The 269,573-nt window shown below is 43.0% G+C and overlaps 3 protein-coding genes across 12 annotated transcripts; 2 read left to right on the top strand and 1 right to left on the bottom strand.

Annotated features, from left to right (window-relative positions):
• Window positions 1-35,567: 35,567 nt before the first annotated feature.
• UIMC1 (ubiquitin interaction motif containing 1) lies at window positions 35,568-174,132 on the top strand. 2 transcript variants are annotated; one of them, XM_036995058.2, is made up of 15 exons: window positions 35,568-35,721; window positions 52,018-52,172; window positions 83,554-83,638; window positions 112,090-112,214; window positions 112,934-113,039; window positions 113,345-114,081; window positions 119,517-119,581; window positions 121,603-121,679; window positions 131,230-131,333; window positions 136,055-136,208; window positions 166,457-166,535; window positions 168,581-168,752; window positions 171,961-172,024; window positions 173,087-173,135; window positions 173,664-174,132. In XM_036995058.2, exons 2-15 carry the CDS (start codon window positions 52,026-52,028, stop codon window positions 173,872-173,874), a joined length of 2,175 nt encoding a protein of 724 aa, XP_036850953.1. In that variant the 5' UTR covers window positions 35,568-35,721; window positions 52,018-52,025; the 3' UTR covers window positions 173,875-174,132. The 2 variants fall into 2 exon arrangements, with proteins under 2 accessions (XP_036850953.1, XP_073088757.1); XM_073232656.1 differs by lacking the exons at window positions 112,934-113,039; window positions 113,345-114,081 and having other exon boundaries at window positions 35,576-35,721.
• A 138-nt stretch (window positions 174,133-174,270) lies between these two features.
• Window positions 174,271-195,705, top strand: HK3 (hexokinase 3). 7 transcript variants are annotated; one of them, XM_036995178.2, is made up of 19 exons: window positions 174,271-179,957; window positions 183,027-183,148; window positions 186,962-187,124; window positions 187,331-187,485; window positions 187,571-187,690; window positions 187,770-187,865; window positions 188,737-188,836; window positions 188,917-189,100; window positions 189,566-189,721; window positions 189,866-190,099; window positions 190,445-190,740; window positions 190,854-190,993; window positions 191,074-191,193; window positions 193,122-193,217; window positions 193,391-193,490; window positions 194,494-194,677; window positions 194,777-194,932; window positions 195,060-195,293; window positions 195,447-195,705. In XM_036995178.2, exons 2-19 carry the CDS (start codon window positions 183,053-183,055, stop codon window positions 195,604-195,606), a joined length of 2,790 nt encoding a protein of 929 aa, XP_036851073.2. In that variant the 5' UTR covers window positions 174,271-179,957; window positions 183,027-183,052; the 3' UTR covers window positions 195,607-195,705. The 7 variants fall into 7 exon arrangements, with proteins under 7 accessions (XP_036851073.2, XP_017524043.3, XP_036851072.2 ...); XM_017668554.3 differs by having other exon boundaries at window positions 195,380-195,705; XM_036995177.2 differs by having other exon boundaries at window positions 193,391-193,559.
• On the bottom strand, window positions 195,676-254,925 carry UNC5A (unc-5 netrin receptor A). Of its 3 annotated transcripts, XM_017668557.3 has the most exons (16): window positions 254,564-254,925; window positions 209,804-210,025; window positions 205,605-205,748; window positions 205,241-205,344; window positions 204,900-205,080; window positions 204,088-204,255; window positions 203,336-203,500; window positions 202,139-202,327; window positions 201,730-202,032; window positions 198,977-199,064; window positions 198,564-198,732; window positions 198,167-198,400; window positions 197,866-198,015; window positions 197,617-197,781; window positions 197,024-197,202; window positions 195,676-196,836 (listed from the first exon to the last, which is right to left on the bottom strand). In XM_017668557.3, the coding sequence occupies exons 1-16, from the start codon at window positions 254,631-254,633 to the stop codon at window positions 196,671-196,673; spliced, it is 2,697 nt and encodes an 898-aa protein (XP_017524046.3). In that variant the 5' UTR covers window positions 254,634-254,925; the 3' UTR covers window positions 195,676-196,670. The 3 variants fall into 3 exon arrangements, with proteins under 3 accessions (XP_017524046.3, XP_017524047.3, XP_017524048.1); XM_017668558.3 differs by lacking the exon at window positions 204,088-204,255; XM_017668559.3 differs by lacking the exons at window positions 204,088-204,255; window positions 204,900-205,080; window positions 205,241-205,344; window positions 205,605-205,748.
• Between the last annotated feature and the right edge of the window lie 14,648 nt (window positions 254,926-269,573).

Genomic DNA, 269,573 nt, shown 5'->3' with positions numbered 1-269,573 from the left:
TTTTTCTAAGAGTTTTATGGTTTCATAACTTACATTCAGGTCTTTGATCCATTTTGAATTTACTTTTGTGTATGGGGTTAGACAGTGATCCAGTTTCATTCTCTTACATGTAGCTGTCCAGTTTTGCCAGCACCATCTGTTGAAGAGACTGTCGTTTCCCCATTGTATGTCCATGGCTCCTTTATCAAATATTAATTGACCATATATGTTTGGGTTAATGTGTGGAGTCTCTAATCTGTTCCACTGGTCTGTGGATCTGTTCTTGTGCCAGTACCAAATTGTCTTGATTACTGTGGCTTTGGAGTAGAGCTTGAAGTTGGGGAGCGAGATCCCCCCCACTTTATTCTTCTGAAGGATTCTTTCTTATTTGACAATAAAGAAACAGATTGGGAGGGGTGAAGGTTTTATCAGGGTCACACAGCTAGTTAGTGACAGAGCCCGTCCTTGAAAATCAGGCATTAGACTGCAAATCCATGTTCTTTTGCCAATACCAGATGATTAACCATGCATCCATATGTTACTTATTTATCTTAAAGAAGAGTTCTAGTGACCCAAATTTGTATAGCATGAATTTTTCAGCTAGAAATCCCAAGGAAGAGAAGCATATTTGTTAAAGTCCCAGAACTTAGAACACAGTGGAGCAAATCTTGGGAGTGGAGTACTTAAGATGGTATACATGTTACTGGAAAACTTCCCCTCCTGCCACTCTCAAGCCAGTTAGATGCTCGAAATTATTTCCATTTATTTTCCAGTGAAATGCTGTCAAGATTTGTCCCATGTGGCAATGAGCTGGAGAGTCCTGAGCTACAGTAACGAGTGCCTGGACAACTCTTGTCACCAGTTTTTTGCTTTGTCTTTTTGTAAGTGCTTCCAGTAATGACCCAGGCCTGGATGTCTTGTTGAGACCTGTCAGTGCAGGTGGCCTTGTACTTGTGGGGCTGACTTTTTACTTCTTCCCTGTGGAAAATGAGAAATAATTCCCAACATGTTCTACTGTGTATTGTTATGGGATAAGAACAATCCCAGGGAAGTGGCTTTGCCAAGGGACAGAAATTGGCCACAGTTCAACAAACATTTCAGTTGAGTAAATACTGATTGTGTGTGTTCTTGGGTGTGAGAACCCTGCTACAGAGTTTAGTAAAATATGGTTCCTGCTGCCAGGGAGATTAAACTCTAGTGATGAAAGTCCCTACTGTGAATATAGTATCAGAGCTAACTGCTATAAAATAAGTGATAACTGCTTTGATTGTACCCAGGACTTAATCTATGTAGGTGACTGAGTGAGAAGTTCAACATCATTGAAAGTTTTATGCAGTTACCAAGAGAAAGGGTCATGCCACGCCAGGCAGGATCATATAGGGAAGTACCAGGTTTGGTTAGAAGGCAGAAGGGGAGACATGGCCCAGTCTTTATTGTGGTTTCTACCGGAAGGAATGGGTGAGTAGAGGATTGGCTAGTTTGAGTAATTTTAGTGGGGCTTGGGTCTCTGTGGGTTGTCCCTACTTGTTTGGTACCTGGCCCTGGGGTGATTTAGGGCAGCCGGGAAATACTGACTTGGTGTGTGGGGGTTAGATAAAGGAGGTGGTAAGGGATACTGGCTTTGGGTTGGTTGGTTTGCATGAGAAAGGTATGCCTGAAGGTAAGTTGTTTGCTATCTCTATGAATTAGCTAACCCTGACAGGGCAGTTCTATCCACAAGGCCCCAACATGTCAGAATATCATAAAATTCAGAAAATAAAAAACATGATTAATACCACAACCAAAACTAGTGTGAATGGGCTGGGACAGTGAAGCCATAGTTGTGGCCATCATGATGATTTCTGGGTTACTCCTTATGAGGCTCTCTACTTTTCAGCTCTGTGAGCACATCTCTAGCTGTTAGAAGTGGCCATAGATAAGGTTTTACTAACAGGATGTGAAAGACTGTTGTTTAACTCAGAAGTTGAGATTAGTCCAAAACAGCAGGGGTGTTCATGAGGAAAACTATGGAAAAGCCACACTCCAAGGGCCACATCTTTGCTGCAGTCCTAGTCTACCTGTCAGGTTGGGTCATTTTGCAGTGTCTTCAGGGGATGCCAGACTTTAATTCAGCAACTTTCCAAGGGCATATTGAGGGTATAGGGGAGTTTGCTTATCACAAATTGGGATTTCCAGAGGATTTTGAGGAGGGGAAGGAGCAGGATTAGACTAGATTCAATTAGAGCTTTCCAACTTTTTCCCTGTCATAGCCCACTTAGAAAATGACCATGTGTGTATGACAAGTTTAAAGTAAACAGATAAGTTTGCTTCTTCATCACCTCAGTGGTGGTCCAGGGACTCCAACCATATCAGGGCCTTCAGCGCCACCTTTAGGGTAAGAGGGGTGGATATTCAGAGTCATATTGAGGTGCAGTCGACCATGATATCTTGGACCCTGATCATGTCTGAGGTAAACAGGATGGGGATTAACCCTGATACTCTCAGAAATAAACAGGCCACAGTTAAAGCTGTAAGGTATTCGGCTTGGCATTAGCTGCTCCATTCTGCACTTATGACCTGTGTGACCTTAGGTAAATTTTTTAACATTTGTTAAGTCTGCTTTTTCATCTGTAAAATGAGAAAATGATACCCACCTTAAGTGGTGGTTGTGAAGATTAACCAAAATATTCTCCATAAACTACTTAGCTCATGGTGTGGCACATAGTAAATGGTAGCTATTACCAGGTTATTTCGAAAGCTGTACTTTTCTGATAACTGAACAAATTGATGTTAGAATCTAGTCTCTATCTTGAAGACCATATCAGTTAAATCTCACTTTTCTAGAAGCAGTTTTAGATCCCGTAGTTTCTAGTTTCAATTAATAGTCTAGTTTCAATTAGTGGTCTGTGCATTTGATTATAGATCAGGGTGCTTTGGTCTAGTTTAGTATATCCACGGAAACCTCCTGTGGCCTAAAATGATCCAATGAAGCTCTGTCATCTCTGCTGAAGGATTACCAAGAAATCAGTAAGGATCCTGAACTGGCATGGTAGTTTGAGTCACATCAACTCAAGAGGCTTTCTTTAGGGCCTACTACATTATGTGCCATTATGTCCTAGTCCATTTGGGTTGGTATATCAAAATAACCATAGACTGAGTGGCTTAAACAACAAATATTTATTTCTCACAGTTCTAGAGGATGGAAAGTTCAATATCACAGTGCTGGCTGATCTGGTGTCTGGTGGGGGTCTGGTGCATAGATGGCCATCTTCTCTGTCCTTGCATGGCAGAAGAGGTGAGGGAGCTGTCTAGGGTTTTTCTTACATGGGTATGCTAATCCCAATCATGAGTGTACCACCTTCATCACCTTATCACCTCCCAAAGGCTCCATCCACCTCCTAATACCATCTGGGGGTTAGGATATTAAAGTCTTTTTTTTTAAATTTTGCTATCATTAATCTACAGTTACATGAAGGACATTATGTTTACTAGGCTCCCCCTTCACCAAGTCCCCCCACATACCCGATCACAGTCACTGTCTATCAGTGTAGTAAGATGCTGTAAAATCACTACTTGTCTTTTCTGTGTTGCACAGCCCTCCCCATGCCCCCCCGCACTATACATGCTAATCGTAATGCCCCCTTTCTTTTTCCCCGCCCGTGTCCCTCCCTTCCCACCCATCCTCCCCTCCCACCCATCCTCCCCAGTCCCTTTCCCTTTGGTAACTATTAGTCCATTCTTGGGTTCTGTGATTCTGCTGCTGTTTTGTTCCTTCAGTTTTCCTTTGTTCTTATACTCCACATATGAGTGAAATCATTTGGTACTTGTCTTTCTCTGCCTGGCTTATTTCACTGAGCATAATATCCTCTAGCTCCATCCATGTTGTTGCGAATGGTAGGATCTGTTTTTTTCTTATGGCTGCGTAATATTCCATTGTGTATATGTACCACATCTTCTTTATCCATTCATCTACTGATGGACACTTAGGTTGCTTCCATATCTTGGCTATTGTAAACAGTGCTGTGATAAACATAGGGGTGCATCTGTCTTTTTCAAACTGGAGTGCTGCATTCTTAAGGTAAATTCCTAGAAGTGGAATTCCTGGGTCCAATGGTATTTCTATTTTGAGCTCTTTGAGGAACCTCCATACTGCTTTCCACAATGGTGGAACTAATTTACATTCCCACCAGCAGTGTAGGAGGGTTCCCCTTTCTCCACCTCACCAACATTTGTTGTTGTTTGTCTTTTCAATGATGGTGATCCTTACTGGTGTGAGGTGATATTTCATTGTAGTTTTAATTTGCATTTCTTTGATGACAAGTGATGTGGAGCATCTTTTCATGTGTCTGTTGGCCATCTGAATCTCTTCTTGAGAGAACTGTCTATTTAGCTCCTCTGCCCATTTTTTAATTGGATTATTTGCTTTTTGTTTGTTGAGGTGTGTGAGCTCTTTATATATTTTGGATGTCAATCCTTTATTGGATCTGTCATTTATGAATATATTCTCCCATACTGTAGGATACCTTTTTGTTCTATTGATGGTGTCCTTTGCTGTACAGAAGCTTTTTAGCTTGATATAGTCCCACTTGTTCATTTTTGGTTTTGTTTCCATTGCCCGGGGAGATATGTTCATGAAGAAGTCACTCATGTTTATGTCCATGAGATTTTTGCCTATGTTTTTTTCTAGGAGTTTTATGGTTTCATGACTTACATTCAGGTCTTTGATCCATTTTGAATTTACTTTTGTGTATGGGATTAGAAAGTGATCCAGTTTCATTTTCTTACATATAGCTGTCCAGTTTTGCCAGTACCATCTGTTGAAGAGATTTTTATTTCCCCATTGTATGTCCATAGGTCCTCTATCATATATTAATTAGCCATATATGTTTGGGTTAATGTTTGGAGTCTCTATTCTGTTCCACTGGTCTGTGGGTCTGTTCTTGTGCCAGTACCAAATTGTCTTGATTATTGTGGCTTTGTAGTAGAGTTTGAAGTTAGGGAGCGAGATCCCCCCCACTTTATTCTTCCTTCTCAGGATTGCTTTGGCTATTCGGGGTCTATGGTGGTTCCATATGAATTTTTGAACTATTTGTTCCAGTTCATTGAAGAATGCCATTGGTAATTTGATAGGGATTGCATTGAATCTGTATATTGCTTTGTGCAGGATGGCCAATTTGATGATATTAATTCTTCCTAGCCAGGAGCATGGGAAGAGTTTCCATTTGTTAGGGTCCTCTTTAATTTCTCTTAAGAGTGTCTTGTAGTTTTCAGGGTATAGGGCTTTCACTTCGTTGGTTAGGTTTATTCGTAGGTATTTTATTCTTTTTGATGCAATTGGGAATGGAATTGTTTTCCTGATTTCTCTTTCTATTAGTTCGTTGTTAGTGTATAGGAAAGTCACAGATTTCTGTGTGTTAATTTTGTATCCTGCAACTTTGCTAATTCCGATATTAGTTCTAGTAGTTTTGTAGTGGAGTCTTTAGGGTTTTTTACGTACAATATCATGTCATCTGCAAATAGTGACAGTTTGACTTCTTCTTTACCAATCTGGATTCCTTGTATTTCTTTGTTTTGTCTAATTGCCATGGCTAGGACCTCCAGTACTATGTTGAATAACAGTGGGGAGAGTGGGCATCCCTGTCTTGTTTCCGATCTCAGAGGAAAAGCTTTCAGCCTCTCGCTGTTCAATATGATGTTAGCTGTGGGTTTATCATATATGGCCTTTATTATGTTGACGTACTTGGCCTCTATGCCCATTTTGTTGAGAGTTTTTATCATGAATGGATGTTGAATTTTGTCGAATGCTTTTTCAGCATCTATGGAGATGATGTGCTTTTTGTCCTTCTTTTTGTTGATGTGGTGGATGATGTTGATGGATTTTCGAATGTTGTACCATCCTTGCATCCCTGGGATGAATCCCACTTGGTCATGGTGTATGATCCTTTTGATGTGTTTTTGAATTCGGTTTGCTAATATTTTCTTTTTTGAGAGGACATCTCTCATATTTCTTCATCAAATGGTTAACAATAAAATTCTGTATAGGGGAGTCAATGCTCAATGCACAATCATTAATCCACCCCAAGACTAATTCTCATCAGTCTCCAATCTTCTGAAGCATAACGAACAAGTTCTTACATGGTGAACAAATTCTTACATAGTGAATAAGTTCTTACATGGTGAACAGTACAAGGGCAGTCATCACAGAAACTTTCGGTTTTGATCACGCATTATGAACTATAAACAATCAGGTCAAATATGAATATTCGTTTCATTTTTTTTTTTTTTTTTTTTTTTTTTGAGAGGGCATCTCTCATATTTATTGATCAAATGGTTGTTAACAACAATAAAATTCAGTATAGGGGGGTCAATGCTCAATGTACAATCATTAATCCATCTCAAGCCTAATTCTCGTCAGTCTCCAATCTTCTGAAGCATAACGAACAAGTTCTTACATGGTGAACGAATTCTTACAGAGTGAATAAATTCTTACATGGTGAACAGTACAAAGGCATTCATCACAGAAACTTTCGGTTTTGATCATGCAATATGACCTATAATTTGATTTTTATACTTGATTTATATGTGGATCCCACATTTCTCCCTTTATTATTATTATTTTTATTTTTAATAAAATGCTGATGTGGTAGGTAGATGCAAGATAAAGGTAGAAAACATAGTTTAGTGTTGTAAGAGAGCAAATGTAGATGATCAGGTATGTGCCTGTAGAGTATTTGTTAATCCAAGCTAGACAAGGGCATTAAAACATCCATGGATGCAGAAGATTTCTCTCTAAACAGGGGGGGGATGTTCTAAGCTTCACCACTGTTGATCCCCAATTTCTCACCTGATGGCCCCCCTGCGACTGTGCCTGTCTTAGGTTGTTCCTCCCTTGAGGAATCTTACCCATCTCTGGCTAACTAGTCATCTTCCGGGGCCATACAGGGAGATGTAAAGTTGGTAAGTGAGAGAGAAGCCATATTGTTTGAAAAGGTTAGCTTTTTACTTCTTTGCAGATTTATACCCTGTGACTTCTATGCCCAGCATTTGTCTTGAGGTATCTTTACCACTTGGAGGAATTAGGATACTCGGTAAATTCGATATGAGGCACGAATTCTATTTAAGGGTTGTAATTAGGAAGGAAGAAGAAAAGCTATAGAGGTAGCAGACGGAAGGAAACATGGGAGGATTGATTATTTCTTTGACATATCTTCTTGTAGAGTACCTTAAGCATGTATAGGTTTTAAACTACCAACTAAATTGCGTACACACATTAACATAATAGGAATACAGCTACATAACCAAAGCAGATCTATAATTACCAGCCATCCCCGGTGAAGCCAAGAAAACCAGTTAGGCATCCTAGGCATTTGTGAAAATTTGTCTATGATATGATTATTGTCCAACTGCACCTGAACAGTCAGAGAAATCAGACAAATTAAAGTAACCCATTCCTGGGAACTGTTCACATCCCATATGTTCTTTTAACCGTGGATAGTCTGTAGTCATAAGATTTTGGGGCACTACAACTTGTACTTCTCCTAATTCTTGGTTGAGTTCCAACAGTATAGATCCAGTCAAATTTGTTGTTTTACTGTATGCACAGGCCAGCTTCGATATCTCCTTCTTCATTCCAATGGCAAGTCCAGGAACCGGTGGGATGAATGCAGCTACAACTGCAGCATCGCCTGGATCTTTGTTGAGGTTTTTTGATAATCATCTTCTGGTATGAGAGTGCTGATGCTGGAAGTTCTTCTTCATATCGTATCTTAGTTCATTAGGCTTTGATCCTCTATATAAACACAAACAGACCCTTTGCCCACACTTTGATATGCCCTTTATACCATTGTGTAGAACTCATTGGAGGTCACCACACAGGAACTGCTTTTTTTTTTTTTTTTAAAGAGAGAGCAATATTATCAGAATAGTGTACCTCCATAGCCGATCATCTGACACCCTTTAAGTGATCAAAATTAAGGATATTTAAAGCATGCATTAATCATTGATTTACAGTTAGTTTTATCCTGTCAAGGAGTAATCCCCCTTTTCTTTCTTTCTTTTTTTTTATCTTTAATCTACACTTACATGAAGAATATGTTTACTAGGCTCTCTCCTATACCAGGTCCCCCCTATAAACCACTTTACAGTCACTGTCCATCAGCATAGCAAAATGTTGTAGAATCACTACTTGTCTTCTCTGTGTTGTACAGCCCTCCCCTTTCTCCCTCCCCCCCCATGCATGCCAATCTTAATACCCCCTTTCTTCTCCCCCCCTTATCCCTCCCTACCCACCCATCCTCCACAGTCCCTTTCCCTTTGGTACCTGTTGGTCCATTTTTTGTTTGTATAATTCCGCTGCTGTATTGTTCCTTCAGTTTTTCCTTTGTTCTTATACTCCACAGATGAGTGAAATCATTTAGTATTTCTCTTTCTCCTCTTGGCTTATTTCACTGAGCATAATACCCTCCAGCTCCATCCATGTTGCTGCAAATGGTAGAATTTGCCCTCTTCTTATGGCTGAGTAGTATTCCATTGTGTATATGTACCACATCTCCTTTATCCGTTCATGTACCGATGGACATTTAGGTTGCTTCCAATTCTTGGCTATTGTAAATAGTGCTGCGATAAACATAGGGGTGCATCTGTCTTTCTCAAACTTGATTGCTGCGTTCTTAGGGTAAATTCCTAGGAGTGGAATTCCTGGGTCAAATGGTAGGTCTGTTTTGAGCATTTTGATGCACCTCCATACTGCTTTCCACAATGGTTGAACTAATTTACATTCCCACCAGCAGTGTAGGAGGGTTCCCCTTTCTCCACAGCCTCGCCAACATTTGTTGTTGTTTGTCTTTTGGATGGCAGCCATCCTTACTGGTGTGATGTGATATCTCATTGTAGTTTTAATTTGCATTTCTCTGCTAACTAGCGATGTGGAGCATCTTTTCATGTGTCTGTTGGCCATCTGTATTTCTTTTTTGGAGAACTGTCTGTTCAGTTCCTCTGCCCATTTTTTAATTGGATTATTTGTTTTTTGGTTGTTGAGGCCTGTGAGCTCTTTATATATTTTGGATGTCAAGCCTTTATTGGATCTGTCATTTACAAATATATTCTCCCATACTGTAGGGTTCCTTTTTGTTCTATTGATGGTGTCTTTTTCTGTACAGAAGCTTTTCAGCTTAATATAGTCCCACTTGTTCATTTTTGCTGTTGTTTTCCTTACCCCGGGGCGATATGTTCAAGAAGAGGTCACTCATGTTTATGTCCATGAGATTTTTGCCTATGTTTTTTTTTCTAAGAGTTTTATGGGTTCATGACTTACGTTCAGGTCTTTGATCCATTTTGAATTTACTTTTGTGTATGGGGTTAGACAATGGTCCAGTTTCATTTTCCTACATGTAGCTGTCCAGTTTTGCCAGTACCATCTGTTGAAGAGACTGTCATTTCCCCATTGTATGTCCATGACTCCTTTATCAAATATTAATTGACCGTATATGTTTGGGTTAATGTCTGGAGTCTCTATTCTGTTCCACTGGTCTGTGGCTCTTTTCTTGTGCCAGTACCAAATTGTCTTGATTACTATGGCTCTGTAGTAGAGCTTGAAGTTGGGGAGTGAGATCCCCCCTACTTTATTCTTCTTTCTCAGGATTGCTTTGGCTATTCGGGGTCTTTGGTGTTTCCATATGAATTTTTGAATTATTTGTTCCAGTTCATTGAAGAATGTTTCTGGTAATGTGATGGGGATTGCATCAAATCTGTATATTGCTTTGGGCAGGGTGGCCATTTTGATGATATTAATTCTTCCTAGCCATGAGCATGGGATGAGTTTTCATTTGTTAGTGTCCCCTTTAATTTCTCTTAAGAGTGACTTGTAGTTTTCAGGGTATAGGTCTTTCACTTCTTTGGTTAGGTTTATTCCTAGGTATTTTATTCTTTTTGATGCAATTGTGAATGGAATTGTTTTCCTGATTTCTCTTTCTATTGGTTCATTGTTAGTGTATAGGAAAGCTACAGATGTCTCTGTGTTAATTTTGTATCCTGCAACTTTGCTGTATTCCAATATCAGTTCTAGTAGTTTTGTAGTGGGGTCTTTAGGGTTTTTTATGTACAATATCATATCATCTGCAAATAGTGACAGTTTAACTTCTTCTTTACCAATCTGGATTCCTTGTATTTCTTTGTTTTGTCTGATTGCTGTGGGTAGGACCTCTAGTACTATGTTAAATAACAGTGGGGAGAGTGGGCATCCCTGTCTAGTTCCCGATCTCAGAGGAAAAGCTTTCAGCTTCTCGATGTTCAGTATAATGTTGGCTGTGGGTTTATCATATATGGCCTTTATTATGTTGAGGTACTTTCCCTCTATTCCCATTTTGCTAAGAGTTTTTATCATGAATGGATGTTGAATTTTGTCAAATGCTTTTTCAGCATCTATGGCAATGATCATGTGGTTTTTGTCTTTCTTTTTGTTGATGTGGTGGATGATGTTGATGGATTTTCGAATGTTGTACCATCCTTGCATCCCTGGGATGAATCCCACTTGGTCATGGTGTATGATCCTTTTGATATGCTGTTGAATTCTGTTTGATAATATTTTATTGAGTATTTTTGCATCTACATTCATCGGGGATATTAGTCTGTAATTTTCTTTTTTCGTGGGGTCTTTGCCTGGTTTTGGTATTAGGGTGATGTTGGCTTCATAGAATGAGTTTGGGAGTATTCCCTCCTCTTCTATTTTTTGGAAAACTTTAAGGAGAATGGGTATTATGTCTTCTCTGTCTGTCTGATAAAAATCCGAGGTAAATTCATCCAGCCCCGGGGTTTTGTTCTTGGGTAGTTTTTTGATTACCATTTCAATTTCTTTGCTCGTAATTGGTTTGTTTACCTTTTGTGTTTCTTCCTTGGTCAGTCTTGGGAGGTTGTATTTTTCTAGGAAGGTGTCCATTTCTTCTAGGTTTTCCAGCTTTTTGGCATATAGGTTTTCATAGTAGTCTTTAATAATTCTTTGTATTTCTGTGGAGTCTGTCATGATTTTTCCATTCTCATTTCTGATTCTGTTGATTTGTGTTGATTCTCTTTTTCTGTTAATAAGTTGGGCTAGAGGCTTATCTATTTTGTTTATTTTCTCAAAGAACCAGCTCTTGGTTTCATTGATTTTTGCTATTGTTTTATTCTTCTCAATTTTGTTTATCTCTTCTCTGATCTTTATTATGTCCCTCCTTCTGCTGACTTTAGGCCTCATTTGTTCTTCTTTTTCCAGTTTCGATAATTGTGATGTTAGACTATTCATTTGGGATTGTTCTTCCTTCTTCAAGTGTGCCTGGATCGCTATATACTTTCCTCTTAAGACTGCTTTCTCTGCGTCCCACAGAAGTTGGGGCTTTGTGTTGTTGTTGTCATTTGTTTCTATATATTCCTTGATCTCTATTTTGATTTGTTCCTTGATCCATTGATTATTTAGAAGCATGTTGTTAAGCCTCCATGTGTTTGTGAGCCTTTTTGTTTTCTTTTTACAATTTATTTCTAGTTTTATACCTTTGTTGTCTGAAAAATTGGTTGGGAGAATTTCAATATTTTGGAATTTACTGAGGCTCTTTTTGTGGGGTAGTATGTGGTCTATTCTGGAGAATGTTCCATGTGGTTTGCTAATATTTTGTTGAGTATTTTTGCATCTATGTTCATCAGGGATATTGGTCTGTATTTTTCTTTTTTGGTGGTGTCAGCCTGGTTTTGGTGTTAGGGTGATGTTGGCTTCATAGAATGAGTTTGGGAGTATTCTCTCCTCTTCTATTTTTTGGAAAACTTTAAGGAGATTGGGTATTATGTCTTCTCTGTATGTCTGATAAAATTCCGAGGTAAATCCATCTGGCCTGGGGGTTTTGTTCTTGGGTAGTTTTGTTATTACTGCTTCAATTTCGTTGCTGGTAATTGGTCTGTTTAGATTTTCTGTTTCTTTCTGGGTCAGTCTTGGAAGGCTGTATTTTTGTAGGAACTTGTCCATTTCTCCTAGGTTTTCCAGCTTGTTAGCATATAGGTTTTCATAGTATTCTCTAGTAATTCCTTGTATTTCTGTGGGGTCCGTCGTGATTTTTCCTTTCTCGTTTCTGATTCTGTTGATGTGTCTTGACTCTCTTTTTCTCTTAATAACTCTGACTAGAGGCTTATCTATTTTGTTTATTTTCTCAAAGAACCAGCTCTTGGTTTCATTCATTTTTTCTATTGTTTTATTCTTCTTAATTTTGTTTATTTTTTTCTCTGATCTGTATTATGTCCCTCCTTCTGCTGACCTTAGGCCTCATTTGTCTTCTTTTTCCAGTTTCGATAATTGTGACATTAGACTATTCGTTTGAGATTGTTCTTCCTTCTTTAAATATGCCTGGATTGCTATATACTTTCCTCTTAAGACTGCTTTTGCTGCATCCAACAGAAGTTGGGACTTTGTGTTGTTGTTGTCATTTGTTTCCATATACTGCTGAATCTCCATTTTAATTTGGTTGTTGATCCACTGATTATTTAGGAGCATGTTGTTATGCCTCCATGTGTTTGTGAGCCTTTTTGCTTTCTTTGTACAATTTATTTCTAGTTTTATACCTTTGTGGTCTGAAAAGTTGGTTGGTAGGATTTCAATTTTTTTGAATTTACTGAGGCTCTTTTTGTGGCCTAGTATGTGGTCTATTCTGGAGAATGTTCCTTGTGCACTTGAGAAAAATGTGTATCCTGTTGCTTTTGGATGTAGAGTTCTATAGATGTCTATTAGGTCCATCTCTTCTAGTGTGTTGTTCAGTTCCTCTGTGTCCTTACTTATTTTCTGTCTGGTAGATCTGTACTTTGGAGTGAGTGGTGTGTTAAAATCTCCCAAAATGAATGCATTGCATTCTATTTCGTCCTTTAATTCTGTTAGTATTTGTTTCACATATATTGGTGCTCCTTTATTGGGTGCATATATATTTATAATGGTTATATTCTCTTGTTGGACTGAGCCCTTTATCATTATGTAATGTCCTTCTTTATCTCTTGTGACTTTCTTTGTTTTGAAGTCTATTTTGTCTGATACTAGTACTGCAACACCTGCTTTTTTCTCCCTGTTGTTTGCATGGAATATCTTTTCCATCCCTTAACTTTTAGTCTGTGCATGTCTTTCATTTGAGGTGGGTCTCTTGTAAGCAACATATAGATGGGTCTTGCTTTTTTATCCATTCTATTACTCTGTGTCTTTTGATTGTTGCAGTCCATTTACATTTAGGGTGATTATTGAAAGATATGTACTTATTTCCATTGCAGGCTTTAGATTCGTGGTTACCAAGGGTTCAAGGTTAGTTTCTTTACTACCTTACTGTCTAACATAACTTGCTTATTGAGCTATTATAAACACAGCCTGATGATTATTTCTCTCCCTTCTTATTCCTCCTCCTCCATTCTTCATATGTTAGATGTTTTGTTCTTTGCTCTTTTTAGGAGTGCTCCCATCTAGAGCAGTCTGTCTAAAATACACTGTAGAGGTGGTTTGTGGGAGGCAAATTCCCTCAGCTTTTGCTTGTCTGGGAATTGTTTAATCACTCCTTCATATTTAAATGATAATCGTGCTGGATATAGTTTCCTTGGTTCAAGGCCCTTCTGTTTCATTGCATTAAATATATCATGCCATTCTCTTCTGGCCTGTAAGGTTTATGTTGAGAAGTCCGATGATAGCCTGATGGGTTTTCCTTTGTATGTGATGTTTTATCTCTTTCTGGCTGTCTTTAATACTCTGTCCTTGTCCTTGATCTTTACCATTTTAATTATTATGTGTCTTGGTGTTGTTCTCTTTGGGTCCCGTCTCTCGGGAGTTCTGTGTGCTTCCATAGCCTGAGCAACTATTTCCTCCCCCAGTTTGGGGAAGTTCTAGCTGTTATTTCTTCAAAGACACTTTCTATCCCTTTTTCTCTCTCTTCTTCTTCTGGTACCCCTGTGATGTGGATATTGTTCCTTTTGGATTGGTCGCACAGGTCTCTTAATATTGTTTCATTCCTGGAGATCCTTTTATCTCTCTCTGCGTCAGCTTCTATGTGTTCTTGTTCTCTGGTTTCTGTTCCATCAATGGCCCCTCGCATCTTGTCCATTCTGCTTATAAATCCTTCTAGAGATTGTTTCACTTCTGTAATCTCCCTCCAGATGTCATCCCTTAGCTCTTGTATATTTCTCTGCAGCTCCGTAAGCATGTTTATGATTTTTATTTTGAATTCTTTTTCAGGAAGACTGGTTAGGTCTATCTCCTTCTCAGGGATTGTGATTTTGCTCTGTATCAAATTTTTCTGCCTTTTCATGGCGATAGAGATAGTTTGCAGTGCTGGCGCAAGTGATGGCTGGGAGAACGTCCCTTCTTGTTGGTTTGTGGCCTTCCTCTCCTTGGAGAACAGTGACCTCTAGCGGCTTGTGTTCAGCAGCTGCATGCAGATGGGGCTTCTGATTCTTGCCCAGCAGTTATGGAGTTTAGGTTCTCAGTTGCTGTGGGCGTGGCCTGCCTGGGGCTGCTGGTCTGATATGGCGGAGCGCGTTGGAGCGGAAACGGCCGGGAGGCTGTTTATCTCCGTGAGAGGCCTCCAAGCTGCCCTGCTTCCCAGGGGGTTAGAGTGCTCAGAGTTCCCTGGAATCCCAGCTGCTGGGCTAAGTGTCCCAGGACTCTTCCGTCCAGCTGTGGGGTCCCTGTTCCTTTAAGACTTTCAAAAAGCACTTGCTTTTCTTTGTCCCAGGGATGCCGGCTGTGGGGACCTGCTCATAGGTCTTACTGTCCTCTTTCCCTATTTTCCAGCACCCCACACACGCACTGTGTCTACTCTCTGGTGTGGATGGCTAGGGCTGGGTGTTTTGCAGTCCTGGGCTCCCTCTCCCTCCCTGCTCCAACTCCTCTCCTCCTGCCGGGAGCTGGGGTGAGGGGATCTCGGGTCCGGCTGTGGCTTGTATTTTACCCCTTTTGCAAGGCACTGGTTTCTTGCAGGTGTGGATGTAGTCTGGCTGTTGTCCTGTGTCTTCTGGTGTCTCTTTTAGGAAGAGATGTATTTGTTGTATTTTCAAAAATATATGTGGTTTTGGGAGGAGATTCCCACTGCTCTACTCACACCTCCATCTTGGCTCCACCCCCAATATTAGCATCTTAATTTTGGGAGGACATAAGTCGTCTATTACAGTCAGGCACTGTACTATACTCCCTTACCTACAGCATGTCAGTGGCTCCCCATTGCTTGCAGGACAGTTAAAATGTCCTACTATGGTATAGAGGCCCTTTATAGGCTGACTCCTTCCCTCTCCACTACCTTCTTCTGATACTCTCCCAAGCACCTTGTGCTCCAGGAATACTGAAAAGACTTTTTAGCACTGTAGTTTTATGACTGGGGCATCCTTTCATACCTCTTTGCCTTTGCACATACTGTTCCCATTGACTTTAATGAACTTCCACCATCTTGTCTTGTCCATTTGACCTACTTCTTCAAGTTTCAGCCACATTCTCCTTCAAGTTTCTTCAACTTTCAGCCATACTTCTTTAAGTTTTATTACTTACTGTGCAGAGAAGTTCATGGCAGGCTTGAGACTACTGTCCTTTGAAAGGCCTGCTTTCAAGAGTGGTCTTTGGCTGGTATATGGGAATTTGGGTTTCATACTTAAGAATGGCTTACTGAGCCTTTGCTGTTCATTCTAACAATAAGGTTTATGCTAAGCACTTTCTTTCCTTCTGGAAGTCTGAAATTTTGGTACATGCAAGGGAGAGAGTACTTATACAAGTGACCCCTGATAAAAATTCTGGATTCCTAGGCTCAGACAAACTTCCCTGGTAGACAGCATTTCACAAGTGTTGTCACAGTTACATGCTGGAGGAATTACGTGTCCCATGTGAGTCCTCTGGGAAGGGACTCTTGAAAGCTTGTGCTTGGTTTCCTATGGACTTTGCCCTATGTACTCTTTCCCTTTTCTGATTTTGCATTGTATCCTTTTGCTGTAATATATAAGAGCTGTAAGCACAACTATATATTGAGTTCTGTGAATCCTAATGAATCATTAAATCGGGGGCAGTCATGGGGCTCCTGACACAGTGATATTTTCCTTAACTTCTCTTCTTCTAGGAAAAAGTAAACAACTCATTTCACCATGCTCCTATAAATATCAATTTTTCCTTATTTGAAACACATTTTGAATGATAATATTTAACACATCTGAAATATTACATATAAATGATAAAAAAGAATAATACAGTGAACACCCATGAACTCATTGTCCAATCTGAGCTAGAACATTATCAGCCTACCTCTTCCTAGGCATTATTCTGAATTTTGTGTTTATAATTTCCTTGCTTTAAATAATTGTATGCTTAAACAACATATTGTTTAACTTTGTTTGCATTTGAGCTTTATAACATGGTATCATACTATTTATATTTTTTCTGTGACTTCCTTTTTCACTCAACATTAGGATTCTAATATCCATGGTGTTGCAAGTAACTATCCTTCATTTGTTTTCACTGTGGAATAATCTATTATGTGAATAGAGCATAACTGATTTATTTGTTCTGTTGATGGGCATGAGATGTTTCCAGTTTTTGCTAATATGAACAGAGTTACTATTATCATTTTTATCCTTAACTCCTGGTGCACTTGGGCAGGAGTTTCTTAGAGTATACACTTAGGAATTGAATTGCTGGGTGGTGGGGTATATGAATGTTATACTTTACAAGCTAATGCCAAATTGTATTCTCTTCAGCAAAGTATAAGAGTTCCTATTGATTTTAATTCCCTCCAGCACTTGGTACTCTCAGACCTCTTCATCTTTTGCCAAACTAGTGGATGTAAGTAGTATTAGATGAATATTGGACCTTTTCATTCTATCCTTTATCTCTATATCCTTTTTAAATTCATCAAATATTTATCAAGGTCTTCTGTGAACTAGATATTTTGTTGGGTACTAGGAAACTTACATCTCTTTTTTTTCTAACTTACCTATTTATTGAGGTATAACTTACATGAAGTATACAAATACAAATCTTGAAGGAATTTTTTTGTATAAATACTCCCATATAACCACCACCTGTGTTATTATATAGAACATTTTGAAAGTCCAAGAATGCTCACTGTGTCTCTTCTCACCCAAAGAAACCATTATCCTGAACTCATTGGCTCTGGATTAGTTTTGCCTGATCTTGAAGTTTATATAAATGAATTGCTTAATTTTCAGATATTTGGAGCTTTTTAAGATTTCTTATTATGTTAATTTCTAATTTAATCCAATTGTGATCAGAGAATATACTGTGAAACATCAATCTTTTGAAATCTCTTTAGATTTGATTTATGGCCAACATATGGTCTATTTGGTGAACATTCCATTTGTCTTTGAAAAAATGTACATTTTACAGTTGTTGGGAATTGTGTTGTATAAATATTCAATTATGTCAGTTTAGCTGATAGTGGTAAGGATAGTTTATTCTTACTGCATTTTGTTTAGTTCTTTTAATTACTGAGGGAGGGTGTGTGTGTATATGTATGTGTTTAAATCTCCAACTAATTTTGGATTTGTTTACTTCTCTTTTTGGTTCTGTTATTTTTTGCTTCATGTATTTAATTTCTAAATATATACTAGGAAAGTCATACTTTTCAGTTAGACAGACACTTTTGTCAGTGAGAAATGCCCCTCCTTTTCTCTCTTAACTACCTGTCTTAAAGTCTACTTTGAGATAATTTACTAAGCCAGTTCTCTTCTGTTTGTATTTGTGTGGTATGTATTTTTCCACCTTGTTCTTATTTATTTATTTATTTATTTTGGTATCATTAATCTACAATTACATGAGGAACATTATGTTTACTAGGCTCCCCCCTTCACCAAGTCCCCCCCACAAACCCCATTACAGTCATTGTCCATCAGCGTACTAAGATGCTGTAGAGTCACTACTTGTGTTCTCTGTGTTGCACAGCCCTCCCTGTGCTCCACCGCACATTATACATGCTAATTGTAATGCTCCCTTTCTCCCCCCCCCTATATCCCTTCCGTCCCACCCATCCTCCCCAGTCCCTTTCCCTTTGGTAACTGTTAGTCCATTCTTGGGTTCTGTGATTCTGCTGCTGTTTTGTTCCTTCAGTTTTTTCTTTGTTTTTATACTCCACAGATGAGTGAAATCATTTGGTACTTGTCTTTCTCTGCCTGGCTTATTTCACTGAGCATAATATCCTCTGGCTCCAACCATGTTGTTGCAAATGGTAGAATTTGTTTTCTTATTATGGCTGAATAATATTCCATTGTATATATTTGCCACATCTTCTTTATCCATTCATCTACTGATGGACACTTAGGTGGCTTCCAATTCTTGGCTTCTGTAAATAGTGCTGTGATAAAAATAGGGGTGCATGTGTCTTTTTCAAACACGGCTGCTGCATTCTTAGGGTAAATTCCTAGAAGTGGAATTCCTGGGTCAAATGGTATTTCTATTTTGAGCTTTTTGAGGAACCTCCATACTGCTTTCCACAATGGTTAAACTAGTTTACATTTCCACCAGCAGTGTAGGAGAGTTCTCCTTTCTCCACATCCTTGCCAACATTTGTTGTTTGTCTTTTGGTTGTTGACCATCCTAACTAGTGTGAGGTGTTATCTCATTGTTGTTTTAATTTGCATTTCTCTGATGACTAGTGATGTGGAGCATCTTTTCGTGTGCCTGTTTGCCATTGGAATTTCTTCTTTGGAGAACTGTCTGTTCAGATCCTGTGCCCATTTTTTAATTGTCTTATTTGCTTTTTGTTTGTTGAGGTGCATGAGCTCTTTATATATTTTGGATGTCAATCCTTTATCGGATCTGTCATTTATGAATATATTCTCCCCAACTGTAGGATACCTTTTCATTCTATTGATGATGTCCTTTGCTGTACAGAAGCTTTTCAGCTTGATATAGTCGCACTTGTTCATTTTTGCTTTTGTTTCCATTGCCCAGGGAGATATGTTCATGAAGAAGTTGCTCATGTTTATGTCCAAGAGAGTTTTGCCTATGTTTTTTTCTAAGAGTTTTATGGTTTCATGACTTACATTCAGGTCTTTGGTCTATTTTGAATTTAGTTTTGTGTGTGGGGTTAGACAATGATCCAGTTTCATTCTCTTACATGTAGCTGTCCAGTTTTGCCAATACCAACTGTTGAAGAGGCTGTCCTTTCCCCATTGTATGTCCATGGCTCCTTTATTATATATTAATTAACCATATATGTTCAGGTTAATGTCTGGAGTCTCTATTCTGTTCCACTGGTCTGTGGGTTTGTTCTTGTGCCAGTACCAAATTGTCTTGATTACTGTGGCTTTGTAGTAGGGCTTGAACTTGGGGAGTGAGATCCTCCCCACTTTATTCTACCTTCTCAGGATTGCTTTGGCTATTTGGGGTCTTAGGTGTTTCCATATGAATTTTTGAACTATTTGTTCCAGTTCTTTGAAGAATGCTGTTGGTAATTTGATAGGGATTGCATTGAATCTGTAGATTGCTTTGGGCAGGATAGCGATTTTGATGTTATTAATTCTTTTTAGGTAAGAGCATGGGATGAGTTTCCATTTGTTAGTGTCCTCTTTAATTTCTCTTAAGAGTGTTTTGTAGTTTTCAGGGTATAGGTCTTTCACTTCCTTGGTTAGGTTTATTCCTAGGTATTTTATTCTTTTTGATGCAATTGTGAATGGAATTGTCTTCCTGATTTCTCTCTCTGCTAGTTCATTGCTAGTGTATAGGAATGCCACAGATTACTACATATCCTGCAACTTCGCTGAATTCAGATATGAGATCTAGTAGTTTTGGAATGGATTCTTTAGGGTTTTTATGTACAATACCATGTCATCTCCAAACAGGGACAGTTTAACTTCTTCCTTGCCAATCTGGATGCCTTGTATTTCTTTGTTTTGTCTGATTGCTGTAGCTAGGACTTCCAGTACTATGTTGAATAGAAGTGGGGAAAGTGGGCCTCCTTGTCCTGTTCCTGATATTAGGTGTAAAGCTTTTGGCTTCTCGCTGTTAAGTATAATGTTGGGTGTGGGTTTGTCATATATGGCCTTTATTATCTTGAGGTACTTGCCCTCTATACCCTTTTGTTGAGAGTTTTTAACATGAATGGATGTTGAATTTTGTTGAATGCTTTTTCAGCATCTGTGGGTATGGTCATGTGTTTTTTTGTCCTTTTTCTTGATGTGGTGGATGATGTTGATGAATTTTCAAATGTTCCATCCTTGCATCCCTGGGATGAATCCCATTTGTTCATGGTGTATGATCTTTTTGATGTATTTCGGTTTGCTAATATTTTGTTGAGTATTTTTGCATCTATGTTCATCAGCGATATTTGTCTATAATTTTCCTTTTTTGTGGTGTCTTTACCTGATTTTGGTATTAGAGTGATGCTGGCTTCATACAATGAGTTTGCAAGTATTCCCTCCTCTTCTATTTTTTGGAAAACTTTAAGGAGAATGGGTATTATGTCTTCTCTATAAGTCTGATAAAATTCAGCAGTGAATCCATCTGGCCCATGGGTTTTTTCTTGGGTAGTTTTTTTTTATTACCGCTTCAATTTCGTTGCTGGTAATTGGTCTGTTTAGATTTTCTGTTTCTTCCTTGGTCAGTCTTGGAAGATTATATTTTTCTAGAAAGTTGTCCATTTCTTCTAGGTTTTCCAGCTTGTTAACATAGAATTTTTCATAGTGTTCTCTAATAACTTTTTGTATTTCTGTGGCATCCATCATGATTTTTTCTTTCTCATTTCTTTTTATGTTGATGTGTGTAGATTCTCTTTTTCTGTTAATAAGTCTGGCTAGGAGCTTATCTATTTTGTTTATTTTCTCAAAGAACCAGCTCTTGGTTTTATTGATTTTTTTCTAATGTTTTCTTCTTCTCAATTTTATTTATATCTTCTCTGATCTTTATTATGTCCCTCCTTCTGGTGACTTTGGGCCTCATTTGTTTTTCTTTTTTCAGTTTCAATAATAGTGACTTTAGAGTATTCATTTGGGATTGTTCTTCCTTCTTTAAATATGCCTGGATTGCTATATACTTTCCTCTTAGAACTGCCTTTGCTGCATACCGTAGAAGTTGGGGCTGTGCTGTTGTTGTTATTTGTCTCCATATATTGCTTGATCTCTGTTCCAATTTGGTCATTGATTCATTGTTTATTTAGGAGCATGTTGTTAGGCCTCTATGTGTTTGTGAGCCTTTTTGTTTTCTTTGTACAATTTATTTCTAGTTTTATACCTTTGTGGTCTGAGAAGTTGGTTGGTAGAATTTCAATCTTTTTGAATTTACTGAGGCTCTTTTTGTCACCTAGTATGTGATCTATTCTGAAAAATGTTCCATGTGCACTTGAGAAAAATGTATATTTTGCTGCTTTTGGGTGTAGAGTTCTGTAGATGTGTGTTATGTCCATCTGTTCTAGTGTGTTGTTCAGTGCCTCTGTGTCCTTACTTATTTTCTGTCTGGTGGATCTGTCCTTTGGAGTGAGTGGTGTGTTGAAGTCTCCTAGAATGAATGCACTGCATTCTGTTTCTTCCTTTAATTCTGTTAGTATTTGTTTCACATATGTTGGTGCTCCTGTATCGGGTGCGTGTATATTTGTAATGGTTATATCCTCTTGTTGGACTGAGCCCTTTATCATAATGTAATGTCCTTCTTTATCTCTTGTGACTTTCTTTGTTTTGAAGTCTACTTTGTCTGATACAAATACTGCAGCACCTACTTTTTTCTCCCTATTGTTTGCATGAAATCTCTTTTTCCATCCTTTGACTTTTAGTCTGTGTATGTCTTTGGGTTTGAGGTGAGTCTCTTGTAAGTAGCATATAGATGGGTCTTGCTTTTTCATCCATTCTGTTACTCTGGTCTTTTGATTGGTGCATTCGGTCCATTTACATTTAGGGTGATTATTGAAAGATATGTACTTATTGCCAATGCAGGCTGTAGATTCGTGGTTACCAAAGGTTCAAGGGTAGCTTCTTTACTACCTAACTGTCTAACTTAACTCTCTTATTAAGCTATTATAAACATAGTCTGATGATTCTTTGTTTCTCTCCCTTCTTATTCTTCCTCCTCCGTTCTTTGTGTGTTAGGTGTTTTATTCTGTACTCTTTTGTGTTTCCTTTGTCTGCTTTTGTGGAGAGTTGATTTTATTTTTTGCCTTTAGTTAGTATTTGGTTGGTCTACTTTCTTTTGTGTGATTTTATTTTCTCTGATGACATCTATTTAACCTTAGGAGTGCTTCCATCAAGAGCAGTCCCTTTAAAATACCCTGTAGAAGTGGTTTGTGGGAGGCAAATTCCCTCAACTTTTGCTTGTCTGGAAATTGTTTAATCCATCTATCAAATTTAAATGATAATTGTGCTGGATACAGTATTCTTGGGTCAAAGCCCTTTTGTTTCATTGCATTAAATATATCATGCCATTCTCTTCTGGCCTATAAAGTTTCTGTTGAGATGTCTGATGATAGCCTGATGAGTTTTCCTTTGTAGGTAATCTTTTTTGTCTCTCTGGCTGCATTTAATACTCTGTCCTTGTCTTTGATGTTTGCTATTTTAATTATTATATGTCTTGGTGTTGTCCTCCTTGGGTCCCTTGTGTTGGGAGATCTGTGGGCTTCCATGGTCTGAGAGAGTATTTCCTTCCCTAGTTTGCAGAAATTTTTAGCAATTATTTTTCAAAGACACTTTCTATCCCTTTTTCTCTCTCTTCTTCTTTTGGTGCCCCTGTGATGAGAATATTGTTCCATTTGCTTTGGTCACACAGTTATCTTAATATTCTTTCAGTCCTAGAGTTCCTATCATCTCTTTCTGCCTCAGCTTCTCTGTGTTCCTGTTCTCTGATTTCTATTCCATTAACAGTCTCTTGCACATTGTCCTGTCTGCTCTTAAGCCCTTCTATCGATTGTTTCATTTCTGTTATCTCCCTCCTGACTTCATCCCTTATCTCTTGCATATTTTTCTGCAGGTCCATCTGCATGGTTATGACTTTTATTTTGAATTCTTTTTCAGGAAGATTCATTATATCTATCTCACCAGGCCCTCTCTCTGGGATTGTCTAAGTGATTTTTGACTGGACCAGATTCTTCTGCCTTTTCACAGTAATAGAAGTGGTCTCAGGCAGGTGGCACGTGTGTCAGCTAGGAGAACCAAGTCCCTTCCTGCTTGTTGGTCACCTTGCCCTTCTCCGCTGCCTGTGCTGGTTTCCTGCACACTAGGAGCAAAATCTCGGATAATCTCCTGAGCTGCCATATGCAGGGCCACCCTCAGGCTAGCCTAGAGCACTGTGGGGGGTCGTAGCCGCACTGGGTGTGTTCTCCTGCGAGAACGGCACCCATTCGTGCCTTCTGGACCTTGCTCTGGCTTCTGCTGCCTGTGTCGGTTACCCGTACACCGGGACAGGACCCTGGGACAATCTCCTGAGCTGCCCTGGGTGGGGCCCCCCTCAGGATAGCTTAGAGCACTGTGCGGAGTTGCAGCCATGCCAGGTGTGTTCTCCTGCAAGAACGGTGCTCCTTTATGCCTTCCTGACCTTGCTCCAGCTTTCGCTTCCTGTCCACGTTAGTTGCGCACTGGGAGGAGAGTGGTTGCTCTGGGTGGGGCTGCTTTCCGGCTGCTCCGCCGCTGTGGCGGGTCAGCTGGTTTGCTTGTAGCCTCAGCCAGGGGGAATGAATGCCAGGCTTCTTATCTCTGTGCTTCTCGGCTGCTTTACCCTCCAGGTTTTAGGGGTACCGAAGTTCCTCAAGATTCCCAGCCTGCTGGACTCTGTGTGCTGGGATGATTTTGTTCAGCTGTTGAGGCCTTGTCCCTTTAAGACTTTTAAAAAGCACCTGCTTTTCTTTTGTCCCAGGGGAGCTGGCTGTGGGGACCTGCTTGCAGTCTCTGTCTTGGGCCATACCCTTCTGTTTCTCTAATATCCAGCACACCATGCTATGTGTGTCTGTGCTCCCAGTGCAGATTACTAGGGCTGGTTACTTAGCAGTCCTGTACTTCCACTCCCTCCCCATTCTGACTCCTTTCTTCCCGTCGGTGAGCTGGGGTTGGGGGAGTGCTTGGATCCCGCCAGGTCATGGCTTGTATCTTACCCCCTTCGTGAGATGCTGAGTTCTCGTAGATGTAGATGCACCCTGGCTGTTGTACTGTATCTTCTGGTCTCTCTTTTAGGAGTAGTTGTATTTGTTGTATTTTCAAAAATATATATGGTTTTGGAAGGAGATTTCCACTGACCTACTCACACCACCATCTTGAGCCCCTCCTTGCCCTCCTTTTTGTAGTTTTGTTATACATATTACATGTATTAATATGTATAACAACCTGGGATGACTGATTTTGGTAGGATTTTCTTTTTCTCTTCTGACTGTACCCAATTGTTAAATTCTTCTAATGCCATCTAATTGCTGTATTATTTTCAACAATGCTCTGGGGCATAACTTGTTCTGCAAATTCAAGGAATTTCTGGTTTCTTTGAAAGAATAGTTCCTGAGAGCATTGTTTGATATTTGTTTTGACACCAAAAGTGTTCCTCCTGGCTATGTTATTCCCTGGCTTTTTCCTGTATGCTAGCTGGCATATAATTTTTCCCGCATCTAGATTCTTCTCCCTGTTAATTTTCACCACAACCACAGTTCTTGTGAGCACCCTTAGGGTTGAACTTCTCCAGGATATGTTGTAAATGAAGTCAGTTACTTTGAGAAGAGACTAGGAATTACCTTTTCATTTCTCCCTCCTCCTTCCATCCCACCTGCTTCTCCCTGCCAGGCAAAAAATTTTAAGCCAGGGCTCTGGAGCTGCTGAAAATGCACATAATGATAAGCTTTTCTCTGAGTGACACTCACCCTAGGGTCTGAGCACTTGGTGTAGTAGGAGAACAGCAGCCTGAGGACCTCTTGGTTTATCTATCCTGATGTGGAGCTGCTTCTCTTGAGCTGTGGCAAGGGTGACCACAGCCCTAGAATTCCTCTCCCAAGCAAGCCTCCACTCCATGAGCCAGTGTTGGATGAAAGAAGGGAGCCCTAACTTCTCAACAGTGTTTACCTAGGACTTAGTCTCAGCAAGAGGTAGCTGGAGGCAGAATGAGAAATACTAATGTCCTGCTCCTCCTTGGAGGAAGGCCCTTTACAAGCAGGGAGTAAGGGAGCCTTGCTTGGCTATAGCAGTCTGGAGAGGAATCTCTACCACACTGAACTGGGAGGGGAAAGGAAGGTAGCAGTCAAATACCACAGACTGTCACCTTTCTTACTGAATTTTTGTAGATTTTTCTTGGAGTAGTTATTTCTCCATTTATTGTTTACCTTTAGGAATATTTCCAGAGGCTTGAAATAGATTGATTTAAAATAATTTTCACCAGTTTCACTGGGGTTACAGGTCAATGAGGTCTTCATGTTGTTGTGCTATAAGTTGATCCTGTAAATAGATGAATTGTATGCTGTGTTAATTATATCTCAATGAAGTCATTTAAAAAAAGAGAACCTGTCACACTGTTGTGTCAGGATTGAGGAGCTGTGGTCACTGGCTTCTGGCCAGTCACCCCTTCCATTTCTCCTGTACATGGATTTCATTAAATAGTAAAAGTCATATTTAAAAAAGGATTCCATCTCCAAATTATCTACTAATTACAAACCGTTTCTTTGACACCTACATCCAAATTATCTATTAGCTGTCAGCACTGTGTATGAGTCTCTTGGAATTCTATTGTGTTTAGCTTATCCTTACTTGATAGGGTTCTTGTCACATTTCTACAAGGACTTCTCATTGATATTCCCTGTGGCAATGTTATTGTATTGCTCTACCATGGCCAGTTTCAAGTTAGCCTTTCTCCCATGGGTGGGCATTTGGATTATTCCTAGTCTTTAGCTATAACACACTGTTTGGCTATAATAATCTTTATTTAAATCTGTTCTTCTCTCTTTTGAATCATCGCCTTGGGATGTATTCCCCAATGTGGCATTACTTAGGTTGAAAGTATGGTCATTTTTATGAGTCTTTACAGCTATTGCCAAATTTCTTTCTGAAAAGATTATACTTAATTATGGTACATTCCCAATGCAGAAATATACTTATTTTCTCACAGTCCTGTGGGCATTTGGTTTTGTTAGTTTTGTTTTTGCTAATTTAACAAATGTGCTATAGGACTTTTGTTTTATATTTCTTTAATTATTAGTAATGCTGTACAATTTTTCTAGTGCTTGTTTATTATTAACATTTTCTTGTGGGTTAAATATATGTGTTTGACAATCCCAACTTCGTTTATAATTATGTGACCTTGGGCAGGTCATTAGTTACCTTTCTTCCCTGTGTTTCAATTTCTCCAACTTTAACTTGTAAAAGTTGAACTATATCAGTGTTTAGTTTATTTAGCAGTAGAACTCTTTTTTCCAAACATAATCCTGTGTAGATTCCTAATGTTTGAAAGAGATCAAAGTGGTAATTTACTAATATACAATTATTTCATAAGATCAAAATGATGTTATTTATAATATCAGTTAGAACAATGATGCAGTATAGATAAAGACCAAATTTTGAAGTTGGGTATTACAAGTGGCTTATAAGTCTTTTTTTAATCAAAATCATTATGTAATAGCTTACTCCTGTTCTTTTAACTTTTTATTTTGGCATAATTTCAGACTGAGTGAAAAGTTGACAGAATAGAACAAAGAATTCCTATATACCTTTCATCCAGATTTCCCAAATGTTAACAGCTTACTACTTTAGTTTTATCATTCTATCTATATTGATTTATAGGTATTATTTTTTTGAACCATTTCAGATAAATTTCCAGACATGATGCCACTTTGCCACCTTAAATACCTCAGTTTATACTTCTTAAAAGCAAGGACATTCATGAGTAATTACAGTAGTGTCATGAAAGTAAAGAAATCACATTGACACAGTATTTTACAGACCTTATTCAAATGTCACCAATTGTCCCAATAATTTCTTTTGTAGCAAAAGAAAATTCTAGGTCATATGTTCCATCAGTTGTCATGTCTATTTAGTTTCCTTTAATCTGGAAGAATTCCTCAGTTTTTGTCTTTCACGCATTGATATATTTAAAGAGTATAGACCAGTTATTTTGTAGAATGTCCCTCAGTTTGGGTTCTTCTCTGTTTCTCCATGATTAGATTCAGTTTTATGCATTTTTAGTAGTGATACTGTAGGCATCATATTAGGCTGTACATGATATTGATGTGTCTCATTACTAGTGTTGAGAACTCTGACCACTTGATTAAGGCTGTCAGGCTTCTCTACTATAGTTACATTTTCCCCTTTGTGATTAATAAGCATCCTGTGAGGAAATTCTTTGAGGGCATATGATTACCTTATGAGTCATGAACATTATGTTCACTAGTTTTAGCATTCATTGATGACACTTGTCTTACTTATTACTCTGATGGTTGCCAAAGGGTGGTTTTCTAACTTCCTCATTCCTTCTACATTTATTAATTGACATTCTATCTAATGGAAGAGCTGCCCCTTTTCTCTTATTTGTTTATATCAATACAGACTCAGGAATTATTATCTTATTAATGACTTATAAACCATGATATCATTATTTTGATGTTCATGTTGCCCCATATTTGACAATAGAAACCCCTTCAATTTGTCTCATGTGTGTTTGATATGTCCTCATCCTTTTTTCAGCACTTATTTACTTTCTTGCACAATTGGTTGATCCAGGTTCATCTTGTATTTTCCCTGGAGTCAACCATTTTTCTGAGGAACCCTAGTTTTGTATGATAGAGAATGATTTTTAAAAACTAAGATCTAGGGCCTATGTGTTCTCATTCCTTTTGGAGTATCACTGCTTCTAGGCTGTCTTAGTATATTCATTTAGGATACATACACATACAGATACACACACATGTATATACGTTTGTGTAAATTTGTTTTTTTCCTTCTTCAGTGTGCATTTTGCTTTTATCTTCCTCTTCAGTGTGATTTTGCTATTCATTTGCAGTATAGTTTGGTTTATTTGCTTCTGTTTGTATTCCATTTACAGTTTTCCCCCACACTTGCTGGGTTTTTTGAAGTATGTGAAACATTAACATGTTTCCAAAACTAAAATTATACAGAAATATATCAACATATGTTGACTTTAAAAAACAAAAGCAAGTTATTTTAACAGAAAAATGAGTTTATTCAGTAATTGCAGAGGAATAATAATTCAGGACAAGCAAACAATGATGAACCACAGGCAAATCTTGAGAAGAGTAGAGGGTTTTGCTTTTATAGGGAAGGAGTAAGCTGAGAAGGAGTTTCACTGAGTTCTAATTGGCTGGATTGTTCTTCTTTCCTCCTCTCAGGTAAGCTTCTTCTAGCTGGGGAATGGGAGGAATACCACGTAAGGCAGGTGGTAATACATGGTAGTTCCTCCTTCCCTACTCCATTTTAAATGAGGCTTGCTTTCTTTATTTTCACACGTAGTATGTTTCCCCTCCCCACATTTGTATCCCATTCCAGTGGCTACTCCCCACATCTCTTTCCACCTTGAGTCGACCCCCTTCCAGAAGATCACCAGTTCATATTTCCTGCATTGTGCTTTGTGTGTGGTTTTGTTTTTTTGCTGCTAAATATCACTTCTGTATAGTACTCCATTAATTGGATGTCCTATTCTCCTATGAATGGACATTTAGATTATTTTCAGTATTTTTAAATCACCAGTGAATAACCTTATATATATGTATTTTTGTATAATTGAAGGCATAGTCTCTTTTGTTGTGGTTCACAGTATCTAAAAACTCCAGATTCACATAGATGACTGTTTGTTAACTGTAAGTTTTAAAATAGCATGTCTGTAATCTCAAGCTGTTCTTAGATTAAACTGATTCAGGAGCTTTAAAAAAGAAAAGGAAATTTTTGATTTAAAAATGTAATAAAACACACTACCTAATAGCATGTATTCTTTATGAGTACAAATTAAAATCACCCAAAATCTACAATAAGTGCTAAGACCAAAAGATTACACCATGAGTAACACAAGTGCTGACACAAATACCTGAAACTCATCTAGTATTTTCTTGGATGCTTGCACTATGGTCCTGTGGTCCTGTTCTCTTTTGTTACCATTTCACATGAGTAGACAGATAAAACCCTACATTTAAAAAAAGTGGGCGGCGGAGCCAAGATGACGGCATGAGTAGAGCAGCGGAAATCTCCTCCCAAAACCATATATATTTTTGAAAATTCAACAAGTACAACTATCCCTAAAAGAGAGACCAGAAGATACAGGACAACAGCCAGGCTACATCTACACCTGCGAGAACCTAGCGCCTCGCAAAGGGGGTAAGATACAAGCCGCAGCCCAGTGGGACCTGAGCGCGCCTCACCCCAGCTCCCGGTGGGAGGAGAGGAGTCAGAGCCTGGAGGGAGAGGGAGCCCAGAACTGCTAAACACCCAGCCCTAGCCATCCGCACCAGAGCGCAGACACACAGTGCGTGGGGTGCTGGATACAAGGGAAACAGGACAGTAAAACCTGCGCGTGGGTCCCCACAGCTGGCGCCCCTGGGACAAAGAAAAGTGAGTGCTTTTTGAAAGACTTAAAGGGACAGGGACCCCACAGCTGGATGGAAATGTCCCAGACACTTAGCCCAGCAGCTGGGATTCCCGGGGAACTCTGGGTGCCCTAACGCCCTGGGTGACAGCGCAGCTTGGAGGCCCCTCATGGAGATAAACAGCCTCCTGCCTGTTTCCCCTCTGTCACTACTCCGCCATAGTGGAGCAGCAGCTGGAGGCAGCAGGGCAGAGCTTCTTTCACAGTGGCCAGGCAAGAATTAGAAACCCTGTCTGTGTGGAGCTGCCCAGCACAAGCCACTAGGGGTCACTGTTCTCCCAGGAGAGGAAGGCCACAAACCAGCAAGAAGGGACGTTCTCCCAGCCGACACATGCACAAGCTTCCCGCAACTACCTCTATTGCCATGAAAAGGCAGAAGAATTTGATACAGACCAGACTAACCCAAACATCCTCCACTGAGAAGGAATGTGGGGAGATAGACCTAACCAATCTCCCTGAAAAATAATTTTAAATAAAGGTCATAACCATGCTGATGGAGCTGTAGAGAAATATGCAAGAGCTAAGGGATGATGTCCAGAAGGAGATTACAGAAATGAAACAATCTCTGGCAGGATTTATAAGCAGAATGGATAAGATGCAAGAGGCCATTGATGGAATACAAACCAGAGAACAGGAACGCATAGAAACTGAGTCAGAGAGACATAAAAAAGAATCTCCAGGAATGAATCAATATTAAGAGAACTCTGTGACCAATCCAAACAGAACAATATTTGCATTATAGGGGTACCAGAAGAAGAAGAAGAGAGAAAAAGGGCTAAAAAGTGTATTTGAAGAAATAATTGCTGAAAACTTCCCCAAACTGGAGGAGGAAATAATAGTTCAGACCACAGAAGTACACAGAACTCCCAACAGAAGGGACCCAAGGAGGACAGCACCAAGAACACATAATAATTAAAATGGCAAAGATCAAGGACAAGGACAGAGTATTAAAGACAGCCAGAGAGAGATAAAAGGTCACATACAAAGGAAAACCCATCAGGCTATCATCAGACTTCTCAACAGAAACCTTACAGGCCAGAAGAGAATGGCATGATATATTTAATGCAATGAAACAGAGGGGCCTTGAACCAAGAATACTGTATCCAGCAAGATTTTCATTTAAATATGAAGGAGGAATTAAACAATTCCTAGACACGCAAAAGTTGAGGGAATTTGCCTCCCACAGACCACCTCTACAGGCTATGTTAGAGGGACTGCTCCAGATGGGAGCACTCCTAAGGCTAAACAGAAGTCAGCAGAGAAAATAAAATCACAGCAAAGAAAGAAGATCAACCAAATACTAACTAAAGGCAAAAAATAAAATCAACTACCCACAAAAGCAGTTAAAGGAAACACAAAAGAGCACAGAATAAAACACCCAACAGATAAAGAATGGAGGAGGAGGAATAAGAAGGGAGAGAAATAAAGAATCACCAGACAGTGTCTATAATAGCTCAATAAGTGAGTTAAGTTAGGCAGTAAGATACTAAAGAAGCTAACCTTGAACCTTTGGTAATCATGAATGTAAAGCCTGCAATGGCAATAAGCATGTATCTTTCAATAATCACCCTAAATGCAAATGGACTGAATGCACCAATCAAAAGACACAGAGTAATAGAATGGATAAAAAAGCAAGACCCATCTATATGCTGCTTACAAGAGACCCACCTCAAACCCAAAGACATGCACAGACTAAAAGTTAAGGGATGGAAAAAATATTCCATGCAAACAACAGGGAGAAAAAAGCAGGTGTTGCAGTACTAGTATCAGACAAAATAGACTTCAAAACAAAGAAAGTCACAAGAGATAAAGAAGGACATTACATAATGATAAAGGCGTCACTTCAACAAGAGGATATAACCATTATAAATATATATGCACCCAACACAGGAGCACCAGCATATGTCAAACAAATACTAACAGAACTAAATGCACCTCAATCAACAAGAAGCACATAATCCAATTAAAAAATGGGCAATGGAGCTTAACAGACAGTTCTCCAAAGAAGAAATTCACATGGCCAACAGACACATGAGAATTTGTTCCAGATCACTAGTCATCAGAGTAATGCATATTAAAACCACAATGAGATATCACCTCACACCAGTCAGGATCGCCACCATCCAAAAGACAAACAACAAATGTTGACGAGGTTGTGGAGAAACGGGAACCCTCCTACACTGCTGGTGGGAATGTAAATTAGTTCAACCATTGTGGAAAGCAACATGGAGGTTCCTCAAAAAGCTCAAAATCAAAATACCATTTGACCCAGGAATTCCCCTTCTAGGAATTTACCCTAAGAATGCAGCAGCCCAGTTTGAAAAAGACAGATGCACCCCTATGTTTATCACAGCACTATTCGCAATAGCCAAGATATGGAAGCAACTTAAATGTCTATCAGTAGATGAATAGATAAAGAAGAGGTGGCACATATACACAATGGAATATTATTCAGCCATAAGAAGAAAACAAATCCTACCATTTGCAACAACATGGATGGAGCTAGAGGGTATTATGCTCAGTGAAATAAGCCAGGCAGAGAAAGACAAGTACCATATGATTTCACTCATCTGTGGAGTGTAAGAACAAAGAAAAATGGAAGGAACGAAACAGCGGCAGAATCACAGAACCCAAAAAAGGACTAACAGTTACCAAATGGAAAGGGACTAGGAGGATGGGTGGGAAGGGAGGGATAAGGCCGAGGAAAAAGAAAGGGGGTATTACGATTAGCTTGTATAATTAGCTGGTGGGGGAGTATGGGGAGGGCTGTGCAACACAGTGAAGACAAGTAGCGATTCTACAGCATCTTACTACGCTGATGGACAGTGACTCTAATGAGGTTTGTGGGGGGGACTTGGTGAAGGGGGGAGCCTAGTAAACATGATGTTGTTCATGTAATTGTAGTTTAATGATAACAAAATTTTAAAAATGTTAACTATTAAAAAAAAAGTGAAGAACTACCAGTTTCCTAATTACTGTGGTTCCCAATAAATAACACTCCTGGTCTCTGCCCAAGATTGGAACCAGCTGGGAGAGTAGTGTGCTGGCCAAGTGAGCTTCCTTATACTTAAGCTCTTAACTGGGTGGACTTGCCCCATTATTGGCACATCTAAGCAGTGTTGGCTTTTCTTCGTGGAGATGGGAAAAGTGAGGGTGGTGAGATGTGCTGAAAAGTTATAGTGGAGAAGAGCAGGGGAAGTGTACTTCATTCAGGTGGGCAGATTTGAGAGAGAGTGAGGAAAGCGCTGGGTGAAGCATGTACAATTACTTCTCTGAAAACTACCAGACGTGTAGGTCAGCCTTCCTCTGGAGGGAGTGATTGAGTAGGTGGAGAGGTGCCAGGATTATTATACTAACTGTACTACTACAGCATGGGACATAAATAATTTCCCCAATTTTAATAAATGACCCACTTAAAAATGTCAAGAAGTTCCACACAGAAATGGCAAGAGAAGCTTTAGAAAGAAAGATCAGCAAAGAAACATTAGCTAACATGGGTACAGCTATCACTGAAAGGTCTCTAGTGATTACATTGTTTGCCTTATATAGTTTATTCATTAATTACATAATGGAGTTCTAAAATTAAAATTAGGAATTATGAATATAGTAAGGTTCCCTTTGCCTAGTCCCAATTTTGGACCTATAGTTCCCTTTTCAGAAGTATCTTCTGTTTTTTTCCTTATTATCTATTCATGTATCCTCTCCAACCTATGAAAATACTTCTACATGTATCTGTTACCTTAAAAAACAGAAAATACTATTTGTGTAATAGCATGTGTTCACATAAATGGAATCATTCTGAGCAAATCATTTATTCTCTTATATGGTGGGCACTGTTCTCAGTATTGGAGTAAAGAAAATGCACAAAATTCCCTGTTCTCTTTGAGCTTGCATTATCCTGCAACTTGCTTTTTAAAGCTAATAATCATGTTTTGAGATGTATCCATGATGATAAATGTAAATCTAGTTCATTTCTTTTAATTGTTCTGTTAGTCTGTTATATACTATACTATGAAATAATGTCATTCCCTTACTGATGGACATTCAGATTTATATCACTTAGGATGTTGTGTACTGAAGGTAATGGAAAACATGACTCATACTGATGTAAATATGAAGGAAATTTATTATTTACATCATAGAAAGCCAGAAGTGGAATGGTCTCCAGGCATATATGATCAGGGTCCTTACTGTACTATTTTATGTTTTTTTCTCTTGTAAGCTGTGCATGAATTATCTGTTGTTTTGTAACAAATTACCCCAAAACTTAATGGCTTAAATCGTAAGCATAGTTTTTGTGGGTCAGGAATTTGGCGCATGGCTTAGCCCAGCAGTCCTTAAAGTTGAGGTCTCTTATGAGGTTGTGGTCAAGCTGTCACCTTATAGGAGGGTAATGAATCCTCTCCCACACATGGGTCTCTCCACATGATTGCCTCATGACATGGTATTTGGATTCCCCAAAGTGAGCAGATCAAGAGGGTGTGAATGCCTAGGAAAGAAGCCACATTATTGTTATTATTATTATTTTTGCCACATTATTTTTATAACCTAGCTTTGGAAATGACATCCCATTACTTCTGTCTGATTATATTTTTAAATAAGTGAGTCACTAAGGTAGCCCAGACTGAAGGGGAAAGAGGGGATTACACCAGTGTGATTGCCAGGAGGTAGGATGATTGGGGGCCATTTTACAGGCTGCCTATCATTGACTGGCTCTCTTCAGTGTTGCAATATGGCTGCCAACACTAGCTGCATCAACATTCTTCTCTGAAGTTAAGATGCTCCAAAAGAACTTTTGGCCCTGCATTGAAACTTTTTCTGCTTTCCCCCTTCCCAATTCAATCAACATGTATTGAGTGTTTGTTTTTGGCCAGGCTCATTGCTACTTGCTAGGGTTACATGGATCATGTTTTCAGAAAGCTCACAGTCTTGGAGAAGATATAGATGCATACAGCAAATAATTGCAGTATTCCATGGGTGATTAGGCAGCTGAAGAAGTAAGCAGGAAAAATGAACTGGGATTAGAGGGAACAGAGAAAGTGGTTGAGCTGGATTTTAGAGGATCTCTTGGAGATAGGTGACTTGGGAAGATAGGAAAGGGCATTAAAGAATTACATGTTAGGGAAAAGTACTCAGAATAAGGTTATCTATTTATAGTTTCACTACAAAACTGTTAACATTTTGTTATATTTATTTTTCGGTTTCTTCTTTTTTTAAAAGAAATCATGACAGATCTATTGGAAGTCCTGTTTCTCCCTGTCCCCCATTTTTTCTGGCTTCTAGCCCCTCTCCTGCCCTTAGATCTTTGTAACAGTGTGCATCATATAGCTAGTTCATTTTCTATACTTCAATATTTTCCATACTCAGCATATACTGTCATTCTATGTATGAAGTTTACATAAACCATCTAAGAGTGTACATATTTATTGGCATGTTGCTATTGCAATATCTTATGAGCTATTAAATATTTATTAGTTTTATTTGTTGTTATATTGTAGGAACATACCATTTTTTATTCATCCAAGTCTTATTGGACATTTCTGTTTATGTTTTTGCAAGGAAACAGGCTTGCACATGAATATATCTTCTTGTGCACAATTGGAGGAGCTTCTGTATTTTTCTGAAATTGCTGGGTCAAAAAATGCACTTTTAAATTTCACCAAAAACGGCTGTTGTGATTCTACACTTCCATCTGACATTTCCAGAGTTTCTGTTTCCCAGATTCTCTTCCTCCCCTGAAATTATCAGACTTTAATATTTACCATCCAGAGATTGTTTTCAAGTGGTCATATGAACAGATAATTTCAGTATAACTCCAGAATGCATGCAAAGAAAAGGCCAGAGGAGGCTTGATGTGCCAGAGAAGGCTTTGAAAGTTTCGCTCTAGTATTTTGGAGGCCCTGTTGCTACCCTCTGGTTTCCCTCAAAGTGCTAGCAACTGATAAAGCAAACAGTACATTGGAAAGAGCACCGGGAGGGGCTCAGTCTAGTCGGAGGAACTCGGATCCTCCTCCAGGTGGTGGTGCGCCCCCGTGTCGCGCAGTTGGTACGTCCTGGCGGCGGCTTTCCCTCCCGCAGTTCGGGTTGGTTCTGCCCTCAGACGCTTGCGCCTGCGCTCACCCCGAGAGCACGTCTCCTCCCCGTGGAGCCCAGCTGCGCGCGCGCCTTGCCACCGGCAGCTCCCGACGTGCTGCGGACGCTCGCGACCCCCAGCGCCTGGAGGAGGGACTCGGTGGAGCGGCGGAGGCTGGTTGGTGAGTACCTGCCGCCTTCGCACACCTTTAGCCCACCCTTTTCCCGTCTCTTCTCTTTCACGGGGGCCGCGGCCCACGCCTCACCCGCAGGGGCAGGTCTGACGTGGGGGTAGAGCCCTCTCCATGCTGAGGCTGGCGCTTCTAGGGACATCGGGGTGGCCCCTGCTAATGAAGGGTGGCCGCCTCTGGACGGCAGGGTGGGCCCTTCGGGACGCTGTGGATGGCAGCCTCGTGACGCCGGAGTGGGCCTCTGCCCCCGGGTGCGAGGCCCGCCGCCTCTCGACCGCTGTGCGGCCTTTATCCTGCAGGGCGTCCGCTTCGGCACTTCTTGCTCTCTGCGATTGGACTCTGGTCCCCGCCCGCCCGTTCAGAGCGCCTTCCTCAGGCTGAACACCTCGGGAGGAGGCTCTCGTCGTTGCCTCCTTCCGCGGGGCCCCCAGCCGGGACCTCGCTTGCCGTGAGGGCGACCTGGCGCCTCCGCCGCGTCTTCCTCACGCCCCCTTCTCGTAATGTTTTGTTGGGGAGTGATTCTTGCTTTCACTAGTTATTTCCCCAGGAGAAAAGATTTTCCTTGGAAACCCTTATTATTCACCGCCTTCTTCTCCAACAGAGCTGGTGTGTTTCTTTCTACACGGTGGCAGTGTTTCAAGCCTTGCACTCACATGTATTTAATTTTCACGGCCTTCGTGTGAAATGGGTACTGTTGTTATCCCCCGCAGTTTATAGATGAGGTAACTTGAGAATCAAAGACACATCTCGTTAAGTGGTAGAGCTGGTTTTGAATCCAGGCAGCCTGACTACAGTGTTCTTGTATTTAGTTACTATATCATGCTGAGATTTAAGTTAACACCCAGGAAGAAGTTTAAGTTTTATATGTACTTCTCTCTCTATTTTTTCCTGTCAGGGAGGCAGTTTCCTGTAGTTGAATCAAAGAATGCCTTTTTCTAATCAGATCGAGCTTCAATTACCAATATAGCTGTTTACTAACCTGACAGCTTACCAACTGTTTGAATTTTGAATGTTTCCTAACATGTAAAATAGTGATAAAAATAGTGTATAAATAAGTGTAAAATGATAAACATAGTATAAAATAGTGACACCACTTGCAGCTGTTGGGAGGATTACCCTCTGTTATGTGTGAGTACCTAGAATACTGTCTAAAGAGTAAATGAATAACTGTAATTATTACTTAAAGTCTGTTTGGATTTTGTGGTCAAACACTTGTCCTAAATTAAGGCTGAGTATAAACCAGGAAGTAAAGCATCAGGGGTGTATGTGTGTGTGTGTGTGTAGGTACATATTTACTGTCTTCTTTTATTTTTATTTTTTAAATTAGAGAAACAGTCAAGCTCATGTAATCAGTTGATAAAGAGCTTGGTACCAAAATTCTTGAATACTGACTTATTTAAGGGGTAAGAGTCAATCATTCATTAAAGGATTGGTGTTAAGGTCCCTATGCCCCAACCTTTCAAAGCAATTTTGATAGATTCAGTAGGTAGAACGTCAAAATTTTAAATTATCTTGTCAGTGATTGTTCTTCATATAGATCAAGATGATGGATGTGCTGGAAGAAAATGACAAATAACGCAAATTGGAGACTTTCAAGGATACTACCTAAAATGCTACCTGTGAAATAAATAACAAGTCTCATTATTGGGTCACCTTTCCTGTTTGTGCATCCTTTTTATTTTTATTTTTTAAGTTCAGCAAAGGTTTTTATTAACTTTTATACAGTTATAAACATATGACCATATCATTTTTAGATAAGAAACATCGAAGTTGTTTGATGTGCATCATATTTTAAAAATTGCATCTCTTTTTACTGGCAGGACATTTCAAGTTCTATAACTATTCTGAGATTTTAAATCACTTGTCTTATAAATACTTGTAGAGAAAATCTTAAGTCTTTAAAAGTGAACTAGTAAGTCTTGTCTGATGTATACTTTTTATGATTAAAATGTGAAAGGAATTTGATGTACCTTCCCTCATCTTCTCTTTCTTAAGATTTTGAAAAATATTCAGTTTGTTTTAAATAATGTACAGAATAAGGAGAGATTCTAGGCTCAGAAATTCTTAATTCAAATCTAGTGTGTGGTTATCTTAAAATTTCTAAACATATGGAGAACCAATTTCCCCATGTTGTCTGTATAGTGATTGATATTAATGGGAGGAAGAAATAAAACATGTGATTTCAAAATTTTCCCATATCTAATAGATTTGAGAAGTGCCTTATTTGATTATTATTGACCTACAAACTTGAACAGAGTGCATAAAAATTTAAACCTTAAAACTACAATATTACGGAAATAAATGTTGTATTTATATCAGTATATGAAATTATCAGTATTTCTAGAGAAATACGTATTTTAAGATATTTAGCTATTAAGAAAATACGGGATATTTCTATTATCTACTTTTTGACCTATGGAAGAAATTATGTGTTTATTTTTGCCATTCTAATATGGTAGAATGATGATGAAATGATCCTTATACAGCCTTTAACTTTTTTTTTTTTTTGCTATCATTAATGTACAATTACATGAACAATATTATGGTTACTAGACTCCCCCTATTATCAAGTTTGTGCATTCTTTTAGAGACATTTTGTTTCTAACTTCAATGATTAAGAAGAGGTTTATTGCCATCCAGACTCTCTTCTTCCTTTGAAGACAGTGATAATTCATTCTGTAGCCTCAGTTTAAGTAATTGAAGATAAGCCATTATTGAAGTGTTAATTTTGAAGGGTAGCAACTTAAATTAATAGTACTTTAACTATATGCTGGCTTTCTTGTGTAAATTGGCTGAGCTGTGACCCTTTTTACTCAGAATTATTGTGGAAAAAATGTGGCTAAATTTCATGAAGCACTGGATATCTTTGGGATGCCTCTCCCTAATGCTTCTTATCGATCCTTTATCTGCTGTGTTTCTTTGAAAACCGATTTTGAACCTGCAGGTGGTTCTGTGCTTAGAAGGGTTTTTATTTATTTATGTACCTTATAAGAAATTACATATGTTTGGTGGTATACCTACTCTTGATACCAAATTTGAGGATATTGGTTTAAATAACTTTTAAGGTACAGAAAACATTTAGTAAGATGGAAACTGTTCCGTCCAAGATGTTTTCCCAGGGCACTGTGATTCTGTGTTTCCCCATACTAATCCCCATTTCCAAGTTCTACTCATGCTATTCTTTTAGATTCAGGGATCACCATATATATATTAGTTATATATACTTCTTAGGTTTTTATGAGGATTAATTAAAATATTCACTCACAAATATTTAAAAAGCCACTTTTTAAGGTATTGTTTACATATAGTGAAGAGAACCAATCTTTATAGTTTAATATATACATCCATGTAAAACATGCAAATCAAAATACAGAACATTTCCACACTCCAGAAAGCTCCCTTGTCCCAGTCAATACCCTCCTGAGGTAATCAGTGGATCACCATAGGTTAATTTTTTTTGTTGGCTTTTCAACAGCTTTTGTTGAGATATAATGCATATACCATACAATTCACCCACTTAAGTGTGTGATTCAATGGCTTTTAGTATTTTCACAGAGTAGTACAACCATCACAACAATCAATTTTAGAACATTTTCATAACCCCAAAGAGAAGCTCCACACCCCTAAGCCTTTAATACTCAGTATCCCTCAGCCCTGAGCAATCACTAATCTACTTTCTGTGTCTCCACACTTACCAATTTGGTTATTTCCTGTAAATGGAGTCATACAACATGTGGTCTGTTGGGACCAGCTTCTTTCACTTAGCATGATGTTTTCAAGCTTCATCCATGTTGTTGCATTTATCAGTACTTCATTTTTATGGTGGTATAATCTGCTGTACGGATATATCACATTTAATTTATTCCTTCATCAGTTGATGGATTTATGGGTTGATTCCAATTTGGGACTGTCATGAATAATGCTGCTATGAATATTTCTGTATAAATTTTTGTGTGGACATAAGTTTTAATACATCTTGGCTATTTTCTAGGAGTAGAATTGCTGAGTTATGACTCTTATTTTAGCGTTTTGAGGAACTGTTATAGGACTTCTTTCCAAAAAGCCTTCACTATTCTAACAGCAGTGTATGAAAGTTCAGTTTTTCCACATCCTTGCCTACACTTGTTACATGCTCTTTTGATTATAGCCATTCTGGTGGAGGTGAAGGAGTATCTAATTTTTCTGATACGCATTTCCTGATGGATGTTGGCATTGAACATCTTTTCATGGACTTAGTTGCCATTTATAAATAATCTTTGGTGAACTGTGTACTTAGATCCTTTGGCTAATTTTTATTGGGTTTGCTTTTTTATTACTGAGTTGTAAGAGTTTTTTTTTTTTTAATTCTAGTTACAAGTTCTTTTTCAGAAATGTGATTTGTAAAAATTTTCTCCAGTTCTGCAGGTTATCCTTTTACTTTCTTGATAGTGTACTTTGAAACACAAAGGTTCTTACTCTGATGATGTCCAGGTAATTTTTTTCTTTTGTTGCTTTGTTTTTGATGTCCATCCCATCTAAGATGTCCCATTACCTAATTCAAGCTCATGAAGATTTATGCCTGGGTTTTCTTCTAAGAGTTTTATAATCCTAGGTCTTACATTTAAATCTTTGATTCACTCTTAGTTAACTATTTTTTTTTACTAAGGTATCATTGATATACAATCTTATGAAGGTTTCACATGAGCAACATTGTGGTTTTAACATTCACCCATATTATCAAGTCCCCACACACCCCATTGCTGTCACTATCCATCAGCATAGTAAGATGCTATAGAGTCATTACTTTTCTTCTCTGTGCTATACTGCCTTCCCTGGTGACCTACCTATATTATGTGTGCTAATTGTAAAGCCCCTTAATCCCCTTCTCTCTTCCACATCCCACCCTCCCCAACCCTTTCCCTTTGGTAACCACTAGTCCATTCTTGGAGTCTGTGAGTCCGCTGCTGTTCTGTTCCTTCAGTTTTGCTTTGTTGTTGTACTCCACAAATGAGTGAAATCATTTGGTACTTGTCTTTCACTGAGCATAATACACTCTAGCTTCATCCATGTTGTTGCAAATGGTAGGATTTGCTTTCTTCTTACGTGTATGTACCACATCTTCTTTATCCATTCATCTTCTGATGGACATTTAGGTTGCTTGCTTCTGTATCTTGACTATTGTAAACAGGGCTGTGATAAGCATAGGGGTGCATATGTCTTTTTGAATCTGTGGTCTTGTTTTCTTTGGGTAAATTCTTAGTAATGGAATTCCTAGGTTGAATAGTATTTCTATTTTTAGTTTTCTGAGGAACCTCCATATTGCTTTCCACAATGGTTGATCTTATTTACATACACACCAACAGTGTAAGAGGGTTCCCCATTCTTTTTTTTTTAATGTTATGATTTGTTTTTTATTTTGGTATCATTAATCTACAATTACATGAAGAACATTATGTTTACGAGGCTCCTCCCTTCACCAAGTCCCCCCCACATACCCCTTCACAGTCACTGTCCATCTGCGTAGTAAGATGCTACAAAATCTCTACTTGTCTTCTCTGTGTTGCGCAGCCCTCCCCGTGCCCCCCACGCACTATATATGCTAATTGTAATGCCCCCTTTCTTTTTCCCCCACACTTATCCCTCCCTTCCCACCCATCCTCCCCAGTCCCTTTCCCTTTGGTAACTGTTAGTCCATTCTTGGGTTCTGTGATTCTGCTGCTGTTTTGTTCCTTCAGTTTTCCTTTGTTCTTATACTCTGCTTATGAGTGAAAGCATTTGGTACTTGTCTTTCTCCGCCTGGCTTATTTCACTGAGCATAATACCCTCTAGCTCCGTCCATCCATGTTGTTGCAAATGGTAGGATCTGTTTTTTTCTTATAGCTGAGTAATATTCCATTGTGTATATGTACCACATCTTCTTTATCCATTCATCTACTGAAGGACATTTAGGTTGCTTCCATATCTTGGCTATTGTAAATAGTGCTGTGATAAACATAGGGATGCATCTGTCTTTTTCAAACTGGGCTTCTGCATTCTTAGGGTAAATTCCTAGAAGTGGAATTCCTGGGTCAAATGGTATTTCTATTTTGAGCATTCTGAGGAACCTCCATACTGCTTTTCACAATGGTGGAACTAATTTACATTCCCACCAGCAGTGTAGGAGGGTTCCCCTTTCTCCACAGTCTCTCCAACATTAGTTGTTGTTTGTCTTTTCGATGATGGCGATCCTTACTGGTGTGAGGTGATATCTCATTGTGGTTTTAATTTGCATTTCTCTGATGATTAGCGATGTGTAGCATCTTTTCATGTGCCTGTTGGCCATCTGGATTTCTTCTTTACACCACTGTCTATTCAGCTCCTCTGCCCATTTTTTAATTGGATTATGTGTTTTCTGTTTTTTGAGGCATGTGAGCGCTTTATATATTTTGGATGTCAATCTTTTATCGGATCTGTCATTAATGAATATGTTCTCCAATACTGTAGGATACCTTTTTGTTCTATTGATGGTGTCCTTTGCTGTACAGAAGCTTTTCAGCTTGATATAGTCCCACTTGTTCATTTCTTGCCTTTGTTTCCCTTACCCGGGGAGATATGTTCATGAAGAAGTCACCCATGTTTATGTCCATGAGATTTTTGCCTATGTTTTTTTCTAAGAGTTTTATGGTTTCATAACTTACATTCAGGTCTTTGATCCATTTGGAGTTAACTTTTGTGTGTGGGGTTAGACAGTGATCCAGTTTCATTCTCTTACATGTAGCTGTCCAGTTTTGCCAGCACCATCTGTTGAAGAGACTGTCATTTCCCCATTGTATGTCCATGGCTCCTTTATCGTATATTAATTGGTCATATATGTTTGGGTTAATGTCTGGAATCTCTATTCTGTTCCACTGGTCTATGGCTCTGTTCTTGTGCCAGTACCAAATTGTCTTGATTACTGTGGCTTTGTAGTAGAGCTTGAAGTTGGGGAGCGAGATCCCCCCCACTTTATTCTTCCTTCTCAAGATTGCTTTGGCTATTCGGGGTATTTGGTGGTTCCATATGAATTTTTGAACTATTTGTTCCAGTTCATTGAAGAATGTTGTTGGTAATTTGATAGGGATTGAATTGAGTCTGTATATTTCTTTGGGCAGGATACCTATTTTGATGATATTAATTCTTCCTAGCCAGGAGCATGGGATGAGTTTCCATTTGTTAGTGACCTCTTTAATTTCTCTTAAGAGTGACTTGTAGTTTTCAGGGTATAGGTCTTTCACTTTGTTGGTTAGGTTTATTCCTAGGTATTTTATTCTTTTTGATGCAATTGTGAATGGAATTGTTTTCCTGATTTCTCTATTAGTTCATTGTTAGTGTATAGGGAAGCCACAGATTTCTGTGTTAATTTTGTATCCTGCAACTTTGCTAATTCCGATATTAGTTCTAGTAGTTTTGCAGTGGAGTCTTTAGGGTTTTTTATGTACAATATCATGTCATCTGCAAATAGTGACAGTTTGACTTCTTCTTTACCAATCGGGATTCCTTGTATTTCTTTGTTTTGTCTGACTGCCGTGGCTAGGACCTCCAGTACTATGTTGAATAACAGTGGGGAGAGTGGGCATCCCTGTCTTGTTTCCGATCTCAGAGGAAAAGCTTTCAGCCTCTCGCTGTTCAATATGATGTTAGCTGTGGGTTTATCATATATGGCCTTTATTATGTTGACGTACTTGGCCTCTATGCCCATTTTGTTGAGAGTTTTTATCATGAATGGATGTTGAATTTTGTCGAATGCTTTTTCAGCATCTATGAAGATGATCATGTGGTTTTTGTCCTTCTTCTTGTTGATGAAGTAGATGATGTTGGATTTTCGAATGTTGTACCATCCTTGCATCCCTGGGATGAATCCCACTTGGTCATGGTGTATGATCCTTTTGATGTGTTTTTGAATTTGGTTTGCTAATATTTTGTTGAGTATTTTTGCATCTATGTTCATCAGGAGTATTGGTCTGTAGTTTTTTTTTTTTTTGGTAGAGTCTTTGCCTGGTTTTGGTATTAGGGTGATGTTGGCTTCATAGAATGAGTTTGGGAGTATTCCCTCCTCTTCTATTTTTTGGAAAACTTTAAGGAGAATGGGTATTATGTCTTCTCTGTATGTCTGATAAAATTCCGAGGTAAATCCATCTGACCTGGGGGTTTTGTTCTTGGGTAGTTTTTTATTACTGCTTCAGTTTCGTTGCTGGTAATTGGTCTGTTTAGATTTTCTGTTTCTTTCTGGGTCAGTCTTGGAAGGTTGTATTTTTCTAGGAAGTTGTCCATTTCTCCAAGGTTTTCCAGCTTGTTAGCATATAGGTTTTCATAGTACTCTCTAATAATTCTTTGTATTTCTATGGGGTCCATCGTGAATTTTCCATTCTTATTTCTGTTTCTGTTGATGTGTGTTGACTCTCTTTTTCTATTAATAAGTCTGGCTAGAGGCTTATCTATTTTGTGTATTTTCTCAAAAAACCAGCTCTTGGTTTCATTGATTTTTTCCTATTGTTTTATTCTTCTCAATTACATTTATTTCTTCTCTGATCTTTATTATGTCCCTCCATCTGCTGACCTTAGGCCTCATTTGTTCTTCTTTTTCCAATTTCGGTAATTGTGACATTAGACTATTCATTTGGGATTGTTCTTCCTTCTTTAAATATGCTTGGATTGCTATATACTTTCCTCTTAAGACTGCTTTTGCTGCATCCCACAGTAGTTGGGGCTTTGTGGTGGTGTTGTCATTTGTTTCCACATATTGCTGGATCTCCATTTTAATTTGGTCATTGATCCATTGATTATTTAGGAGCATGTTGTTAAGCTTCCATGTGTTTGTGAGCCTTTTTGCTTTCTTTATACAATTTATTTCTAGTTTTATACCTTTGTGGTCTGAAAAGTTGGTTGGTAGGATTTCAATCTTTTTGAATTTACTGAGGTTCTTTTTGTGGCCTAGTATGTGGTCTATTCTGGAGAATGTTCTAGGTGCACTTGAGAAGAATGTGTATCCTGTTGCTTTTGGATGTAGAGTTCTATAGATGTCTATTAGGTCCATCTGTTCTAGCGTGTTGTTCAGTGCCCCTGTGTCCTTAGTTATTTTCAGTCTGGTGGATCTGTCCTTTGGGGTGAGTGGTGTGTTAAAGTCTCCCAAAATGAATACATTGCATTCTATTTCCTCCTTTAATTCTGTTAGTATTTGTTTCACATATGTCAGTGCTCCTGTGTTAGGTGCATATATATTTATAATGGTTATATCTTCTTGTTGGACTGAGCCCTTTATCATTACGTGATGTCCTTCTTTATCTCTTGTGACTTTCTTTGTTTTGAAGTCTGTTTAGTCTTATACTAGTATTGCCACACCTGCTTTTTCCTCCCTGTTGTTTGTATGAAATATCTTTCTCCATCCCTTGACTTTTAATCTGTGCATGTCTTTGGGTTTGAGGTGAGTCTCTTGTAAGCATCATATAGATGGGTTTTGCTTTTTTATCCATTCTATTACTCTGTGTCTTTTGATTGGTTCCTTCAGTCCATTTACATTTAGGGTAATTATTGAAAGATATGTACTTATTGCCATTGCAGGTTTTAAATTTGTGGTTACCAAAGGTTCAAGGTTATCTTCTTTACTATCTTCCTGTCTAACTTAACTTGCTTATTGAGCTATTATAAACACTGATGATTCTTTATTTCTCTCTGTTCTTGTTCCTCCTCCTCCATTCTTCATATGTTGGGTTTTTTGTTCTGTACTCTTTTTAGGAGTGTCCCCATGTAGAGCAGTCTCCCTAAGACACCCTGTAGAGGTGGTTTGTGGGAGGCAAAATCCCTCAACTTCTGCTTTTCTGGGAATTGTTTAATCCCTCCTTCATATTTAAATGATAATCATGCTGGATACAGTATTCTTGGTTAAAGGCCCTTCTGTTTCATTGCATTAAATATATCATGCCATTCTCTTCTGGCCTGTAAGGTTTATGTTGAGAAGTCTGATGATAGCCTGATGGGTTTTTCTTTTTGGATTGGTCACACAGTTCTCTTAATATTCTTTCATTCCTGGATATCCTTTTAGCTCTGTCTGCATCAGCTTCTCTGCATTCCTGTTCTCTGTTTTCTAGTTCATTAATGTTCTCTTGCATCTCGTCCATTCTGCTTTGAAGTCCTTACAGAGATTGTTTTATTTCTGTATTCTCCCTCCTTAGTTCTTGCATATTTCTCTGCAAGTCCTTCAGCATGGTTATGACTTTTGTTTTAAATTCTTTTTCAGGAAGATTGGTTAAATCTACCTCCCTAGATTTCTTCTCAGGAGAGGATGTGGAAGGTATCTGGGTTAGCCTGGTCTGGATCAAATTTTTTTGCCTTTTCATGTTGATATATGCAGGGGTATGCTATTGATTCGTCTGTCAGCTAGAGGAGTCAAGACCTTTCCACTTGCTTCTGGCCTTTCTTTATTGGGACAATGGCGACCCTTAGCGGCTTGTGTTGGGCAATTGCGCGTAGACTGGGTCTGTTTCTTGCCCAGCCGCTATGGAGGAAGCTCCCCTGGTGTGGGCGTGGCAACTTCAGGCTGCTGCTCTGTTCTGGCTGGATGCCAGAGTGGGAACAGACAGGGGGGCTGCTTATCGCCGTGAGGGGTCTCAGAGCTGCTGCCCAGGGGTTTAGCGTGCCTGGAGTTCCCCTGGATTCCCAGCTGCTGGGCTAAGTGTCCCAGGATGCTCCCATCCAGCTGTGGGGCCTCTGTCCCTTTAAGACTTTCAAAAAGCACTTGCTTTTCTTTGTGCCAGGGGTGCCGACTGCAGGGACCCGCTCAGAGGTCTTACTGTCCTGTTTCCCTCGTATCCAGCACACCACGCCTGGGTGCGGATGGCGAGGGCTGACTATTTAGCAGTCCTGGGCTCCCTCTCCCTCCCCGCTCCGACTCCTCTCCTTCCACCCGGAACTGGGGTGAGGGACGCTCGGGTTCCGCTGGGTCAGGGCTTGTATCTTACCCCCTTCGCCAGGTGCTGGGTTCTTGCGGGTGTGGATGTGGTCTGGCTGTTGTCCTGTATCTTCTGGTCTCTCTTTTAGAGATAGTTGTATTTGTTGTACTTTCAAAAATATATATGTTTTTGGGAGGATATTCCCACTGTCCTACTCATGCCGCCATCTTGGCTCTGCCCCCTGTGTGTTAATTTTTTATCCTGCAACTTTGCTGTAGTCTGATATCAGTTCTAGTAGTTTTGGAATGGAGTCTTTAGGGTTTTTTATGTAAAATATCATGTCATCTGCAAATAGTGACAGTTTGACTTCTTCTTTACCAATTTGAATTCCTTGTACTTGTTTGTTTTGTCTAATTGCCATGGCTAGGGCATCCAGTACTATGTTGAATAGAAGTGAGGAGAGTGGACATGATTGTCTTGTTTCCGATCTTAGAGGAAAAGCTTTCAGCTTCTTGCTGTTCAGTATGATGTTGGCTGTGGTTTTACCATATATGTCCTTTATTATGTTGAATTACTTGCCCTCTATACTCATTTTGTTGAGTGTTTTTATCATGAATGGATGTTGAGTTTTGTCAAATGATTTTTCATCATCTATAGAGATGATCATGTGGTTTTTGTCCTTTTGTTTGATGTAGTGGATGATGTTGATGTTGTACCATCCTTGCATTCATTCCTCTGATGAAACCCACTTGGTCATGATGGATGATCTTTTTGATGTATTTTTGAATTTGTTTTGCTGATATTTTGTTGAGTATTTTTGTGTTTATGTACATCAGGGATATTGGTCTGTAATTTTCTTTTTTTGTGGTGTCTTTGTCTGGTTTTGCTATTAGAGTGAAGTTGGCTTCGTAGAATGAGTTTGGGAGTATTGCCTCTTCTACTTTTTGGAAAACTTAAAGGAGGATGGGTATTAGGTCTTCACTAAATGTGTGATAAAATTCAGCAGTGAAACCATCTGACCCATGTGATTTGTTCTTAGGTAGTTTTTTGTTTACCAATTCAATTTCTTTGCTGGTAATTGGTCTATTCAGATTATCTGTTTCTTCCTGGGTCAGCCTTGGTAGGTTGTATTTTTCTAGAAAGTTTTCTGTTTCTTCAAGGTTATCCAGTTTGTTAGCATATAATTTTTCATAGTATTCTCATAATTCTTTGTGTTTCTGTTGTGTCCATGGTGATTTTTCCTTTCTCATTTCTGATTCTGTTTATGTGTGTAGACTCTCTTTTTTTCTCTGTAAGTCTGGCTAGGGGTTTATCTATTTTGTTTATTTTCTCAAAAAACCAGCTCCTGCTTTCATTGATTCTTTCTATTATTTTATTCTTCTCAATTTTGTTATTTCTGCTTTAATCTAATGTCCCTCCTTCTTCTGACTTTGGGCCTCATTTGTTCTCCTTTTCTTGTTTCATTAATTGTGAGCTTATACTGTTCATTTGGGATTGTTGTTCTTTTCCTGAGGTCGGCCTCTTTTGCAATATATTGCCCTCTTAGCATGGCCTTCACTGTGTCCCACAGATTTTTGTGGTCTTGAGTTATTGTAGTTATTTGTCTCCATATGTTGCTTGATATCTGTTTTAATTTGATCATTGATCAATTGATTATTTAGGAGCATGTTATTAAGCCTCCATGTGTTGAGTGGTCGTTTTCATTTTCTTTGAGTAATTAATTTCTACTTTCATACCTTTGTGATCTGCGAAGCTGGTTGGTACAATTTCATTCTTTTCTAATACACTGAGGCTCTTTTTGTGGCCTAGTATGTTATCTATTCTTGAAAATGGTCCATGTGCACTTGAGGATAATGTGTATCCTGTTGCTTTTGGATGGAGTTTTCTGTAGATGTCTGTTAGGTCCAATACGTTGTTCAGTGCCTCTGTCTTTATATTTATTTTCTGTCTGGTTGATTGTTTGGAGTGTGTGGTGTGTTGAAGTTTCCCATAATGAATGCTTTGCATTCTGTTCCCCCTTTAATTATGTTAGTATTTGTTTCACATATGTAGGTGATCCTACTTTGGGTGTAGAGATATTTATAATAGTTATATTCTCTTGTTGGACTGACCCCTTTATCATTATGTAATTTCCTTCTTTGTCTCTTGTGCTTTTTTGTTTTGAAGTCTGTTTTGTCTGATACAAGTACTGCAACTCTTGCTTTTTTCTCCCTGTTAGTTGCATGAAATATCTTTTTCCATCCTTTACTTTCAGTCTGTGTATGTCTTTGGGTTTGAAGTGAGTCTCTTGTAGGCAACATATAGATGGGTCTTGTTTTTTTATCCATTCAGTGACTCTATGTCTTGATTTGTGCATTCAGACCATTTACATTTAGGGTGATTATTGATCGGTATGTACTTATTGCCGTGGCAGGCTTTAGATTTGTGGCTACCAAAGATTCATGGGTAATTCCCTTACTTTCTAACAGTCTAATTTAACTAACATCATGTGCTGTTACACAACCTACAGATTCTTTTTTTTTCTCCTCCTCCCATTCTTTGTATGTTATGAATAATATTCTATACTCTTTGTCTGTCCCTTGGGTGACATCTATTTAGTCTTAGGAATACTTCTGTCTATAGGAGTCCCTCCAAAATGCACATAGAGATGGTTTGTGGGAGGTGAATTCTCTCAGGTTTTGCTTATCTCGAAATTGCTTTATCCCTCCTTCAAATTTAAATGATAACGTTGCCAGGTAGTGTATTGGTTCAAGGCCCTTCTGCTTCATTGCATTAAATATATCATGCCACTCCTTTCTGTCCTGTAAGGTTTCTGTTGAGAAGTCTGATGATAGCCTGATGGGTTTTCCTTTGTATGTGATCTTTTTTCTCTGTCTAGCTGCTTTTAAAAGTCTGTCTTTATCCTTAATCTTTTCCATTTTAATTATTATATGTCTTGATGTTATCTTCCTTGGGTCCCTTGTGTTGGGAGATCTGGGTATCTCAATGGCTTGAGAGACTATCTCCTTCACCAGATTGGGGAAGTTTTTAGTAATTAACCTCCTCAATGACACTTTCTATTCCTTTTTTCCTCTCTTCTTCTTCTGGTACCCCTATAATGCAAATATTGTTCCATTTGGATTGGTCACAGTTCTCTCAATATTATTTCATTCTTAGAGATTGTTTTTCCTCTCTGTGCCTCAGCTTCTTTGTATTCCTCTTCTCTAATTTCTATTCCATTTACTATCTCTTCTACCACATCTAATCTGCTTTTACATCCCTCCATTGTATGCTTCATTTCAGATATGGAATTTCTTAATGATTGAATCTTCATCTTAAATTCCTTCCTGAGTTTTGTAATATTTTTCTGTGCCTCCATAAGCATGTTTATGATTTTATTTTGAGCTCTCTTTCCGGAAGATTGGTTTTTTCCGTTTAATTTGGCCCTTTTTATTGGGTTTGTGAGATTTTGGTCTGAAGTATGTTCTTTTGATGTTTCATGTTTCTGTGTGGTGCCCTCTATTGCCTAGAACCTCCAGTCTCTAGAGCTGCTCAGCCCACTGAGTGATGTTGGGGTAATAGGGGAGCGGAGCTGATGCCTGGAGGGAGGAAAGATCTGTTTCCTGATTCCCATCTGCCCTGCCTGTCTCCTGTATCAGAGCCAGTGGGCTGAGTACACAGGTGTAAACCTCTGTGTTTGGTGTCTCTAGTTGTTGTGGGTGGTGCCTGTGTCTGGCTGGCCTGACACCATAGCAGTGACTACCTGTTTACAAGCCAGTGCTTTCAGGCCAGGAGGAAGGTTCAGCAGGCTGCGTATCACAGTGGGGGGCCTCAGAGCTGAGTAGCCAGCCAGGGGGATGGAGTGCCTGAAGCTCCACCAAGTCCCCAATCTGCTGGGCAGAGCACACCCAGACAACCTTGTCCCCTGTCTCTTCTCCTGCACAGCAAGCTTCTTGCAAACCCTGCCCCTTCAGCAGCCCTCTTGCTGCTAGGGAGTCTGTCAGAATGCCTGCCTTTACCTTGTCCCAGAGCGGCCAGGTGTGGATCCCATCCTCCACAAATGGCCGGAATCTGTCTCTGCTTTTCCCAGCTCCCTATCCTCCAGAGCACCACACAGTGTAGGTTTCTGCTCGCAAAGCAGGTCTCCAGGGCCAGGTGTAGGTGTTCAGCAATCCCAGGCTTTCACCCCTCCCGACTCCCCCCAACTCCCCTGTTCTGTTTCTCTTCCTCCTGCCCGTGAGCTGGGGTGGGGGAAGGACTTGGGTCCCACCGGGTCAAGGCTTTCATACGTTACCCTGTTATGTGAGGTCTGCTCTGTTTGTGAAGTCTGTGCAGTCTGGTGCAGCCTTCTTTCATGTTGCTGTTTTAGGGTTAGTTTTATTAACTATTTTTTTACACTATCTGTGGTTTGGGGGAGAGTTCTCTGTCTCACCTCTTACACCGCCATCTTGCATCCATAAAAAAATCTCTCTCAACCTTTTATACCCACTTTAGTATGGTTTCTCTCTTGTTCCCTGATGTAAAGGGATCATTCTACCAGTATTTAGTTATTATTTTCTTAGAGGATATTGGTCTGTATATACTGTAGATTTTGTGTTTCCATGGGAGGAGGTGATTTTTCTTTGTCACCATCTTGAACTGGACCCTTTGTTCAACAATATTTTTATGTTTTCAGTTGCACATCTGGTACTTCTTTTGTTAAATTAATTTCTATGAATTTTTTTTGATGCTATTAAAAATTGAATTTTTAAAGTTTGATTTTTAGATTGTTTACTGCTAGTGGGTAGCAGTACAATTGATTTTTGTGTGTTATCCTGGTATCCTTCAATCTTGGTGAACTCATTCATTAGTTATACTAGTTTTTTAGTGGATTTCTTAGTTTTTTTTCATACAAGATTATGTCATCTGATGGTTATAGTTTTACTTTTTCCTTTTCTTACATCTGGATGTCTTGTATTTCTTCTTGCATTATTGATCTGTCTAGAACCTCCAGTATAATACTCAGTAGAAATGATGAAAGCAGACATTTTTGTCTTACTCTGCTCTCAAGGAGAAAGCATTCAGTATTTTACCTTTATGTATGATATTAGATGTAGGTTTTTTGGGGATGTCCTTTATTGGGTTGAGACACTGGTATTTAAAAAAATCTTTTAGATAAACTATAATAATGTAGTCAAGAGATCCAGTTATTAATGTTTAAAGTACTCAGATTGTTATTCCTGTTGAAATTTCTCTACAGAGATGATGAGTTTTATATATTTATATGTATTTCTTCCTCTATAGAAAAAATATAAATTTCAGTGAGTAGTGGAAAAGTTCAGAAATCAAGTTTTCCTTCTATTAGATGGATATTTTTCTCTCTTATGTGACCAAAACAGCATCCAGAAACCTTACACTTTGCATAAATTATTTCTCTGTATTTCAGACAAAAGGATGCCACGGAGGAAGAAAAAAACTAAAGAAGCCTCTGAAGCTAAGAACCTGGAGAAGAAAGATACAGAAACTACTAGTTCTGTCAATGTGAAGAGGAAGCGTAGAGTTGAAGATGCATTCATTGTGATATCTGATAGTGATGGAGAGGTCAGTAGTCCATAGAGGTCTAGGTGTCAAACTAGGCCTACTTATCCATGACTGGTTTGTTTTGTAAGTGTATCTTAATGCCAGCTTGTCAGCCCATGCAGTTTTTACTCAGCTTCATTTTGATTTTAAATGGAATTAAGAGTTACTTAAAAGTAAGCATACTGTTTGGCTGAGGACATAATTTAAAATTGTTTGAGTTTTGTAATATATTAACCCAAGATGGTACTTTAAAATTATTTGAATAATCTAAATGTTAATCTCAATTTTCATGCATCTGGAAATTAAGAGAAAGAGAATGTAAATGCTCTTTAAGTCTCTAGATATACACTGTCCAGTTTGGTAGCAGTTAGCTACCTGTAGCTGTTTAAGTATAAATTAATTAAAATTAAATAAAGGTAAGCATTCATCTGTTGCACTAGTCACATTTCAAGTGGTCAAAGCTGCATGAGTCTAGTATATGCTGTATTAGACAGTAGATCTATAGAACATTTCCTTCATTGTAGAAAACTTAGTACGCTTCTAGATCTTGATGTCTCTCCTTTGTTCCCTATTTCCATTTGTTTATTGGAGATTTCCAGCTGCCTGTGGATCACATCCAATAAGGACTCTAGAGAGTCATTGTTTTTTCCTCCAAGTTTGCTTCTCTTTCCCCTTTACCTTCTATTTCATTTGATGATAAAACCATTCATTTGCATCGAGTTATAAACCTCGGAATTATCTTTAACTCTTTCTAATTTCTTATCATTTATACATAATCACCACATTCTGTAGTTTTTACTTCTTAAATAACACATCTGTTCTTCCTTTTCCATTTCCATTTTCTTTTCTTAATCATCTGTTATTTGAGTTCTTGTAGAAGTATCTGAACTTCCTTTTCCCTTTGTTTTTTTCTCTCTACATTACACTTTGCTTATTCCAACTTTCTTTTAAGAATTCTGATTTTGGGTCATTGTACTTGCTTGCTTAAAAATCTTTGTCCCTGTAATCTCTACAAGATCAGTATAGAATTTTATTTTTATTTTGGTATCATTAATATACAATTATATGAGCAACACTGTGGTTATTAGATTTCCCCCATTATCAAGTCCCCACCACATACTCCATTACAGTCACTGTCCATCAGCATAGTAAGATGCTATAGAGTCACTACTTGTCTTATCTGTGCTATAGTGCCTTCCCCGTACCCCCCCTACATTATGTGTGCTAATCATAATGCCCCTTATTCCCCTTCTCCCTCCCTTCCCACCCACCCTCCCCAGTCCCTTTTCCTTTTGGCAACTGTTAGTCCATTCTTGGGTTCTGTGAGTTTCTTGCTGTTTTGTTCCTTCATTTTTACTTTGTTCTTATGCTCCACAGATGAGTGAAATCATTTGATACTTGTCTTTCTCTGCCTGGCTCATTTCACTGAGCAAAGTACCCTCTGACTCCATCTATATTGTTGCAAATAGTAGGATTTGTTTTCTTCTTATGGCTGAATAGTATTACATTGTGTAAATGTACCACAGCCTCTTTATCCATTCATCTACTGATGGACACTTAGGTTGCTTCCATTTCTTGGCTATTGTAAATAGTGCTGTGATAAGCATAGGGGTGCATATGTCTTTTTGAAACTGGGATCTTGTATTCTTAGGGTAAATTCCTAGGGATCAGTATAGAATTTTAATACAACATACTCTATCAGAACTTTCACTGACTAGTCTCATATATATGCTTATCAACACTGTATTAGTTTACTTGTCCTTTGCCAAAATTGTTACTGTATTTAAATTTTTTCCCAAATTGATAATCAAAAGTTACATATTTTTAATAATTAGCAATATGAAACACTTTTTCCCTCTCTCTGTTGGGTATTTATTTCTTTGAATTTCCTCATAATCCAGTTTTTAATTGGGATTTTGTAAGAATAGTTCTCTTCTAAGATATAGAAGTATAAAGAAGAAAACAAAAGAATCCATCAATTCTGCCACTTGGAATACCCATCTTAATATTAACAAAAATAAGACAGTTACACACACACACACACACACACAGAAATATATTAAAAAGTTATATGCATACATGTTAAAAAAATCAAAACAATAAAATAGTTTCAAAACTGTTCGAAAACAAAATAACATAAAAAGGTATAAAATGATATACATACCTCAGTCTGTGTACATTTAGTGAAAGGTAATAATTTCTTCTGTATTTTTCCAGAAAAAAAATCCTTATTCACATGCCATCAATAAAACTTTTACAAGAGTAGATTCATGCTATGCATAGTTTTGTTTTGTTTCAGTTAATTTTTCTTGTATATTTATCTATAACAGCACATACAGGTCTAACTCATTAAATTAAAAAAATTTTGTCAAATATGTCATCCATGGGAGTGCATGAAATACAAATGCATAGTTTAAAAAAATAATCTGAACACCTGTATTCACCACCTTAGAAACTCTTGACTTTGTGTGACCCTCTCCAGTTGCATCCCTTTCCCCCTGTCTAAAGGTAACCACTGTATTTGTTTTACCTTTCCATTCTTTTTTTTTTTTCAGTTCTACCACATTTATATGTATCTCTAAACTGTGTATTTGCTGTTGACTCCTGAACAAGGCATGTGTTAGGGGCACTGACTCATGCAGTCAAAAATCTGTTTATAACTTTTGACTCTGTCAGATCTTAACTACTAGTAGTGTACTGTTGACTGAAAGCCTTATCAATAATGTAAACAAATAGTTGTTTACACGCTTTGTAAAGCGTATTCTTACAGTAAAGTAAGCTAGAGTAAAGAAAATGTTTTTTCAAATTGTTGTAAATTTCCAAAAACTTTTCCAGCATATTTATGGGAAAACACTGTCTATAAGTGGGCCCATGTAGTTCAAACTCTTGTTTTTCAAAGGATAACTGTGTATATTAAGAAACAGTCTGAGATGGACCTATGAACATCTACAGAACATTTCATCCCAAAAACAAAAGGATAAACATTCTTAAGGTGCACATTGAACATTTTCAAGAATAGATCATATACTAGGCCACAAAAAGAGCCTCAGTAAATTAAAAAAGATTGAAACTGTGCCAACCAGCCTTTCAGATCACAAAGGTATGAAACTAGAAATAAACTATACAAAGATAACGAAAAAGCCCACAAACACATGGAGGCTTAATAACATGCTCCTAAATAATCAGTGGATCAATAATGAAATAAAAACAGAGATCAAGCAATATATGTAGAAAATGACAACAACAATTCAAGACCACAACATCTGTGGGACGCAGCAAAGTTCGTGCTATGAGGGAAATATATTGCAATACAGGCCTGCCTCAGGAAAGAAGAATAATCTCAAATGAACAGTCTTAACTCACAATTATTGAAACTAGAAAAGGAAGAACAAATGAGGCCTAAAGTCAGTAGAAGGAGGAATGTAATAAAGATTAGCAGAAATAAATAAAATTGGGAAGAATAAAACAGTAGAAAGAATCAGTGAAAGCAGAAGCTGGTTCTTCAAGAAAATAAACAAAATAGATAAACCCCTAACCAGACTTATAAAGAAAGAAAGAGTCTACACACATAAACAGAATCAGAAATGAGAAAGGAAAAATTACTATGGGCATGACAGAAATACAAAGAATTATAAAAGAGAATACTATGAGAAATTTCATGGTAACAAACTGGGTAACCTAGAAGAAATGGACAACTTTCTAGAAAAATACGACCTTCCAAAGCTGATCCAGGAGGAAACAGAAAACCTAAATAGATCAATTATCAGCAAAGAAATTGAATTGGTAATCAAAAAACTAGCTAAGAACAAAAAACCTGGTCCAGATGGTTTCACTGCTGAATTTTATCACACATTTAGTGAAGACCTAATACCCATCCTCCTTAAAGTTTTCCAAAAAGTAGAAGAGGGAATATGCCCAAACTCATTCTACGAGGCCAACATCACTCTAATACCAAAACCATGCAAAAACACCACAAAAAAAGAAAATTACAGACCAATATCCCTGATGTACATAGACACAAAAATACTCAACAAAATAACAGCAAACCTAATTCAAAAATACATTAAAAAGATCATACATCATGATCGGTGGGAGTCATCCCAGGGATGCAAAGATGGTACAACATTAGAAAATCTATCAACATCATCCACCACATCAACAAAAAGATTGACAAAAACCACATGATCATCTCCATAGATGCTGAAAAAGCATTTGACAAAACTCAACATCCATTCTTGATAAAAACTCTGAACAAAATGGGTATAGAGGGCAAGTACATCAACATAATAAGGGCCATATATGACAAACCCACAGCCAACATCATACTTATCAGCGAGAAGCTGAAATCTTTTCTTTTAAGACTGGGAGGAAGAGACGGAAGCCCACTCGCCCCACTTCTATTCAACATAGTACTATAGGTCCTACCCATGGCAGTCAGACAACACAAATAAATAAAAGGCATGCAGATTGGCAAGGAAGAAGTTAAACTGTTCCTGTTTGCAGATGACATGATATTGTATATAAAAAACTTGAAAGAATCAAAAACTACTAGATCTAATATCTGAATTCAGTAAAGTAGGGGATACAAAATTAATACACAGAAATCTGTGGCATTCCTATACACTAACATTGAACTAGCAGAAAGAGAAATCAGGAAAACAATTCCATTCACAGTTGCATCAAAAATATTAAAATACCTAGGAATAAACCTAACCAAGGAAGTGAAAGACCTATACCCTGATAACTACAGGACACTCTTAAGAGAAATTAAAAAGGACACTAACAAATGGAAACTCATCCCATGCTCTTGGCTAGGAAGAATTAATATTGTCAAAATGGCCATCCTCCCTAAAGCAATCTACAGATTCAATGCAATCCCTATCAAAATACCAACAGCATTCTTCAACGAACAGGAACAGGTAGTTTTAAAATTCATATGGAACCACAAAAGACCCTGAATAGCCAAAGCAATCCTGAGAAGGAAGAATAAAGCCAGGGGGTCTCGCTTCCCAACTTCAAGCTCTACTACAAAGCCACAGTAATCAAGACAATTTGGTTCTGGCACAGGAACAGACCCACAGACCAGTGAAACAGAATAGAGTCCGGGTATTAATCCAAACATACGTGGTCAATTAATATATGATAAAGGAGCCACGGACATACAATGGGGAAAATGACAGGCTCTTCAAAAACAGGTGTTTGCAAAACTGGACAGCTACATGTAAGAGAATGAAACTGGATCATTGTCTAACCCCATACACAAAAGTAAATTTGAAATGGATCAAAGACCTGAATGTAAGTCACAATACCATAAAACTCTTAGGAAAAAACATAGGCAAAAATCTCTTGGACAGAAACATGAGTGACTTCTTCATGAATATATCTCCCTGGGCAAGGGAAACAAAAGCACAAATGAACAAGTGGGACTACATCAAGCCGAAAAGCTTCTGTACAGCAAAGGACACCATGAATAGAACAAAAAGGTATCCTACAGTAAGGGATAATATATTTATAAATGACAGATCCGATAAAGGGTTGACATCCAAAATATATAAAGACCTCACTAACCTCAACAAACAAAAGCAAATAATCCAATTAAAAATGGGCAGAGGATCTGAACAGACACTTCTCCAAAGAAGAAATGGAGATGGCCAACAGACACATGAAAACATGCTCCACATCGCTAATCATCAGAAAAATGCAAATTAAAACCACAATGAGATATCACCTCACACCAGTAAGGATCGCCACCATCCAAAAGACAAACAACAACAAATGTTGGCAAGGTTGTGGAGAAAGGGAAACTCTCCTACACTGCTGGTGGGAATGTAAACTAGTTCAACCATTGTGGAAAGCAGTATGGAGGTTCCTCAAAAAACTCAAAATAGAAATACCATTTGACCCAGGAATTCCACTTCTAGGAATTTACCCTAAGAATTCAGCAGCCCTGTTTGAAAAAGACACATGCACCCCTATGTTTATCACAGAACTGTTTACAATATCGAAGAAATGGAAGCAACTTACGTGTCCTTCAGTAAATGAATGGAAAAAGAAGAGGTGGTACATATACACAATGGAATATTATTCAGCCATAAGAAGAAAGCAGATCCTACCATTTCCAACAATGTGGATGGAGCTAGACGGTATTTTTCTCAGTGAAATAAGCCAGATGGAAAAAGTCAAGTATCAAATGATTTCACTTATCTTAGCAGACATAGTGTAGTGGAGGGCAACAGGGAGGGTTGTACAACACCGAAGACATGTAGTGATTCCATAGCATCTTAGTATGCTGATGGACAGTGACTGTAATGGGGTATGTGTGGGGGACTTGATGATGGGGGTTTGGGATAGGGTAGTAAACATAATGTTCCTCATGTAATTGTAGGTTAATGATACCAAAGGAAAAAAAAAGAAAACCATGAAACTCTTAGAAAAAAATACAGGCAAAAATCTCTTGGACATAAACATGAGTAACTTCATGAACATATCTCCCTGGGCAAGGGAAGCAAAAGCAAAAATGAACAAGTGGGACTATATCAAACTAAAAGTCTTCTGTACAGCAAAGGACACCATCAGTAGAACAAAAAGACATCCTACAGTATGGGAGAATATATTCATAAATGACATATCCAATAGGTGGTTGACATTTAAATTATATAAAGAGCTCCTGTACCTCTACAAATAAAAAGCAATTAAACAAATTAAAAAATGGGCAGAGGATCTGAACAGGCAGTTCTCCAAAGAAGACATTCAGATGGCCACATCTTTTCGTGTGGCCATGAAAAGATGCTCCACATTGCTAATCATCAGAGAAATGCAAATTAAAACCACAATGAGATATCACCTCATACCAGTTAGGATGGCCAACATACAAAAGACATCAACAAGTGTTGGCGAGGATGTGGAGAAAGGGGAACCCTTTCTCCTGCTGGTGGGAATGTATATTATTTCAACCATTGTGGAAAGCACTATGGAGGTTCCTCAAAAAACTGAAAATAGAAATACCATTTGACCCAGGAATTCCACTCCTAGGAATGTACCCTAAGAATGCAACAGCGCAGTTTGAAAAAGTCATATGCACCCCTATGTTTGTCGCAACACTATTTACAATAGCCAAGAAATGGAAGTAACCTAAGTGTCCATTAGTAGATGAATGGATAAAGAAGATGTGGTACAGATACAGAATGGAATATTAATTCATCCATAAGAAGAAAACAAATCCTACCATTTGCTACAATATGGATGGAGCTAGAGGGTATTATGCTCAGTGAAATAAGCCAGCTGGAGAAAGACAAGCATGAAATGATTTCAGTCATCTGTTGCGTATAAGAACAAAGAAAAAACTGAAGAAACAAAACCACAGCAGACTCAGAACCCTGAGAATGGACTAACGGTTACCAAAGGGAAAGGGACTTCGGAAGATGGGTTTTGAAGGGAGAGATAAGGGGGAAAGGGGCTTTATGATTAGCACACATAATGTAGCCGTGGGGGACACAGGGAAGGCAGTATGTACAGAGAAGACAAGTAATGATTCTATAGCATCTTACTACGCTGATGATAAGTGAGTGTAATAGGGTATGTGGGGGCGACTAGATAATAGGGGGTGTTCAAGTAATTGTCCATTCACAATAGCAAAAAAAAAAAAAGAAACAGTCTTATACTTTAAGACACTTGTACCAAGAAGATTTTTCAATAAATTCTTTCTCCAAAGTTTTGAAATTTTACTTTATTGTAAACCAAGTTTTATCTATAAATGGGTTTGCTTTTGGTCTGTTGATAAAGTTTTGAAATAGCTGCTCAGTTAATTATTTTAGTTTTCTTTTTTTAGGTAAGCACTTATATCTGCTAATAATAACCATTGTGTCTCTTTCTTTCTTGCATTTATACCTAATACTTGTCTCATTGCACTGACTATTGCTTCTTGGATCATGTTGATTTGTATTAGTGATGATGTATATCTCTGTCTTGAGCTTGTGTTTAATTGTAGAAGTATCTAATGGTTTGCTGTTTGTTTCATATCTTTATTGTTACATTACAGAAATATCCTAAAATTTCTTACTTACTATTAGTATTTTTAAGAATGGATGTTTTATGAAATGCCTTTTCTTTATTTAGCCAGGTGATAGTACAGTTTTTCTCTTGCAGTCAGTTACTATTACAAATTCCATTAATATGTATTCTAATATTAGAACATCTTTACATTTCTAGATTAAATCTTAGGTGGCCTTGATGTATTTCATCAACCTAATATTGAATTTTTTTCTCAGATTATTTAGAAGTTTTGCATCTGTATTCCTAGTAGCATTGGTTTTATATAATTATCTTTTTTGGAGTTCTCTCCAGATTTTAATGTCAGGTTTATGGTATAAAATAAAAGGGAAGCTTTTTATCTTTATGTAAACATAATTTATGTGGTAAAGGAGTTAACTGTTCTTTAAGGCTTACTAGGACTTGCTCATAAAACTGGACTACCAACTAATTTAATACTTTATCTTTTTTCAGTGTCTTTGTATTTTTGTGCAATTTGAAAAAAGACTTTGTTTTAGAATATAAAGAGGTAGTTGGTAGATTCACCTTTACCCTGTGTGTTACAAATTAAGTGAAGGATTTGGTATTTCTTCTGCTCTTTGCTACTGACAGTGCAAACTCCAATTTGTTCTTCACCTTAGGTGTCAGTTCCTTTGGGGATCCCTGCAGATCTTCGAAGACTTGGGTCAGTTAGCCATCTCTTGTAATTCTATAGGACCTGTGCTTGCTTCTGTATAGTAGTAGCTGTCAGAATTAGTTTTGAAATTAACACTGTTTTTTCTGCCTTCACTACTGGACCATGATTTCCTGGTGGGCAGGAATTCTGTATCTTGAACAGTTTAAAATAGTGCTTGGTCTGTACTAGAAAACAATCTCAAAAAATACCTTTATTACTTGGTGATGCTTTTTTTTAATTTTTAACGTATCATTGATGTACACTCTTATGAAGGACTCACAAGGAAAGCAATCTGGATATTACATACACCCTTATTATCGAGTCCCCCCACATACCCCATTGCTGCTAGTATCCATCAGTGCAGTAAGATGCCACAAAATCCCTGTCTTCTCTGAACTATACTGTCTTCCCCATGACCCCACACACACCAGGTGCACAAATCATGATACCCCACAATCCCCTTCTCCATGCCTTCCCCACCGATCCCCTTTGTAAACCACTAGTCCCTTCTTGGAGTCTGTGAGTCTGCTGTTATTTTGTTCCTTCAGTTTTGCTTCATTGTTATACTCCACAAGTGAGGGAAATCATTTGGTGCTTGTCTTTCTCCGCCTGGCTTATTTCACTGAGCATAATACCCTCAAGCTCCATCCATGTTGTTGCAAATGGTAGGATTTGTTTACTTCTTATGGCTGAATAAAATTCCATTGTGTATATGTACTACATCTTCTTTATCCATTCATCTACTGATGGACACTTAGGTTGCTTCCATGTCTTGGGTATTGTAAATAGTGCTGCAATAAACATAGGGTTGCATATGTCTTTTTGAAACTGGGTTTCTGCATTCTTAGGATAAATTCCTATGAGTGGAATTCCTGAGTCAAATGGTATTTCTATTTTGAGCTTTTTGAGGAACCTCCATACTGCTTTCCACAATGGTGGAACTAATTTACATTCCCACCAGCTGTGTAGGAGGGTTCCCCTTTCCCCACATCCTCGTCAGCACTTGTTGATGTCTTTTGTATGTTGGCCATCCTAACTGGTGTGAGGTGATATCTCATTGTGGTTTTAATTTGCATTTCTCTGATGACTAGTGATGTGGAGCATCTTTTCATTGTGTCTGTTGGCCATCTGAATGTCTTCTTTGGAGAACTGTCTGTTCAGCTCCTCTGCCCATTTTTTAATTGGATTATTTGCTTTTTGTTTGTAGAGATATGTGAGCTCTTTATATATTTTGGATGCAACCCTATATTGGATCTGTCATTTATGAATATATTCTCCCATACTGTGGGATGTCTTTTTGTTCTATTGATGGTGTCCTTTGCTGTACAGAAGCTTTTCAGCTTGACGTAGTCCCACTTGTTCATTTTTGTTTTTGTTTCTCTTGCCCAGGGAGATATGTTCATGAAGAAGTCACTCATGTTTATGTCCAAGGGATTTTTGCCTATGTTTTTTCCAAGAGTTTTATGGTTTCTTGACTTACATTCAGGTCTTTGATCCATTTCAAATTTACTTTTGTGTATGGGGTTAGACAGTGATCCAGTTTCATTCTCTTACATGTAGCTGTCCAGTTTTGCCAACACCAACTATTGAAGAGGCTATCATTTCCCCATTGTATGTCCATGGCTCCTTTATCATATATTAGTTGACCATATATGTTTGGGTTAATATCTGGAGTCTCTATTCTGTTCCACTGGTCTGTGGATCTGTTCTTGTTCCAATACCAAATTGTCTTGATTACTGTGGCTTCGTAATAGAGCTTGAAATTGGGGAGTGAAATCCCCCCTACTTTATTCTTCCTTCTCAGGATTGCTTTGGCTATTCAGGGTCTTTGGTGGTTCCATATGAATTTTTGAACTACTTGTTTCAGTTTGTTGAAGAATGCTGTTGGTAATTTGATAGGGATTGCATTGAATCTGTATATTGCTTTGGGCAGGATGCCCATTTTGATAATATTAATTCTTCCTAGCGAAGAGCATGGGATGAGTTTCCATTTGTTAGTGACCTTTAATTTCTCTTTTTAACAGTGTCTTGTAGTTTTCAGGGTATAGGTCTTTCATTTACTTGGTTAGGTTTATTCCTAGGTATTTTATTATTTTTGATGTAATTGTAATGGAATTGTTTTCCTGATTTCTCTTTCTATTATATTAGTTCATTGTTAATGTATAGGAAAGCCTCAGATTTCTGTGTATTAATTTTGTATCCTGCAACTTTGCTGTATTCCGATATCAGTTCTAGTAGTTTTGGAGTGGAGTCTTTCGGGTATTTTATGTACAATATCATGTCATCTGCAAATAGTGACAGTTTAACTTCTTTACCAATCTGGATTCCTTGTATTTCTTTGTTTTGTCTAATTGCTGTGGCTAGGACCTCCAGTACTACGTTGAATAACAGTGGGGAGAGTGGGCATCCCAGTCTTGTTCCTGATCGTAGAGGAAAAAATTTCAGCTTCTCGCTGTTAATTATGATGTTGGGTGTGGGTTTTTCATATATGGCCTTTGTTATGTTGAGGTACTACTTGCCCTGTATACCCATTTTATTGAGAACGTTTATCATGAATGGATGTTGAATTTTTTCAAATGCTTTTTCAGCGTCTGTGGAGATGATCATGTGGTTTTTGTTCTTTTTGTTGATGTAGTTGATGATGTTGATGGATTTTCAAATGTTGTACCATCCTTGCATCCCTGAGATGAATCCCACTTGGTAATGGTGTATAATCCTCTTGATGTATTTTTGAATTTGGTTTCCTCATATATGTTGAGTATTTTTGCATTTATGTTCATCAGGGATATTGGCATGTTATTTTCTTTTTTTGTGGAGTCTTTGCCTTGTTTTGGTATTAGGGTGATGCTGGCTTCATAGAATTAGTTTGGGAGTGTTCCCTCGTCTTCTATTATTTGGAAACTTTAAGGAGAATGGGTATTATGTCCTCTCTGTATGTGTGATAAAATTCTGTGGTAAATCCATCTGGCCCAGGGGTTTTCCTCTTGGGTAGTTTTTTGATTACCGCTTCAATTTTGTTGCTGGTAATTGATCTGTTTAGATTTTCTGTTTCTTCCTTGGTCAGTCTTCAAAGGTTGTATTTTTCTAGGAAGTTGTCCATTTCTTTCAGGTTTTCCAGCTTGTCAGCATATAGGTTTTCATAGTATTCTCTAATAAATCTTTGTATTTCTGTGGGGTCTGTTGTGATTTTTCTTTTCTCGTTTCTGATTTTGTTGATGTGTATTGAGTCTCTTTTTGTCTTAATAAGTCTGGCTAGGGGCTCATCTATTTTGTTTATTTTCTCAAAGAACCAGCTGTTGGTTTCATTGATTTTTTGTTGTTGTTGTTTTATTCTTCTAAATTTCATTTATTTTTTCTCTGATCTTTATTATGTCCCTCCATATACTGACTTTCGGCCTCATTTGTTCTTCTTTTTTCAATTTCAATAATTGTGACGTTAGACTATTCATTTAGGATTGTTCTTACTTTTTTAAATGTACCTGGATTGCTATATACTTTCCTCTTAGAACTGCTTTTGCTGCATCCCACAGAAGTTGGTGCTTTGTGTTTTTGTTATTTGTCTCCATATATTGCTTGATCTGTATTTTAATTTGGTCGTTGATCCATTGATTATTTAGGAGCACGTTGTTAAGCCTCCATGTGTTTGTGAGCTTTTTTGCTTTCTTTGTAGAATTTTTTTCTAGTTTTATCCCTTTGTGACTGAATAGTATTTTTTTCCTTACTGTTAAATTTTGAGAGTTCTTTATATATTCTTGCTACAACTCCTTTATTAAATAATACTTTTAAAGTATTTCTCCATGTTTATAGCTTGTTTTTTGTCCTTTTAACAATGGATTTTAAATACCAGAAGTTAATTGTAGTGAGATATGGTTATCATATTTGTTTTTTTTTGGATTGTACCTTGTTCCGTATCTAAGAAGTTGCTTAGATCCACGAAGATTTTCTCTCATCTTTTTTTGAAAAAAATTTTTTTTGGTGTTACATTCAAATCTAAAATTTATTTTGTGTCAGTTTTTACATATGGTGGAAGGTATAGATCGATGTTCATTTCTTGGTCATCATATCCAATTCTTTCAGCACCATGTGTTGGCAAGGCTATACTTTCTTTATTGTGCTATTGTATCTTTATTAAAAGTTGATCGTATTTATGTATGTATGTTTACTTTTGGACTTTATTTTACTGATCTTTTTGTCTGTCTTACAAAATTACCCTGGTTGTTTGATTACTGTAGCCTTTGAAACCAAGTAGTGTCAGTCTTCTTTGTTAGAGTTCTTTGGCTATTTTAGCATTTTTGTATTTTTGTATGAATTTTAATATCAGTTTGTCAATTTATAGAATTGAATTGAAATGTATACAGAATTCTAGAAAAAAGTTCTATAAAGTCTGTGTTGGGATTTTAATGGAATGGTGTTGAATTAATTTATACACCAATTTGTGGTCTATATCTTAGTAATATAGAGACTTAGATCAAATAATAAGGTATATATTTTTCCATTTCTTCAGGTTGTTAGTATGTTAATGTTATTTTGCAGTTTTCAGCATGCAGATCTGTCACATCTTTTGTTAGATTTAACCCTAGATATTTCATGGTTTTGCTGTTTTTATGAAAGCAATTTTTTAACAATGTCAGTTTCTGTTTGTTGTTACATTACACACATAAAGTTGATTTTTATATGTTTTTCCTGTATTTGGTAGCCTTGCTAAACTTACTTGTTCTGGTGCTTTTTTGTAGATTCCATCAGGTTTTGTACATAGGTGGACATGTTATTTATTAATAGACTGTTTTACTTCATTCTTTTCAATCTGGATGCCTGTTATTTCTTTTTCCTGTTCAGTTTCCTCGACTGAAACCACCTGTATAAAGTCAAATTGAAATGGTAGGAGTAGAAAGTTCTTATTGGTGAAGCTTAAGCTCATTAATTGGATGGCTACTTTTCTAATATAGGTGTTTAATGCTATAACTGTGCATGAAGACCCACAAGAACACCCCACAAATTTCTTACATGTTGTGTTTTCATTTTCACTCAATTCAAAATACTTAATAATTTACCTTTTCATTTTTTCTTTGATCTATGTGTTATTTAGAAGTGTGTGATGTAGTTTCCAAATATTTAGAAATTTTTGTAGAGATTTTTTTTACTGATTTCTTATTTAATTCCATTGGTTATACATATGTTCGGCAAATATGAATCCTGTTAACAGTGATTGAAACTTGTTTTTTGGCCCAGAATATAATTTTTCTTGGTACTTTAGAGAATATGTATTTTGGGTGGTCTTTTCTATAAATATAAGTCTGATGAAGTTGGTTGACAGTATTGTCAAATCTAGTATATCTTTATCAATTTTCTGCAAATACTCTATAAATATTTTGAGGGAGGAGGTAAAGTTTTTGAGAATAATCATGGACATGTCTGTTTCTCCTTTCAGTTTTGTTAGTTGTTTCATATATTTTCAAGTTTCGTTAGGTATGTAAACATTTAGGGTTTTCATTTCTTCTTGTACCTGACATTATGAAATAACCCTACCATCATTTGTAATGTTCTTTGCTCTGATACCTTTTTATGGCATTAATATAGCTCTTTCAGTTTTTTTTTTTCTAATAGGGAAAATTTTTAATCAAAACAAGTTACATGTTAGCATTTGTGGCATAACTACCATAAATCTCCAAATTAAATTTTTAGTTATGACTAAACATAGAATGAATAGTTCATACAATGTAATAGAATTTCCTTAAAACAGTGGGTCCTAGTTGCATTTAGGACATCTCAGAAGGAAGAATCCAATTACTGAAATAATTAAAACTTTCCATCTATTGATGGAAATAACATCCTTGAAGTTAAAACATACAATATATGTCTCATACTAATATTATTTTTTTTGAAATTAAAAACCATAAGCCTAAAATAAAACTCTGTCTTGTATTTAGGCATTTCCCACACTAATTTAATTTCACAACATGAGACATGTCTTTAAGCTGCTGAAGATTACCAAATGAGTATATTCAAAATATTTTAGACATGTTATCCTTTAGTTAATATTCCCATAAATTTTGTGTTAACATGGATTCAACCTGGTTTAGTCCATATATGTTAACATATAAACTATCAAAGTACAAGTCATTCTTTTACTCTTCTACTTTTTTCTGCCTTGAAGAAATGAATATTTCCGTTCTTTGCAATCCTGTCAGACATATAATATAGATATGAGAATAAAATTACTTTTTAATATAGCCATATTTTCAAGTTGCTTAGTTTCTTTACATGGTATTTACTTAGATTTATTGTACAAACATCATGGATTGATTGTTTTCCAGTTAAAAATAGTACTTAAATGACTTCCTTAATGAGTGTGACTTAAAAAGAAAACGTAGAAACTTGAGATACTTATCAAAATAAACTTTTATCATGTAGTTTTGAGTTTATCTACTAGTACTTATATAAGCCCTTAGATGGTTGATTTCAAGAGGGTTCATAACCCTAAAGCCAGATTTATTCCTATATATAGGCCATTCTGCTGTCTTCGGGAAAGTCATGTGATTTTACTGAAGTGCCAGTTACGAAACTAAATTATCTTAAAAAATAACATGAATATTCTACTTTGTAGAATTGTTACCTATCTGGTTAGATACAAAAAGGCATACAGACTACACGTTTTTGTTTCAAAGAAGCAAGATATAAATGTAACAATATAGACTCAGAGATTTAAAGTAACTTTTAATAAAAGGAGGGCAGTGGGTACTTACATAGAAGTAACATTTTATCTATCATAAAATTCTTCAATTTTCTGCAAACCCATAGAGTGAAAGGCAGTCTGTAAATCCAAGATTTTAAAAAACTATACACAAAACCACAGTATTTGGGAGAAAGTTTGTACAAGTAGTTTTTAAAATATGACTTTTTTCTAAAATTGTCAATTATACATTAACATGTACACACTAAAAAGATCCTGCAACCATAATTGTGGAAAAGCAATTTTTTATTCTTTAAATAGATTTTCCCCGCAATTAGTATAATGTAGCTGTTAATACTGCACACTTATATATAACAATAATGTTTAATTACTTTTAAGCAAAGTAAAGGAAGCAAAGTACTTAAGCAAAGTACTTTCTCTACCAAAGGAAGTTTTAGACATCAAAACCTATGTATATGAAGTTTTAAAACTTTAAACAGTGTATTTCAAATGTGTATTGTTACAAATTTAACAAATATTCTTTATGTAATGGGTGCATCAACCTAATTATCTGGTGTAGAATTCTTCAGAGATTTTTCTGTCTCTTCATTGGATGACATTTTCTTGGTGCTAGCCTCAGGCTTAAGTTTGCTTTATTTGTTGTGATTTTCATCATGTTGTAGCCATCAAACTTTCTTTTGACTGGTCTTGCCATACTGTTTCTTTATCCATCCTCTTATTTTAATTTATTTATACCTTTACATTTAAAGTGCATTTCTTGTAGGCAACATATGTAGTTGAGTCTTGCTTTATTATCCAATCTGACAGTCTCTGCATTTAATTTGGGGATATAGACCATGTTTTATCTAATTACTGATATGGTTAGATTTGAGCAAAGTATCTTGCTATTCTCAGTTTATTCCATCTGTTTTTTGTGTCCTTTCATGACTTTTTTGGGCCACCTTTTGGATTGATCAGGTAATTTTTATGTCTTCCTTTTACTTCATTAGTTATAACTCTACTTAGTGGTGTACATGTTTAGTCTATCACATTCTACCTTCAATTGATGTCATACCATGTATGTGTAATGTAAGCATCTTATGATAGTTTACTTTTATTATTCCCCCAAAACTTTAAGTCACTGCTGTGCATTTTACTTGTACATATATTGTAAGCCCAATAATATGTTGTTATTACTTTGCATAAAGAGTAAGTTATCTTTTTAAGATAAAGAGAAACAATCTTATATACTTATCCATGTAGTTTCCATTTTTGGTACTCTTCATTTCTTTGTATAAGTCCATATTTACATCTGGTATTATGTTTATTTTAGTGTGATGGGGCTGCCATAACAAAATGATTGGGTGGTTTAAACAATAAATTTATTTCCTCACAGTTCTGGAGACTGAAAGCCCAAAATCAAGGTGCCAGCAGGATCAGTGTCTTGTGAGAACTGTCTCCTTGGTTTGAAGACAGTTACCTTCTCATGGTGTGCTTGTTGTATTTCCTCCCTGCATGTATTGGCAGGAAGGGAGCAAGTTCTCTGGTGTTTCTTCTTACAAGGGCACTAATCCCATCATGAGGGCCCCACCTTCATGAACGCATCTATAATTACCTCCCAAAGAGGGCAACTCTAAATACCATTACACTGGAGGTTAGGGTTTGAATACATGAAAAAGTTTTTTTTGGGGGTGGGTGGGATTTAGGTTAGGACATGGGGAACATAATCTAGTTCATTGCAGTGTTCCTGCTTCCTGAAGGACTTAAACTTTAACTCTGCTGGTTATAAATTCTTTCAGTATTAGTATATCTGAAAAGCATTTTGTCCTTTTTTTCAATAAAATTTTTAGTCTGGAATAATTTTGATTTGTAAAAGTGATGGAAAGATAGTACAGAGATTTCTTTATACTATTCACTCACCTCTACTGTTAACTTCTTGTATAACCATGGTGCATTTATCAGAACTAAGAGGTTAATACTGGCACATTACTGTAACTGACCATATATTTGTGGGTCTATATCTGGGCTCTCTATTATGTTCCATTGATCTGTGGGTCTGTTTTTGTGCTGGTACCATACTGTTTTGATTACTGTAGCTTTGTAGTAGAGCTTGAAGTCAGGGAGAGTAATCCCCCCAGCCTTGTTCTTCTTTTTCAGGATTGCTATTTCTGTTCAGGGTTTTTTATGTTTCCATATGAATTTTAGAACTGTTTGTTCAATTTATTGAAAAATGCTGTTGGTATTTTGATAGGATTGCATTGAAACTGTAAATTGCTTTGGGCAGGATGGCCATTTTGACAATATTAGTTCTTCCTATCCATGAACATGGGATAGATGTCCATTTTTTTGGGGTCTTCTTTACTTTCTCTCATGAGTGTCTTACAGTTCTCAGAGTATACGTCTTTCACTTTGTTGGTTAGGTTTTTTCCTAGTTATTTTATTCTTTTGAGGCAATTTAAATGAAATTGTTTTCTTGATTTCTCTTTCTGTTAATTTGTTGTTAGTATATAGAAATGCAACCTATTTCTGTATATTAATTTTGTATTCTACAACTTTGCTGAATTTAGTTATTAGTTCTAATAGTTTTTTGGTGGAGTCTTTAGGGTTTTCTGTGTATAATACCATGTCATCTGCAAATAGTGACAGCTTAATTTCTTCTTTACTGATTTGGATGCCTTTTATCTCTATGTGTTGTGTAACTGCTGTGACTAGGTCCTCCAATACTATGTTGAATAAATGTGGTGAGAGTGGACTTCCTTGTGTTGTGCCTGATCTTAGAGGAAAAGCTTTCAGCTTTTTAGCATTAAGTATGATATTGGCTGTGTTTTTGTCATATATGGCCTTTATTATGTTGAAGTACATTCTATGCCTATGTTGTTTAGGATTTTTATATGAATGAATGATGTCAAGTGCTTTTTCAGTGTCTGTTGGGGTGATCATGTGGTTTTTATCCTTTTTTTAGTTAATGTGTTATATGATATTAATTTATGAATATCATACCATTCTTGCATCCCAGGAATAAATCCCACTTTGTTATAATGGATGGCCCTTTTGGTGTACTTTTGAATTCTGTTTGCTAATATTTTGTTGAGGATTTTTACATCTGTGTTCATCAGGGATATTTGGTCTATAATTTTCTTTTTTTGTAGTGTCTTTGGTTTTGGTATTAGAGTGATGCTGGCTTCATAGAATGAGTTTTGAAGTATTCCCTCCTCTTCTACTTTTTGGGATACTGTAAGAAGGATGGATATTAGCTCTTCTTTAAATGTTTCATAGAATTCAGGTGTGAAGCCATCTGGAAGTTTTGTTTGTTGGGAGTTTTTTGATTACCAGTTCAATTTCATTGCTGGTAATTGGTCTGTTCAGATTTTGTTTCTTCCTGGGTCAATCTTGGAAGGTTGTATTTTTCGAGGAATTTGTCCATTTCCTCTAGGTTGTCAAATTTATTGGCATGTAATTTTTCTTAGAATTATCTAATAATTCCTTGTATTTTTGTGGTATCAATTGTGACTACTCCTTCATTTCTGATTTTGTGTATTCTTTCTTTTTTTCTTGTTAAGTCTGGCTAAGGGTTTATCTTTATTTTCTCAAATGAACCAGCTCTTGGTTTCATTGATTTTTTTTCCTATTATTTTATTCTTCTCTGTATTATTTATTTCTGCTCTGACCCTTATTTTGTTCCTCCTTATATTAACTTTGGGTTTCATTTGCTTTTCTTTCTCTTAGTTTCTTTAATTGTGAGCTTAAGATGGTTTATTTGCTATGTACTTCCCTCTTATAACTGTCTTTGCAGCATCCCATAAATTTTGGGCCACTGAATTTTAGTTTTCATTTGTCTCTATGTATGGCTTGATTTCTGTTTTGATTTGTTCATTGATCCATTGATTGTTTAGAAGCATATTGTTTAGCCTCCATGTGTTTGTAGACTTTTTTGTTTTTTTTTGTGTGTAATTTCTAGTTTCATACTGTTGTGGTCTGAGAAGTTGCTTGGTACAATTTCAGTCTTGTTGAATTTATTGAGGCTCTTTTTGTGGCCTGGTGTGTAATCTATTCAAGAGAACATATCATGTACACTTGAGAAAAATGCATATCCTGCTGTTTTTGGTTAGAATGTTCTATAGATATCTATTAATTTCATCTGATCTAATGTATTGTTCAGTGTCTCTGTTTGTTTCTTTATTTTCCATCTGTTTTGTCTATTGATGGTAGTGGAGTGTTAAAGTCTCCTAAAATGAATGTGTTGCAATCTATTTCCCCCTTTAATTCTGTTAGTTTTTTTTTTTTTTTTACATATTTAGTTGCTCCTATGTTGGGTGCATAGATATTTATAATGGTTATATCCTCTTGTTGGACTGATCCCTTTATCATTATGTAATGTCGTTGTCTCTTATTACTTTCTTTGGTTTGAAGTCTATTTTGTGTGATAGAAGTTTTACTACTTCTGCCTTTTTTTCCCTATTATTTGCATGAAACATCTTTTTCCATCCCTTTGCTTTTAGTCTGTGTATGTCTTTTGGTCTGAAGTGGGTCTCTTGTAGGCAGCATACAGATCGGTATTGTTTCTTTATACATTCTGCCACTGTGTTTTTTGATTGGTGCATTCAGTCCATTTACATTTAAGGTAAGTGTTGATAGGTGTGCACTTACTGCCATTTCATTAATTGTTTTCTGGTTTTTATAGCTCTTCTGTGTTCTTTTCTTCCTCTTGTTATTGATGGTTTTCTTTAGTGTTGTGGTTAGATTTCTCATTTTTAATTTTTTTTGTTTATTATTGTTATTATTATAGGTTTTAGGTTTGAAACATAAAGCTCAAGGATAGCCTCCTGGCTATAACAGTATATATTAAGTTGATGATGGTTCTATTTCAAACATAATCTAAAAGTACTTCTTTTTTCTTCCTTCTCCTCCTCCACTCTTTATGTATTAATTTCATAATCTGCACTTTTTGTGAAATCCTTGACTGATTTTGTTTATATTTGGATTTACCACTTTTGTTTTAATCTCATACTTGCTAGGTAGTTAATTGTTCTACTATGTTTACTGTGAGTTTATTTTCACTGTTGTGTGAGTTTTCACTAAAACTATTTAGCCTTAGAACATTTCCATCTATAGCAGTCCCTTCCTATCTTGTAATGTTGGTTGAATGGTTATGAATTCCTTGAGCTGTTGTTTATCTGGGAATTGTTTAATCTCTGCTTCAAACTTGAATGATAATCTTGCTGGGTAGAGGATTCTTGGTGGAAGGTCCTTCTGTTTCAGTACATTAAATATATCATGCCCCTCCTTTCTGGCCTGTAAAGTTTCTGCTGAGAAGTCTGTTGATAGCCTGATGGGGTTTCCCTTATATGCTTTTTTCTCTCAGACTTCTTTCAATATTCCTCATCCTTAATCTTTGCTATTTTAATTATCACGTGCCTTTGTGTTGTCTTCCTGGGGTTTCTTTTGTTAGGTGCTCTCTAAGTTTCCATGACCCGGGTGTCTATTTCTTTTCCAAGATTTGTCAAGTTTTCAACAATTATTTCCTTAAAGAGATTTTCTTTTACTTTGTCTCTCTCTTCTCCTTCTGGTATCCCTATTATGCAAATAATCTTTCATTTGAATTGGTCACACAGCTCTCTTATTTTTTTTATTACTAGAGATTCTTTTCTCTCTGTTCCTCACCTTTGTTGTTTTGCATCTTGTGAGATTCTGTTACATTCACTATATTTCTTTTTCTGTATTCTTTGTTTTGGCTCTCTGCTTTTGGCATATGTTTTGATGTTTAAGAAGGTACATATTTTTTTCTTTTAGAGATTAACCTTTGTATTAACTTTTATAATTATTCCTCTTATAATTCGTTTTTCTCTCTCTCTCTTTTTTTTTTTCCAATTTAGCTTTCTGTAATCTGGCTTGTCAGTTGTAAATTGTGTTCTTTGACTGTAACTTAATAGCTCATGCAATAATCAACTTATTCTACTTTCCCCTTTTGTCTCCTTTTGTTTATTAGTTGTATAATTTCTACAGTATTAGAACATATACTGTTCACCTATTTTCCTTCTATTATCATCTTTACTTTTGTTTTATTCTTAGATTTAAATTAAGTGTATTAAATATTTACTATTGTTCTTTTGCCAAAGTTTCTCTAGTCATTGTTTATTTTAATGAAGCTTGTTCTTCATTAGATATTTCAAGAATGCCTTGTGAGCAGTATTTCCTGAATTTTTTAATGTTTGTTACTGATTTTGTATACTCTTTGATATCTGGAAAACTGCATGAAAGGTGTCCAAAATTCTTGGATTAAAAATCTTTTCCCTGAGTTTCTTTAAAATGATGCGTTTTTGTGGGTTTTTTTTTTTCTGCTTTGTGTATTGCATTTGAGTAGTCCAGCTTTCCTTTTTTTGTAAGTGATTATGCCTTTGGTTGGTCTGAATGCTTTAAGTATTTTTCTTTTTCCTTAGGGTATAATAAGTTTGCTAGTATATGTCAAAATTGTTAAAGGTCCAGTTTCCTGAGTAAATAGTGGGTACTTAAAATGTGTAGATCCAATGAGTGACTTCTTCATGAGCATATCTCCCCGGGCAAGGGAAAGAAAAGCAAAAATGTACAAGTGGGACTATTATCAAGCTGAAAAGCTTCTGTATAGCAAAGGGCACCATCAATATAACAAAAAGGTATCCTACAGGATGGGAGAATAAATGACAGATCTGATAAAGGGTTGACATCCAAAATATATAAAGAGGTCACTCACCTCAACAAACAAAAAGCGAACAATCCAATTGAAAAATGGGCAGAGCAGTTGAACAGACAGTTCTCCAAAGAAGAAATTCAGATGGCCAACAGACACATGAAAAGATGCTCCACATCGCTAATCATCAGAAAAATGCGAATTAAAACCACAGTGAGATATCACCTCACACCAGTAAGGATTGCCACCATCCAAAAGACAAACATCAACAAGTGTTGGTGAGGTTGTGGAGAAAAGGGAACCCTCCTACACTGCTGGTGGGAATGTAAATTAGTTCCACCATTGTGGAAAGCAGTATGGAGGTTCCTCAAAAAGCTCAAAATAGAAATACCATTTGACCCAGGAATTCCACTTCTAGGAATTTACCCTAAGAATGCAGCAGCCCAGTTTAAAAAAGACAGATGCACCTCTATGTTTTTTGCAGCACTATTTACAATAGCCAAGAAATGGAAGCAACCTAAGTGTCCATCAGTAGATGAATGGATAAAGAAGAGGTGGTACATATACACAATGGAATATTATTCAGCCGTAAGAAGAAAACAAATCCTGCCATTTGCAACAACATGGATGGAGCTAGAGGGTATTATGCTCAGTGAAATAAGCCAGCCGGAGAAAGAAAAGTACCAAATGATTTCACTCATATGTGGAATATAATAACAAAGGAAAAACTGAAGGAACAAAACAGCAGCAGAATCACATAACCCAAGAAAGGACTAATAGTTACCAAAGGAAAAGGGACTGGGGACGATGGGTGGGAAGGGAGGGAGAAATGTGGGAAGAAGAAAGGAGGCCTTATGATTAGCATGTATAATGTGGGGAGTAGCATGGGGAGGGCTGTGCAACACAGAGAAGACAAGTAGTGATTCTACAGCATCTTACTACACTGATGGACAGTGACTAATGGGGTATGTGGGGGGGACTTGGTGATGGGGGAGTCTAGTAAACATAATGTTCCTCATGTAATTGTAGATTAATGATACCAAAAAAAAAAAGAAAAAAGAAAAAATGAATTTAAAAAAAAGGTGAAAAAAAATGTGTACATCCAGGTCTTTTTCTTTCCTTGCAAAGCTTTCTTTGATTAAGCTTCAATGTCAGTTTGTTCCATTTTCTTTTTCTTCAGAGACCTCAGTTGTACATATATTGGGTCATCTCTGCCTGTAATTCTATTTTGGCCACTTTCTCTCAGATCATTTTTATTCCTTTCTGTATAGTTCATTTTTTGTCTTAAATAATATTTTGCAATTTCTTCAGTGCCCCTTATTAAATTTTGAGGTGGGGTGGTGGTTGGTGTTTTCTTTTCTCTTTTATTTCTGTAAAATTATCAATTTACTGATTTTTTTCCTCTTTCCTAACCAATGGCCACAAGGTGTCACTTCTGTGTTCACCTGTTTCCTCCTCTTTCCTTCTCCTCTATGAATGATGCCTCCTTGAGATTGACATAAATTTTGTGAATATTCCCTTTTCATATTCATTCTAGACATTTTATATCTTAATGGACTTTCTCTTTTTGGGGCTAATTTTGACTGTTCCAAATTGATGTTTATTTCTTGCCAAGATGTGACACAGAGACATGAAGTGAGCAAATGCTGTTGGAAAAATGGTAATGATAAACTTGCTTGATATTGGCTGGCTTGCCAATAAACTTGTTGCCACAAATCTTCAATTTGTAAAAAAACATAATATCTGCAAAGTGTGATAAAATGAAGTATGACTATAGTTGCTTAATTTATCTGAAATTTTCTCATAGGTTTTGTAGAGAGGATGGAACCATATTAGTCTTACTGTTTTGTATCATGATTTGCTTTATTCACTTATCTTCGAAATAGAGACTTTAGATTTACAATATATCCCTGTGTATAAGTATTTGTTTTTGTGATTATTTATAATTGAAACTCATTCTTTTAGATGGAAGCACAGTATTCTGAGTGGACCATAATTTATCTTACCATGTCCTTATTCAGGATTGTTTAAGTCTGTGTTCTTCATACAATCTGTGGTACAAGAGCAACCTCTTTTTAAAATTTCCAACCTGTCACAGATTGATACTTTTTCAAATACAAGAAAAATGGATTACTAGAAAAATGAAATTTAAAAAGGACATGAGTGAGTTTACATCTTTCATTGCTGGATACAACAGACATAAAGTTTCATTTCAATAATGAGAAACAACATAGGGGAAAAAAACAAAAACAGTACTTGTTTCTTGGAATTGTGTTTATAGGCAATTTGGTATAGAGAATAGTTGTTACATTCATAAGTTTGTCTTTCCACAATTGTAACTAAACAAAGTTATGTTTGAAATAGTGATCCTGTGTTATGTATCTATATACATCCTTTCAGTGAACACTGTACATTTGTATTTAAAGTTCTTGTTCTGACAAATGAGCCTTCTTCTTCCTTTTGACTTTTAGAGTAGTATAAGTCAGTGTTTACTACTTGAGTTTGGGTTGATGACCACACTGATAATTGCAGGGAATAGTGTATATCTAAAGCCTAGGTTTTTTGAAAAAATTCAGTTTAGAGAAATCAATCTTACATTAAGGACTGGGAAGAAGAATTTAAAGCAGTTTCAACAACATTGTAGTATTTTAAATTTGTATTAAAAAAAGGTAGGAAATGCTGTATTTCAAAATTCATCTTTGATCTTTCTTGGTTGGTACCAGTTCCAGCAATTTTTCCTGTATAGTTAGTTGCATTTTAATTATCTTTTGGTGAAAGAAATGCAGTTCAGAACCATGAGTTTCCTCTTGGTTAATTCTTTTTTGAAGTGACGTAAAATTCAGAAGTCTATATCAAATTCATATGATCTTGGATAATAACTTTTTGTGGAGGAGTAATATCAAGATTATCTATTTCATTGATGTTTGTTGTAAAGTTAAAGAACACATCACAATCTATAGAAGCTATTCTTCTGAGAATCTGGTTTTCATATCTGCCCTTTGATCTTATTCGCCATTGAAATTCCTTCCTTGCATGAAAGCCTTAAGTTCATTGGAAATACTGAAGATACCAGACAAATAAACAAGTCTTGTCTTGTTTTCCACTTTACATCTTAAAAGGTTGTGGAGACACAAAAGACCCTGAATAGCCAAAGCAATCCTGAGAAGGAAGAACAAAGCTGGGGTGATTACATTCCCTAACTTCAAGCCCTATTACAAAGCCACAGTAATTGAAACAATTTGGTACTGGCACAAGAACAGATCCATAGATCAGTGGAACAGAATAGAGAGCCCATAAATAAACCCACATGTATATGGCCAATTAGTATATGATAAAGGATATACAGTGGGGAAATGACAGCTTCTTCAATAACTGGTGTTGGCAAAACCAGACAGTTACATGTAAGAGAATGAAACTGGACTATTGTCTAACTCCATGCACAAAAGTAAACTAAACTCGAAATGCATCAAAGACCTGAATGTAAGTCATGAAACCATAAAACTCATAGAAGAAAACTAAGGCAAAATCTATTGAACATAAACATGAGCAACTTTTTCCTGAACACATCTCCTTAGGCAAGGGGAACAAAAGCAAAAATGAACAATGGGACTACATCAGACTATAAAGCTCTGTACAGCAAAGGACACCATTCTTAGAACAAAAAGGTAACCTACAGTATGGGAGAATATGTTCATAAATGACTTATCTGATAAGGGGTTAACATCCAAAATGTATAAAGAGCTCACAAGCCTCAACACCCAAAAAAGAAATAACCCAATTAAAAAATGGGCAGAAGATCTGAACAGACACTTCTTCACAGAAGAAATTCAGATGGCCCACAAGCACATGAAAAGATGCTCCACTTTGCTAATCATCAGGGAAATGCAAATTAAAACCACAATTAGATATCACCTCATACCAATTAGGATGGCCAACATCCAAAAGAGAAGGAATAACATGCTGGTGAGCATGCAGAAAAAGAGGGAAACCCCCTACATTGTTGATGGGAATGTAAACTAGTTCAACCATTATGGAAAGCAATATGGAGGTTCCTCAAAAACTAAAAATAGAAATACCATTTGACCCAGGAATTCCACTCCTAGGAATTTAGCCAAAGAAAGCAAGATCCCTGGTTCAAAGACATTTGCACCTCTATGTTTATTGCAGCACTATTTACAATAGCCAAGATATGGAAGCAACCCAAGTGTCCATCAGTAGATCAATGGATAAAGAAGAGGTGGTACATATACACAATGGAATACTGTTCAGCCATAAGAAAGAAATCCTTCCATTTGCAACAACATGGATGGAGCTAGAGGTTATTATGCTCAGTGAAATAAGTCAGGTGGAAAAAGACAAGTACCAAATGATTTCCGTCATTTGTGGAGTATGATAATGAAGCAAAACTGAAGTAACAAAATAGCAGGAGACTCATAGACTCCAAGAAGGGACTAGTGGTTACCAAAGAGAAGGGGTTGGGGAGGGTGTGCGGGGAGGGAAGGAGAAGGGAATTAAAGGGAATTATAATTTACACTCAAAATATAGGTAGGTTATGGGGAAGGCAGCATAGCACAGGGAAGACAAGTAATGAATCTAGCATCTTACTATGCTGATGGACAGTGTTTGCAGTGGGGTTGGGGGCACTTGATAATATGGGTGAATGTTGGATCCACAATGTTGCTCATGTGGAATCTTCATAAGATTGTATATTGGTGATACCTTAATTTTTAAAAAATGTGGGAACACTAAGCATACATTTTGTAGTTCAGAATTCTGCACAGAACTTTTCCCTGTAATAACCATATCTCAACAAATATTAGTTGTTGACGGAATCTTTATATACCATCATATAATAAAGAGAATATTTTTAAATTGAATGCATTAGCCTTAGTCTTTATGTAATCTACAATTTCTACTATGCACTGTATTTAATTTGGCTGACAGTTTTTTCAGTAATGGATACAATGAATTAACATTCTGGCACAAGCTTCTTAAGCTAGGATGCTTTCTCATTGTTACTGTTAGCTACATAAAATTTAAAAGTTTAATCCTTTAAGGGTTTTTTTTGGTATCATTAATCTACAATTACATGAGGGACATTATGTTTACTAGACTCCCCCATCACCAAGTACCCCCCACATACCCTGTAAGTCACTGTCCATCAGTGTAATAAGATGCTGTAAAATCACTATTTGTCTTCTCTGTGTTGCACAGCCCTCCCCAAGCCCCCCACCCCACATTATACATGCTAATCATAAGGCCCCCTTTCTTCTCTCCCCACCTTCTCCCTCCCTTCCCACCCAGCCTCCCCAGTCCCTTTCCCTTTGGTAACTGTTAGTCCTTTTTTGGGTTCTGTGATTCTGCTGCTGTTTTGTTCCTTCAGTTTTTCCTTTGTTATTATATTCCACATATGAGTGAAATCATTTGGTACTTTTCTTTCTCCAGCTGGCTTATTTCACTGAGCATAATACCCTCTAGCTCCATCCATGTTGTTGTAAATGGTAGGATTTGTTTTCTTCTTACGGCTGAATAATATTCCATTGTATATATGTACCACCTCTTCTTTATCCATTCATCTACTGATGGACACTTAGGTTGCTTCCATTTCTTGGCTATTGTAAATAGTGCTGCGATAAACATAGAGGTGCATCTGTCTTTTTCAAATTGGGCTTCTGCATTCTTAGGGTAAATTCCTAGAAGTGGAATTCCTGGGTCAAATGGTATTTCTATTTTGAGCTTTTTGAGGAACCTCCATACTGCTTTCCACAATGGTGGAACTAATTTACATTCCCACCAGCAGTGTGGGAGGGTTCCCCTTTCTCCACAACCTCACCAACATTTATTGTTTTTGTCTTTTGGATGGTGGTGATCCTTACTGGTGTGAGGTGATATCTCATTGTGGTTTCAATTTGCATTTCTTTGATGATTAGCAATGTGGAGCATGTTTTTATGTGTCTGTTGGCCATCTGAATTTCTTCTTTGGAGAAGTGTCTGTTCAGATCCTTAATTGTTTTTATACAGTTAAAAACTTAGTTAACATTTTCAACAGTGGAGCTGAAAGAATTTTTGTACCATCAAGTTTATCACACATTTCCTAAAAGAATTTATGTCAATGTCTGTGTGTTTTTTAGATTTCAGTGAAACATACATTGCTAACATTATTTTATTAATTGACTGTTCCATGTCATGATCTACTTCTTGAATATGTCAAGCTGTGTTGTCACTGGGATATGGTACTTGAGCTACATCTTTGCCTCATAATCAACCAGCATTTCCAAGTTGACAGTTTTGCAGTCTTCTAATTTCTTGACAATTTTATATTTAGACAGTCCCTGACATGTGATGCTTTCTTTATGATTTTTCAACTTTATGATGATGTCAAACTGATGTGCATTTAGTAGAGACCATACTGTAAATTTTGAATTTTGATCTTTTCCTGGGCTAGCAGTATGTGGCACAATACTCTCTTGTGATGTTGGACAGTGGCAGGAAGTTGCAATTCCCAGTCAGTCATGAGATCACAAGGGTAAACAACCAATATGCTTAAAACCATTTGTGTACTCATATAAGTGCTCTGTTTAATAATTTTAGTACAGTTTTGAAGAAATTACATGAGATACTCAGTACTTTATTATAAAATAGACTTTTGGATTAGATGATTTTGTCCAACGGTTGGCTAATGTTTACATGTTCTGAGCACATTTAAAATAGGCTAAGCTAAGCTATGATATTCAGTAGGTCAGGTGTATAAATGCTTTTTAATTTTAGGCTTATTATAGTATCAATTTATGATGAATTTATAGGGACATAACACCAGTGTAAGTTCAGAAAGGTTAGTAGTTAGTTTAGTCTTAGCAAATCTGGTATTTATAAGAAATTTATAAAATGTTTACTATTTCACCCTGTTGTCAGCCTATTAATTCGATACTCTTTCAAAGAATTCTTTTGATTTCAGACTTACTGTGTTCTATATATTAAGCTTTGGTAGTTTTGTGTCAGACAGTAAATATTTAGACATAAGACATGCCAATTGTTGAGATACCACCTCACACCAGTTAGGATAGCCAACATCCAAAAGACAAGGAACATCAAATCTGGTGTGGATGCAGAGGAAGGGAAACTCTTCTGCACTGCTGGTGGGAATGTAAATTAGTTCGGCCATCGTGGAAAGCAATATGGAGGTTCCTCAAAAAACTAAAAATAGAAATACCATTTGACCCAGGAATTCCACTCCTAGCAATTTACCCAAAGAAAAGCACTTCTCAGATTGAAGAACACATATGCACCCCTATGTTTATCGCAGCACTATTTACAATAGCCAAGGTATGGAAGCAACCTAAATGTCCATCAGTAGATGAATGGATAAAGAAGATGTGGTACATACACACAATGGAATACTGTTCAGCCGTGAGAAGAAAGCAAATCCTACCATCTGCAACAACATAGATGGAGCTAGAGGGTGTTATTATGTTCAGTGAAATAAGCTAGGCAGAGAAAGACAAGTGCCAAATGATTTCCCTCATTTGTGGAGTATAACAACAAACCACAACTAAAGGAACAAAGCATCAGCAACTCACAGACTCCAAGAAGGAACTAGTCTAGTGGTTACCAAAGGGGAGGGGTAGGGCACAGTGGGTAGGGAGGGAGGAAGAAGGGGATTGAGGCGTATTATGATTGGTACACATGGTGTGTGTGAGAGGTCATGGGGAAGATAGTGTAGCACAGAGAAGACAAGTGGTGACTCTGTGGCAAATTACTACACTGATGGACAGTGACTTCAGTGAGGTATGGGGGGACTTGAAAATATGGGTGAATGTAGTAACCACAGTGTTTTTCATGTGAAACCTTCATTAGAGTGTGTATCAATGAGTCCTTAATTTAAAAAAAAGGCATGCCAATTATCATACTTCACCATGAGTTTTGGGTACAAAACCAAACTCAGTATGTGAAGGATCATTCTTCTGAGTAAAACTAGAATAAAACTTCGCCCTTCATTACCTTATAATCACTTGCATCATTATTTTTTTACTGCTACTGCTACATTTAGGAAGATTTGTCTTTTGCTGCTGATGAAAGTCCAGTGAAGCTTAGTTTGAAATACATAAATTAGAATTAAAAATAAGTCATATGAGCTTTACTTCTCTTGTTTAGCTAATAGTAGTAAAGTATAATTTTAAAAACAAGCTTGATTAAAAATTGATAGTTAGAATAATGTTTCTCAGATATTCATATATTTTAAGTTTTAATGAATAAATAAGCTTAAAATATCACATACTATATTTTGCTCCTTCTACTAGTCTGCAGCTTTCACAATGGAAGCCCACTTCATCATGTGCATGGATGTTGTAGCAGTATCAAGTTGCTATAAAAGTTTTTAACTAATTATTCTTAATTTCTGTGTTTGTTTTGTTAGACCAGTAACAGGCAGTGTGGTGATTGTCACCTGTCTGTAGACTAAATTTTCAGTCACATTGATTTAAGTTGTTTATACTCTTTTACAATGACAAAATATTCTACTGTGAACATAATTGTGCACACATCTTTGTGTTTTTGTGTTTCTATAGAATACATTCCTAGAATTATATTGCTGGACAAAGTGTCTATATTTATGATTTAGAGGTTCTTGCCGTTTGCCCTCTAAAGATATTGCATCCATTTGATCTCATCGGTGGTATGAGAGTACCACTGTTGCCCCACATAAAATGTTTTACAAAACATTTTCATTTTTATTGTTAATATAGGTTTTAATATAAGTATGTAATTGTTTTGATTTCTATTTCCAAAGTGAGGTAGAGCTTCTTTCCATATAGTTGTAAGTTCCTTGTGGGTTTCTTTTTTTCCTGTGAGGTATCTTATCATGTCTTTTGACCATGGGAGGAGGCTAAATATTGGTCTTTTTATTGAGTTGTAGGAGCTGGTTATATAGAAGGAAAATTATCACTTTATCTGATAAATATGTTGCATAGTCCCCAGTTGTTCTGTTGCCATTTTAAGTACTGATTTAAAAAATAAATGAATATACACTGATTTTGTACATTATTACTGATTTTTAAACCTTGAATCAAGCTTTTGCTGAACTTTGGTGCATGTTTTTTACTGGTATTTTATAGAAGGGCCAAATTCTACATGATCACGCATATGACAGATAATGTCAGTGTATTATAAATTTTTATTTTTATGATTTTATTAGTTCCAGTTCTACATGTTTTCCTTTTGCTACCGCAAATAATCTTTTTCTGATGTTTTCTGATTTACAGCAGCTACTAATTCTTCAGAAGCTCAGTGGCCTCTCTTACTTGTAGAGGTAGAAAGAGTACTCCTTTTAATCGTAGCCACCCTGATCATATTTCTTGTTTTGCAACAGGAACCAAAGGAAGAGAATGAATTGCAGAAAACGAAGACAAAGCAGTCGAATAGAGTAAAGTGTTTGGCTAAAAGAAAAATTGCACGTATGTTTTCATTTCTGTGTTGAGAATAGTTTGAAAATTATGGCAGCCATATAATTGACACTGGTTCTTCATTAGGAAGAGAATTCTCTGAATAAGGATGTATGTGCTTCCTGTTTCTTCCAGATTCCATTATAATATTTAGGAGTTGCAGTTGCCTACAGCTTATATAATTGACTTATTAAAGGCATAATGTTGAAATGAAAAATGTGACCTTCAGGGTTAGGCACACTCAGATTTGAATCCTTACTTCAGCCCTTGCTGTGTGGACCGTAAGCATGTTACTGCTTTCATCCTACCTCTGTTTCCTCATCAGTTTTAGAAAGTCACTTAGTGGCTCAAATGATTGTACCTATTACTATTTTTATCATTAAAATTTTAAGGGAAAAATTCTGTGTGTCTCTTCCACTTTCAACACTTTACTGTGTAGGGGGCTTTTTCCCACTGTGAGCAAAATTCTCCATCTCTCTGATACTAACTGGGTGTCCTGTACTTTAACTCAATTTTGGATTCTATCTACCTGGAGATAATGTTAGATCCCATAGGTTAAAGGCTCAGTCCTATAGGACTACCTCCATTTTAGTTGCCAATTGCAAGTCCAGGTTGTTACCTGTACTTCTGACCAACTGGCTACAAATTGATGGTTCCTATAACCTCTCTTTGAGATTGATTAATTTGCTGAAATGGCTCACAGAATTTAGAAAAATAGTTTACTTACTACTAGATTGCTGGTTTATTATAAAAGGATGTAATTCAGGAACAGCCAGATGGAAAAAATACATGGTAGGTATTGGGGGAAGAAGTGCAGAGCTTCCATACCCTCTCCAGATACGTCACCTCCTAGTACCTCTACATATTCATGAGCCTGGAAGCTCTCCAAACCATGTAGTTCAGGGATTTTTATGGAGGCTCCATTATGCAGGCATTGTTGATTAGATCATAGGCCTTTGGTGATTGATTAAACCCCCAGCCAGCCCCTCCCCCTTTCTTGGAGGATAGGGGTGGACTGAAAGTTCCAGCCCTTTAATCACATGGTTGGTTTTTCTGGCAACCACTCCTCATCCTTGTGGGGGATTTCCAGAAGTGAGCTCATTAATATAAACTCAGGTGTGGTTGAAAGGTAGATAATTAGTTGAAATTATTGTAAAACTTGATTGAAGATAAATAAAGCCTTTTTTTTACTGTTAAATTTGAATTTTGGTGATTTAAGGCATAATTCTCATCTGGGTGAAGTTAAACACAAACAGCTCTTTGTTTTAAATCATTCTGTTGTGTCTAGAGGTGGCTGTGACTATGGTTAGGACTGTTGAATAGTTATTCTTTTGAATACAGTAATCTTTATGAATTGATAATTAAGTTTTTGTCACCATTGGTAGACTGTTAATAGTTGTCTGCTTGTTTGTTCTGGAACTTTATAGTCAAACTGGGTTACTTTTGTATTTAGTTGTGTCATGCTTTGTTATCCAGTCTGACAATCCTTTTTATCTTCTTTGTCCATTCTGACAACGTCCATCTTTTAGATTTACATTTAATATAATTATCTATGTAATTTGATTAAAATCTACCATTTTAAAAGCTGTTTCTTTTTTCTTTTTCTGTCCTTTTTGTACTTGCTGAGTGTTTTATAATTTCATTTTATTTCTATTATTGACTTACTATCTTTTTGAAAATGCTTAGAGGTTGGCCTTGAGTTCACAATACATATATTTAGTTGATTAGTCACTTTCAAGTAATGTTATATTGCTTCATGTGTAGTATAAAGTCTGTGTAATTGTATTCCCAATTCCTTTCTGCTCTCCTTTGTGTTATTTTTGCCGTACATTTATTTTACTTCTACTTACATTATAGCACATAGTACATTTATGCTGTTTTGCTTTTAGATAGTTGTCTTTTAATGCAGTGGAAATAAAAAATAAAGAATTCTGTACTTTATTTGTGCCATCTTAAGTGCAGTTTATTTCTTTGTATAGATCCCAGTTTCTGCCCAGTATCACATACTTTCTGCTGGAAAAATCTTCCTTTGTCACTTACTGTAATATAGACCTGTTACAAATTAATTATGTATTTTTGTTTGTAAAAGTCATTTCTTCACTTTTATGGTAACTGCTTAACTGAGATATAATTCACATACCATGTAATTCATTCATCATATATTTATCATTTAAAGTATGCAGTGATTTTTAGTATATTAACAGTGATGTATGACCATCACCAGAGTCTAATTCTAGAACATTTTCATAACCCTGAAAAGAAATCCATGTACTTCCCAGCCACCCAAAACCCACATCCTGCCCAACCATAAGCAACTACTAATTTACTTTCTGTCTCTGTAGACTTGCCTCTTCTGGACATTCCGTATCAATGAAATCATACAATGTATGGTCTTTGTGACTGGCTTCTTTCACTTAGCTTAATGTTTTCAAGTTCATCTATGTTTTGGCATGTATCAGTATTTCATTTCTTTATTGCCAAATAATACTCCATTGTAGTAATGTAGCATATTTTGTTCATTCATTCATCATTTGATGGACATACAGGTTGTTTCTACTCTTTGGCTATTATGACTAAAGTTGCTGTGAACATTCACGTGCAAGTTTTTGTGTGGACATATGTTTTCATTTCTCTTGGGTATATACCTAGGAATGGCATTCCTAGGTCTTATGCTTACTCTGTATTTAATTGTTTGAGAAACTGCCAGACTATTTTCTAAAGTGGCTGCATATTGAATGAGGGGTCCAATTCCTCCACATCTTTGCCAACACTGAATTACTTTCTTCTTTTTCCCTTCCCTCCATCTTCCCTCCCCTCCCCTCTCCTTTTATTATGGCCATCCTAGTGGGTATGAGATAATCTCTCCTTGTGGTTTTGTTTTGCATTTCTCTAATGACTAATGATGCTGAGCATCTTTTCATTTGCTTTTTGGCCATTGGCTTATCTTCGAAGAAATGTCAATTGAAGTCTTTTGCTCAAAACAATTTTTTTAAATTGTGATAAAATGCACATAACATAAAAGATTCTATTTTAAACCTTTAAAAATGTTTTTATCATGAAAGGGGTATTGAATTTTATCAAATGTTTTTTTTGTTTTTATTGAGGTGATTTTGTAGATTTTGTCTTATCCTATTGATTTGGTATAGTAAATGATTTTCTTATATTAAATCAACCTTGCATTTCTAGGATAAATTCTACTTTATCATAGTATGTATATTTTTTATATGTTGATGGATTTGGCTTGCTAGTATGTTGAGTAGTAGTTGGTTTGCTATTATGTTGATGATTTTTTGCATCTACATTCATAGAAGATATATTGGTCTGTAGTTTTCTTATGATTTCTTTGTCTAGATTTGGTAACAGGCTAATACTGGCTTCATAAAATGAGTTGGGTATTCTTCCCTCTTATTTTTTGGAGATAATTGGTATTAAGTTTTCTTCAACTGTTCGGCAGAATTTAGCAATAAAGCAATCTGGCACTAGGTCTTTCTTTGTGAATAGTTTTTGATTACTAATTCAGTTTCTTTTTTTTTGAGGAAAACATATTGTGTATTATAGTTGAAATCCTGTTATAAATGAACATTATTTCTATGGGACTCTACAGTCCACTTCAACAATATTCAAACAACAAAAACCCCATTACTAAAAGAGCTTCAACACTCCTTTGGAGTTGGCTATTACAGAATTTATCCTGCACATATAGTGTGCACGAAAAACATCCTGGAGAGACACAGAATATCGGCAAACATGAAATCGTTTCTCTGAATTGCACTTACTAGTCTTGAATCCAGTTGCATGGGGGTTAACTACAACCTGAAGCTTGTCATCTTGAGATAGGAGAACAATTTGAGGCCAAAGGGCTCTTTGCTCTAGTTAGTCCATGTGGTTTTAAGTATATTCCCTAAGTTTCTCCTCAGTGCTAAACATCAACTGAGCATTAAAGAGCAGATGAAATTTTCTAACCAATTGTAAGAATTCATGTAATAAAGAGCAATCATAACAGTTTATATATACTTAGTGTTCTTAAAGCCATGGATTTTATTATAGAATGGAGAAAGTACATGGCATTAATAGATCAAGCTTGTGAATTCTAGAATACTGGATTAGTTCTTTTCTTAACAAACAATCCATGGGTTGCAAAATCATATACCCATGAAGTCAGTGTTTTGCATCTGTCAAAGAAAGACCAATATTTTTGCTTGAGTGTCCCACTAACCTTTATCTAGAGCTTTATCTAGAATTATTATTTGACTTTCTATAAAAATTTCTTTTCAAATAACTTACTAACATAACAACTGGGAAGAAAAGTGTGAAGACCTGAATATTCAGCCAAACAGTGAAGTCAACAAACTTTCTTTAAACATGCTCTCCTGCCTGAATTTTTAAATACTAAAATAACCCTCCTCTCTCACTTTTACAAGGGTACCTCAAAGAGAGGGGCATTTATTGACCATCAGAGGTCTCTGGTTGAATCTTCTCTGTTCTTCAGTGTCCTGACTAAGGCCTCTGGACCTACAGCTCACGCCTCTGGTGGTTTAGTTTTGTTCTCAATGAGGGACATCTCGAGCATGGGTAAGAGGAGCTGAAATGCATCCTGAATGTAGGAAACACTTTTTGATGCCTCTTTTGTATTTATCAGTGGTACACACTCGTTTTTGAACTTCAGTGTGACATTTGGCACTGAGTTTTCCAGCCAAAAGAGACTTCAGAGATTACCTGTTAGATCTCTCTAGAAATACTGCAGTGATTAACGGATTAAGGATATCTGCCTTTTCTTTGACCCCAGCAGTTGTTAGGCAGGTAGTGAACTCTTTAGACAGAGAGGACAACTCCTCACATAACACAACTGTCATCTGGGAAAGGGTTCTGCTCCTTTCTATGGCTGTCACTTCCTGCTTCTGGCCATGCAGAACCAATGCTGCTGTTTTGTGAAACAGTTCAATTGAGCTGGCAGTCAGTTCTGCTAGGCTCTTGATTGCAAATGCATGGATATCCTCTATTGAATCATTATTGATTTGCTCGATTGTTTCCAATTGTTTTTCTTCCTTCTCTTTCAGTGGCTTAGCTAGAGATGTACTAATCCATTTGTAGGCAGTATTTCTTGCCTTGACAAGTTTTTCTGGTTTTGAGGAGACATGCAGCTGAGAAAATAGTTCTGTTATCTCTTTGGTAAAATCTTCGTCTCATGATTCTGCTCTCTCCATCTGCTCTCCTTTTGTCCTTCTCTCTCAGTATTTAAGCTAATTCAGTTTCTTACTTGTTATAGTTCTATTCAGATTTTCTATTTCTTCTTGACTCTGTTTTGGTAGTTTATACCTTTCTAGGAATTCTCCTATTTCATCTAAGTTATCTAATTTATTGTTATATAGCTGTTCATAGGGTTCCCTTAGAATCCTTTTTATTTTTGTAAGATTATTGTTAATGTCTCCACTGTCATTCCTGCTTAAGTATTTTCTTTTTTCCACTGCTAAATGTAACTTGGTGTTTGTCAGTTTTATTGAAGTTTCCAAAAAACCAATTTTTCATTTCAGTGAGTTTACTGTTTTTCTGCTTTCTATTAATTTCTCCACTGTTCTTTATTATTTTTTTCCTTCTGTTTTCATAAGGTTTAGTTAGCTCTCTTTGCCCTGGTCTTAAGATGGAAGTTTTGGTTATTAACTTGAGGTCTTTCTTTTTTAATAAAGGCATTAGACAACTGTAAATTTTCCTTTGAGTATTGCTTTAGCTGCATCTGATAAGTTTTGAAGACATATTTTCCTTTATCATTCATATCAAAGTAATGTAACTTTTCCCTTGTAAATTTGACCCATTGGTTATTTCCAAGTGTTTTAATTTTCATATATTCGTCAATTCCCCATATTTCTTCTTCTGTTATTTCTAGTTTCGCTTATTGGAAAACATACTCTGTATGTTTATTATCCTTTTATGTTTGTTGAGGCTTGTTTTATTGTCCTCATAACATCTATCCTGGAGAATATTCCATGTGCACTTAAGAAAAATGTGTATTCTGCTGTTGTTGGGTGGAGTGTTTTGCAGATACCTGTTTGGTTTAGTTGGGTTATAGTGTTGTTTAAGTCTCCTATTTCCTTGTTGATGTTCTGCCTAATTCTTCCCATTTCTGAAAAATACTGAATCTTCTTTACTTTGAAAAATATTTCACTTAGTTCTAGAATTCTAGTTTGTCAGTTTATCTTTCAGCATTTTCAAGATGTCACTTCATTGTCTTCTTGCTGTGGAGTTTTTGATGAGAAGTTGGCTTAATTCTCTTTGTTGTTCTTTTGTATATAACATGTCTTTTTCTGGCTGCCTTCAAATATTCTTCATCTTATTAGTTTTTATCTGTTTGAATATTAGTTTTTTATCTGTTTTATCTGTTTGGCCCTCTTTTTAGTTGGGTTGTTTGTTTTCTTACTGTTGAGTTTTAAGAATTTTGGATAACAGTCCTTTATATGATGTGTCTTTTGCAAATGATGTGCCTTTCTCCCAGTATGTGGCTTGTCTTCCATTCTCTTCTTCTAAAGAGGAGTTTTTAATTTTAATGAAGTCCAGTTCATCAATTACTTCTTCATGGATTGTGCCCCTGCTCTTGTATCTAAAGTTATTGCCATCCTGAAGGTCATCTAGATTTTCTCTTATGTTATCTTTTTAGGAGTTTTATAGTTTTGTGTTTTACATTTAGATTTATGATCCATTTTGAGTTAATTTTGGGAATGTGTTAAGTCTTGGTCTGTATTCATTTTTTTGGACATGGATGTCCAGTTCCAGCAACATTTGTTTAAAAGATTATCTTTGCTCCATTGTACTACTTTGTCAAAGATCAGGTGACTATATTTATGTGGACCTCTTTCTGGGCTCCCTGTTCTGTTACATTAATCCATTTGCCTATTCTTTCACCTATATCACACAGTTTGATTACTGTAGCTTTATCTAGTAAGTTCTGAAGTTGGGTATCATCAGTCCTCTGTCTGTGTTCTCCTTCAATATTGTGTTGGCTATTCCTAATTTTTTGCCCTCTATCTATAAACTTTAGAATGAATTTTTTGATATCTACAAAATAACTTGCTGGCATTTGGTTGAGATTGCATTGAAGCTACAGATCAAGTTGAGAAGAACTGATATCTTGACAATATTGAGTCTTCCTGTCTATGAACATGGAATATCTCTTCATTCAGTTGGTTCTTCTCTGGTTTTGTTTATCAGAGTTTTGTAGTTTTCCTCATATAGATCTTGTACATTATTTTGCTAGATACATACTTAAAGTTTGGGTATTCATGTTTTAGAAGCTAATATTAATGGTAGTATGTTTTAAATTTTAAATTATACTTGTTCTTGGTGGTGGATAGGAATGTGATTGACTTTTGTATATTACCTTGTATCCTGTAACCTTGCTATCAGTGCTTATTAGTTTCAGGATTTATTTTTGTCAGTTCTTTCAGATTTTCTAGATAAATGATAATGTCATCTACAAACAAAAAGAATTTTATTTCTTCCTTCCCAATTGTGTACTTTTAATTTCCTTTTCTTGTCTTATTGTATTAGCTGTTATGTCCAGTTATTATGTTGAAAAGGAGTGGTGAGAGGGGACATCCTTGCTTTGTTCCTGGTCTTAGTTGGAAAGCTTTGTGGGTTCACTGTTACAGTGATGTTGTAATTTTTTTGTAGGTATTTTTTATCAAGGCTCTCTGGACTTGAGGAAGTTCCTCTCTATTCCTAGTTCACCGAGTTTTTATCGTGAATGGGTGTTTGAGGTTGTCTAATGCTTTTTCTGTATCTGATAGGATCATGTGATTTTTCTTTTTTATTCTGTTGATGTGTTACATTGCATTAGTTTTCTAATGTTGAACCAGCATTGCAAATCACACTTGGATTTGGACTCAATTTGCTAATATTTTATTGAGGATTTTATGTCTGTGTTCATGAAAGATACAGGTCTATAGTTTTCTTCTGTTTTTGCCTAGTTTTGCTGTTAAGGTTAATGGTGGTCTCATAGAAATAAGATGTATTCCCTCTTCTCTACCTTCTGAAAAAGATTGTATAGAATTTGAATAATTTCTTCTTAAATGTTTGGTAGAATTCACCAGTGAACCCATCTGGGCCTGGTACTGTTGGAAGGTTATTAATTGTGGGTTCCATTTATTTGCTGTAGGTCTACTTAGATGGTCAGTTTGTTTTTATGTGAGTTTTGGCAGATTGTGTCTTTCAAGGAACTGGTCCATTTTATCTAGGTTATCAGGTTTTTGGGCATAGAGTTGTTCACTGTATTCCTTTATTATCCTTTTAATGTCCATGAGATCCATAATAATGTCTCCTCTTTCATTGCTGATATTAATAATTGTGTCCTCTTTCATCTTTTCTCAGTTAGCCTGGCTACAGGTTTATCCATTTTATTGATCTTTTCAAAGAACCAGGTTTTGGTTTGGTTCCTTTTCTCTACTGATTTCTTATTTTCAGTTTCATTGATTTCTGCTATAATTATTATTTCTTTTCTTATGCTTATTTTGGGTTTAATTTGTTCTTTCTAGTTTCCTAAGGTGGAAACTTAGACGGTTAGTTTTAGATCTTTCTTTTCTAATATGTTCATTCAGTGCTATAAATGTCCCTCTAAGCACTGCTTACACTGCATCCCACAACTTTGGTAAGTTGTATTTTCATTTTAATTTCATTAAAAATATTTTTACAATTCTCGAGATTTCTTCTTTGACCCATGTGTTGTTTAGAAATGTGTGATCTTCGTGTATTTGGGGATTTTCCAGTTAATTTTTTTGTAACTGATTTCTGGTTTAATTTCATTGTGATGTGAGAGCAGACATCACTTGGTTTTTAGTGTTTTAAAATTTGTTATGGTGTGTTTTATGGCCCAGGTCATGATCTGTCTTGGTGAAGTTTTGTGTGAACTTAAAAACAGATAAATTCTGTTATCTGTTATTGGTTGAAATAGTCTATAGGTGTCCATTATATCCAGTTGATTGATGGTGTTAAGTTCAGCTGTATCCTTACTGATTTTCTGCCTGCTGGGTCTGTCCATTTCTGATAAAGGGATATTGAAGTTTCCAGCTATGATATTGGATTCATCTATTTCTCGTTGCAGCTTTTGCCTCATATAGTGATGCCCTGTTGTTAGGCACATACATGTTAAGGATTGTTATGTCTTCTTGAAGAATTGACCTCTTTATCATGTCCCTCTTTATCCTTTGTCCCTGATAATTTTATTTGCTTTAAAGTTTGTTCTGTCTGAAATTAATATGGTTACTCCTGCTTTCTTTTGATTATTAGCATTGTATATTTTCCATCCATTTACTTTTAATCTACGTTTGTGTTTATATTTAAAGTGAAATTCTTGTAGACAATCTATGGTTGGGTCTTGTTTTTTGATCCACTTTTACAATCTCTGTCTTCTAGTCCATTGACTAGAATGTAGTCCATTGACATTCAGAGTGATAATAGATATAATTGATATAATTGGATTAACATCTACCTTATTTGTTACTGTTTTCTATTTTTTGCCCTTTGTTATTCCCATTTTTGTTTTCCATTCTTTCTCTGCCTTTTGTAGTTTTAATTGAACATTTTGTAGGATTCTGTTTTCTCTTCTTTCTTAACATTTCAATAAAAGTTTTGTTTTACTTTTTTTAGGGCTGCCCTAGAGTTTGTAATATACATTTACAGCTAATCCAAGTCCATTTTCAAGTGACACTGTACTGCTTCATGGATATTGTGTATACTTTATAATAATGAAATAATGCTGATTCCTCTCTCCCATTCCTTGTATCATTGCTGTCATTCATCTGATAGGTACATAAGCATAGATAATCAAATACATTATTGCTATTAGATTTTTGAACAAACTATTACCTATTAGATCAATTAAGAATAAGAAAAATAAGTGTTTATTTTGCCTTCACTTATGCCTTCTTGATACCCTTCCTTTGTTAATGTAGATTCAAATTTCTGACCTATAGTATATTATTCTGCTTAAAGAACTTCTTTCAACATTTCTTGCAAGACAGGTGTACTGGCAACAAATTCCCTCAGTTTTTGTTTGTCTGAGAGAGTCTTTATTTCTGCTTCACTTTTGAAGAATAATTTCACTTTTGAAGAAGAATTCTGTGTAGCTGTTTTTTTCTCTCAACACTTCAAATATTTCATTCCATTCTCTTATTGCTTGCATGGTTTTTGAGAAGTCAGGTGTAATCCTTATCTTTGTTTCTGTATAGGTAAGGGGTCTACTTCGTATGGCTGCTTTCAGGATTTTTTATCTTAGATTTTCTGTAATTTGAAAATGCTATGCCTAGGTGTAGGTTTTTTATCTTCTGTAGGTTTTTTTTTTTTTTTTTTTGGTAGTTTTCCGGTTAGGTCTTCTCTGAGCTTCCTGAATTGTGGTTTGGTATCTGGCATTAATTTGGGGAAATACTGAGTCATTATTGTTTCACTTATTTTTCTCCTATTCTCTCTTCTGGTAATCCCCTATATGTTTGTTACTTCTTTGTAATTGTCCCACATAAATTGAATCTTTGTTCTTTTCTTTACTTTTAGTTTTGAAGGTTTTTATTGATAAATCCTCATGCCCAGATTCTTTCCTCAGTTGTGTCCAATCTACAAGTAAACCCATCACAACATGTCTTCATTTCTGTTACAGTGTTTTTGATTTCTAGCACTTCTTTTTGGCTCTTTCCTAGGATTTCCATGTCTTTGTTTATATTGGTCCTCTGTCCCTCCATGTTCTGTACTTTATCCATTAGATATTATCCTTTAGCATATTAATCATAGTTGTTTTAACTCAGTATGATAAATCAAATACCTCTGTCATGTCTGGTTCTGATGCTCACTCTGTCTCTTCAAATTGTGTTTTTTGCCTTTTAAAATGCCTTGTAATTTTTTCTTGATAGCTGGACATGATTTATGGGGCAAAAGAAATTACTATAAATGGGCCTTGAAGGACCCTAAAAAATGGAAACTCGCCCATGCTCTTGGCTAGGAAGAATTAATATCGTCAAAATGGCCATCCTGCCCAAAGCAATATACAGACTTGATGCAATCCCTATCAAATTACCAACAACATTCTTTGACAAACTGGAACAAATAGTTCAAAAATACATATGGAAATACCAAAGACCCCAAATAGCCAAAGCAATCCTGAGAAGGAAGAATAAAGTGGGGGCGATCGCTCCCCAACTTCAGGCTTTACTACAAAGCCACAGTAATCAAGACAATTTGGTACTCGCACAAGAACAGAGCCACAGACCAATGGAACAGAATAGAGACTCCAGACATTAACCCAAACATATATGGTCAATTAATATACGATAAAGGAGCCATGGACATACAATGGGGAAATGACAGTCTCTTCAACAGATGATGCTGGCAAAACTGGACAGGTACATGTAAGAGAATGAAACTGCATCACTGTCTAACCCCATACACAAAAGTAAATTCGTAATGGATCAAAGACCTGAATGTAAGTCATGAAACCATAAAACTCCTAGAAAAAAACATAGGCAAAAATCTCTTAGACATAAACATGAGCAACTTCTTCATGAACATATCTTCCTGGGCAAGGGAAACAAAGCATAAATGAACAAGTGGGACTACATCAAACTGAAAAGCTTCTGTACAGCAAAGGACACCATCAATAGAACAAAAAGGTATTCTACAGTATGGGAGAATATATTCATAAATGACAGATCCGATAACGGCTTAAAATCCAAAATATATAAAGAGCTCACACACCTCAACAAACAAAAAGCAAATAATCCAATTAAAAAATGGGCAGAGGAGCTGAACCGACAGTTTTCTAAAGAAGAAATTCAGATGGCCAACAGACACATGAAAAGATGCCCCATATCGCTAGTTATCAGAGAAATGCAAATTAAAACCACAATGAGGTATCACCTCACACCAGTCAGGATCGCCACCATCCAAAAGACAAAGAACAGCACATGTTGACGAGGTTGTGGAGAAAGGGGAACCCTCCTACACTGCTAGTGGGAATGTAAATTAGTTCCACCATTGTGGAAAGCAGTATGGAGGTTCCTCAAAATGCTCAAAATAGAAATACCATTTGACCCAGGAATTCCACTTCTAGGAATTTACCCTAAGAATGCAGCAGCCCTGTTTGAGAAAGACAGACGCACCCCTATGTTTATCACAGCACTCTTCACAATAGCCAAGAAATGGAAGCAACCTAAGTGTCTATCAGTAGATGAATGGATAAAGAAGATGTGGTACATATACACAATGGAATATTATTCAGCCAAAATAAGAAAACAAATCCTACCATTTGCAACAACATGGATGGAGCTAGAGGGTATTATGCTCAGTGAAATAAGCCAGCCAGAGAAAGACAAGTACCAAATGATCTCACTCATATGTGGAGTGTAAGAACAAAGAAAAACGGAAGGAACAAAACAGCAGCAGAATCACAGAACCTAAGAATGGACTAACAGTTACCAAAGGGAAAGGGACTGAGGAGGATGGGTGGAAAGGGAGGGGATAAAGAAAGGGGGGCATTACGATTAGCATGTATAATGTGGGGGGAGGCATGGGTGGGCTGGGCAACACAGAGAAGACAAGTAGTGATTCTACAACATCTTACTCTGCTGATGGACAGTGACTGTGATGGGGTTTGTGGGGGAGGACTTGGTGAAGGGGGGAGTCTAGTAAACATAATGTTCTTCATGTAATTATATATTAATGATACCAAAATAAAAAAAAAAATAGGTCTTGAGTAATATGATGGTAAGGTGTGGGAGTAGGGGAAGCATAATATAATTCTGTGATTAGGTCTCAGTCTTACAGTGAGCCTGTGCCTCTGGATTTTGAACTTAACAAGTGTTTTTCAGTTTATTTCCTCTCCCTGATATGATATGGAATGGTTAGAGTACATTGGTGTTGGTATTTCCCTCTCCCATTTCAAGTTAGACTGTGATAATACCCCATCAGTTTAGACTCTGGCTAACTAGTTTCCCCTAGGGCAGGCCTTCTTAAAAAGAACAGAATGCACTGGTATATTTCAAAAGTTCTTTTTCCCTTCTCACTGTGGTATGCTGAAGAGGAGTTTTCTCCCATATTTATTGTAAGAACCGGTTGAGCTCTTGGAGGTAAAAAAGTGTGTGGGCCGCCTATGACTGAGGCCCCCTGGAGTTTTTAACTCTCAGACTTGTATGCACTGAACCCCTGGCAGTTTTCCAATTGCAGTTTAGGTTTTCTTGCCCTGGTACTGGTTTCTGTGGCAGTTTCCACTACTGAATTTCTGTTCCCATAAGCCATGATCCCTGCATTCCCCTGTCTGTCTCTACATCTTGGAGGCAGTGTTTTTCCCACTGTGTCCCCACCCTCACATCCAAGAAGAGTTACTGATTTTTCTGTCTATTTACCTTTTTACTTGCAACTTCCAAGCTACATGTGGAACCTGAAATTGGTTCTGTTGTCCTCACTGTATTTTCATTCAGCCTTTGTACACTTTATCAATTTTATATGTCTTTGTGATTAATATTTTGATAACATGAATCTTTTTGAGTTCTGCCATAATTTACTTCAATTCTCTAAAGAAGAAATTCAGATGGCCAACAGACACATGAAAAGATGCCCCATATCACTAGTTATCAGAGAAATGCAAATTAAAACCACAATGAGGTATCACCTCACACCAGTAAGGATCGCCACCATCCAAAAGACAAACAACAGCACATGTTGACGAGGTTGTGGAGAAAGGGGAACCCTCCTACACTGCTGGTGGGAATGTAAATTAGTTCCACCATTGTGGAAAGCAGTATGGAGGTTCCTTGTTCTTGTTTTTAGGCATTTAAAATAAATCAGTGCTCTTACAGATGATACTGCAGTGGACATCTTTTTGTGTATAGCACTTTCCTTCTTATAGCAGTTGCCTTGGGCAAATTCCCAGAAGTGGTATTACTTTGAGAATGCACATCTACAAGGGTTATAACACGGTGCCATTCAGAAGTGTTTTATAAATTTACACTGTAACTGGTGATATATAGGTATTTTAACTTTTCCCATAGTTGCAGAGCTGTATCTGTTTTGGAAAAGGGAGTTCTTAGGAAAAGATTTGAGCAGGAAAATAATTTATCTTGTTTATTTTTTTGTTATATGAAATGTTCTCTTTCAGCCATTGTAAATACCCACAAATTACACAGCCTAAAAAACTAAAAATAAAACTGTCTAGTTTTGTGTTGGACTGTTAACACCCTGGTGGTGTATGTCAGTGGGAGGTTAATCTGAAAGTTGGGAGACATTAATCATCATAAATTATGACCAGCATAGTGAACTTCACACAAATTGTGTGCCTCTGTATGTTTACTTTAGCAGAATCTTTTGATAAGCTGAGTTAAGGCAATTCTGTTGGAGGTTAAGGTTGACACTTGATAACATTTCCCTTGAAGGAGTGTGCTCCTAGTGGGATTCCAGTTTAGTTTTCCCATTCTTCTAATGGTTGGATTGTTAAGTAGTTGAGAGATAGGTGAAATGTGTCCATAGTCAACAGTTATATTTATTGGACTTTGGTCTCAGATCATGGTTGATACGTGAGAATAAGGGATGGTAACTAGTGAATGAGAGTGCCTTTTTAATTCTGATTTTGGTTACAGTGTGGGAAGCATACTCACTGGTACAAACTCAGTAAGTGCACACAGAGACAAAGAGAACAGTGGAGCAAGGCTTTAATGATGGTCTTGCAAGATCAGGTGTCTGGTGAGCAGGCACACCTGAGGCAGTTGGCTCAAGTAATTTATTCCCTAGTATGCGAGTCCCTCCCTTGGTTCTTCATTGGCTGAGTACTCCAGGGTTCACATTCTTTCCCGGACGTTGCCTAAGCCAATTATATCCATATTAGGCCTTCTCTTACATTTGTCTTAATTTCATGGGTAGGTTTAAAAAAACTCAAATCAAACAGGTATAGCCAGGTCCTTACCAGTCCTCCCCCCACCCCACTGCTGATCCCCACTCTCAGCCTGAGCAGCTTCCTGGCATATTTTCCACCACGTGGCCCTTTGTTAATACCTTACTGTTAAAATATTTAAACCTCCTGGTGGGAATAAATCACATTTAGGTTTTATGCTTTTTCTAACAACAGTAAATATTATGGTGGCTTTGCCAAGTTATGTGGTTGTATGTGTTCAGTAAAATATACATCCAATGAGAAAACAATCTCAAAGTTTTGGATTTCTTTAACACATAACTTAATTATTAATAATAATAATTAACAGTTACTGGGTACTTGTTATGTGCCAAACACTATTCTATGTGTTTTACATGTATTAAATTATTTAGTCCTTATAACAGCTTTAAAATTATTACCTCCATTTTATCTATGTGTGAACTAAAACAAGTATTACAAAGTGGTGTTTACATGCAAATTCCTAAGTCATGAGTATATTTACTGTACATGCATGTCCACAGCAGATTAAAAGAAGAAAAGCAAAAAGGTGGAAGGAGGTTATCAGAGATCAGTACCAGTGTCCAGGTACAAAGGATAAGTAACTTGCTGAAGATTACACATCTAAAAAGGCAAAATCAAGATTTAAATAAAGGTAGTCTGGCTCTGGAGCTTCCTCCCTATGTACTAGAAAACAGAATCACACTGTGTTACTAAATTTAAACTCTCACTTAATGGAATTAAAAGGCAAGAGGGCAGAGTCTGGAGAATACGTCAGTTAATGTAGCAAAGCCTCCCCTCTCCACAACTTTTAGGGAATAAGGTGTTTTGAAAAGCAGAGTATTACAAAGAATTCAAAGATGTACCTTTTTTGCATTATATGGATTTTTGTTCTCTTAAATTGTATATGAAGGATGTAATCAGCTTTTTCTTGATGACTTAGTGAGTTCATTAGGAATGTCAATCTTTTTGTTTTAGCTATTCTAGTGGTATGTAGTGGTTTTTCATTTTAACTTGCATTTTCCTGATGACTAATGATCTTTTCATGTGCTTATTGTTGATTTAGATGTTTTCTTTTGTGAAGTATCTGCTAAGATCCCTTGCTCATTGTTTTTGAACTTAGATTACTTGTTCTCTTATATTGAATTATATGAGTTCCTTATGTGGTTTGGATATAAGTCCTTTGTCAGATTATATGTATGGTGGATATGTTCTCCCCTCTTGTGGCTTACCTTTTCATTTTCTTAACAAAGAAAATATTTAAATTTGCATTAGGTTTACTTCTTTTCTTTAATTTTTTTTTTCTTTCTGGGTCTTATTTAAGCAATCCTTGACTACCCCCAGGTTACAAAAATTTCACCTGTTTTCTAGAATTACAGTTTTAGCTTTTACATGAAGGTATATGATCCATTTTGAATTAATTTTTATATATAGCATGAGGTAAGTGTTAAGGTCATTTTTTTCCTTATGGATCCAGTTCTGCACTATTTGTTGAAATAACTGTCCTTTCCTCATTGTTGGAAATCAATAAAAAATCACTGTGTGCATCTATTTCTGAATTTTTTTTTTTTTGAGAGGGCATCTCTCATATTTATTGATCAAATGATTGTTAACAACAATAAAATTCAGTATAGGGGGGTCAATGCTCAATGTACAATCATTAATCCATCTCAAGTCTAATTCTCGTCAGTCTCCAATCTTCTGAAGCATAACGAACAAGTTCTTACATGGTGAACGAATTCTTACATAGTGAATAAATTCTTACATGGTGAACAGTACAAGGGCATTCATCACAGAAACTTTCGGTTTTGATCACGCATTATGACCTATAAACAATCAGGTCAAATATGAATATTCGTTTGATTTTTCTACTTGATTTATATGTTGATCCCACATTTCTCCCTTTATTATTATTATTATTTTTATTTTTAATAAAATGCTGAAGTGGTAGGTAGATGCAAGATAAAGGTAGAAAACATAGTTTAGTGCTGTAAGAGGGCAAATGTAGATGATCAGATGATCAGGTGTGTGCCTATGGACTAAGTATTAATCCAGGCTAGACAAGGGCAGCAAGACATCCATGGATGCAGAAGATTTCTCTCAAAGCAGGGGGGGTGAGGTTCTGAGCCTCACCTCTGTTGATCCCCAAATTCTCACCTGATGGCCCCCCTGAGACTGTGCCTGTCTTAGGTTGTTCCTCCCTTGAGGAATCTTACCCGTCTCTGGCTAACCAGTCCTCTTCCGGGGCCATACAGGGAAATGTAAAGTTGGTAAGTGAGAGAGAAGCCATATTGTTTGAAAACGTTAGCTTTTCACTTCTTTGCAGATTTATGCCCTGTGGGTTCTATGCCCAGCACTTGTCTCGAGGTATCTTTACCACCTGGAGGAATTATGATACTTGGTAAATTCGATATGAGGCACGAATTCTATTTAAGGGTTGTAATTAGGAAGAAAGAAGAAAAGCTACAGATGTAGCATATGGAAGGAAACATGGGAGGATTGATTATTTCTTTGACATATCTTCTTGTAGAGTACCTTAAGCATGTATAGGTTTTAAACTACCAACTAATTTGCACTCACATATTAACATAATAGGAATACAGTGACATAAACAAAGCAAATCTATAATTACCATCCATCTCCAGTGAAGCCAAGAAAACCATTTAGGCACCCTAGGCATTTGTGAAAATTTGTCTATGATATGATGGATATTGTCCAACTGTACTTGAACCGTCTGAGAGAAATCAGACAAATTAAAGCAGCCCATTTCTGGGATCTGTTCACATCCCATATGTTCTTTTAACTGTAGATAGTCTATAGTCATAAGATTTTGGAGTGCTACACCTTGCACCCCTCCCAACTCCTGGTTGAGTTCCAACAGTACAGATCCGGTCAAATTCGTTGTCTCACTGTATGCACATGCCAGCCTAGACATCTCCCTCCTCATTCCTATGGCAAGTCCAGGAGACGGTGGGCTGGATGCAGCCACAACCGCAGCATCGTCCGGATCCCTGTGGAGGCTTTTTGATGATCATCCCCTGGCACAAGTCCTCCAGAGAGTGCTGATGCCGGAAGCTCCTCCTCATATCGTATCTTAGTTCATTTTCTGGGTATCCAAGCTAGGCCTTGATGTTCTGCGTAGAAACAAACAAACAGACCCTTTGCCCACACTTTGACATGCCCTATATACCACTGTGCAGAACTCATTGGAGGTCAGCACACAGTAACTGCTTTTTTTTTTTTTATTAAGAGAAAGGAATATTATCAGAAAAGAGTACCTCCATAGCTGATCATCTGACACCCTTTAAGTGATCAACATTAAGGATATTTAAAGCATGCGTTGATCTTTGATTTACCAATAATTTTATCCTATCAAGGAGTAATCCCCCTTTTCTTTCTTTCTTTCTTTTTTTTTTTTTTTTTTAATTTTTAATCTATACCTACATGAAGAATACTATGTTTACTATGCTCTCCCCTATATCAGGTCCCCCCTAACAACCACATTACGATTACTGTCCATCAGCTTAGCAAAATGTTGTAGAGTCACTACTTGTCCTCTCTGTGTTGTGCAGCCCACCCTCCCCTTTCTCCCTCCCCCCCATGCATGCTAATCTTAATACCCCCCTTCTTCTTCTTCCCCCCTTATCCCTCCCTGCCCACCCATCCTCCCCAGTTCCTTTCCCTTTGGTACCTGTTAGTCCATTTTTGGGTTCTGTAATTCCACTCCTGTTTTGTTCCTTCAGTTTTTCCTTTGTTCCTATACTCCTCAGATGAGTGAAATCATTTGGTATTTCTCTTTCTCCACTTGGCTTATTTCACTGAGCATAATACTCTCCAGCTCCATCCATGTTGCTGCAAATGGTTGGATTTTTCCACTTCTTATGGCTGAGTAGTATTCCATTGTGTATATGTACCACATCTTCTTTATCCATTCATCTACCGATGGACATTTAGGTTGTTTCCAATTCTTGGCTATTGTAAATAGTGCTGTGATAAACATAGGGGTGCATCTGTCTTTCTCAAACTTGATTGCTGCGTTCTTAGGGTAAATTCCTAGGAGTGGAATTCCTGGGTCAAATGGTAGGTCTGTTTTGAGCATTTTGATGAACGTCCATACTGCTTTCCACAATGGTTGAACTAATTTACATTCCCACCAGCAGTGTAGGAGGGTTCCCCTTTCTCCACAGCCTCGCCAACATTTGTTGTTGTTTGTCTTTTGGATGGCAGCTATCCTTACTGGTGTGAGGTGATACCTCATTGTAGTTTTAATTTGCATTTCTCTGATAATTAGCGATGTGGAGCATCTTTTCATGTGTCTGTTGGCCATCTGTATTTCTTTTTTAGAGAACTGTCTGTTCAGTTCCTCTGCCCATTTTTTAATTGGGTTATTTGTTTTTTGGTTGTTGAGGCGTGTGAGCTCTTTACATATTCTGGACGTCAAGCCTTTATCGGATGTGTCATTTTCAAATATATTCTCCCATACTGTAGGGTTCCTTTTTGTTCTATTGATGGTGTCTTTTGCTGTACAGAAGCTTTTCAGCTTAATGTAGTCCCACTTGCTCATTTTTGCTGTTGTTTTCCTTGCCCGGGGAGATATGTTCAAGAAGAGGTCACTCATGTTTATGTCTAAGAGGTTTTTGCCTATGTTTTTTTCCAAGAGTTTAATGGTTTCATGACTTACATTCAGGTCTTTGATCCATTTTGAGTTTACCGTTGTATATGGGGTTAGACAATGGTCCAGTTTCATTCTCCTACATGTAGCTGTCCAGTTTTGCCAGCACCATCTGTTGAAGAGACTGTCATTTTGCCATTGTATGTCCATGGCTCCTTTATCAAATATTAATTGACCATATATGTTTGGGTTAATGTCTGGAGTCTCTAATCTGTTCCACTGGTGTGTGGCTCTGTTCTTGTGCCAGTACCAAATTGTCTTGATTACTATGGCTTTGTAGTAGAGCCTGAAGTTGGGGAGTGAGATCCCACCTACTTTATTCTTCTTTTTCAGGATTGCTTTGGCTATTCGGGGTCTTTGGTGTTTCCATATGAATTTTTGAATTATTTCTTCCAATTCATTGAAGAATGTTGCTTGTAATTTGAGAAGGATTGCATCAAATCTGTATATTGCTTTGGGCAGGATGGCCATTTTGACGATATTAATTCTTCCTAGCCATGAGCATGGGATAAGTTTCCATTTATTAGTGTCCCCTTTAATTTCTCTTAAGAGTGACTTGTAGTTTTCAGAGTATAAGTCTTTCACTTCTTTGGTTAGGTTTACTCCTAGGTATTTTATTCTTTTTGATGCAATGGTGAATGGAATTGTTTTCCTTATTTCTCTTTCTATTGATTCATTGTTAGTGTATAGGAAAGCTACAGATTTCTGTGTGTTAATTTTGTATCCTGCAACTTTGCTGTATTCTGATATCAGTTCTAGTAGTTTTGGAGTGGAGTCTTTAGGGTTTTTTATGTACAGTATCATATCATCTGCAAATAGTGACAGTTTAACTTCTTCTTTACCAATCTGGATTCCTTGTATTTCTTTGTTTTGTCTGATTGCCGTGGCTAGGACCTCCAGTACTATGTTAAATAACAGTGGGGAGAGTGGGCATCCCTGTCTGGTTCCCGATCTCAGAGGAAATGCTTTCAGCTTCTTGCTGTTCAGTATAATGCTGGCTGTGGGTTTATCATATATGGCCTTTATTATGTTGAGGTACTTGCCCTCTATTCCCATTTTGCTGAGAGTTTTTATCATGAATGGATGTTGAATTTTGTCAAATTCTTTTTCAGCATCTATGGCGATGATCATGTGGTTTTTGTCTTTCTTTTTGTTGATGTGGTGGATGATGTTGATGGATTTTCGAATGTTGTACCATCCTTGCATCCCTGGGATGAATCCCACTTGGTCATGGTGTATGATCCTTTTGATATACTGTTGAATTCTGTTAGCTAATATTTTATTGAGTATTTTTGCATCTACATTCATCAGGGATATTAGTCTGTAATTTTCTTTTTTGGTGGGGTCTTTGCCTAGTTTTGGTATTAGGGTGATGTTGGCTTCATCGAATGAGTTTGGGAGTATTCCCTCTTCTTCTATTTTGTGGAACACTTTAAGGAGAATGGGTATTATGTCTTCTCTGTGTGTCTGATAAAATTCCGAGGTAAATGCGTCTGGCCCCGGGGTTTTGTTCTTGGGTAGTTTTTTGATTACCGTTTCAATTTCTTTGCTCATAAATGGTTTGTTTAACTTTTGTGTTTCTTCCTTGGTCAGTCTTGGGAGGTTGTATTTTTCTAGGAAGTTGTCCATTTCTTCTAGGTTTTCCAGCCTGTTGGCATATAGGTTTTCATAGTAGTCTTTAATAATTCTTTGTATTTCTGTGGAGTCTGTCGTGATTTTTCCATTCTCATTTCTGATTCTGTTGATTTGTGTTGATTCTCTTTTTCTCTTAATAAGTTGGGCTAGAGGCTTATCTATTTTGTTTATTTTCTCAAAGAACCAGCTCTTGGTTTCGTTGATTTTTGCTATTGTTTTATTCTTCTCAATTTTGTTTATTTCTTCTCTAATCTTTATTATGTCCCTCCTTCTGCTGACTTTAGGCCTCATTTGTTCTTCTTTTTCCAGTTTCGATAATTGTGATGTTAGACTATTCATTTGGGATTCTTCTTCCTTCTTCAAGTGTGCCTGGATTGCTATATACTTTCCTCTTAAGACTGCTTTCGCTGCGTCCCACAGAAGTTGGGGCTTAGTGTTGTTGTTGTCATTTGTTTCTATATATTCCTTGATCTCTATTTTGATTTGTTCATTGATCCATTGATTATTTAGTAGCATGTTGTTAAGCCTCCATGTGTTTGTGATCCTTTTTGTTTTCTTTGTAGAATTTATTTCTACTTTTATACCTTTGTGGTCTGAAAAATTGGTTGGTAGAATTTCAATATTTTGGAGTTTACTGAGGCTCTTTTTGTGAGCTAGTATGTGGTCTATTCTGGAGAATGTTCCATGTGCACTTGAGAAGAATGTATATCCTGTTGCTTTTGGATGTAGAGTTCTATAGATGTCTATTAGGTCCATCTGTTCTAGTGTGTTGTTCAGTGCCTCTGTGTGCTTATTTTCTGCCCGGTGGATCTATCTTTCGGGGTGAGTGGTGTGTTGAAGTCTCCTAAAATGAATGCATTGCAGTCTATTTCCCTCTTTAGTTCTGTTAGTATTTGCTTCACATATGCTGGTGCTCCTGTATTGGGTGCATATATATTTAGAATGGTTATATCCTCTTGTTGGACTGAGCCCTTTATCATTATGTAGTGTCCTTCTTTATCTCTTGTTACTTTCTTTCTTTTGAAGTCTATTTTGTCTGATATTAGTACTGCAACCCCTGCTTTCTTCTCACTGTTGTTTGCCTGAAATATGTTTTTCCATCCCTTGACTTTTAGTCTATGCTTATCTTTGGGTTTAAGGTGAGTTTCTTGTAAGCAGCATATAGATGGGTCTTGCTTTTTTATCCATTCTGTTACTCTGTGTCTTTTGATTGGTGCATTAAGTCCATTTACATTTAGGGTGACTATTGAGAGATATGTACTTACTGCCATTGCAGGCTTTAGATTCGTGGTTACCATAGGTTCAAGGTTAGCTTCTTTAGTATCTTACTGCCTAACTTAGCTCGCTTATTGAGCTGTTATATACACTGTCTGGAGATTCTTTTCTTCTTTCCCTTCTTATTCCTCCTCCTCCATTGTTCATATGTTGTGTGTTTTGTTCTGTGCTCTTTTTAGGGGTGCTGCCACTTAGAGCAGTCCCTGTAGGATGCCCTGTAGAGGTGGTTTGTGGGAAGCAAATTCCCTCAGCTTTTGCTTGTCTGGGAATTGTTTAATCCCGCCATCATATTTAAATGATAGTCGTGCTGGATACAGTATCCTTGGTTCAAGGCCCTTCTGTTTCATTGCATTAAGTATATCATGCCATTGTCTTCTGGCCTGTAGGGTTTCTGTCGAGAAGTCTGATGTTAGCCTGATGGGTTTTCCTTTATAGGTGACCTTTTTCTCTCTAGCTGCCTTTAAAACTCTTTCCTTGTCCTTGATCCTTGCCATTTTAATTACTATGTGTCTTGGTGTTGTTCTCCTTGGATCCTTTCTGTTGGGGGTTCTGTGTAATTCCATGGTCTGTTCGATTATTTCCTCCCCCAGTTTGGGGAAGTTTTCAGCAATTATTTCTTCAAGGAGACTTTCTATCCCTTTTCCTCTTTCTTCTTCTTCTGGTATCCCTATAATACGAATATTATTCCTTTTGGCTTGGTCACATAGTTCTCTTAGTGTTGTTTCATTCCTGGAGATCCTTTTATCTCTCTCTATGTCAGCTTCTATACATTCCTGTTCTCTGGCTTCTATTCCTTCAATGGCCTCTTGCATCTTATCCATTCTGCTTATAAATCCTTCCAGGGATTGTTTCACTTCTGTAATCTCCTTCCTGACATCTGTGATCTCCCTCTGGACTTCATCCCACTGCTCTTGCATTTTTCTCTGCATCTCATCCCATTGCTCTTGCATTTTTCTCTGCATCTCTGTCAGCATGTTCATGATTTTTGTTTTGAATTCTTTTTCAGGAGGACTGGTTAGGTCTGTCTCCTTCTCAGGTGTTGTCTCTGTGATCTTTGTCTGCCTGTAGTTTTGTCTTTTCATGGTGATAGAGATAGTGTGCAGAGCTGGTACAAGTTACCGCTGGAAGAGCTTCCCTTCTTGTTGGTTTGTGGCCTTCCTCACCTGGAAGAGTAGCGACCTCTAGTGGCTTTTGCTGGGCAGCTGTGTGCAGACAGGGCTTCTGCTTCCTGCCTGTTTGCTATGGGGTTTATCTCCACTGTTGCTGTGGGCGTGGCCTGGCTGGGGCTGCTCCTCCAAAGTGGTGGAGCCCTGTTGGAGGGGGAGCGGCTGGGAGGCTATTTATCTCCGTAAGGGGCCTCTGTGCTCTCTGCTGCCCAGGGGGTTAGAGTGCCCAGAAATCCCCAGATTCCCTGTCTCTGTTCTAAGTGACGTCCTGCCCCTTTAATACTTACAAAAAGCACTCTCCAAACCAAAACAACAACAGCAACAATTAGAGAGGGAACAGAAAAAAAAAAAAAAGGAAAAAACACTTGATTTTTTTTTTTTGTCCTCAGGCGCCGGTCCCAGGCAGCCGCTCACTTGTCCTGCTGCCCTGCCTCCCTAGCACCAGGGTCCCTGTTCCTTCAAGGCTTCCTAAAAGCACCCGCCCACTGGTCCCGCAGGGATAAACACGCGATATTCTTTGTCCTCAGGCGCTAGTCCTAGGCACCCGCTCACCAGTCCCGCTGCCCTGCCTCCCTAGCACCAGGGTCCCTGTCCCTTTAAGGCTTCCAAAAAGCCCTCGCCAAAAAGAGAAAAAAAAAAGGGGAAAAACACGTGATTTCCTCCGTCCTCAGGTGCTGGTCTCAGGCACCCGCCCACCGGTCCCTCAGGGAAAAACGCGGGATATTCTTTGTCCTCAGGCGCCGCTCCCAGGCACCCGCTCACCAGTTCCGCCGCCCTGCCTCCCTAGCACCGGGGTCCCTGTCCTTTTAAGGCTTCCAAAAAGCACTCGCCAGAAAAAAAACCGCTCCGGTTTCTTTCCACCCGCCGGGAGCCGGGGGGAGGGGCGCTCGGGTCCCGCCGGGCGGGAGCTTGTATCTTACCCCCTTTGCAAGGCACTGGGTTCTTGCAGGTGTGGATGTGGTCTGGATGTTGTCCTGTGTCCTGTGGGCTCTATTTTTGGAAGATTTTTCTTTGTTATATTTTCATAGCTCTATGTGTTTTTGGGAGGAGATTTCCACTGCTCTGCTCACGCCGCCATCTTGGCTCCGCCTCCAATTTCTGAATTTTTTGTTATGTCCCATTAAAGGAGCTTGAGATTGTGATTGGGATTATGTTGACTCTGTAAGTCAGTTTTGGGAGAATCAAATTCTTATTTTCTGAATTAATTTGGTATTATTTTTTCTTTATTCATGAGTAGAATTCACCAGTGACGAATGTCAGAAAACCCTGGGATTTTCTTTATTCAAAAATTTTAATTACAAATTTAATTTCTTTGATATAAGACTATTCACATTTTCTACTTATTGTGTCAGTTATCATAGTTTGTGTTTTTTAATGATTATTTTTGTTGCTGTTGTTCTCAATCCTTTTTCATTGTTCTCCAAAGTGTCCTTTTTAGACATTTTATTTCCTAACCAGGGCTGTCCCTGTGAAATTTTAATGCCACAGATAATGCTGTAGGTCTTGTTTATGTACTGATTGTATATCTATGTGTTTTTTTTTTTGAGAGGGCATCTCTCATATTTATTGATCAAATGCTTGTTAACAACAATAAAATTCTGTATAGGGGACTCAATGCATAATCATTAATCAACCCCAAGCCTAATTCTCAACAGTCTCCAATCTTCTAAAGCATAACAAATAAGTTCTTACATGGTGAACAAGTTCTTACATAGTGAATAAGTTCTTACATGGTGAACAGTGTGAGGGTAGACATATCACAGAAACTTTCAGTTTTGATCACGCATCATGAACTATAAACAATCAAGTCAGGTATGATTATTCTTTTGATTTTTGTACTTTATTTATATGTGAATCCCACATTTCTCCCTTATTATTATTTTTTTTTAAATAAAATGCTGAAGTGGTAGGTAGATGCAAGATAAAGGTAGAAAACATAATTTAGTGCTGTAAGAGGGCAAATGTAGATGATCAGGTCTGTGCCTACAGACTAAGTATTAATCCAAGCTAGACAAGGGCAACAAAACATCCATGGATGCAGAAGATTTCTCTCAAAACTGGGGGTTGAGGTTCTAAGCCTCACCTCTGTTGATCCCCAGTTTCTCACCTGATGGCCCCCCTGCGACTGTGCCTGTCTTAGGTTGTTCCTCCCTTGAGGAATCTTATCTGTCTCTGGCTAACCAGTCATCTTCTGGGGCCATACAGGGAAATGTAAAGTTGGTAAGTGAGAGAGAAGCAATATTCTTTGAAAAGGTTAGCTTTTTACTTCTTTGCAGATTTATGCCCTGTGGCTTCTATGCCCAGCGTTTGTCTTGAGGTGTCTTTACCACTTGGAAGAATTATGATACTCGGTAATTTTCGATATGAGGCACGAATTCTACTAAAGGTTTGTAATTAGGAAGGAAGAAGAAAAGCTGTAGAAGTAGCAGACGGAAGAAAACATGGGAAGATTATTTCTTTGACATATCTTCTTGTAGAGTAACATAAGTATGTATAGGTTTTAACAAACTACTAATTAAATTGCGTACACACATTAACAGAATAGGAATACAGATACATAACAAAAGCAGACCTACAATTACCAGCCATATCCAGTGAAACCAAGAAAACCAGTTAGGTACCCTAGGCATTTGTGAAAACTTATCAATTATGTTGGATATTGTCTAAATGAATTTGAATAGTTTGAGAAAAGTCAGACAAATTAAAACAACACATTCCTGGGAACTGTTCACGTCCCATATGTTCTTTTAACAGTAGATAGTCTATAGTCGCACCTATCTATGTTTTATACATAAAGAGAGTAAGGTTTTTTAACATCTGTTTGGGGATGATGTCACCCCTATTGAGAATGCATGATGCAAGCTGTCAAATTTATTAGCATAAAATAGCACAATATTCCATTATTATTTCTTTCCATGACTATAATATATAGTGATATATCTCTTCTTTTTATTCCTTATATTGTTAATTTGTGGGCTTTGTCCCTCATCAGTGTAGAGTTTTATAAATTTATTCACCTTTTCGTAGAACCAGTTCTTGGTTTCTTTAGTATTTTTCCTCTATTGTATGCCAGTGACTCTTTTGTTGATTTCTGATTCTTATATTTCTTTTTACTTACTTTGGGTTAATTTCACTCTTTATTTTCTATCTTCTTAAAGTGGGAAACTTGAATCATTAATTTTAAAACTTTTCTAATATTGCATAAAGTTATAATTTCTCTGAACATTACATTAGGTACATTGCACAAATTTGATGTTTTTATTCTCAATAAGGTCATTTCAAATTCAGCTGGGTGCATTTTTTTATGTTTGGACTCAGTTTTAGGGCTCCCTCCTATTGAATTTATTTTACTTTTTAAAAAAATATTTAAAATTTACATGAGTCTATAAATCAAAGATATACAAAAAGATATAGTCAAAGAACTGTCATTCCCTCCTTTCTGCCTTGTTCCCAACTACCTGTAAGTAGTTGATTGGTAACAAGTTGGATTAGTTTCTTATTTATCCCTCTTCTGTCACTCTTGGCAAAAATAGTTGTATGTATATTTTCTTATTTCTCCTTTCTAACACAAAAGGTAGCATACTATATACACTCTCTTGTATTTTGCTTTTTAAAAATTTAATATTCTTGATATCATTTTGTTACCAGTCCACAGATGCCTTTCTGTCTTTTACATTTATATATATCAGAGTTTGTTCAATCAGTGTCCTGTGTTGGTCCTTAAGTAGATTCGTGTTTTGCAAATTCAAACAATGTTGCAATGAATGATGTAGTACATACTTACTTTTTTAAAAAAAGTTCAAAGTATATCTTTAGAGTAAATTGCTAAAATTGGGGTTGCTGGGTCACATAGTTGGTTAGACATTGCCAGTTTTCTCCACAGACATTATACCAAGTAGCAGTAGTCTAAATTTATCATTGCCTTTATATGAATTAGTTAGAATAAGTCTTTAAAACATCTATTTGGTTACCTAGTAATATAACTTATATTGGAAGAGTAGAACAAAAGCTTGACTCTGTCCTTTTATTTACCAGTTTTCAAAATAATTGATTCATTTACGTTCTTCAACAATGACCGATTAGTTGTGTTTTTAAATGTAAGTATCATTATGAATTCATAGATATAAACATATTTACTGTGTTTTAATTAGTTGTATTCATTATCCTTATCAATGTTCTTGTCACTGTTTTTGCCCAGTGAGAATCTTTTTAAGTTGGTTATTAAGTTATTTTGGTATGACCTTAGTAGTACTTGATAGACTCATTGTTAACAGATAAGACAGACATTCTAGCTGATCTACAATTTATGTTCCAGATTTGGAATTAGCCGTTTCTTCAAGGTAGTTGCTTTTAATGGTGTTTGGATATCACATTCTGGCCATTAGGGCTTTTCTACTGGGTAAATTCTGAGGATTCTGAAGAGTAAATTTATTCTAGTTAGATGTTGAGCATAAAACAGTGTAATGTGTAGCAAAAACCTCTAGAGTGGGAGTCAGGTCCTCTATTTAGTCATTTATCAAATATTTATTGAGTATCTGCAAGGTGCCATGCACTCTTTTATGTGCTGTACATATAACAGTGAACAATAAAGGGCAAAAATTCTGTCTTTATGGGAGCTTATAGTCTAGTTAACCCAGGATTCTTGTTGTAACTGCTGCTACTGATCATGGCCAATCTTTTGGAGCTTTCCTCATTTGTAAGATTATAAAACTGTATTGAATGACTTGTAGTGGCTTCACTTGAAAAGTTTAATAATTCTGTTTCTTGCTTCCATGCTTATTGAGTGTTTGTCTTCCTCCCCTCTCTTTTCCCTGTCCTCTTACAGAAATGACAGAAGAAGAACAGTTTGCTCTGGCTCTCAAAATGAGTGAACAGGAAGCTAGGGAAGTGAATAGCCAGGAGAAAGAAGAGGAGGAGCTCTTGAGGAAAGCCATTGAAGAAAGCCTGAATGTAAATACACTGTGTTGAAAAATTTTGTGAGAATTGACGGCCATATTCTTTTACTTCTGCAGTTTTATGGTTGCATTAGGAACTAGCTGTAGTTCATAGGGTTTTCAACTAAGAAGTATTTCCCATCATAATTTTTAAAGTCTCTGTTGAATTGTTGGTGAACCAAATTTGAAGTGTTTTGTTAGTTATATGAATGAGTTTTCTTCTGTCCCATGTATTTTCAGTCCATGGTCTAAGAGAACCATAGTAGTTGGCAGCTTCTGAAAAGAGTTACTGAGTAACAGAAAACCCAAAGTGAGCAAGATGAGGTGCTCATCTCTCTGTTTTGTGGGAAGAGCGAAAGGGAATGAGAACCAGAGGAGGGTTTTGGAAAGAATGGACAGTTTTAAAATATAAATTTAAAAAAAGTAATGTTAAATTGTAATTTGAGTATGTGCAGTTGAAATTATTTTAAATGTGAAGAGTATTTGCCAGTGGCAGGTCCTTTACGCCATTCACTTCTATATTAGAAAAGGATTTAATATTGTGATCTAGTACAGCACTTTGCACCTAGCAGGCGTTCAGTACACATTGTGGAATTCATTTGAATTGAGCATCTTCGTTTTGGAGAGGCGAATGTATTAGGGACAGTAACCTTCCCTATTTGTCTTTCCTATGACCCTTCATGTATAGCTGTTTTAATAATAAACCTGGTCTGGTGTGGGAATCACTTGTTTCAGAGTTGCCGGCCTTCTGATGCTTCTGCTACCAGATCTCAACCTCTGGCCACTGGACCATCTTCACAGTCCCATCAAGAGAAAGCCACAGACTCTGGGACCACTGAAGGCATGTCTTCCTGTTCTGACTCCTTCCAGTCATGAAGTATAATATTACAGGGCTCTCATGCTGAGAGTAGTGTACAGAAATGCCTAAAATCTATTTGTGGTATTAAAGAGATTAAATCAAAATAGTTGAGATATCACTAATATCCAGCATACTTTTTATTTCCAAGGAAAAGCCAGCATTTGGTTAAACCCAAAGAAGAGCCTTTTTTTACTCACATTATGTAATTCTTGGTAAGTGATAACTTACCAACCCTCTTAATAAAAATCAGTTTGTCTTTAGCCCTACTTTTTCTCAAATACCTACAGGCATATGGCAGCTGGTACCTCCATCACTGTTTAAAGGCTCACATATCAGTCAGGGAAACGAGGCTGAGGAAAGAGAGGAGCCTTGGGACCACAATGAAAACACTGAAGAGGAGCCGGTCTCTGGCAGCTCAGGAAGCTGGGACCAATCAAGCCAGCCAGTGTTTGAGAATGAGAACATTAAATGTTTTGACAGATGTACTGGCCACTTGGCTGAGCACACACAGTGTGGGAAGCCACAGGAAAGTACTGGAAGGGGTTATGCTTTTCACAAAGACTCCCAGGGTAAGGGGGACATATCTAAGCACTATCTGCCTACCCCAGCAGATGCCAAAGGTCTCCAGGACACTGAAGGCACTGTGCACTACTTCTGGGGTATTCCATTCTGCCCTACTGGAGTAGACCCTAACCAGTATACCAAGGTCATTCTCTGCCAGTTGGAGGTCTATCAAAAGAGCCTGAAAATTGCTCAGAGGCAGTTCTTTAAAAAAAAAGCGTTTGGGGAACCAGTGTTACCTAGACCTCCTTCTCTGATCCAGAATGAATGTGGCCAAGGAGATCAGGCTAGTGAGAAAAATGAAGGCATCTCAGAAGATATGGGAGATGAAGACAAAAAGGAGAGGCAGGAGTCTAGGGCATCTGTCTGGCACTCAAAAACCAAGGATTTCCAAGAAAGCACAATTAAAAGCTTGAAAGAGAAACTTTTGTTGGAGGAAGAACCAACAACCAGTCATAGTCAGGTAAGGGTCAGTGATGCTGTGATTAAGGATGATTTATTCAGAGATTATTCTTGAAACATTATTCTTGAAGAGGTAATAATGTTCACATGGCTCAAAATAAGATTTTAAAGAATAATGTTCACATGGCTCAAAAGTCAAAAAAGATATAGAAGTCTGTCTCCTATCCCCTTCCCCAGCCACCCAGTTCCCCTCCCTGGAGTTAAACCCTTGTTACTGGTTTCTAATGTATCTTTCCAAGATATTTTATGTGGTACAAACAAATGTGTATACATGTTCTTTTCCTCACCTTCTTTTACACAGGTGATAGCATACTCTCCACATTATTCTGCACCTTGCTTTCATAACAGTACATTAATAATTTACTTATATGAGATCATTCCATGACATTGCATAAAAAATGTATTCTCCTTTTTTTGGATGTTTAATACACCATGTATGGGTGAGTTTATGAAGTGCCTCTGTTGGTGTACATTTAGTATGTTTCCAGTATTTTACTATTAACAAACACTTCTTCAGTAATTACTCTTGTACAGATGTTTTATCCACATAGGAGATACATGTAGAAAAATTCCTTGTAGATGTAATTGGTGGAGTAAAGTATTATGCATTTACAATTTTGTTAACTGTTACCAAATTGCCTTCCATAGAGATTGTATAATGTATGAGTACCAGCTTGTCCATGCTCGTATCAATAGAGCAGTATTAGGACTTCTTGATCTTTGACAGTCTGAAAGATGAAAATAGTTATCTCAGTGCAGCGTTAATTTGCATTTCTCTTATGTGTGTAGTTGAGACCCATTTATATTTCCTTTTCTGTCTGTTTAGATCTTATGGGCATTTTTCTTTTTCAACAGTCATTTGCTTAGTGGTTTGTAGGCACCCTTTATATAATAGGAGAAGTGGTCATCCTTTGTGATATGAAGTACAGACAGTTTTCTAGTTTATTTTTCCCTTCACATAACAGTTTATTTCTGATTCTACCTTGTAGTGGTTTTCTATAATTTACTAAAAATATCCCATTTGGGAACATTGAGGTTGCCTTTTCAGTCTTTTCTGACATACCTATATTATATTATATATGAAAGATTATATAGTTTTTTTCTCTGAATATCATAAAGCAATGATATATTTACAAACTCATTACAAGCTATGATTTTAAAGAGTATTCTGTTTTATGAGTGTACTGTTTTTGTTATTTCTGTAATCGGACTCTGAGTTTTTGGCTTTGTTTTGCTTTTATCCTATTTGTTATTTCTGTCCTGATAAGAGTTCAAGAAATGGTAGCTGTGAGAAATTTCATAACAGAGTGGAGAGTGTGGTTTTGTGCTTTGAATTTTGACTTTTGTGTTTCAGTAACTGTACCTTTAAGGAAGCCATTCAGCTTCTCTGAATCTCAGTTTTTACATCTGTAAAATGGGAGTAGCAATAGATGTCTTTACATAGTTTAATGATTAAGATGAAATTATTGAAAATGCTTAGTATAATACTTAGGTGATTATAGGCTCTCAATAAATGGTAGCTCTTGCTAAGGAACCAGAAGGTCATTTATTGGAATTACTCTTCCCTAGTAGTCTTCTTCATCCACATTCTGGAAGAATTGCTCTATGGGAATAGAAAGGATTTTTCTTAATAATCCTTTTAGTTTATTAAGGTAAGTTAGATTATGCTTATGATAACATGTTTTTTTTTGTTAGTTCTTTGCAATTCAGAGATGCTTCTCCTTAAAAGAATAAACTGACTCCACAGAGTGAACACTTAATAATTTGTTTGTAATTCAAGTTGTTAGCTTCAAAGATCCTAGGGGCCAGAGTTCTAGAGCATACACTTTGTGTCAAGTTCTGAGGTTTGAAAGCAGTGCCCTTGGAATAGCCTGCAAGTGGCCAGACTAGTAGGTGGCCCTATTAGATTGAAGTTTTCTGACTTCATGAGCAGGCCACCAAATACTACAAATTATATTATTAATTAGTACTATTTGACTACAAAAAAACCTAAATCAGGCTAACTTAATTAAAAAGAGGACTTTATCATGAGGAACAGGGTGCCTCATAAATTTCAAAACAGGGTCGTAATCAAGGCTGAAGAAAGTAGTAGGTCTAGAAAATAATTTATAATTTTTCTGTATCTCATTGCTATATTGTATCTGCTTCATTTTCTCCCTGCAAACAGCCTGCCTTTACTTCTCTCTTTACATGGCAGATGGAAGATGCTGATTCTACAGCTTCCAAACTTGAGATATAGGTTATAGGATATTAACTCTCTCCCAATTCCAATTTCAGATTTCTAGGAAGGGACTTATGGCCCACTTGGGCCCTCACCAGCCCAGTTGGCTGTGGCCTGAAGAGGGTACATGTCAAACTGTACAAATTGCTATGGGGCCACTGCTATAATGTAGTGGGAGGGTGAGGGATATTCCTCAGTAAAAAGAGACCAGGCAGACAACTTTGTAAGTATCAAGTATTAACATTACTTTTAGAAATCACTTAGAATTATTGAAAAATGCTAGAAAGTTTATAAAGAAATAAATTTGCATTCATAATCTTACTATCCAGTGATGTATTTTCATCTTTTTTTCATACCTGTATTTTGTGTGCTTTAGATATATTTTTGTATTTTTAAGTTAACATGTAAACATTTTCTTATGTTAAAATTATTTATAGATTTCATTTTTAATGACTACATAATCTGGCTGTGAATTTACATAATATTTTCCTATTGCTGAATATTTTGGTTATGATAAACATCTTTCTAGATAATGCTTTTATTTAAAATTAGTGTACTTGGGTAGAGAGCATGAAAATGCTGGGTTAAAGTTATAAACATTAAAAAAAAAGACTTAGTGTTTATTGACAAATTGCTTTTCAGAAAGGTTGCTCAAATTTGTACTACTTTCCAGCAATGTTTGAGAATGCCTAGCTCACTGCAACCTTGCCAACGCTTTACAAAACAAAACAAATACATTTATTAATTCTGTAGCAAATAATGAGTCTTATGATGATAATTTTACTTCTTGGTCTTTTGCTTTCAGAAACTGTGAATAGAAAGAATTTATGTGTGTTGAACATTTTCTGTTGTTTTTATGGCTTTGCTGGAGCTGTCCATATGTGAGACTCCTTGATTGATAGAGATAGCAATAGAGTCCTAGAGATAGGGATTCAGAAAAACACTCGGGGGCAGATTGCTTAGTCTATATGAAAGCTATAATAGCTTTAGAGTCAAATGATAACTGGTTTCTGGCATCACCAGAACAATCAGGAGGTTGTTAATGAAGACAGAGAAATCATTTTGATGGTCATACAGCAGGGAAGTGGAGGGGTAGTATATTGATATGGTCCCCTTTATAGGGTCTGATCCTTAGTTTTCAGTCTAGATACTGGAATTTGTTTTCCAGAAATGGCCAGATTGTGTGAGGGCGTCATACTGATTCAATGACCTGAATACTCAGGTCCACAATGTACTGAGACTAAGGTATATGGAAGGCTGATATAGTAATCAGAAAATGGAAATTTAAAGGGATGATTCAACTAGTCTATGGAAAGACTGGATAAGCTACCGTGCCAGACAGCAGAAGACATTGCTGTGGTGGCTAGATGATGTGTCTGTTCACTTTCACTTCCCAGGACATGGTATTGAAGGCATTGTTTGATTCTGGATCTTTGGATTTTTCTCTTTTAGATTCATTAGAAACTGTTCCTTTTCCATGAATATATTATTTTGTCAGGCAGAGTGCAATGTCTTGATAAGGCCACAGCTTCCTTAAAGTTACATTTCTTTCATGCTTTCCTCTTTACTTTGGCAAGATTTAGGTATTCGAATCAAATTTTGTTGGCTTGTTTTGCTATGTTATTTTCATATTCTGGAAGAATCTCACTTTACCTCCGTGTTCAGTTTAATGCCATTGAGGTATAAGTTTAGAAATTTCAGAATGATTTATTGAAGACATCTTCGGATTCTCTGTTGAAATGGTTGGGAAGAAGATCATTTAAGTTAACATTACTGTAGTGGTTAGAGGATGGAGTTTGGAGTCAGACATGTCCCAGCTCCACTTTTGACCACTCTGATTTTAGGCAAATTATTTAACCTGTTAAAGTTTTACTTTCCTCATTTCTAAAATAAATAGTTTCTGCCTCAGAAAGTTCTTGAGGATTAAAGGAGATAAAGTGATTAGCATAAGCCTGGCAAATTATAGATATGTAATAATTTTTTAAAAATTACAGTGGGAAAGATAGAAATATGCTTTAGCCTAAGGTAGAGGAGTTGTTTGAAGTGCCAAAACTAGTTCTAAGGCTGGTCATTTAAGGTGAAATTGTATTAACTGGACACTAGGTGTCAGTGTTTACCCTTTTGTTTTGTTTTGATATTTCACAAATGAAATAGTGTTTTGTCACTACTGAGTTCAAACAAATAGGTGATGTATTTATTGCGGTTGTATTTTACTCTTTTTGACAGTTTTGTTCAACTCTCATTTTTCATAATGACTACATTCCTGATCGTTGTACAGCTTTAGTTTCCCTTTGACTGAAGGCTTATCTCAGCTATTCCTGTATTTTTTAGTGTATTTTCATCATTTACATGAATTGTAGAGAGATGCCTAACTTGTTTAGGTTATTTATATTCTGTGAGGAGGCCCTGAAAACTTCATCCAGGAGCTTTACATCTATTAGAAGAAGCCTCACAGCCCATGTACTTCTCAGAAGTCCCCCTAAGGCAGCAGTAGCTGATTTTTTCTGTGCTCTTCTGTGTACCTACATTTGAGTTGACATTTGCACCAGCTTTACCATTAAGCATAGAAAATAATTTTTTCCATATCCAGTCTTTATATGTTACATTTCTTAAAGTTTATCCCTGTAGCCAGATACCAAAACCATAGTGGCAGATTTGTAGGAAAAAGAATCTTATAACCTTCCTCTTGGAATGTCCTATGTTATGGCTCATTTGTACCCAGAGAGACCTCTTTCATGGATTGTAGTGTTTTTTTCTGAACTCAATATTTCCATTAAAAACTGGATTTTCCTCTGTTTTTCCTCTTTCCACAATAAGCTTTATAATTGCTTTTCTGAAATCTTAATTCATTTGACTCACCAATTAATATTTGTATGTCTTTGTGTATTGCATATATTATCTTTTTTTAAATTCTCACAGTAACACTCTGTGAGGCAATTGTTAATACCCATTTTAAGATGAGGAAACTGATTCAGATGTGACTTACTGAAGATCACAGAGTTAATAGGTAATCACCAGTGATATAAATCCCAGTCTTTTGACTCCACAGGATATGCTCTTTTTACTGAAACATAATTAATTTTATTACAGGTGATGTAAAATATTTTATTGCTGACTGCTGAGTGGTAATATTGAACAATTAATTTCTTTTTTAAAGGAGGAGAAATTGATTCCTTTTTGCCTGTATAGTTAGGTTGTTACATATTTCTTTACAGTCTTCCCAAGGGCAACTTGTTGAAGAAACTTCTGAAGAAGGAAACTCTGTACCTGCTTCACAAAGGTAAGATTATATGTTGTTATGAATCTGAATTCTCTCCTCTGATGGTGCCTGAATAAGAGAAATGAACCACATGAGTGAGACTGTACAGGAGCAACTTGCATGGATCTTTAGCTCTTTTATAAGCACAGACTAGGAGAAGTCATTATCTCCCTAGTTCTTCAATATGCGTCTCATAGAAGCCTAGAATATTATTAGCATGGAAAAGATCTTAGAAGTTTTCTTGCCTCATCCAGTCATGTTGGTACAAATTCCATTTACACTATTCCTAAAAAGTAGTTGTATCTTGCTACTCTTTTAACTATACTAGCTTCCTATGCCAATTTGAAGGCTCTAGACTGATTTCTTTATGGTCCTACTAGTCTTCCTGTCTCTTTTCTCTTTTTGTTCCCTCTGCTTATGCTTATTTTATCTGCATCCAAACTGCATGCATCTTTTAAGTCTACACTTAAGACTTATATCCTTTTTGAAGCCTTCAAATTATTCAGCCACATAGAACCTGTATCACTTCCACTCCCTGTCCTATGCCACTTTTAATCTTATTTCATCTTATTTTTCCCTTAATTGTCATATTTTATTACCTCCTCTATTATTCTTGCTGATTGATGAATGGGATTACCTTCAGTTTTCTCACTTTAATCATGTATAGTGCTAGAGTGGTCATACTGCACTATTAACTGGATCAGGCTTCCAGTTACTTTTCCCTTTTATCAGGTAGTGAACCTTTGGGTTACTCAAGAGCTTAATTTTATGTATTGAGTGACCTTCATATCTTATATAGAAGTTGAGACCCAGTTGCCATTTGCTGTAATTTAGTTGGTGTTCTTAGGCTTTGGTTAAGTTGATAGTGTATGTTAAGCTAAAGAATATGGCTTTGGTTTGATTCTCCTGCTGTTAAGACAGTTTGGAAGTGGTTTTAACTAGAGTAGGCCTTCTGCTTCCTGCAGGTCTCTCTGCTTTGTTGTGGTGAACCTTGGGTAGAGCAGATGTACGTTTTAATAAATGATGTTACCAGGAGAGAGTTGGAATTACAGGCAATGTGGTTTGACTTCAAATTGATTAGCCCATTTTATAAATGTCAGCAAATTATTTTGTAATGGACCCTTTGAAGAGAGCCCTAATGTTACACGCAGAGCAAACTGTCTGGCTTGGGTTTCTAACAAATGCCATGAGGTGTTTTATTTACAGAGAGAAATCACTTACAGTTTCTTATCAGTTTTTAGCTATTTATCATGAGTCAGTGATTCTTCTCTCTTCTTTGTGCTTCTTGGTTGATGTGAGGATTTATGTTTTTTAAGTGTCCTTTTGCATACTTAATCAAACAGTCATAAGGCTCTATGAAGTATGAAGGGGCTTGCTCAAATGCTCAGATCTCTCAGCCATGTGTTCCTGTATCAAGAAAAGACTGGATTCCATGAACAGGCTGGGTAAACCAGAAGATTGGATGAGGGGAGCCATTCATAATTTTATTTTTCTTAGAACCAGTTATTCAACTTGCATGGGTAGATTTTTACTGTAGGGCAGTTTAAAATTATTTCTTATTTTTGTTGTTTGGAAAGCCACACTTGAGGTAAAGAGGAAATTTAACTGCAAGATGAGGAAAAATGAATGAGTTGTCAAGAGAATCTTCATATCTTCTCTTACGAGTTTACAGATCTCTAGCCTTCTGAAGATTGAGATGGAGGCTATAGAACACATTTGACATCCTTATATTGGAGTGCGGTTTTTGTCTTCAGTGGTATTCATAGATAATCCTTATGCTCCAGCCTTCCTTTGTTGACTCCAAAAGGGAATTCTTTTCATTCAGTGGTTTCACTGGAACTGAAGTTGTAGCATATTGGTTTTCCCTCTAACTGGCCTAGAGTTTTCACTACAGATTCCTTGCTTCCCTGTTGTGCTTTTGTGGTATTGGACAGGAGGTATGACATTACTTGTGGCTTTGTGAATGATTCACCATTGCTTTTGGCCCTGTGTTTTGATTTATTTTAATGGGAATTCACTTGAGGTTTGTTTTTTTTTTTCAGCGTTGCTGCTTTGACCAATAAGAGAAGCTCAGTTCTTATGCCAGAGAGTTCTGCAGACGAATTAACTTTGTGTCCTGGTAAGCACCCCACTGTGATTTTTACAGAATTTCTGATCCCTAGCAATCTACCTTTTTTGCCTATTAAAATTTTTTACTTTTCCAGCCCACTCTCAGTAGGTTTATGTGTAACGGGTGTGTGTGTTTGTCTGTATGTGTGTATCTCCATACACAATCATATGTACATAGACACCCATTTTTTGAATGGACATTGGCTCTGATTCTTAACCTTTTCTCTTAGAGATATTTTAGTTTTGAAGTTAACATGTTCTTTTCTTTGCTTGTTTGTTTATGATCCACATCACAGATGGCAGCAAAGCACTAGGAATAGCACTTACCTGTACATCCAGAGCCAAGAGAACTTTATGTTTTGGTTTATGGGTTCTCAAAGCTGGGCTGTCCTTAAATCTGTGGTCATTTAACAGATTTCTCTCAGTCTTTTACTAGTTAGTCTTTTTTTTTTTTGTAATTTTGGTATCACCAATCTACAATTACATGAATAACATTATGTTTACTAGGCTACCCCCTTCACCAAGTCAACCCCAAAAAACCCCCCATTAGAGTCACTGTCCATCAGCATAGTAAGATGCTGCAGAATCCCTACTCGTCTTCTCTGTGTTGCACAGCCCTCCCCGTGCGCCCCACCACCACATTACACATGCTAATCATAATGTGCCCTTTCTTTTTCCCTGCCCTATCCCGCCCTTTCCACCCATCCTCCTCAGTCCCTTTCTCTTTGGCAACTGTTAGTCCATTCTTGGGTTCTGTGATTCTGCTGCTGTTTTGTTCCTTCAGTTTTTTCTTTGTTCTTGTATTCCATGTATGAGTGAAATCATTTGGTACTTGTCTCTCTCCGCCTGGCTTATTTCACTGAGCATAATACCCTCTAGCTCCATCCATGTTGTTGCAAATGGTAGGATTTGTTTTCTTCTTATAGCTGAATAATATTCCATTGTGTATATGTACAACATTTTCTTTATCCATTCATCTACTGATGGACACTTAGGTTGCTTCCATTTCTTGGCTATTGTGAATAGTGCTGTGATAAACGTAGGGGTGCGTCTGTCTTTCTCAAACAGGGCTGCTGCATTCTTAGGGTAAATTCCTAGAAGTGGAATTCCTGGGTCAAATGGTATTTCTATTTTGAGCATTTTAAGGAATCTCCATACTGCTTTCCACAATGGTGGAACTAATTTACGTTTCCACCAGCAGTGTAGGAAGGTTCCCCTTTATCCACAACCTCACTGACATGTGTTGTTGTTTGTCTTTTGGATGGTGGCGATCCTGACTGGTGTGAGGTGATATCTCATTGTGGTTTTAATTTGCATTTCTCTGATTAGCAATGTGGAGCATCTTTTCATGTGCCTGTTGGCCATCTGAATTTCTTCTTTGGAGAACTGTCTGTTCAGATCCTCTGCCCATTTTTTAATTGAATTATTTGCTTTTTGTTTGTTGAGGTGTGTGAGCTCTTTATGTATTTTGGATGTCAGCTCTTTATCGGATCTGTCATTTATGAATATATTCTCCCATACTGTAGGATACCGTTTTGTTCTATTGATGGTGTCCTTTGCTGTACAGAAGGTTTACAGCTTGTTACAGTCCCACTTGCTCATTTTTGCTTTTGTTTGCCTTGCCTGGGGAGATATGTTCATGAAGAAGTCACTCGTGTTTATATCTAAGAGATTTTTGCCTATGTTTTTTTCTAGGAGTTTTATGGTTTCATGACTTACATTCAGGTCTTTGATCCATTTCGAATTTACTTTTGTGTATGGAGTTAGACAGTGATCCAGTTTCATTCCCTTACATGTAGCTGTCCAGTTTTGCCAGCACCATCTGTTGAAGAGACTGTCATTTTCCCATTGTATGTCCATGGCTCCTTTATCACTTATTAATTGACCATATATGTTTGGGTTAATGTCTGGAGTCCCTATTCTGTTTCACTGGTCTGTGGCTCTGTTCTTGTGCCAGTACCAAATTGTCTTGATACTGTGTCTTTGTAGTAGAGCTTGAAGTTGGGGAGCGAGATCCTTCCCACTTTATTCATCCTTCTTAGGATTGCTTTGGCTATTTGGGGTCTTTGGTGGTTCCATATGAATTTTAGAACTAGAACTATTTGTTCCAGTTCTTTGAAGAATGCTGTTGGTAATTTGATAGGGATTGCGTCAAATCTGTATATTGCTTTAGGCAGGATGGCCATTTTGATGACATCAATTCTTCCTAGCCAGGAGCATGGATGAGTTTCCATTTGTTAGTGTCCTCTTTAATTTCTCTTAAGTGTCTTATAGTTTTAAGGGTATAGGTCTTTCACTTCCTTGGTTAGGTTTATTCCTAGGTATTTTATTCTTTTTGATGGTATTGTGAATGGAATTGTTTTTCTGATTTCTCTTTCTGCTAGTTCATCATTAGTGTGTAGGAAAGCCACAGATTTCTGTGTGTTAATTTTGTATCCTGCAACTTTGCTGAATTCCAATATTAGTTCTAGTAGTTTTGGATTGGAGTCTTTAGGGTTTTTTATGTACAATATCATGTCATCTGCAAATAGTGACAGTTTGACTTCTTCTTTACCAATCGGGATTGGTTATATTTCTTTGTTTTGTCTAATTGCCATGGCTAGGACCTCCAGTACTATGTTAAATAACAGTGGGGAGAGTGGGCATCCCTGTCTTGTACCCAATCCCAGAGAAAAAGCTTTCAGCTTCTTGCTATTCAGTATGCTGTTGGCTGTGGGCTTATCATATATGGCCTTTATTATGTTGAGGTACTTGCCCTCTATGCCCATTTTGTTGACAGTTTTTGTCATGAATGGATGTTGAATTTTGTCGAATGCTTTTTCAGCATCTATGGAGATGATCATGTGGTTTTTGCTCTTCTTTTTGTTGATGTGGTGGCTGATGTCTTTTCGAATGTTGTACCATCCTTGCATCCCTGGGATGAATCCCACTTGGTCATGGTGTATGATCCTTTTGATGTATTTTTGAATTTGGTTTGCTAATATTTTGTTGAGTATTTTTGCATCTACATTCATCAGGGTTATTGGTCTGTAATTTTCTTATTTGGTGGGGTCTTTGCCTGGTTTTGGTATTAGGGTGATTTGGCTTCATAGAATGAGTTTGGGAGTATTCCCTCCTCTTCTATTTTTTGGAAATTTTAAGAAGAATGGGTATTGTATCTTCTCTGTATGTCTGATTAAATTCTGAGGTAAATCCATCTGGCCTGGGGGTTTTGTTCTTGGGTAGTTTTTTGATTACTGCTTCAATTTCTTTGCTGGTAATTGGTTTGTTTAGATTTTCTGTTTCTTCCTTGGTCAGTCTTGGAAGGTTGTATTATTGTAGGTAGTTGTCCATTTCTTTTAGGTTTTCCAGCTTGTTAGTATGTAGGTTTTCATAGTATTCTCTAATAATTCTTTGTATTTCTGTGGGGTCGTCGTGATTTTTCCTTTCTCGTTTCTGATTCTGTTGATGTGTGTTGATTCTCTTTTTCTCTTAATAAGTCTGGCTAGAGGCTTATCTATTTTGTTTATTTTCCCAGAGAACCAGCTCTTGGTTCCATTGATTTTTTCTATTGTTTTATTCTTCTCAATTATATTTATTTCTTCTCTGATCTTTATTATGTTCCTCCTTCTGCTGATTTTAGGCCTCATTTGTTCTTCTTTTTCCAATTTTGATAATTGTGACATTAGACTATTCATTTGGGATTGTTCTTCCTTCTTTAAATATGCCTGGATTGCTATATACTTTCCTCTTAAGGCTGCTTTCCCTGTGTCCCATAGAAATTGGGGCTTTGTGTTGTTGTTGTCATTTGTTTCCATATATTGCTTGATGTCTATTTTAATTTGGTCATTGATCCATTGATTACTTAAGAGCATGTTGTTAATCCTCCATGTGTTTGTGAGCCTTTTTGCTTTCTTTGTGCAATTTATTTCTAGTTTTATACCTTTGTGGTCTGAAAAGTTGGTTGGTAGAATTTCAGTCTTTTTGAATTGACTGAGGCTCTTTTTGTGGCCTAGTATGTGGTCTATTCTGGAGAATGTTCCATGTGCACTTGAGAAGAATGTGTATCCTGTTGCTTTTGGATGTAGAGTTCTATAGATGTCTATTAGGTCCATCTGTTCTAGTGTGTTGTTTAGTGCCTCTGTGTCCTTACTTATTTTCTGTCTGGCAGATCTGTCCTTTGGAGTGAGTGGTGTGTTGAAGTTTCCTAAAATGAGTGCATTGCATTCTGTTTCCTCCTTTAATTCTGTTAGTATTTGTTTCACATATGCTGGTGCTCCTTTGTTGGGTGCATATATATTTATAATGGTTATATCCTCTTGTTGGACTGACCCCCTTATCATTATGTAATGTCTTTCTTTAGCTCTTGTTACTTTCTTTGTTTTGAAGTCTATTTTGTCTGATACTAGTACTGCAACACCTGCTTTTTTCTCCTTGTTGTTTGCATGAAATATCTTTTTCCATCCCTTGACTTTTTGTTTGTGCGTGTCTTTGGGTTTGAGGTGAGTCTCTTGTAAGCAGCATATGGATGGGTCTTGCTTTTTTATCCATTCTATTACTCTGTGTCTTTTGATTGGTGCATTCAGTCCATTTACATTTAGGGTGATTATTGAAAGATATGTACTTATTGCCATTGCAGGCTTTAGATTCGTGGTTACCAAAGGTTCAAGGTTAGCTTCTTTAGTATCTTCCTGTCTAACTTAACTCACTTACTGAGCTATTATAGACACTGTCTGGTGATCCTTTATTTCTCTCCCTTCTTATTCCTCCTCCTCCATTCTTTATATGTTAGGTGTTTTATTCTGTGCTCTTTTGTGATTTCTTTGACTGCTTTGGTGGGTAGTTGATTTTATTTTTTGCCTTTAGTTAGTATTTGGTTGCTGTGATTTTATTTTCTCTGGTGAAATCTCTTTAGCCTTAGGAGTGCTCCCATCTAGAGCAGTCCCTCTAAAATACCCTGTAGAGGTGGTTTGTGGGAGGCAAATTCCCTCAACTTTTGCTTGTCTGGGAATTGTTTAATCCCTCCTTCATATTTAAATGAAAATCATGCTGGATACAGTATTTTTGGTTCAAGGCCCTTCTGTTTCATTGCATTAAATACATCATGCCCCATTCTCTTCTGACCTGTAAGGTTTCTGTTGAGAAGTCTGATGGGAGTCTGATGTGTTTTGCTTTGTAGGTGACCTTTTTCTTCTCTCTAGCTGCCTTTAAAATTCTGTCCTTGTCCTTGAGCTTTGCCATTTTAATTATTATGTGTCTTTTGTTGTCCTCTTTGGGTCCCTTCCGCTGGGGGTTCTGTGTATTTCTGTGGTCTGAGCGACTATTTCCTCCCCCAGTTTGGGGAAGTTTTCAGCAATTATTTCTTCAAATACACTTTCTATCCCTTTTTCTCTCTCTTCTTCTTCTGGTACCCCTATAATGCGGATATTTCTCCTTTTGGAGTGGTCACACAGTTCTCTTAATGTTGTTTCAATCCCGGAGATCCTTTTATCTCTCTCTGTGTCAGCTTCTATGCGTTCCTGTTCTCTGGTTTCTAATCCATCAATGGCCTCTTACATCTCATCCATTCTGCTTTTAAATCCGTCCAGAGATTGTTTTATTTCTGTATTCTCCCTCCTTAGCTCTTGCATATTTCTCTGCAAGTCCATCAGCATGGTTATGACCTTACTTTTAAATTCTTTTTCAGGAAGATTCGTTAGGTCTATCTCCCCAGATTCCTTTTCAGGGGAAACTGTCTGGGTTAATCTGGTCTGTATCAAATTCTTCTGCCTTTTCATGGCGATAGAGATAGTCGTGGGTAGTTGGCACCTGTCAGCTGGGAGAACGTCCCTTCTTGGTAGTTTGTGGCCTTCCTCTCCTGGGAGAACAGTGACCTCTAGCATCTTGTGCTGGGCAGGTGTGCACAGATGGGGTCTCTGATTCTTGCCCGGCTGCTGTGAAGGAAGTTCTGCACGCGGTTGCTGAGGGCTCCTCTATGGCGAGATCACGCTGGAGCGGGAGCAGGCAGGAGGCTGTTTATTGCTGTGAGGGGGCCTCAGAGCTGTGCTGCCGCCCAGGGGTTTAGGGTGCCTGGAGTTCCCTGGGTTCCCAGGTGCTGAGCTGATTGTGCTGGGATGCCTCTGTCCAGCTGTAGGGTCCCTGTCTCTTTAAGACTTTCAAAGAGCACTCGCTTTTCTTTGTCCCAGGGGTGCCGGTTGCTGGGATCTGCTTGCAGATTTTACTGCCCCGTTCCCCTAGTATCCAGCACCCCATGCACTGTGTGTCTGCACTCTGGTGCAGATGGCTAGGGCTGGGTGTTTAGCAGTCCTGGGCTCCCTCTCCCTCCCCGCTCCAACTCCTCTCCTCCCGTCGGGAGCTGGGGTGAGGGGAGCTTGAGTTCCGCCGGGCTGCGGCTTGTATCTTACCCCCTTCGCGAGGTGCTGGGTTCTCGCAGGTATAGATGTAGTCTGGCTATTGTCCTATATCTTCTGGTCTCTCTTTTAGGAAGAGTTGTCTTTGTTGTATTTTTGAAAATATATATATTTTTGGGAAGAGATTTTCGCTGCTCTACTCATGCCACCATCTTGGCTCCGCCCCTGCTAGTTAGTTTTACTTTGCCATTCACTCATTATATGGAGAGTACAAAATTGAATTTTGTGCACAGTTCTATCATTGACTTATTTTTAATCTCAGATAATATACTTAACCTGGCTAAGTACTGTACTTTGGTTTTGTTAATTGTAGAGATGAAAAACATGGGTACCTTGCTTTAGGTTTCAGAGAAGCTCATTCCAAGTTGTACATAAATAGATTTTGACACACAAAACAATTTTGAGTGAACTAAGACACCATTATCTGAGAGAACTTTTGAGTTGAATCATTTTATAATATGAAGAATTATTTTGTAATATAAGCTGCTATTTTCTAGGGAATTTGTTTTAGCTTACATTTTCTTTTTTGGCTTTTATTAAAAGTGGGGCCCATTATATTTATTAGTAACCTCATTCATGTGAGATTGAAGGACTTCTTCTTAATGTTTAAACTCTTTGGACAGGAAGTATTATACAAATGTTATCATAAGTCAAATCTAGTTTTCCCTTAGGTGTCTTGTAACTGGTCAGTGTCAGAGACTTACAGATTTCTTATTTCAAGTTTTTTTCCACAGAGACTCAAGCTTAGTTTACACATTAGTCTAGGGAAGTCCTGTAAATATTTTTAAACATTGGGCAGTGTATCATAAGGGCTTTTCTTTTTTTATTTTTGAAGTTGAACTATGTTGGTTTTTATTGAAAGTGGCTTCTTAATTTGGAATGTATTGGTATTACTTCCTAATGATACTCCTAAAGATCCTACTACGAGGGGCTCTGGTTTTGGCAGGAGCTCTCAGGAATGCTGTGTTGCCTTTATGAAAAGAAAGCTTTACCTTCTCTCTATCTGGAACTCTATCTTTCCATCCTGCTTGGAAGTCATTCAATCTGTATGCTTAGGATGATGGCATGTAACGTCACCTTGGGATCTTGCAGGAGGAACCTGCAAATACAATAATCTTAAAAGCCCTCGTAATAAGAGAGGAAAAATCAAGTCCTTCAGGAGTGAGGTTAGGTGACTTTTATGAGCATGACTTGCTGTCATTAGCTTGCTAATTAAATAATTAAGTCCAACTGTTTGCTGATACAAACTATTTCTAAATGAGATTGCAAAAGGTTTCCGTAACATTACTGTTCCTTTTGCTAAGAAAGTATAACTACTTCTCCATGGAGCCAGACTACTGAGTCACTTTCTAAATAAATATTTTAGAAACTATGTATCTAAATTGTCTGAAAAATTTGTTCTAAATGGGGGAAACACAGACTGAGTGTGGTAGGCCATCCTTCCTATTTTGTTTTGTCTCATATTTCTGACCTATTCCAAGGGTCTGATATTCAAAATTATAGCACCTTAACTTCATTGAAGAAGCAGGATTATAGAAGCACATTGTGCATGCTGTTAGTTTTGTTTATTTCTAAGGAGCTAATACCCTCCTAAATTGTCTTTAGTTGAACATTTAAAATATTCATAGAAATCTTAATTAAAGACCTTTATTATTACATTAGTATAAGTAACGAGTGGCTCTTCTTTCTAACAGACTGGATGTCGTTTTTGGTAATATCAGTGAAACTTGACAAAGAAGATTTTGAAGTTTATTCACTGTTAAGCCTGTTTTCCAACAAGGCAGTAAAATCTGTGTGTGTGTGTGTGTGTGTGTGCACATGTCCAATTTTCAAAAAATTATAATGCATTAAAATATAGGTAATATTAGAAATGTATTTCATCTTTCTTTGATGATTGAGAAGATACCTCAGTATCTTGCAGGTACTTTATTTGTCCAGTATTGGCCATTCATTGTATTTGTGAAGCATAGATTTACCAGTTAGGTGTATAGTGTGTACAGTGTAGATAACAGAGAACTTACTGGATTTGTGCTCTGAAATAAGTTTCTTTTCCAGATTTATTGTCCTTCTTTGAGGTATAGTTACTGTTCTTTTATATAATGATAGGTGTCTAGACTAGAGATTTGCAAACTTTTTCTATTAAAGACTAGGTAGTAAATATTTTAGGCTTTGTGGGCATACAGTCTGTTTAAACTGTTCAACTCTGCCATTTTAGCACTTCAAAAGCAACCTAGATAATACAAAGACGAATGAATATAGCTGTGTTCCATTGAAAGTTTATTTCCAAAACAGCAGCTAACTGGATTTGGCCCATGAGCTATAATTTGCTGACCCCTGAACTAGTCCATAAGAGATCCCATCTTACATCTTCTTGTGCGGTGTCTGTTACTTGTACAATGCCTGGAACTTGTTCCTAAATATTTTCTGAATAAGTGTTGAATGATTAGATGATGCCTAAAGAATGTATTAAAGAAAGGTATATCTTTGCCTAGACTGTATTTTCAATTTCTGCTCCCAATTTTTTATCTAATCATCCCTTTAACCTCAAAACTAACATCGGCAGTTTTTTGTTTTCTTTCAAAATAATACACTTTAAAACCAAAACTATACTGGAAAGAAGCCAAATGGATTAACTGTGATATATCCACACAGTGGAATACTACTCAGCAGAAAAAAGGAAATGAACTACTATTATGAATACAACACGGATGCTTCTCCAACCATTATACTAAATGAAAGAGTCAGACACAAAAGATGACACACTGTATGATTTCACTTATATAACATTCTAAAAAAGCAAAAACTGTAAGAACATAAAGTAGATTGGTCACTGCAAGGAGCCAGATAGTAAGAGATTGACTGCAAAGGGATACACGAGAACTTTTTAGGGTGCTAGAAATGTTGCATACCTCGATTGTGGTGGTTACATGGTATAAATTTGTCATCTATACATGATACTATGTATATGTTTGTCAGAGCTTATCAAACTCTATACTAAAAATTGTATGTAAATTATGTCTCAGTAGAGCTTTTAGAAGAAACAAACTAGGTCTCTGTTACCACTGTAGTATTATCACACCCTAAGCTAATTTAGGGGAAATAGGTGTTTGTTTTTTAAACTATGAAAATACAAAATGAAAATCAATGAGCTTTTAATTTTTTTAATTACAGAGACACAGCGAAGTTCCCCTGAAACTTTTGACCTTGAAAGAGAAGTCTCTCCTGGTAGCAGAGAGACTCCAGATGAAGTAAGACTAATAATGGCAGATAAGGAGGTGAATATTCTCTATAATTTTTTTCAGTGTTTTCTTTCTACTGATAGTCTCCTTTCTGATGCAACATTGACCTTGGCTGAAAAAGATTTAGGTGACAAAAAGTTGTAACTTTTGGGATACTTATCTCAGAGATTCTTATAGTTAAGATCAGTTCAACACTGTTTCTAAAAATAGTACCATTTCTTGAGTACTTTGATATGCTTTGTTATTTCTCTTATAGATGGGGAAATGGAGGCCTTAGGATGTTTAAAGTAATTTGCTCAAATTCAAACTGCTAATAATGGTAGAACTAGAATTTGAACACAGATTTTCTCCAAAGTCTTGAGGTATTTTCCATTACATACTGATAATGAACAATCTTGGAAAAATCACTATATTTACATTATGATATAACTTTCAGCCCTATTTCTAGATGACAATCAGAAATACAAAGTCAGGATAGCAGCATGATAAAATAAGCAAATCTCTATTTGCAGTTACCTTTCCTAATTTCACATGCCTGACATGAACCGTAAAGCTGATTGATATAAGTTCATACTTCTGATTAAGATTCTTAGTGTATATTTTTTAGTATATATTGAGTTTGATAAAACAACAACAGCTAAGAAATCTTTTAAAGAACTGAAGATCTTTAAAATATGTTGTGAAAAGCAGCATGAGAATTAAACTAATTTTTCTGTGGAAATAAAGATTTTGGTTTTGTTTGTGTATACTGTCTTATCCTAAGCACCTTAAAAAAGCTTCATTCTCTTATTCCTTTTTATGCTCCAGTTTTTTTGAAAACAGTTTTTACAGTAGAAGTTAGATCCCCTCTTTAGTCTCTGCACTACAAGTAACTGGGTAGAAATTCTGCTTTTGTGAATCATGCACACTGATTGGTTCCCTGGAACCTGATCTGTCACAACTGACACATCTAAGATTCCTTGATACCAGGGGTGCTAGGAAACATGATGATACTCCCTGTAGCAGAGCAACTGAGGACACATCATGCTAGATAATGTCAGAATGGCCTCAGATCCTTTTTTCCAGGGAGGGACCAAAACCTTCTAAATGGGGATGGGGAAACAGCATGTTAACATAATCATCCTAATTACAGTAGAAGCCCTGCAAGCTTTTAGTTAATCAAGGCTGATATTTTACCCATCCATGACTACAAAGGCCTGTTCTTTCTTTGGGGCAAAGAGGATGAACCCTGTTTAGAATTTATATAGCGTGTATGTCTGTGCCACTACAAATCGGATGGATGGAATTGTATGGCCTTCTTCACATTGAATGCCCTCTTTTCCATATTGCTGTTTGCTGATACCTGTGGATGTCGCTAAATAGTCTTAGAAGCTTCCATTAAGAGAAGTTAGAGATACTGTAGTTATTAAGTTGTTGAGTAATAATTTACTAGATACAAGTCATTTATTAGAAATACAGAATCTGAATATTTTGTGTGAACACACTTAGTATCACAATGGTTGTGTGCCCTTGGAATCTGTGTATAGGGTTATTTGTTCTAAAATGTCTTGTTTTATTGGGAGGTGGTGTGGTGTAGTGCAGAGAGCTTGAGCACTGGACTTAGGAGACATGGCTTTGAATCCCAGCCCCACGCTACTTTGTGACCTTGGACAAATTATTTAATTATTCATTTATTTGGCAGATACTATAGTTTGTATATTGTGTGAGAGTCATTCTTTTAGACTTCTAAGATACAAAGATCAATAATAAGAAAAAAATAGTCCCTGCCCTCAAAGGGTTCTGGTAAGGGAGTAGACAGGCACATAAAGGATTATTGTAATTATAACGTGGTCTGACAAATTTAATGATAGAGAGATGCCTGGAGCATTAGGGGAGCAGAGGAGAGGACTCGTTTTCTGAATTTCTGTTCTTCATATATAAAATAAAGACAAAGATAAATGATTTTACTGTGTTGTTCTGAAGATTAAATTAGATAAAGGATATAAAACATGGCAGAGATTGGGCACAAGTAGAGGTATGCATATGGAATCAGTTATTTTATTGCCTTTTAATATATTGTGGCTGTGCAGTGATAATAGCTTACTAATGACAGAGAATTGCTCAATAGTGTTCAAAGTATTTGGAATACCGTAGGAAAATTGTAGTCCCTCTTGATTTGATTTCCTGCAGTGGTCAGGTTCCTTTGGAAATGTTTTCTGAATATCTTGCCTAAGAGATTTCCCTAGTTGGAGTTCCAGATATTTTGTATTCAGAAGAGTTAATAGAAGTTACAATTAAATAGTTGGTCTAATCAGTTGGTTTTAAAGTAAACTATACTAAGAGTCTTATGGTAAGAGAGGAAATATCTAAATAGCTTTCTAAACTGCAAATAAACTGCATAGGAAAAGGGTAGGGGGTTTGTGATTTGAGGACATACTTTTATTTTTACTTGCTCCATTTCTTGAGGTGAGGTTTCTTTTGAGGTCAGAAGCTAAGGACCAACCTTTAAGAAGTCAAGATTTGTTATCCAACTACGTCTTTTGAGGTACAGTATTTTTAAAGACATAGAAGCAGCTCTGCAGAGGCCATATCCCTAACTACTGGTCCAATAAAAGCTGTTTCACTTGTATTTTTTCCTCTTGAGATTCCTCCATGATAGTTAATATTTAAATAAATCTTTTTAATGGTGCTGGAAAAAATCTTACTTTAACAATGTTCAGAAGCCTTCTGGGCTGCCTATGAATTTGATTGGAAGTGCTCTTGTATTTACAAAAAGACAATAACAGACTACTCCCTCTCAAATACATTAATAGTTGAATGTACATTTTCTGCACCTTATGGAGTTGGTGGTGACTACAAAGGAAGGAGGAGTATAGTGCTCCGTGTGAGCACCAGTGACATTTGTGTCGTATAACATTTCTGTGCTTCATGAACTTCAGAATGCCCAGTAATTGCTCAGTTGCCATTAACTTTCAGTAACTTAAAACTACTTGCAAATTTTAGGATGTATTGATTTTTTTCCCCTCTGCTCAAATGGCTATGCATAGATAAGACACCTTTTCCTTGTAAGATTTATGAACAGGGAAACCTGGCTTTGTGAGAGTCTAAGCTTGGAATAAATAACACTTAAAACTAAGAGATCCACTTGACTCTCCCCACCTCCTAGAGAAGAATAATAGAACCTAATAGTCTCCCAACACCTGGTAGGGTCAGTGTCTAAACAAAGTGCATGGGGTGCTTTTTGCTTTTGCCACAACACGGTGGAGTGGAGATACTGAAGGTTTTGGTGCCACACAGGCCTGGGTTTGAATCTAGATTGTCCACTTCCCAACTTGTGATCAGCAGGTTACCATGCCTTCCCAAGCTGCAATTGCTTTTGTAATACTGGAACTAGTGATACCTGTGCCAGTTGGTTTCTGTGAAGGTTGTTTAGGGAAACTGCTTGGCCAAGCCTGATGTACTATAGAAACTCCACCACTATTGGTTCTTCCCTCATCTTTCTTTTTTTAATTTTTTCTTTCAGAGTGTCTTTTTAAGTAAAAGGCAGTTGTGCTGAAAACATTTTCTGGCATTTGTAGGAACTGTTTGACCTGGTATCTAGTTGACCTATTTCCCTCTCTGTTGGATTGCATTCACAAGCAGTAGATTTTAGGGATGGCCTAAATTTAGGAACTGAAAAAACCCTGGTTACGTCAGAGCTCAGATTATATACCCATTGCAGTTTCGGTACTGTTCTTGTACCAGAAGAGGGTTCATTTTTTTTTCCTGTAGTAAGGCATATGACAACCTCAGTGCTCCTTGCTCTTAAGTGGGAGCAGTGGCTGTGCAGGACAGTTTCACATTGATTGGATAGGACGTGCTGTCCTTTAAAGCAAGTGTTAGGCAGTAGTGCTGCAGTGCTCACGCCTACTGTTGAATTAATCACTGCAGAGTTCTCAGCTCTGACCTGTAAAGGTAAAATGAAACTGCCTCAGAGACACCGGTGATGATGGAAAAATGACTATGAAACACTGAGAGGAGTAAGAAAGATAAGGAATGGCCTTGACGAAATTGTCTTAATGACTTTTCTTTGAGTGTTCTTAAGTATTTGGGTTTTAGCTGTGTTTTCTCATTTAATCCAGAAGTGACAAATAAAACACAAGAGGTGGTATGTCTTACTGGTCTAAGCTGAAGCCAAGGTTTCTTAACTTAAATTTTAGTTGTGCTTCTTTTGCTTGTAACTCTTGTTTACTTGTGTCTGAAGCCACTTATGTGATCACAGTTCTTTTGTGAGATTGAAAATCTTTCTTTAGAATGCTGTTGATTGATATACAGGTAGTTTGCCTCAGCACACACAGCATACTGACCCAGTGATGACAGTGTCATACAGTGTGATGTAGAGGAATGCCCTCAGGTTTTGGAACCAGATAGTCCTTGGTTTGAATTTCATTTCTGCTGCTTATTTGTTTTGTAACTGTGAACAAGTTGCTTTACTGTTTTGACCAAATGTTTTTCTCATGGGAAAAAAAGAAAAAAGGGTATATTAATACCTTTGTAAGATTACTGTGAGAATTAAATGAGTATTACATTCAGAGTGCTTAGCACATAGTAGGCAGGCACTGAGTAAGTATTAACTATATCCGTGTATCTTCCAATCCTCATTCATGAACTGGTGAACTGATTGGTATTGTCTCTTTTAAAGTAAATGAAATAAGGGATAGAATCTCTTGCAGTTCTTTGAGGGAAAGTGTATTTTATAAAGTAAAGCTGTTATAATAGCTGTTTAATGTATTCTTCAGGTTGGTAACAGGGAAGATGCTGAGAAGGAAATACCTACTTCTGCCTTCTTACCTGATGCCCAGGTATCCTGTCCACTGTGTGACCAGAGCTTTCCACCTTCAAAGATTGAGCAACATGCCATGTACTGCAATGGGCTGATGGGGCAAGATACAGGTAACAACTTATCAGGACAGCCAAACTCTTTTCTTTGTGTGGTGGTTTTGTAATCCTATATACAATACAGCACAGAAAAAGCAGATAAATCTTTAAAGTCAAAGTTGTTGGGTTTTTTCTTTCTACCTAGCTAATTCTCTAGTACTTTTCATATTCTTTATTACTTTGGCAGCTATGCTATTTTATTGCCCATATCTCAAGGAGAAGGGGAAGGGAAGAATCTTTCATCTTTTAATGTTTGAACTTTGCTATAGATAGGCCAAAAATCAGTGTGATGCCATAGACCTTGCATTTCAGCTTAATGTATTTTGTTTTAAAAATTAGAAATATAATAAAGACAAATCTAGAATACTACCAACTTCTTTTCAACACCAACTTATATACCTAGAACCAGAAATGTGATTCTTCTCTATCACCTATTGCCTTCCTATTTAATTTTAATTTATCCAGATATTTTGGAATACTTTTTTTTAATGGTTCTAGACCTTATGTGGGTTACAGAATTTTAAGACAAGCTTTCTGCCATTAAGGAGCTTGCAGTCTCATTGGGGTGATAAACATTAACCTAAGAAATTAATTACAAGATGACACAAAGTGAATGATCATTTACTCATATGAATGTCCCTGACAGTGAGTGCTATAGGAAGGAGGAGAGCCACAGTGAGTGGGGATGATGCCTTAGAGAGGGTAGGCCTAGATTGGGCTGTGAAGGCTGGATAGGTTTGGATAAACCCTAGGAAACTAGGGAGCCCTTTATCTTCCTATCGGTTAGGTAAGATAGGAAGCAAGGGAAACAGCCACTAAACAACAGCTTCCTCTTGATCTTCTTAGTAGTGTTAGCTTGCCAACTTAAATTACCCTCTCTGGTGACATTTTAGGCTCTGCGAGAGAATTTGGAGCCGGGAGTCGTCACTAAAACTATCCCACTCTCTGCTTACTCCTCTAATTTCTAGGAACAGGTTTGAGGATGTAGGTGAGGTGAGGAAGTAGTTTAGAGGAATTATGCAAAGCACCTACTAGTTTGCCTGGTATATAGTAGATCCTCAGTAAGTTGCTCTCTTTATTTGGTCTCTCCACCAGCTTGCCTGCTCCTGTCTTCTTTGCCAGAGGTACTAGTGATTGTTCTGATTCCTCTCAGCTTTAAGTCTGATGACAGAGGCCAGACCCTCAGCCTAGTTTTTTAATCTTTCGTAAAAGGAGGCCTCTCCTACTATGGAAGGGAAAGAGTTACTCTTGAAGACATAAAACCAAGACTGGTAGACTTTAGCCCACTGCTTAAAAGGATGGGAATAAGACAGAGGACTTACCTCCCAGAGTTTAGTATACATCTTTCCCTTCCTTCCTGTTTTCCTGTGAATCTGATCCTAGACATGCTTGGGTTGGTTGTGTAAAATAAATTGTAATTAGAGTCATTTACCTGAAGTGTCTACCATTTATGCCTAGTTACCGTGCAGCACAATAACAGTTATGCATATCATTAAATATATGTCTGATTAACTTTGCTGTGTAAGTTTTATATGATTATAATACTACACTCTGGATAAGTTTGCTCAGTTTGTTGCTTAATGACATGGCTATCTGTTTACAACTGGAAAAAATTAGAGAGTGTTTGAGGGGAGGGGATTTGCTAAATTAGATTAGAACAGAGGCAGCTTGCCTTTGCATTTCCTTTCCGGGAAATGTCTTTGAGACAATTTTTATTTAAACACCTAGGAAGAAATAGGCTCTCCATTTATTCATTCAATAAATATTTACTAAGTACCTACTATATACCAGATATAGTAAACAAGATATACAAAGTCCCAATTCTCATGGAGCTTATATTCTAGTAGTGGGATACTGACACTAAACAAAAATACAATATATCAAGTGGTGTATAAGCATTTTAGAGAAAAAAAGCAAAGGAAAAGCAGAATAGGGAGTACTAAGGGCAGGAGGTAACAATTTAAATTGGGTGATCAGGAAAAGTCTCATTGAGAAGGTGGCATGTGAGCAGAGACCTAAAGAAAGTGAGGGAATAAGTTAAAAGAATTTTGAGGTCTTAAGGAGGATGTGTTACAGGCAGAGGAACAGTTAAGTGCAAAGATTCTGAGGCCTGAACAGGCTTGGTATATATGAGGAATGACAAAGAAGCCAGTGTGGCTAGAGTGGAGTAAGTGAGGAAGAGATAACAATGAGATCAGAGAGGTTATTGGGGAGGGGACAAGTGGACAGATCACATAGGGCTCTTAGGCCATTATAAGGACTTTAGCTTTTACTGTAAGGAAACGAAGAACCACTGGAGGAACTTGAGCAAAGAGTGAATTAACTAATATTTGAGCAAAGGCACGCTCTGGCTGCAGTGTGAATAGATTGTTGGGGTCAGGGACAAGGGGGGAAGCTGGGAGAACAGTCATCATTTTATTTTTGGTAATAGAGTGGAAGAAACAAGGGCAGTGGAATTAGGCAGATCCGAATTTAAATTTCAACCGTAATACTTGTCATCTGGGTAATGTGAGAGATTACCTTACCTCTTTGAGGATCAGGTGCCTTGTTTGTAAAATTAGTTTGACATGATCAGGATTGTCATAAGAATCAGAGACCATTTTATAAAGTACTTAGCACTGTATCTGGCATGCAATAGATATTCAATAAATAGTTGCTGCTGTTATTATTGAATATTCTCTCTGCCTGTGTGGTCTTTCTGAGGTATGCATTTCTGTGTGCTAATACATAAAGGATAAGCCATTAGCCAGGTAGAGCTAAGGGAAAGATGAAAGGCAAGGAAAGACATGAGAGTCAAAGTGGTAAGAATAAGCTAGTGAGAAATAGTAGATCATGAGTTAGGGAAGCCAAAAGCGTTAACTGTATACACTTTAGGCCTCAATATGGGGGTGTGGTGTAGAGTCAGGATACTGCCAACAATGGATTTTCTCTTCACAGATACTTCCTGGAAAAATGATGGTGGGTAAGTGGGTAGGTGGAGGTTAAGAGTCCTTGTTAAAGGTTTGCCTGAGAGCTAACAGAAGGACTGAGGCCTAGAATAGGCTTGATTTGAGTGGCTCAGCAAAAATCCTAAGACCCGAACATCTCTAAAACATTTCTTAAATTAGACAAAGTTTGGCTTTTTCTGTTTTATATTCCTAAATCCACCTAGCTGAATGTAATTTTTACCTCATTCAGTCTTCTCAGTTTTATTAATGTGGCTGTTGTGGTACTCACGATGATTAGATTAAGTGTATTGTATTGACACCTACCTAACTGATGAGGTGTTAACAATTGGGAAATAGCATAGGTTTGGTAGAAATAACATGGATTTTGGAGACAGACTGACCTGTGGGACGATTTACAATCCAAACACACTGAGATTACAGTGTAGTTGGGTAGATAAGACATGCAAATAAATAACTGTAACTCAAGGTTAAAACTACTAAGGGACATACATTCCTGTGGTGTTTCAGAGGAAATATGGTTAGAGATTGAGAGGAAAGGACATTAATGTAAAAGAACAGTAGACAAAATTCACATAAATAGAAAAATATGAAGGGTGTACAGGAAAGCAAACAATGCAGTGTGGTTAGTATAGGCATTATTATGCAAGGGAATAGGCAACTGGAGAGTGACATGTAATTTGAGTTATGTATGTTAATATGGGGCAAAGTTCTTTTTTTTTCCAACTGTAAAATAATTATTTGTGTTTACTCCAATGTAGACTCTTGTCTGCAGGTGTTAGAAATATAATTTAACTAACCTTAAGCAAAATAGAGAAATTAGTTGGTGTAATAATTGGGAAGTCTGGTGTAGGTTTAAGGCAGAGCTGGATCTAGGAGCTCAGGTGATGTCTCTCCATCTTTTGATGTCATTTGTCTCTATTTAGTAGAAGGCTTTTTTCTAGGGGTAATCAGAATGTCTGCCAGCAGCCATAGACTTTTAGCTTTTAATGGGAAAGAGTTCTTTCTCCTGAGACACCCTATGTCATTCTAGAGAAAGACTCTGATAGGCTTTATTTGATTTAAGTATCCGCTCCTGGTCTAGTTAGTATAACGAAGTGGATAGGTATATATTGTTTGTCAGAACAAGTACCAGAAAACCCTAATAGAATCTATCAGAAAATTCTATCAATCACAATAACAGAGAATACCATTAATAGTCGGTTTAACGTACAGGGTTTCTTTTTCTCACATAACAAGATGTCTAAAGTGAGGCAGTTGCCCAGTGATGTAATGAGAACTCAGGCTTTTCTCTTTTGGCTCTATAATCCTTGACTTGTGACTTACTGACTTATGGTTTTAAGATGGCTGTTTGTATCTCTAGACTTCATGTCTGTGTCACAGGGAGGAAGAAGAGGAAAAGGTAAAGAGGCATGACTATAAATTTTGACTACTGTAATCTAGTACTTGTTGCTATAATCATGGAATTCAGTTTATTTCAAATTGTGGTGAAATTAGGTCATTTATAAATTGTCTTTTTATGTGTTTACGTCTTTGTGTAAAATAATACTATGTCTGAAATAATTGATTAGAACAGTGATTCAACTTAACAAAAATGGTTGTGTTCTACTATTAGTGAAGTATTGTGATAGGTGCTGGGGGTGCTCAAAGGTGGTAAGGGATATGATGTGAAACTGAATGGTACCTCAAATTTGTATTTAAGGAATTCACAGTCCAGTGAGACAAACAGACTTACAACTGAGTATGATACAAATCAGTTGAAGTACTAGAGGCACTGCCTATTCACAGAGGTGGAAGGGATTACTTCTAACTGGTGAGAAAAAGAATAGTCAGTCTTAAGTGTTCTCCCAATGTCAGTATGAGTTTTTTACCTTTTTTTTTTCTGTTAAAGATACACATCTAAAAAGCAATGAACCTTGTAGTGTATAACTTGTCTTCAGTTTCTCATAAGAGTTGTTTCTTTAAACTGGATTACCAGAAGTGGAATTACTAGATTATATGTATAAAGTTTTAAGATTGCTTTCTGGAAAGATTATACTCATTTCAATTCTTTTTATTTTGGTATCATTAATCTACAATTACATGAGGAACATTATGTTTACTAAACGCCCCCATCATCAAGTTCCCCCTACATACCCCATTGCAGTCACTTTCCATCAGCGTAGTAAGATGCTGTAGAATCACTACTTGTCTTCTCTGTGTTGTACAGCCCTCCCAGTGCCCCCCTGCAACATTATGCATGCTAATCGTAATGCACCCTTTCTTTCCCACCTCCCCCTTATCCCTCCCTTCCCACCCATTCTCCCCAGTCCCTTTCCCTATTAGTCCATTCTTGGGTTCTGTGAGTCTGCTGCTGTTTTGTTCCTTCAGTTTTTGCTTTGTTCTTATACTCCACAGATGAGTGAAATCATTTGATACTTGTCTTTCTCCGCCTGGCTTATTTCACTGAGCATAATACCCTCTAGCTCCATCCACGTTGTTGCAAATGGTAGGATTTGTTTTCTTCTTATGGCTGAATAATATTCCATTGTGTATATGTACAACATTTTCTTTATCCATTCATCTACTGATGGACACTTAGGTTGCTTCCATTTCTTGGCTATTGTGAATAGTGCTGCGATAAACATAGGGGTGCATATGTCTTTTTCAAACAGGGCTGCTGCATTCTTAGGGTAAATTCCTATGAGTGGAATTCCTGGGTCAAATGGTATTTCTATTATTTTTTTTTTTTTTTTTTTTTTTTTTTTTTTTGAGAGGGCATCTCTCATATTTATTGATCAAATGGTTGTTAACAACAATAAAATTCAGTATAGGGGGGTCAATGCTCAATGTACAATCATTAATCCATCTCAAGCCTAATTCTCGTCAGTCTCCAATCTTCTGAAGCATAACGAACAAGTTCTTACATGGTGAACGAATTCTTACAGAGTGAATAAATTCTTACATGGTGAACAGTACAAGGGCATTCATCACAGAAACTTTCGGTTTTGATCATGCAATATGACCTATAAACCATCAGGTCAAATATGAATATTCATTTGATTTTTGTACTTGATTTATATGTTGATCCCACATTTCTCCTATTATTATTATTATTTTTATTTTTAATAAAATGCTGAAGTGGTAGGTAGATGCAAGATAAAGGTAGAAAACATAGTTTAGTGCTGTAAGAAGGCAAATGTAGATGATCAGATGATCAGGTGTGTGCCTATGGACTAAGTATTAATCCAGGCTAGACAAGGGCAGCAAGACATCCACGGATGCAGAAGATTTCTCTCAAAGCAGGGGGGGGTGAGGTTCTGAGCCTCACCTCTGTTGATCCCCAAATTCTCACCTGATGGCCCCCCTGCGACTGTGCCTGTCTTAGGTTGTTCCTCCCTTGAGGAATCTTACCCGTCTCTGGCTAACCAGTCATCTTCCGGGGCCATACAGGGAAATGTAAAGTTGGTAAGTGAGAGAGAAGCCATATTGTTTGCAAAGGTTAGCTTTTAACTTCTTTGCAGATTTATGCCCTGTGGCTTCTATGCCCAGCACTTGTCTCGAGGTATCTTTACCACCTGGAGGAATTATGATACTCGGTAAATTCGATATGAGGCACGAATTCTATTTAAGGTTTGTAATTAGGAAGGAAGAAGAAAAGCTATAGATGTAGCATATGAAGGAAACTTGGGAGGATTGATTATTTCTTTGACATATCTTCTTGTATAGTACCTTAAGTATGTACAGGTTTTAAACTACTAACTAATTTGCACACACATATTAACATAATAGGAATACGGTGACATAAACAAAGCAAATCTATAATTACCAGCCATCTCCAGTGAAGCCAAGAAAACCATTTAGGCACCCTAGGCATTTGTGAAAATTTATCTATGATATGATGGATATTTTCCAACTGTACTTGAACCATCAGACAAATTAAAGCAGCCCATTTCTGGGATCTGTTCACATCCCATATGTTCTTTTAACCATAGATAGTCTATAGTCATGAGATTTTGGGGTGCTACAACTTGCACCCCTCCCAACTCCTGGTTGAGTTCCAACAGTACAGATCCAGTCAAATTCGTTGTCTCACTGTATGCACATGCCAGCCTAGACATCTCCCTCCTCCTTCTTATGGCAAGTCCAGGAGACGGTGGGCTGGATGCAGCCACAACCGCAGCATCGTCCGGATCCCTGTGGAGGCTTTTTGATGATCATCCCCCGGCACGAGTCCTCCAGAGAGTGCTGATGCCGGAAGCTCCTCCTCATATCGTATCTTAGTTCATTTTCTGGGTATCCAAGCTAGGCCTTGATCTTCTGCGTAGAAACAAACAGACCCTTTGCCCACACTTTGATATGCCCTCTATACCACTGTGCAGAACTCATTGGAGGACAGCACACAGTAACTGCTTTTTTTTTTTTTTTTTTTTAATTAAGAGAAAGGAATATTATCAGAAAAGAGTACCTCCATAGCTGATCATCTGACACCCTTTAAGTGATCAACATTAAGGATATTTAAAGCATGCGTTGATCTTTGATTTACCAATAGTTTTATCCTGTTAAGGAGTAATCCCCCTTTTCTTTCTTTCTTTCTTTTTTTTTTTTTTAAATTTTTAATCTACACTTACCTGAAGAATACTATGTTTACTATGCTCTCCCCTATATCAGGTCCCCCCTAACAACCACATTACGGTTACTGTCCATCAGCTTAGCAAAATGTGGTAGAGTCACTACTTGTCCTCTCTGTGTTGTGCAGCCCTCCCTCCCCTTTCTCCCTCCCCCCCATGCATGCTAATCTTAATACCCCCCTTCTTCTTCCCCCCCCTTATCCCTCCCTGCCCACCCATCCTCCCCAGTTCCTTTCCCTTTGGTACCTGTTAGTCCATTTTTGGGTTCTGTAATTCTGCTGCTGTTTTGTTCCTTCAGTTTTTCCTTTGTTCCTATACTCCTCAGATGAGTGAAATCATTTGGTATTTCTCTTTCTCCGCTTGGCTTATTTCACTGAGCATAATACTCTCCAGCTCCATCCATGTTGCTGCAAATGGTTGGATTTTTCCACTTCTTATGGCTGAGTAGTATTCCATTGTGTATATGTACCACATCTTCTTTATCCATTCATCTACAGATGGACATTTAGGTTGCTTCCAATTCTTGGCTATTGTAAATAGTGCTGCGATAAACATAGGAGTGCATCTGTCTTTCTCAAACTTGATTGCTGTGTTCTTAGGGTAAATTCCTAGGAGTGGAATTCCTGGGTCAAATGGTAGGTCTGTTTTGAGCATTTTGATGCACCTCCATACTGCTTTCCACAATGGTTGAACTAATTTACATTCCCACCAGCAGTGTAGGAGGGTTCCCCTTTCTCCACAGCCTCGCCAACATTTGTTGTTGTTTGTCTTTTGGATGGCAGCTATCCTTACTGGTGTGAGGTGATACCTCATTGTAGTTTTAATTTGCATTTCTCTGATAATTAGCGATGTGGAGCATCTTTTCATGTGTCTCTTGGCCATCTGTATTTCTTTTTTGGAGAACTGTCTGTTCAGTTCCTCTGCCCATTTTTTAATTGGGTTATTCGTTTTTTGTTTGTTGAGGCGTGTGAGCTCTTTATATATTCTGGACGTCAAGCCTTTATCAGATCTGTCATTTTCAAATATATTCTCCCATACTGTAGGGTTCCTTTTTGTTCTATTGATGGTGTCTTTCGCTGTACAGAAGCTTTTCAGCTTAATGTAGTCCCACTTGCTCATTTTTGCTGTTGTTTTCCTTGCCCGGGGAGATATGTTCAAGAAGAGATCACTCATGTTTATGTCTAAGAGGTTTTTGCCTATGTTTTTTTCCAAGAGTTTAATGGTTTCGTGACTTACATTCAGGTCTTTGATCCATTTTGAGTTTACCTTTGTATATGGGGTTAGACAATGGTCCAGTTTCATTCTCCTACATGTAGCTGTCCAGTTTTGCCAGCACCATCTGTTGAAGAGACTGTCATTTTGCCATTGTATGTCCATGGCTCCTTTATCAAATATTAATTGACCATATATGTTTGGGTTAATTTCTGGGGTCTCTAATCTGTTCCACTGGTCTGTGGCTCTGTTCTTGTGCCAGTACCAAATTGTCTTGATTACTATGGCTTTGTAGTAGAGCTTGAAGTTGGGGAGTGAGATCCCCCCTACTTTATTCTTCTTTTTCAGGATTGCTTTGGCTATTCGGGGTCTTTGGTGTTTCCATATGAATTTTTGAATTATTTGTTCCAATTCATTGAAGAATGTTGCTGGTAATTTGAGAGGGATTGCATCAAATTTGTATATTGCTTTCGGCAGGATGGCCATTTTGACGATATTAATTCTTCCTAGCCATGAGCATGGGATGAGTTTCCATTTATTAGTGTCCCCTTTAATTTCTCTTAAGAGTGACTTGTAGTTTTCAGAGTATAAGTCTTTCACTTCCTTGGTTAGGTTTATTCCTAGGTATTTTATTCTTTTTGATGCAATGGTGAATGGAATTGTTTTCCTGATTTCTCTTTCTATTGATTCGTTGTTAGTGTATAGGAAAGCTACAGATTTCTGTGTGTTGATTTTGTATCCTGCAACTTTGCTGTATTCCGATATCAGTTCTAGTAGTTTTGGAGTGGAGTCTTTAGGGTTTTTTATGTACAGTATCATATCATCTGCAAATAGTGACAGTTTAACTTCTTCTTTACCAATCTGGATTCCTTGTATTTCTTTGTTTTGTCTGATTGCCGTGGCTAGGACCTCCAGTACTATGTTAAATAACAGTGGGGAGAGTGGGCATCCCTGTCTGGTTCCCGATCTCAGTGGAAATGCTTTCAGCTTCTCGCTGTTCAGTATAATGCTGGCTGTGGGTTTATCATATATGGCCTTTATTATGTTGAGGTACTTGCCCTCTATTCCCATTTTGCTGAGAGTTTTTATCATGAATGGATGTTGAATTTTGTCAAATGCTTTTTCAGCATCTATGGAGATGATCATGTGGTTTTTGTCTTTCTTTTTGTTGATGTGGTGGATGATGTTGATGGATTTTCGAATGTTGTACCATCCTTGCATCCCTGGGATGAACCCCACTTGGTCATGGTGTATGATCCTTTTGATATACTGTTGAATTCTGTTTGCTAATATTTTATTGAGTATTTTTGCATCTACATTCATCAGGGATATTGGTCTGTAATTTTCTTTTTTGGTGGGGTCTTTTCCTGGTTTTGGTATTAGGGTGATGTTGGCTTCATAGAATGAGTTTGGGAGTATTCCCTCTTCTTCTATTTTGTGGAACACTTTAAGGAGAATGGGTATTATGTCTTCTCTGTGTGTCTGATAAAATTCCGAGGTAAATCCGTCCGGCCCCGGGGTTTTGTTCTTGGGTAGTTTTTTGATTACTGTTTCAATTTCTTTGCTTGTAATTGGTTTGTTTAACTTTTGTGTTTCTTCCTTGGTCAGTCTTGGAAGGTTGTATTTTTCTAGGAAGTTGTCCATTTCTTCTAGGTTTTCCAGCTTGTTGGCATATAGGTTTTCATAGTAGTCTTTAATAATTCTTTGTATTTCTGTGGAGTCTGTCGTGATTTTTCCATTCTCATTTCTGATTATGTTGATTTGTGTTGACTCTCTTTTTCTCTTAATAAGTTGGGCTAGAGGCTTATCTATTTTGTTTATTTTCTCAAAGAACCAGCTCTTGGTTTCGTTGATTTTTGCTATTGTTTTATTCTTCTCAATTTTGTTTATTTCTTCTCTGATCTTTATTATGTCCCTCCTTCTGCTGACTTTAGGCCTCATTTGTTCTTCTTTTTCCAGTTTTAATAATTGTGATGTTAGACTATTCATTTGGGATTGTTCTTCCTTCTTCAAGTGTGCCTGGATTGCTATATACTTTCCTCTTAAGACTGCTTTCGCTGCATCCCACAGAAGTTGGGGCTTAGTGTTGTTGTTGTCATTTGTTTCTATATATTCCTTGATCTCTATTTTGATTTGTTCATTGATCCATTGATTATTTAGTAGCATGTTGTTAAGCCTCCATGTGTTTGTGAGCCTTTTTGTTTTCTTTGTAGAATTTATTTCTACTTTCATACCTTTGTGGTCTGAAAAATTGGTTGGTAGAATTTCAATATTGTGGAATTTACTGAGGCTCTTTTTGTGAGCTAGTATGTGGTCTATTCTGGAGAATGTTCCATGTGCACTTGAGAAGAATGTATATCCTGTTGCTTTTGGATGTAAAGTTCTATAGATGTCTATTAGGTCCATCTGTTCTAGTGTGTTGTTCAGTGCCTGTGTGTCTTTACTTATTTTCTGCCCGGTGGATCTATCCTTTGGGGTGAGTGGTGTGTTGAAGTCTCCTACAATGAATGCATTGCAGTCTATTTCCCTCTTTAGTTCTGTTAGTATTTGCTTCACATATGCTGGTGCTCCTGTATTGGGTGCATATATATTTAGAATGGTTATATCCTCTTGTTGGACTAAGCCCTTTATCATTATGTAGTGGCCTTCTTTATCTCTTGTTACTTTCTTTGTTTTGAAGTCTATTTTGTCTGATATTAGTACTGCAACCCCTGCTTTCTTCTCACTGTTGTTTGCCTGAAATATGTTTTTCCATCCCTTGACTTTTAGTCTATGCTTATCTTTGGGTTTAAGGTGAGTTTCTTGTAAGCAGCATATAGATGGGTCTTGCTTTTTTATCCATTCTATTACTCTATGTCTTTTGATTGGTGCATTAAGTCCATTTACATTTAGGGTGACTATTGAAAGATATGTACTTATTGCCATTGCAGGCTTTAGATTCGTGGTTACCAAAGGTTCAAGGTTAGCTTCTTTAGTATCTTACTGCCTAACTTAGCTCGCTTATTGAGCTGTTATATACACTGTCTGGAGAGTCTTTTCTTCTCTCCCTTCTTATTCCTCCTCCTCCATTCTTCATATGTTGTGTGTTTTGTTCTGTGCTCTTTTTAGGGGTGCTCCCATCTAGAGCAGTCCCTGTAGGATGCCCTGTAGAGGTGGTTTGTGGGAAGCAAATTCCCTCAGCTTTTGCTTGTCTGGGAATTGTTTGATCCCACCATCATATTTAAATGATAGTCGTGCTGGATACAGTATCCTTGGTTCAAGGCCCTTCTGTTTCATTGCATTAAGTATATCATGCCATTCTCTTCTGGCCTGTAGGGTTTCTGTTGAGAAGTCTGATGTTAGCCTGATTGGTTTTCCTTTATAGGTGACCTTTTTCTCTCTAGCTGCCTTTAAAACTCTTTCCTTGTCCTTGATCTTTGCCATTTTAATTATTATGTGTCTTGGTGTTGTCCTCCTTGGATCCTTTCTGTTGGGGGTTCTGTATAATTCCATGGTCTGTTCGATTATTTCCTCCCCCAGTTTGGGGAAGTTTTCAGCAATTATTTCTTCAAAGACACTTTCTATCCCTTTTCCTCTTTCTTCCTCTTCTGGTATCCCTATAATACGAATGTTTTTCCTTTTGTATTGGTCACATATTTCTCTTAGTGTTGTTTCATTCCTGGAGATCCTTTTATCTCTCTCTATGTCAGCTTCTATACGTTCCTGTTCTCTGGCTTCTATTCCTTCAATGGCCTCTTGCATCTTATCCATTCTGCTTATAAATCCTTCCAGGGATTGTTTCACTTCTGTGATCTCTTTCCTGACATCTGTGATCTCCTTCCGGACTTCATCCCACTGCTCTTGCATTTTTCTCTGCATCTCATCCCACTGCTCTTGCATTTTTCTCTGCATCTCATCCCATTGCTCTTGCATTTTTCTCTGCATCTCTGTCAGCATGTTCATGATTTTTATTTTGAATTCTTTTTCAGGAAGACTAGTTAGGTCTGTCTCCTTCTCAGGTGTTGTCTCTGTGATCTTTGTCTGCCTGTAGTTTTGCCTTTTCATGGTGATAGAGATAGTTTGCAGAGCTGGTACAAGTGACCGCTGGAAGAGCTTCCCTTCTTGTTGGTTTGTAGCCTTTTCCTGGGAGAATAGCGACCTCTAGTGGCTTGTGCTGGGCAGCTGCGCGCAGACAGGGCTTCTGCTTCCTGCCCAGTTGCTTTGGGGTTTATCTCCGCTGTTGCTGTGGGCTTGGCCTGGCTGGGGCTGTTCCTCCAAAATGGTGGAGCCCCGTTGGAGGGGGAGCAGCCAGGAGACTATTTATCTCCGTAAGGGGCCTCTGTGCTCCCTGCTGCCCAGGGGGTTAGAGTGCCCAGAGATCCCCAGATTCCCTGCTTCTGGTCTAAGTGACCTGTCCTGCCCCTTTAAGATTTCCAAAAAGCACTCTCCAAACCAAAACAACAGCAGCAACAATGAGAGAGGGAACAGAAAGAAAGAGAAAAAAAAAAAGGAAAAAAAGGGGAAAAACAAGCGATTTTTTTTTTTTTTTTTTTGTCCTCAGGTGCCGGTCCCAGGCACCCGCTCACTGGTCCTGCTGCCCTGTCTCCCTAGCACCAGGGTCCCTGTCCTTTCAAGGCTTCCAAAAAGCACCCACCCACCGGTCCCTCAGGGAAGGAACGCTCAATATTCTTTGTCCTCGGGCACTGGTCCCACGCACCCGCTCACCAGTCCCGCCTCCCTGCCTCCCTAGCACCGGGGTCCCTGTCCCTTCAAGGCTTCCAAAAAGCACTCGGCAAAAAGAGAGAAAAAAAAGGGGAAAAACGCGCGATTTCTTCCGTCCTCAGGTGCTGGTCTCAGGCACCCACCCACCGGTCCCACAGGGAAAAATGCGGGATATTCTTTGTCCTCAGGTGCCGGTCCCAGGCACCCGCTCACCAGTCCCGCCGCCCTGCCTCCCTAGCACCGGGGTCCCTGTCCCTTTTAGGCTTCCAAAAAGCACTCACAGAAAAGAGAAAAAAAAAAGGGGAAAAACGCGCGATTTCCTCTGTTCTTAAGTGCCGGTCTCAGGCACCCGCCCACCGGTCCCGCAGGGAAAAACGGGGGATATTCTTTGTCCTCAGGCGCCGGTCCCAGCCACCCGCTCACCAGTCCCGCCACCGTGCCTCCCTAGCACTGGGGTCCCCGTCCCTTCAAGGCTTCCAAAAAGCGCTCGCCAAAAAGAGAAAAAAAAAAAAAAAGGGGAAAAACGCGCGACCTCCTCCGTCCTCAGGCACCGGTCTCAGGCACCCGCCCCCAGGTCTCGCAGGGAGAAACGCAGGATATTCTTTGTCCTCCGGCGCCGTTCCCAGGCACCTCCTCACCGGTCCCGCCACCCTGCCTCCCCAGCCACGGGGGCCCGTCCCTCTAAGGCTTCCAAAAAGCGCTCGCCAAAAAAAAAAAAAAAAAAAAAAAAAACCGCTCCGGTTTCTCTCCACCCGCCGGGAGCCGGGGGGAGGGGCGCTCGGGTCCCGCCGGGCTGGGGCTTGTATCTTACCCCCTTCACAAGGCGCTGGGTTCTTGCAGGTGTGGATGTGGTCTGGATGTTGTCCTGTGTCCTGTGGTCTCTATTTTAGGAAGATTTTTCTTTGTTATATTTTCATAGCTCTATGTGTTTTTGGGAGGAGATTTCCACTGCTCTACTCACGCCGCCATCTTGGCTCCGCCCCCCGGTATTTCTATTATTTTGAGTTTTTTGAGGAACCTCCAGTTTGCTTTCCAAAATGGTTGAACTAATTTACATTCCCACCAGCAGTATAGGAGGGTTCCCCTTTCTCCACAACCTCACCAACATTTGTTGTTTGTCTTTTGGATGGTGGCGATCCTTAGTGATGAGAGGTGATATCTCATTGTGGTTTTAATTTGTATTTATCTGATAATTAGGGATGTGGAGCATCTTTTCATGTATCTGTTGGCCATCTCCATTTCTTCTTTGGAGAAGTGTCTGTTCAGATCCTCTGCCAATTTTTTAATTGGATTATTTGCTTTTTGTTGAGGTACGTGAGCTCTTTATATATTTTGGAAGTCATCCCTTTATCAGATCTGTCATTTATGAATATATTCTCCCATACTGTAGGATGTCTTTTTGTTCTACTGATGGTGTCCTTTGCTATACAGAAGCTTTTTAGTTTGATACACTCCCACTTATTCATTTTTGCTTTTGTTTCCCTTGGGAGATATGTTCATGAAGAAGTTACTCATATTTATGTCCAAGAGATTTTTGCCTGTGTTTTTTTCTAAGAGTTTTATGGTTTCGTGACTTACATTCAGGTCTTTGATCCATTTTGAGTTTACTTTTGTGTATGGGGTTAGACAGTGATCCAGTTTCATTCTCTTACATGTAGCTGTCCAGTTTTGCCAACACTAACTGTTGAAGAGGCTGTCTTTCCTCATTGTATATCCATGACTCCTTTATCGTATATTAATTGACTGTATATGCCTGGGTTTATATCTGGGTTCTTCTATTCTGTTCCACTGGTCTATGGGTCTGTTCTTGGGCCATTACCAAATTTTCTTGATTACTGTGGCTTTGCAGTAGAGTTTGAAGTCAGGGAGTGTAATTCCCCCTGCTTTATTCTTCCTTCACAGGATTGCTTTGATTATTTGGGGTCTTTTATGGTTCCATATGAATTTAGAACTATTTGCTCTAGTTTGTTGAAGAATGCTGTTGATATTTTGATAGGCATTGCATTGAATCTGCAGATTGCTTTAGGCAGGCTGGCCATTTTGACAATATTAATTCTTCCTATACAAGAGCACAGGATGTGTTTCCATTTATTGGTATTTTCTTTAATTTCTCTTAAGAGTGTCTTGTAGTTTTCAGAGTATAGGTCTTTCGCTTCCTTGGTTAGGTTTATTCCTAGGTATTTTATTCTTTATGATGTGATTGTGAATGGAATTGTTTTCCTGATTTCTCTTTCTGCTAGTTTATCATTAGTGTTTAGGAATGCAACAGATTTCTTTGTATTCATTTTGTATCCCACAACTTTGCTGAATTCAGATATTAGATCTAGTAGGTTTGGAGTGGATTCTTTAGGGTTTTTTATATACAGTACCATGTCATCTGCAAACAGGAACAGTTTGACCTCTTCCTTACCAATCTGGATGCCTTGTATTTCTTTGTGTTGTCTGATTGCCGTGGCCAGGACCTCCAGTACTATGTTGAATAACAATGGGGAGATTGGACATCCCTGTCTTGTTCCCGATCTTAAAGGAAAAGCTTTCAGCTTCTTGCTGTTAAATATTATGTTGGCTGTGGATTTGTCATATATGGCCTTTATTATGTTGAGGTACTTGCCCTCTATGCCCATTTTGTTGGGAGTTTTTATCATGAATGGATGTTGAATTTTGTTGAATGCTTTTTCAGCGTCTATGGAAATGATCTCATGTGGTTTTTGTCCTTCTGTTTGTTGATGTAGTGGATGATGTTGATGGATTTTTGAATGTTGTACCATTCTTGCATCCCTGAGATGAATCCCACTTGATCGTAGTATATGATCCTTTTGATGTATTTTTTAATTCAGTTTGCTAATATTTTGTTGAGTATTTTTGCATCTGTGTTCATCCACCATCAGGATATTGGTCTGTAATTTTCTTTTTTTGTTGTGTCTTTGCCTGGTTTTGGTATTAGATTGATGCTGCCTTCATAGAATGAATTTGAAAGTATTCCCTCCTCTTCTTATGTTTATGATTTTTATTTTGAAATATCTTCCTGGAATATTGATTATTTCAGTTTCACTTGACTCTCTTTTTGGTGTTTAGCAGATTTTGGTTTGAACCAGTTTCCTTTGATGTTTCATATTTGTAGGTGGCATCCTCTTGTGCCCAGAAGCTCTTCTCTCTGTAGCTGCTCAGCCCCTGGAGTGATGACAGATGTTGCAGGCGAGTGGCACTGGTGCCTGTCGGGAGAAAAGAGGTCTTTCTTGCTTTCTGGCTGCGGTGCCTGTCTCCACTACCAGGGCCAGTGGGCCGAGCGTGCAAGGAGAAGCCTCTGTTTTGCACTTATAGTTGCCATTGGCGGGGCTGCCCTCTGGCTGGTCAGGTGCAATAGTGGGGAAGGCTTTTTGTGAGCTGGTGCCAGCTGGGAGGATGGTGCATCAGGCTGTGTATTGCTGCGTGGGGGCCTTGGAGCTGTGTAGCCAGCCAGGTGGATGGAGTCCCTGAAGCTCCTGAAAGTTCCCAACCCGCTGGCCAGAGTGCGCCTGGAGAATTTTGTCTGCCTGTCTTTTCTCCTGAGCAGCAAGCTCTGTGCAATCCCTGCCTGTTTAGCAGCCCTCTTGCTGTTAGGAAGTCTCTCAGACTTCTCACCTTTTGTTTTGTCTCAGAGCGGCTGGATGTGGATCCCTGTTTTCCACAAGCAGCTGGAATCTCACTTTCTCCAAGTATTCCGCTTGTCTTAGCTTTCCAACCCCACTAATCTTCAGAGCACCATATAATGTAGGTTCTTGGTCCCCGAGCAGATCTCCAGGGCTTGATGTTCAGCAGTCCTAGGCCTCCAGCCCCCCTGCCTGCTCTGTTTCTCTCCCTCCCTCCAGTGACCTGGGTTGCGGGAAGGGCCTGGATCCCTCCAAGACACGACTTTGGTACTTCACCCTTTTCCTTGAGGTCTCCTGGTTTCCTCATGTGTAGACAGTCTTCCACAGCCTTCTTTACTGTTGTTGTTTCAGGATTTGCTATATTTTCTATATTTTCATATTATGTGTGGTTTTGGGAGGAGGTTTCTGTCTTAACTTCTCATGCCACCATCTTTAATCCTCTTCCTTGCCTCATGTTTTCTTATGATTAGATTCAAGTTAAACAGTTTTGGCAGGATGTACCAAAGAGAATGTTGTGTTCTTCTGAATGCATCACATCCTAGTCAGCTAGGGCTGCTTTAACAAAGTATAGACTCAGTGGCTCATAAACAACAGAAATTTATTTCTTACAGTTTTGGAGGCTGGAATTCTGAAATCAGGGTACAAGCATGGTTGATTTGTGGTGAGAGCCTCTTCTGGGTTGCAGTCTTCTGCCTTTTTGGTGTGTCCTCACGTGGTAGAAGGAGAGAACTGTGGTCACTTCAGTCCCTTATAAGGGCACTAATCCCATTCATGAAGGCTCCATTCTCATGATCTAATCACTACCACCCAGTGGCCCCAAATTCATCACTCTGGGGTTTATGATTTCAACATACAAATTTTGGGGGAACATTCAGTCTGTAACACACCACATTAGGGAACAAATGATATTAGTTTATACTATCGGGCTTGTTAAATTTGATCTTCTAAGTTGGTGTCTACCAGATTTTCTTCTGTGAAAGTATCTTTTCACATTTGTGATCAGTATGTCATCCCTGGAGTAATATGTACTTTGAAGGTTTATGAATGTCCTATTCCCAAGCAGGAATTTACCCATTGTTTTGGTGTCTAGTGGTGATTCTTAATTTAGTTAATTATTACTATAGTAGTAGGTACTGTCCCTGCCATTCTTCTGCATTGATTAGCCAACATTCTTCTGTAAAAAGGAACTTTTTCTCAATTCCCCATTAATATTTTTATTAATGTGGTATGGACTCATGGATTCCTATTTCAAATTTAATGTCTTATAGTTCATTATTTCTAGTAATCATTTGATGTTCAAATTGTTCCAGAATTGACCAGTGAAAATATTTCCAAGTTGTCTTCTATAGTCTTTTGGCATGTGTCTATCAATTTTTTGTGTATTTCCATGCTTTTTACTGCAAGAGATTGTGGTGGTTACTGTGACTTTTTCTATTTGGCCCTAGAATTTGTCATTTATGTGAGGACTCTACTCTTAATCATTAGAATGTTTGCCTTAAAACAATATTTTTTAAAGCACTACTTCTTCATTATAGGAGCTTTTAGGGAAATTTACTAAAAAAAAAAATCATTCATGATCCAGCTCAATCCATGCCACTGTTAACAGTTTGATATCCACTGTTAACAGTTTGATATATATCTTTTACCTACTTTTTTTTTTACATAATTAGCCTTTTTTAACAGCAAGTTTTATTTTGAGCTTATTTAAAAATTTCTATTGTTTGACAGTATTATGAATGCTTATGAACCCATTTTCCAGGCTCAGTGATTACTAACATATGACTAATCTTTTTCCATGTATAACATGCCTCCCATCCACCCCTCATTAGCATTTTTGGAAGCAATTCCTAGGCATATGATACCATCTATAAATATTTTAATATGTGTCTCTAAAAGATAAGGAATATTAAAAAAATACAGCCATAATACCATTATCACACCAGTCAGCATCCCGCTTTCCCCATTCATCTCATAGTTTTTTTTAATGATTTGTTCAAATTGGGGTTCAGACAAGATTTGCACATGATGTCTTTCAAGCTTCTTTTAATCTCTATTTTTTTTTCCTTTTTAAAAATTTATGGTCTTTTTGTTAAAGAGTCTGGCTTTTTATTTTTCAGGATTTCCCTCCTGGATTTTGCTGGTTATATCCCTCTTGTATCCTTAATATGTTTATCTGTTCTAGTAATTTCTGGAAACTTCTAGTGAGATTTGAGGCTTGATCAGATTCAGTTCAGACTTCTTTTTTTTTTGACAAGAGTACTTTATAGGTGGTATTGTATATTTTATATTGCATCAGATTGGGAGACATATATCTGATTATCTTTCTTTAATGATGTTGAGACTGATTAGTATGATCAGCCTAATCCATCCACCAGAAAGCCAGCTTTGAACTAATGGCCACTGATGATCATTGCCCAGATCTGTTATTTCATTAAGGATGTCTCCCAATGTGAAAGCAACTTCTTAAATTATAATAGTAGCATATGCTCATTGAAGAAAAACTGGCAACATAGAAAAATAATCATCCCCAAATACCCCAAAACTAACCCATTTCCACCCTCCCTCAATTACAATTATTGTGGTATATTCCCTGTAAGTCTTTATTTTGTATCCCTGAATAGTATTTCTTCCTGTATTTGAACATTGGGTTAAATTTTTCATTGTTATAAATAACACTTTGATAAAATATCTTTGTCTTAGTATCACATCTAAATTCAGATGATTTCCTCAGATCCCAAAGTAAAATTATAGATCAGAAGATATGAATTATTTTAAAATTCTAGATACATATTGTTAAATTGCTTAAATAAAAATTCTAGCTGTTAAGGAAAAAGATTGAATTATAAATATTATACACAAGTACTAGTAGGAACTAGACAAGTGACTGTTTTTCTAAACCTCTAAATTACTCAATACCTCATAGTTGAGGAATTACGTTCTAGTGATTGTAGACCCTTTGTTTATATATCCCAAATACGAAATGTGTATATAAGGATTTTTCTCAGTATTTACTCTTCCCTTTAGCCTCAGGATATGGTGGCACTACTAAGAATATTTTTATATGAGTACTTTGTCTTTATATGGAAAGGTGTTGAGCAAGCCATGCTAACACTTCAGATGTGGGGGCAAACTATAGTAGCACTGAAAGTTAAGGTCAAGAGCTCAATATTTAATTGCACCTCTTGAGAAAGCAAGCTGATCTCGAAACTTGAAAGGAAACTGCTATAACTAGAGAAGGGACAGAAGCCTCTTGCTTCTCTGCAGCAAAAAGACAGTTTGGTATTGTAATACTGGCTTTGGAATCTAACATGTGGAATCATATCCAGGTATTTACAGGATTGAGGTCTCTGGGCCTTCATTTGCTCATTTGTAAATTGGACCCAGTGATGTCTGATTTTAGGGTTGTTTATATTTAGGTAGTATCAACATAACCATTAGAATTTTTTATAATAATATATCTATATTACATAATATAGATATATTATATAGATATAATATCTATAGTATATATCTGTGTCTAGTAGAATAAGATTATTAACTATAGTATCTGAGAGAACAACAAGAATTTATTTATTAAATGGAATGAATCAGATAGGGCCTTTCTCCTTCAAGAGTTATTTCAGATCTCAGGCTTCAGAAACATTTTCATTCAAGTTTTAAAAATGCTCTGTTCTTAAAGCCAAGAAAATGCTCCACAAAATTTATGAATAAGAAACTACCTTGCCAAATTGATTCATTAAATGTATATTTATATTGAGTGTCAATTGTATGCCAGGAATGTGGAATACTGAAGTGATTTAGAGACAGTCTGCTTGGGGAGATAAATAGGTAAAGCAATAATTAGAATGTTGGGTGAGAAGTGTTGTGATAGATAAGCACATAAGGTCCTATCTGAGTGTAGAGATTGGGGGCCTTCTTGAGTTAGGGAGGGCTCTCTGGGTACTGCAATTGGTAATGCTGGGCCTGAGTTATGCTTGAAGCAGTATGGAAGATAGATTGGAGGGATTGACTAGAAATAGGGAGACAGGCAATGAAGCAGTGTCTTTGGGAGTGGGCAGATTGAGACTCTTGATGAGAGAAGTCAATCAAACTTCGTGACTGAGGATCGGATGAGTGAAGGCAACTTTGACTCAGGTTCCAGTGTAGGATGCTCAACTCAAGAGTCCCACTGAGTAATTCAAAGATGATTGTGTTGTTTATACCACGTTATTTATGTTCCTTTACTGACAGCTCCAGTCAGTCATTTATTTAGCACCTAGTGTTACTCAAATTCTGTTACACAAGCTGGGGATAGCACTGAACAAAAGAGAACTCATGCTCTCATGAAGCATCCATTTCTATGAGGGAAACAGGTAATAAATAAAATTTCAGAAAAATAAGAACAGGGGATAGAGGAGGACAAGGACAGGGATAGGGGGATTCTTAAAGAAAAAGATCAAGGAAGACTTCGTGAGGTGATACTTGAATAGAGTTATTCTAGGTAAAGGGAATAAGGATAAAGGTCCTAAAGCAAGATTATGTTTGGTATGTTTCTTAGAGCAGCTGGGAAGCCAAAATGACTGAAGGGGGTTGAGGAGCAACAGGGAAAAAGAGAGGAGAGATAAGCAGTGCTCAGATCATGTGGGATTTTTGCACTTTATTGTAAATATGATTGTAAAGTCACAGGTGGGTTGAGAACAAGGAAGTGATGTAATCTAACTCTGGCTACTGTGTGGAAAATAGTCTGTAGAGAGAGACAAGAGCAAAAGTAGAGGTGAACAGTTTACGTAGGAGTTTGTTGCAGTATTTCAGGCAAGGTCTAATGTTTACTTGGTTCACAGTGATAGCTGTGAAGTGAAGAAGTTGCCAAATTTGGAATGTATTTTGCAGGTCGAACCTATGGAATTTGGCATTTGTTGAAGTTTGAAAGAAAAAACTCAAAGGTGACCCTAAGGTTTTGCCCCAAGCACTGTTAATGACAACTCAGTTTTGCAATTGGGAAATACAAGTGATCCAGAACAGTCAAAATAGTATCGAAAAAGAACAAAGTTGAGGATTCACACTTCCTAATTTTACAACTTAAAAAATCAAGACAGTGTGGGACTGGCATAAGGACAGATATATATAGATTAGTGGAATAGAATTGAGAATTCAAAATTAAACCATACATTTATAGGCAATCAAGTTTTGACAAGACTTTTAGGACAGTTCAGTGGAGGAAAAACAGTGTTTTCAATAAATGGTGCTGGGACAACTGAATACCCACACACAAAACAAATTGGACTCCCTGCCTCATACCATGTACAAAAAATAGATTGAAGACCTAAATGTAAGTGCTAAAACTGTAAAACCTTAGATTTGGCAATAGATTCCTAAAAGCACAAGCAACAGAAGAAAAAGAAAATAGGTAAATTGGACTCCATCAAAATTTAAAACTGTTCACCAAAGGACACTATTATAAGAAAGTGAAAAGAAAATCTATAGGAGAAAATATTTGCAAATCATATATCTGATAGGGTCTAGGTTCCAGAATACATAAAGAATTCTTACCACTCAACAATAAAAAGACTGACCCAATTAATACAGAACTTGAATAGAGATTTGAATACAAATCTCCAAAGAAAATATACAAATGGCCAATAAGCATATGAAAAGATGATCAACATCATTAGTCTTTAGGGAAATGCAAGTCAAAACCACAATGAGAAACCACTTCATACTCAATAGGATGACTATTATAAATACATACATACATACATACATACATACAAACAAACATGTTGGCAAGAATGTGGAAAAATTGGAACCCCAGCACATTTTGGTAGGAATGTCAAATGGTGTAGCCACTTTGGATAAAAAAGGAGTGAACTGCTGATACAGGCTGTAACATGGATCAATCTTGAAAACATTTGTTAAGGGAAAGGAACCAACCACAAAAGCCCAAATACTGTATGATTCCATTTAAATGATATGTCTGGAATAGGCAAATCCATAGAGACAGAAAGCAGATTAATGATTGCCTAGGGCTGGGAGTTTGGGGGAAAATGGAGAATGATTGCTAATGGAAACTGGTTTCTTTTTCAGTTAATGAAGATATTATAAGAGTGATAGCAGTGATAGTTGCACAACTCTGTGAATATACTAAAAACTATTGAGTTATACTTTAGTGAATTATGTAATATGTCAGTTAATAAAGTTGTTTTATTGAAACAAAGAATAATGGTGACAGTAGAGCCAGGATGGATATTGGAGGTTTGATGACAGTGGAGAAGATGTGACATCATCTATAGAAAAATAAACTGACTGTGGAAACTATTCTGTTTGCTAGGCAGTACTGAAGGGGCGGTTGAGATTTGTGGTCTGAAATATAATATGAGCCCCATTCAGCACTGTTTGCTGCTTAGGTAAGGTCACATAATAAGTGGAAGGTTGGATTTAACCAAAGTTGGATTTTGCCAAGGGAGTACAACAGAAATAAGAAATAAGTTGTGAGACTATTCAAGGGAATTGTTAGTATGATACCTGTGGGTGAGATCTAAGTTAGATAAGAAGCAAAGTGAGGACATGGCAGTGTAACAGACAATGAAATGGTGGTAGTCTGGAATTAGGTGTCCTAGTGGAGCTGAAGGATTATTGGAGTTGGGGAATTAGAGGGAGTAAGTTGGAAAAGACAAATGGTGGTGACCAGAGAATGGGACACCTGAAATTGAAATCTTGGAAGTGGTTATTGACAGGCTCCACCAGTGTTCCTCCTCAGAACCACAGAACATAGACAATGAACTGACTGTTTCCTTCTCCCAAGGATGGTACATAACTGGTACCATTCTAGGGGCAGTGGGTAGAGGTTAATTCATTGCATAAAATGAATTGCCGTACGGCATTAGGCTTACTCCTGTCTCAGAACCCTGATTAAGAAAGGCTTAGATGGCATTATCCATGGGAGTTGATAGCCAAAAAGATCAAGGAACTGAGAGGCCAGAGTATTGGATGGATCACACCTTAGGCTGAACCTACAAAAAACTGCAACTTATACTACAGTCTAATGTACAGATCAAGAATGATGGCAGGAGTGGTGAAGAGAAAGACAGTAAGTGGTATGTTACAATTTTCAGTGAATGGCCAGGAAGTCGAGGTGGCTGGAAGCAGACAGGTGACCAGGAGGATGGTAGATGACTACTTCAGGGTGGTGTAGCAGGGGTAGCAATATGGTGTGTGCTTCAAACTATGATTTTTTCCAGTATTCTGGAAGCAGCAATGAAGAGTTAGAGAATATTTACCCACCTCCAGTTCAGTTAGTACTGTGGCATAAGGAAGAAGAAACAAGCCAGTACTTGAGAAGCAGTATCATCAGAGGACAGCCATCTTTCAGTTAGAGCAAAAACATGAAGGGAATTTTCACAGAGGAGGTTGAGACCGTTGGTGATTGTGTTGATCAGAGCCACAGATTCCAGAGGTCAGCATCATTTCAAGAGTAGGAGTGGGAGATTGAATCATACTAGAACAATCCCCCCAGATGACAGATTAGGTTCATGTATGTATGAGGATCTAGGTGATGAGAGATGCTATGGAATGCTTGGGTTTCTTGTGGTGTCTAAGATAAATTAAGGTGTAATGGGATCAGTCCTGTTACCTCTTAATGGAGCAGTGCTAGCCAGTGGAACTGTCTTCAGTGACAGAAATGTTCTTTATCTGTGTGGTCAAATATGATAGCCAGTAGTCACATGTGGCACTTGAAATACGGTGATGGGACTAAGGAGCTGAATTTTAAACTGTATTTAATTCTTATTAAGATGTAAATTTGAAGAGCCATATGTCTCAGAGAACAGTAGGTGATGAGTTCTAATGATAGCCTTTTTGTTGGAACTAGTCCTAGGGGAGGCTGGCAGAATTGAGGCAGACAACATGAAGGTAGGGTGGGCCTTCCCTTCTTTCATCTCCTACTGAGGAAGTGCTAGGCTGGAAGGTGGCCCATCTTAGCAGAAACATGTATAACTCTGGCCTCCCCTTATTTTCTGCTGAAGTGGTTTTGAGGTTGAGGGAGACAAACTAAGGAGATAATCTACTCTCACTTTGCCAAATCTAACTTCTTTGTATATATAATTTCTGCTCTCCTCAAAGAGCCATTAGTTGTCCCTTTTTATATTTTTAGGCCAAATGTTTTCATTTTTGATTGCTTGTTGTTTTTGGAATTTGGAAAAAGATGTCCTAATGTTTACGTAGTATTGATAATTGTTCTGTATTGCTTTGGTTATATTTACTTGTCCATTCTATACAAATTAGTATGACTAAGACCTAACCCAAGTGTCTTGCCAATGGATTTCAGCCCCGGATAAGTTCACTATGGATTCAGTGAGACCAAAGAAATGACAGTAGGATGTTCTTGGGGTGAAACAGTTATACTCAACTTTATTCTCACAGTGGTAGGTCAGTCACTAGAATCCCATCCACTCAGAGCAAGTCTGCATGCAGCAAGCCGGTCTCTGCCTCTGGGCCTCTCTACCCACACAGCCATCTCAGTCTCTGTCCTTGGAGCTTTCACCATTCCAGCCTCTGCTCTCTTGCAGGCTTGCAGTGTGCAGCTGTCTCACCCAGAGCACTGGGCGAAGCTCTTTTATATAGAGTCAATAACAATGTATTGCCCACACATGTATATTGAGATAGCCAACCAGGGCCAGGTGAGAGGCCACAGGAACCTTCACTTTATCCACACCAAGTTACAGACAGCCTGGTAGGCACTGCTCCTAATGATGGGCTTAAATCTTTGGATAAGACTGAGAAATAAATTTGAAAGAATAATAATGAGAATTATGTGATAATAACAACTAATGTTTGCTGAGTGCTTTCTGTGGGCTGGACATTTACAATTTACTTGGATTATCTAATGGGATCCTTACCAAAACCTGCGAGTGTAGATTCATATTATCATCTCATTTTGTAGGTAAGTCAGCTGATGCTCAAAGGCTAAGTAATTTGCCCAAAGCAACACAGCTGGTAGAGTTCCAGCTTGGATACCCATTTGAACTCTAAAGCCTTCTGGGCATTACTGCTGCTTTGTATCTTCACAGTGCCAAGTCAAGTCCCAAGTGCAGCTCCTTAGGGCATTTTCCATCTATGGTATATAAAGGCCCGAGTTAATGATCATAGATTTATAGGTGGCCCTGTCAGCTTTCAGTGATATCCCTCCTTTCTGTTTTGTTTACCTTGCCCTGGTAGTTGTCCACAGATTCAGTTGTTCCCTTTTGATATCTTTTAGCTGTTACCATTAGCAGCCAGGTTTTTGGATTTAAGTTTCATACTGAATTCTCTGCCTGCAGCTCGCTAAAATGGCTGTCTCAACCCTCATAAACCAGAGTAGGAAGCTCCTGTAGAGGAACTTAAACCTTTCTGTTCCTTTGTAGGGGAAGTAGGTTTCAAAGAAAAAGCATAGCTGTAGAGCCCTGTCCAATCCATGCTGATTGTGACACTTAATAGAATTAGTATATAGTTCCCAGCCAACTGCAAAGTCTTTACCCTCAAATTCTTTACACCTGCCTACTTACAGCTTTTCTTCCTCCCATCATTTACCCTCTTACTTTCTATGAGAGGCAGTCTGCTCTTGTAAAACAAGCTTTTTAAAGCCAGACTTGAGTTGCATTCCTCATGCCATGTTTTGTTGCTGTTTGGCTTTGTGATCTTGATCAAGTTACTTAATATTTTATCCTCTATAAAATACAGATAATGATATGTGCTTTACAGGATTGTTGTAAGGATTAGAAATTATGTTTATAAAATTCCTGGAACAGAGAAGGTCCCCATAAAGCAAGAGTTTTTTTCCCCCCTTGAATCCATTGTTGTGATTTGCGTTGGCAAATACTTATTAGTATCTAATCTATGCTAGATTCTGCTGAGGATGCTGAAGAGATCAAAACCAAACCAAACCCAGAATGCCTGAATTCAGGAAGTTTATGGTGTAGCGAGGAGACTGACATATAAACAAATAACAACAGAAATATGCTAAGTGCGGTTGAGAAACATAACTGTGCTAGAAGCAATTAATTCTTTCTCCAGCACTGTCAGTGAAGTGGTTTCCAAGTATTTCTTGTGGAAAAATACTTGGTCAAGATGAAGGACAAATAGAAAGAGGGGGAAAAAAACAGCCCTTAAAGGTTTCTGTAATTTGTGAAGTGCCAAACTTTGAAGAATTGATTTCAGCAAGGCACTTGATAAAATCTCTTTTGAAATCCTTGTAGGTAAGATGGAGAAATGTAGGCTGGCTGATAGAATAGGAGGTGGATTTGAAGTGGTTATACAACTATGTTCAGGATGTTTTTCTCCTGCAGTACTTTATTTTTACTTATAAAATCTCTGGGTTGGAAGTAACCATAGAAATAGATCATGTCTTCTAACTTGAACCTAAGACCTCTCTATAGTCAGGTCTCTTATTTTTCCCCTTTTAATATTTAATTCAGTAGTACAAAAAAGTATATACTGAAAAATATGTCTCCTTCCCATTCCTGTTCCAGGTGTATACATACCTGTTATCCTCCCCAGAGACAAATACTGTTAATATTTGATTTTGTGTATGATCTTGTTTTCTGTGCATATCTCTACATCTTGTGTTACAGTTATTGAGTGTATATGCTGTCTCCCTTAGTAAATTATAAGCTCCTTAAGAGCAAGTACTGTGCCTCATAATTTCCTGTATCTCCCCAAATTACTTGCTGTGGGTATATTGTAACATTTCCAGAATATCTCGCCTGGCTTTAGTGTATTTGCATATCCTCATGGGTGGAGAGAAGTTCATCTCCATATCAACGAGTAATTACCTGGGCAACCAAGGGTGTGTCTGAACCTGAGAGTTTAAAGGGAGGGGCTGGCTTGCTTGTTTGCTTGCTTCTTTAGGAGCAGAGGAGAGAGATGACCCTGGACTACAGTCTGTAAGCAGTAAACCGGTTTTAAACTTTATTTCTCCCTTTGACTAATTTAGGTTTTTAGAGGTATTTTGCCCTGGGATTTCCTCATCCCAGACTTACACTTGCACATTGAAGATTCTCAGTAAATATTTGCTTAAATATTTAAAGGAAATTTAGACCAGGAAGAAGACAAGCTTCTCTAGTAACTTGCCAGTTTTCTGTTCTATATCATTTACAACCATTTTTCTCCAGTGCATTGGATGAAGATATAGGACCATGCTTGTCATAAATGCAGATGACATGAAGCTGGAAAAGATCTGATAACATCAGATGACAGTATCAAGACTGCAATATCAAGTATCAAGACAAGATAGTATCTCAACAGCTGAAATGTTCAGCTGAAAAGAGTAGGGACAAATATAAAGTCCTGTGTTTAATACCCAATAACTTAGTTACCCAAGTACAGAATTAAGAGACCTATCTTGAGAATGTTTTATTTCAAGGTGATTTGGGAGGAAGGGGATGGATCTTAATTTCCTTTAAGTTCAGTTTAAGCCAATAGTATACCAGAATTGGCAAGAAAGCAAACATGGCCTTGGCTGAATTAGTAGAATGTGTGTCCAGATGGGGTAGTTTGTGGTTCTTCTTGTGTTCTTTTTACTGGTCAGACTACTTCTTGAGTATTGGGTCTGTTTTGGGGTGCCACACATAAAAAGAGAGACTGGCAAACTGGGGTGTATGTAGAAGTTAACTAAGAAGGTGCAACATGAGTATAGGAGTCAGACAAGTCAAGATTCTATCTTGGGTTCTGCTACTATGGTAGCTTGGAAAAGTTGATTCCTCTGAGTTGTTTCTATACCTTGAAAATAGGGCAGAAAAAAAATACCAATCTGGAGGATTGTTATAAGGATTAGAGCTAACCTAGGCACTCAGAAGGTTCTGCAGTCTTATTAGATGTTGGTATAATGAATAGATATACTCCCTGCTTTGAACAAGGTTAAATTTTAGGGGCAGACAACTGAGTAAATACAAGATTGTATTGTAGCTTGTTAAGTGTTCAAAGAGCTGACTTATGGAAAAGGGGTCAAACTTATTCATATAGCTCCTCGTAGATGCGTATTGAGCCAGATTGTTGTGTAGCGATAGAATGGAATCCCCAGGAGGAGGTGAATTCTCCAAATGGGTATAGTCAGGTTGAGACTGATGATTACTTGTCAGGCATTTTTATAGAAAGCATGTTAATGCTAGGAGGTTGGACTAGAAGGGTGGGCAAACTATGGCCAAAGGGGATCCACATCCAGCCAGACATCTTTTGTAACTAAAGATTTGTAACTAAACATACCTCACCTAGTTATTTATGTATTCTCTGTGGCTGTCTTCCTGCTGCAATTCAGAGTTGAGTAGTTGTGATAGAGACCAAATGGCATGCCAAGCCTAAAATATTTGCTGTGTGGCCCTTTACAGAGAACGTTTGCTGATCCTTGGATTAGATAAATGCTTCACAACCTAAATTATTTTTTGAACTGATAATTTTCCTAAATTCTGTCATGGGAATTTCAAGTGTCAAGAGGGAAGAAGGCAAGATTTGAAGTGAGGTGGTCACAGTTTTTCTTGTTATTGCAAGGAATGAAGACTGGAAAACAGCTGATTAACCTCTAAGGTCCGTTAAGGAACTATGATTTTATAAACAGATGCCTTTTGGTATGAGACAAAGTTTTTGTATGCCACCTGGGCTAAAGCTGTTTAGAATTAGGAGGTAGTCCTAGTGTAGTAGAGAAGACTGATTGTGTTAACCATTCTGAGCTCAAGTTTCCTCACCTCTAATTGGAGCACTTTACAGAGTTTTGTAAGTATTGGAGGCTAATGTGGGCACTTAGATGGATGTAGCTATCACTGCTATATTTCATAAAGCACCTCATTGGAGTGTGTGTCACATCAGACAGAATTTTGGTTGGGAAGGTGTAAATCCCTCCCTTGAGTGCTGCAAGCTGGTGTAGTGCATGAAAACTTTAGTTGTTGTGGACTAGATCTTTAGATCTCATGGCAAATAGGGGATAGACTTCCTTAGCCAATATTGGAGTATCTGCTGGGAGTTTCAGTCCATACATTGCAGGTGTTACACTCTGTACCAAAAAGGCAAAGGTTTACCAGACAGTGCACTTCTTCCCATGGAATAGAATTTTAAACTTTGCTTCTTCCTGTATATTTTGTCTTTTATATTCAGAGTTGACTGCCAACTAACAGTTTTTCTTTTTTCTTACGTGCCACCCACCCCCCTCCTTTTTTTTTTGAAAGTGTTGACTCGGAGACAAAAAGAGGCCAAGAGCAAGAGCGACAGTGGGACTGCTGCCCAGATTTCCCTAGACACTGACAAGTAAGTAGGTATGCTGTGTTCACAGAGCTCTTGTTTAATGTACCATTGCTTGGACTGAGTAGAGACTCATTCCTCTCTTACTCTGCCAATCCTTTGGCCTGCCAGTCACTTCATTGCTTTGATGCCTGAATTTATTTTTCTTTTTTCCCAGACAGAGGCAGGTGGCCTCTGTATCCCCTTTCCTTACCCTGAAAAAGTCCTGCCACCCATTTCATTTCCTGCTCTTAGTTTTCTATTTTCTCTGATTTGCCCATTGATATTTGGTGCTTTGGGGAAGCAGTGAGCTGTTTCAGAATGTAATGGTACGGAAGTTAAGTTGCAAAAGATTGGGCAATATAAAAGACTTCCTTGGGTTGTGAGTTGCAACTTGACTAAGAAAGTACAGTCTAGTGGGGAATGAGGTGTAAGTGCCTTCTGAAAGTACAGACATAAGCAATAATACCTTAGTATTAGGGCAGTTAGTTATTAGGCAGAAACATTTATCTTGGAAATACAGATCTTAGACCCTAAATTTCAGGGCTGCCTTCCCTAATCCAGTTGAATGGAGCTGATCACTTGCTCCTTTTGGAATCCTGCTGTAATGCAAACATTCCTCTAGGACTTTATTCATCACACTGTCTTGCAATAATTTTTTTTTTCTTTTTCGACATCTCTGGTTAGACTGTGAGTTTCTGAAGGCCTTCATGTGTATAACCCCAGCATCTAATAAAATGTGTTGGAGACAGAAGCAATAATAGCTCTTTATTGAGCACCTAATATTTTCACCAGCCACTGTGCCATGTGCTTTCTTTACTTTGTAACTCTCACAATAGCTGATTAGGGTATTCTTTGTTCTTTTAAATAGATAAAGAAACTAAAGAAAAATTATAAGTAACTAAGATCATGTGGCCAGAACTGGCAAAGCCTACCTTACTCAAAAACTTACATTCCTCCCCTAGTGCTGGTGACTTTCATGTAGTAGGGAATTAATAAATGCTTTTTGCATTTATTAATAAACCTTGAAAAGTACACTGGCTTTTCTCATAAGACAGAGTTTTACTTGCATTCTCCCAGATGATTAAGGACCTGAGAGATTTTTTTTTTAATTATCTATTTTAATAACCTCCAGAGAAGCTTTTCCTTAGACCTAAGTCAAATATGTCTTGCTGTAGTAACTGAATAGTAACAGCCAGAAAAAGAAGTCTAAAACAGAAAGCTTTGAAAAGTTTTCTTTAGCTTCTTAAAACTAAGATGAACTTTGAGTCAAGCAGATCTGGCTTCTGATATTTAATTAACTATAGGACCTTGGGGAGAATAGTACCTTCCTACTAGGGCCAAATAATTAATTGAGAAGTTGTGTTTAAAAGGCTGGCATCAGTTCTCATAACAGAGAAAATAGTGTTTTCCTTTGTTCCCAATTTTCACTGATAATGCAACAAACTTCTCCTCAAGGACATAATTTCCTCTTTATTCAAACTCTACTGTTGTAAGACAATAAAAATAACTATGTATATGAAGTTATGCAAAAGCCTCTAGCAGAACCACATGATTTTGGTAACTTCCTGCTTGGTGTTGGAGGTTGTAGAATTAAGGAAGTCAGCATATAGACAGACTTGATTTACTAATCAATCAGACAAGTTCATCTACCCTGGTAAAAATGTTATCTTGAAATAATGCTCTTGGTGTGCTCCCTTTTCTGTCTCAATTTTAACTTCCCTTTGAAAAAACTGTAACACTTAATTTCAGAAGAGTTTGACAGAAAATTTTATGTCTGAAGAGCAATCAGCATTGTTTGAGATAGTTAGAAGAGCTGATTTCATTACCATCCCACTGCTTCAACAGCAGGGTACAGAAAAACAGCCATGGAAAACCACTAATCACTCAGTCCTTTTGATTGGCATCAGTTAGTTTTATTGGCAGTCCTGCTGAGCAAATCTGCATTGGTTGACATATCTCCTCTGCAGAATAACTTTGAGACATAAAAACACAATTTGAGACATATCCAGGAGCCTGGAGGCAAAGGAAAATCTTAAAATGCTTTTTCTCCCTTTCTTCTGATTGGCTAGGGATGAGAAGTGTTATCTCTGTAAGCACATGATCCCATTCAAGGAGTATCAGTACCATGTTGAGTCCTGTCTCCAGCTCGCAAGAGATGACCAAGGAGATGGGACTGAAGAGAGTGGGAGAGTGTGCTCAGCTGTGGAGGGGAAGTGGCAGCAGTGGCTGAGGAACCCAAAGGTATGTGTGGAGTGTTTTAGGAAAGACTACCTAACCCTCTGCAGTTCTGGTCTAGGCTTTTTTCTTCCCTCATTTCTCCCTCCTTTTCTTCCATTTGTTTTGAAATAAGATTTTTGGTCTTTAAGATTATTTTTTCTTTGAATTAGAAGTAATATGTGGTCTAACCCCATACACAAAAGTAAATTCGAAATGGATCAAAGACTTGAATGTAAGTCATGAAACCATAAAACTCTTAGAAAAAAACATAGGCAAAAATCTCTTAGACATAAACATGAGTGACCTCTTCTTGAACATATCTCCCCAGGCAAGGGAAACAAAAGCAAAAATGAACAAATGGGACTATATCAAGCTGAAAAGCTTCTGTACAGCAAAGGACACCATCAATAGAACAAAAAGGTATCCTACAGTATGGGAGAATATATTCATAAATGACAGATCCGATAAAGGCTTGACATCCAAAATATATAAAGAGCTCACACACCTCAACAAAAGGCAAACAATCCAATTAAAAAATGGGCAGAGGAGCTGAATAGACAGTTCTCTAAAGAAGAAATTCAGATGGCCAATAGACACATGAAAAGATGCTCCACATCGCTTGTCATCAGAGAAATGCAAATTAAAACCACAATGAGATATCATCTCACACCAGTAAGGATGGCTACCATCCAAAAGACAAACAACAACAAATGTTGGTGAGGTTGTAGAGAAAGGAGAACCCTCCTACACTGCTGGTGGGAATATAAATTAGTTCAACCATTGTGGAAAGCAGTATGGAGGTTCCTCAAAATGCTCAAAATCGAAATACCATTTGACCCAGGAATTCCACTTCTAGGAATTTACCCCAAGAATGCAGCACTCCAGTTTGAAAAAGACAGATGCACCCCTATGTTTATCGCTGCACTATTTACAATAGCCAAGATACGGAAGCAACCTAAATGTCCATCAGTAGATGAATGGATAAAGAAAATGTTGTACATATACACAATGGAATATTATTCAGCCATAAGAAGAAAACAAATCCTACCATTTGCTACAACATGGATGGAGCTAGAGGGTATTATGCTCAGTGAAATAAGCCAGGCGGAGAAGGACAAGTACCAAATGATTTCACTCATATGTGGAGTATAAGAACAAAAGAAAACTGAAGGAACAAAGCAGCAGCAGGATCACAGAACCCAAGAATGGACTAACAGTTACCAAAGGGAAAGGGACTGGGGAGGATGGGTGGGAAGGGAGGGATAAGGGCGGGAAAAAAGAAAGGGGGCATTACGATTAACATGTATAGTGTGGGGGGTGCACGGGGAGGGCTGTGCAACACAGAGAAGACAAGTAGTGATTTTACAGCATCTTACTACACTGATGGACAGTGACTGTGAAGGGCTATGTGGGGAGGACTTGGTGAAGGGGGAAGCCTAGTAAACATAATGTCCTTCATGTAATTGTAGATTAATGATACCAAAATAAAACTAATAATAAAATAAAATAAAAAAAGAAGTAATATGTGCTTCCTATTTTATTGCTGCACTATTAACAACCAAGATATGAAAGCATCCTAAGTGTCCATTAATAGATGAATGGATAAAGAAGATGTGATACATATACACAATGGAATATTATTCAGCCATAAAAAGAAAAGAAGTCCTCCCATTTGCAATAAATCTAGAGGGTATTGTGCTCAGTAAAATAAGCCAGGTGGAGAAAAACAATACCAAATTATTTCACTTATTTGTAGAGTATAAAAACAAAGCAAAACAGAAGGAACAAAATAGCAGATACATAGACACCAAAAAGGGACTAGTGGTTACCAAAGGGGAGTGGTTGGGGTGGGTGGGGCAGAAAGGAATTAAGGGGCACAGTAATTAGCAATTGTAATATAGGTTGGTCACTGGGATGGTAGTGCAGCACGAAGAATACAGGTAATGATTCTGTAATATCTTAGTATGTTGATGGACAGTGACCACACTGGAGGGGGTAAGGACTTGATAATAATAGGTGAATGTTGAACCACTGTGTTGTATATTTGAAACCATCATATAAGCTGCTATATCAATGATACTTTAATAAAAAAAAGTAATATGTGCTTATTTAGAAAAGTATGAGGAATTGGGAAATTCTCACCTGTAATTTAGCTACTCAAAGATAACAACTTTTAGTAGTTTGGCCTATTTTTTCCCAGTCTTTTTTGCTCTTTTGCATTTTTAATGAAGTTGATACCATATTATATATGTACATGTATATTGTGTGTGTATATAACTACAGCATAAACACTTTCTTGGGTTTATTTTTAAGCTATTTAAAAAAATTAATCTTGATGTTTGTATCACACAGATAGTCATTTAGACATTCTCATATTATGGAGCTTACAGATTCTTTCAAATTCTTCTGGATTATAAGATACTGTGTTTAAAATACTAAACAGTTTTTGTACCACTGATTATTTCCTTAGAATAGATTTTCTGAAGTGGAACTCTTAGTGGATACAAACATTTTTAAATCTCTTGAAACATACTGCCAAATTGCTTTCCAGAAAAGATACCCAATCATACCCCCACTGCCAGCAACATATTCACAATCAACTATTGAACACCTTGTGTGTCTGGCCTTAGGAAGCTGTGGGGTCTGGGCCCTGGTCACTGGGAAGATGGATGTGCTTCTGGGCATTGTGATGAGAGATCAGAAAAAGCACATCTTAGCTTTGACGGCAAAGATAAAGCAGCAACTCCATATTCTAGGCCTACTCATGTAGCAATCACAACACTAAGATAAAGAAGCCATTATCTGTCATGACAGAGAAAAGGACCCCTGTATGAATGGGGTGATTTTTAAGGTGGTGATTTGGATTTGGGACTTAACAGGTAAGTGCTTCTACCATAGAGCCAGTTTATTCTTCTGGCATCAGTGCTTCTAGAAGTTATCTTAAAACTGTCATTTTCTGTTTTAAATCTCTCCAAATCTATCATAGGTCAAAGGTTCCTGTTCTTTAATATGATCTTGGAAAATCTGCCTGGACTCCAGTCTCCATTCTTGGATAGTATCTAAAGATAAGCTGTTTTACTTGTGTACCCTTATTTATTAGAAAGCAAAAGACTCCTAGGGCTGTGCCCCCATACCTGTTCTCTTCTGGAGACAGTTGTGATCTGAGCTAAGGAAGTTATATTTTAGAATCTTTGCCGTGAGGTAACCCTATCGTTTCTTTTCTCTGTTACAGGAAAAAGGCTGCAGTGAAGGCCGACTCCTCAGTTTCTTGGAACAGTCTGAGCACAAGACTGCAAGTGAGGATACTAGGACCAGTTTTTTGTCTTCTGCCTAAGGCTTCCAGTAAAAATTGCTACTGCCAACTCCATAACTATTTGTTGGAATTATTTGGGTGTATATTTGATAGCCAGCTAGCCTTTGAGACTTGGTCTAGGTCATTTCTCCCTAAGGAAGGTGGGGAGTCTTGTTCATTATATGTTTTGTTTCAGGTTTTATAAAGCCTGAACTTTCAAGACTTCCTGTTGAACTGGAAAAAACACATTTCCAAATCATGGGAATGATGCAAGCCCCAAGTACCTTCTAAAGGAAAAGGCATAGAAACCCAGATGTGCAGGCATTACTGCCTCCTCATAACATTTTGTGTGTTGTTCATGTTACCTTTAGTTTTAGAGTCCCAACATACTCTCCTGAGGGATTGTAGGAGGTAACTCTGTCTTTGTGCCTGGTGTTTAGGGAGCAGGAGAGTGGACTGATTAAGAGCATTGCATAGAGTTAGCAATAACAACTTTATAGATTGCAAGAATTCTATCTAGTAAAGCTCCAAACGTGTTCCCTGGTATAAGTAGGTCTCAATAAATGTTAGGTGCTATTATTAGTGTTGTTACTAGTTGCTGTCATTAAAATTTGCTAGATGCAGATGGAAAATGAGCTTTTGCTTAAGCCTTGTGAGATTTGCTTACCACCTATTTCCAATAGTTGATTCCCATCAAGCAAATCTGTCATGCTTTCTGATGCCTATAAAAAGGCAGCCTTTCTGAGCCCCATAGCCTGTTCCCTTAGATCAGCATGTTATGAATCTTTGCAGGTGGCAGATTTCTCTTGGCAACAACTTGTTCCTCAAGTCCAGACTTAAAGTAGGTTTATTCAGGTTGTTCATTCAAAAGTGTTCACCTTGGTACTTCTGCAGCTGAGCCTGTTGGATGCTAGTGCCCGCATTCCATTGGTCTAGGGGTGGGGGCCTATGCTTCCTCAATATACTTGCTGAAAAGCAGTGCTGAAACAGGAAGCACACATTCAGCGAGAAGTGGTATAGTTACAACACTACTAACAACGTTACTACTTTTTCTCTCTTATCACAGATGCAGAGATAGAGAGTCTTCAAAAGTCTTCAGAAACAGGAGTCTTCAGGTGAATTGGGGTGTGCATTAAAGTGTGGCTGTTAGCAGTTGTAGAAAAGTGCAGTCCTGGTTGTAGGTTCTGTGTATAATGTGATACTCAAACTGTTGGTGTAGAAATCACTGTGGAAATGTGTGACCTTCCCTTTGTAATTCTGTGACCACCACATATGACAAGTCTAGGCTAAGAATTGGATGGCTAGCTCAGTTCATCCATGGTGTTAAAACAAGCAGAACAAAAGCTGTGTCTTAACTTCTCTCTACCTCTCTATTCACACCCCAACCCTGTCTTCTGACAGATTTCAAGTAGCTTGAGAACTTGGGTTGGGTCTGAATCCTCATTCTGTTACTGCCTGAGTGGCTTTGGATATGTGATTTACCCAATGTCCTCATCTGTGAAAGGAGAATGCTAGTAGTTCTCTGGTTGGATTATTGCAAAGACTATGTTAACTAATAATGTGTGTAAAAGCCCCTGGTATAATGCATGATACATACTTAGTGCTTTTTAGTAGAATTCTAAATTTTTTCCTCTTCTCTCTAGGGTACCTTCACCAGGGATGGAAGAGGCAGGTTGCAGCAAAGAGATGCAGAGTTCCCTTGCACATCTCGACTTAAAGAAGTCTCCCATCAAGTCTTTTGTTTCCATTTCAGAAGCAACAGATTGTTTAGTGGATTTCAAAAAGCAACTTACTGTCCGGCCAGGTAGCCGGACACGGACCAAAGCAGGCAGAGGAAGGAGGAGGAAATCCTAAATTGTTAGGGGCTGAAGGTTGACAGAACCACTAGAAGTAGGGATGGACCATGTTCAGTAAGCTTTAGTGGCCTCCAGTTCATTGTTGAACAAGTTTTGGCCCTGCAGTTTTCACCACCAGCACCCACTCAACATTCTTGTTTTTATGTTTTCTATGAGCTATACAGACAACTATGTATAGTGTTCTGTTTTATACCTGTTTGAATTCACTTGTAGTTAAAAGAAAATTTAAATATATTTATGTTTGTATTATACCTTATTACAGTAAGATGGAGATTTCCCTTTTTTCCCCCCTCTGTGTTTTAGGGATTGAGGTGGGGATATTTTAACTGTGGAGCTAGTCCTCAGACTCATAAAGTACATGTTTTCTGGATCAATTCCATCACTAGTCTTTGACATACTGCTTATATTCACTGAATGTAAGTGCACAATTCCAAGCACTGTGTGGTTACTCCCTTGACCTTTTCTGACATTATTCGGGATGGTGCCAGGGCATTGAATCCTACTTTTCATCTTCTTATTCTGTTATCCCTACCATTCAGTGAGCTGCTGCTTCATCTTGCTTCTTCCCCCAATTAAGAATTCTCAGCCAGAGCATAGGATCTTTGAGTGATATGTCTTGCCATTCTTCCAAAGAATTTGTAAGTGAACACTTTATTATTCCTGTGCAATTATTTTTTCTTCCTAGATTAACCAGTGGAGATGCCAGGCATTTTCATATGTTAAAACCAGGATTGGTTCTCTTGCTGTCAAAGGTTACAGCAGAAGAAGGAAAAAGCTTCTATTTCAGTACATTAGTGGAAGAGTACACATTCTCAGCCACATTCTCTTGCTGAGGAGTTTCTAGTGCAGGACAGAGACGAAATCTGTTTTCAGTGCATAGGTAGACTCCAAAGATGAAAGAATGTCTAATGGCAGAAGCAACTACCTCAAGGAGGTGACCAAACAAGGATATTAAGAAAGCTAGCTTTGAGCCAAGCTGATTTGAGGATGTGATGAAAGATTGTGGGATGGGAGAGATGGCTGCTGTCCAGGAAAGGATCCTGGGACAGGGTAAACCTAATTGTCAAGTCCAAAGTAATCTTTTCCTTTGTGGGGAAAAAAAAAAAAAGATGTGTGTTAGACTGGGGAATTAAGAGATAGGATGGAATGCTTTGCACAGGCCTTTAAGACACTGTTCTCTGCTTAATGTGCTTTTGCACACAAGCTCTTTGAGTTAGAAGGAGGCAGAATGGCAGGCTCATTTTCTGCTCCTTCTGTGTCTTGGTGTTGGATGGCACTGACACTGACCAGCGTCACATAAATAATAGCTGTTATTTTTCAAGCAGCTACTATGGTTCAGGCAATGTACGTCCATTCATTTAATCCTCACAGCTACCCCGTGAGGTATATATTATACTCCCCAGTTTTCATATGAGCAAACAAAGGCTGAGAAACAAATAAAGCCACTTTTTGTCCATGGCAGTGAAACAACAGTGCCCCTCGTCTGCAGTCCTAAAGGAAATGCTGTATTTTGACTCTAGTATTGATAGTTTTCCTGTTTTCCTTCTAATGAAAAGTAATTTGTCAGTTATGTCCCATCAGCTTAACTCTTACTAGTCTTCTCTCTTGTTAAATGGCAATTTATTGCAGATAGAGCTCTATAAACAGGGAATAGTATGTTTCTTTCTCTGCCTGAAGATAAGAAAAGGGAAAGGGTTTATTCTGGAAAGTGAATTACTTAGCTTAAAATTGAGCAGTTTCCCTAGAACATGGGTCAGTGGCAAATATTTGGAGGAGGATGTGGATCAGCAGGGCCAGGACCAATAGCTTATATGTTAGCTGATGGGGAGTCAGGGGAAACAGCCATCTCCCCAGTGCCCTCTAGCCTGCCCCCTCCCCCTCTTTGGTAAATGCTGCTCATTTGTCTTACTCTCCCTGTTGCCAGTGGTCCTGTGGGAGGGGGGATTAGTGAGATGGTGAGGAGGCAAAGTCAGTGGGAAGAGTGTCAGCCTGAGTCTGAACCTCTGCTTCTGACACAAGTTAACCTCTGAGACCTAATGTCCTTCTCCATAAAACAGGAAGAATCATACTTAGAGGGTTCTGAGGAGTTAGACAATGTATATAAAGGCACAGTGTTGCATGAGAAGATGATGAGTAAGTGGCAGCAAGTGTTACTAATCTGATGCTAGTTTCATATGTCATTAAGTAGTGTTACAGTGAGAGGTGGAAAAGCCAGAGAGAGGTGGGTAGAGATGCACAAGGAGACAGTTTTTATGGGAGTTGAGCCTTCAACTATCTTAGCTCCATCAGCCACCGCAAGCTTCCATAGCAAGGTTGGGTCCTGGACATAGAGAACTTGCCTAGGGCCATTTGTTTTTGTTTGTTTGTTTGTTTGTTTACTCTTTGGAAAGATAGGAAGCAGTAGTTCTGGTGTTGCGAACTCATGGAGAGCTGGGAAGCTCCATGAAGTTCACAATTATTGCCATAAATTGGGAAATAGAAGAGGACTAATCTGTGTTAGGCATTATGGCTGTGTTATTTCATTTCATCCTTCACAACATTCTGTTGGCAGAGGCTGTACCTATTTGCCCTGGGCATTCACCATTCTATTACATACTCTCAAGTCCTATTGCAAGAACCTGCAGCTCTCTTCCTTAGCACTTGTCTAGGCTTGTATGTTGTGTAGACTTGGGAGTGCCACAGAGGTAGGACCTGTGAGACAGCCCTCAACCAGTGAAAGATGGAAGTTGGGGGATATATATACCAGTTTCTTCACCTTTCACATAGGTGTATTTTACTTGTCTCACAGAGTTCCCCTGTGGGATTGAGCCTCCTTTGCTTCCAGGAGCAACTTAATTATGTACACTCTGTTGGCTTCCTTCCCTTCCTACTTCACCTCCAACTTCCCTGTCAGTGCTTCCTGGATCAGGGCTGGTAGTAGGGTGAGGTACATGACCCTTACTCTCAGGGTCATGTAAGGGCAGGGTTGACACTTGTCCGAACCTAAGAAGACCTCTTTTTATTTTGTAGCTAGGCACCTCACATGCATCACTCTAATCCTAGCCCTGGCCTGTGTTGCTTCCTAATTAGACTATTTGCACTCAGGTTGCTTCTGGGGGAACTCACCTAAGGGACATCCTATGGGGAAATTAATCTCTCTGTTTTAAACATGGAAAACAAGCTCAGAGAAGTGAAGAAATTTGCCTAAGATCATAGAACTGGTAAATGGGGTGGAATTCAAACACAGGTCTGACACCAGAGCTGATGCATTCTGTACTGTACTACACTACCTCCTACGTCCCACTTGAGTCACAAAGCTCAATGGAAATTTTAAGTTTGGATGGGCTCATTCTTACCTGTGAGGCAGAGCAGCTTTGGCTCTTAAGTTGATTTAGCAGATGGCAACTGGAGAGAGGGGAAGGAAGATAGGTAGTAGGTGGATGATACTACTAGTGGGAAGATGGAAGAATGTATAAACCCAGAGTGGAAAGGCTGCCAAAGCCATATGCACCAGGAAAGCAGGAAGAGGATATTTATTTCCTCTCAGTTTCAAAAGCCCTGGACTATTGAGGTTGTGGGAGGGTTATTCAATTTAACAAAAATTAATGATACCTATTCCAGGTCAGGTCTAGAACTGGGTCCTGGGGCTCCAAAGATGAATAAGAAACATTCTCTGGGAGCCATAGTACAGTGAGGGGTGGGAAGGAATTAGACCTAAACAGATGATTGTAATAGACTGTTGTTAATGCAATGATAAAAGGGAATCCTAGACATTATGGGATTAATAGGCCACACTCATTTGGGGTCAGGGCCAGGAAAAGCTTGTCAAGGAAGGCTCCCCGGCATCTGAAATTAGGTGAAAAGGCTAGACAGCAAATAGTCATTCCAGACAGATGAGCATGAATAAGACCTAACAGTAAGAAGCAGCTTGATGAGTATAGGAGAGCTGCAAGGCACATCCTGACTAAAAGGTGTGGAGGGAATGGTGGAGAATTTAGTGAGGGCCTGTGTGCCTGGCGTCGGGGCAGCATCAACTGTAAGAAGCAAGTCTATGAGCAGCTCAGATCAGGGAGGGCCTGGCTCCCAGCCCAGACCACCTTACCCCCAGCTGACCACTGCTCCTTATTCCTTAGTTTCCTCTGGACAGCTGGGGGAACTCACTAAGGGGCTGTGAGGGAGCCTTGTCAGGACTTGTCCTTCCCCTTGTTGATCAGTGGCCTTCTGGTATCTGAAGAGAATTGCTGGCCATTGCTATGCCTCTCCCACACCCAGGTTGTCACAGCTGCTCACAGATGTCAAGTCCAGGCTACCTCCACCCTCACTAGGCCCTGACACAGACCTTCCCTGATAATGTATAGGGTGCTAAAACCACTGCTTCTGGGGAAATTGACACAGGACTTACAGAAATGCAGTTGAAGATCCCTGGCATTGCCCATCAGGCACATATCCTCAGCTTGCTCAGCTAATTATAGACTGGCTGTCAGCGTGAGTCAACTGGGCCTTTCACGTTCAGTTCCATATTCTCCCAACTAAACAAACCTGAGAGAGAACTGGGCCCCAGGCTAGGCAGGATGTTATGTTGTGGATGACAGTCACTCTGTCCTCTCCATCCCCATCCCCAGTTTCCCTGGCTTTCAGAGCCTGTATGTCTGATTGATACCCATGAACTGTGTAGCAGGGCTGACATGTGGCATGTTTCCAGGCCGAGTCATGGCAAAACTGATAGAAGAGCCACTGTCCCTGGTCTCTATCCTGGTGTCGTGTAGAGGTCATTTACTATCTGTGGATAATGGTAGGGTCACTGCTGATGTGATAGCCCGAAGTTTTAAACTATCTGCTCACTAATTTCCCTGCAGTAAAAGTTGGTACACTTTGTCTAGTCTCCCACCATGATGAGTATTCTAGTCTTTGGGCTGCTATAACAGTATAATACAGACTGAGTGGCTTATAAACAACATACATTTATTTCTCACAGTTCTGGAGGCTGGAAGTCTGAGATCAGGATGCCAGCACGCATTGGTGAGGGCCCTCTTCCAGATTGCTGACTGCCAACTTCACATGGCAGAAGGGGCAAAGGAGCTCTCTTGGAGCCTCTGTTATGAGGGCATTAATTACATTCATTAGGGCTCTAGCCTTAATGACCTAATCACTTCCCAAAAGCCTCACCTCTTAATACCATCACCATGGGCATTAGGTTTTCATTGTAAGAATTTACAGGGACACGAATATTCAGGACCATGGCAATGGACACAGTGAAACTTCAAGATTCTATGCATTCAAGACTAGTTCAGGGGTAAATGAGCTTGGTGGCCAACAGCTCCACTGCAGTCTAGGACTCCTTTTCTCTTCCCAGTAAAGAAGACCCACAGTGTGAACCTACTGTTCCCCGCTGGCCTACAGACTAAGGCCAGATTCTACAGTCTAGCTGCTACCTCTTTCTACCATATATTCTTCCCTACATGTATCCTCTTCATACCCTTGGAGCTGCACCCCATTCTGTGAAAGTGGCTTGTGCTCTATGATTTCATACATGTTCTCTTTATCAAGAACCACTTCTGGCAACATACTGCTGTTCTTCCTTCAAGGTTCAGCCTCAGCTTGCCCTGCCCACTCTAGGGCTGAGTTAGTCTCTTCCTCTTGTGTTCCTGTATTGCCTCCCACTCAGAACTTCCACATTTTGGAACATTGTCCATTGTACTGCATATTTCTTAGTTTAGGCTCCTCCAGCTCCTTTCTAAAGGTGAGCTACCACCTCAAAACTCAGACTCTGGAGTGTTTGTAAAATAGATGGAACTCCCAGCATTGCAAAGGGGACGTCCCAGGGTCCTTAACCTAGTTCAGGGCTCCAACTTCCTGTGGTCTTGCTTAAGTTTGCATGATGGCTCTGCCTACTCTGGACTCTTCTTAGGGCAGACTCAGAAGGAAGTGCACCTTCCTGAATTAGCTGGTGTCTAGTAAGTGGTGGCTGAGGAAGAGGGTGGGACATAATAACTCAGGTCACCTGTGAGTTTCACTTTTGGGTGCAAACCAGGTCAGTGTGATGCCTCACACAGAGAGAAGAGCTCAGGCCTGAGAAGATTGAACAACTGCTGCTGCTTCCCGGTAAGAGCCTCCTGTGTCTAATTCCTGCCTGCTTCAGCCCCAGCCCCTTGTCCTCATCTGTCCTGTTTGGCCCACACTGGAAGAGTGAAAGCTGGAAAAACGAAGCCAGCTGCTCCTTGATGGTGGCCCCCACCCTCTGCAGGGGTCCTTGTGATATCTTTCAGAAGGAAGGCTCACTCCATGCAGCTGACTGAGCTGAGCTAAGCCCAGAGGTTTACAGTTATTCAAATGTATGCAGACCCTGGGCTGGGTTCTTGGGATCTAGTGGTGGTGGTAGGGGGAAGATATGTCCCTCCCCACAGGGAGTCGGCTAGAAGAGGCAGACATGAACACATTTATCAGGAATGTGAATACTGTGCTTTCTTGGGGGAAACTTCAGTCGGGCATATAGAAGTGTTAAATGTCAAATGGAAGAGGGAATGAATGAGCTGGCTGGGCCTCAAAAGGAGAGTGAAAGCTCACTCCATGTATAGCCCTGGCCTTTCCAAAGACTGTAAATCAGTTACCCCATTTTATCCTTGAAGCAGACCTGTGACTTCCGTGGAGTGATCTAACATTCCCATTTGACAGATTTAGAAACTGAGTGTAGGTATATATGACTTCAAAAAGATTTGTTAGAAACCGGTTTCTTGGTTCTCTGAATAAGAACACCCCCCTACCCCTGCCCCCATCCCCAGTTTTTCCAAGCTGTACTAGTACCTCCCTATGCCAAATGCTGTGCTGGACAGGAGATGCAGAGATGACTCAGGGCAATTCCAAGCTTGAGGAACACCATGAATAAAAGCTGGACAGCAAGAGACAGGAGAAGGCTTATAGTCAACGTGGCCAGAGTATAAAAGGGGGTAGCAAGAGAGGAAGCTTGGGTTGAGGACAGTGTGAAGGGGTTGCAATACTGTGATAAAGGGTTTTGGAAATTTTTTTCTGCAGTGGGAGCAATCACAATGTTATGAAAGTTTACTTCCTTTCCTAGGGGAGATAGAGCTGGGGAATGACCTGATAAAATCTATTTTTGTACAGTCACTCCAGTGATGTATTGGGAGTTGGTGAGGCAGGGAGGTGAGCATCTGGAGATGAGCAGAAGTATCAGGAGGCTGTTGGAATAATCAAATGGGAGGAGAGTCTAGGGCCATGAGAACCAGGAGAAGGGGACACAGAAGAGCTCTTTCTCTTCTCAGCTCTTTGAGCCTGAAACATGCTTGTATAGAGGAGGTGAGGGTCAGGGATTGCTGCAGGCAATTCAGAGAGCTGCGTGAGTGAGCAGCGTTGACACCTCCAGCCAAGGTGGAGGGCAGGAGAAGAGTTTCATGGGAAAAAGTAAAGGAGGAAATAAATGTGGCTGACCATTGAGTATGAGGAGGCCCTCCAGCATCTGGAGAGTGATGTCTAACTGACTGTAGGAATTTGGGATTTGGCTCAAGACAGGTAGATTTGGGAGCCCTCACATAGCAGTTTAGTCAAACTTGGCAGTGAGTGAGATAAAGAGGGAGCGTAGAGAAGAGGGTTATGTTCAGAAACCTGGGAGCCCCATTGTTTAAGGGGAGAGGAGAGGAGTTCTGAAGACTATGAGAGACTCAGGAAGGAGGCCCAGGAGAAACTGGCTGTTGAGTCCAAGGACAAAAGAATTTTGCAAGAGAATGTTTATGGCTTTTCATCCCTGAAAGGGCAGGAAGGGTGAGGACTGAGGAAAAGGCTGGGTGGGATTGGGCAGTCAGGAGACCATAGGTAACCACAGGAAGGGCTAATTCATGGGTGTGATGGGAGTGGAAGGTGAAGAGGGGTTGTAGGGGTAGGAAGGTATCATTCCCCAAATTCTGATGTTACAGGAAGAGAGATGGAGTGATTGAATGGACAGATGCCTTCTGTTCATCTTGAGCCCTCCAATGCATTTCCCTTTTCCTCCACCCCTGAAGGGTGCCTGAATCGCTGAAGTCTCCCTTGGGAACTGCCTGGAACAGCAATACCTCCTCTAGCTTGAATGGGCAAAATACCTGACATTTCTACAGTCCTCTACAGTATGCAGAGAAAAGAACCATTAACACTTTAATCCACACCAGAACTGAATTTTTGTCCTGTTATAGAAGAGGAAATTGAGGCTTATAGAGTTTATATTCAGATTCAACTAAGTAAATCTGAAGGCATACTCTGAGCAAGGTTCTTTTGCTCTCGTAGTCTCATTTGCCCCACACAGCCCTTTGATATATGTTGGTCCGCATTTGGCAGATGAAGAAAATTAGGCCCCAAGACTTTAGAGACCCAGTATTGCTTCTTTGTGGAGAGCTGCATCTAACTCTGAGCACAGGGCTCTCTGTACTGCATCATTTCACCTTGCAAAACCCACCCATGAGCCAATGCTCATGTTGCACACTAAATTTCCTGAAGTATTTTTTCACATGTTATTCCACTTAATTCTCACGACAACCTTGTAAAGGTAGGTATTATTTCCCCTTGCAGGTGAAGAAACTGAATTCAAAGAAGTCATAAATGATTTGCCCAAAGTTGTGCGCCTTTCTGAAAAATCTCTTTCTGAAGTACAGATCCACCCTCTCCATGTCTCCCTTTAGGAAGAAATTCACACACTTAGTTTGGGATTAAGGCCATACATAGTCCAACCTGTCTGCTTCTCCAGCAGGTTTTTGGCCCCTTTTTACCTCATACCTTTGTTCCAGACCTCTAGAATGTCGCTGAACTCCCAAGCACAGTAGTATGTCTATCTCTTGCTGTCTGTGTTAACTATACTGTGATAATTGGTAAGGCTGTGAGGTTCCTGAGAGTGAAGCCTAGGTCTGCTTCGTCTGTACCCCAGCATCCAGCACAGGCATCAGTAAATGTGAATGGATGACATAGTGAATGCATTGCACCAAGATTAGAAATTAGCCTTCTCAACCTTTCTTGTTGTACTTGCTTCTGGAAAATGAGGGCTTTCTGGCTGATTACTACAGTATCTTTGGTGATCAGAGGTTCTGACTCTCCTGGTACTCTCCAGAAGGGAGAAAGGTAAGGGTCTGGGTCACAGCCTCTGAGGGACTGTAGAGTATGTGGTTTACCCAGGCTGTCCCTTTCCTCCCATAGGTGGCCACGCCCCATTGTGGAACCACATGGACTCCATTGGGCCTGTAGGGTTGCAGCAAGGGGAAGGAACCCCTGGCTGTCCCCAGGACAGTTTGCTGTACCCCTCAGACAGCTCTGAGCTGGTAAGTTCAGCACTGTTTTCTGTCTCATGCCTACTCAAGGCTGTCAAGAACAGAATCAGGTGAAGATGTTGTGGGTTGGTGGGCTCACACCCATGCAGCCTTTTCCAGTTTACCAAACATTTCATATTTAATCTGGTAACTATCTCCTTCAAGGCTTCACATGACTGCAAGGTGGGGATTATCTCCACAGTTTGCAGCTGAGAAAGAGAGGGTTTAGAGAGATGACTTGAGTTTAAGGCATGACAGGAGCTTGAGCTGAGGTGTTTCAACTCCAAACATTGCTTTTGCTGCCTTGCCACACAGGCACCGCCCCTGCAAGGCAAATGGATTGATGCAGTTTAGAAACGACCATCTTGGGGTTTTCTGATAGAGAACTGGGTTCTTCAGACCGTTCCTTTCCCTGTTATTCTGGTCGCTCCTGCACATCTCCCTCCCTTAACACGGCCACCGTGGTCAGTCACACAGAGATGATTTCAGTGCTGAACTCAACTTGGAGGCTATTTTGCAGCATAGTCCATATGCCTCAGGTTATCTGAGTGACTTTCTCTCTCTGTCACCTTAACCAAGATTTACAAGCCCTTGCATACCACACCCTCGAGCAGGAAACACTTGTGTAAGTCATTTCATATTTCTTAGTCTCTGTTTCTTCATCAGGAATAGAGGAAAATATAGTCTAATCCTCCTACCCACTTGAAGGATTAAGTGAGCTAATGGAGATAACGGACCTGCACCGATGGGGCACCCCTGAAAGTGTCCTCAGTTTGTTTCCTGCAGTTTGTTTAGTTTTCCAGCCCATCCTGACATCTGTTGGATATTACCCCTCACTGCAGCTCATGCACCCACTTCACCCTTGTCCAACATCTGCCCAGACACTGCTATAAACATTTCCTCTGTGTGAACATAGCTGGGTCACAGAAGTGAACAATGACTGGACCGTGGTGCCTGACCTGCTAGGTCCCACATCTGCCCTGCTGGCTCCATGGCACACATCTGTAACTTAAAGACAGTTCCCTTTGGCTTTGGGGGACTTCACAGGAATGCCAAGTTTCCTGTGGCCTTGGGTCTCCCTCAGTAACACAGGGCTCACTCTTGGCTCCCCTTAACACAGTGATCTAAGGAGGTTAGTTAACCACATGTGGTCAGAGCCCTGTCCTGTCACAGACTCCCTTCCAGACTCCTTCCCCAGGTCCTTTTAGTCACCGGAGGGGGTATGGAATCAGCTCTGCAGGCAGGTTGTACTTTATGCTCTGAGGAAGGGAACCAACATTTCACTGAGTATGTCTTATGGGCCAGCCACTGTTCCACCCCTTTGTGTCTACTGTCTTCTTAGTGCTAGCAGCATTTCTGAGAAGTGGGTGGTCTTTCTGTTCCTGCTTGACAGAGGAGAAAATTGCTCCCCTGTGAGCAGGTGAGATGATGGGGCTCTCAGGGTCTGTAGAGTGTGTGGTTTAGCCCATGCAAATTGGTCAGAGAAGCCAGCATTGAAGCCATTTGGATTCACCTCTCTAATGCTTTGTTCCTTGCTCTCCTGGCTGAGGTCTCTTCCTAGTCTTCTTGGGAGAGGTTGTGGGGAGACTCCAGTAGCTTTTCCTGGCTGCTGCATGCCCACCACAATTGGCCAGAGAAGTCCTCTATTTCTTGAGGCTTCTGCCTTCTCCTATTTACTCTTTACACTTCTCACTGCACCTGGGAGGAAAAGGAAGCAAAACATCAGTTTGCTCAGGCCATTGACTTTCCCTTAACTCTGCTATTGTCAAAAAGCAATAATAAAACACCCTCACATCTGAACAGCAGTTTAAACTTTCACATATATTACCACCTTTCATTCTTATGCCATCACAACCACTCAATCAAAAAAATCCTTCCAGAGTGCCTGTCTTGAGCCGGCCACTTTGCGTGGCCCTGAGATAGAGCCATGAACAAGACATGGCCCTTGACATTGGCGGCTTCTTTTGGTTTTGCGCAACAGGTGACTGTTACTTCAGAAAGAGGTTTAACTTGCTTAGAGCCACACAGCCAGGAAGTGGTAGGGTGGGGACTCAGACGCAAGCTTTCTCATCCCAGGTCCTATGGGTTTTATTGCTACAACCTTCACCAGCTTTGGTTTTTTTTTTAAGGTGAAATTACTAGTTTTCATAAAGCTTCACATTTATGTAGAAACATTTTATGCAGTTAGATCTTATTTCAAATCAATCCACCCTTCCTCTTAATAGCTGCTTGGGTTAGGCAGATGATTGTCCCTCTCTGGGCTTCAGTTTCCTCATTTGTAGCATAGGAATAATTCCTAGCATGTATAGCTGTTAGAAGCATTTGCTATAATGTAAACATGGAACTGAGCATCTGGCACTCCCGTTAGGATCACTTACCTCCTGAGGGATCTGTTTCCAATTCTCTTCCTAAAGCAGGGATGGGACTGACTGACCCCCATCTCCCTCAGTGGGCAGCCTCTTCCCTGGCTCTCCTTGCCTCCTTATCCAGGAGTTACATTACAGGAGTATCCATGAGTTACTCAGTGGTTACTTTACAGATACGGTTCTACTGTAGGGCAGCAGGGCTTGAATTCTTGCCTAGTGTGGGGACAGGCAGTGGTGAGCATTGGGATGGGCAGGTCCCAGGAGAATGAACTGTGGACTGGGACTGTCCAATAAACAGGGAAGCTGCTGGGACCACTTAAGAATGGCCCAGAGGCTATCAGGGGAGGTTTCCACACAGAGGTGAGGTACTGGGGCTCTTCTTAAGCTCCCTGCAATGGATTTGTGGTAGCAAGGAACCTGGTGTGTCCCATCTTCTGCTTTCCCTGCCTGCCCACTCCCAACCCTCCTTTCATCCTGATCTACCTCTGGCCCAGTCTTCCCTCACATCCATCCCCTCACTCTGAAGAAAATCCCTTTATGCTCTTTCCCCAGATTATCAAAGGGCTTGTTACCTTTACTTAGGTCACCTCCTCAGGGACACCTTCCCTGACCATATCTAAAAATACCTTTTCTTCTCCAGGTCATTCTTGGACTACAATCCCTACCTTTTTTTTTTTTTAACAGCTGTCATTAGTACTAGAACCACATTATATGTTTATTTGCTTATTTTCTTCCCCCTACACTGGAATCCCACAAGAGCAGGACTTGTCTGGTTCTGCAGTATGAAGTGCTTAGAATAGTGCTGGCATGTAGTAGGGTCTCAATCAATGTCTGTGGGAAGGATGGCCGACTAATGTAATGACTGTCCTCCAGAGTAGCCTCCAAAGTCTCCTGGGCTGAGCTCTTGCTCAGATTCCAGAGTCAAGTGGCTAGAACCTGAATTTGAAGTTTGTTCACATTTTTTTCACTCATTTGCTCATTCAAGGACAACTCACTGAGCAGCTTGCTTCTGGGTACTGGGGAGCCAGAGTGAATTAGTCATGGTGTGACAGGAGAGAGGCCTTGCCAAACACTGAATTCAAAGAAGTAGAGGGGAGGGGGTATGGGTGGTGAGAAGGAGCCATGAAGAATGGAGCAGGAAGAGGAAGTGGGTGGGTCTTTCCTCCAGAAAGGAGCCTTCTGAGGATGCAGGAGCTGGGTGCAGGCTGTGGGTGGCAAGAGAGCTAGGGTGCATGAAGAGGAGAGGAGTGGGTCTGGGCAGCTGCTGGGGAGGGCAGCAAGGCTCAGAGAGGGCACAGGCAAGGCTCTGGCCATCCCCTGAGGAAGCTGAGGGAGGGGGCTATGCTGAACTGGTGAGGGAGGTGCCATCTGGGGAGGGCTGGCCTCTGTCCTGACAGGAGTAGGGAACTTGGCTAGGCCAATTGGACTCCCATGCAGCTGTTGGCCTGTTTCTCCCCAGGTGCAGGATTGCCTGCAGCAGTTCAAGGTGACGGAGCCACAGCTGCAGCAAATTCAAACCAGCCTCCTGGGCTCCATGGAGCAGGCACTTGGGGGACAGACCAGCCCTGCTCCTGCTGTCCGAATGTTGCCCACATACGTGGGGTCCATCCCACATGGCACTGGTGGGTGGCATAGACTAAGGTTGCCAGGCCTGGGAAGAGGGTTCTGATCTCGGGGAGGGGTGAGTTCCTTATCCCTATCCCTGTCTCTAAGGTTCCCAACTCTTAAGTTCCCTTGATGGGACTTTGCAGGCCTTGGGAATGTTTCTGGGAGGCAGAGGGTTTGGTCTTGCCAGCTGCATGGTTTTCTGTGATCTGTTTGCTCCCAGAGGAAGGAGACTTTGTGGTACTGGAGCTGGGGGCCACAGGGGCCTCACTGCGTGTTCTGTGGGTGACCCTGACTGGCACTGAGGGGCACAGCATGCAGCCCCAGAGCCAGGAGTTTGTGATCCCCCAAGAGGTGATGCTGGGTCCTGGTCAGCAGGTGAGCACTCATTGCCCAGTCTCTGGGGCCTGGCTGGGCAGCTGGGGTCCAGTTGGCAGAGCTGAGACCCCCACCTATCCCACAGCTCTTTGACTTTGCCGCCTGCTGCCTTTCTAAGTTCCTGGATACACTCCCTGTGGGCAATCAGGGTCTACAGCTTGGGTTCAGCTTCTCCTTCCCTTGTCACCAGACTGGCCTGGACAGGGTAAGGCAGAGAGGGCATGGGGACAGTGGGTTACAACCCTGTGAAGGCTATTGGAATAACCTGGCTTTTCTGCCCCCAGAGCACCCTCATTTCCTGGACCAAAGGTTTTAGGTGCAGTGGTGTAGAAGGCCAGGATGTAGTCCAGTTGCTGCGAGATGCCATCCAGAGGCAGGGGGTGAGTGGAGGCAAGGATGGAGAGGGCTGCCCATGTGGCTTGGTACACAGAGGCTGTGCTTGTGCTTCTGGGAAGGCCTGCTTTCCTTCTCTGGTTATTTCCTTTACCTAGTTCAACCCTGGGTTAATTCTGCTACCATTCCCATTTTATAGGTTAGGAGACTGAGGCTAAGAAAGGTCAAATAAAGTTTCAGGACCATGAAGGGAAACAGAGATGAAAAGACTTGACTGTCCTCAAGGACCTCACAATTCCAACAAAATATTATCCCTGTTGAGTAGGTGGTTGTGATGACTGGGGGCACTGGGAAGGGTGCACCCTGCTTAGGCAGGGACTTGAAGCAGAGTTTGCCAGGTGCATAAGCTAGGGTTGGGGAGGAAGGTCTGGATGCCTAAGAAAGGTGGATCTGGATCCATCTGGACTAACCACCTCGGTGCTATGAGAATGGCTGTAAATCAGGGATGGGAAGAGCAGGCTTGGGTAGCTAGGTCTGGATGAGAGTTAGCAAGAAGGTGCTTACAGTGCAGTTGTCAAGGTGCCCAGCTTGCTCGCCCTGGTCCTGGTCCTGTGGGGAACACTGGTGTTCTGGAGGTATTGGCTGAGTTTGGGAGCCTCTGAGACTCCCAAGGCCTGAGCTGGATGGAGGCAGAGGAGCCAAACGGGGTGTAGATGGAAGGACTAGCTAATAAAAGTTGGGGTGGGGGTGGGTGGGGGTTAGAGTATATATGACACAAATGTGTGGGGCATATGGACATATGTGTTCTGTGGACTCTGGGTATCTCCATAAAGCCAGGGGTCCATCCCTGCCCATCCCCCAGGTTCCCTACTTTGCCCACTCAGGTTGGCCTTGACCTCTGCCCTCTCCATTGTCCAGGCCTACAACATCGATGTGGTTGCTGTGGTGAATGACACAGTAGGCACCATGATGGGCTGCGAGCCAGGGCTTGGGCCATGTGAGGTTGGGCTTGTTGTAGGTGAGTCATGGGCCATTTTTTATGGTGGGCAGGGAACATGGTTGCCTACTGACAGGCCCTGATGGGGTCATCCCTGCCAGACACTGGTACCAATGCGTGTTACATGGAGGAGGCCCGGCACGTGGCAGTGCTGGACGAGGACCGAGGCCGAGTCTGCGTCAGCATTGAGTGGGGTTCCTTCGGTGGTGATGAGGCCTTGGGGCCAGTGCTGACTACCTTCGACCGCACGCTGGACCTCGAGTCTCTGAATCCTGGTGCCCAGAGGTGGCTTGACCTTCTGCTCTAGGCCCTGTCACTATTTTGCTCTCCTACCTCTCTGCTGACCTATACTCTGGCCTTTAGGGTATCCAGACTGCATCAGGGGTTCCTGGCCAGGCTCCAAGAAGGAAAGGCTTAAGATTCTAGAACCTAGAGTTTTCAACCTTGGCCCAAACTTATTCTTGACTCTGGTGAGCCCTGATAGGGGTTGGGACTGGGGGTAGCTGAGCAAAGTGTACCCTGCCCTCTTTTAAGTCCTATCACACTCCAGGAACCCCTCTAAACCTAACCTAAGCCAGAGGGAGCATCAGCGTTTGGGTAAACATCCACCTGTCTCCCAAGAGGCCATTTGCTTCTGAAACCTACAATCTGGGCAAAGAAAATGACCTCTCTTTGGGGGTTCTTGGAGGTGGGGCCAGGTGGGTTCAAGGCTTAGGAAAGGCTCTGTCCAAATACCCTTCCCACCTGCAGGTTTGAGAAGATGATTGGAGGCCTATACTTGGGTGAGCTGGTGCGGCTGGTGCTGGCTTACCTCACCCAGCATGGGGTCCTCTTTGGTGGCTGCACCTCTCCTGCCCTGCTGAGCCAAGGCAGCATCCCCCTGAAGCATGTGGCTGAGATGGAGGAGTGAGTGGGGGAAGCAAGTGGGCCTAGACAACCAGTTTCTTAGCTTGGGAGAGGGGAAGATGCTCTGTCCCCGAGGTAGCCATGGGGTGCAGAGATCTTTTGGGCTACTTGAACTCAAAGCAATGCCCCGTGCCCTCTCTCCAGCCCCTCAGATGGGGCCACCCGCGTGCACACTATCCTGCAGGACTTGGGCCTGAGTGTGGGGGCCTTGGATGTGAAGATTGTGCAACATGTGTGCATGGCCGTGTGCACAAGGGCTGCCCGGCTCTGTGCCGCCGCCCTGGCTGCTGTCCTCTTCCGCCTCCAGCACAGTAGGGAGCAGCAGATGCTTCAGATTGCTGTGGCCACTGGAGGCCAAGTGTTTGAGCAACACCCCAGGTATTGGGAATACACACACATGATCCTGTGTGAGTAGGTAGCAGGAACATGTATGCATTTGAGATACACACCCACTCTGGTACCATGGGTTCAAAGAAATGGGTACGAATGGTACCTAAGTGAAGCCAGATGGGGATGAGGATGCCTGGAAAAGGTCAGAGGAGATTAAAGGTGCTTCTCTTTGGGTATGAAAGGGAGGGGGCAGGCGGGGAGCACACATATAGTTGGTCCTCAGAAGGGTTTAGAATTGAAGTGATTTGAAGTGATGGGGCCCATGGCTTCAGCACGCTCTGGGGGTCATGGCCAACTGCCAAGCCAGGGTATGCCTGGTATGTGTCTGTGTAGGTTCCTCAGTGTCCTGCAGGAGACAGTGATGCTCCTGGTCCCTGAATGTGATGTCTCCTTCATTCCCTCTGTGGATGGGGGCGGCCGGGGCGTGGCAATGGTGACTGCTGTGGCTGCCCGCCTGGCTGCCCACCGGCGCCTGCTGGAGGAGACCCTGGCAGACTTCCGGTTGAACCGGGAACAGCTGGCAGTGATACAGGCTCAGATGCGGAAGGCCATGGACAAGGGGCTCCGTGGGGAGGCCTCCTCCCTGCGCATGCTGCCTACTTATGTCCGGGCCACGCCTAATGGCAGCGGTAAGGACCTGGACTGAGTGTGGGCCTGGGATACAGACTCCTGGCGGGGTCACAGTATGTAGTGTGGTAGAACCACCAGCTCTGTCGTGGCACTGAGGGTCTTTGTCCCACAGAGCGTGGGGACTTCCTGGCCCTGGACCTTGGGGGCACCAACTTCCGGGTCCTTCTGGTGCGTGTTGCTACTGGAGTTGTGCGGATCACCAGCCAGGTCTACTCTATCCCGGAATACGTGGCCCAGGGCTCTGGACAGCAGGTACTCATAGACTGGGCCTGATGTTAGAGGAGGGGAAGGGCCAGCGATGGCTCACCCCTCTGACTTGCCCTACCCCTCAGCTCTTTGACCACATCGTGGACTGCATTGTGGACTTCCAGCAGAAGCAGGGCCTGAGTGGGCAGAGCCTTCCCCTGGGTTTCACCTTCTCCTTCCCATGCAGGCAGCTCGGCCTGGACCAGGTGAGGGAGGGAGGGCCAGGAAAAGTCATCCCAAGGGTTTTCCACCCTCATACCCTTCATGGGGTAGGCAGGAGGCAGGGGAGAGGGCTTCAAGTGTCCTGGGCTAGGGGGTGGTGATAGCCCAAAGCACTGCTGGGCTGGGCCTGCATCCAGCCTCAGTTTCCCTGGATATCACCTCTGTGAACACATGGAGGGGTTTTGTGAAGAGGCCTGGAATCCAGGGCCATGAAGAAACCTGAGGTGGAAAGGAATAAAGATACCTCTGGGGCTGCAATGAGTAGGAGAGTAGAGCCAGTATTAGGTCTGGGCACTTGGGAGCAATCAGGCCTAGATCAGGTCTGATGGGGGACACATCGCTGTCTCCCCCGTAGCCCTGGTATATTTCAGGGAGCAGCGTTTGTTCCTGTCTCTTGAAGGGGCTTGTGGTGGCACAGTTTCTCTGTCCTTTCTCCCTTTTCTGGCCTTGCTTGTGTCCCTTTTATGCCTGGCTTGGTGTTGGGTGCCTTCCTGGGGTGGCAGAGCATGCTGATGCCTTTTGATTATTCCTTGTAAGGTGCAAGAAGCAGGTAGGACTCCATATGCAAAAACATGGTCTTGTTAATTTTCTAGAACTGATCTTACTTCCTGTGTTGAGCACACATTCATTTGAGAGGTGAAAACAATGTTAAAATTTGGGGACCACCTGCCCCAGGTAGGGGCCTCTCTTGGTTGCACAGTGTTGTTTGCTGTACAGAATGGCCAGGCACACAAGGAAGTCCAGAGATACCCAGGCCCCAGCTTTCCGGACTCTGCCACTTCTTCTCACCTTCCCTTCTGTGGTGAAGGAGGGCAAAGGCCACCTTTGCTCTCAGATCATGCAAATCCCTTCTATGCCCTCCCCTCTCTAACAGAGGTGTGGCCCAGGTGGAGGGCATGGGATACCTTTCTCAGTAAACAATCCAAAACCTGACTGTGACTTTCTCAGAGCAGTGGTCTTCCCCTTATCTAGGAGCAGGGAAACTTTGCTACTACTCGTGACCCAGTCTCCCCCAAACTGGCCCTCCCTCTCATTTACCATCACTCTCTCTGGTTTCTGTTTTTGAGAAAATGAGCATGGACACTCTAGCTGTGGCTATGTGGAAAAGGGACAAAAGGAAATATTGGGGGAAATGTCAGTTAGTATCCCTAAAATTTCCTGCCCCAAAGATTTCCAGGCCTGCTCTCCATGCTCCTACTTTGGGCAGAGTTGTCATTTTCCCCTAATAGCAGTGGAATTATTCCCCCATCCCCTCCCCTCAGAGAAAGCACACAAAGAAAAGAACAGTCCTAAATGTAGTCAATCCCCTATCACTAAGTTCACAATTTAAGGCCAATATTCTCACAGTAAAGGCTTGTCTGTCTTGTCCCCTCCCATCCTGACCATGTGTCTGGGTTCTGGTTTTTCCATTTGTCCTTCACTCTGGGGCACACAGGTGAATCTCCTATTGATGTGGTTCTATCCCTAATTCCTAGATTTCCTTCCTCTCAAGTGACTCCTCCTAGTCAAAAAGAATCTGTTATTATTTGGACCTCTGAGCCTTTTCCATTCTGCCCTTTCTCACACACAATGCTCATTTTAACAGCTGTGTTCATTCCTAACCCAAATATGAAGAGCGATTCCTTCTGGGCAGACATCTTAAAATGGCCAGACTCTCAGACCATCCTAGTATTCTGGCACTAATAATAGAATATGTAGGTTGGATGGTTATTAATAGGTTTCTTCACACCAGAAGCCTCCTAGGGAGTTGGAAGGGGTAGAGGGCAAGTCCCTCAAGCATATGGTGGAGTGGGCATAGAATCCTGCTTGGGGAGTGGGAAAATTATATGCTTCTGATGGGATGCAGGCTTTGGGAGAGGCCAAATGGTACTCCAGGGGGCCCCCATCTTCCTGCCTATCTTGCCCTACCCAGGGTATCCTCCTGAACTGGACAAAGGGTTTCAGTGCATCAGACTGCGAGGGCCAAGATGTCGTGTGTCTGCTGCGGGAAGCCATCAGGCGCAGACAAGTAAGTAGTCTGCCCCAGGAGTGCTTTGGGGCTGTGGCAGGCCTTGAAGGGAGCAAGGGTCTGCTGCTTCCTGACACGGAGTTGGGTGCTCTGCAGTGGAGACCTCTGGGTCCAGTACTGGCTACTGTGACAACCATGTTGCCCAGCAACTAGCAGTGTCCTTTTGTGTACAGGCAGTGGAGCTGAATGTGGTTGCCATTGTCAATGACACAGTGGGGACCATGATGTCCTGTGGCTATGAGGACCCCCACTGCGAAGTCGGCCTCATTGTTGGTGAGGAGGGCCCTGCTCTTTTTACCTCCATGCCTGATGTTAATTCACTGTCTCCTGTTGATTCCTCAGGTCGGACATTCCACTGGAACTGGGGATGTGGCTTAATTCCCTCCTGACCCAAAAGGGCCTGGAACACTCTACTGGGCTGGCAGTCTGGAGCTTGGGTGTCTAGCCCAGCTCAGTTACTGATTCATAGTCATTTAAGCACTCTGAACTTAGTATGTGCTTATGTTGAATGAATCTGAGCTTTGGAGTCATACAGACTTGGGCAGAAATACTAGCTCTGCCACTTCCACCTGTGTGACCTTGGGCAAATCACCAGAGCCTCAGTTTCTTCATCTCTAAGATGGAGATAATAACAATGCCTGTCTTAATGGTTGTGAGGATGAAAAGAGAGAGCAAGGCATGGCGCAGTGCCTGGCTCACCCTAGTATGCATTTGGGTCTCGGAATTGGGTGGGGACCAGGGCAGGGAACAGAGAATGAGCTGTGAGGGTCCTTGAGGTAGTCCAAGATTCTAAGTTTTTATTAAACACCTATCCTGTGGCCAGCTGGGGGCTGGATGAAGGGAAAGGAAGACACATAAGGAAGGGGGAAACACCTGATTTCTCAGAACTGACCATTTATCAGAAGTTGAGCCCAGAACAGCATGTCACAGTCAGAGAAAGCTGAATCTGAGCTTGGGCCTCTCACCTTCAGATGGTGAGGGGTAGTCACATATCTCCCATGGGAGTGACATGACTGACAGGCATTTTAGGAGTGCTCTGAGTCAGCATAGGAGTACTGACAGTGTTGCTGATGGGGGAAAGTGGAGGCTTGGAGGGTTTGGTGCTAGCAGGGTCTGCAGAAGTAATGTCAGGAAGGTAGACAGACCAGGACCTGGGACAGGTTGTGAGGGTGGGGAGATGGAAAGGTAGGAAATGAGCTGTCTCAGTGGGGGCAGGGCTCAGAGGGGTCTTATCTATATCGGTAAATGGGTCCCACCCCATCTGGCCTCTCTGCAGGGACTGGCACCAATGCCTGTTACATGGAAGAGCTCCGGAATGTGGTGGGTGTGGCTGGGGACTCAGGCCACATGTGCATCAACATGGAGTGGGGTGCCTTTGGGGATGATGGCTCTCTGGGTGTGCTCAGCACCTGCTTCGATGCAAGTGTGGACCAGGCATCCATCAACCCCAGCAAGCAGAGGTGTGGGCTGGGTAGGGCAGGGGTGGCTGCTAGTGGCTGGCATTGGTGATGGTAGCTGGTGGTGTCTCCTGCCCTGGGCACACACACACTTGCATGCAGGTTTGAGAAGATGATCAGTGGCATGTACCTGGGGGAGATTGTCCGCCACATCCTCTTGCATTTGACCAGCCTTGGAGTTCTCTTCCGGGGCCAGCAGACCCAGCGCCTTCAGACCAGGGACATCTTTAAAACCAAGTTTCTCTCTGAGATTGAAAGGTGCCTGAGGCCTGTATTATCTCCCTTCATATCCCAAAGGAGTCCACCCCAGAGAACAGAAAAGTCATGAGGTGGGGAGCTAATGCAGGACCTTGCCTCTCTGTGCTCTATTCCTTCCTGTCCCCAGTGACAGCCTGGCCCTGAGGCAGGTCCGAGCCATCTTGGAGGATCTGGGGCTCCCCCTGACCTCAGATGATGCCCTGATGGTCCTGGAGGTGTGCCAGGCTGTGTCCCAGCGGGCCGCCAAGCTCTGTGGGGCAGGTGTGGCTGCTGTGGTAGAGAAGATCCGTGAGAACCGAGGCCTGGAAGAGCTGACTGTGTCTGTGGGGGTTGATGGGACCCTCTATAAACTACACCCCCAGTGAGTCTGGGTGCTGGAAGAGGAAGGGAAGCATGGCTGGGTGGGGCCTGGCTTGTCTGGGCTCACTTCAACTCCTCCCCTCACAGCTTCTCTAGCTGGGTGGCAGCCACAGTAAGGGAGCTGGCCCCTCGCTGTGTGGTTTCCTTCCTGCAGTCGGAGGACGGATCTGGCAAAGGTGCAGCTCTGGTCACTGCTGTTGCCTGCCGTCTTGCCCAGATGGCCCACGTCTGAAGAATCTTCAGGAATTTGCTGGACCAGGGCCTGGAACCCACTTGTCTCCAGCCAGCCTAGCCATCCACGACTTCCAGGATAGCCCATATGTGACCCCTCTGTGGCTACTGGCCTCAACCGCTTGTTTTCCCCAAGAGAAATAGCACGTGGGTTAGCAATATATATATATAATTTATTTACATTCACGTCTGCTAAAATCCCTACGCGCCCCGGCGGCCGGGCAAGGCTGTGTACATAAGGCCAAATATAAGTGCGCAAATGCACTTAAGACAGAGTCAGGGCACAAGCTTCACACGACAGGCCCCACATGGGAACCAGCCAGCCCCAGGAACGGACACGCCACGGCACGCACACTTGCCATTGTCCAGCCTGGGACTCCCATTGCATATTCACACACCCCATTGGGCAGGGTTCCTCGAGGCTGGGGGCAGGGGGAAATCAGGCAGGAGCCATTGGGTGTCCCTGGGTGGGTGGGAGAAGGGCAGCATGTGAGAGGCAGATGTGGACTGACACTGGCTATGAGAGATGTGAGTGGCCTCCAGGTGTATGGCATGAGATGTGTGTGGAGTATTGAATGTGAGATGAGCACACGAGACATGTATGGGTACGTGCCATGTGGTGGTCGTGTGCCTGAATCCAGGGCTGTCCCCTATCCGCTGTGGCCGTCAGTCCTACAGGCTTGGAGCCAGGCCCCTCAGATGTGCCCCTACCCAGCAGGCACAGAAATGTTTGCATAAGGTCCAGCTCAGGTAGGAGCTCTGGGGCCACGTCCCAAGCCCAGTATGTGCATGCCTGCCCATGTGTATGCGGCCCCCTGACCAGGGGCGGAGGAGAGGTAGCATCACACGCACATACACACACACAGATGGGCTGGACCTGGTTTGGGCTCCAGGCACTGTCTACCTTGGGCCCGGGGGACTGAGCAGGGCCAGAGTAGGTGGCAGTGCCAGCCTGGCCAGGCAGGCCATGGAGGAGTGGAAGTGTGGGCAGGATCTGAAGGGCCAGTGTTAAGGGACAGTGTCTGCCGGAGGGGGCCTGTCCACACAGCTTCCCTGGGTGTGGGGGGAAGGGCCCTGTCCGGCTTCTGCCTGTCCCTGGCGGGTGCCAAAGCTGGTGAGAGTGTAGGCGTTGTGGGCCTGGTTGGCCTCAGCATTCAGCCTCTGACACGGTGAAGAGGCCAGAGTCTGGCTGGCCCAGTCCAGCCACTGCTGCAGCCAGCTGGCTGAGGTTGCCATTGGGGAAGTGCCGTGCCTCCCACAGGTTGAGGATCATGGCTGTGGGGCTGGGCTTGGAGGCAAAAAAGCTGAGATGGCTGTGGAGGAGAGGGGACCCTATTAGTAGCCTGGCCTCACCCCACCTGCCTCCCAGCCTACCGAAAGGCACCCACTACTGGATGCTCTGGCTGCTGGTGGGGCACAAGATCCCAGAGCATCCTGTCCACCCCACCCATCCTACCCTGCCAGGCTTAACTGCAGGTGGCCTGTCCATTTTCCACCCACCTGTCCAGGTGAAGTTTCTGGGCCAGAGTTCGCCAGTCAGCACCCCGGGTACAGGGTGGGTCCAGGCTGGTGATGATCTTCTGCCGAATGAGGAAGGGGATCTTGAAGGCACTGGGGCCCACTAGGGCTGGGACCCCCCCTTCACTCTCCAGAGCCAGCATCTCAGCAAATCTTGTGTCCTGAGGGTGGGGAGGAGTAGAGGTGCCTGTTAGAACTTTGCCTGACCAGGCCCATTGTTACCTCCTGCTGGAGGAGTGCCCAAACCACCCAAGAGCACGGACACTGGTACTTCCTGGGTAACCCTGGTGCACCATGGCCCTGCTCACTCAGAGGAGCCCAAGGCTCAGAGGCATCATGGAAGTCTGCCCAAAGTTACATAGCCAGTGAGCAGATGTGATGTTTGGCCTCGCTCCCCTCCTCCTTCCTACGACCTCTCCCCAAGTCACCTCTGCCTGGCTTCATGCTGACCACTCAGAACTCACTATACTCCTCTCACTGCCTTTTCTTCTCCACTCAGTTCCTGATGCCAGAAACACAGGGGCTAGGGGGTGCCTGCACACACTGTGGTGCTGCTGACATCCCCTCCCACTCACCTTGGTGATGTTGAAGTTGATGTTGAAGCTCTGCCCATCACCCTCCACCTGCCACACCCACACCTTGCAGGCCAGGTCGCTGGTGCTAGGGCTGACTCGCTCCAAGGTGAAGGTGCAGTGCAGGTACTGCTGCGGACCATTCCAGATGTGATAAAAGGGGATCTCCTTGGGGGCGGAGATGCAGAGAGGCAGCGTCAGGTGAGCCTTGTATCAGGTGTGCCCAACACCAGGCCCCTTGAGTGCCCTTACCTGGTAGCTGACAAGGACCTTGCTCTTCCACAGGGAGCTGGGCACATCGTGGATGGACAGGCGCAGGTTGTGGTAACTGTCCTTGAAGTGCAGGAGGCGGGGCTCCTGGAGCAGCTGTCCTCCCAGCTGCTTCTCCAGCTGCACCACCTCCTGTAGTGCCCCAAGTGGTCAGTTCATCCCAGGGCACTACAGGAGAGGCCCTCCCCACTTCCACTCCTTTCCTGAGGGCCAGGAGCAGTCAGGCCTCAGTGCCAGGCATGGTGCGGCCTCCCTGAAGCAGGGTTGGGATGGGTGGTGGTACCTTGAGTGCATCGTGAGTGTCATGCAGGCAGTAGACTCGGATGTTGTACTCGAGGGAGGTGCAGGCCACAGGGGCAAACAGAAGCAGCTTGAGGCGCTTGGCTGCAGTCACACTGAGGGCCTCTCCTACGAGGGCAAAGCGGCCTAGCTGCTCGGTGAAGACATAGCAGGCACCAGGCTCCAGCTGGCAGTAGTAGAGGTGGGAGGGCGCCTCCTCACCCAGGTGCAGCACGTCCTGTGGGCAGGGCCCGATGGGTCAGCTTGCAGCCAACTGCAGCTCTGAGGAGTGGCCAGAGACCAGGGCGGGGGCGTGGCTGACAGGCAACGGTGGGAAGCCCCAGCTCTACTCTGAACCCAGTTAGTTCTCAGGCTGGCGGCTCAGGGCTGATCCTGCTCACCTCCCAGCTGCCCTCACAGGACTGCTTTTTGAGGCGAAGGCTCCAGCTCTCGGGGTTAGGCTCCCCACAGTGATCCATGGTGAGGATGACAGGCCTGGTGAGCAGGACTCCGGGCGGCCCGCAGCTAACGATGGGACTCAGCAGGGTCTGACAGCCAGCTAGGGGCAACCTCAAGTGGGGAAATACAGGTGGAGAGGGAAATGCATCAGTGGACCATCCTGGATCCAGGTTTCAGGCAGGGCAGGAGTACCCTGGGCTTGGGCCCACAGAGCTGGGTGGAGCTTAGGGGCAGCTCTTCCCCTATCCTCCCTTGGGCCAAGGTAGACCACCCCAACTGGGTGGGCAGGTTTCATGGTGACTGAAGGCAGGGGGCAGGACCCACCCAGCCCCAGCAGCAGGGTCTTCACCCACACCTCACATCCTCTGGCTTGTGCAGTGTGAGGTAGATCTCGTAGATCTTTCCTCGTGGTATGGCATCTGGGGGGATGAGGAGGCTGATCCCTGTGACAGAGCAGGAGGGCCAGGGCTTACCAGGGCTGCAGAGACACCAAACACCCAAGTCTGCCCCCTATACCACCTCCGTTTGAGCACTGCCCAGTGTCAGCCCGGCTTGGGGACAGAGGTGCCACAGGGACTACCAGGCTATCCAACCACCCACCCCAGCATGAAGCTGAGTCACGGTGGTCCCCAGAGCAGCTGAAGTAACTCAAGTGGGAAAAACATGCCTACTTAGCCAGTGCACAGAAAACTCTGGAACAAAAGGTGCCAGGTTTGCTGTACCTACCTTCCCTGTCCCTCAAAAGGCACATGGTGCAACTATGACATTCCCTACCTCCTGGATAAACTCCAGCTCGTCTGCCTGGGTTTAAGGCCCTTCAGCTCTGGCCCCAACTGCCTTTCCTACAGCATTTTCAGTCCAGCCTGTGCAGCATACTCAGCAGTTCTGGAGCCACTGATCTGTGCACACCTCTGGGAATGGCTGCTCACGGCTAGCATGAGTAACTTTGCTCCTTGCTTGGCAGTGGCCCCCTGAAGGTGGGGCCAGGGCCTTTAACAAACTGGCCTACTTTGGTAGCCCTCCCTGATCTGGTAACCACTGCACAATGTCCTCCTTTCTGGCTGATTCATCTCAAGATACCCCTGGCGTCTTACAGGGGCAGCATCAGAAAGTGCCTGCTGAGTGAGGAGTCGTTCCCAGGGAGAGGCATTGGGGCAGGGCATGGTGTGGACAGGGGCTGGGGAGTTACCATGGGGAGTGGTTCTGCCCACCTTCCTGCCCTTTTAGGACAGGGTGTCTCTCTGTTAGGAGGGGCCTCTGAGTCTCATGATGGAGGAGGGGAAGGAATTCTATGATTTTATCCCACCAAATCCAAAAGTGTACATATGTGCTCCAGAGTGGGTAGCTCTGAGGTGGGCTGGCTAGAATATCACTACTTCCCAGGAATTGAAGCCCTGAACAGCAAAGCCATTGATAGTGGATTTACAACTACCGTTCCCTTCACTAGCCTGCACTGCCTCCTGGTACTGACTGCTAGTGTTGGTGACAGTCCCAGAGATCCGTGAATGCTCTCTGTGGTAGAGGAAAACATACTCACATAGTCATTCCATGAATGTTGAGTACTCAAGGTGAGGGAAAAATCCATGGGCCCTGCTCTCATGAAGCACTCAGCCCAGCAGGGAGAAGGTAATGGGATGGTAGTAAAGGGTGCAGGGAGGAACAGCAGCCCCCCTATCCACACCATCCTGGGGAATGAAGGGCCAGTGGTCACTGAGCACCTACTGTGAGCCTGACCCTTTTTAAGAGCTTGACATAGACCATCTCACCTCATCATCCTAGTAGCCTGTGAGGGGGACTTAAGCAGAGAGGGAGAGCTGCCAGGCCAACACCCGAAGTAGCAGATGATTGGGTGGATGGGGGTAGAGGGACCATGTATGCACAGGGCAGCATGGTTGCTTGGGGTGCTGAAAGTCCACTGTGGCTGCCATGTGAGGAGGGAAGAGAGGCCACCGCAGCTGGCCAGCAGGGGATTTGGGTCATTGTGGCCTTGTCACATGGGCTTTCCAGAGGTCATTGGGGAGCCCCAGAAAGAGTTCAAGCAGGAGTCGGACATGATTTAAGTCTGGCTTCACTGGGTGAATGCTTGGAGCCGTGAACCAGAAAAGAGGTAGGTGTGGTGTCCTGGGCCAGGACAGGCACCAGAGAAGAGGATGCAGAAGCATTTGAGGAGGAAGAACAATGGGATTAGTGTTTGACTGAAGCTGGTGTGGAGGTGAAGGCAGCAAGTGAGAAGAAGCAGGAGGTCAAGGTGACCCCTAGTTTCTGGCTTGAGCAACTCAACTGTGCTGTTCCTGAGGTAAGGAAAGCCAGGAAACAGGAGGTTCTGGGGGAGGGTGGGAGACAGTGCTGTTTTAGGCACAAGGAATCTGAGGTGCTGTGAGACACCCAGATGGAGCTGCCCAGGAGGCAGCTGGGTGCATGATTACGTTGCCCAGGGGAGTCGCGGTTGGTGATGGAGGGGTGGGAGTGACTGCAGAGACATGGCGATTAAAGCCGTGGGCTGGGTGAGGCCGCTCGGGGAGAGGGCTCTAGGAGAGAGCTCTGAGGAGCACCTACGTTTAGGGAACAGGCAGCAGGAGCAGCTGGAGAGGGGCAAGAAAATCAGGGCACATGGGCTCATCTAAGCTGAGGGAATACAGGATTTCAGGGTAGGAATGGCCTGACGCACCAGAGGCGGTGGTGCTTCCTCAAGAGAGGACCAAGGAAAGGATCTGTATTCTTTATCAAGGTGTCTCAGGGACCCTGTCAGAGGGCTCTCTGTCCCAGGTGTTTGTCCTCTGCTACCTCTCCACTAGTTTGCCAGCTCCCTGCGGCCAGTACCTGCACTACGTCTGGGCTCAGGGCCTGGCTGGAGCCCAACACACACAGGCTGGCTGGCTACCTAAATGATTGGACAATAGACCTGTGCACTTGCTTAACAGAAAGCTTCACTGTCTGCCAGGCCTGGATCTTCTCCAAAACATTCCCCCCTTTTGGCTGCTGGCCTGGCTCACTCTCAGGGTAAGGCTTAGTGGCACAGGAGGAACATCAGGCTCTGACTCCAAGAGGGACATGGAGGCTAGTCTTGCCTCTCAAGAGTTCCCCAGGGCACTCTGGGGTCCTTCCCACCTGTATTAGGGATCATCAACCGGCCCCCAAGAAAGTTGAAGGTCCCATAAGCCATGTTGCTGGTGCCGCGGGGCAGGGAGCGGAAGTAGTTCTGGGTAGAGAGGCGAGAGACGAAGTCCTCGGCTTCAGAGGTGGGTGAGCTGTGGTGCAGCGTGTGGCGGCCACCACCCAGTGGACTGAGCAGGTGCCCATTGGCTATCTGGAACTTGGGGCTGGATCCATCCTGCCGGGGACACAGACTGCTGTGGCAGGTGGTGGTGGTGGTGCTGAGGTCTGGCTGGATGGTGAGCAGATGGGGATTGTCTGCAGGGGTAAAGACAGCCTCAGGAGGTGGCATATTGGGGTACTCACTAGTGCAGTCCTTGACTTGCTGGCCTGCACAGGAGTGCTGGGGGCAGGGGCACCCTACCTGCTTTGCTGGGTTTGATACTGACAGGCTGGAAGCCTGAGGTGAGGATAGACGAGTCAGCCACGTCTGAGTCCAGCCCTTCCTTCTTGCGACAATAAACGAGGATGAGGACAAGCAGCAGCAGGAGGAGACACACAGCCACAGCAATGAGACCCACGTAGAGGGCCACGTCCTCGGGGCCGGAAGCAGCTGTGGGAGAGAGTGCGGCCTTGGGAGGGGCAGGGTGCAGGAGGCCAGGAAGGAGAGGTCAGTGGCCTACAACCCAGGAAGATGAGGCCTCCACTCCTTGGGCTTCAGCACTAGCAGGGCTGCAGATGCCGGCAGCAGGGAGCACAGAGTCAGCAAGTGTGCGTCCTAGCCCTGCATCTGCCACCACTTTGCTTTTCACTCTGAGCAAACTGCATCCCTCACAGGCTTGATTCAGGCTCAGGTTGCTGATGCTGGAGAATGGAAGCAGGAAGAGACACTTCCCTGGATGGCCTGGGCTGAGCTATTAGGCCAACCTGTTCTTTTGGGGCCCAATCAACTGGGGCTGAGGGTGATCTCCTCACACTCCCAAAGTAGGGGATCTGCTTCCTGCAGGGTCTGCCAATCTGGTTCTTAGCCAGTCGCTGGGCCAGGAGCAGGTGTGCCAGGGTTCTTCAGGTCTGTCTCCTCAGGCCTGGGGCAGGCGAGGGGAGGAGTGACTGCCTGCCTGGAGGAAGCTATATCGACTTTAGAAGGGCTTTGCATAATGGAAGAAATGTCCATCAGAAAGGAATTGACACAGATAATTAGGTTTTTAATTGAAAGAATGGGGGAGGACGTGTTCTAGAGAAAAAAAGTTCAACAGAGATCTTTAATTGTTGGTTACTGCCTTGTAATTAACAGGCCTCACAAGCCCAGGGGCCCTACAGGACTTGTGTGTGCACTTGGGAGGTGGGGCAGAGGTGATGCTGCATGAGAGGAGGGGGAGATGACCCTGGGGGCCAGGTGCTGTGGTAAAAGTTCAAATGTATGCATGTCTAAGGGAAGGTGGGAGAGGTATTGGGGCATGTGTGGGTATGTTAGGGATGGGGGGGTCCCTGAGGGTCCTGAACTTTGAAGAGGGGTTGCAGCTCATGGCAGGGGACAGACTCCATTAGCCATTACTTCCCTGGGACTGGGCAGGATCAATCCTGACAACTCAACAGGACTCCTGAGGTGGAGAAGACTCACTGTGCACACAGAGGTCGCTGGTACAGTTTCGGGTGTCCAGATCGGTGCCCTGGCACTCCTCACCTCCATTGCGGGGTGCTGGGTCAGAGCACTCACGGCTCCGCCAGTGGGTACAGTCGAGCCCACAGGCTGACCACTTGCTCCACGGGCTCCAGTTGCCATCCACTAGATGAGAGACAGACATGGACAAAGAGGAGGCAGCATGGTTAGCCCAGGGACCCAGACTAGGTAGACTGCAGGTGTGACCCTGCTGGGCACCTGGACCTGGGTGCAATGCCAGGGCCAGGGCCAGGCCCACCATCTGCACACCCTCTGGTGTCCATCTGGCCTGGATGACGCATGCTAATGACAGGAGGCACGATGATGCCGGGCCTGCTTGGCACTCTCCACACTAGAGGGCCATCCTGGCCCCAGGGAAAGTGAGGCTGCTTGGTCCCATGATGACCCTCTGATCCCAGGCACAAGTGGTTCTGCAGCCCCAGGCTGGGCTCTGCCCCTGCTCCACACTGACTGTGCCTGTCTTGATTGAACCTCAGACCCTGTGACTCAGCCCCTTTGCTGAGGCTGTGCCTAGATACAGACCAAGCCCTGTCTCCAATCACATTGAATCCCATCCTGGTCTTGAATTGAGACTGGCCCTGTGTGTGGGCGGGTGGGATGGAGCCATGGGGGGCAGGCTGGTGGGTGCGATGGAGCTAGGGCACAGAGATGGTGTGGTGAGGGACGATATGGGAGGCAGTGGCCTCTGGTACCTGGGCACAGGGTGGTGCAGGCTGTTTTCTGGACATTCTGTCCCTCACAGAAGGCACCCCCGTTGAGAGGCGCCGGGTTGGTGCAGCTCCGGCTCCGTTTCTGCCAACCGCGCCCACAGCTGGCGCTGCAGACGGACCACTCGGTCCACGTCGACCACCCACCGTTCACTGGCCGGACAGAGAAGGACTGGGGTCAGGGAGCGGGGGCTTCCTCAGACATGCTAGCCCAGGGCCTGGGGCAGGAGGGCAGAGGGCTGTGAGCTAGAAATGGGCAGGCTGAGGCTGTGCTGGGAGAGAAGGAAGCCCTGGTGGAGAGGCCACACTTGTGCTTGTTGGCCCCCAGGGCCAGGCAACACCTATTCCATAGCCACTCGGCCCGGTGGGCACTGGCGTGCTCAGCTGCAGCTCCCACGCTCCTCCGGCCCGACTCCAGCCTTTCACAGGGGGACTCCCACACCCACCACTGCCTGTTCCTGGGGACGCCTAGAACACTCTGCTGCCCACACCAGGAACACAGGAGCATGGGCTAAGGTCTGTTGCCTTCCCTAGATTTCCATTCTGTCCCCTTATCTCCATCTGCACAGTGCCTGCCAGCCACAGGAAAGCCAAGGGATGGTCTGGCCACAGAAGACCTACCAACCTGCCCAACACCTCCACCCAGACATGCCCTTTGGCTCCCCGACATCCGCAGCAAGCCCTCTCCTTGTCCTTCCCATGTCCTGGCCCTGGCTCCACCGGGAGCCAGCTACATGTCATCGTTCCCATTTCCCTATGCCTGGGAGCCCCTCCACCCGGCCAGTGCTGGGGCCCACCGTAGACGATGACAGCGGCTGAGGCACTGCGGCGACGTGCTACAATGTTCTTGGCCACACAGGTGTAGTTGGCTGTATCGGCCAGGCGAGCCTGTCGCACCACCAGGCTGTGCTCCCTTGTGATGTACACATTGGAGTCCAGGGATGGGTCCACCAGATCCTCATTCCGGAGCCACTCCACCTGAGGGAGGGAGCCACACCACTGTACTGCCTGCCCACGCCAGCCCTGCCTGGAGTGAGAGTGGCCCCTGGAAAGGCACACTCGGGGGGGCACACTGGCACCAGTATCCAAGACCTGGAATCCCTGCCCACCTGTGGAGTGGGTAATAGAGCCCCCTCACCTCAGCTGGGGGGATGCCCTCTGGTGGGCGGCAGGGCAGCACGATGCCCTGCTCCAGGGACACCTCCTTAGCCAGCGGCTCCTGTTCAAAGTTCTTGCGCAAATCTGAGGGAAGAACAAGAGTGTCCTCTAGCCTAGTGCTTCATGCTGGCTCAGCCTGGACCGTCCTATCTACTGGTCCTGCAGGGGCCATGGCACGTGGCATGAGGAAGTGCCAAGTGACCAAAGGGACATAGGGCTTGTTGGGCAGTGTGCATAGGCACTTCCTCCATGCATCAAGGCGGGACCTGAGGCTTTCTGACTGGACCCTCCCCAACCCGAAACCTTTGGGCCACTCCTGCCCGAAGGCTGGGCCCTGGACTCACAGGCAATGCGGATGTAGGCCTTCTGACTCTTTGTAGTGCCCGAGGAGCTCCATGCCACGCACTGGCACCAGTACTCCTCCAGCCCAAACACCTTCTCCACCTGCTGCCTGGAGACATTGATGCGGACCTCCATGGCGGGCAGCCCTAAGGATGGGAGGGGTGGGTCGCTAGGGCCCCAGTCATGCTGAGCCTCACACCCATGCTGAGCCTTGCTGCCCAGTCTGGATGTTTGGAGTCACTGCACCACCCACAGCTACTCTTTTTGATAGGCAGGAGAGTGGGCCCAGGGGGCAACCATCAGCCTGGAGGGAACTCGGGTGGTACAAAGGGGTAGTTCATTTATATCTCCTGAGGGCCAGGAGTGGGTCATTAGCACCTCTATTCATTATACTTTGTTACCCAAGGCCTGTGTCCCCGGAGTCACAGAAATGTCCTGAAAAGGGCTTTCTGTTTTTTTCAGAGACAACAGCACAGAAGAGTTTTAGGCAACAGGGGCTGGCCTCCAGAGACCACAGGCGTAGGGGATGGGGCAACCTGGCCAGTCCTGGGGCCTTTGTGAGTAAAAAAGCGTGATGAAGGATATGGCTTACCTCCCTGGAGTTTAGCAGGTACATCCTGGCATGTGATAATATAATAACAGCTATTAACAGTATAATTACAGCAATTATATAGTATGATAATAGATCCCTGGGGCTTAGCCAGGGTTTCATACATGCTGGTTTATTTTCCTCAATCTACTCTCTTGGACAGTATTGCTCCCACTGTATGGATGAGGAAACAAGGGCTCAAAGAGGCAGTGATTTGCCATAGGTGTCCAGGGATATCTGAATCTGGAGTGTGTTCAGAGGGCTTGGATTCCAAAGTGTGTTCAGGGTTCACCCTGCCTGTCCCACTGGGAGAAATGTTGGCGAGGGCGAGGGGGCAGCCCACAGAGGGGAGGCTGGCCTGAGACGGGTGCTTGGTACCTTCTCTACCCAAACTGGGCTAGGGGGACTCATCTTAAGGATGGCTTCAGCCCCCACCCTCTGCCACACTTAGGCCAGGGAGTGGGGTGTGCCAAGGAGGGCCAGAACCTCTGGGGACCCAGAAGGCAGGATGCCAGCCCTCCTCCAACACCCTGGCCCTTAGCCAAAATCAGTGTTCCCAGGAGTGAGAAAAGACTATTTCCAATTTCTCCTCCTCCTGACCCCAATTTCCCTTGGGTCACTGGCTTATCAGAAAGAGGGAGAGAGGCCAGGCAACCAATGTGTTTCTATTGTTAACAGAGAAATTCAATTAGGGCTGCTTTGCTGAAGGAGCGGTGGCCCAGCTGAGCAGGCCAGCCGGTAGTCTGTTTTCCCTCTTAATTTCTCTAACCAATCTTCCCCTGACCCTTACCCAGACCCTCCTCAAGAGTCTCTCCAGCTCCCCCACTGAGGCCCCAGGTTTTTCTATCACTTGCCCCTGTCCCCCACGAGTTCTCACAGGAGACTGTGGGGATTCACCTCTGGCTGAGGCCACTATCGCTGGGCTAAATCTCTCCATCCTAGGCACTGCCCACAGCCCCTTTTCTCTAAGGTGCACATTCTCTGGGGTGGGGTTAGGGCCAAGAACCACAGGTCCCTCACAGGGTCTGTGCATAGGAGAGGGTCCCTGGGCACCAGCTACTGTCAAGCAAACCGAGTACTGGGGCATCTGAAAAAAAGCCATCATACACCCAGAGGTGGAGACAGGGTCTTCCTCCTCAGCCTTTGGGGTTAGTGGTGAGAGATCTCTAGAACATTCTGAATTGGGTACTTTTCCTCTCCTGGGTGGACATGTCTATGGATAGATGGACTGCTTCACTGCATCCCCCATGGTGGTAGGGGAGCTCATGCACCACCCAGGCAGTTCAGCTTGGGGAAAACACTAAATTTGAGCACTCCTCTTTCTCTCCCCATCTCCTCCCCACTCGTCCAGCCACCCCCTCATCTCTTTCCTGCTGCCACGAATGAGGGCCAAGTTTGTCCATGATGTCCCTGATCCAGACAGCAACCTTGAGCCCCATAAGCTCTGGGAAAGTGGTGAACAGAGGAGATCTAGACCCTGCCCTGCCCAGTCCTTGATGTGAGGGGCTGTGCCCTCCTCGCTGCAACAGCAAGGCTCTTGGGGGGCAGTTTCTGAGCATGTCTGTGTCTGCACATGTGAGTGCCGAGGGCCTGTGGGGAGGCCCCAGTGTGGGCGTGCTGAGCATTTCTGGAAGGTGGAGAATTGGTGGGGTAGGGAGTGGGTCTCTGAGACCAAGTTGGGGCTACAGTTCTCACCTCCTCACCAACCTGCTTTTAATAACCAGTCAGTTTGTTTAACACATAATAAATTATACTCCCAGGCCAGACTCCAGTGCTTGGCTTCACAGATTTTGGGCTTTTTTAGCATCAGTAGGTTTGGGTTAGAAGGTTTTTAGGCTTTGGCTCCCTAGGCAGGCCTCCTGGGTGGGGAGTGAGGTGGCAAGTGAAGGGGAGGCAGGAGTGCCTCCCGCGGGAATAGGTGGGGCTACAGGACTATGCTGCTGACCTGACTCTGTCACCCCTGCCTGGCCCCAGAGCATTTCTGGGTCAGGGTCTTTGGTCTGTGTATCTGAATGGTGCCACCACCCATGGCAGTGACATCTGTTTGTGGGTAAGGGAAGCCTATCTCTCTGTCTCCAAGCACTAAGTGGCTTCTAGTTGAGAAAGCAACCGAGGTCAATGAAAATTCAGATGTGTTGGCCATTCCATGGGAGGCCTGAGGATGGATGCCCAGGGCAGGAGGAGGCCCTGGTGGTTATGGGTGGAATATGTCCCCCATAGGCTCTGTTCTTGCCTGGCTTGAAGGGAGCAAGGCTGGGGAGCCTGTCAGGAGTGCAGGCTGGGGGCGCTCAGGGCGTGTGCTGGCCCAGCCTGTGACTGCTGTGCAGGCATGTGCCTTGGCCTCAGCCAAGCCACAGATAACAGCTCTCTCAATGGCTAGAGACAGGAGGGAGATGTGTCTCAGGCTGGCTGAGGCCTCAGTGGGAAGGGGCTCAGGACTAACCTGAGGGCTCATCATATCCACAAAGCCAAGATAAAGGGGGAGGAAATGAGCTCAATTGGGGTTTCATTAGGGAGGAGGAGGAGAGGCTTCTGTCAGCTCCTCTGGGCCTGTTTCTGGGGAGCACTGGAACCCAAACAAGGGCCCTCTAACCACATCTGCATTGACCATCTGCTGCCTAAGGCCAGGGCAGGGGTGGAGAATGGGGTGTCCCATGGAAGGGGTGCTTCTTAGGTCTGCCTGCTCTCCCCCAGAATCCCTCCCTCCATGTCTCAGCTGAGTCTCTCTGTTCCCTCATCTCTGGGTCTGCCCCTCGCACCAGTCCCCCACACTGGCCCCTGTGTGTCACCCATAGTTCTGGCCATATCACTCAGCTGCTTGTGATCCATAGGCCTATGACCTCACTCTAGAGCCAGATGGTGAGGCTCCCAGATAGCACCATGACCCTCCTCACACACCGCACCCCCACTGCTGACTCTGACTACCCTCCCTCCAGGCCTTTGCTGGTGCTGTGCCCCTTGCCTGGGATGCTGATCCTCTCTTTTCTCCCTGACCCATTCTCATGACCCCCCAGTTTATACATCATCTCCCTCAGTCCTGCTCTCCTCTCATCAGCACACTCCCAGGAATTGCTGAGAGGTCACCACACTGTCCCCTTCTTTGCAGGGGCTGGGGCTCTCTGAGGGTGGGGGCTGTGTCCCTAGCATGGGAGTGGGGGCTCAGGAAACGTGTGAATGAATGAACGAATGGAAGTACAAATTAAACAACCATAGAGTATAAGGTCTGTGAGGGACCTGCTCCCTCCAGACCCCTTTTCTCTGCTGGCACTACTCACCAGGCTGCCCTGAGCCCAGCCCAGGCTCAGATGCAGTGATGGGAACCTCTTCCTCCATCCACAGCATCCTGGGGCATTTGTTGGGGGGGCTTTCCTTTTATTCACTCCCCCACCAAGCAGGGAGGTCTGGTGAGGGTGGGGTCTCCTGGGGAAGGCATTGGCATATATCCAGGGGGGTCCTAGGTGTGGGAGTCCTGCCTCTCCTGAGCACCTGGGGCAGGGGCACAGAGCTGATTACATCCTGGCTTCCCACTCACCCCCTCTCTAGTTCTATTTCCTCTGAGGCTGACTGGTTTCCCCTTCAGCTGGCCCCGCCTGGTCACCCAGCTTGGCTCACCGCTGCTCCCATCCGTGCTGCGCTCTATCACATGATCCACCTGGCGCACCCACTCCCCGTTGCACTTGAAGAAGATCTGTGTGGCGGGCATGGCCTTGCACACCAGCAGGACTGGCTTGTTCTTGATGATGTACACATCTTCAGGCTCCACCAGGAAGTAGGGAAGCAGGTCTGGGTTGGCACCGGGCACCGGGTTGGCCACCGTGGCACTCTGCTGGGCACCTGCAGCAGGGACAAAGGGGGAAGGTGAGCTGAGGCTTCTTCAGAGGCTGGGCTACCTGCCTGTTCAGGGGCTGGGGCTGGGCCATGGGGAGAAAGCCAGTAGGATCAATGGGAGGAGAGTGTGGCCAGGCTGCCACTTCCAGCCCAGCAATCTAGGTTGCTAAGTGTTCTGGTTGAGCCTTCGTGGCCGCCTCTGTGCAGTGGTGAAGCCCACTAGCTTCTGGACTGTGGAGAGATGAGATGAGATGAGGCCAAAGTCCCAGGACTTGGAGGCCCTTCTTGCATGGCAGCACTCGGGGCTCATCATTACCCTGGTAGAAGTGTAGGGACCTGGCAAGCAGCCCACTGCCCTGGGAGGTCCAGGGGAAAGCTGGAGGGAGGGAGGGGACCTGGCAGGGCAGGTGGGCAGTCCGGGGTAGCAAAAGGCAGGGGTCTCTTCCTCTGGCTGCCTCTGGGGCCACTTCTAGGTTGGTGTCCATTCCTGGTTGCTCATGTAGTTGATGCTCAGAAAATATGAAGTGAATGAAGGAGAGAAAGGGGCAGTGGCTGGGTGCAGCTGTGGGGGAGCACCTGGGGTGCTAGTGGCAGTGCTGTGGGAGAGATCCTGGGGCATGGGGGTGGCAGTGAGCCTGGGTTGCCAGGTAGGCCCGGCAGGGTAAGAGCCAATAGAGTATGTCTAGAAGCCTGAGGGACCTGGTCCACGTCCCTCCCCTTCAAGGAGACTGGAACATGGGTTTCCTTCTAATTTTAACTGAAAACCACAACCATCCCACAAGTCATTTGTTGCTAATTACAGAGGTAATTGGCTCTGAGGCTTTGGTGTAGGTACCTCCCCTCTTCCCCCCCAAGCAGTCTGTCTGCCTGAAAAGCAGGACTCCTGAGAGGGTGGGGAGGGATTGGGGGAGTGGAAGGATGCAGAGGGGACACCCTCAGCCTCCCGACCCAGCTGTCCACAAAACAGGCTCCCCCTGGCTTGGTCTCCCTAGGGCTGCAGTATTCCCCCACTAACACCCACTCAGTCAACAGGGGTGTCTGCGCATAAAGAGGGAAAGACTTTTCAGAGACCCACTCCACCCTTCACTAGTGCTGACTTTGAGTTACCTGTTTGTCATCTGTGACACAGAGGTCCTGTCTGCCCAGGTCCCATCTGCCCTGTGGGAGTCTGGAGGTGCCTCACATGGTCAGGCTCTTGTCTCCTCTATCCTCTCCCTTTTGGGGCACAGCCCAAAACCCACAGAGGGCTTTAAACAGGGAGGCCTAACTCCTTAGGGCTGGACCCCACCCCACCCAGAGAGCATGCATGTGCCCTGTCTCTCCTACTTGCACAGGGATCCTCTCTTTCCAAAGTAGGAATCTGTCCCCTCCACCCCAAGACTGATGTTGGGAAGCAGATCTGTGTCTGGTCTGCCCCAGGTGAGCTGGGAATACCTGCTGAGAGGCTAACATCTGCTGTGACTTTAGACAAGCCACATCCACCCTGAGTCTGTCTCCTGGTCTGCCTGATGGGTAGATGGCACCCCATTCTTAATGCTGTTATGAGGATGAGTGAGAAGAGGCACTTAGCACAGCGCTGGGCACACATTCCTGCTATCAGCACCCAGCGGCTCTGAATTTACAACGGCAAAGGGCTTCGCCTCCCTCAGCTCGGTAATGCTCAGAGCAATCTCTTCAGGAGTGAGGGCTGATGGGGAACTAAGGCACAGAGCCAGCAGGTGCCTTGCCTTAGGACGGGGAGTTGTGCCCACGTGAGGGAGAGATGCAGGGAGGTGGACAGAGGGATTTCCGACCTGCATCTGCATCAGGGGGTTGTCCAACCCCTTCCTCTCCCTGACAAAACTCTGGTGTCTCCCCAGTTTCTCTCTGTCCTGCCCATGTTATTTTCCTGCAGTTCTGCAAGGAAGGCCAAGGTGTCTGGGGACCACACTGCAGTTGGGAAAACAAAGCTCACTTTGCCCCCTCCTGTCTATCCTGAACAACCTCCATGGGGCTCTGCCAGGGCCCTCTGAGGATCTCTGTTTTAGCCTGAGGAAGGTGGGAGAGGCAGGCAGAGGGGAAAAGCCATCTAGATATCTTGCAGTTAGGGAATCTGAGGCCTGAGAGGGAAGTCACTTACTCTAGACCCCCCAGCTCCCACCCGAGACTCACGAGCTGCCATGTGCCCCTTTTGTTACTAGATTTGCTCTTCAGCAGTACTCAGCAGCCACTTGCCAGCCTCTGGCCCAGGCAGCAGGCTCAGCCAAGGCAGTGCTGAGTGGGGCACAGGCCTCCTAAGGTCTGGAGAATGACTGGGAGGGTGGGCTCTCGAGTGTGGGCCTGGTGTGGGGAGCTGATAGGCCCAGTGGCCTAAGACACTTACCAGGGAAGCTACAGCATCTCCACAGAACCCAGGATTGCACAGAGGGGAGCCAAGCTTGACCCCTGAGCAGGGCCTGCACTGAGCTGGGGGCAGGTGTCACAGGCTCCAGAAGGGCATGGAGCCCCCACTGGCAGGTTCCAGACTTGCCTGTGCCTCACTTTGCAGATATTCTAGTGATGGCCTGTGTCTGTCTACTGGCTAAGGGTTGGGCAGGCAGGGGTCCCTGCTGGGGGTGTGGGCAGTGAGTAGCCCCCGAGCTTCCCTACTGATCGCCATGCCAAGCACTGCTCACGTCAGCCACCCGATGAACCCAGCACAATCCCTCATGTCTGCATTTAACTGCTAATGAAAAATAAATGTACTGTGACCAATAAGGGACATAGCTCACTTCTCCGGGGCCTCTGTCATGCCATGCTGGTGCCGCCTCCCCTCCCCACCCTGGGACCCAGGGGGCACCCTCCAGGCTGCAGCTATGTCCTCTAGCAAGGACACTCTAAGGCCACAGGTGGAGTTAAATTCAGGCCCCAGTGGACATCCTGTTAGAGCTACTGGAAGCCAAGGCTGGCTTTCCCTTCCTCTGGCTCTGGAGCCTGCTCTGTGACCTCCAGCCTGTGGTCAGCACCTGCCATCGACACTATCCCAATTAGGCATCTAGCCTGAACTAAGGCACAGCATGAGTCTCAGCTCTCCCCTGCTCCACACTGCAGGCCTCTAGAGTGAGCATTCTTCTTCTTTGACATGATCCTGTATTTCTCTACCAAAGACAGCACCAAGCAGGGCCTGCTCGGTGCCCAGTCATCTATGATCCTTTCCACAGGGCGCGAGCTCTCTAGTTTGCTCTAGCCTGCCACCCCCAACTCCTTACTGCCCCACCCTGGGCCTGCTTTATTTCTCTTCGTCTGGCTCCCAGGGGTGTTTCAGGATGGGGCCAAGTGCTTTTGGCTGGCATCCCTGAGCCTTCTGTTCTGGCCAGTCAACTCTCCAGCCTTCCTGTGCAGGAACTCCCACTGATCCCTCCTAGGCACTGCCTCGCCACCTCCATATCTCTGCCCAGGGTCTTCTCTTTGTTTGAAACACCCTTCCTCCTTCTCTGCTAGCATTTCCCTATCTTTGCTTCTGGGCCCAGCTCTACTGTTATTTCCTCTGGAAAGAGGAGTCCCCCATTTCAGTCTCCTGGGAAACCACACATACTGTTTATGTCTCTGTATCTAGGACCCTCCTCACTGGCTGTAGCTCTCACCACAGGAGAACCAGTGGGTGGCTAAGGCCTCTGTCCCCACCAGCCTGTGCATTCTTAGTTCTTACTGTCCAGCTGAAGGCTGGCTAGTGTGGGCCCCAGTGAGCAGGCACTCAGTGGGGTGCTCACCGCCGCTCCCTTTGGGGGTGCTGAGGTTATAGACATGGAAGGAGAGCTCTGCCAGGGCGCACACACTGGGGCTGCAGGCGGGCAAGCAGGCATGGGGCCCACTGGCCATACAGGTCCTGTCACATCTCAAACCCCGACCTGCAGTGCCCCGGAAGCTCTGGCAACCATGTCCCATCTGCATATGATGTGGCCCACCTGCCCTCTTAGAACTCAGTTAGAAACCCGTTTCTCTTACTAGCAGATCCCTGATGGGCTCTTGGTCACCAGGAACTGCAGATGGGCTGTGTGGAAAGTGCAGGTCTGAAGCAGGAACCCTACTTCCAGTGAGCGGTGGGGATGGCCACCTGTCCCTACCTGTCTCAGGAGGGCACTGGCTGCCCAAGTAAGCCCCAGCTGGCACTCCTAATCTGGCTGCCCCATAAGGGTGGGAGTAACAATCCTCGTGGTCCCCATTTCCAGTGTCTCCCAGGGGCAGTGAGGGAGAAGGGCTTGGGAGATGATGTGTGTGCGTGTGTGTGCAGGGAGGCTGGGGGCCACAAGGGGAAGAGACTCCTGGGTAATAGGGCTTGGCGGACCTGAGGCTGGATGCCACCTTCTCCCTCACCTCCCACAGTGCTCCCATGACCTGAAATGTATTCATTCATTTATTCAACAAATACTTATAGAGCGCCAGGAACTGTTCTGGGATACTGCAGTCAGCAAGACAGACACAGTACCTGCTCTCAGAAGTGTTCATTCAAGTTGGAGCAACGAAACAAAATAGAGGATTCCAGATGTTTCGAGTGTTATAAAGCAGGTAAAGAAGTGCTCCTCCAGAAGTGGGTGCAAAGGGTCTACAGGGGAGGAGACTCAGGGCAGGCCTCTGAAGGAAATATCTGAGTGGAGCTCTGAGTGCCACGGCCAGGCAGAAGAGGGTTTAAGGAAATGGGAGCAGCAGAAGCTGTCTGGCAGGGAACAGCTGGGGTTGTATCAGGGAAGCGAGGCCAGCATGGCCAGAGCAGAGGAAGTGCAGGGGAGACTTGTGGGCTGTGAGTCAGACAGGGAGCAGGGGCCTGACTCAGGGGACCTGTGGGTCCAGTAAGGAGTTGGCATTTTACTGCAAGGGCAATGGGAGCCTCTGGGGTACTATGTGCAGGAGAATGATGGGATCTCCCTGTGAATGCGTGGAGGGAGGCAGCAGTGGCAGTGGTGAGACGATGGAGCATGTCCAGTGGAGTGGAGCATGGGGGACCCAGCCCATGAGGTCCAACTGGGAACTCCTACCCGGTCTTCAAGTTTCAGCAAATGTGCCACCTTCTCCAGGAGGCCTTCCTGGATACACTCTTTGTCACTTGCCCAAATGCCCACTCTGTGCCCTGAATCTCCCTCCAGGGTATATCCAGGACTAGGGTGAATTTGTTTGCACAATGCCTTCCATGAACTTGCTGTGGGCTGCAGCCCTGGGGACTGATGGAGCATTTGTTGAGAGACTGAATGACTGCCTTTTCTTCTTCCTTGAATTTCAGATCTGTTCACATGTGGCCCCTTCACTTGTGTCCTGTAGGGAGGCCCAGAGAGAGTGCCGAGTGGCCCACAGGCAGAGTCCTGGGCAGGGAGAGGGCTCCGAGCTCCAGGCTGCCCATCTCAACAAGTTGACATGCCACTGCTCAAAGGCTAAGCCCCGTTTTCTCACCTGCAGTCTGGGAGATGAGACCTACCTGTGTAACTTGGAGGCCCAGGGTGGGTGTGAAAGTGCTTTCAAATGTTTTATTTTTAAAAGCACCATGAAAATATGAGGTGTGATTAATCAAGCTATTAATGAACTTGTATGTACTGGGTGAGGACCTGGTCTCTGGGAGCGGGTAGGGGAGTTGGGGGTAGGGTGTCATCTGGCCTCACTCAGCCAGGAGGTGTAAGCACTGCTTCCCAAGAGCAGCCCTGCCTAGCCCCTGCAGCCCCTGCTCCTTTCATCCTCCCAAAAACCCCAGTGGTCGAGGAATACGGCAAGGGGGCAGGGCAGCAAGGCCCTGCTTTGTCTACTTCCTGAGAAATGTTCTGAATTTGAAATGGACTGGAGAAGGGTACTGGGTCAGCAGCCTACATCTCTGTCCCTCTGTGTCTTTCTCCAGCCTGACCTTTTCCTGGTAGCTCACCCAGCATTGCACCCCCTTGCCCCTGGCACCTATGCTCCCAGTCTGCCTTGCCTGGAGATTTGCACTGGTAGGTCTGCATGGGGCCTGGGTGTCCCAGCTCCAGAAGCCCAGGCAGGGAGAGGAGAGTGCCACAGGCTAATGCACCACATCCTTCACTTGGCATTGGAGGCCCTGCTGGCCCAGGGCCTGAGTTGCCACCTAGCCTCACCTCTAGGGCCTCCCTCCACATGCACTCTGTGCCATTCTTCAAGGGCTTGTGCACATTCTGTTCCAGGCTCTGCCTCCCTTCTCTTCTGGCTAACAGCACCTACTTTTCTGCAGAGAATGCCCTTCTACCTGCTCAGGTCATATAGTCATTTGGTCCAGGTGGGCTGACTCGATTTCTGGCCCCAAAGGGAGGCACTGACTGGTTCTGAGATTGGCAGGTCATCCCACCTGAACAGATGTGACTCTGAGATTTGGGTTGGGCTGCTAGGAAGACAGAACCTTTCTTTCTGCTGGGCTGGTCCTATAGGCCTTGTAGGCCACAGGCAGGCAGAGTGAAAGGGAAGTCCATCTATAGTTTTTGGAGAATGAAGACAACCAGGGAAGAGAAAGATTGACTCATTCTGGTAGTATTTTAGGCCTGGGATCCCAGGGGCTAGAAGGCAGAGTTACTCCTGGATTCCCTGTTTTGACTCAAGCCAGTTGGAGTGAGGATCCTTTCATTACATTGACCTGCCCACCTGCTATCTGCCTGGGTAATTTCTACTCACCCTTCAAGGCCTGCTAAAACACCATCTCTGCTAGGAAGCCTTCCCTGATATCCAGTCAGAGCTGGCCACACCTCCTTTAAGCTCCCACAGTTCAACCAAACTCACCTCAGCACCTATCTGACCATTAGTAAGTCTGTTTCCTCATTGTCAGCACCTCGAGGGCAAAGACTGGTGACATCCCCTTGTGCATCCCCAGAGCCTGGCCAGGGTCTGACACAGAGTGAGAGCCCAGCAAGTGTTTACTGAATGTTGAACATAATTTCCTTGAATGGAACCACAGCCCCAAAAGGAGGGCTGTAAGTGGAAGACATATATTCAAATATGATCAAGAACCAGCTGTTTGCCTCCCAATCAATCAATCAATCAATCAATCAAATCAATGGGAAGGGAACTTGATCCTCAAACACCCACACTGGACTCCAGGGAGGCAGAGGCACATGTGTAGGACCCAGGGAGGTGATGGGGCAGGGAGCCATGTCCACAGTGGTTCGGGGCAGAAGGGGTGCGGACATGGGTATTTTGACTCTCCTGTCCATTTCTGTGGCCTGAGATGACTTCATGAGATACTATTTTTAAAATATGGGCAATTCTGTGACTGGGGAGCTTCACTAGGAGGCTCTGATAAGCAGGAGCAAAGTCTGCACTTGCTGTCACAGATGCACAGACAGCTGTAGGGGGTAGGGGAAGTGAGGAATGGTGGGCGGGTTGGAGGGCCTGCAAGACAACAGATCAGGGAGCCACACCAGGGAACCCTGAGGTTCCAGGTGGCAGCTCAGAGGTGTGGACCAGCCTGGAGGTGACAACTGGGTGCCACAGGGCCAGAGCAAGCCAGGGTATGTACCCCAGAATTATTTCGAATCCAACAGGTAAAATACCTCTGTTCTGTCCACCAGCTACTTCTGGGTCTCGTTTGGCTGCTGCAGACTGCAGACCTCTGTGTAGGCCACGTGCTTCTTAAATCTTAACTTTCCTCACTTGGAGCACATCATGCTGACCCTGCACCAGGATGAGGTGGGTCAGGACCACCTGGGGTCTCTCCCTTCTCTGGCCCTTGGCCCACCTCTCTCATTTGTCTTCCTGCTGTTGCTCCCAAGAGCAAGGACAGGTCTGAGGCCTGGATTTTGCCCCAAGCACATGGTCAGTCAATGAAGGAGGGGACAGTGCAGAAGGTGGAGGTGGCAGGGTGACCATGAGAGCCCCTCACCGTGTCCCTTGGAAGGGAGGGCTGCTCCAGCGACCTGTGCTCACACACATGCTTGTGCAGCCCTTCAGTTGCCATGGTAATGCGTGCCTGAAAGTGTCACAGAAGCAGCAGCCAGCTCCCCAAGTTCGGAGGAAAGTCACCCTCTTCCCAAGTGGGCTCCAGGGGCTGGTCACAAAGACAGACACAGGTACCATGAGAAGGACAAGCAGAGAGACTGATCTGCAAAGAATGAAGCAAGTAGAGGTGGAGGATGGTGCCGCTTCACCAGCTCAGAGGATTCTCACACCAGCGGGGTGTGAGGCTGGGCCACACTGCCCATGGCTGCTGCCGACCAGGCTTGTCATTTGGCAAGTGCACTCAGGTGCCTTCTGCTTGCCCCTCATTTTACAGACAAGGCATTAAAAGCTTAAGACTTGCCTAGGTCATACAGCCCTGAAGTGCAGAGTGGGCTGTCAATTCCTCCCAGCCTGGGCCAGGTACAGGGCAGTGGGTCTGGACACTTCCTGGACCAGTGTCTCTCCCTGTGCACCACACCACCCTCTGCTCACCCCACAGACACACTGACCCTCTCTTTCTCAAGCCCTCCAAGCTTATCTTGCCACAGGGCCTTTGTACTTGCTCTTTCCTCTGCCTGCAATACACTGCCCCTGCTTTTCCACAGGTGCGTCTCTAATCCCTCAGCCTCAGCACCCATGTTCCCTCCTCCGAGAGGCCTGCCCCTCACTGCTGTGCCTGAAGTAGACCCTCTGTGCCCCCAACTCCTTTCCTAGCCTATGCTGCTCATGTCACTCACCACTATCTGAAGTCTCTTTGTGTGCTTGTTTGCTTCTTAATGTCTGTATCTCCTTCCTTGAAATGTGTTGTGACAGCAGGTGAGGACCACACTTGTCTTGCTCACTGCTGTAGTCCCAGCATCTAGCACAGGACCCAGTGTTTGATAAATGTGCTAAATGCAGAAATGGCCAAACTTGGGTTTTTCAATTTTACCCCAGTGCCCCCACTGGGTGTCACACCCTTGCCATCATTAAGAGCCCCCAAAACACACCATGAAGGGGGCTTAGAAACTACCAGGATGCCCAGGGAAAGAGTGCTGTGAGGGGGATACAGGCCCCGGGGGACCCCCTCCTGGGGCCTGTTCCTGCCACAGGGCTTTGCTCTGGGCCAGAGAAATAGTTAATAAAGCTGAGGCCTAAATAAGCATTTGATTAACAAACGATAAAATAGCTATTGTGTCCCCGAATTAAGCTGTAATTGTGGCTGATAATTGGCTGGTTAGAACTTAATAAGCTGCAATTAAATAGAATGGAATCCAGGGTAATTATGTGGTCGCACAGCCCAGAGAGAACTGGGGAAGGAAGGCTTTCTCCAGCTTTGGAATCTTCTTCTGTTGTGGCGTGTGTTGTGGGAAGGTTTCTGGTTTGGGTGATGATGGTTGTGTATGTGCGTGTCAGGCCTCCTCCACCTTTCACCTGGCAGAGGCGGGCAGGTGGGTGCTGGCCCAGCCCCCTCACCACCACTTGGTGGGAGGTCGGCATGCAGGCTCTTAGCCCTGCCAGGGCCTGTGGCAGCTCCAGCTGAAACAGACATAGTTTCCTGGCATAGTTCCCTGGCATAGCCACAGGAGGGTGGCTAGGAGGGCATTGAGAACATGAGGGAGGCAGGCAGCCAGGGTAGGGGCCTGCTGTCTTAATAAGGCAACTGAGGCTCAGAGAGGGGAAGGACTTGCTCAAAGTCACACAGCAATCAGTGTGTGATTCTTAAGACTGCCCATGCATCAAGGGTAACTCCAACTGGAGGATGTCCCTGATAGCCAGCATCTGGGGCACCCCTCCCCATTTCCATCCATGTCCTTCATCAGGTAGACACACACTCAAAGTAAGAACAGCGTGACTGTTCCATACCTACACTCTTCAAATGTGGCATCCCGCTCCTCTCCCCCATGGCCTGCTGGCTTGCCTGGGGCCCTGGTGGCTGCCAGCTCCTTGTGCCTCAGCCTGGCGTACCCACCCCTGCCCCCAGACCATGTGCGGCCCCCAGCAAGTCCAAGGGGATGAGGAACAGTGTTGCCAATGTGCTATTTATGACCCTATCAGCACTTTTACAATGTTTCTGGCAATTAATTTAATTAAAGACTCTGTCCCAGGTATGGCAGCATTTCATAACTCACTGGTTTAATGCGAACCTGGCCAGAGTGGGGGCTGGGGGTGGCCCAGGAGCAGCTGCACTGTACCCCAGCCTGGCTTGGCTTAATGTGCACAGGGCAGGGCAGCTGTGGCCCCAGGAGGGAGGCCTTCACAGTGACCTGTGCTTGGCCGTTGGAAGACACTGCCCACAACTACAGCACATGCACACCCACACAGGCCCTCACACACACATGTACCCATCAAACTGTAACATCCTGGCTAACTTTACATGGGGTTTCTCATTTAAGCCTCACTACAATTCTAGGAGCCAAAGAACTATTTATATCTCCAACTTCCAGGCAATGAAACTGAGGCATGAAGAGGTGAAGAGAGCAGTGAGTGATGGGTTCCCACTCAGGCAGGCTGGCCACTGGGCCACAGGCCCTTCACTGGGACACATGTGTTCAGCAAATGTATGCTGGGCACACTGTGCCAGGCACTGTGCGAGGCACAGGCCACAGAGCAGTGCCCAAGACCAGTCCCTGTCCCATGGAGTGTCCAGCAACCACAGCTGTGCCCCAGGAGTCCTGGGCACACAGCATTCCAGAATAGCACTCACCATGCCCAGTGCTCTGACATTCATGGGCACATAAGCTCTCTCACAGAACATGCACAACCACCACAGCTAAATTTAGTCCTCCAGGCTAAATCTGGCCAGGGTGGCCAATATCCTTACCAGGCTGGTCACCCTGTGAGCCCACCTGGACCTCTCCTCCAGTCACAGATCTGGCAGTGCCAGTGGCTGGGCTCACGCCCCAGCAACTCCTTTCCTCGTCCATGCAGCAGCCTGGATGTGCTCTACCCTCTCCTCGGACCCTGCTTCCATGGCTCCCCAAAGAGGGCCCCCAGCCCTCCTCACTTCTGAGCTGTATCCTGACACTTTCCCAGAGTCTCACACTGGGCATGTCCTCAGTCAGGCTCAGTGGCTCTCCCCAAACCCCTGGTTCCTAGAGATGCTCTCAGGCAGCAGGGCCGCACTCCCAAAGAGCCTCAGAAGGAGTCTTGGGGCTACTGGGACTTCTGTCTCCTTGGCCGTCCACTATTCTGGCCCCTTGAGTACCCTCTAGCTTCTCTCCCACTCACTCCCTTCTTGATTTATGGCTACCCAACTCATTCACCCCTCACCCCCAGGCCCTGAAATGTGACCAACACCTGCCTTTGTTGCCACCCTCAACTACACCACAGCACTACTTGTAGAAAGATCTGATCCCACACTTTAAACCTTTGCAAAGATTCCCAATGACTGCAGAGTAAAAGGTTAGCTACCCCCAACCCCTCCTGATGCAGCCTCATCCCTGGGCACCAACCCTCACCCTCAGCCACTCAGCACATTCACTAACCCCCTCACCCCAACTTTCCCTGCACCTGCCGGCACCCTGCCCACTCCCAATGTCCCCAGCCCTGCTAATTCATAATTCAAGGTGCCACCTCCTCCTGCTGCCCTCCCCAGCTACTCTGCATGGGATGTGGCTGCCTCCTTTGGCTCCCTGGCTGAAGGAATATGATCCCCCTGGCCCAGGTCAGTTGTCTGTCTGCCTCAGCCATCTGATTGCAGACTCCGGGCATGCAGCAAGCCTGAGAAGCTTCTCCTTGGCTGTGTTGGACTCAGTGATGGGCAAGTTGGTGGTCACTGACTGTGGCTGAGTTTGAAGTGTCTCCCTCACTTGCTTCAAGCTCTGGAGCTGGGCACTGTATCATTTGTCCTTGCCAGTGACTGGCCCAGGGAGGTACTCACTAGGGGGCACAGGAGCAGAGACCTCAGGTAGGCATGGAGACTGGGTCTGGGTCCCCACCCACACTGCCTCTCCCTGGCTCTGTGCCATGGGCAAGTCATGGCCCTGCATGGGCCTCAGAAGGGTCCAGTGTGGGAAGCTCAGGTGCCTGCAGGGGCTGGGTGGGGGCTGGGAAAAATGGAGAGTGAAAGGGTCAGTTCAGCCCAGCTGCCACTGCCACCAGCCAGGCTGGCCAAGAGGTACCAGATTTTTTTCTCTAAAAGAGAAGTTGGAAATCCATTTTAATGTGAAATTTCCTGTTTTAAAATGTTGACAACTAATTTAAACATTTAAACATCACGTGGGCCAAACAAGTTGGCAGGCCAAAGCCAGACTGGACAACGTCCAAGGTCTCCTCTGACTTTACAAATCTAAGAACTGGGGTCATAGCAGGGCAAGAGGGAGACCCCCTCAGTCACTGCCCTGCCATCCTGGTCTACCCTCACCCACCTTCCCACCCTTGCCAGCACCCCATGTTCCTGTCTTATTCTGGGGCCTCTCCTCATCATGGCCTCCTGAAGAAAGGGGTTTGGGTAGAGGCTGGAGGGGTCACCTGTTCATCACCTCAAACCTCTGGTGGCTGGGATTTATTGTCAACACAAGCATCCACCCTCAGCTGAGGCCTGGGGACCAGCCCCTTTCCCAGAGGCCGAGGGTCTGAGAGAGGGCAGTGAGCTGCACCCAGCTCTGGAAGGCCATGCGGGCAGGAGGAGGAGGCGGGTGGCGGGCTGGGGGCTGCCCCGCCTTGCCTGCCTTTGCCCCAGTGCACACCAGGAGAAGGCTGCTGAGGACAGAGACACAGGAAGGCTGGGGACAGGCCCTCCACAGGAGATCCTCTGTGGTGACCCCTCCTGATCCGGGTGGGCAGGAGCCCAGGCCCGGCTGCCACCTTCCGGCTGGGAAGAGGGTGTCTGGCTGCACCCATCATATGCCCAACAAGACAGCTAAGCCCTCACCCCATTTTAATTACCTGCTGTCCAAATAATTACTAGCTTGTTTACTTCACTTAATGGCAGCTGTACTTTCTTCTCCTGATATTGATTTCATGTTTTCCTGGTTTGTTCATTATCTTTTCTGCCCCTTTAATGGGCTCTGAGGTGTTGCCAGTAGAGAGGGGCTGTAGGAAGGGGGATGTCAAGGGGTACAGGGAACACAGAGGAAGGACAGGTGGCCTGGGCCCTGTGGGGCAGTCTAAGTGCCCTGTGTGGGCCTTGAGTGCTGGAAACCCAGATCCCTGTACACCCTCTCACCCTGATTCAGTCAGGGTGGGGCATTTTAAGATGAAAGAAAGGGAAAGGGCAGCAGGGCAAGACAACTGGAGGACCCTCTCCCCAGGGCCCCCTAAGGGATGGGCAGACTCAGACAAGTGGGAGGGGAGAGGAGGGGTGGAATGAGGTGGGAGGGTGCTCCTGAAATCCATCCCAGAGGAGGCTGCAGTACGAAGCTGCTGGTCAGTGGGGATGGAGGGGCAGGTGGGCACTCCTGTCCCACGTCTCCCAGGTCTAGTGGGGGTCGGAGCAAGAGCTTTCACCCTCATGAAGCCCATCCCATCCCTGGGCCTGACCTCCATCCTTGGCCTCCGCCTCACCTGCCTGCCATTGCTATGGAAACATGGATGATGCCATGATGTCATGGGACTGCGGAAGAGAAGCTCATTTCTCTGATTTGTGAGGGGGCAGGAAGGGGAGATGGGGGCAAAGATGGAAGGGAGGGCCAGGGCTTCTTTGGGTGAAGATTTAGAGCCTCTTGAAGGGGTCATTAGCTCTTAATAAATCACTAATAATTGGATGAATATTTAAATCTTAATAAAAAATACAGTGGGCTCAGTGAGTCTCCCTCTGTGGGTATTTATTGTTATTGGATTGGAATATATAAAACTTGGTATCGGTCTGATTGAACTGCTGCTATTGTCACAGCTAAATGGGTAATTGGGAGTGAGAGACACTATCAGTAGATATAAATTACATACAGTAAACCGAGGGCATTAACTGAGGGTTTATTATCAATTATCTCTGCGCTTGTTCCCCTTAAAACGAACTTTAAGTATATTAATGAGAAATTTACAGGTCTTAATGAATTGAAGGAAGCGTGAGGCTGCTGAGGGCCCTCACCTCGGCCCCTGTTCCCCGGTGGGGACCCCACCCAAGGCAAACCCTGGAAGAAGGCTCATGGGTCAGCATGCCAGGCCGCATGCGCCAGCCGTCCTTCCCGAGCCTGCTGGGATAGCCGGTCAGTCCCAGAGGCTGGCCCTACCCTATCCCAAACCCCCATCCCAGAGATGGGCACTGGGTGGGAATGGGGGAGTTTCATCCAAGCATCCAAAAAAGACCCCACCTCAGGGCCTGAGCCCATTGGGTGCAGAGAACCAGCTGGAGCCTGACTTCGGCTGGATGTGGATGAGACAGACCTTCATTTGCCCCCAAACCAGAATGTGGGTGCAGCCATTAGAGCAGCACAAAAAGAGTGGGAGGGAGTGTGAAGCTGGGTGGGGTTGGGGGGTGCCCCCTCTGGGTGGCAGAGCATTTGTGTAGTGTGTGTCCACTCTGCTTCCCAGAACGTACACCCCTGGTGAGAGGGGCTCACTGCCCAAAGGCACTTGCTTCAAGGTCAGTGCTGCCTCTTTCTGGGCTAGTTCACTACCCAGCAGCCTCAGCTCCCTCCCAGGCCTCCCTGCCAGGACTGTGCCTGCTCTCTTTGGCATCCTCAGCCTCTCCAGCCAGGCTCTAGGTGATGACGGCTTGGATTTACCACCAAGGGCAAGACCCAGGCCTCTCTCTTGGGAGCTCACCCATTCATGGGAGACAGACACTGGCTAGGTGTCAGAGCAGTAAGTCCAAGGTTACAAAACACAGTTCTGTCAGAGAAGCACTGGTAGCATGAGAACACAGAACTGGGGGCCTGATCTGAGGCATCCAGGAGGGCTTCCTGGAGGTGGAGACACTGAGCTGTGTAAAATGCCTCCATGGCCCAAAGGTCTTGAAAAGATGCCCAACACTTGCTTCTTGTATAACTCTTTTGCCCCTATTCAGCCCATGTCCTTTTTCTCTTTCTCTTTGGGTTCTATTCCGCCTTTTACCCTGTTCTGGACTCAGCCCCTACAGTTTAGCTTTCTCCCATTTGCTTGTAGGAGCTCCTCTTGGCCTCCACCTTTAGGGCTCTGCTGAGGCTCCTCCCTCCCTCCTGTCCCTCTGATCTGCTTTCTTCTCACACTTGGGGAATGGCAGGCAGGCTTCAATGAGAACCTCAGGGCAGAAGACTCCAACATCCCCATGGCAAGACCTTTGGGCCCATCTCTACAGGGTGTTTCCTCTTAGCCATCCTGCAAGACAAATGGTAAGCTCCCCATGTAAATGGTACTGTCACCACCCCACCCAGAAACCTGCAGATCTGACAGATTCTGTCCCTTTTTCTCTTGTCCTTTCAGATGTCATGGGCCACTGTCCTCAATTCACCATCTAACAACCAGTCTTTCATCTGTTCTCTTAGCACTACAAGCTCAGTCCTGCCTCAGAGCCATTGTACCTGCTGTTCTCTTGGCCCAGGATGTTATTCTTACTGATGGTGTAGCTCACTCCTCCTTGTCCAGATCTTAGCCCATGGCACATCCTCAGAGGGGCTTTTCCTGAGTGCCCCATCTAAAACAGTGCCCCTGGCATTCTCCGGCACCTGCTACCTCTGGTAGCTTCCCTGTCTGATTTCTTTATTGTCCAAATGTCTGGAACTGGAGGGGGAAGCTCCAGGAGTGGACAGCTGGCCTGTCTCACTCACCTGGAACAGGGCCTTGAAAACTGGAAGCCCTCACTATATATTTCTGAGTGAAGGAATGAATATATTTCTAGAGTACTTATTATGATCCAGGCCCTGTGCCCTGAGCTGCAGAAGCCCTTTGGGGTGCTCACCATTAGAAGAGAAATGAGCAGGTGCAAAATGAAGTATGCAGGGACTGGGGGGTGCTGGCGGTTGGGGGTATTTGCACTGTGCCTTGGGGAAAAGTCAGGGGCTGGAAGGGGCAGTAGAGAGGGGCATTCTAGACTAGGGCAACAGCAGAAGCAAAAAATTCAAGGTAGGACGTATTGGGTGCCAGCATGGATTAGAAAGGGTTTGATTCTGCGCCAGGACACTGAGCCTGGGAAAGCAGGGAAGGTTCTGGAACATGGCCGAGGGGATCAGAGAGCTGTGGAGATGGCTCTGCTTTGGGAGGAGGAGAGTGAAGGCCACCACCACAATACAGAGGATGCTGCCCAGCCTGAAACAGGCCACTGGAGAGGAGGCAGGGTAGCCCATCCTGGCTGCAGGGGGCAGCAGGGGGAGCAGAAGATGACTCATTTCCTGCCTGGTTGAGTGGGTACCTGGTGATGCAGCCAGACATAAGTAACTGGAAAAGCCTTGGCCCACTGCTTGAACTCAGGGCAGGACAAGATTGGTGCCCTCTGGGAAGCTGAGAGAGAAAACAAACCACCTTGCCACAGTGTAACATTTGCTGTTCTGTCCAGAGCACTGGGAAGGGAGCCACGGCTGGACAGAGCTCCACCTGCCCTGACTCCCTGTGGGGAGGCTGAGTCCCGGAGGCGAGCCACTGAGCCTCAGCCCTGCCTGGGCCCGTTTTCCAACTGGAACAACAGAGGCCAGGCTGGCTTTCAGGAGCTGCAAGCCGCTGATCCACAGGCCTCCAGACATGGCTTGTAGGTTTAAACCAACATTTAAAGACTAGGAAGTTTCATACATTGTTTTCTATCTCCTGTTGAAGAACTGGAAGCTGGGGTCACACCAGGACCATACACCCCTGAGCCATGACTGGCCACGCTCTGTAGGTGTCGCACAGTCCCCCAAGTCCCCTCTGGCCTCTTCCCTCACTGAACCTGCTAGAATCAGTGGGCATCCATAGTTAGTTCAGTCTGGCCTCCACTCCCACTTCTGTGGGTGGAAATAAACCTCCCCTGGCCTCTCCTTCCCCTGGATGGGAACAAGTACCCAGGAGAATAGAGCAGGGAGGGCACTAGTGCAGGCACGGGCCCACATTTCCCTGGGACTCCAAGGGAGGTGGGAGCCCATGTCTGCTCCACACCCCACCCAGAGAACCCTGGTGCCCAGTGAGATCCCAGTCCGTCTCAAGGACCTGAGAAGGCCTGGGACCTCTGATCTGGCTGCTGAGACACTTCCATCAGTTTAGACCTGAGTTTAGTTCCAGTTTTTACTTAAAAAGTGCTTTAACTTTCCCCAAACACAGTCGCATTTGCTTAACTCTCTCCAGCCCTCCACTGTTTCCACGCCTCTGGGCCCCTCTCCCTCCCCGCTGCCTCTTGCCTCTGTAAATAATCTGCTGTGCCTATAATTAGCCCTAAGTAGAATAATTCATAACAAACTTTATTTCTCGTGGCATCTTTCTTGCTAATGTGTCGCTGAGCGCCTCACAGGATCAGCAGGAGGGATACCAAACTCAGGAGATGGCTGAGCGCCCCCCCTGTGCGCCCCTGCCAAGTGCAGAGCATCTGGGATGGGGCCCAGAGGACCCTTCACTTCCTCTGGCAACCTGCGCAGGAGGGTAGGTGCCAGGGTATGGCCAGGATGGATAAGGGATGTGAACAATCGAGAGACTCTTCCATGGGTAATCATAACTGGCACAGTAATAATAACAGCCCCTTAACACTTAGTGTTTACTATGCCCCTGCTCTGCTTTTTAAAAATCAGGGTTGTCTTTTATTGTGTGAAATAAAACTCACCCACCCTAAATCTCCAGTCTGATGAGTTTTGGCAAATATATCCACCATCACAATCAGAGAACAGTTTTGTCCCACCAAAAAATGTTTCTTCAAACCCCTTTGCTATCAACCCCTTCTCCCAACCCCACCCCAACCACTGATCTGCTTTCTGTCCCTATGGTTTTGCCTTTTCTAGAATGTCACAGAAATGGAATTACAGAGCATGCAGTCTTTTGTGTTGAGCTTCTTTCACTTCGCATGATACCTCTCAGGTTCATCGATGCTGTTGCTTGATCTGGCCTATGGTTCCTTTTTATTACTGAGCAGTATTCCATTGCATGAACGTACTGCCTCTTGTTTATCCATTTGCCACTGCTGTTTCTAGGTTTTGGTGATCACAAATCTGCTGAGAACCTTCACATACAGGCCTTTGGTGGACATGTCTTCATTTCTCTTGAGAGTGAGATTATGAGGGCATGCAGTAAGCATGTGTTTAACTTGATTAGAAATTCTCTTTATGTACTATATTTGCATATAACATCTCAATTCTTTCAACAACTTCATGAGTTAGGTACTATCATTATTCTCACCTTATAGGTAACAAACTGAGGCTCAGAGAGGTGAAGTAACTTGGCCCAGGTCACATTACTGGACATGGCAGAGCCAACAGTCTGGCTCCAGAGTCTGTGTCCTAAGGCACCTGCTATGTCCTAAGGCTGCTGCTGACAGCCCTGGGCAAGGCTTAGAGTGGTGGGCAGAGCTCTGACCTGGGAGCAGAAGGCCTGAATTTGTGTCCCAGCTCCATCCCTGGCTAGCAGTGTGCCAACACCAGTCCCTTAGGATCTGACACATCCCTGTCTGTAAATGCCACCCACAATTGTCTGCATCACTGAGTGGCTCTGTGGCTCAAAGGAAATCAACTAGAGAAGACTGGTGTCCCCTACCACTCCAGCTTCATGTTCATTACCATGCTCTCCTGACCTCAGAACCTTACAAGTTCAGCAGAAGAGACAAGAAATGGTTCCAGGCACTGCAATGCTTGCCATGGCTTTCCACAGAGAAACAAATCATACTGCATCCCTTTGACACCTAGTTGATCATCCTCCTGCTACCAGCTGAATGTTTGAGACCCCTATAATTCATACATTGCAATCTTAACTCCAAAGGTGGTGGTATTAGGAGGCGACCCTTTGGGAAGTGACTAGGTCATGAGGGTACATCCCTCATGAATGGGATCAGTGCCCTTATAAAGAGACCCCAGAGAGCTCCCTCACCCCTTCTGCCATGAGAGAACACAGAGAGAGATGGCCATCTATGAACCAGAAAGTAGGCTCTCACCAGACACTGAATATGCTGGTGCCTTGACCCCGCACTTCCCAGCTTCCAGAACTGTGAGAAAGAAGTTTCTGTTGTTGATAAACCACCTAGTCTGTGGTAGCAGCCTGAATGAACTGAGACACCCTCCATCTGGTGGATGGAGTTTTTGCTGTGAGGAAGCAGAAGCCCACACACCCATAGTGAGGGACTCCGAGGGCAGCAGCCCTCCTGGCCTGGGCCGCTCAAGGACAGGGTAGGGTACTCATGAAGGGGGCAAGAGGAGGGGAAAGAGGAAACACTCCCAGCTCCTCCTCAACTTGTCTTTTTGCAAGGCTGTAGATGTGGGGTCACCTGGGCAGCTCTCCCTGTCACCTAGTCCCAACTGTCTCGCTGCGGAATGAGATTTCTCTCAAGTTGGCTGGATGTAATAAATCCCTGTGGTTAGTGATTTAGGAGATGGTTGTCGGGGAGGCCTGGGCCAGGTTGGGGAGAAGTCTCTCTCTTGTCCTGCCCACTAGCTCCCTCTAGGAAGTGCTCACGGCTCTCATGGGGCAGAGAATTTCCACTTGTCCCTCACATGAGCCCTTGGCGACCCTGAGCTCTGCTGCAGATCACTGGCTTCTGAACAGGATGAAAGTCTCCGTCAAACAGAGAGAGATCAGGAGACATGGTCACCCCCTCGATGAGCCCACCTTTTTATTAAAATAAGGGCATGGAAGGGAAAGGTGCTGTACCTCATGGGGTAGCTGTAAGCCTTGGTGGGGGGGATGAATAACAACTCTGGCCCCTTCCTCTGCCCCCCTGTGCCTCTGAGTTTCTTCCCCCTCCCTCTGACACTCAGCTCCAGTCTCCTCTCCCTTAGACCAGCAGGGTCCTTACAAGCCCTTCTCTCTCCACAAGCTCCCTCATCCATGGCCAATGCCAGAGAGGCCTGAAGAAGACTGGGCTCTCCCTGGGGGTGATGGCAGGGGACATCCAAGGCCATGTGGACCTGGGCACCAGGGACAGCCCTGGGCCCACCCAGCCAGCCAGCTCTCCCACCTGCCTATGGCCCAGTGATGCTATTATCCCAGCCCACTGAACCAGTGTGATAGCAGCCATCCATCACCCAGCTCCAGCCGTGTGCCCTGGGATGCACATCCACTCCCCTCACTGCTTGCAGATCAGGCAATGGTAAGACAGAGGGGAGAAGTGAACAAAGTGTGGTAAGGGATCAGAGGGGGCAGATGTGACTCCCTGGGGAAGTGATGGGCGTGGTTTTGGGAAGGTGGTAGTTTTTGAGAAAGGCCTTGAAGGTGGCATTGGGTACCAGTAGGTGGGACAACAGGGGACCAGCAGGTGCAAAATCACAGAAGCAGAAAAGAAAATAGGCTCAATGATTGGACACCTGCTGACTCCTCCCCAGCCTCCATCTCCCCCAAACCTCCAAACAGCAGCTCCATTTCTTCAGGGATCCCCTGTTGTCCCATATTCAGCTGTGTGGTTTGTGTGGACAAGCTCTGAGAGTGGGCCCTGACTGGCTTAAGCTGACTGTATTTCCTGCCCTGGCCATGGTGATTGGTCTGGGAGGGGCCTGGGAGCCAATGAGGTCCCTGGAGACATCTGTTCCCCCCCCCGACCCAATGAGGTGGGGTGAGGATGTTAGGGCTGCGCTGCGGCAGTCATTTTGTTACCAGGACAGGGAGGGTATGAAGTTGCTGGCGGCTGTCCTGAGGCCAAGGATACAGCCAACATGAAGGCAGAGCAGAGAAATAGAGTAGTTCCAGGGTGACATTGTCTGAGCCTGTGTATTGGGCCTCACCTACAGTCAGCCACACCTTTGGGCTTCTCAGTTACAAGAGTCAATAACATCCACTTACTGTTTAAGTCTCTTTGAGTTGAGTTTTCTGCCATATTGCAACCAAAAGATTCTTAACTGAGAATCCAGTTTGTCTGGAGTGTGGCAAACATGAGAAGAGAGGTAAGAAGACAGCATTGGCAAGAAGGATCAGGGACATTTTACCAAGGGGCTAGAATGACAAGTTGGGAGCACTGCTATTTGCTACCATAGGCACTGGGGAACCATGGAAGGGTTTTCAGCAGGGGCATGACTGGATCACACTGGTTTCCTAGAATCCTAAAATGCCATCTGAATTGGGCCTCACCAATCCCTGCTCTCTCTCTCTCCAGCTACCTCCAACGAGTTAGGCAGGAGAATTAGGTTTGCAAGAAAGCATAATCTGTTCACCCTCCACGGGCCTGCCAGGCCACCTTGCCTGGAACAAATTGAATGTCAATGGAAGCCTATGGGGTGGGAGTCCATACTCACAAGAATGGGAGGTCCACAGGACAAGTATTTGTCTCATTCAGTAATGTGCTTCCAACATTTAAGACAGTGGCATAGTAAGTACCTGCTCAATAACTTGGCGAATGGATAAATGAATTCTCTGGAGGTGGTGGCGAGGACGTCCACAGGGGAGCTAGCAGAGGTTAAGAAGCACAGTTCCAAGAGCTGGAGGGGGCAACCTGCAGAGCTGTCCACGGTGCTGAAAGCACATGTGTCCAAGACTGCTACCAGTGGTGCTGAAACAGCACCCACAGCTCGCTTCTTAGCCCATCCATGGAGACTCGGAAAAGGCTCAAAGCATCTTAGGAACCACAGTGGGGAATCCATAACCTTGCCTCTTCTGCTAATGTCAGTCCCCCAAGACCTTCTGTATGAGACAGATAACCTGGCACAGACCCAGGTAGGCCTGTTCCCTGATGGCAACCCTGTCCCCAGTGTGGATATCAGTCCATCCTTGGATGCCCATGACTTCCAGGGTTGTGGGTCTCTGAAGGGCTTGAATGTCAGCCTTCATTCACCCAGACTCTGATGGGGACCCTGGGAAAGGCAGCCAGAGCAAAGCAGAGATGGGTTCTGGGCAGGAAGCTGGAGAGAGAGGCTACATGCCAACAGTATTAACTGGAGGGCCTGGCAGGAGCTTCCAGTCTTCACCGGCCCATAGGCACTGCCAGGCAAAGTGCTTGTGCCAGGAGACAGCACACAGAGGGAGGGGGTGGCTGCTCCATGATGACAGGTGAGATGGTAGGGGCAAGCTGGAGCACAGGTCAGCACTGTGAGAATGGAAATCAAGAGATGGGGAGGGTATAGGTATCAGCAGTGGAGGTGAGGGGCTGTGGAAGAAGTAAAGGAAGTTTCAGAACCGAGGTGGACTGGTGAGAGGAGAGCCATCCTCATCATATAGGGACAAGCGAGTCCTAAATACACACTCACACACACATACAGAGACAGGAGCTAGGTCTGGACCAGGTGTTTGGCTCTGACGGAGACTTCTCTGACATCATCCTCACAGGGTGGAGGCCTCCCAACATTCTAATTTTGCCCAAGGACCACTCTGACTCTGCCATCCATGAATTTATCTAAACCTTTCTGGAAGCAATTTATATTTTCAGCCTGTATCACCTCTAGGGGAAATAATTTTTGAAGTTTATTCCCTGCTGAGTGCAGCAGGATTTCCTGTTACTGGTTTTAAACTTACCTCTCCTGAGCTTTGGTGGGGGCCAGGAGCAGGGAGGAGTTCCTTCTGTCAGGCTGGGATTCAGTGAAGGAGCCCACGTTCCCTTCTCTGTGCCATTTCTGATTTTATAGATTTCTACCATATTTCCTCTTAGCTTCTCTCTGTACATTGAAGTTGTCCCAGGCGAGCTAGTCTGATTTTATGCGACAGTTCCCTTCTCATCACAGCTCTCTCAGTAGCAACCACTCACAGCTGTACTGAACTTTACAGTCACCTACACATTGTTATCTGTGTGAGATCGCTCTCTCACCCTTGTTAAGCAGGCCCCCAGGGATCTTTACCTCCATTTCACAGATATACAAACTGAGGGTAAAGGAAGGGAAATGAATTACTCAGATCACATAAGTTAGTACTAAAACCCACATTTCCCCCACAGTCTCGGGCTGGTGCTCCCCTATGGAGACATGACCAGACTGTTGGGTGCAGGTGCCTCTCACTCATGCGTCGGGAGGTTGGGAGGAGGGAACATTTATGGCATGTTTCAAACTTCCTTCCCAACCATGTCCAGCCTTCTAGTGCCCATCTGGGGCTCCTCCTTAGGAAAGAAGCTCCAAATACTCTCCCCCAGACACTGTCCACATTATTTTCCCTGAACTAAAACTCACTGGCCATTCTCTGCCCAGCCCATTGCCTTTCAAGATAAGCGTTTCCTAAAGCTTATCCCTCACCAGTTTGGCATTTTACTACCACCCAGGAGAGTTTAGATTTAACTGCAAACTTGGTGATTTCACTATACACATTCTCTTCCAGATCTTTTATTTAAATGTTAAAAAAAAAAGATTAGCTCCAATTCTTGGCTGAGCTCTCATCTTACACTTCTCTATCCAGAAGACTGTTTATTAATTCAGACCTTTTGTTTCCTTTCTTTGTCAGCTCCTTATCAATGATAAAATAGTTGCTTCCAGTTCCAGATGAATCCATTTCGAAAACACACTTACGCATGGGACACTTAGGATACAGAGTCAGAGGGACACATATACACTTTCAATGCATCCATTTATATGGATGCTGGTGCCTCTACAGCCGCGCTCACAAGTGTTTACCCTCACACCACACTTCCCTCCACACTCACTCACACACCTGCATGGGACTTGGCACTGCCTTTTAAGGAGCTCAGTGATTTCATGTTTGACAGGAGGGAAGGGGATGGAGCCAGGCAGAGAAATGCCAGCACATGGGAGAAATGGATCAGAGGATCTGGAGCATCTGGAACTGTTGGGAGGGGATCAGGGAATTTCCTGAAATTTGGACTGGGGTGGTTAGACAATCCTGGAGGAGGATCTCTCTCAGCCACTGGCAGGGGGCCCACCTAGATGCCCAGGTGCCCCCATCTGGAGGCATTCACATGAGCCTTACACACTGAGTATGCACAGGACGCGGCAGGGGGCCTCTGTTCACATTTAGAAGAGGGGAAGGACTGGCAAATGTCCCTGAGCCTCCAAGGGCTGGCATCCCTACTTTCTAAGCATGCACTGAGGTTACCTTCACCCACAGGCACATACTTCCTTTGTCACAGCAATGCCAATGTCCACCTCCAGGTGTACAAGCCAGCCTGTGGCCAAAGGCCCCATTCTCAGGTTCATGTCATGCATGAGAACACCTGTCACCTCACCAAGCCACCCTGAGGTTACCTCTCTCTGGTCACACTGCCTACAGAGTTTAAGAGTTGCCCTAAGTACCAGGCAGGGGACTGAGATTTCTCAACACTTTCATGAGAAGCAACTGCTGCCAAAAATCTCAAAGGAGGAATGACTCCCAGCCTAGAGTCATATGAGCACCAGCCAGGGCCCAGCATGCCTGTCAACCTATCATACTCCATTCTGTCTTGGGGCTGCCACACTGGCATGTCTCCCCTTGCTCCCTGGCACAGGGGGGTGCCCAGAGCCAGGGAATGGAGATACCAGGCTGGCCTCCACAGGAGCCCTCTCAGAGAACTGGGAAGGGGTGAGGGAGGGACACTGGCAAACTGAGCTGTAGTCAGTGCACCATCTCCCAGCACCTGGGACAGCCTCTCCCTGGGAGGGTGGGATGGGGGGCTCAGGCTTCTGCAGGGTCACATGCAGAGGGGGAGAGGGAGGGCAAAAGGCACTTACACTGCTGGATAGATATGTCTCTGAGCAAGCAGGGCCCCACTGGGTTCTGCATCTGTCCTGCTGCTTGGGAGTTCTGAAATCAGACACCTCTTGTTTTCTTTTTCATCCTCTCCTGGCGTTTTTCTTCCCCTCAGGGTCCTCAGAGGAGAAGGCTCCATGGAAAGATCTTTAAATGAATGGCCCCTCCTGGGCCCCCAGGGAATATATTAGAGTTCTGAAATGATGGCCAAAATGGGGGAAGTAATCCAGGGGAGACAGGGAGACATATCGCGCAGGCTGGGCTGCTAACGCCAGCTATGCATCTCGGCGGCAGCGCTGGGGAGCCGAGAGCCACTTCTCATGGGCAGACAGGACAGGGACTGAGAGGAGGAGTGAGGAGGGGGACACTGTCTTAGCGCCTTCTTTTTTCTCCTCTGCACTCCCAACAGCATGCAATTACTTCATTTCTTCATTTATTCCCTGGCTCATTGCCCACCTCCTCCGCTACATCATCAGCTCCAGGAGGGTGTGCAGCTCCACTGTGTTTCCAGGCATCCCCAGGCTCCAGCTGAGAGTCCAGCACAGAGAGGGTGTGCAGCAAACATTTGCTGAAGACATGAGTTGAGGAATGAACAAATGAGCAGGTGAGTGACCTGTAGCCTGCACCCAGGCCCGCCCAGGCCAGGCTCCTGAGGTCATTCAGACAAGCCCCACCCCAGTCCTGGGCAATGGCCTGTGGATTCTCTGAGTTGGCCTCTCTCTACCCCGACTTGACGTCAGCTCCAGATGTTCCTCCTGTGCCCTGGGACTTAGCCAATCACCCGAATCCTGGGGGAGAGGGTGGTCACCATATATGCCAGTTCTGTGCTTCGCACCAGGTACAGAGGAGAGGATCTGAAAAGGTATAAGCCTGGCGGAGGCCAGCCCAGTGCAGCCCCTTGACTCTCCTCTCACTTCTCTGCTGGGGAGTACCAAGCCCCACCCTCCCACCTTTACCACAGCTCTGGTACTGTCTCTGCCACAGCCAGGGGGCAGGCCTCACCAGCCCTCATTTGGACCATTCTGGTTCTGAGCTTTTATCGCTTACCCACTGACCTGCCACTGGGCCACCATGATCCTTCTAAAACCCAGATCTGATTACATTGTCTTCCTGAATTAACATCTTCAGCAGCTACCCATTATCTCTAGAATGGTTTGAAGCTCCTTGGTGGGGCATTAAGGGTCTTGCATAATATGGACTCGACTTATTGTCACAGCCTCAATTTCTGCCACTGTTACCACAGCAACAGCAAGGACAGCTAATGGGTCCCGAGTTCTCACTACACACCCTGCCCTAAGCCACACATTATGACACAGACTTAATTGATCCCCTCATTCTATAGGATAGGAGAGCAGTATCCCCATTTTACAGATGAGGAAAGTGAGGTATAACTAAAGCAGCTAAGTGATTTGCTCCAGGTTGAACAGCAATAACAACAAGAATTATTCTTACACTAAAATGGATGGGGCTCTATTTTAGCTCTATTCCTGGCAGTTTTCCAAGCATTTCACAACTGTTACCCCACTGAGTCTTCAGACCAGCCCTCTGAAGTCAGACTGCCAGCCAAACCCTTGAGCTCTACACACCTCAGTTTCCACATCTGTAAAATGGGGAGCATAATGACAACACTGCCTCAAAGTTCTACAGGGCTGCCATGAGCCAACGTGTGAAAGGGCTGGGAAAAAGCAGGGCTGTACCCGAGCAGCGGGAGGCCATGATATGCTTTAGGAAGATGCAGGCACGCAGTGAGGTGGGGTTGGCAGAGGGGAGGACAGATGAGTCCTCTGCCAGGAGGCAGTGAACGGCCCCACCATCAAGTGCCAGGGAAGGATCAGCCCTAGGCAGTGGAGTCCAAGGTGGTGCCCAGGGCACGGGCCCTGTGTGGCTGCAGGATGGGAGGGCCACGGCCTAAAAGGGTCATGGGGAGAGGGCCTATTTAGGGGGACAGGCCCACATGTCAGCCCCAGCCCAACACTGGCACATTTTCCATGAAACAGAAAGAGAGGTTGATCCAAGATCCACCCTGCAGGGGCAGAGCCTCCAGGACACTCCTGTGTACATGTTGTCTTGAACACTCCTGGCTGAGAAGGTGTATCCCTGCTGTCGGTAGAAGGATGATGGACAAAAGGGGTGCCCAAGCCCCTGGCATTGGAGACCTGGCCTCAGGGACAGAGAGAGGGAGGCTTAGGGGGCTCCAAACCAGCTGACTAGAATTGCCAGCTGCAGTCCCATAAATTGCACCCTGGCCCAGGCTGGCAGTCCATTAACATGAAAGATTTTATCACACTTTACAACCTCCCTGTCTTGTACGGCGACAGCAGGTAATTAAAACAATAATTGTTTTCTGATGTTGCTTCTGCTGAACGATAAAAGCTACCAGTTATTTTCCTTTCACTGGGATAGGGTGGGGGAGGGCTCTGTCTGGGGGTACAGGTGTTAGGTACAGGGCCACAGACGTTTGGGAGGCACAGAAGGGTGAGGAAGGGCCACTACAGAGAGAGGCCTGCAGGAGCCTGATTCTCCCTTGGCGAAACTCTGCACATGTCCTGCCACACCATGCCAGTACACAAGCAGAAACGTGCCACACATATGCCCCCTGCGGGTATGTTCTGTATGCCCAGATCTTAGCTGCCCTGTGAGCTGTTCTGGCAAGGGCCACTCTGCTTGGGAGCCCCGGGGAGGGGAGGAGAGGGCTGGCAGCAGCTAGGACCTGGAGGACCTGGTCTATCCAAAGCCCCAGGGAACCCCTAATGGTGGATCCTATCCACCCGGAGAGGGAGGCACAGGCAGGCTCCAAAGAGCAGAGGTGATGAATAAGGAAGAGAGGGTTGGAGGCCTGAGAGTACCAGCCCCAGTGCTAATGAACTTGTACTTTCCAGGTGTTCTGAGCCTGGCACACTGGAGGTGGCTTGCCTGGGAAGAGCTGGGATCCTTCAAGTCACACAGAGAGCTTGATTCCAGGATAAGAGAACACATGGTATGGTGAGGGGGTCTCCTGCACCCTCTGACAATCACCCACCTACCCACCCACCACCTGACAAATGCTGAGCTTCTACTTAGTGCCAGGCACTATTCTAGGCACAGCAGACAGAGTGGTGAGCAGGCCACAGTCCCCCAAAAGTCTATGTTCTAATGGTGGTGGGGAAGGAGGAAATAAACAAGTAAACAAGTCACTAAAGAAGGTCACCTCTGATGTTGTTAAGTGGTTTGAAGAAGCTAAGATAGAGTGACAGGCTGCTACTTAGTTTGGGGGCCAGAGGGAGCCTCTCTATGGAGGTGACTCTGAGTGAGGCTGAATGACATGGAGAAGAGGGAAGAAGCCAGGGTAGGGGTGTAGGGCTGGAGCTTCTGGGTCCCGGTATCCCCAAGGGACCTTAGACCACATGGTCTATACCCCCCCATCCTCCAACTTGCCTATTCCTTGCCCCCCTCAAACTCCATGCCCAGGAAGCCCTTGGTGGGCATGGGTGGGCATGGGGTAGTGCCTGGAATGAGCTCTCTTTGTGCTGGTGCCCACAAATGACATACACCTGGGGGCTCCCCCACCCCCATGCCCCCCCAGCCCTCAGTAAATCACCCTGATGCTTTAAAACAAATACTTCTTAATCACTAAAAATTGAAATGATTTCATGTGAAAATGTTAATGTATTCGGAATCACAGCCACACACTGCGTCTGACAAATTAGCACCCAGCCCGCTGCATTGTTTGCAGCTACATTTATCCTGGTGACGAGACACACACACAAACTGGAGCAGAGGGGTGGTGAGGGCAGCTCCTGGCTGGGGTGCGCGCAGACAAAGGGGGAGGGGGAAGGGATGCAAACAGGGCTCAGACGGCGGAGAGAGGCTAGCCTCCTCCCTGCCACCCAGCCTGCCCACTGCCTGCCGCTGTCCCAGTGCCCCTGACCTGCCCTTGGATGCCGGTCCTGGACCACGACTCCCACACCAGGTAGGGCTGGCTGGCCTGGAGGCGGGCTCCACATGAACTCGGGCACAAACCAAGCAAGAGCACTAACAGAGGAGAAAACAATTTTTGTAAGAATTTAATATAGCAGAAATAAATGTTAGGATAGGGAGAAACTGAAACCCTCCTGCATTACTGGTAGGAACATGAAATGGTGCAGTTGCTGAGGGAGTGTCTGGCATTTCCTCAAAAAAATGAAGCCTAGTATTAGCATATGACCCAGCAATTCTACTCTAGGTATATACTCAAGAGAATTGAAAATGAGTGTTTAAACAAATACTTGCACACAAATGTTCAAAGCAGCATCATTCACAATAGCCAAAAGGCAGAAAATTCAAATGGGTGATAATGGATAAACAAAATGGGGTATATCCATACAATGGAATATTATTTAGCCATAAAAAGGAGTGAAGTACACTGACACATACTACAACATAGAGGAACCTAAACAACATTATGTTAACTGAAAGAAACCAGACATGAAAGGCCACATATTGTATGATTCTATCTACAAGAAATACCCAGAATGGAATCTATAGAGGTGGAAAGCAGGTTGGTGTTTGCCAGTGGCTGGGGGAAAAGGGGAGTGGGGAGTGATAGCCAATTGGCTCTCCTTTGGGGCTGATGAAAATCTTTTGGAACTAGATAGAGGTGATGGTTGCACAACACTGTGAGTGTACTAAATGCTACTATACTGTGCACTTTAAAATGGTTAATTTTGTTATGTGAACTTCACCTCAATTAAATATTTATATTAAATATGTATATATATATACATATGTATATGCATCAAAGTACTTGAGAAGGGGGTGAATCTCAATTTATGGGACTTCCTTTAACTCATTTTCTGGGCTTGCATTTGCTAGTGGAAGGTGGTGGGGGGCAGGCACTGAGACTGCAGGGCGGTGCTGAAGTGGCCTGCCTTGCCTTCTTCCCACATCCTCCCCTGTCCCCTGCCCTCACCCTTGCTCTGCTTCAGGATCAGCTTCATGACAGCCCAGGCCTGGGTCATTCTGGATCACTCTCCACATTTTACAAAGGAATCAGAGGAGTATGTCCAGCCCGGGGCTCACACTCTAACCCAGGTCTCCGGATCCCCAGTCCATGGTAGTGTCTAGCCACCCCAGTCTGGGGCTGTCTTGTGTAGCAACTCTGCCTCCAAGTTACCTACCTCACGCCCACTGGCCTTATCAGATCTGCCTCGGCAACTCTGTGCCTTTCTGGAAGCCGGGGGCACATAGCATAGATGAGCACAGGCAGAGCTTAGTCATGCTTCCGCTTGGCCCAGCCCCACACTTCCCTGTGACCAGACCCAACGGTCCCTTCAGTAACCAGGTTCATTCCCACCTCCAGGCTTCTGCATCCATGGCTGGTTCCTTCCTGTTATTTGGGCCTCGGCTCACGTGTTGCCTCCTCAGAGAGGCCTCCCCATCCAGTCTAACTTGCCACCCAGAAGACCCACATCTAGCTCACTCACGGTTCCATGGTCATGCAGCCTCTTTGTCTGCAACTCCTGAAGAGCATTCCTTATTATCTACCTACTTGTTTATGGTCACCTCTTCCCGTTAGAATGTGAGTTCCTCAAGGGTAGGGTGCCTGCCTTGCTCACTGCATGTCCACAGTTCCTAATGCAGGGCCCGCCCACAGGAGGTCCCCCATCAATGCTTAATTAGTGACTGATGGGCCCCCATCTTCACCTAGCCCTGTCCCCAGTTCATCCTCTCCACTTTCCTCAAAAGCTCACTGGGGGCCTGGGCCTTCTGCCCTGTTCCTTCCACAGATGGTGCTCGGAGGGGCTAGGCCTATGCACAGATGGCTGATGTGCAAGTGCTTGCAGATGCTAAACCAGCACGCATGTCCCGGCCCTGTTCCCTTTGCTCAGGTCCCTCCTCTGAAGCCTGCACCTGATCCGGAACCTTTCTGGCCCTAACATCCTTCCGTCCCAGCTCTACAATTTCCCAGTGGCCTCCCGCCCTACTCACCCACCTCTTCCCTGCTCTCTACTGTTGGTTTCCTGCTTCCAGAGCACAGGCGCCTAAGTGGTCCCTCCCAGCCTCCTCCCACCACATGTCCTCCAGGCCTCATCTGACTGGTCTTTCCCTGCAGCCTTCCTTGTGGCTTCCTCCCTGTCATCCTCAAAACTTTAAATTTCTCCCTGGCTTCTATTGTTCTCTCTTTGGCCTCCTTCTGGCTTCCTCAGAACTCCCCCCAAATCATCCTTTTCCATCTCAGCTGCAGCCTTCCCCAATCACTCCTTAGAATGGGATTCAAGCTTACAGTGCTCATGACCAGCTCCTTATGAACGGGCCTCTCATCTCCACTTACTGCCATCACTGCAGCTCAAAGGGCCAGGCCCTGGGTTCCAGTAATCTTTTAGTTATTTCTACCTGACTATCCACCACCACCTCAAACTGAATAGGTGAAATCTAAGGTCCCAAACACAGGCTTTTAGAACTGGAAGGAGCAGGGTGGGGGATGTGCCTACACATGTCCTCAGCTCCTACCCCGTACTGAGCACTGCGTGCAGGCTGGAAAATGCAGCAGGCAGGCATGGCCTGCAGGTGTGCATAGGCAGCAGGGGTGCACAGGCAGTGGGTATGCACACCTGCCGAGGTGACAGCCAGGTTCCAGCTCCTGCCCACCCAGCAACATGGGCTCTCAGTGCCCACATCTAATTTTTTCAAGGAAAGCCTGGAACCTAGATTTTTATATGAATTCTCTATTTTTTAGAACATTGTATCTTCCACCTGGAGACTGAATGCCTAGCACACTGCCACCTGGCCACCTCTGGGTGGGGGCTGTGCTCACATCGTCTTGTCTTCCTCCTGGGATCCTGTGCCAGGCCCCTTTTAAGTACAGGGTACCAAAACCCAACTCAAACTGGCATAAGCCTAGAGTGGGAAGTGCATGGCTCAGGGCTGGGAAGGCTGTTGGGGCAGCTCAGAGGATTGAGAGAAAAGCCACAGGGACCTGAATATCTGGGGCCTTGAGGCCACCAGGACTGTCTCCTTGTCTGCTTGCCTCTGATCTCCCTGTGCATTGGCCTCAGTCCCTCGCCAGACAGGCTCTTCTTACACAAGGAGAAAGTAGCTGCTACCAACCCAACATCCCCACTTGACTCTTCACAGCTGCTAACCCCAGAGGCAGAGGGTGACTGCTCCACCTCCAGGTGGGAAAAGCCATGAGAAGGAACCTGATTGGCTCATCCCAGGTCATGTGGCCACTCTGGACCAATCACAGTGCCCAGGATGTCCATAAGGATTTACCTACGAAAGTCCTTTCCCTGGGGGGAAGGTGGCATGTCATGATTGACAGTCCCGCCAGGACCACATGGTCTGGGGATGAGGTCTCCTAAGGAAGGGTGGGGTTGCTGTGCTCCTGAGAATGTGTGCTGAGTAGTCAAAACAATAGGCACCAAAGAAACTATAACATCCTGTGAGATGGGATCATCCCTCCAGTTCCCAAAGGGCAAGAAATTCTCCAAGGCAGTGAGTAAGGGTGGGGCAGACAGTGGAGTCCAAGTCAGTTCCAAAGCCCTGTCCTTTCACCTTTACCATGGAGCCTCACCAAGGTCACCTGCTGTCCATCCCAGTCTCCCTGACAGGTCCTGACAGGGCCTGCCTGCTTCAACAGCCCCACGGATGTGGAGCTCGCTGCCTTCAAGGCCACCTGTGTCACTGCCTGTTAGGAAGGTCTTTCTTAGCCTCCTATCTCTTACCTGTGGGTCCTGACCTAACCTCTAGGGCTACTTAGAACAGAGCAAATCCACTCTCCCCACCTGCCATCCCTTCATTAAAAAAGATAACCCCATCAGCACCCTGACCTTTTGAGGACTTCTCCCCTAGGACTTGACTTTAAGTCTTTCCCCTGGTTATCCACAGCATCTGTGAACCCTGATCACTTTCTCTTACATTTCCTTTGCTTAACTTGGCCAGAGCCAGCTTCTGTTGCTTGTGGCCAAAGTGCCCTGACAGCCACGCTCCGGACAGTGCCTGGGGGGTGGAGCTCCCTGGGGGGAGAGCCCTCTAGTTCTTCTGGCTTCTCCCCCATCACAGCTCTCCATCCTTTTACTGCTTCTGACATCACTTCCCCAGGCGTGAAAGCTCTGAATCATGTTTGCCTCTTTCTGGTCCCTCACCCCCCTACATGCAACATCCAGAGGCTCCTCCTTTCAATGTCTCCCACATCCATCTCTCTTACTCCATCCCCGATGCCTGCTTGCTGGGAACGGAGGCCTCATCATTTCTTGCCTGGATGACCATGGCAACCTCCTGGCTGGTCTCCTTGCCTCCAGCCTCTCCCTGCTCCCATCTATCCTCCATACGCTGCCAGATTAATCTTCCTTAAACACTGCTCACCTCCTGTCACTCCGCAGCTCAGTGATGTAGCCAGCCCTGTCACTGGCTGGTCCCCCACAGGCACTGTCTGCTCCAGCCAGGCTGTGCCTCCCAGCTCCCTGTACATGTGCTGTCCCAGGGAATGCCTGCACGCTCTCCCCCCTCACCCTCTGGCCCACTCCCACCACATGCCAAGGTCCCAGGCAGAGTCCCTCCCCAACCCCCCCCCCAGTCCGGTGGCCTCCATAACTCGGGCAGAGGAAGGGATGCAGCCAGGGACCAGCCCCAAAGCCAGAGTCCAAGCTGTAGGCCAGCAGGTGGGTGGTCCATCTGGGTTCTCAGCATCACTGTGGGCCCTGCACCCTCTCTGCTCTGCATGCTCTGGGGGCCCACCCAGCTTCCAGGCTGTCAGGAGTCATACCTGGCCAAGTCACTCCAGTGAGTTATCCTTCACCACATCAGCGTTCCTTCTCAAGCCCTCTCATGAAAGCTCCTCACCCCAGAACAAGCACTTCCCCAAGATTCTAGACCTACATGGCCCTGCCCTTGACACTGTCAGTGCTGTTAGCCGAGGACCCTGTGTCCCCCACCACACACACATGCTTCAGGGCTGTGTCACAGAGGGAGCCCCCAAGTAGGCATACCTGCTGCTGGTCAGTGTCGGCAGCAGCACCATTTAGAGCATTTACTGTGGGCCTGGCATTGGGCTAAGCATTCCACATGGAATACCTCATCCAATCCTCACAACCCTGTGAGGTAGGAAACTTTCATTATCCACATTTTCCAGATGAGGAAGTAAGGCGCAGAGAGCTAAATTACCTCTCTGAGGTCACCCAGCTTAGGATTCTAACACACATCATCAGCTGCAGAGCCCCAGCTCGTAGTGTCTCCAGTGACCAGCTGGGTCCCCACCCCTCAGCCCACCAAAGAGCCTGGTACTCAGGAGAGGCTTTTCCAAGCCTAGGGAGGTGAAGGGTCCTGCAGGCAGAGGCCTGAGGAGCCTGTCACTCCCTTCCTGTGACCACTTCTTCAGAGGGCCAGGGTGGCCATGAACATCAGCGTGCTGGAGCCATCTCATCCTGGCTCACAAGAGCTCATCATTAAAATTTCTGGAATTTTGCAGGCTGGGTGAGATCACATAGCTACCTTAAAATAGGCCATAGTGGGAGTATTTACACCATGGAAATTGGCAAAGTGGTCCCCCAGCTCTCCCAGAGTATTTAAGTGTTAAACATTTACCAGCATGGCCCTGCTGAGGAGGGAATGCTGTCTACCCTCAGAAGGGCGTCCTGGCCTTTGGGTGGCAGGCTTCAGGCAATTTACGTCAAAAACAGGTGCCCCAGTGGAGCCAGGGGTCTGAAAGGAAAGGGGTCTTGAGAAGACGAGGCAGGACTCAAAAAAGGACCCCTGGCTGAATGATCCCAAAGCATCTGGAAGAAGAAGATCTCTAGAAAAGTGTCAGGGCAGCTCCAAGACATCTAGGTAGGCTCCGATTCTGACCAGACACACCCAGTATGGAAACATGGCCCCAAACCAAGACAAAGCCACCGGAGAGAGATGTAGAGTGAAGCACACGGGAGGCTGAGCTCAGGTCCGGCTGAGGCTTGTGGGAAATGCCAAAGCAACATGGCAGGGGTGAGGAGGTAGGGAGCTTGGAGGAGGAAAACCAGGACCGGACAGATCAGGCTGGCCTCCGGGGAGCTGGCTTTCCCACCCTACCATTGTTGGCACCTGAGGACACCGAACCGGAGAGGCAGGACAAACTCTAGGAAGAAAGTACTGGAGACCAAGGAGAGGAGCTCAGGAGAGGCTGAGTGGTTGTCCTGAATGAGTTCAGGTCTCTTGGTCCTAATATATCAAACCCCAGGTCCTGGCAGGGGGCCTGTTGAACCCCACTGCTGACCTCTGAGAAAGTGGGAGTGGAAGCAGTCATGGGGCAGGAGATGCGAGAGCTGCAATCTTGTTTTCAAAAGAGGAAGAAAGTTGGATTTGGTGAATGCATCAGTTTGGATTCTTTAAATGCAAGCAACAAAACTGGTTCTCAAATTTAAGCAAAAAAGGGAGAGTACTAGTGAGCAATTGGGTTGTCATGAGAAGGGACAAGAGGCTTAAAAAGCAGGCTCTGAAGCAGGAAGGGAACCAGGACAGGGGAGATTACCTGTCTCACTAGGGCCCTGAGGCTGAGAAGAAGGGGTGCCCAAAACACCCACTAAAGCCATGTACAAAGGAGAGGTGGTGGGGTCCTGGGTGGGACTGGGAATGGAAGCTGAAAAAATACCCAACCCAAAAAATGTCCACTGAAACGGCCACAGCCGGGTGAACCCACTGCGGGCTCCAGGCATGACTCTGGTGGAGCTTCCCAGTCAGCTGCAGGTGACCAAGGGAAGCAGGCACACTGAGACTTGCTAGAACCTCCACAGACCCAGCCCTCCAGACCAGCTTCCCTTATTATAGGGTTACAGTTTTAGTAGATCAGGGCTAGACGGGAAACAGTGTGTCTGGATTTCAGCCAGCACCTGATAAATTATCTCAAGATCAGCAAATGGAGATATATGAACCAGATGACAGCACATTTAAAGGAATGCAAAACCTGTTGAACAGCCAACATTGTTTTCTATGACAGCTGATTAAATAGCTAATACTTGATCTAGATTCCGGGCTTTACCTTCAAGCCTCGGGCTGTGTCCTTGGCTCAGCATTTTTATTAAATACTTGGGCAAAATGTATTGATGACACACTGGTCAAATCTGAAGACAATGTGCCCATCACTTCTCAGGGGACAGGAAACTGTGAGTGAGAGCAAACAGGATGGGTAACAGGACATTGGCATAGGTGGCTTGGGTTCAAGCTAACTGCATAACCATACCCCCTGGCTCTGGGGATTGGCTCATGTTTCCTGGCACTTGCGTTTGACCACTTCAGAATGATGGGGACATTTATTGGATGGCTGAGGGGAGAGATGTTCTTTCTATGCCCTGGACTGGGCCTGCAAGGATATAGCCCTGGTAAGTTCTGGCAGCTACTTTGGGACTATGAGTGGAGAGGGTGCTGGAAAGTGGTGCCAAAGCCCCAGAGAGCAGAGATGAGGGATGGATCCTGGTCACATTGTTATCCCTGGATCCAGCCATGCCTGAAGCCAAAGCTACCATTGGCCTTTCAGTTACATGCACCAATAAGTCTCCTTTTTTCTGCTTAAGTCAGTTTGGGTTGTGTTTTCCAACATCTGCAACAGATGCATGTAGTATCCTGTGCTAGTCCAGGCTAAGACATTGTGTCACAGTGGAGTGAGCTCCTGGGACTGACATCCAGAGGCACGTAACAAGGAGGTAGGGGGCAGAGAGGCGTCTCAGAACCATCAACATGATGAATAGTTGAGAGGACTGGAGATGTCTGGACTGGGAAAGAGCAGAGAGGTCCAGGCAGGAGCCCTGTCTTACGTAACTGAAAAGGGGGAAGCCGTCCTATGTGACCCCAGAAGGAAGAGCCAAGAGCCATTTGGGGAGTTTACCGGGAAGGCTCCCTCCTCATTTTAAGAGGCTTTGAATAGCCCCAGCCACCTTAAGATGTATAGCCCCAGTCAAGTTGGAAAACCAGCCTCCAGAGCATTTTATAATCCAAGTCCTGTGGCCTAGACCACCCTACTCAGATTTAGGAAGCAGCCACACCCAGGTGTGGCCAGGAGACATGATGTAGAGGGGGACACAGGCTCGGGTTCACTTTCCAGAAGAGGGGATTAGCCCAAGTTGTCAGAGAGAATCAGGGTCCCCTGACTTTCTCCTGTTGTCTTTCATGTCCTTGGGTACCAGGCAAGGCCCTGACAGTAATGGCCACACAGGACAGGGTTCTGCTCTCCACCCATGTGATGTGGGTTCGGGTAGATGAGGGGGTCAGGTTGAGCAGTGACAAGGTCCCCGCCCTGCCACCTCTCTGAACTTCAATGTTCTCATCCAACAATTGGCGCTGTCCTGAGTTTCTGATCAGTTGATGCAGGAAGAGCCCAGCACACCACTATTACTATCACCAAATTAAGAATAAAAAATGTGACAGTCTACAGCCACGGAAGGCTTCTCTACTTTCCCTCCAGGCTTCTCTCCTTTTAACAGGAGAATGAGTTTGGATGTCAAGGATTGGAACCTCAGGCCTGGGTAGGATGACCAGGACCTCGGGAAACAGGGACGTGGAGAAGTGGGGACCTAGGGAAGCTGTGGCCTGCCTCATCTGTAAAACGAACCGACGAGAGCACCGCATTCGAAGCCCCTGGCCTACAGGAGGCGTGACCGCAGTTAAGTCAGCCCGGGGGGCTCTGGAAGTCCTACAGCCACCAGACCGCCAGCGGGGGCCGCAGCCCAGGTCTCCGGAGGCCCGAGGAGGACGGTCGGGGGTGGGGGCTACCCTGGACTCGAGGAGCCGCGGAGGCCGCCGTGCCCAGAGGCTGGTCCCTGCTCCCCGGGCGGCAGCGGAGCGCTCAGGCAGGAACTTGTTAACAGGCCCCGAACAAAGAGCCGCTAATCCGGCGGGCGGCCGAGGGCGGGCTGGCGGGCGGAGGGATCCCGCCCCTTCCCCTCGCCGGGCGGCCGCCGACCTTACCCCGCGCTCATCACCGCGCCCAGCCGGGCCTGGAGCAGGGGCGGAGGCGGGGGGTGGGGTGCGGGGCCGCAGGGGGGCTCCCCTCCCCAGAGCCCTGTGCGCGGGCGCAGCGGCTAATTGCTAATCCCCTCGGCTCGGGCTCCCATTGGCTCGGCCACCCGCCGCCCCACCGCCGCTCACGTGTCCCTCAGCTCGCCAGCCCCAGGCCTGCCTCCAGCCCGGGACCCCCGCCCGCCAAGCTGCCCAGACAACGGGGCAACAGGGTAGGGATGGATTTTTGTAAGGGGGTTGGCTCTGATCGCGCCGGGGACCCTACGGAAGCACTCCTACCTGCCAGTGCCTGGCACCCTATTTTTGGTGGTGGTGGGGTGATGTGGGGCTGGAAAGATGCAGACGTGGGAAAACCCAACAGCCCCTCAACTCTATATAGCCTCCACCCCAATTAGGAGGGGTAGGATCTAATTCTGGGGGACATCCTGGCAGGCTACCTGCTGGACATGCTGGGGTGGTGCACAGAGGTCCCACACGCTGTCCTGCCTGGAGAGATGAAGAGCAGAGGTGGGATACAAGGGCCATAGCTTCCTCTCCAAGCGCCCTGCAGCCTTGCTCCTGCTATCAACCTAGACTGACTCCCCCTCCCCAAATCTCAGCCACCGATTTGCCTGGAGCTCAAGGTGACCCTGAGCCTTCCAGAGGGACACAGCTCTGACATCCAGGCTTTGGGAGGGGCCTGCATCTGGGGGATCACCCATCAGGACACTGGCCCCTTGGTGCTCTCTTCAGGGCCGCCTCCCACAACTAAATGGGACCAACAACTTGCGCTTTGTGGCCCACCTGGGGATAAGCAGCTGCCATTCAGGCCTCTCCAGATCTCTGTGGGTCTCACCCTCTCCCTCACCTCAAACAGGGCTGGGGTGGGGAGGGGTGGTGGACTTAAAGCTTTATGCCCTACCCCTGGGTGTCAAAAGAGGCAGAGAAAAGATGCCAGGCCTGTCCCCCACCCCAAAATGGGGGCCTCCCCTCACACTTCTGCCCTCCCACCTTGACCCCTGGCTGCACTGCCTCCTCCAAAACAAGGTTGGAACAGTGCCCTCTGCCATATCCAATAATGTCATTTGCTAACTTTTATCCAGTGCTTGCTGTGTCTGCTTGCTGTGTGTCAGGACTGACACGCATCAGTCTGCCTAAGTCCCACAGCAACCCTGCAAGGTGGCCCTTTTACAACTTCTTCTTATAGACAAGGAGACTGAAGAGGTGCAGGGAGGATCTGGATCCACAGCCAGGACGAGGGTGAGGTACGGGCAGAGGTGAGAGGGGTAGGGTGGCAAAGAGCACAGAATTTAAGGAGGCTGACCCTGCACTTGCACAACGTAAGTTCTGCACTGTAGGCACTTGCCATACCTCACCCCAGACCCAGCCCTGGCCCAAGCACAGACCCCAGAGTCTACCAATGAAAACATTCTACCAACTCCTCTACCTGCTGGCAGGGACCAAAGGCTGCCTACAGAATGTAACATCAGTGTCTGCAATGAGGGTGGTCATCGGGTGCTGCTACATTGGCCTTCTGGGAGCCCTAAGAAGGCCTGTTTTTGCCATACGGCATGTTCACCAGCTAAAGCAGGACCTGCTTCCTGACTTGAGTGCTGGGACTCCCAATTCCCACCACTGCTTCACAGCCAACTTTTGGCCCTGCCTCAGCAGCCACCTGGTTCTAGGGTAACACAGGCAGCTGCGGCCAGGGTGGTTAGTGGCTTTGGCAGGTACTGGCCAAGTGTGAGTGGTTCCTGGGGGAATCTGCTGCTCAGTGCATGATCTCTCCAGGCTCCCAGTCAGCCTTCCTCAGCATACCTCTGCCCAATATAGTCATCAAGTCCAATCCTTTAGTATACAGAGGCAAAGAGCCCAGAGAAGTTAAGTGATTTGTCCAAGATCACACAGCAATCAAATGGCAGGGCTGGGATTAGAATTTAGTTATATCCAGGGCCCCCCACCTGCCTTTGTTTTTATGTTGCGTATCAGAGTGGATTATCAGCACACAATCTCAGGGCAAACTGAGTCGAAATCATCACCTTCATAGAATTCCATAAACAAAGCTTTTGGCACACGGTTGGAACTGATGTCTGAATCTGGCCCAAGCTCTTGCAGGGGATGGTGTGTATACAGATTGGAGGTGGGGGTTCTTCCAACTAGAAGCAATGACTCCTCCCTGAGGCTCCTGTCTGAGGCTGAAGCAACAACACATATTTTTGCCTCCTATCTCTAGGCTTGGGCCCTAATGCTGCTTCCCAGCTCTGTCCTAACTTACAGGAATATGGAGGAAGGATACAAACAAGCCATGGTGCCTGTTCCATGTTAGGGTTCACCCTGGAGCAGTCTCTCTGTTGCCCAGTATATCTCCTTACTATAATCCCAGGAAGCAAACGTGACCCACCCTACAGATGTGGAAATAGGCTGGGGAATAAAAGTTCCTTGTCCAATGTCAGGCAGTTTAGACTGAAAGCCAGGCCTGTTTACAAAGCCCCTACCCTTTCTACTCCACCTGACAGGAAGAGAGGGAGAGGCTCCCCAGAAGGCAGGAGGACTTGTCGATGCCACTCCCATGGGAGCCGACCAGAGGAGTGAAGAGGTGGGCCTGTAGAATAGATGGCAGGAAGCTAAGCTCCATCTAAGTGGTGTGTGCATGGTGGGGGCCCACGGCCAGATTTCGTGGAGCTCAGCCTCAGAAGCCAGGAGCCCCATGTAGGTACCACACAGAACAACCCAAGTTGATGTCAGTTGTAGCTCTGAGGATGGGGTGTGGCCTGAGGTAGAGGCCACCAGGAAAGACTGACAGGTTCAGGATGGGCAATGCTGTGGCTCGCTGCCCCTCAGTCTCACCTTCCAGCCTCTTGAGTCTGCAGGATGGGAGCCAGGAAGACGTTATTTGCAGGAGAAGACACCCATCTGGGCACATATATGCCTGGGAGGGATGGAGGTGGTCAGGGAGGTTCCTATGCAACAGACCCAGGCATACAAGCTCCCTGAGGGACTGCAGACACACACCATCATGTAAGCTAGTTTGTCATCCATATGAGGCGCTGGGGCACAGCTACCCCACGACGGGGCTTTAACTTGCTCATGCTCACCTTGGACAGGCCATTTCTAGCCTTCCTGGAGTGCGCCAGTCTGTGTTCACAGAAAACAGGAATGGGAAGGGCTGCCGAGGGTGGCAAAGCCAACTTGTGTCCCCTCCCCAGTGGCAGCAGCTCTTCCTGCCTAGCCCGAGGACCCAAACTCAGGCTGAGGAGATGAAGAGAAAAAATAGGCACTTGCCTGGTGGTGACTTGGGGCATGTTGGGGGCTGAGAGCAGGGTCACAGCACCAAAGAGAATGGTGATACTTGTGGGGAGCCTGGTGTGAATGAGGAGGTGGCTTGGACCAGAGGCCTTTGGCAGCTACACCAGGCCCCACATGCCTCTTTAGGGCTGAGGAATCCAGCTCTGTCCTGTGACTCAAAGCTCTCATCAGTGTGCCTCCACCGCAGCACAGGCCCTGGGAGGGGTTGGGGGAGACCTCCTGGAGGGTTTGGATTTGACGCTGGGCGCTGAGACAAGCAGAAGAGTAGAGACTGTCAGCAGGATGGGCTCTGGGTGTAGGTCTGGACAGAGCCAAGACTGGGCTGTAGCGTGAAGAGCGTGGCTGGCGGAGCCAAGGGGCACCAGGTCCTTCAAGACAAAAGGAGCTAGAGTGCAGACACCAGAGCCTGTCTGGGGCTGTGGATGCCCGGCCTGCCCTCCGCTGAACCTGGGAGGACACCTGACCTCCCAACGGATCAGTGCAGTCAAGCGCAGTGATCAGATGATTCCCTAAGGGCCCCCAGGCTCAGTGTGGGACTTGACCTGCAGACACTGGGGAGCCACAGAAGGCTTGCTAGTGAGGTCCCAGCTTGGGCACTATGGGCATTAGCCTAGGAGGGCGATGAATTGAGGTGGTTACTGACATGGTCCAGGTGAGAAAGATGAGGGAGAAAGGGGCTAGTCAGGGGGGCAACAAAGGAGGAGAGGGACCTGAGCAATGTCACGAGTAGGACTGAACTGGAGGACTTGGTGCCAGATTAGATGTGAGGGTGAAGAAGGGAAAGTCAAGAGAGGCTGTAGTTTCCAGTCCTAGGCTGGAGGAATGGGGGTAGAGGGGCTGACTGGATCCCTGGGACGAGGGCACCACAGGAGGGTCTGCCTGGAATAAGCAGGCCCAGGCAGACAGGTGTGTGGGTACACGTGCCCCAGAGAGCAGCCAAGCCCAGCACTGGGACTTTTAGCAATGCCTGCCTCTGAGACCACATGCTTGAGTGCACAGGTCCAGGGCCCAGAGCAGCACCAGGCAGGAGGAAGTGATGTGAGACAGGAGGGGCCCCTAGCTAAGGCCAAAGGTGGCTGCTCCTAGGAACCAGGCCAGTGCCTCTTGGCTGGGAGTTTGGTACATGGATCAGTGCCAATCCCTGGGCTCCTGAGGCAACCCCTCCCAACATGGGCAAGAGGGGCAGGCAGGCCCATCAGAAGATCAGCCCTCTCCTGGGGATACCTGGGGGGTACCCAAAGCCCAGTCTGCCCCATCCTCAGGGCAGAATGAGTGACAGCAGGGCATCTCTGAGCACTAAAGAATGAAGTTGCCCTCTCCCCAACCAACTGATGCAGTCTGGGGTGGGGAGTTGACAGAAGGGTCCAGGAGCAGCCCTGAGGATGGGGATGGGGCCTGAGGGAGAGGCCACCAAAAAAGACTGTTGGGGTCAGGATGGACAATGCCACAACTCAGTGCCCCTCAGCCCTACGTTCCGGGAGAGCCAGTACCCATAGGCCCCTCCCCCCAGGAGTGTGGAGATCTGTGTGAGAGGGAGACTGACAGGTGTGTGTGCCCCATAGGGGAGTGGGGACAGGTGCCAGTTGTGTGACTTGGTATGAATGGGAAAATCCTGTGAGACAGGTGGGGGGATAGAGGGGTCCTAACTGGGTGAGTGTGTGAACGGACCGGCTTTTGTGTGAGGAAGCAACAGAGGGTGGGCACTTGACCTGGACAGCAGGAAGCTGCAGTCACACGGGCCCCCTGCGCCCCCTGCTGCCTGGCTGGCCATCCCTCTTTCAGCCACTCGCACACACATTTTTCACTGGCGCTTGCCGAGGAGCTGATGGGCGGTGTGGAAAAGAGCTGGGGTCATCACAGGGCCAACGTGCCTGGGCATATCTGCTGAGAGTTGTGGGGAACAACAGTAAGGGGCCCCAGATGAGAAGGGCCCTTACATGCCCTTCAGCAGCTTCTCCCACAGGCCTGAGAGTTGATGCTGGTAGGCAGGCTCTGCTCCAGGACAGCCCTGCAGCATGGATGCCCCTCTGCCAGCTCCCTGGACAACCTTGGAGCAGACCCAACAGGTGCTCCACCAACCAGGGATGCAGTTCCCCCACTGTACAGCCTCCTGAGGAATCCATGTGGCACCCCTCTCCCAGGCCATGGTGCCCTGACTCACCAGCACCCAGGACCCCTTTATCTTCACATGCTCACCTGTGCAACTCACCACCGTCACACATGTGCAGCAGGCCATATCACACACGTCATCTGGCCACACGCATACCAGTGCTGCACACACTGCCAGTCCCCATTATCACCAGGACACACGTGCCAAACCACAGCCCTCACACATGCTCACATGGGCAACATGCAGATATGGCCAGAGCCCTTGCACACACTGACTCGGTAAACACTTCCTTGGCACCTACTTGGTGTCTGGCAACACCTCTCCTGTGTGAGGAGTATGAACACCCCCAGCTCAGTATGGTCAGTGGTGCAACCTGCAGCCCTTGAGTGTTGCACACATACCCCTAACACACACGTGTGCTATATGAACACACACCCAGCTTGGTCAGGATTAGAAGCGAGGTCAAGGGGCAGAAGGATTTGTTAAAGTGAGAATTTGGGGAAGATGATGGGGTTATGGAGAGTGGAGGGGATGGGGTAGAGGGAGGACCGGAGGCACAGGATGGGGAGGGTGGCTAGGCAGTGATGGGTGCACCACACAGAGACCCTTTAAGGAAACAGCCATCAGCCTCAATCATTGGGCTGGTATCCGAGCTCTCACTCGTTTTCCTCCAATCAGTCTGCCTTCACATTTCAGGAACCCCAATGCTCCTTTTTGACACCCCCTGGATTTAACAATGGCCTGGCCAGGCTGGAGGGCACCCCTTAGGTTCTTGGGACAGCAAGCATCAAGAATTGCTAGGGTAAGCCCCCTGTCCCCTTGATCACACCAATGACACCCCCATACACACACAAATACACATACAGGCTCAGCTCTGACAAGCACATGGGTGGGGGGCAGAGATCAGGAGGCCCCAACAGCTCAGCCCAGGTGGAAGCTCAGGGAGAGCAGACAAAGGATGTAAGGAAACTCCCCCCTCCCCAAGGCGGTGGGCTAAGGGCCGAGTTACCTAGCAGGTTAGGGTGGCCAACGGGACATGAAGGGAGGAGTAACGGCGGTGCAGTGAAAGGGAGGGGGAAGCAGCAACGCACCCACCACACACAACTCTGGGCCACACCAACTGGGGAGGCCCGGAGCCACAGCCTGGGTCAGGGGCAGGGCGGCTTTGACAGTGCGCGCTGCGAGGACTGGAGGCTGGTGTACGCGCCTTCACGTCCGAGTGTGTGCGTGTGCGAGCATGTGTGGCAGGGACAGAGGAGGACACTGTTCTGGGACGTGGGCAGAGGCTAGGTGCCAAGCTGGGAATTGTGAGTAGATGTTTGGGGCAGATGCTACAGTGAAGAGGAATCTTAACCCTCCTCCTCTATTTCCTAGGCACTGGGATGTGGTCAAATCCCTCTTATCTGCGACCCTCGAAGTCGGGCTCCCCGGGGCGCTGATTCAAATCCCCGACCCTGCTCAGGGCCGGGCAACCAGCAAACTTCCCCCTCCCGGAGGCGTGGGGCGTCTATACTCGCCAGCCCCGCGCACTGACAGCTGCTTCTGGACTTGGCAGAACCCAGGCTTCCGGGGAAGCGCGCGGGGAAGCTGCGCAGCAGCGAGAGGCTGCCCCCGCGTCCCGCCTCCCAAAGTTTGGCCTCGGGGGGCTCCCAGCCGGGTCTGGCAGCGCGAGTAAGGACCCACCAAAGCAGAGAACGTTCGCGTGTACGGCCCCCCGCAAGCCTCCCCAGAGCGCGCGCGTGACTCACCCGAGCCGCGGAACCAGGCGGAGAGGGCTATGCCCAGGAGCGCTGGCCACAGGCCGGGCCGGACGGCCATGGCCGCGGGCGGGTAGAAGGGCCGGGCGCGAGGCCCCACGGGCGTGCGGGGGTGGGGGCGGCTTTCAGCGCCTCAGCCCAGAGCCCCAGCCCGGGGCGCTCTCGGGGCCCATGCCTGCGGACTGCGCTGCCTTGGGGAGGCCGGCTGCGAGGTGCATGCGGCGCGTGGCTCCCCTGGACACCGGGAGCACAGCAATGCAGCCGGGGCGGAGCGCAGCGCCAGCCGCGCCGCGCACGGAGCCAGCCGCCGCGCGGAGCCCGCAGCCCGGGAGCGGGCCGGCGGGCGCCGCAAAACCCGGACTGGAACACCGGAGCGGGGCGGAGGCAGGGCGGGGCGGAGACAGGAAGGAGGGGCCGCGCCGCGCGCGCGGCCACCCCCAGCGCCAGGGATCCCTCCCAGCGTTGCCCGAGGCTCCCCCGGGGAGGGGCTGGGGTAGTGAGTGGGGAGGCCTCCCATTGCCCCGCACGGTCTCCTGGGACCGGGCCAGGACTCTGAAACCCGGAGTGGATCAGTTCTCCGGATCCGGGCTCTCCCGGGCCCTCTAGCCTGCGCACAGGTGGCCCGGGAGGAGCCCAGGACTGCGGCGACCCCGGCGTGGCGCCAGCCTACAGAGAGCGGCGCGGGGCAGGGGTGCCCGGAGCAGGTTCCGCTGCAGTCGTCTCCCCGACCCCACCCGCCTCCCCGCCTCCCGGCCGCGCTCCGAGGCCGTCAGCGTGCTGCGGTACGCCACTAATCTGCGGCTTGGATAGGGGACTGCGGGAGAGCGCCCGGGCCCTGGCCCGCGCGCAGAGGTGCGGCGGCAGGCCAGATTTGGGGCCACCCGCCGTATCAATCACGTAGCCTGGTGGACCCCAGTGTGACCCAAGGTTTCTCTACCCCACTGCGCCATTCGCCTAAGGAAAGCAACCCCAGAGCGTAGCGTGTCCCGACTAGGCGCGCGGTATTTGCGCCCTGAGCGCGCACGGCGTCTGAAACGTGGGCGTGAAGGAACTAGCTGCGCTTTGGGAGCTAGAGAGACCTGGGGGGTAGGGTCTAGGTGCCATAGCTTTCTAGCTCTGTGACCTTGGGCAAGTCACGTCGTCTCCCGGAGCCTCCAGCTATGACGGATGCTGAGTCTCCTGTTCCCCACCCCCATTCCTTAATCGGGTTAAAATAAACTGAGGGTTGCCTTGAAGGAGAAGGGAAATGACAAATGAGCACCATGGGCACTAGGCGAGTATCATAAAAAGAAAGGGTCCTAGTCTGGGTCGGGAGGGGGATGAGAAGGGTGAGGGCAGGGTCGCAAACTAAAACGCCTACAGGGGCCAGTTGATAATATAAATTGGTGTTGCATGCTTGGCCATTTAGGAATGGTCTTTGCTTCCACAAAGAGATACACGAGCTCTCTATATTTCTTGAAACACGAGGCCCTTCTCTCTATCTGTCTTTTGTTTTCTACTTTTGATAGAGAAAGGTTATGAGAATTGTTTAGCTTTCCTCTTAAACTCTGCTATAAAAAAACATCAGCCAATGTCCAGATGCACATCTGCACACGTTGGGCTTCAGTGCTAAAGAGGCTTTGGAAACCCTGAAGGGTGAGTATAGGGTCTCATCTAAAGTAGCAGCCAGCTTTTCTGTTCCAGGTGCCACTGGGGCTGGGGCGGGGGGTTGGAATTGAGGCCCGGTATGACCATATCTTTCACATTTTCCATAGAAACCATTGTATGTGAAATAATCCAATTAAAAAATTTTAACTTTAAAAGAGTTAACCTCATATGAGCCCAGATGAAAATGTCCAAAAATATCCACCAGCTTCAGTTTTTTTAACTCTGCTTTGGGGACTGCTTGTATGTATGTTGTGTTAGGTGACCTGATTACACAATTGGAGTGTGTGTGTGTGTGTGTGTGTTTGGGGAGGGGAGCAGTGTGTGCCTAGGCTGCTCCCTCTGACACTATGCCCTACCCCACCAAGGATAGGTGGGTGGGACAGGAGACACAGTAACAGAGCCTTCATTTGGGGCCTCTGTTTTGGGAGAGATGATTAGAAACTGGGGTTTGAGCACTGGAGGGGAAGTAGTTGAGGACAAAGGACTGGAATTGGGGGCTGGGATATAAGATGATATAATGGTGCTTGTTGGGCTCTGCTCTGGCCTTGACTATGTTAATAGATTGTTTTGATCCTCACATGCAAAACTGTTGAGTGAACATTGTTATCCCCCTTATACAGGTGAGGTAACTGAAGATTAGGGAAAGGAAATGCCTTATGCCTAGGGCCAACCTTCTTCAGTTATTGCAGGGCCAGCTGATATTGGTCCCTGGGAGGTTTGACTTCAATGCCCATGCTATGTCCATTTCTTCCTTCTACAGTTTCTGCTCTAGGATTAGAATTTGGGAATAAGGTTTCAGTTTGGTTGCTCTGTTCACTTCTCTTGCCCCCTCTCTTTAGTCAGTATTGAATTGTCTGTGTAACAGTCAGAACAGACCAGGTTATGGTGAGGTAATGAATAGTCCCCAAAGTGCAGTGGCTTATATTAACAAAGATTTATTTCTCATTTGTTGTCATGGGCCTCCAGCTCCAGGTCATCTTCAAAGACCCAGGCTGACAAAGCTGCCACCGTGGAGCATTGTTGGTCAGTGAGTTAGAGGAAAAGAGAGCTCTGGAGGTATACCCACCAGCAGTCAATGGCTCAGCCAGGAGATGACACACGTCACTTCCACTCACAATTAATTGGGAAGAATTGGCCCACCCAAGGCCAGGAAGTGCAATCCTCCTATGTGCCTGGAAGGCAGGAGCTGAAATATGAGGAAAGAAGCAATAATGATGTTCATGGCCTCCAGGCCCAGCATGATCTGGCTCCTGCCTACCTCTGCAGTTTGGCCTAGCCCTGGCCATGGTGGCCTCCCTTCTGTTTCTACAACATCTTAATTCATTCTCACCTCCAGGCCTTTCCATTTGCTTTTATTTCTGGAACACTTTGTCCGCAGATCTTCATATAACTGATTCATTTTAGTCACTCTGGCCTCAGCTCAGTTGTCCCCTTCCAAGTGGCACTCAGGGCATGTCAGGAAAAGTAACAGGGATTCCCTTGCAGATGGGACAGCAAATGTCTCACCTGAATTCTGCTTTAAGAATTCAGGTTGGAGGGCTTCCAGGAAGGGCTTGTCTCAGAGCCAAAAGTAGATGGCCAGATAGGAGGGCCCCTGACATCTCCAACCTCCTTCACCCTTGAGCCCCAGACTCAAAGGGAGAGGGTAGGGGACAGACGCTCCCTAGATGGGACCCTCCAACAAGTGTCTGTAGCGCCTTTGCAATACTCCTGTGACAGTGCACAGTTTCACCTCCAACCACTCTCCTAGCCAGGAATTTCTTCTCACTAGGGAGCAGGAATCTGCCTGCCATTAGGTTTGCCTTCTGGGGCCACATCGAGAATGTCTGCTCCTTCTTTTGCTTCTGTTATTTCAAAAGACTTTTACTTCTTTTTACTTCAGAAGACAAAGTCTGGGTCTATCTTGATTTTTCTCTTTCCAGGCCAAACTTCTATTTCTGTCACTGGCCCAACAACAAAGCTCTGGGTGCCTATCCTCACCACCCTGGCCCCCTACTGAAGGTGTTCTCCAACGAGGCTGCCCCTCTAAAGGTGGCTCCTGAAGGGAGTTGGCGCATTTTCTGCCCATGTGGCCTGATGCATGAGCAGGGTGCCAGTCAGCTGTTGGTCAGTAACATTGCACTGTTGGTGCCTACTGCACTGGGGGTCCTCAGAACCCATGGGGAAGCCACCGCTCACTGGGTGTGCCAGAAGCTCCTGTGACGCTGGTCAACATGCAAATCTCCAGGCCCTGCCCTATCCTGATTCTGATTCAGGATGTCTGGAGAGGTATTAGAAATCTAGGCTGTTACCAGGTGCCCTCAACCCAACTAGCTATTTCTACTGGTACCAGTGGTCTGAAGACTGCACTCGGAGGAACACTGTTCTAGGTCTTTGCCATTGGTGCTGCCAACATGTGGGTGTTCCCCATCTATCTTTGGGTCACCAGCTTTCTGAATTTAAGTGCAGAGACTTCAGTTCATCCTAATTTTATTCCATTGTATTACATCTAATCCCTCTTCCCACATGGAGCCCGCCTTAGGATATGGAGGCTGTCAGGTAGGCTACTTGCTGCTTTCTTGGGCTTCCTGTCATCCCAGATGAGATTGGGAAGTCATGTATGCTATCAAACAAGTCCTAACTAAACCGGTTGCTGAGGGCAGGACCAAGGACAGAGCCTAGCGGCTTCCCATTCCAGACCTTGCAAGTTGCACTAGAGCAGTAAGTCAGCTTCTCTTTCATCCACTCAGGAAGCTTCTGATCATTGCTCAGCTCACATCTCACTGCTGCACCCACAACATACATGGAAAGAGCCCAGGCTCATGAACCTCCATCTTTGTCCTGATCTAGAAGGCAATAACCCAGTCAATCAGGAAATAAGATCAGCAAGCAGAACTTGCTCTTGGTGACCCCATGTCGGCTCTTGATATCCCTGCCCTGATCTGAATGTTCATACCCGCCTGCTCAGCACCCAGCTTCTGTATCTGAAAACTGCATCTTCCTGTCTTTCCTTTGAAGAATTACCCCTCCCTATGAGGGGCATGAGACCCATGTGCAGTTATCCCACCCTAGTTCCTGAGGATGGTAATGGTCACTCAGCACTCCTTATTCCTTGAACCATAGCAATTTACTCAGAGATAAGCATATGACCTAAGTTAAACGCCCAGTCTCATTTCTGGAACTTTTGTTTGAACTAAGGAGAGAAAGAATTTCTTTTCTTGCTGGACTTGGAGCAGGAAAGAAGAGATCCTGGATCTGCCACCATGTCAGGAGCTTGAAGACTGAAGTCTGGGAAGAGAAGAGAAGAGCCTGGAGAAGAATGAGACACTGAATCCTGGTTCATCATTGAAGCCCCCTGGATGCAGCTGCTCCTGAAACTGCCAGATATGCCTCTGGTTTTTCAGCTACATGAGCCAATAGAGTCCCTTTTTTGTTGTGGAAGCCCATTTGTGTTTCTGTCATTCGCATTTGAAATAATGGTACAGAATCATCTTTTATAAAAATCTTCTCTAGAACTTTGCCCAGGATAGGACAAACATTTATTAGTGCCTACTGTTTGCAAGGTTCAATGCCATACCCACTGGGGGAAACTGTAACCTATAGGAGGAGACATAAATGTAAGTTAGGGTGGAATGAAAACTGGGTCATAAGATAAATGAAGAATGAGCCTCTTCAACAGCTGATGTTGGCAAAACTGGACAGCTACACGTAAGAGAATGAAACTGGATCATTGTCTAACCCCATACACAAAAGTAAATTAGAAATGGATCAAAGACCTGAATGTAAGCCATGAAACCATAAAACTCTTAGAAAAAAACAAAGGCAAAAATCTCTTGGACATAAACATGAGCGACTTCTTCATGAACATATCTCCCCGGGCAAGGGAAACAAAAGCAAAAATGAACAAGTGGGACTATATCAAGCTGAAAAGCTTCTCTACAGCAAAGGACACCATCCATAGAACAAAAAGGCATCCTACAGTATGGGAGAATATATTCATAAATGACAGATCCAATAAAGGCTTGAGATCCAAAATATATAAAGAGCTCATGCACCTCAATAAACAAAAAGCAAATAATCCAATTAAAAAATGGGCAGAGTTGCTTAACAGACTTGTCTGCAGACTTCTTTGGAGACTTCTTCTCCAAAGAAGAAATTCAGATGGCCAACAGATACATGAAAAGATGCTCCACATCACTAATTATCAGAGAAATGCAAATTAAAACAACAATGAGATATCACCTCTCACCACTAAGGATCACCACCATTCAAAAGACAAACAACAACAAATGTTGGCAAGGTTGTGGAGAAAGGGGAACCCTTCTACACTGCTGGTGGGAATGTAATAAGTTCAACCATTGTGGAAAGCGGTATGGAGGTTCTTCAAAAAGCTCAAAATAGAAATACCATTGGACCCAGGAATTCCATTCCTAGGAATTTACCCTAAGAATTCAGCATCCCAGTTTGAAAAAGACATATGCACCCCTATGTTTATCACAGCACTATTTACAATAGCCAGGAAATGGAAGCAACCTAAGTGTCCATCAGTAGATGAATGGATAAAGAAGATGTGGTACATATACACAATGCAATATTAGCCATAAGAAGAAAACAAATCCTACCATTTGCAACAACATGGATGGAGCTAGAGGGTATTATGCTCAGCGAAATAAGGTAGGTGGAGAAAGACAAGTACCAAATGATCTCACTCATCTGTTGAGTGTAAGAACAAAGGAAAACTGAAGGAACAAAACAGCAGCAGAATCACAGAACCCAAGAATGGACTAATAGTTACCAAAGAGAAAGGGATTGGGGAGGATGGGTGGGAAGGGAGGGATAAGGGGGTAAAAAAAGGGCATTACTATTAGCAGACATAATGTAGGAGGCGGGCACGGGGAGGGCTGTGCAACACAGAGAAGACAAGTAGTGATTCTATAGTATCTTGCTACACTGATGGACAGTGACTGTAATGGGGTGTGTGTGGGGGACTTGGTGATGGGGGGAGTCTAGTAAACATAATGTTCTTCATGTAATTGTAGATTAATGGTGTCAAAAAAAAAGATAAATGAAGAATGTATGGGGATTAAGAGGGGAGAGAGAACTGGAAATGGATCCTTTCAGAGGACCCCCAGCAACATCTGGACCCATCTCTTTCTCACATAGAATCCCAACACCCACCCATGCCCTAAATCCAAAACACACACAGCATGCCAGCACCACCAAGTCTCTACTGCTAGCACAAATGCAGTTCCAACACCCACACATGCATGCCCAGAAACTGAACACAGTCAATAAAAGCACACAAGTTCCCTGTATACACTTAACATATGTCTAAAAACACTTCCACGTATGCCCATTTCCTTCTGCCCAGACTATTCATGTGCCCATTCTCCATGAAGCCCCAAACGGAGAATCTGTGCCTGGGTCTCTCCTGTGCTTGAGTACAGGAACGAGGTCTCCTTGCCTTGGAGCCCCCAGGCCCAAGACAGCGTTTCCTGAGCTCCCACTCAGTGCTCAGCACAGGACTAAGCTCTTTTGCTGGTTTATCTCTTTCAGTTCCCACAAGCACTTATGAAGTAGATGCTGTTATCATCCCCATTGTATAGACACAAAAACTGAGGCATAGAGGAATGTAACTTGCCTAACGCCACTTGGCTTGTAAGGTATGGGACAGGATTTAAACCTAGAAGCTGCTTCAGAAATGTTTGCTGAGTGATTGAAAGAATGTTTAACAAATGATTTTATTAGAGACACAAGCTCCTATGATGCATGTGCTATCACACTCACACACTCAGAAACATGTGCACAGAGAAACACACATGCCAGAAGCAACTTTTCTAGCTCCATGAGCTCCATGGCATCCCAGACCCTGAGGTTTCCCTACCTACACAGCCCCCATTTCTAGTTTACCCTCTGGGCACTCTCAGGCAGGTTTGGGGGTGTGGTGTTCCCTGCTGAGGGGCTTGTATGAAAAGGAGGGGGTGGGGAATCATCAGGAATGGGCAGGAGGAGCTGAGGAGGAGGAGGATGGGGTTGGACCAAGTAGAAGCCTGGCACCATGCCCTCTGCAGATGACCGATAAGCATTTTGCAGAGTTAATTTCATTAGCGTCTCTGGGAGATGAACAATTAGCAAGATGCTCTGATGCCTTTAAAAGCTTAAGAGAGGGAGAAGGATGGCTTCCTGGCTTCCCCGCCAGACCGCAGTGCCCCCTCCCCACTCTTCTTCTGTGCTCCCTCTGTCTCCCATCCAGTGTTACCCCACCTTCCCCTGTCCTGCCATCATGTCCTCACAGAGTCACTTCTACCTGTAACCCACCCTGCCCCACTCCTCAGCCACCACGACAGTCCCTCCCAACTTCTCCCAGGCTCCCACCTGCCCTTCGGCAGCCCTGTGCTGGACCACAGCCCACAGTGCATCAATCGGTCCCCTGTGTTCCAATCACTCAGGCACTCAGGGCTAGGCCTCGACCCTGGTCCAGTCTGCCAAAGGGGCACAGCTTTTCTCTGGCACCCACAGAGGGCAGGGCCAGGTAGAGTGGCTCTGGTTTTGACCGATTTTGCTACTAGGCCATCAGCAACTCCCAGATGTGGTTCCACCCCCTGACAGCTTGGAGCTTACATTCCAAACCCAGGGCTCGTCTGGTGGGCAGGCCTGAGGTGAGCTTCTGCCCCCTTTCCTAGTTCCTGGCACACTGAGTCCCCAGGACTGGGGAAACACTGGGGCTCCCAGAAGAGAGGCCCAGGTCAGGGTTGGGTGGCATTTGTGGCTCTATCCAACAGATGGAAAATGGGGCTCTGGACACATCGGGTTAGTGTCTGTGCGAGGCTCCCCTGTAGGGTCTTAGTCTTGGAGAACTCCTCATCATGTCTTCTTTAAGTCCTGGGTCAGTGGGAGGGGTTCTGGTCCAGCCACCAGCATCCTCCCAGCTTCCTTTGGGGAGCTCTGGAGCAGCTCTGATAGAGGGAGACCCTGGTAGCCCAGGACCCAGCCTTTGTGAGTTGAGATTCCATGTTCTGTAGGACTAGGTGGGGGCTCCAGAAAGACCCTCTCCTCTCAGACTAGATGGTCCCTAATGGTTCTAAATTCCTTCTGCCGCAGAGCCCTCCCTCATTCAGGGTACCATAATACTCTGGGAGCTTGCTAAAATCTGGATTTCTGGACTCCTCCCCAGATGGGACCCAGGAATCTGTGTTTTAAGAGGTTTCCAGCTGGGCCCACCCTTGAGACTGGGAATCATGCCACACAAGGTCAGGGGGTCACAGACCCCTGGAGACAGAAACTCTCATTCTACGTTATGAATTCTCAACAGGGGCATTACTGTCCCCAAGGGGGCAGAAATTAGTTCCTTGGGGGTGGAGGTGGTTGAAAAAAATCTTACTCTTTCTCTATATGAAGCATGGATCTATATTCAGTTACATAAACAGATATACAGTGTGTCTGTGGTATTACAATTTCAGAGAGGGGGTGATTAGGGAGAAAAATGTCTACAAAGTCTCCTAATGGGGGTGATAGTGAGAAATGGGTTGAAAAACACTGCTCACCACTGAAAGATCCTAAGAAGCATAAGAGCATAGCACACCTCACCCTCCACACCTGGACATGAGCACACACCCCCAGACACACACACACCCACTGCCCGCATGCCATGCACACAAACACATCGAAAATCTTCTCTCACACACAAGCAAATGCACACGCTGCTGTCTTCAGCCTCCCACACAGACATCAGGAAGCTCCAGTAACACTGCATTAGTGAGGAGGAGACTAGGTTAGGGTTTTAATTAGCTTCTAAATAAATAAAAATATATATAAAGACCCTTTACCAGGGCCTCTGTGCTTCTGAATGTGACATCCCTGGCCTCATGCTTCTTGAGAACAGAGGAGTTATGCGGTCATCTTCATGCACGCAGACGTGTTTCTGAGGAGGTGCATATGCTGTTCACGGCTGTGAAGGAGAACGTGTGTGCCTGCATGTGGTGTCCAGGTGTCTGTGAGGTGCGTGCTGAGTGTGGGTGTTGTGGACGACAGGTCAGGAAGGAGTGTGTGTGTGTGCACGTGCACATGGAGGGTGGCTCTGAGGTTCCTGGCCAGATACTGTGCATTTCCAGAAAACCTGGTCTCTGAATTTTCCCTGTTCATCATTGTATTGCTTGCTTTTGCCAAAACAGAGCGCATGCTCCATAAGTATGTGCTGAATGAGTGAATGAATAAGTGAGCATGATTCTATGAGACAGATCGACCTCTGTTCTCTTCATTAAACCTCATATGTTGTCCCATGTCCCAGGTATTATGGTACTCATTTTATGGATGACAAAATGGAGCTCGAGGAATTGAAGGTAACACCTGCATCAACACCATCCAGTGAGTGGTGGCTGAACACAAGTCTTCTGGTTCCTGGGCCACCCTGCAGGCACTCAGGAGACCCAAGTGGGTGGCCCTTGCCCAGGGTCACTTGTGGGAGGGCTGCTGGAGAGGTGGCCATGCTGGAACCTAGCACCACCAGCAAGACCTTCCTGAGAGGCTCTGACAACCCCTGCCCACTTTCCCTCTGCTCCTCCCTGGTGCCCCCAGACACCTGGCCCTCAGAGCTCGCTGCCCAGCCCCTTGAGGACCAGCTGAAGCTAGCACAGAGCAGATGGGTGATGTTCACCCAGCGCAGCAATTCTGACTCAGTCCCTCGGGGGTTGGTACATACTGTGTGCCAAGGTTAATTAAACTGGTAATTAGAAGGAGAGATGCTTAATCTATCTGGTTAATAAAATAACCCCCCTTGCATGAGCACACAGATGCTGTCACTCGGCAGGCAGAAGCAGGGACACTGCAGCCCTGACATTAAGCAATCAGTCCGGCAGAACGCTCCCCACTCCCTCTGGGCATTGGCTTCCTGCCCTCTCTGCCCCGCAAGTCCTGAACCAAGCTCCTGGGTCTGCCTCAGCCACCTCATGTGGGGTTGTGGAGGGAGCAGGGAGGAAGGCCAGGTCTGGGGAAGCAGCCAGGGGTGCCCAGTCCCAGGGGAGCTCCAAGGTGAAAGGTGGCACCCTCAGGGAGCACTGTCCAGACATGGGTCCCAGGGCGCCTGGTGCCTCCTGTGCCAGCCAGGACACTCTTGTATCCTTTGGTGACCCTTCCTGCCACTGCCTTTAAGGGCTAGGTCTGACCCATACACTCTAAATTACATCCTTGTTGAATATCTTTAAAAATTCATCTTAAACTTCACATATAAAACACAAATTCCTTAATATTATATATTTAAAAAAAACACTACAGATAACCCCACCCCAAATCTCAGCTTTTTCCAGGGAGGGAACCAGTGTTGTAAGTTTGGTGTGTAGCCCTCTGGGCCTTTCTCTGTATGGATATAGAAATACATGTTGTTATAACTAGACGTGGTTTTGCTTGAGTTTTGACTTTACAACATGGTGTCTCACTGCGTGCCTCCTTCTACAGTGTGCCTCCCTGCACACCACACACACACTCACCAGCAACATGGACACTTGCTGTTTACTTCAGTCAGATTTCACTGAGATGGTATTTCCCAGATAAGGAGAAGAACCTCCTGTCCCTGGACGTCATGCCAGGAACGGCCTGGGACCTGCATTAAGGCGTCCCTTCCCTGGATGCAGGCTCTCAATCCGGTGGCTTCACACAGCTTCCCCCAGGCTCATTGCCTGCTGCCCTATCTGCCTGATGTTCCCTGGACCCTGTTTCCCCTCAGCAATTGGACGAAACCAAGGTCCGCAGCAGTGCCCCTTGCCCCATCCAGAGCCTCTGTCACCAGGACACCAGGGCAGCTCCCAGAAGGGTGTCTGCCTGTGAGGCAGCCAACCCACAGCAGCAGCCACTTCCTGCCAACCTCACAGGCCCCCCCGCTTGGGCACAGGGTCCTCAGAGAGACAGGCTGCCTCCCACACCAGCTCTGGAGGGCCAGGGCCTGAGTGACGGCCCTGTGCTCTGCTCACCTGCACAGCTAGCTAGGCAAGAGGGGCAGCCAAACTCTCTCCTAGCTCCTGGTAACAGTGACAGGCAGAGCCAGCTCATGGGCAGCAGGCCGCAGATGAGGGCGGAGTGTGCCCATGCAGGGGAAAGGCTTTATTCACCTCCTAATAACGAGTCTGATGGGCTTTGAAGTCAGGTGAATCGAGCCCTAGAGCAGGCGGCACTGGGACTGTAGTGCGCAAGCTAGTGTGAAGCAGGAAGTTCAGAGGGTCTTTAGCTACCAAGTCAGTTCCTGGTCTGAAAGGGGTAACAGACAACACTGCTTTTAAGGGCAATAATTAGAGAATAAAAATAGGATCAGACAGGTCATGGGCTCAGCCCACCCGTCTATCCACCCATCCATTTGACCACTCACACATTCACCCATCCACCCACCTATCCACCCTCCCTTCTATCTAACCTCTCCACTCACCCATCCACACATCTACCCGTCTATCTAACATCCACTCACCCATCCACCTACCCATCTCTCTACCTGCCCGCCACTCACCCACTTACATATCCATCTACCCACCCACCCATCCACCATCCACCATTTATTTGCCCATCTGTATACTCATTCATTCAGCAGTATTTATTGACCTCCTACTATATGCCAGGCCCTGTGCCATATGTAGATCCTGTTTTCTTGGATCTGATCATTCTAGTGGGGGTGGCAAGCAGGAAAGTGACTGACAGTAAATAAGCAAACAAACAACAAGGTAATTCAAGATGGTGAAGAATATAAAGTGGGTGAAATGAGAAAGAATGGAGAGAAGGTGTAGAGGGCATCGATACAACAGTGTGGCCAGGGGACATCTCTGAGAAGGTGATGTTTCAGCTGAGACAGGAGTGATAAGAAAAGTGGCAGCTGCTTGGAAATCTGCAGGCAAACAGTGTTTGGGGCAGAGGAACAGCAAGTGCAAAGCATGTGAGAAGGAAATGAGTTTGGTGTGTGTGTGACCAAAGGAAAGGCAGGGCAGCTGGGATGCAGGGGGTGGCGGGAAGGGGTAAGGGGGATGGAGTCCTAGAGGCAGGCAGAGACCAGGTTCCAGGGACCCTGAGGTAGAGGAGGGGAATGCAGACTACTCCAAGAGCAGAGGTGGGGTGGTTGGTAGCCAGTGATTTCTAAGCCCCTTGCAGTCCCCAAGTCCTATAGTTCCCTGCCCCTTTCCTATTCTAAAAAATGTTTAAAGATAATCTCTAACATTTGAAGGGTGTTTTTGCTGTTTACAAATCATGCTCACAGAACGAATATGTTTAACTCCACAGCAGTTCTGTTCGACACTTTCCCAAGTAAGTGGGCTCCTCTGAGCCCCTGCAGGGCATCCCCGCAGCGGAGCCTCCTGGGCCCTGGGGCCCTGAAGAGCACTACTCTGACGTTCCAGCTGGAAGGGTGAGAATGCCACCCTTGGTGCTGCTGCGAATGTCTGTTATCTGGCAGCCAAGCTCTCAGCTCCTCTCTTCTGGTAGCAGCATTCCTATTTTCCTTTGGAGAATCTCCACCACCACCGCTCACAGTCTTCATGGTGCAGGTGGAGGCAATCCCACCCTTGGCTTCAGGGTTAGAAGAACAGGCTCTTGGTATCCTAGCTTCCATAGTGGTTGGCTCAGGTTGGGACATAAACTGGAGCTCATACAGAGATGCTCCCTTTCATGTGGTATTGGTCATTTGTTCAGGTGGGGGCCTGAGGTGGCTCATGGCCACACGATGATGAGAGCCTGCCTCCAAAGGGAGCCCCAACAGAGGATAGCTTAAAAGGAGACAAGGAGAGAGGCTTGCTCTATTGGAGCACTCTGATCCAGCCATGCCTGAAGCCAAACTTCCCTACCTTGAGGACTTTTCAATTACAAGAGTCCATAAATCCTTTTGTGTTCAAGCCAGTTTGAGGTGGATTTCTGACCCTTGAAGCCAAATGGATCCTCACCAATGTACATTTGTACAATTGCTGAAAGTTACAAAAATACTCCTATACACAGGGCTTGGTTCATTCTTAGAGCAATTCTGGGAAGCAGGCCTTATTACCTCCATTCCACAGAGGAGGACAGGTAGGCTGAAGGTGTGTGGCCAGATGCAGGGCTGTGACTCAGATCCAAGCCTTCAGTCATTCTGTCCTGGGGACTGTGTTTCAGCCTTCCTTGCACTTTCTCCTCTAAGACCTTTTCTGTGACGAGCCAGGCTTCTGTTCACCCTCCCTTTGCCCGCCAAGGACCAGGACCTACTTTTACGGTTTCTCTTTCTTGGCTACTGTCACCTTCAGTGTGGGGTCCTTGTAAACCTGCTACCCTGTGGCTCTTTGCTGCTGCCATTTCGACCCAGCAAAGCTCTTTTAGGAATGTGACTGAGAGTGACTCCAGGGGTACAATCAGGACCCCTAAGATCTTTCTCCAACCGGCTGTGAGGCCATGTGCCACAGGGGAGAAAGTATGGGGTGTGGAGCCACATCCCTGCTCTTCTGTAAGCAGTGTGATTTTGGACACGTGATTTAAACTGTTGCGCCCCAGCTGCCTCATCTGTAAATGGGGCTAGTAACACACCAGTTTCAGGTCATGAACTAAATGAAGGAAAATGAGCAAAAGTTGTGGTAAAATGAGCTCTGGCGTCATGAACTCCTTGGAGGTCTCTCTGGTCCTGGCCCCTCATAAGCGTGTCTGTCCTCCAGCTGCAGTCCCTCTGTCCTGTTCAGTTCCTTGGACATGTGCTCCTCACTCGGCGGACACCGGGCCTCTTCTGCTGTGATTCACTCATTCACTGAGGCACTATTAATTAAAGGTCTATTGTATTCCAGGTTTAGACAGTGGGAGACAGTGGTGACCTAGACAAGGGCTTTCATTCCACAGGGCAAAAATGGACTAAAAACACATAAAGGCCATTCAGACAACAAATGAGCAAAACCCAGAGAGATCTGCTAGTGCCCAGGGGAAGGAAGGAGCACTATGGGGCTGGTGAAAGGCCTGTCCACTGAGACCTAAGTGGTGAGAAGGTCACCAAGGCAAGAACTGGCAGCTGAAATGTTTCAGGCAGAGTGCACAGCCAGTACAAAGGCCCTGAGATGGGGCCAGGTGGGAAGAGTAATACGGCCAGTGTGGATGGGGGGCCATGAGTGAGGAAGAAGGAGGACATGAGGTTGGAGAGGTAGTCAGGCCAATCCCCGGGCCCCTTGTAAACCGTGGGTAAGATTTGAACAGTATTATGTGTGCAATGGGAAGCCATGGAAGGGGAAAGGAAAGCAGGCAAGGGGTAGAGCCTATGCTCATTCTAGAAAGAGCGGTCTGGCAGCTGTGGGAGGGTGCATGGCAGGGGCACAGAGGAAGTAGGGCTGCCACCTCCAGCTCCTGCCAGAGCTAGTGCCCCCCACCCAGCCCAGCCCCACCAATCCATTGGTGTAGGAGCCTT

The sequence above is a fragment of the Manis javanica genome, chromosome 1 (assembly GCF_040802235.1).
Source record: "Manis javanica isolate MJ-LG chromosome 1, MJ_LKY, whole genome shotgun sequence".
Classification (NCBI taxonomy): Eukaryota; Metazoa; Chordata; class Mammalia; order Pholidota; family Manidae; genus Manis; species Manis javanica.
Note: the sequence above shows the minus strand (reverse complement) of the source record. Positions and strands in the feature narration are given on the sequence as shown.

Bases quoted from the DNA above. Each gene is read 5' to 3' on its own strand.
- UNC5A (XM_017668557.3), bottom strand. From the start codon at position 254,633: ATGGCCGTCCGGCCCGGCCTGTGGCCAGCGCTCCTGGGCATAGCCCTC. The intron at 205,749-209,803 runs GTGAGCCAAGCT...TCCCATCCTTAG, and splicing joins CAGCACGGATGGGAGCAGCG to GGCTGCCCGCCATGGAGGTC. The intron at 205,345-205,604 runs GTGAGTCCAGGG...TTCTTCCCTCAG, and splicing joins GGCCTACATCCGCATTGCCT to ATTTGCGCAAGAACTTTGAA.
- HK3 (XM_036995177.2), top strand. From the start codon at position 183,053: ATGGACTCCATTGGGCCTGTAGGGTTGCAGCAAGGGGAAGGAACCCCT. The intron at 183,149-186,961 runs GTAAGTTCAGCA...GTTTCTCCCCAG, and splicing joins CCTCAGACAGCTCTGAGCTG to GTGCAGGATTGCCTGCAGCA. The intron at 187,866-188,736 runs GTGAGTGGAGGC...TCCATTGTCCAG, and splicing joins ATGCCATCCAGAGGCAGGGG to GCCTACAACATCGATGTGGT.
- UIMC1 (XM_036995058.2), top strand. From the start codon at position 52,026: ATGCCACGGAGGAAGAAAAAAACTAAAGAAGCCTCTGAAGCTAAGAAC. The intron at 166,536-168,580 runs GTAAGTAGGTAT...CTGATTGGCTAG, and splicing joins ATTTCCCTAGACACTGACAA to GGATGAGAAGTGTTATCTCT. The intron at 173,136-173,663 runs GTGAATTGGGGT...TCTTCTCTCTAG, and splicing joins TCAGAAACAGGAGTCTTCAG to GGTACCTTCACCAGGGATGG.